The 288,358-nt window shown below is 40.5% G+C and overlaps 6 protein-coding genes across 17 annotated transcripts; 2 read left to right on the top strand and 4 right to left on the bottom strand.

Annotated features, from left to right (window-relative positions):
• Positions 1-58,444: 58,444 nt before the first annotated feature.
• On the bottom strand, positions 58,445-69,633 carry CD164 (CD164 molecule). Its single transcript, XM_082306422.1, has 6 exons — positions 69,447-69,633; positions 66,642-66,722; positions 65,095-65,166; positions 62,892-63,068; positions 61,963-62,043; positions 58,445-61,012 (listed from the first exon to the last, which is right to left on the bottom strand). Exons 1-6 carry the CDS (start codon positions 69,565-69,567, stop codon positions 60,852-60,854), a joined length of 693 nt encoding a protein of 230 aa, XP_082162548.1. The 5' UTR covers positions 69,568-69,633; the 3' UTR covers positions 58,445-60,851.
• Positions 69,634-77,773: 8,140 nt separating this feature from the next.
• On the bottom strand, positions 77,774-88,870 carry PPIL6 (peptidylprolyl isomerase like 6; the record flags this gene model as incomplete). The annotated part of the gene is made up of 9 exons (XM_082305476.1): positions 87,792-88,870; positions 86,355-86,530; positions 85,994-86,089; positions 85,323-85,544; positions 84,404-84,466; positions 84,066-84,234; positions 82,717-82,773; positions 79,373-79,508; positions 77,774-77,885 (listed from the first exon to the last, which is right to left on the bottom strand). Exons 1-9 carry the CDS (start codon positions 87,934-87,936, stop codon positions 77,774-77,776), a joined length of 1,176 nt encoding a protein of 391 aa, XP_082161602.1. The 5' UTR covers positions 87,937-88,870.
• Positions 88,871-89,183: 313 nt separating this feature from the next.
• Positions 89,184-105,999, bottom strand: ZBTB24 (zinc finger and BTB domain containing 24). 12 transcript variants are annotated; one of them, XM_082307689.1, is made up of 10 exons: positions 105,936-105,999; positions 103,036-104,035; positions 102,016-102,183; positions 101,772-101,855; positions 100,985-101,068; positions 98,662-98,743; positions 94,948-97,755; positions 91,251-93,201; positions 89,555-91,023; positions 89,184-89,446 (listed from the first exon to the last, which is right to left on the bottom strand). In XM_082307689.1, exons 2-7 carry the CDS (start codon positions 104,006-104,008, stop codon positions 96,945-96,947), a joined length of 2,202 nt encoding a protein of 733 aa, XP_082163815.1. In that variant the 5' UTR covers positions 104,009-104,035; positions 105,936-105,999; the 3' UTR covers positions 89,184-89,446; positions 89,555-91,023; positions 91,251-93,201; positions 94,948-96,944. The 12 variants fall into 12 exon arrangements, with proteins under 12 accessions (XP_082163815.1, XP_082163819.1, XP_082163814.1 ...); XM_082307693.1 differs by lacking the exon at positions 91,251-93,201 and having other exon boundaries at positions 94,948-95,424; positions 96,997-97,755; XM_082307688.1 differs by having other exon boundaries at positions 89,555-93,201.
• Positions 106,000-106,322: 323 nt separating this feature from the next.
• Positions 106,323-181,247, bottom strand: AK9 (adenylate kinase 9; the record flags this gene model as incomplete). Its single annotated transcript, XM_082306335.1, is given in 37 exon segments — positions 106,323-106,525; positions 109,512-109,626; positions 111,075-111,177; positions 111,258-111,356; positions 112,085-112,254; positions 112,782-112,978; positions 114,199-114,419; positions 116,009-116,155; positions 117,313-117,514; positions 118,466-118,679; positions 121,461-121,679; positions 123,760-123,966; positions 124,760-124,822; positions 127,042-127,261; positions 128,974-129,092; positions 133,270-133,536; positions 134,129-134,341; positions 135,330-135,451; positions 136,418-136,622; positions 151,604-151,673; positions 152,108-152,243; positions 156,267-156,423; positions 157,492-157,625; positions 159,329-159,448; positions 161,538-161,682; positions 162,125-162,305; positions 162,388-162,527; positions 164,463-164,561; positions 166,017-166,091; positions 168,253-168,378; positions 169,075-169,248; positions 172,475-172,587; positions 174,266-174,362; positions 174,447-174,499; positions 177,769-177,832; positions 180,001-180,131; positions 181,234-181,247. Coding segments are annotated over 36 exon segments (5,307 nt in total). The 5' UTR covers positions 180,118-180,131; positions 181,234-181,247.
• A 546-nt stretch (positions 181,248-181,793) lies between these two features.
• On the top strand, positions 181,794-254,750 carry FIG4 (FIG4 phosphoinositide 5-phosphatase). The gene is made up of 23 exons (XM_082305561.1): positions 181,794-181,895; positions 192,858-192,956; positions 194,004-194,127; positions 197,158-197,314; positions 198,643-198,693; positions 200,728-200,876; positions 203,845-203,973; positions 205,534-205,634; positions 206,130-206,292; positions 207,011-207,108; positions 209,236-209,369; positions 211,364-211,480; positions 213,010-213,055; positions 214,625-214,773; positions 218,789-218,955; positions 223,385-223,523; positions 226,208-226,266; positions 226,850-226,997; positions 227,889-227,972; positions 229,825-230,020; positions 233,663-233,745; positions 238,886-238,975; positions 252,965-254,750. The coding sequence occupies exons 1-23, from the start codon at positions 181,827-181,829 to the stop codon at positions 253,140-253,142; spliced, it is 2,730 nt and encodes a 909-aa protein (XP_082161687.1). The 5' UTR covers positions 181,794-181,826; the 3' UTR covers positions 253,143-254,750.
• Positions 254,751-285,623: 30,873 nt separating this feature from the next.
• Positions 285,624-286,631, top strand: GPR6 (G protein-coupled receptor 6; the record flags this gene model as incomplete). Its single annotated transcript, XM_082306162.1, has 1 exon — positions 285,624-286,631. One exon carries the CDS (start codon positions 285,624-285,626, stop codon positions 286,629-286,631), a length of 1,008 nt encoding a protein of 335 aa, XP_082162288.1.
• Positions 286,632-288,358: the final 1,727 nt, after the last annotated feature.

Raw genomic sequence — 288,358 nt, 5'->3', positions numbered from 1 at the left:
GTTTCACCCTTCTCTTGGTCTGGTGTGCTTGATCCCCAAAGCTCTTGAGTATGTCTACCAGGAATTCTACAGCATCTGCAGACCCAAAACATCCAGTAAAGCAAATAATCTAGAAAAACAAGTACTTCAGCTAGTAGTTGATGAGTGGATAACATGGAAAAACCAGAAACTTTTTACAGCTCTCAGGTTCAAAAAGATGTAAGTTCCATTTTTATGTTAGTAATGACTCTTTAAAGCAGAATGGCCAAGAGTGTGATCTTGCTAGTTCATTTACGCTTGCTGGTTAAAGTTCTAGCTATGTGATTCTCAATGCAATTATTTGCTTGTGATTGGTGAAGATCCATTCTATCCACCTTTAAAACAAGATTTTTTTTCTGTAAATCAACACAGAAAGGTAGAACGCTTGTTCTCATGCCAGTATAAAGTAGGAAAAATCAGCTTAATGAGAAGGAAAATGCACACACTTAAAACTGACATGAGATCACGGTAAGTCTCCAGGTTTTGTGTTTGTGTGTGTACAGTCTGAAGGGAAAAAAAAAAGGACTAGACATTAAAGCAAATATTGTTATAGGTGGAGCCGGTTATTACTGTAATGTCTACCATTTCCTGGTGTAGAACTCTGAATTTGGTTGGTTATAATTTTTATAAATGCTAATTACTGTGAATGAAATTATCGATGCTGGATGTCTCTATCGGTTTGATTTTTTTTTTTTTTTTTTAATTAGACAGCTTAGTTGTTGGTGAGAGCAAGAAATGGAAAATAAATTATCTGTTTTCTTTACAAGATTGTGATACAGCTATACTTTGGAGCATACATTTCAGGTTTGAGAACGCTCATTAGGTAGTGATATGCTATGCTTTCATTCCTGCCAAGTTTAGCCAGCATAAATTAAAATAAAATAGGCTATTGCAACATGTTCAGTAGGAAGACATTATCTGAAGTTTCTGTGTGCCCTGGTGTAACTATAACCTGAGGCAAATTGGGACTTTCCACTGTCCCTTCAATAATAGCTCTGGTCTAAGTGATCCATGTTTGATTTGGGTCTGAGCACTGGAAGTGAGTACGAGAAGCTGTTAGCCTGCAGTGCCATTCACGTTGCCTTCACCGGAGGCAACGGAGGAAGCTGGCTGAGCAGATCGCAGAGGAGAAGTGGCAGCTCTGCTAGGGGAGCAGGAGCTGGGCAGGAGCACAGAGAAAATACAGGTGGCTTGGTAAGTGGGATGGCAGCCACTAAATGGGAATGAAGATTGAGGTAGATGAAAAGCTGGGGGACAGAGAGTAGGACTAAGACCCAGTGGGTTTCTCCCTTTTCAAAGGAGAAGATACGGGGGAAAAAAGTGCACTGCAGATGTGCACAAGATGTGCACAAGAAGTGCACAAGAAGGCACCTCAGGTGGGGGTGGAGGGTTGAGAATGGTTTGCTAAAGAGATCGGATCAAGCTGTCCAAAAGCAGTGATAACAAGACTTGCTAATCAAGGGAGTGGGGATGAAAATGAAAACTTTGAGGCACGGGGACAGAACTGGTTAGATGAAGAGACTGTGAAGACAGTGATGGGTAGGAAAGTATAGAGGCAAACTAAAGGCAGAAGGGCACAGCCACTTTCCATATTCCCCTCCCTCCCCTGGAGCAAAACCCAAGAATTACTTATCCAGCATCAATTTGATGCCAATAAAATCCACTGACAGTGCCCACTACTCTCTTGTCCACAGCAGATCACAAATGATCCTCTGCTTTTTTAGTTTTAAATCCTAGAAGTCAGTGGCAGAGTTCTGTGATGGATCTTACAGCTACCACATTGCTGTTGCCAAGGGGGAAAGGGTGGGGGTTTGTTGTGTTTACTTCTTGCCCATTCCTTTTCCTTCAACAGAAGCTGCAGATGAGACAAACATGCAAGCAGGCAATGTTTAGAAAGACACTAAGGTTGTAAAGGTCAAACATTTACATTTTAGGAAATTTACTTGTGCCAGAACATATTTAATTTGGTTTCCTTTTGCATAGCCATGATGATGCAGTCTTTATATGATCACATTGTTTTTCTTTATGACTTGGTATGCTAAAATCAACATTTCTGTCCTTCCTGGACTGCTTCTTTTGTGACCCTGGACCTCATTCTTTCATGTTATTCCTACCCTTCACTAAGGATGGTTTTACAAGATCCATTTCTTATTCCTCATCTGACTTCCTAAACGTCTTTCTACTTCATAATAAACAAATTACCCAGGGGTGAGGTATGGATGCTGCCAGCTAGGGAACAGGTGCTTTTCCTCTGTAGATATATCAGAGTGCCAAATGAAAAGAAGAGTGAATTCTGTAATTAAAAGACTAAATGATCCCTGGGAAGCTGAGAGACCTTTCTTGCTCACCTCAAGCCAGGATCAACTATACTTATGTTATTCCCATGAGATAAATAGCTGTCCTGTTCTTAAATGCATCACGTGATAGACTTCTTCAGGCTGTCTGTTGTAGTGTTTCACCAGCTTCACCTTTAGCAAGTTCTCCTTAAAGTCTAGCACAGATGCACCTTGCTACAGTCTAAGCTTATTACCTCTTCTCTTTTCCTCTTTGGAAATAGGGAAGATGCTGTTCTCCTTGTAGCAGCTCTGTGAAGAAGCACATAAAGATGGGTTGTCCTGTTCTACCCACCCAGAGTCACAGAATTACAAAAGCACATTGGGGAGAAGGACAAAATAAAGTTGCGCAACTTCTGACACAACTTTGGGTGTTGTCTTTTCAAACTTTTTTTTTTTTTCAGTGTAGCTGTGAAGATGTAGCAAATGGCAGGTGTTGAAATCTAGATGTTTGTTACTAATAACTGCATGGCTGGGTTCAGATTTCCTCATGTTCTGTGATTCATTGGTCGTAAGCAGCAAAGCGTGAAAGCCGCTCAGCTGTACCAGTGGCCACATCTATCCTGTCTGACATGAGCAGGGCGGCACAGTTGTACAGGTTGTGACAGCTAGGGACAGGGAGCATCTTCTCCTGCACGCACAGCCGGGAGCTGTTCTTCCACTGCACTTCCACAGCACAACAGCCAACGGACCATTTTCTTCTTTCCAGCTCTCCACATTACTGAGCCGCAGCTTTTGATCATTTTTCTTTTCTGGGCTTTCTGCTCTTTTGGAGGCTTCCACCATCCCAGTAGGAAAGGGGTCCAGCTCTGCTGACTTAGCTGACCATATGAGTTTGCTGTCCCCGTTTTGGGAGCATCATACATACAGCGGCACGTGTGCTGGGGTCTGTACACTCTTTAGAGGAGGAATGGCACCAGCTAGTAATAAGTGAACCAAGTTACAGAGCCCCTGCTTTAGAGAGGTGTATACATCTGAAAGCCTTCTGAATTTTGATTATAATAAAAAAGGCAAATATCTTGTGTTAGATATAAAAAACAAATTAAAATAAACTTTGTTAAGTCCTCCAAGTAAAGCCAGGTTTATACATTCAGTGTTGTTTCACCTTTGAAGCAAGTGGCAAAACACCAATGTATTTTTAGGGGTCAGGGTGGGCACAATTCTGACCTTGCACAGGTTGCAAGTCAGAAGCAACTCCAGTCATGATTTGTTCCAGAAAAAGAAAAAGGAGAGTGGTCCCCTAAAGTTTTTAAAGACTTTGTCATCTGTATGGGAATGATTTCTGTGTTTCCTTTTTTTCCCTTTCCTTGCAGCTATTTGCCGAGGTACTGATAGAAGACCCTGTGCTGGTGCAAGAGATTGCTCTGTCACTCTTAGAGGTGGGAGCAGACAAAGAAAAAAAGACAGGCAGAGAAAAACAGCTCTTTATCCTGGATTCCTTCTCCACGCTCCTGGAGCTTGCCACGCTCCGCCATCGGCTGATAGAGGTGGCGACAGAGACTGCGTGGTTAGCCAGGTTAGTGGGTTAGTAGTGCTGTTTTAGCTATGGTGACCTCAGAGAGGTCTTGTTTGTGGGGAAAAAGTAACTTCTTTTAAGTAGACCACCTATTATAGTTGGGAAAAAACAGAGAGAGAGGGAGAATGCCTGCATTTGTGTTGTGGGAGATATGTTTGCTTGTTATGTGGAGATGGAGTGTACCTGGGGTTTGCAGATATTCATTAGTTTCAAAAGTTGAGACCATGCTGCTCCTCAAAGCTTAACAAAGAGGTCCTTTCCCAGTGAAAACACTGATATTTTTTAGAAAGGAGGAGGAGTAGGAGGAATTCACTGATTGAATCAACACAAAGGTGCCGCCTTCTGCAGAGTTTTACAGAGATGATTATTTTAATTGCCTTCTTATGAAGAGTAGTGTGATATAAGAAAAGACACACAAGAAGTACAAGTTTGTTCACCACCAGAGATAGGAAAGCATAAAAACTGCTCTGGCTATGCTGATCCTTACAATGATAACGAAATAATCTACACAAGGGAAATCAGTGTCGTGCATTTGTGGAGTTATCATCTGGAGGAGATGACAGTTTGTACAGGAAGACAAAGAAGATAAGGACTGAGCTAACAGGGAGACTAGAAAGGGTAGTGTTGAACTACTGGCTTGGAGGCAGGTTATTGGTGAAATTCCTATTGTTCAGCTCCATATTACTTGACATTTTTATTAATGATCTCAGTAGAAAACATAAGAGGGTGTTATTAAATTCAGGACATTGTAGTGCTGGCAGATAAAGCTGATATGGAAAATAAATGGAATATGTTACAGGAAGAACTCCCAGTTCTAAGGACTGAAGTAGTAGAAACGAGGTAAGCATCAATAACACAAAGTTTAAGGTTATGCATAATAATAGGAAATTCTCCTGTGAACTTTGAGCTTATTAGTTGGAAGCAACAGAAGAGGAGAAAGAACTGGGTGTATAGCTGGCCACGGGATGATTGTAAACTGCCAACATATTGCAGCCGTGGCGGGGGAAAGCCATTATATCTTACTGTAATCAGGCAATAAGTTTTGTAACCGGTAGATAGAGGGAGAATCAATTCTGCCGTGTTCATGATTCTGGTGAGACCTCACCTGGATTATTAAGTATAATTCGGAGATTTGTGTTCAGGCAAGATAAATTCAGATTGGAATGGGAGCAAAGATGATCTAATAGCATGCTGAGGGGAAACAGAGACCGCATTTTATAAAAGCAAATGAAATATCTTGGCTTGTTTATCCTAGCAAAATGAAGGCTGAGAGAAGATAAGATTGTTCTCTATAAATACACCAGGAAGATAAGTGCTGGGAATGGAGAGGAGCTATTTAAGTTAAAGGCCAATTTTGGCAGCAGAACAAATGGGTCTAATCACTGTGAATAAATTTAAGCTGGAAATTAAAAGGGGATTTCTAAGAATCAGACAACAAAGTTCTGGAAGGGAAAGAGCAAAGGGTAGGAAACCAACAATTTTAAAATGGGGCTTGATTCATTTATGAAAAGGATTTGTGGGATGTGATTGCTTGCAATAGCAAAGTTGGGTGTGTAGGGTAGATGACATTCTAGTTGTGGTTTTTCTTTGTCTTAACCCTTTCTCTAGCTTTCTTCTTGAAAATTTAGAGTCTGTGTCAAAAAGTCAGCAGTATTTATTTTCAGCAGCTGAAAACCTAGATATCTTTAAGATATGTGAGCCACAACCATTCAAGTTAGCTTGGTGGAACACCTAATTTTCTGTCACAACTCTTTTCCACTAAGATAAGAACTTTGTGAACTATCATTTGGTATCTGGAACTTTCTTGGGCAAACTAAGAAACAGGTTAATTTACTTCAACCCAAGCAATTCCATGAAGCAAGAAGGTCTCCTTTCTTGGCAGTTTGTGTTTCTCGTTTGGATACTCAGCTTTCTAAGAAAATACAGATTCTAGTTAAACTTCTTCCACTGGTTGAGTTATCTCTGTGTTCCTTCACTCATACATACATACACACACATATTTTCCGGTAATTAATAAGGGGTAAGGTTACACTGCAACTTTCCCCTTAGCTGAAAAATCAATAGCTAATCACCTTTTTTTCCTTAAACCTGTAGGAACTTAATATCTTGAAAGCCCTGTCTCTGTATCAGATTTCATTAATATTCACCAACTGCTTTAAAAGTTATCCAGAGGAGACAGAGGAGCAGACCGCATCATCACACGGCTGCATTTCTTTCGGGTACAGGGTAAGAAGATATACTCATCTGAGGTGACATACTTAGAAATCCCTGAAAAAATGGCAGTAAATTGTCTTTTTACAGGATGGGAATTCAGTGGAAAGTTATGACAAAAAGTAAGACCTCATGATGCACATGTAAGGCCATTAAGCATAACATTATCTTAATTTAATAGAAGATGGTTATGTCAGTCTAAATACTAGTATAAACCTCTATAATTTATTTAATATGACATTTTGAGGTGCTATTTTTACATCTTGTTTAGATGTGATGGAGTTCACAAATCATTGTAATATGGACAGTTAGAGACTCAGATTTAGACTGAAACATCAGAAAGGTTAGTAATCTTTTTTTCCTGCTAAACAGAGTAAAATGAAGAGAGTACACCTGCATTTATGGATTCCTTTGCCTCATACCATAGCTTCTATCAGATTTTTGAGGAGGATCTGCCAGAATTACTGCCATTACTTGACTGTCTCTCCATTCCTGGAGTGGAACGTCATTCACATCAAAAAGTACATGTTTATGTTGTATGCACTGTTCCTTACTGGCCTTGCTGCTTCTCGTCGTTCCTCAGTGTTCCTCAGTCCTCAGTTCCTCAATATTCATCTTCTACCATCTGATGAAAAGGGACATCCTTTGGTAGAATAGTAGACCTAGACAGTGCATCTTTAGTCTGAATTTTGCTTCTTTCTGTTTTTGTTTGACACAGTCACCTTTTTCATATCTTTTCTTTTTCTCTATTTTTCCCCTTTACACAGTACTAATAAGCTGATTTGTGTGCTGATGTCTGTTCTGTATAGGCTATTCATCTGTCTATACTGGTCAACTAAGAGAGCAACATTTATAATAATGACAAAGAGCTCTTTGTTTTAAGACCTTAGAGTTGGTTTTGGCTGTGCTCCATATGATTATTGATTGATGCTCATGATGTCTTTTATGTATTATTTTGTCTCCTCCCCTTTTCTTTCCCTTACTTTGCAGGCAGGGAATGCTAGCTGATTTTAAAGAAGTAAGAGCTATGTCTTCTAGGTCCTGTTTGCGTCTTTATCACATTCTCACAACATAGCTTCTCTGTGACCTGATTTCTTGACTGATAAAACACCTGCCTTAGATGTTAGGAGGAAGCAAGGGAATGTTTTATTCCTTTGCAGCCTGTATCAAAAAGTCAGTGTCTTTCATATCTTCTTACACTATATGAGAAGAGCCATCACAGGCCAGATCAGTGTTGCTGTGGTCTTGCATCTGAAGGAGGGCAGTGATGGATCCATAGGGAGGGATTACAAAAAGCAGGACAGTGCCCAACTTCTGACACTTGGTGCTTTAAAGATTTCCTGAGCTAGTGGTTGCATCTAGACCATGTGTTTACTGTCTGCTGATGGACTGCCTCATAATTTATTATATAGGGGAGGTTGTATTGGGGTTGTGTCATACTGGGGGCTTCTAGAATAAATGTTTCTTAAGCTATGAAGTCACTGTTTTAAGAGTAATAATGTGTATGAGCTCTGCCTTCTATTGAAGCTTCCTCTCTGGCAGACAGTCCTCTTCCCAATTTCTAGTCTAAAATAATGTTCTTCATCTCTCTGCCAAATGCAGTCCTTTCTCAATAGGAATATTTAACATATTTCCCTTCATTTTCCCTTATGACATTGTAGACTCACAACTTATTGTCCTTTGTTTGTCTGTGTCAATCGAATGGGCGATACTAAGCAACCATCAGCTATCTGGGTACAATGCTTGTTTGCTTCGTACCCATCATACTATTTCAGATGCCAAGAAATGTTTTAAGTTGAATGCAGATGTCTCATTGAAATGAGCCTGATAGATGTAGGTTTCTAGACATTAATTGCTTACAGCAGGAAGACAGTTCATTTTTCAAATACATCCCTGTGTTTTTGTTTCTAGGTTTTATAAGGCTTTTGCAATAGAAGCAGGTTTTGGGGAGTTCCATTTGTACCTGAGGCCCGTGCACTTCGAATCTGCATCTCACAGGGAGAAAGCAGACCACCTCCCACCAATATTCATTACATCTCTTCTGGAAGATGACAGCTGTTTTGACAGGTAGACTGAGCTTTTTTTTGTGTTTCACTGGGCATAATCTCTTTAGATTGGATGAGATCAAGCCTTTAGTCTGCTTAGGCTCACATATAAGCCACAAAAAATTCAATTGTATAAAATACATAAAATTATTCAGGCAGAAAATGTAAAATGCTGCATGATTTGTCTCCTTTTTGTATAGACTCTGGGATGGAATGATGCTAGTTTAAAACTGTTGAGCAGTGGAAATGAGGAGACTTTGAATTTGTGTGGAACGCTGGCAATTTTGTGACTAAAGCGCATTTTCTATGAAAGTGAGGGATGCCTAATGGGGCTGGCCTGAAAGTGATTGCCCCAAACCCCATAGGAAGCAAAACAGGACCTCAAAAACTGTTGTGAATAAAGTCCTTATTCTGAACATGAAGAAAGCTTGTTCTAGAGTGATACTGCACTTCACGAAGTGGCATCTTTAATCTTTGTTTTTCAACTCAGTGACTACTAGACCCAATCTCTGCACAAGGAAAAGGCTATTTCTTATCTTCCCTTTTCCCCTGGGGGAGGTGACTGGAACAAGTAGATTTTACATTTTTCTTTGATTTACTCTTTAAAGAGTTGGTAAATATGTGTGTGGATACACATACATAAATACACGGGTTTTTGCGTGTGTGTTTGTGTGTCTTTTAGATCAAGGTTTATGAGGAAGAAAGGAAATAACCTGTGAATTCTCTTACTCGATTCAGAGAGGGCAGCCTGTCAGTCGTTCCCCATGGCTAACAGGGGCAGTAGGGCTCCCTTCCGACCTGTACTATACCACCTGCAGTCCCGTGCTGTTGTTTGCATCCTATTCACTTGCCTACACTCTAGCCCACTGTGAAAATTGGGCTGTTCCAAACAAGTTCAGCAATTGCAAGCAACCTGGAAGGAAACTTCAGCTGCTAATTGAATTGGGGCAGTGATGGACATCAAAGCCCAGAAGACAGCACAGCAGCACAAAAAAACACTTTAGGAACTAATACTTGACACAAGGCATGATTAAACTGAACAAGCAGATTTTTCACTGGTTTAGACCAAGCTCATCTAGGAAGAGCTAATGAGTCATTGTAAAGTCAACCACAAAACATCATGAGAATATATTCTTTTTCTTACAAAACTGCTTCTGAAAACTAAAGCAACATCCTAATATCATTAAATTAGGGACTAGAGTGACCAATTCCATTATGTGTTCTAAATTTAAAGGAGGAAAGAAATGAAAAGTATTTCTGAATTTATCACTATTTTCCTTTCATCCTCAGTGTGGCTTCTTTCTGTGTCATACTCCATGTTTATAGATAGTTTTGCTTTCATTGCAGATACATTCCGTCTAGCTTACCATTAAGCATTCAAGAAATTGATAGTCATATTGGAAAGTTTAGTTTCCGTACAAAAGATGGTGTTATGCAGGTGAATGATTTAATTTGCAGAATAAGAAAAATATGTATTACATTATTATTTATTTGCTAGGGTGTGTAAAAGGGCCTCAGTCATGTGTTTACTAGACACTATAAACTTCTCTACTGTTTGTCTTTCTCTGAGTGATAATATGATTTAGTCTACTGTTTTATAATTAACTTCATAAAATTGCCCTGAATATTTGATTGTTAATGTGGCCGAATCCAGGAACCCTTACTGGGATGAAACTCTTTAAGTCAGCAGAGTTTTGTCTGGGCAACTTTGTTAAATAAAGCAGGATGCCTGTGTGTGGCTGTGTGCACACATAGTAACAACGTTTGGTGTAGAGTTCTGTAATGAAAGAAAACGACCTTAGTCTTCAATGCTATTTTGCATACTTAGTCCTTTCCTCTTTGTACGAGTGTATAAAAACAGTATCACAGACTGCCAGGCCATGGAGATTTCTTCTTTAAAGCTCTCCGCAAAGTCTCGTTCTTGCCATCAACTCAGTCATGGCCTGTACTCTGCAGCAGGGTGGCATGCAATTAAAAATTTGCCAAGGAAAACCAAATATGTTTTATTTGGTATCTACTCCTTTCTCAGCCTGTTTGCACTTGGCTGCTCTGTCTGGCACGTCCTGCTCTACAGAGTAGAGCTGAGAATAGAACTCACTGAATGCAAATGAATGAAATGTTTCCTTGATCTCTACATTTAGTCGTGTTTCAATGATAACAACGTATACAAATAGAATAGAATGCTCTCCCTTACCCCTCCTTTCGTTAAATTAAGCTGCTGAAGTACTACAAGACAGAGAGGGATGGCTGTAAAGTAACCTGTCTTTTAAATGGCGGAGGAAATGCCTAACATGTTGTTTTCCCTCTCCTTAGCTCTTGTGTCCGTCTGGAATACGCAACACGCAACTTATCCTGGCCTGTCAGGTCATTCAGAAAAATGTCCTTTTGGTGGCTGTTCAGCAAGCCTCCTTTTGTTACTTGATCCAGCCTCCCCGTACCCTGGACGTGAAGGTTAGCAGCATGTTCTTTCTCACATTGCACTGGTAATGATGGGTTTTGTCAGACTTAGCCCAAAGAGGGTATCTGTTAATTCTGCTTATGATCAATTGGATGGCAGTCCTGCGCAACACTTGGAACAGCATCACTGATGACTGCAGGAACTGCAGTGATTGTGTATTAGCATATGACATAAAAATAAATGGTGTCACATCAGTGATTTATTTAAAGTCTATTAGTTGGGTAAGTGATGAAGCGTAGCTAAAAATATACCTCAAGAGAGGACTGAAAGAGGTTGGAGATGAATTGGATTCAAAAGGCATGGGTCAAATCTTATAGCCTGTGGTACGCAGAAAGGCTAGCAATCACAACCTGACCTTGAAATATGCATTCTTCTGGGATGGCGAAACCATCAGTTCCTGCTGCTTTCATTTGTCCTGTCTTCTGAAAACAGAAGTATGGTCAACACTATTTGCAATGGGAAACATTCATGTCAGCCTGATGCTGTAATGTTGGTTCAAAAGCTACCTGCCAGGGCCACCAAGCCATTACTGTTCCTCATCTTATATTTGGCTTTTTTTTTTTTTTCATCCTGTGTTTAATACATGGTGCTCAGGAGCTGCCCTTGCTTCATACATGCTAAATTGTTGTAGGGCTCTGTGTTGCATTTTCTTACACAGCTGTTGTGCCTCTTCCAGAGACAGCTGCGTTACAGCGATGAGCTAAGTGACCTCATATGCAATTTTGAATTCATAAGCAAATAGAGATTCTTTAGGGCTTGTCTTGCCTTCTCTGTGCTTATATTGACATCTCATTCCATGTTCCTTAGGAGACGCCATCCATCCTGCCTCAGCCCCCTCTTGCATCCCCAATGCTCCCCACGCTGAGTCCCTTGCCACCAGGCAGTATCCTCAGCTCATTCCTGTGTCTGGGAAGCGCCCGTGTTTCGCTTTTTAGCTGGGCAAGAAGCACTGTGTTTTGTGGCAGGTTTGTAGCCGTGCACATGCTGACTGCCTGGCTGTCATGCTGGGAGCCCAGCTGGCTGCTGCCTCCTGGGAGCTGAGCAAGCCAAGCAAAATGGCTAGGGATCAAACTTTCTTTGCCTTTTCTCTGAGCAGGGCGTTCTCCTCACTAGCTGAATGCTGATTTTGCAAATCTGGAAGGAGCTTTATACCCTTGAGATCTCTGTTCTTATGTCAAATGTATTTAAAATTAGTCAGAGGGTTCAAAAGTTGTTAGAGATGGGTTGAACCAGCTAAGGGAATGAGGCTAAAACATTTCCTGTGTGACACCAGTTTTTTTCTGAGTTTAAAAATGAAAAATAGACATTATCATGACTCTCCATTGTCTCATTTTGGGTCACTCAGAGCTGCAGCGTGCGGAGGGGAGGGAAAGACGTCTCATGCAGCTGTGACTTGCAAGCTTCTAAGCATGAATTGCCGTTCCTAGAGCAGTGTCCTGTACACTTTCTTTCCTTACACCAGAGGTGAATATAAGGGAGGTTCTAGGGCCAAGACTCACCCCAGAGACTGTCAACTGCATGAGTACAAATTTGTTTCACCACTGCATGGTTTGCATCCTGTCCCAGCACGACAGTGATTCTGCACCGTACAGGTGAGACCCACCAACCCTAACAAACTGTTATCCTGACGGCCCACCAGAAAAAAGCTTAGCATCGTGTGGTCAGAGCCGCCTGCTTGCTGCTGAGCAGGAACCCCTCACACCACTGATCTCATGCAACTTTTGGCAGCACATGGGCTGTGTCCCAGGGAGCTGCTGCACTCTGCAGCCACTTGGTGGGCACCCAGGCGTTGGCAGCTGGATGGCCAGCTGTGCAGCCTCCCAGGGCTGGCTGTGGTCTACTTCGTCCCAGAGGCTGGTTTCCATTCCTTCTCACAGAGAAGTCTGAGATTGAGCATCTTCATTTCTAATCAGATCCTGCAGCACCGAAATCCTCAGTAGAACTGAGCAACCTTGGTTTCTTTCCCAAATCAATCCTCTGTGCTGCCATACAAAGCGCTGATGTTGTGTGTCTCTGCTGATAACCATGAGTAGTCTTACTCTGGAAATAGCTCTTCATCCCCCAGTTGAAAAGGATTGATCTTCCAGACATTTGGAGACCTTTTACTGTCTAAATACTGAATGGTTTCTTTTCCACAGAATGGCAGCAACTGTATTTTTCGTTTTCAGATGTCTTCTCTCCTCTGTAAATCATTTAATGGCTGCTGCATCCATTCTGGCTCAGGTTTTGCTGATTTACGGTCAGCGGGTATTAGCTAACTAATCAAACTCACATACAGAGGACAATTAATACGACCAACAGAGGCAGTGATAAGGAGGTCATGCATCTGTTATTCGAGATTAACATGTAAAACTGGAAAAAATCTTGTATAACCTCCTTACATAGGAAAGGGAGATGGTTGCAGGATGTCACAGGCTATGTCTGCACCAAGGGACCCACCAGTGCTGTGGGTGGTATGGTTGCCCACCTGACACAGGCCAGGGCCCGTGGCATCTGCCTTCAGCCCATGTGGAGGAGACCTGGTTGCGTGATGCCAAGGGAGCTGTGCGCTCTGCAACACCTGCCACGGTCTGGTTGGTTGACAGCCAAGACCCATGGGCTGTACCATGAAGGGCACAGGCTTAACCAACCCAGTCTCACCGTGCAATAAGCCTTCATGCAGACCAGCCTGTTTGATACTGGACTAGGACCTTCAGAATGGCAAACTCCCATGTATTTGTAACCTCAGTGCCCAACATTTCTATACTGGCTTTGTTTATAGGCTGAAATATTTCTCAGGAACAAAGACACTGCTCATGTTCTGCCCATTTACTTCTAAGGCAGATGCTGACCGCGGTTTTTTTATACCTATTGTATGTTCCCCATGCTCAGCCAAGCAGGAAGAATTGTTCTCTGAGTAATAAGCCCATTTTCTACTATAACAGAGCAAAGGTGTTCTTTAGTAGATCCGTCTGCAAGCTGGCGCTAACCCAAGCCAAGCTTGTACTTAGTTAGGAGAAGGAACTCAACTCTCAGAACATGGCTTTTTTCTCCCATTTTGGTCTTTCCCTTTCCCACTATACGGAAAAGACAATAGCTCTCCTAGATTTGCAAGGGAATTAGTGTGCTATTTTAGCTTCCCTGGACTTCAGAGTGCCTGTGCCACTTCTGAAATACGACTTCAAGAACTTGGAAAAGTACCACTTGTTCCTACTTGAAAATTAGGATTATTTTTATATAAATATGCAGAGATTTCTGAGGTTCCTTCATACCAGGAGCCACTGGGACTTAAGTAGGTGGTGTGGGGGGATGAGTATAGTTTTTTGTGTTTGTGGGGAGGCAAACTGATTTTCCAGCAAGTGGTCTAGATATACAATTATTTGTACATATTTGACAATGTGAATATCTGGGAATATTCATATTTTATTTGCAGTTGATTGATTGTCAAGAATGTTGTCTGGTTTATAAATCGGGTACTGCCTCTGAGTCTGCTGCCGCTACAGTTTCATTATGCCTCTGCTCAATGAGAAATGTTCTTTTTCTGTGACTTTCAATGACCCCAGTGAATTATTATATCATAAAGCTAGGGTAAATGAGAGCATACAGAATTGCAAATCTGCATTGAGTTAGTAGGAAGAGCTGCCAGTCTTTATTGAGAGCAAGCACAGAATTGATATTCATGATATTTTAGGAAGGAAATCTAAGTCTAACAAGTCGGAGCAGTTCAGCAAGTGGAAGAAATTCAGTGTCTGGGAGTGAAACAGAGGATCTGCTGCTGCAAGCAACCACACTGTCCACCTCATTTTCTCCTGGGCGTTCTCCAGGTTTACTCTGTACCATTAAAAGGTATTTGTTACAGACTGGCCAAGCCCCCTCCACTGGGTAGGGGTCAGTCTGGCGCACATGTGAACCCCAAGCACTACCTGCTTTACATTGCGCTGGGCCTCTGCCATGAAAAAACATAGCAATGGGCTCTCGATCGTAAGGGCACATTCCCAGATGCCCTGTTTCTTGGTGTGAATTGGTGGTCTGAGCGGTACGGTTGTCTCGCCATACCCTGTTGATGGGACTCTGGCTTCACGTCAAACCCCATGGAGATAACCTGTTCATTAAAGGAGGAAATCCAGATACCTCATAGGAATTTCTAAGCATCAGTGAGCTAACAGTTGAAAACATTGCAAACTTATGGCAAACAATAAGTGGGCCAGGATAAGGCCATTAAATACAACTTCGCTCCTCCTGTAGAACAGAGCTTGGTCTTGGTGCTTGTGTGCCCGCTTACTAGCTCCTCGGCCTGATTTCCTGGCTTTTACATGGGGCACTGTGTACTAACAGGGTACCAGCAAGACACAGAGCAATTTTTTTATATTATTCAGTGCTGATCAACTGCAAGTCAAGCACTGAAAACTCTGTGTTCATTTAACAACCTGTGGTTTGAAGTTATAAATAAAAAGGCATTCAGCATGTCCAGTGTAGCCCAGGCAGCTTCACAGTTCCTGTCACTGCCTTAATGCCAGTATAAGGAGGTAATTTTTATTTTTAATTTGTCACTATTTCTTTCACTATTTCTTTCACTTGTGCTGAAATGAAAAATATGCAGACTGGGAGACTTTCCCCAGAGCTCATCTCATCTCTGGTAGCTGATCCATAAAATCCAGTGTATTTGTACCTGTTATATATAAGGAATGAGTAAAATGAATGTTGTTGGAGAAGCTGTGTCTAATCTAAAGAAGTTATTTGAGTGGTTCAGAAGGAGGCTATCAGTTTACCTTTGGAGAGGTGACTCTTCTCAGCTCTCACGCTTTTTTTCCCTCATTAGGCCTCCAGGCGCTTTCATTTCCATTCAGCTGAAGAAACCGGGACCCCGAGATAGGATGCTGAACACTTTCACTCAAAGGAGAGAAGCACAGGGCAGCAGGCTGCAAAACCCTGTAAGTACGTCAGGAGGCTCCTCAGCGTTTTTGAGAGGGACTGTTGGATTTTGGCATGTAGGCAAAGTGGTAGCTTTGAGTTAGCGTTGCACTTACTCTGTGGTTCCTTTAGGGAGTAAGGTAAGACGGTGGCAGGTGTGGAAATGCTGGCGGAGGGGAGGAGGCTGGGACGTGGCCGGGGTGTTCAGGTCAGGCGTGGGGCTGCAGACGGTGGCCCGGCTCCACCGGCAGTGGTGGGAGACGCAAGCGAACCTTCTTCCACTCTGCCCTCTCCCCGTGGCCTCCCGTGGGCACGGCTGCAAGGCTCATGACGGAGAGGTGCGTGGAAAACAGCAGCAGTCTATGGACACATGGCTAACTAAAGGTCGTGGACGCTAACAGGCATTGCTCCTAGACTATTTCCAGCCTAGGTAAGGAGGTAAACTCTGGCTGTATTTATGCTGATAGGTACAGAACTATTCTGGGCTTTTACATATGAAGCATCCAACAGTGGTCTTAGGTAGAGATGGACACTGTGTGAGAAAGGTTCCTTAAATATATATTTCTAGCAGTTTGTTGTTGTTGTTTTTTTATTTTTTTTTATTTTAGAAGAAGATATGAGAGTTATAAAAAATAATAATTGTAAAGATACCATGATGGGTATAGCTTTTGCCTTTTGCAAATTCCTCTTTATCCAGTGTCTAAAGGTGAGAACATGGATCCTTTATTAAACTGCTTGTGATTCTGTATCTTGTGCTGAATACATTACAGGTTAGACATGGCTTTTAAGAATTTACCAGATAGTAAAATCGAGCTCCTTCTACACAAACCCTTAATGGCTATTCTCTTTTTGAAATAGTCACCATAAATTATTTAGATTAATGTCCTCATAAGCTTCTTGCCAGCTCAGTAGGCTATATGAGTGTATGAGGAAATAACTGCTCACTGCAGACTCTTTTGGGAAATGTTACAGAATTTGTGAACAAAATTATATGAACCAGACTTGAATAAAACAATTCCGAATCTATTCACAAGACTGCCTTAACTGTCTACTGTGTCTAGCATATTGGTTGAAATCTTTCCTGATGTTTATCCTCCTTAAAGTTTTGGAATTTCATAGTTTAGATATTTGTAATACCGTACATACTCTGAAAGGTTTTTAAAATTATATTGATAGAAAATGTTACAAGTGTTTTGGCTTTGTTAGATTCACAGCATATGTAAGTCCTACATGACAATAAGAAGAAAATATTGTCTCATTATAGGATGAAGTTCTGAAACTCAAGAGAGACATTATTGTTGAATATTGCCATAAGTAAGTATATCTGATATAGATGTTTACTATATGTTTAATATATGTTTAATATAGATCTAGTATAGACATTTCCATACAAAACCATCATGTTTTAAACATAACTCTTGCTCTGAGGGCATCTTTTTCATGTGGATAGTATGAACTTATGGACTTTCTATTCAGAATATTGTGAATATACCTGTAAGCCATTTTGCAAGCTGAGGAAAAGAACATTTTCAGTGGTTTGGTGGGATAGCATTACAGGCAGTACAAGCCATGTTGCTGGATGAGTAGGAAATATGCCACTTGGTTTCTTTATGAGGAGATGGGATTGATGATGGGATGCTGAGTAGAGGCGCACAACACCAACACTTTTTTGGTATTTCAGCAGAAATACCGGATAAACATTATTGACATGAGCAATAAAGTGTAGTGGAAATAATGTGCAGTAGATCAATGAATGAATGAGTGGGATGTACTATCCTGTGAATTCAATCTAGTTTGTGAGACAACTTGGGAGAAACCAGAGGTTCAAACAGAGTTGGACTTGATTTTATTTTTTTTTAATCCTGTGTTCATATGTCAATGTTCAGTATTTTATGACTTTTATTCTCAGATAAGTTTATATTTCTGGGACCTTTTTCTTGCACACAGTATCATGAGATTGAGCACACATGCCAATAAAGAAGGGGAAAAAAAATAAGGAAATGGGCTATTATTTCTTGTCTATTTTCACTGAGAAACAGACCATACTTGATATACTGCACTAGACTAGTTTATGAGTTACCTTTCTACTGGAGTGGGTAGCCTGTTATGAAGCCACCTCACAACTCTATGTTCCAGATCCAATCTGTCAAAAGCCTGGGTGAGAACCTGGCATGTGACCAGCATCCATGTCTGTCTTCTCCTCATATGCCCAGGTATGCAGAGGTGCATCCGAGCAGCCTTGGGAAAGAATATGGCAAGGAGCAAGCTGCAAGTAGGGCAGCTGTTTCACTAAGCCATGTTTTGCAAATGACGTAGATTTGTGTCATGCCGCAGATGCAGACTACCTTTACCCCAGGTACAGCTTATCGAGTGTGCAGGTAAAGCCGGATCGATGGGTCTGGAGGCAGCCTGCAGCCAGGGGCTGGAGTGGAGTTTCAGCGCAGCTCAGCGACGATAAAAGCTGACTCAGGGTCACGCTGTCTGGTTCCCAGTTCCGCAGTTAACTCGTCATCTCATTTAGCTCCTTCCTGCTTCTGCTTCCTTATCGTAATGTAAGTATCAATAGCTACCACAAAGCAGTTGCTGTATTAACTTGCAGACATTTCTAAGGCATTGTAAAGACATCTGTGTGAAGAAAAACCTTAAATCTAAGATTTACCTTGGTTCTTAAATGCCACTCACAATTTTTATCCCACTGGTTGTCACAGTACAGAAGAATCACAGCTTGTAAATTTTGCTGTAGAAGATGCCAAAGATGTCCATACAGAAAGAGGTTAAGCTCAACAAAGGTAGATCTTATCTGGACAGATGACGCCCTGCACAACACTACATATTTTAATTACACTTTTTTAGGCTGAATCAGCGTGTGTCCCAGCATGCCCTGAGAGGTCAGCTCATTGGGTACTACAATAGCCTAAGAAGCCTCTTAGACGATTTTCCTGTCATCAGAGAAAAGTACTTCATAATTGGACTATCTCAAGGAAAAAAAGAGGAGCAAGACTTAAAGAAGAACCTTGCAGCTGATCCCAGGTTTGTATCATGTTTACAAGTGTGTTCTCGGGGGCCAGAGTCCTCAGTCAGTCTGTGTTACTAAGTAAAGGTGAATACATGTTTGTAAGGGGAATGATAGTCTGAAAGTGCCCCGAGCAGTGTGTTCTGTCAGTCTTCAGGTTATTTTGATGGATGGAGAATGTGCAGTCAGAGTCACCTGCAAAAACTGGCATACGAAGAAGGAAAACTTTAGAAACGTGCTTGCTTCTAATCCCAACACTGCATGTAAGGGGGAAAGAAATGGATAATCTCATTTTCAGGATGTAAATCTTCTGCTTTAATGATTAAGCCCAGGTAGTAAGGGTTGTCTTACCCTTTAAATTTTATTTATTTAAGATTTAAACAAAACCTGTTAATAATTTGCAGGCATGTGACTTGTCAGAAGTTAGGAAAGGAGAGGAAGAGCACACGACAGGCTAGGGGATGGCCCTGTATCATCTGCTCCTTTCAGAGGGGACATTTTTCTGGCCATGTCACAAGGATCTCCTTCCTCAAAACTTGTGGCTAGCAAGGCGAGCCTTTCTGCTGACTCTCTGTAAGTCTCTGGGCTCCCCATGTTAGCACCAGCAGACAGATGGTTTTAGATGTGAAAGTACTCACCCAGCACACTGGTTTTGATCTTGATCACCTTGTTCCCCAGCAATAGAGACGCTCAGCAGCACACACGAAAAAAACCCACTTGTTAAGGTCCAGGCAAAAGCTTTAGTTCTGATAACAAACGTTGGGAGTGTGGTTACAAGCCCAACAAATCATAAAAAGTGGTTCAACAAGATACTTGAGATCTAGACGATCGTCACCCCTTCCTTGTTGTTTAACTGCATGCCAGCTGCAGGCTTGTAGTGCTACGCTGGTCTTCGGCCAGCTCTTATCTGGCTAGTAGTTGCTGGGGAGTAACCCCATCACAGGCCCACAGTACAGGCCATTTCCCTTCCTTTATCTACCTGCTTTTACTGGGTGTTTTCTAAGGCACTGTATTTTGTACTGGCGTCTCAGATGCCCTGAGAAGTTTTTAAGCTCTATAGTATTTTGTATATTATCATAAGAAGTTGTACATGGGCCGTTCATAACACATTTACTCTTAGCTTTAGAAAGAGCCTTCTCTGGACACAGTAACAGAAGAGATGATAGTAATCCTAGAGCAAAAGATTTTAGTAGACTTAATTTCAAGCTCAAGGTACTCCCCACCCCAGGTTCTTTCCGTCTGGGGGTTTGTGGGTCACACAGTGTCCATCTTCTGCCCTGAACTCATCTCAGAGTCAGGACAAAGAGCAGTTACTTGTCATCACAACTGTTTTGGTTGTCATCCTAGTTTATTAGCAACAACTAAGTCAAACATGATTTATTTGCACAGAGGAGCTGAGTTCAGCTGCAGAACCTGTACTTCTGCAGTTCATGCTATGCACTACCTGCTACTCTTGGTGTCCCGGGGACATCAAGCAAAGAATAAAGCCGTGGTGCATTTTGGCAGTATCCATCTTGTGACAGAGGTCTTGCAGAGCATTGCCTCTGTTGGGATATTCAACATACAGATCAGTGAGTCCTAGCATTGTGCAGTCTAATCAGATAACAGTTTGTGCCGCTTGGACCTGTAACTTTTCAACAGCAAGAAAATATGTCAACACCCTATAATACTTTATATTATTACACTTCTTTAAAAATGTTAATATAAGCATATCTACTTATAAGCAGTTACACATTGTCCTTTTACACTTTAAAATGAAACATCTGAAGCAATGAAACACTCCAGAAAATAAGCATGTAGACGTATGTATGGCCTTTTATTTTTTAAATAGCCCTGAATTTTCTGAGGTTGCCTTTTCTCGTCCTGTGCTTCGACGCTTGCCTGTGTCTCTCCAGCAGCTTGCGGCTCACCCACACTCACTTTCATATCGCGTGCTATACCGTGCTGCCTCTCTGCGTTGGGTATACAAAGGAAGGCGAGAGCAAATCCTTACCCACCGGAGGGAGGCAGACATGAAGGTGTCTGGAGAGCCGCGAGCGCGGGCACCACTGCAGCACGCCCTTTGCACCTGCCTCGACCCGCCCCTGCGCATGGAAACTGGTGTTCATGCCAGAAAGGGAGCTGCAGGGAGCTGGAGAAAAGGCTTTAATTAAAAATGGCTCCTGCTCTTTCAGCCCCTCTGCCCTTTTTTTTGTCCCGCTTTATCAGTTATTACGAGTTAATGTTTCATTTTCTGTTGTTGGCTAACTGAAGCTAAGAAGCACCTTGTAGACAGCAACTGTCAATTAGTTATGATGAAAGCAGAAATTTAGCTTCCATCTTGCCTGCATTTAGTGGGTTATAGCAGGACATTAATTCAATTGCTTTCTTATCTTCTGAACTAATCTCGTTGCCTGCATTTGTGGCTGCCAGGCACTTGGGGGGTGAGCAGGTCCTGCCTTCCCCATCGCTCCCTCCCTCCCTCCCTCCCTCTGAGAAGGACCTGCAGCTGGGGGGAAGAAACCTGTATCTGGTGGATGGAGGGAAGGTGGCTAGTTACAGCGGAGGAAAAGAGAGGTGGGGAGCGAAGAGGGGGAAAAAGGGAAAAAACAATATGGAATAAAGAAAAAAGGAAGAAAGGAAAGAAGAGACTCTGGGGGAGGATCAGAAGAAATGAGAATGGGAATAGGTATAATGAAAAGCTTTCTACATATATATATATATGTATTTTCATAAGCCTAAAATTCATTAACATCAATGGGAAATGTTTGAGAATAGCCTGCCTAACTCTAGATGCCTGTATCTGACTACGCTCCCCTGATAATCAATAGGCGCTTCAAAGGGATGACTTGTTTCAGACTCCTGCTTTTGGATGAGATGTGTTATGTCCTGGAAGTACCTCCTTCTCTCTGCAGGGACTCAGGGGAGGCACTCATATTGTAAACACCCACATTTGGTCAGGTGAACCCCTTGTCCTTCCTGATTTTGCTACCTTTATGTTAGATAGAGTCCAGCTGCAGCGGGACAAAGGGAAGGCTGTGGACAGGTACCCTGCACCCACCCTTGCTGACTTACCTAAGCCTTAGCAGCATCCCTTAGAAAAAGGCAGAAGCACCCGGGTGCAGCAGAAATGTTACCTCACATAAGACAGTAAAAGATGCCCTCAGCAACCGCTGTCTTAAGAGTAAATGTTAGAAGCAGGAAGAAAGAGGAAAATGTAGGGCTGCGGTTTCTGAGCAGCGGTGCCATCCTGTTCTTCCCTTCCCCCAGCCTTTTTCTTTGTTCTCAGATTTGGCATATGAAACTAGGTCATAGCTCTTTAGCCATACATCTTTGAAAAGTACTAGTCACTCTGTGAGCGTGACATAGCACCTCTGGGAGGTTTTGGGGTTTTCTTTACATAGTGTAGAAAATCTGTTTTATTTGGGATTAGACTGTGTTTTAGCCGTTTCCTGGGAGATGGCACTGCGAACGGCTCGCGTGTTGCTGGGGTAGGCAGCCCCTGGGCTTATCTGGACGCAGTGGACTTATATTTGTGTCCTTATTAATAATAATAAGTGTCCTTATTTTCTTTCTGAAGAAGTTAGGCGCCGCACCGTAGCAGGGTTATGTAGCGTGGGGCTCCTTTGCAACACGGCTTCAGAGAAGCCACCCTTAACATCCTGTGGTGAGGCGGGGAAGTACAGCGTCTGTGAGAGGCTGCCCACAGTCCTTGTCCGCCCAGGTCTGTAAAGATGAAGCACATCTGGACGGCTCGTGTTCTTCTGCCCCTGGTCGCCCTGTTTGCTCTCTCCCTGCTGGTATCGTTTACGGGCTGTGATGTAAAGCGGGAGAAATGGAGAGCGTGGATGCTAATCTCACCCTGAAAAGTGTCACTTGTCTGGTTTCCTTAGGTACAATTTGTGCTTATCATTCTTGTGCAAAAGTTAGCAGGGCACAGCTGGCTAAACAAACCCTGCCCAAATATGATTTCCGTGCTTACGACACAGAGTATTTAACCTTTCATTACCCCATCCCACCCAAACCAAAGGTCTATTTTTTGCATTCAGCCTTGCTTTTTTCTTTCAGACAAAAGGAAGAAAAAAGATTAAAAACCTTGCGAAACTTACTTCAGAAAGAGCTGAACTTAATCTCCAAGCTGAATTTATATCTCTTATTTCAGAATGTACTAGCTGCACATTGTACTTCATCTTCATGTATGTGAAGCCAAGAAATGGCACATTGTATATAAAAACAGGAAAATGCATTATTCATGTAATAATGTTGTATTTTCATATCTTCTGGTAAAAAAGTGGGCTGCCTACTAGTAATTGCACATCATGCTTTAAAATAATGATACAGGTTTTTAATGCCTGTCTGCTGCTTTGCCCTGCCTGTCTCCTGTTCTAGCCAGCAAAAGCATGTTCCCCAGGGGAAGAGACCCTAAATGCCCTCAGCACAGCAGCTCACGTCCCTGCTTTATAAATCAGGTGCTTTAAGAAAGTACCTTTCAAATTCCTCTCAAATTCAGCAGGTGTTTGAGGTCAGACCTTTACCTTGCATCCTACACATCAAAGCTAAATCATGTTATGTCTAAAACACACTTGCTCCAAATCTTAGAGGCAAATGCTATCTTCAAGTAACAGTTTTATCAAACTTTTAAAAAACGTCTTTCTGGGAAGTGACAGGCAGAAAGAAGTCCCAAAACGCACCTTTCCCTTCTTGCAATAACTCAGATCCTTCCATCCTCGACCACGCTCTTTGCTGTCTCCAGATGGATGCACCTTCCTTAACTTGTGGTTCATCCCTCACCCTACCGAAGTGCTGATCATGTTCAAAAATGCTTCCAGAGAAGGTCAGTATTTGCTAATGCTAAAAGAGATTTTGTGCTAGGCACTAAGCCACACATGTCTTTTCACATGCATTACAATTTTGCCATTGGAGATGGGGAAATAAACATGAGTGGTTTTATTCTGGATGCAGCTAACACATGCCACTGATGAAGGGTGTTGATGAAGAGTGCCTGTCAGCAAGGAGAGAGCTTCAGTCCTCTTGGTTTAGAGGTAGAAACAAAAGCAACAGGAAAGGAAGGATCCTTTAGTTTAAAGATCAAAAGTAATTAAACCAAAACCCAGCCACGCTGTGTTGCCTTTTCCTATTTGTGAAAGTATTCCCCATCCCGCCAGTTTATTAAGTATCGTCCCTGTCCCCACGTACACAAAGCAGCAGGCTGGGACCTTTATGTCCTCTGACTTATTTCTGCTGAAATAGGGAGGAGAGGGGACAGGAGGGAGGAGGTACCTGGGCTGGCCCTGGCAGGGCGGGAGCTGGAGATGGTGCAGCGCAGGAGGGGAAGGACCGCAAGGGGAAGGCTGCCTGGCCCTGTCTATCTATTTGGATAGATATAAACAGTGAAAAAAGCGGTTGTATGAGACACTGGGGAAGCAGTTTCTAAACCAGAAGCTGTGGCACCAGAAGGAATGGTGACAGCTGGGAGTGATATCCTGAGCCTGAACAAAATCTGGTGCTTGACCTTGCTCCGGGAGCCCCAGTGCCCTCCCAGGGAGGTCTCGTTTGGTGCCCGGGAGTGGTTGCAGCCCAGAAAGCAAAAAAATTTGGTACTTTGATGTGTTTGCTTAGGGACGATCATCTGAATGGTTTTATTTGTGCATTTGTCTTCTCTGCGGGCTGCTCTCAGAGCTCTCCACCTAAGCCTAGAAATTGTTGGTGCATTTCACGATGTGGTTTCATATCTCCTGGCTTTTGCTCAATTAGGAAATTCTCCAAACTGCTTGTGTGCCTTAAACCCAGAGCCTCTGACCCCAGACTGGGGAGGGACCGACAGGATTGGTAAGTAACAAACACTGCGTGCTTAAGGCAGATGGTTCCAGGTGCAAAAGAGTGTGAAATGCTGATGTTGAGAAAGGGGCAAAGGGAGCATGAAGATGAGGTTGTTGTCAACTGAAGAATAAAGTCAAGACAAAATGACAGTCGTCGTCTCTTTTTCTTTTTCCTGCTCCATTCTACTGATGGAAGACTGTCATGTTTTGGGAGCATGCCCACAGCATCACAGATCTGTCGCAATCTCACAGAAAAGCAACATACCTACCAGGCTCGGGAGGTCTGCTCCGGCAGGGAGCAGACAACATGGTCCAAAAATTGCACTTTCGCCTCTAGCAAGTGTCTGTTAAGCCATCTGGTCATCCCATGATGAGTTTATTTTTACCAGAAGATTAAAAAAGGCAGGCTTGGGTTCCTCTACTAAATCTGTCGCTTGATTCTTTTTCCAAAGGGTAAACCAGCTGAGGCGTGTGTCGTCCTGCATGAACACATCTTCGTGCAGAAATAGTACCTGGTTCCCTAATAGCTTTGACCTGTTGTTCATGTTAAACTGCACGGCAGGAGTGGGATGTGTCTACCTTTCCTTTAGTGGTTCGCAATGAGGTATGTAGCTACTGGTATCTGACCACCAGTTCGGTACCTCTGCTGTCTTTGCCGGACGCCATTACGAAGACACCTCAGAGGAGTTGTTCATCCCAAGCTAAAATGTGTTCAAAGTGAGTGGGATGAAACCCTCTTTGGAAGTGCCTAAGATTGCAGGAACTGAATTAAACTTGATGCCTGATAATTAGGCAACTAAAGTCACATGAGATAATCCTGTCTCAAGTGCTGAAGTGCTCTTGGCATTTGGCTTTTCAGCCACTGGATTATTCCCACAGTACAGGGAGCTGGAGTTTCAAAACATGGCACGTTATGCATACCTCCTCCTCTGTGTTGTGTGTGCTGTGTGGCTGGACTGTTTTCATGCCACCTAGAAATGCCCACATTTATATACCTGTACATTTGGTGCTGCTGAGACGCAACTCAGGACTAAAAACTTTACCTGCACAGCTTCCCTTCTGTCCTGGCATCTTTTAAAAAATGAAAAATTGATTATGATAATCGAGTAAAAAATTAAATTCTTCAAGAATTGGGAAAAATACATAAAAGACTAGCTTTGCCTTTTAATGTCTCCAGATTTTATCCCTTATGTATTTTTCTTATGTGAGTAAGATTTTTATTATCAGTTCTGAATTTATCTTTCATTTCAAATTCAAAATTTAATTTTGGAAGGGAAGAAAGGACTCAGTGAATCATAAATACTTGTTACAGCTTTTATTTTAATACTGTGCTTGTGGCTGTTTGATTTTGAAGTGGGTTTATTTTCTCTAACAAAAAGCACTGCCTGTTCCACGGTGTGCGCTCATTGTACCATCAAGTGCGTATTAGTAACTTCATTTGTATATGGCTGAGAAAGCTCATGTAAATGAGCATCCTTAATGAGCTTTGAAACAATCAAGAAGACTGAGCTCAGTGATCAGTGAGAAACCACATAACCAGATGTACGAGGAATATTATGTGCCATGTATTTCAATTTCAGACATATCTAATGTGTGCCTAGCTACCACACTTTTCAAACAGAAAATACAGACAGTGATGGAGTCCTCAGCACTCTGCCGTCTCTGTAACGCATTTTGAACAGACAATTTAACTCCATTGCTCCTGAACAAGAGATCTTTTTCGTTGCTGCTGCTGCTGGGGTATAATTTCCCTCTCCCCCAAATCAGACCATTTAACTTCCTTAAACGAGGCAGCCCCTGCCGCCTGACAGACAGAACCTTGGGTTTCTCTAACAGGTGCTTCCAGGTTAAATCACTTCTGCGGCGGCTGCGTCTTGGGAGGCAGTCAAGCCCTGCCCACACATTTCCTACAAACACTAAGTAAGAGCAGGTGCTCTTGTAAGGGTAATGACTTGTAGAGACCCATTGCTTTGAGAAGTTTTTTGCTAGGCTTAAAGGGAATAACAAAACTTTAGAGCAGAAAAATATTCATTAGCTTGCAGAATTGAGCCGCAATGGTATTGTATGGAAAGCAGTTGGAGAAGCTGTCCCTATCATTCCCTAACAGGTAATAACTAGTTTAGGTCTTTGGATTAAGTAAAATGCCATCTCAGGACCTGATTCTGCTCCTGTCTGACAAATTCAATCTCAATATTTTCAGTTGGAAGGGACCTACAATGATCATCTAGTCCAACCATATATGATAACAAGAAATATATACCACCGTTCTTGTTGGTATTTTATAATAATTGACTTTTTAATGAGAAAGGCTAATAAAAGAATCGTTCTTTTGAGATGCTTGTAATTTTTCATTCCTACACCTTTTTCTCCCTGACCTTACTACATCCTCATAATTCTCCACCTGCCATAATCTCTTTTCTTAAAGCCTGGTTTTGTAGTATTGAGGGGGATATAAACGCATTCTTTGTCCCAGGGGAAAAAGGAAGAAAGTCATGAAGTACAAAACTCCTAGAGGAAAAAAAGAGTTTACTGAACTGAGATATTTTTACGTGCGTTTCCTGAGACCTTGTCTGATAAACTTACTTTTCTTGGGACTCCAGGGACTGAACTTCAAGAGATACAGAAAATGATTGACAGCCTCCAGAATCCACTGGATCCCAGTGAAGTAGCCCAGCTGCTAGCCGTTCCCAGAGAAATGATCTTTCTACGGTTTGATGCAGCAATTAGGCATCGGCTACGGTAGGAATTACAGCCTGTTAGGGATGGGACTGGCACCTTTTTTATAAAGAGGCTTTTTTTTTGTTCACAAAGAAAGAAAAAAATGTAGGGAAGATTAATTTAAATTTTATCCATGGTTTCTGCTCCAAGATCATGAAATGTGCCCTGTAAGTGTACAAATTTTCCTTTCACTAAAAGTGGTGGGAGTCCTTACATGCTTTGTTGAGGGATCTCAACACACCATGTCTGAGTGCAGCTGTCCTATTATCTGAGCATTTATGCCGTGTTACCAAATCAGGGAGGCTGCTACAGAGGTAGACTAATGAGTTCATGTTCTTGTTTTGCTGCAGGATCTAAATTTTATTTTATGTTTTCCTCTATCAAAGAATGCTTAATAAGCACATACAGGACTGACTTACCTGCTTATACTGAGATCTAGGTTTCCCCTCCTGTAAAATGTTGTTATTTACCCCATCACAGAAACCCAACTAAGATATACTTTTCAGGACTTTCTAAAAGTAATTGTCTTCCTTTTCTCCCTGCTCTCCTCCCATATGTTGTCTGTCAATAATGGTCACGGAGAGGTCTGAATGTACTCAACGGAATAACCTTGGCAGAACCAAAACAAGGGCAGGACATGCAAAAGTAAAGGAAATTTCAACTCTCCTCCCCTCTGTAGATGCCACGTGGTGGCACGATGTAAGGCTAGATTTGTAGGTGTAGCCTGCGTGGGGCAGGCAGGCTAGGGAGTCTACCAGAAGAGAAACAACTCCTGGACTTGGTTTTGAGTAACATGCAGGACCGAGTTCAAAATGCTGCAGTTAAAGACCTGTTCTCTAAGAGCAGCCATGATGTGCTTGCATAAAACATCTTTGAAGGAACAGTGAAAGCCAAATAAATATCACCATAGCTGAGCTCAGCTTCAAAATGGGAAACTGCATAAAAATGAGAATACTTGCTGAAAAAAAACTAAAAGGATTAGCCAGAGGAGTTAAATCCTTGCAGATGGCATGGAGACTCTTTGGGGACATCCTGGAGGCACTAAAGAAATGCATACCACATGTGAAGAAACACTTAAGAAAGGGTAAGACGATGCTGGCATGGCTAAACAGCAGGATTAAACAGATTATTAAAGCAAGAAGGCAAAAAAAGCTTCAAAAAGCTGAACTTTCATTCAAATGAAGAAAAGAGAAAGAGCTATAAACTGTGACAAGATAAATGGAAAAGGATTCAAGACAGCCCAGCAAGGATTTTGAGGAACAGTTTTGCTGAAGGCATCAAGACCAATAATAAATCTTGTTTCAAATATACCAGGAGCAGGAAACCTGCCAGAGAGTCTGTAGGGCCAGTAGGTGATCAGGAGTGTTCAGTGAAGATAAGTCAAGAGCACACATTTTAAAAAGTGATTTGTTTGTTTCTGCATTCCCTGTGGAAGAACCTGAAGAGGTTCCCACACCAAAACCTTGCTTTATGGGAGGTGCATCAGAGGAGATGCTGCACTTGGAAACGTTGCCAGGGAAAGTTACGGGACAAGCGGACTGATATGAAGATGAACAAGTTGCCAAGACCAGACAATGTTCAAGAATTCTGAAAGAACTCAAGGATCTTTTTTTTTTTTTAAAAGAAGCCAAAGTACTAGTTATGGTGTGTAGCTTCTTGCTTAACATTGCCTTGATACCCAAAGACTGGAAGTGGCTGATGGGTTGCCAGTTGTTAAAAAGGATTGCAAGGGTGATCTGGCTAATCACAGGCTGATAAACCCGATACCCATGGTGTTCAAATTAGCAGAAACTGTAATGAAGTGGATGGATGGACAAATATGATGTATATTTGGGAAGAGTCAACACTGCTTTTGTATGGATTCCCTGAAAGCTTTAATAGCCTCAACAGAGGCTCTTAAGGAGTCTGAGCAGCCACTGGATGTTTGAGGGGGTGGTCACATCTGTAAATAATTTGTTGAGGTTGAGGAAGGAGAAGGCTGTAAAGGGGCAACTTTTGCAGTAGATAAGGGAGGTTACCAGTGACTTCACACAGGAGTTTGAGCTTTCTCCTGTGCTGTTCAGGTGCTCATAGATGACATTGAAAAGGGACTGAAGCTGAGGTGATACAGTGTGTACATAATACTGTGATACCCAGGATACCAAGGGCAAGGACCTTACAAAACAGAGTGACTGCAAAATAAAACAGCAGATGGAGTTCAGTGTGTCAGTAAAATGATGCCCCTGGGGAAAAAAAACCAATCCCAATGTATAAAACGACAGCCTCTGACTTGACAGTTACCATGCAGTAATGAAATCTCAGAGTTATGACAGATAATTCTGTCAAAATTTCAGCTCAATAGCGATAAAAAAAAACAAAAAAAGCAAAAAGCAAATTGATTCCCTTTAGGAGAGGCAAACTAAGAACACCACTACACCGCTGAATAAATCTGTGTTGTCAAGCCTACGCCGTTCTGGTCCCCACCTGAGGAAGGACAGAGAACTTGGAAAGGTTCCCAGAGGAGCCACATGTATGACGAAAGGTTGCTGGGTGGAACAAGTAGTACAGCTGGGGGAGAGCTCTGTAAAACCGTCAGTCAAAGGCAGGGGATAAACAAGGAGTGTCTGCTCACGGTCTTTTCCAGAGTAAGGTGCATCCCAGGTGAACATCAGGTAGCCGGCTCTGAACAAAAAAAAGCAGGCAGTTCTTGCACATGGCTTGCAATTAGGCCGTGGGATTTCTTGCTGCAAGATGCAGCGGGTGGTAAAAGTTCATAAGACTCTGAGGGAGACTGCACAGGCTTGTGGAAAACAAATCTACCAAGGGTTATTAAACATTTAGCCATCACCTCTGGCTGAGGAAATGCCTGAGCTACAAATTCTTGGAGGCTGTGAGAATATCTGTGGGAAATAGCAGCATATGCTTGTTCTGGAGATTTTTGTAATCTTCTCATGAATCCACTTTTGACCACTGTGGGAGAGAGGACTCTGAGCTGGATGGACCTTTGCTCTAACCCAGTATGACCGCTCTTGTGCTATCCCATAGAGTTGCGATTGTACGTATTTGTAGACTAAAGATTTTTCTGGAGACAAGAAGATAAAACTACCTTGTGCTTTTATTTCTGTTTTTTCCTGATTAAAATACTGTAAGGGCAATTGGTGAGGGAAAGCTTTTCCTCGGATAAGGAATTGTGTGTTAAGAGGAAGTAAGAAGAAATGCAGTATATCAGTTGCTTCATCTTCTTCCTTATTGCCAGTGCAATTAATTTCCATTGTCTCCACACCAGGGCTTACAGTGAGACACTAAATCACATTTAATCTCTTTTGAACTTCTCTGCCAAGTTCAATCCTGGAAGCTGTTATTTGTCCCTGTAATTCCTTTGTTAGTCCTGCAACTGATACAAACCACGTGTCGTTTTTAAAAGCGCTTGTGTGTGTTTGACAAAACCAGAAGGACAAGATCCTTCTCTTAGAGTTGCCACCCAAAGGAGGATGGTGCAGCTACGGCAAGAGCTGCAGTCTAGATTGTTTCATATATTGCAAGTGCTGGTTGAACCAGGAGCTCTTTGTTTTAAAAGCATGTGAGTGAAGTACAGGAGAACTGAATGTGACAAAGAGGCTGCAATGAAATGACAAAGTTATGGCTAAGTTTGGTTGGGTAATACATTTACATGATGCATAGAGCGTAGTAGAAGGTAGCTTTATGTGTGTGATTGCACAGCACAATGCAATCCAAGCACGAGGAGCCAGCTGGCCCCCAGAAGCGCGATGCACCTGCGGTGGAATAGCACTCTGCTGGTTCAGCTGGGCTCTGCTGTCACCCGCGTTGCTGTGTGAGACCAGGTGCATTTGCTAGGTGAGACCAGGTCTCATGAAAATCTGTGGGGAGTGTGGTTGCGAAACCTAGCTCTAGACTCCAAGTATCCTATAATTTAGGTTCCAAAGCTTCACAAGCACTTTTGAAAACTTTGAAAAACTTTAGTGGATCTCCTGCTTTGTATAGGAAGTTATCCTAATATTAGGAATAGGAGGTAGCAGAGCTCCTGAATTATTATCCAGTTTATTAGCTACCCGAGCATCTCTCCGTTAGCATAGACATATGTTTTGCTGTAAACGTCCCCAGTTAGATGCACTTTCGCACATGCATCTACATCATTAACATTTTTGCCTATTTGTTTTAACCATGATATCTGCTGCTGTGCCTATCACTCACCACCATGTTGGGTTATAATGAGGAGCTGGTAATGTTATTATAAACCATTTCGAGAATTTTGAAGTCATCTCACTTCTTTTTAATACAAGCATTTTGGTTCCTTTTCAGGGAGGCTTTTTTGTCCTCAGGGAACGTTGCAGCCTACCAGAGCGTTACAGACAGGCTATACCATGCGCTGCCTCCATTGAGTAACTCTGTGATTCAGAGTGCTGTTGCTTCACAGCTAAGGCTCCCACAGCTTCTGGATCCTCAAAGCAGCAGGGTGAGTAAAGCGTACCCTCAGAGGCACTCTTCCTCCATTTGCACTGAGCTCCTTGGAGAACAAAGTCCTCTGCGGTTCTTGCTGGGGTGCTTACTCATTCCCTACCATGGTGCAAAGAACCTAACTGCTAATAGATAATTTTAAAAATTCCCATGATTACAGCTTATGAACTTGATTCACCATTAGGAATTCTAGAAAATGTTCTCTACAGAAGTGAATAATTTGAGATGGAATGTAATCACACCAATGTCACCAAAACGGAATTTTTCTGCATGATAGATGTTGGTGATACTACTAGCTTTCAGTTTTGGATAACTACCCTTCTGAGCTCTCTCATCACCTGGCGGCAACTTTGATCACCCAACATGTCTGCCATGGTTGTGTGCAAGATATTTAGGTCTAGTGGTTTCTTAGCTATAGCGTCACACAGTGTTACATAATGCCAAATTAGATACCTATGATGTGCTAAAGAGGCATCTTGGATGACACTGGCAAAAAAAGCTGGTGTCATGTTCAGGAAAGTAAAGATGAGTCTTGCTGGTGATATTACCATGTTCCAAGGGAAGAGGCAGTTTTAAATAATCATTCTAACTTCATGTTTCCTCATTTTCATCCCATCCTGCTAATAATCCAATATCAGATACTGTTGTTTCGCCTTTAATAATGCCTTTCCCAAACAATGAGTTATAGCAATACAGCTTTCCGCCACCCTGCCTTGATTTAGGTGACAATGACACATAGGACCTCCTTAGTATAACCGAGAAACAGAATTTGCACTGGCATGCAAAATCTGTATGTCTTTGATGAATAAATCGTCCCGATGCCTCTGAGATAGGAGCAGCAATAAATGATTGACAGTAGGTAGGTAAGGACCTGGGAGCTATTCTGTGGAGGCAGATGTAGCACAGCATCTTGGTAGGAAATGTATTCTGGAATGAATCGTACTGCTTCTTTCCCAAGGAGTGATAATAGATGCTTCTCCCTTTTCTAGTACATGGCCTACTTTCCAAGTCAGAGCAGAGTGTATCACATATCAAATAGCAGCTTGGCCTCTGAGTTGCCTTTTCCTGATCAAATTAGATGGGACTCTCATAACTAATTGAATGTTGCTCTTATTTATGAACAGTCATCTCTATTCTTTTAGACACTCATGCATTTTCCTTGGAGGACATTCCTAATGGATGGAGGATTGTTTCCAGTCACTATCAACAACACAATTAATATAAATTACAACATGCAGGTACAGTGAGACAGCAGCCTTGTGCTTATGTTCAAAGACATAAAGACAAGATGAATCTATGATGCAGGAGGAAAATAAGCTAATAGTAACTCGTTTCCCATCTTTGTTTTTTAAAGAACAGAAGTGAACAAAAACCATCTCCCCCTTTTCTGTCCAAAAGCCCGTTTTACCATTTACTTCACATTTGATCTTTCTTCAAGCAGAGCAGAGCATTTTTATTGATAATGAATCTATACTTATCATTTTCCTGTGTGCTAGAACTAGAGGATCAAATAATTTTTATGCACGGGCATGTGTGTTTTAGGACCATGGTGCTAAAAGCTTGAAATCCATTTGTGTTTATAACACACAAACCCCTGTGCTGACCCTTATCTGAGATTCGCTATTACTTGTTGAGCTGTGAGCAGCAGACCTGCAGAGACTCTGCCTTCCCCTCCAGCTGTGCCTGTGCAGCCTGAGCGATGCAGACGGAAGAGTTGCTCATGGGGAGCTGCTGGCAATGCAGTTTCTGATGGAGGGTGTGCTGCAGAACAGCTACGGCGGTGCTGTGGAAGATCACGCTGACATCAAGCCTCGTTAGCTAAGAGCAAGCAGGTACCTCTGACAACTCAGTTTGTTTGGGACTGTACAGCTTCTATGTAGGACTCCCATTGGTTTTTGCAACCAAATCTCTGTGAACATAAGCGACCTAGACCTGAGGTACGCTGTAATAACCTCACCTGCTCCTGGCTGTCTGGTAAGAAGCAAAGGGAACAATGTTGTCTCCTATAAATCCTGAGCGCTGTTGAGAGAAGCCCTAGTGACAGGCCCTCAGGATCTGAGCTAAGAGTTTGATTTCTGTAACAGTACTTTTAGTTAGAGACCAAGCAGAGAGTGTTGCTGTTGAAGCGATTCACTTGAGGAAAGCAGCACTAAAACAAAGGCTTTAACTTCTGTGTAATTTTATCCCCATCTCTGCCGTGTGTGAGTACTCACTGCAATCAAAACATAGCCTGGGTTTTCCCTGTACCATGCTCTGAAAGACACTGGTGTAAGGCCCCGTTGCAAGTTCTGATTGTGCAGAAGCCTGTCGCGTGTCTTGTCCCACTGTATATTGCATGAGATGCTATTAAGCAAAGCAAAGCATGTGAAAAGCTTGTCATAGCTTTCTGAAGCAAAACATTTCCTTGTGACTTCCAGCAGAATTTGGCAGAAATGGTTGACTCAAGTGATAACTGGTTGGAGAACAGCAAAATGATGTGTAAACTCTTGGTGAGGCATCATGATCTGGTCATATCATGTAACTTGCTGAGGTCTTTTCTGATACTATGGAAGCAACTAGAAATAGTAAAGGCAGAATGGGGCTGGCTGAAGCTGAGGGTTGAGGATATCAACACAGTTCCTCTCTACAAAATGTTTTGTGAGCAATAGGGGTAAGTTACCTTGAATGCAAGAATATTCCAGAGTGACTGAAAAGATGAAAAATGACAAAAGTCTCTGCCTTCTCCATCCATTTTCCTCTGGTCCCCCTCTTTCACTTGCCTTTTTTTTTTTCTTATTTCTACCTTTCTTTATTTTTGTTTATAATTAACCTAGTACTTTTGCTTTTCTCTAAAGGCTTGAGAGCTACCTTTTGTTTCAGTAGGGTTGTTTTTTCCCCTCTTTCAATATCTATTCAGACCATTTGCTGATGATGTTTTCCAAATGCATTCTTCTCAGTCGTGTGACCCACCTCTGTATTTCAGGCTCCATAAACAATGTTAAATACAGTACTTGAATAAATGGAAATTTTGGAAGCCTGTGAGATGAATTGTAACAGAATTCTTCCTAACCCTCCTACTTGGCTCAACTTTGAGTAGTCAAGAATAGAAAATTGGAAAATTTCCATCAGAGAGGCCCTTCTGAAAGCAGAAAATGGAACATTGCTTTTTAAAAAGCCTTGTTCCCAGAAACCACAAGAAAGGAAGTGAAAGAGCAAGATGACACAGTAAGGGTGAAATCCGTGCATGAGGGCACTGGAAAACGCCATTGTCATGCAACGGAGCACGGAGGAAGCAATGCTCGGTGGGCCTGTCCCCACAAGGCCAAGGCATTTTAGATTGACAAGTCTGAACCTGTCACAGAAAATTTGTGTGTGTGTGTAAAGAGGTGGTATCACATTTGCACCATTCTGGTCTCCATTTATCTGTACCCCAGTGTTACCTCCCACGCATTACCACCGGATCAGAGAGGGCACAGTCCGATGCTGGGGGCCCACGGTCTTTGCCTCTAACTAATTTATAAACTCTGCCGAGGGAGCAGCTCCAGGGCAGAGCTGGACTGCGTTGCAGGTGGGCTGGGAGTCAGGGGAGCAAGTTCTCCGCGCAGAGCAAGCAACAGCTTGTGCTTCCACCATGGGCCTGGGCAGCTGCGGGAGAGCCCCGGCCTCAGCGTCTCCCAGCCCCTCTGCACCCAGGAGGAGATTCTGCAGCAGCACCTGCAACATCTTTTTGGTAGCAGGCAATCTGCCAAATGTACTGTACCCAAAAATCCCACCGTGTTTCCCTCCTCCAACATCCCTATCCATCCCCTTCCACGGATGAGAGCTTCCTACTTCCCTTTCTGAGCTCTGTGCTAACCTTTGTGTCGTGCCATCAAGGGTTTGAAAGGCAGCGTGATTAAAGCAATAAAATGTAATGAGGTTTATATGCCTTGCTAATGGCTCCTCTGCTTCTAAGAGCAAAGTGCATGCCGGCCTTGCCACTTAGCACTCAGAAGCACTTAGCAAACCCATGGTCAGACACCAAGGAGAGCAGGGGGAGGAGGTGGAGGGAGTTTCTTGGGCTATCTGAACCACAGTGATAGACAAGTTCTTACCAGTGACCAGATCTCCCTGCTTCATCTGTTTGACCCCTTGTTCCTTCCCCTTGGTTTTAGTTTCGTATTATAAATTTGGAGAAATTACCGAACTCTGTAATAAGGTAGGACCTGTGAAGAAGAGACTGTCCTGCCCTGCTTGTAGGTCGAGTGGGGCTAATGCAGCGAGCTGAAACTTAATCATATCCTGCACGGGTTAGAAACAGGGGCAGGGGAAGAAAACAAAATGTTGAGGTCCAAGGTCAGTAAATGCAAACACAGTAATTTTGAGAGAGGATGTGTGAAATACCCATGTCTTGGTGATTCTAGCACAGATATCCTATACCCGGCCATGAAAGCCATAGTCAGACAAACGGGCACCGAGGAGGAGCTCGGAGAGCCCGTTACAAGCACTCAGCATGTACTTCCCCCCAGAGGAGCATCAGAAATTGAAATGAAAGTGTACCGGGCAAGGGGAGGGTTATTAGTGGGGCGTTGCGGGAGACCACACAGCATCATGCTTTCCTGCAGTTTCTGGTAAGTGAAGTCCAGTGGTGGCCCATGGAGGCTGTCGAGGGGAGAAGCGTGGAAGATGTGGGTGACCCGGGAGGCTCTGCAATGGCACCTCTGCTGTGTGGAGCCTGGTGGGGGTCCTGGGACAGCCCAAAGCAAGAGGGCCTCTGCCTCCATCCAGAGTATTTGTGGCACAGCACTAGGCATGCAGTCACCCCCAGATGATATTAAACTTTACACTGTATCTGAAAGTACTGTATTTTAGAGAAGAATGGAAAGAGAATTGCTTTGGTTTAGTCTGCTGGTTTTTGCTAGTCGGCACGTTGCTTTATAAGCAGTATAGAGATTTAGTAAGAGCTAAGTATTAAACTTGATTCTAGCTTCAGAAACTTCTGGAAAGCCTAGAAATCCACATGATCCATGATGTGCAGAAGAAAATTAACCAGGAGATGACTCTAGTGACATCTGAAAGAGCCAGACAAGAGAGCAGTCTCCCCACTGGTAAGGAGAATTAAAATACCCTTCCCGGGAAATACAGGACCCCCAGTCTTGAGAGGGAAAAGCAGCCTCGATGCATAAAGGTTGCAAAGAGTTGTCCTGCGTATGAAGAGGAGAGCACATTTACTCTCAGCTCCCCACCTCCCCGTGTGCCCATTTGGAGGCCAGGGACCAGCTGAATCGTGGGGAAGGTATCATCACTGATGGAAAAGGGCTTACCCTCAGGAAACTCTCCTCTGTTTCAGAGAGCCCTTGCAAAAAATTCCAGAAAGACATCTAGCAGGAAGCCACAAAGAATTGTGTACCGAGATACCATCGCCCTTCTGCATGGACCTATTCATTCTGTCTGTTCAACAGATTCACATTCCCTAAATCTGAGAGTTTACTTTCTCTTTATAAAGTGAATGTTTAGCCGTAATCATTGCAAAGACAATTGTGCAAACAAAGCTGAACACTAATTTTTTCCGGAGTTTGCAGGCAGCCTGAAACAGACTGATTGATAGGAAATTGCTTCTCTACTCCTCTGTGTTGGAAAGTTAAGATTTTAGGCCTAGCAGTGCAATTTAAATGCCAGACTTTTCAATATGTTAGATGTTTACTTGGTATAATTACTGCCTGGGTGTGGGCAATTTGGGTATTCATAGGCACAAATAGTAAAATGAAGAAAAAGTGGAAATAAAAGGAAAGAAAAATGTGCCCTACTGGCACTGGTTGTGGTTGCAGGCAGCAATAATTAGTGCACAGAAATGTTCAATTTCACGCAAAAGCCAGATTCTTTACTCAGTATTTACAGAAAACTCCAATACACAATTGTGGGGCAGGTCATTATGGGCAGAACTGGTCTGTAATGAAATTGCATTTTGGCAATACCAGAACAAATTTGATATTGCTGCTCAACACAGGCTTTGCAATCTGTCTGCAATGACATTTACTTTTTGTTGTAAACATTTTAGGAAAGCTGAGAAACCCTAAGCTATATATAAAGCGTACCCAGTGTCAAATCCCAGGGATTACTGAAGGATCAATATTTTGTGACAGTGATACCCACTGATATGTGGTTTTATTCTGGTTTTTTTGTGTTTTGTTTTTTTTTTCCTCCCTCTGTTCCTGCAGAGCTCTGGAAACACAGGGTAATGCAAGAAAATTTCTCAGTTGTACAACCACAGATAGTCAAAGCATTTGTTCAAAGGCTGATGGAAAACTACCAAGAATCAGATACAGAGGTACATATTCTGCATTTCTATCTAAGCAACAGCTAAATCATGTTTACAGCTTTATTTATGAAAGCTCTTGTCAATCAGTGACCTAAAAGAGAAACACGTTTCTTAAGCTTATGAGCTTAGATTCAGATTATGTTGGTTTGTAATAGCAGCGTTGGCAGCAAACTTGTCTGTTGCCCTACTGCCTTCTGACAGGTTTATTTCAGCTCTCAGGACTGTAATAATGTGAAGATGAGTTAGGGCTGGAGGTTTATATGCAACCGCAATGCAGGATTGCAGGACTTTATTCACGGATTCAGTAGTGGGAACTCTTCTTCCTGAGTCATTGCTAAATCAGGGGTCCAACACTATGTTAGGAAGCAGTTTTAGGGTTTTTTTCAGTGAAATTTAAAGAAAATGTTTATGAAAATATGACCGCTTCTGGTTAAAAAACACAGAACATATTTTTTTGAGAGAAGGGATGTTGGGGTCCAACAGCAATCCAGGCAGTTTCTCAGCTGGTGATTTAACTTCTCTACTGAAAATGATCTTTTAGTTTCAGATGGAAAAAACGCCCATTATACAGTTGCAGCTAGAATCAGTCAAAAAACTGACAAATCTGTTTTCCACTAGTTCAGTGAAACTGTAGGTTGGGCAAAAAGATTTACATTGAACAATTTTATTTTTGCTTCATTTTGATATCACAGAAGCATTTTATTTACAATAAGGTGACCGTGCTTCACTTTGATGTATGCTGTATATAGCAACGCTTGTGACTCAGGCCACCTGCGAGGTTTTTTATTTTGTTTTCCTAGGTTACTTTTAAAAAAAGCCATTTACAACAGTGTCTCACCATACTGGGCTGTGGCGTCACGGTCAGAGAGTGCAGCAACTTTGAGACCTACTCCATGTTTTATGAGAATATTCTCCAGCAGCAGCAGCGTTTACTTTACCAAAAAGAACAAGTATGCTCAGAGCATTGATTCTACTCTTTGAGAACAGGGGAAGGCGGTTTCTCTGGGTGGGAGGCAGTTGCTAAGTAAAAAATGAAGTCAAGCTGTCAGGCTGGGAAGCTGTTGAAGTGGAGTTGGGCTACACAGGCGTAGCCACCGTGCATCTTGGCACTTTGCTTCAGGAGCTGTGCGCCGTGGAAGAAGGTGGCAACCAAAGCGATACGGCTCTGACGCCGGTTGGTGATGGTGGTCTATTGATGGGTAGTACTTCGTGGTGTCATTTGGGACAGAGTCCCGCTGTGCAGACACACGGTGACCGTCTTTGAGAAGAAAGGTAGGGGGGCTCTGGGGCCGCTGTTGCTGTGCTCAATGCCAGAAGTCACGCCAGAAGGACTTGTAAAACAAAGATAATCTGAAGACAAAGGTAGTGGCCTGCTGTTCTGTGGCTCATGTTCACAATGGATGATATACTGGTAACCTCCTAACTTAAACTTCTCCTGACGGGTCTCTTCCTTCACAAGGCATTTTCCCAGAGCAATTCAATCTTGTGCATTGACTGAGATAGAAAATAGAAGTCAGGCACATAGGCTGTACTGCAGTGTAGGTACCAGGTATGCTACATCATGACTGCATAACCAACTCCTCTTAAGTTCTAAGTACTTGACTTTGCAGCTTCAGCTGTGTTTTTTAGGACAGCTGGTATGTGTGGGTGGAATTTTTTAAAGAAGTAAACCCAGCCAATAAATCAGAAATGCTATCTTGTGGGATCATGTGATACCCGTGTAATCTATTAGCTGACTTGCAGGCTTGGCTCCATCAACACAAACTAACAACTCCACTGCGAGAGGCATGTCGCCTTCTACAGAAACCTACACTAGGGAGAAGACGGCTTGGGTTTCAGGGATGTTTGCACAGCAGTGTTAGAACATCTGCATTTTGCATTTCATTCCTGGGCTCCTTTTCTCATCTGTCCTCATCACTGACTACAAGATTTCAGTTCTTCTCTGGGCTTCTTATCAGTTTCTTGCCCCACTTTCTCAGGCTTTTTCCAGTTTTTTGCCCCTATATCCTTTTCTGTACAGTGTCTTGTCAGCAGCCTCCCTTCTTCCCTGATTCACTGTCCTGTCCATATGTTTGGGAAAGCTGGAGTGAGAGAGAAAATGAGAAATGCGTGAGGTTTCAGCTGGGTGGAAAGATATAGGAAGAGTCAGTAGGACTTTCCTGGAGCCTGTGTGTAGTGGAGTCTCTCCCCCCCACAATTTGCTGGCCCATCACGACCAAATCCCTGTCTCATCTGTGTTGTACTCGAAGGAAGCGGCCCAGGGTGGCCAGCTGCCTCCTGTCGCTGGGCTCTGCTTCAACCTCAGAAGAGAATTCCTGCTCCCGGTTCCACTTCTCGCTAGCCTAAAGCGATCAACAGAGGCTATTGAAAGTCTGAAGAACAAGCTCAGTTGCTCAGTGGAGGTGTTAGAAACCATGAGAAAGGCTCAGGCATGATCAGCCAAAATGGGATGGCAGCTAGTTTAAAAACGAAAGTCGCTAAGGAACATACATGAACCATGTAGGTTGGGGTTTTTCCCTCCAACAAAGTCTTAGGATTTGACCAACTTTTTGCTTATTTTGCAAAAAAGCCACCCAAAACAGAGGAAAACTAGCGCTGCTTTAAATAAAGATCACCAGAATTTTTCACCAGGGCTAAAATACATGTATTTTCCCCCAACATTCATTTTCAGAAGTCTCTCAGTAATGTTTGCTGTAAGACAAAAGAATTGACAGAAAATTTCAGTGAGAATCCAGTGACGTTATTAGCATTGACTACTTAGGTCTGGCACGCGGAGGTGCCAGGCAACCTTGAAAGCAGACTGTGCTGTTGGCTGTGCCTACAGGCTGCAGTTGTGCCCATTTCTTATCTGAGTAATGTAATATGCTAAGAATGATTTTTAGCTTTCCTCCATTGTGTTCATCTGGTTGCAAATGCTGTTTGGCGGTATGAAAATGACCAAACATTTATACCTAGCAATGACCTACCTATGTGATATTTAAATTCTCCTATGTGAAATTTAAATTCTGTCATTTAAATCTCTTTAAGTTCTATCATGCACCTTCCTATTTGTGCTAACCTGTGTGCCCATTCTGAGGGTATGTTAATAGTCAAATATCAAAAAATGGAACACATAATTGTTTTTATCATATATTAAATGGTCTGTATGTACGAGCTTATCAGCAGAAAGCATATTTGCTCCGATAAACGCATTACCTCACAGCTTACTGAACGAAGCCTGGTCACAGTTCTTCTGACTTTCTCCATGAAGGCAGAGGAGATTATGCTACGGGAGGCCAGGCTCACTGACGTAGCAGAGCCACGCACAGGGTCTTCTCCTAAAATCACATTCCCTTATCCTGCTCCCCAATCTTTCCGCTCCTCTGTCCTCTGCACACATTTCCTTCTGTCAGTTCTCACACCTATTAGCAAGGAGATCTTTCTTTCCTGATGACCAGAAACAGACATTTTAAGGTTATGTATGACGCTTATGCATTTGCCCCCTTCAAATATTGGTCGTGAACTGCCACAATTCTTCCTACTGTTTCCAGGGAAGAAATGTTTCTAAAGCCAACAGAGATGTACAAAATGGGTTATTCCGTATCATCAGTGGATTATTTTCATCAGGCCACTCGGTTAGGAAGATATTCTTGCTCTACTTAATGATTAGGTACCACGCAGCATATTCAGAGCTCGGGATCGTTTACTCCTAAGCTATAGTGTTCGCTCATCCCTAGCTTTGCTCGTTCACTTTCTCTGCTGTGATAGATTGCGGGGCTGTGCCATGGGATGGTTATGGAAATAACTGCTCTCAGAGCCCAGCTTGCTGACTTAGAGGAAGAAAATCTTGGTCTCAAAGAGAAGATCAGAAAAGAAGTACGGGATGAATATGAATCATTAGCGAGGAACCTATTTGTGACTTGTGTCCATCTAAAAGTAGGTACAGAATAAGAGGGGGTACTCAGTCGGTCTTTTTTGTGCTGCTGTATAATTTGCCAACAAGTGTAGCACTCAAAGGAATAAATTGCTGCGGTGTGCCAGGTGGATGAATGAGTGAATCATTTATCTCCTGCTGCTAGAAGCATCTTGTAAAAATGTCTGGTAGAAAAATAGTGTACCTTTTCCAAGAGAGGAGGCGTATTCTTGATGGAACAGGTACCACATTAGAGAGAGTGATGGAAGCACTTTTTAGTTACAGTGGAGGGAACTTTCTGGATATAATACTTCAGTTTGTAATATTCTGCATTATTTTTCTTGGAAACTTTATGTCCACTGTGTAATCGTATTGCTCACTCTAGCAATGCCTTTGTTTTCAAGTAGTCCACTGGTTTCTTTGGGGTGTCACATGTTACTATTTACAAAAATAAGATACCCCAATCTAGCCTGTGAAAACTGACCTGATCATGACCATGTGTATTATAAAGCAACTACCTGTATCAGAGCCCCAGGGTTTTGATTGATGGTCCATGAGCCCATTAATGTCTGTGGCCAGGGCAACAGTGACTTGAGGAATATTGTGATTTCTTTTGCAATCCTGAGGGTGAGTCCAGTTTTCATCAGAAAGCCCATTTTTTCACCATGGTGCTGCTACTTCCATTAAATACATACATTCCAGGATTGCCAATAGGTTGCCTGCTGAAATTCCACTTCTTGTAGTGTCTGGATGCAAGAAGAATATTGCTCTGTCTTCCTGATACATTGATTCTAGGAAAATAATTATGAAGAAAGACCATCTGGTTGTAGTTGAGAGACTTCTGAAATCTTCTGAATGTTGCTTTCCCATATGTGCACGCTTCATCTCTTATGGGTTCTGTTTGTAATGGCAGGGAAAGTTGGATGTCTATCACCTTAGCTTTGAGCAACGAGTGTTTGAAATCATCAGTGAAGTGAGAAGAGAAGGGGTTGACAATATGATTGATCTGAAGAAAAAGTTTGGCTCCGCTAAAAATAATGGTGACTTGAAAGAACATTTGTCTAAAGTAAGGAAATACATATGTGTGTCAGTAAATGAACAGAAGGATAATATCCTGGTTAAGCTGGCTGAAGATGGCTTAAGTTATCGCATTCTATCTGGGACGTCGGTTGGGTGAAGAGCATGGAGGTGGTCCATTACTAGACTCTGTTAATGGCTACTCATTTGTCAGGCTGCCATGAATCAGTCATCTTTGACTGTGTGCTTATGCTCCAAGTGCAGAAACTTCAGGCCAAACCCAGCCCTTAGACCCTGAATAACTGCATCTATTTGAATTGAATTTGGTTCTAAACTCAGGAACTCTGCTTTCAGTCTTTTCTGAGTGAAACTAACACCATGCTTTCTACACAGGTGAACATCAGAGAGGTTGAACTTGGATCTGAAGACGTATAAACGTGAACTCACATTCAGTCCTATGTCAGCATTGTCATGTGTTGTCATTGTCCCTTTTTTTGAGTGGAGGAAAGAGAATGTGACGTTTCAGTGACCCTGATAAATGTGTTGATGGGAGTTTTATCTTCTTGTCGTGCAAGCCGGCCATGTAAAAGAATAGGGACAGAATCCTTTTTTCTACTTGGGGTTACTTAGAATCAAAAATATATTCAGCTTTATGTTTTGAAAAAGTGCCCCCAAAACTGATGTTCTGGGAGTTATAAACTAAAGCCTGGAAATTACCTTCCAAGGCTACAACTTCCAAATCAATCCCTTTTCTAGTCAAACATATTCCTCCTCAGCAAAGTTCAATTTGTACTAAAACTATGGTAGTCAGTCAGTGAATACGAATGAGATCAAATGGATAAAGGCTAAACACTTCTGTCTAAAGCAAATATGCCTGCAGATCTCTCAAGCAGAGAAGCTTGCGAAGCAGGATATTACTGTAATGCCAACAGAGTGAGAAGGGCTTTTGACATCCCCAATGAACCTGGAGGATAGGGACGCCCAGAAGTAAATGAGGAACCAGTGGAAATGGAGGAGGTCCGTGTGCGAGAAGGCGGCAGGGAGACTTCCACATCCCCACTTGGAAATGACGGTGTGCAGAGGCAGTGAACAAGGAGAGTGGGGAGCTCATGTGCAGTCAAAGGGCTGTTTTTGAGCGGAGTCACGGGAACTTGGTGGGCTGGTGCACACCACGGTCATGGGTGGTTACAGGGTGTGCAAGGAAGATCAGCAGGGAAGAAGAGGAGCGAGAATTGCACTCTGTGTACGGGGTTCATTCCCTGCACAGAGCTCGTGTATGGATGTGGAGATGTACTCCTGAAAGCCTATGAGTCAAGGTCAGAGGAGGGAGGAACGTTAGTGATGACTAATGACCGCGGTGGGGAATCTGTTACAGACTGCCTGGTCAAGAGAATAAATCCCCTGCCAAAAGAGGAAAAGTGCCGAGGAAAGCTGGTTGACTTTTAAAGAAAACTTAAAGAGATTTCAAAGCCAACTACCCTATTATGCAAGAAGACCGGGGAGTTTAGCAGAAACTTGGCCTTGCTTGCCTTAGCAAGGAGCTTTTTTAAAGGAGTAAAATACAAAAAGAAAGACTGCAAGTAGTGGAAACATGGACAGGCAACAAAGGTAGAGTATCAGAGTTCAGACCCATAGTGATGAAATTAGGAAGGCCAAAGCCCACCTGCAGATAAAACTAATGCAGGACACAAAGGGTGAGAAGGTGAGCTGACACTGAATGGTAGATCTTCTGTGCAGAGACACCTCTGCCAGGAGGGCCAAGGCCTCCAGCGGTCCTCCGTAACCCTTGTTTCTACGATTTTTGCATAGTGAAACTGTTTTCCTCTGCCTTAAGAACAGTTTTCACGAGGAAGTCTGCTATTTTGAACAAAGAAGAAGAAAACCTGATGACTGTACTTTTCATGAATCCACTAGTTTTGTTCTTATTAAGGACACTGTAATTAGGGTGAACCAGGTTACTAAACGTGGTATGAACCAGAATCCCCATTTGGCATAATAGTGTTTATTACCATTAACAGTGCTTCATTTCGGAGGGGTTTACCTGCTTGCTGCTTTGGCTTAAATTTCTTCCATTTTTTCCCAGTTTCTGGGCAATGTTCACATTTCCTGTCTCCCTGGAGACACAGTAATAGAGATTTATTGCCAAAGGCTGCACTGTTTCAAACTGCAAAGTTTGAGCATTTGAAAATTAAAATGGAATACAAATAGTTGCATGCCTTTACAATTGTATTTACTTCCAAACCACATGTTTCTTCCTGAAAAAAGTAATCTTTGTGGGTCTACTCTTACTGACGTCTTCTTTAGCAGGAACAGCTGCAGCTCTTGCAGGATGAAAATATCAGGCTAAGCAAGCTGGTTTGTAAGCTAAAGGCTCTGAACTGTTGGAAGCAAACCGCTCAGAAGGCACAGCTCTCTGCAAAGCTTAGAGATGCTGAGAAGGTGATATTTCCCTACCGTTTCACCTGTTACTAGTCTCTAATTTTCTGCAAAACTAATGGTCAGATTGGGCAGGTGCACTATTACTTAGTGAGTCTATAGGATCTCATGGGAACTGCGGATTTTAAGTAAAAATTCTAAACTTTTTTCTCCTCTGTATTATGGGTACAGGGGAGGGTCTTGAAATGTGAAGAGCATGAAACAAATCCCTGATGCCTACTTGAAGTCTCGGAAGTATGAGTAGCCTACAGTATTCCTAATTCTGTTGCTGACTCAGAAGACTAATTATGACGTTGTATCAAAATCAACGATTTCACAACTGACCAAAACATATGAAAAAGATGACAGGCAGACATGAAGTGAAAACGAACTAGACTGTTGGTTTGGGAGGTGGCTGAGGTTTTGGTGTTTTTTTTTTTTTAAATTGGTATCTGCTTAAACAAAGCAGAACACAGCATGAGGTTTATAAATCTAATTACAGAAATACAAGATGAAGCACAAAAATGACTAAATTAAACTAAAGTGAAGATGGATGGAAAGAAAAGTGCCTCACTGCTTTAAATGAGCCTGATTAGAATGGAACAAACAGGCTATTGATTGTTACATAGGTTAATTAGCTGCACATGTCAAGGAAAGGAAAGGCAGAATGGATCATATTTGTTAACTTAAAAAGAGTGAAAACAAAATGGGGTTTGTGTGCTTGTTAATTTTAAACCCAAATAAAACTGCATGTGTATACACTTAGTTCAATTATATCAGGGAGATGCTAAATCATTAGAATATTTTATTAAACAGATCAGTCAAAGATGAATTGAATTATTGCAAATTTGTGGATTTAAATAAAAAATAAGAGCTATCTTCACAGGGTTGAAAAGAAAAGTCTGAAACTGAGAAAAATAAATGGGATATTTTGGCTTTTTTAAATTAGAAACTAGCTCATCTTGCTCAGACAGAGCTTTCTTGTGTCTGACTTTGGAATGATCCTGATGATCTAAGAACTTGTATTTCACTGTCCTCCACTCCAAGTGCAGAGGATCACGGCCCTTGCTTTTTCCAGGTTAAATGGCTGGGAAAGGAGAGAGGGCTGCTAAATCTGTGCCTGACATAGTAATGTGTTTATACATGTTTATGTTTGTGTTTAAAACAAACAAAAAGGCCCTGCCCAGAAGGAAAACAAGCTTCATCACACACATTTTTACTTTAGAGATAATGAAGGAATAATCAGATTAGTAGATGGACAGGTCTTTCTAATGCATAAGAAAGATCAAGTGTTGCATTGCTCTGACCTTGTTTGCACACAAGAACTTGAATTGTTGACATGTGAACATAATTAAAGATGTGCAGTTGTACCCATACAAAAGATTATTTTATGTTTTCCTCTTTAGAGGACCCCTCTTGTCCATCCTGTTCCCCATTTTGCCTTAAAAAAGGTCCAGCCTTTATTAGAGAATGGGAACAATTCAATTTCACTTTACTAAAAATCTCTGAGAGGTTTACCTTTCAAGAAACCCACTGCTATATAAAAGAGAGAAAATCACTGCTCTCATCATTGTTTCTGTTATGTACTTTCTGTTTACAGGAAGCTCTTCAAAACAAAAAAGAGTGTCTGAATGCTAAGGTGATGGCAGAACAAGAGGTGACTTTGTTTCGGGGTCAGCTCACGTCTGTAAGGAAAGCTCTTGCAAAATCTCAGGCAGACAATGACAAGCTAAAGAAACAGCTACATAAACAGGTATCTGAATTCAACAGGTCCTGATCCATCAGTGCAACAAGTTGAATTCTCTTCTCCATCTCACTTGCTTTAATGAGAATTTTGCCTACTGTTATTCTAGGAGAGAAATGGATTCAAAACTAACAGCCTAATACAGTTACCGAAGAGGGATGTGTATTTTATGGCATTGAAACAATGTGTCCGACTGAGTGTTTTCACCATTGCAGGTAGAGAGAACCAGGGATAAAACCATAGCATCTTGGATAAAGTTTGACCACATACCAAAATGACAGCTACAGGCACTACATTTATGTATGCCATCGACAGTGCTGGATGTATGTTTTAGGAGAGGAAAAGACACTATTAATATTTTATTCCACAGCTAAAAAAAAAATTAAATTACAGATCTTGAGGCTATTAGTTTTCCACCCAATCATTAAATTTCAAGGCAACATTCAGGGATATTGTCATTAAATCCAGAACAAATTCATTACCTGTTTTTTTTTTCCATCTGAACACCTTCATGGATGTATCACTGCCACAGCAAGCTCCCTTTCACTTCTACAGGTGGCCACACATGCTAAGATGGCCCATTTCTCAAACTCAAACTGAAAAGCACACCCTTCACTTGCAATATACTTAATGCCAAGCAACACGATTGTATGGAAAATAAGTCATGTCAAACCAAGCTCATTTCATTCTGCTGATAAGATTACAAGTTAGATAGATAAACATAATGCTAGAGATGTAATATATATTTGGGAGGGCCTTGTAACGCTTGGGTTAGCAGCACATAACTTGTATTTTAAATTTTAGTATTACACAATATTAATAAAAATGCTAGATGGATTGAGAGCTAGATTTTTTAACATATAAAAATGTGTTATTTTCACTAAATTAAGATGGTTTCTGATGGATTTCTACAGGGGTTGGCAGCAGAACTATCGGTATTCAACATTTTTGTCAGTGGCTTGGAAATAAACATAAAATTATAGATGATGCAATTTACCAATGACTTATTTGAGGAGGAATGCTAGTGAATTTGATGAGGCACATTTAGTGAATAACAATGTGGGCAGAGCAGGAGTACAGCATCATACAGACAGCTTGGTAACTTGGTTATCCCTCCGAGAAGTATTTTAGCGCCTGAGTAGGTGAAGAACGAGAAGAAAGCAGGACTTGTACAGAACGGGGTGACTGCGTCCCTGGGTGGGACAGGGGTCATAACAGACTGGTGCCTGGCCATGTAGTGTGGTACTGGAAAGGATGGATGCCGCCATCTTTTAGTTTATACAAAGGAGAATAGTGCAGATATATATTAAAAATGAGTTTGTAGCTCTAGGTACAACACAGTGAAATACTGCCACTGGTTCCGGAGTGTACTACTTCAAAAAGATGAAGAAAAAATTGGGAGTGTAGAGAAGAGTTAGGAAAATGATTTGAGGGCTGGAGGAAATGCTTTCTCGCAGAGGGCTCTCAAAAGGCTCACTCTGTTTAGCCTGTCTGAAAGCAGAGTGACTTGATTACAGTCTACAGGTATTTTTGTTGGCAGAGAATAGCAGATATTAAAGGGTTTTTAGGGAAAGGTATAACAAGAGGTGGTGCCTAGACGTTGAGGCCAGGCAAACTGAAAATGGGAAATTAGAAACAACGTTTTCAAAATGTGATTAACCATGGAAATGACAATATGTCTAACTGAGTACCTTCAAGTCAAGACCAGATGCCTTTCTGGGAAACATCGTTTAGCCAAACCGACTTGCTCATTCCAGTACAAGGGTAACTAAGGTAAATGTGATATTAAAAAGTAACATCTGATGGCTTGATTGCTCCGTTCTGAGCTTATCGGTCTATGAAACTCCAACCTTAGTCAGGCTTAGAGAGCTCCCCAATGAAAAATGCTAGGTCTGTGACTGCTTTTAGCTCTTTGTGTTCAGATTTTTCACCACAGTGGAGTTGCCTTTGGCTGATAAATTGGTTTTCTTCACTGACAAGCTGTCAATTTACTTCCAAAAGACCCACTACATCTACCATCTTTCTAGCAGCTGCTTTTGTTGTTGTTGTTAGTTTTTCTTTGGTTTCTGACATCAGCTTCTGCTTCTTTCTCTTCTTCCTAATTTCTTTCCTTGGTACAGATTGCGATGACGGTGTTCACAAATAGCAGACTCCATTCCATACCCCTTGGCTGTACAGGAGGGTTTCACCTGATATGGGTGGCTTGTAATACCATTGCATGCAATTGTGGTACAGACTCTAAAACGTAGCCGTACTTACTGGCTGTCTCTACAAACCATATATAAACAGCAACGTTTGAAAAAGCTGTGCTCATTTTCCCCCTCTCTTTCCTTGTTTATACGTTGTTTTAAAAGCGAGTTCCACATGCAGACCAGGGTCTGGTTGTGGAAAGAAAATTACAACAGACTGAGGAAATTGGAAGCAACTGCCTTCTCGTTTATTTGCAATTGAATGAGTTCTACACATGAATGTTGTTTTGAGGCTTCTCTCTCTAACAAGCAATGATGTAAATACAGCATTCTGTTCCCCCTTACCCTTACCCTTGTGCTCCCTGTTCCCACAACCCAGATTTGATTTTGGGTTTAGGTCTGACTGTGGTCCTTTCCTAAGACCATGGGATAATTCAGATTTGTTGACCCACATTTCATTATCTTCAGTACGGAGCCATGTGGGATTGGGTCTCTCCTCATTCAGCTCAGCTGGGCGTGACATCTGAGGACTGCTCATCAGGGTTTTAAAAGGAAATGTAAAAAGGTGTGTATGGGAATTGGGGGAAGGCAATTTAAGTCTGAAGCTTTTGTGATTGCATGTTGTAGAAACAAATGCCTTTGGAAGTAGTACCAAGGAAGACACAAGAAGCCAAGAGACAAGTACTCAGTGCGATGAAAGCTAAAAACACAGAGAAGATGCTTGAAGACATAGAAGAAAAAGAGAGTGAAATGCCTAACCAAGGAAGCTGAAAAATCTTCTAAAACGTGCCATCTTCAGCAAAAAGGGGTCAAAAAGGAAATGCAGCAGGTAAACTCATAATGCAGACTTGAAAAATAAAAATAGTAGTAGCATTTCTGGAGAGGTGTCTCAAGTTTTAACGCTGTCTGACCACATCTGAGTGTATCCTTTCAAGTGTCTGAACGTCACAGAGTTTCACTGTAGCCCTCCAAGTGCTCTGGATGAGGGTCTTCTAGCATGAGCCTTGGCACTGTGCTGGGCACTGCCTGCTGGGGGCTTAGGGTCACGTTCCACCTATTGGTGGCATCTTGTGTTTCTGATGCTTCTCTCGGGGCCCTCCTGTTGAGCCTGGTTCAGTATCTTTGCTCTAGAAAGTGAGTAGCATTCTCCTTATTTCAGAGGTAAACTGCCTGAGAGTTTGTGCGAGGCGCTGGTGCAGCAGGAACGGGTGTGCAGGGCTAGGCAGAACAGGCCTGCACCCCTGGGGGGATCAGGGGGCGCAGGAGCTGGAGCAGCAAGCGGCTGGGCTCAGTGGCTCCGGAGGCTTCGGCTAGCTGCGCGTCCCCTGTTGGGATGTCCCCCCGGGGTGTGCCCCAGGCCTCTGCTGTAACCGCCGTCCTTGTCACCAGACTGAATGTGGAGCTTTGGAGCCTGACTCGGGCTCTGCCTCCCTGCTGGGGCCACGCTCCTGGGTCTGCAGTGCCTGCCGCTTTCCTGGCTCTCCCTGTGACATTTCCCAGGCAGGGCTTTGCTGCCTTGATGCCAGTGCTGCAGAGCTCACAAACTGCTGTCCTTTTGCTGCTTCTACTCTGCATTTGACATAGACCCTCTGCCCTTACCTCTGTTTCACACACTTTACACCACTGTTTCCCAAACTGTGGACTACTAAATGATGTATTGGGAAGGGAACTGGTTTAATCCAGTCTGGCCACAGAAATGGAATTAGTTATCACTAAACCGATGCCATCGTACTGAACTGATGTATTGAGTTTAAATCTGTTACTCCATTGCTAATCGTTGATTTAGTGTAACTGAGTAACCAGATCCACTTTTAAGATTATCTTCCTCTAAAAGAGATTTAACTACTTCAATTTAAAAACTGATTTGGCCAAGTAAATACAATCTCTGTCTTTAGCACAGCTGGTAGAGTGGGCTCTTGGCTGTGAAACGTGCAGTGTTTCTTTTGTAGTGTACCCTGCAGAACCACAGCAACCACTTGATTAGAGTTTAACTAGATGAACCCATCTACTAACTGACAACTTTGCTGCCACTGAAGTCTCCTTGCCCTTGCTTTCTTGGTCTAGAGAGAAAAAAAAAAAAACAAACCTTTGTAAATGTATCTGAATGCCTCTCCTGTAAACCAAGCAAAGTATATTCTGTCTTCAATCTTCTAAAGCATCAAGGTGAAAGCATGGGCTGTTTGTTTTCCAGAGTCAGGATGACAAATGCCATTCTGCTGCAAATAATTTCTCAGGCTGCTGGTGTGTTTTCTAACCAAAATCATATGAGAGACTTTTACACAGCCAAAGCAGTTGGCACAGACGCATAAGACCACTGATTTCATTGGTATCTGTCTTTGATGGGGCTCTGAACTGTTTTGCTGTGTTTACAAAATAACCCTTCAAGAGATCGCAGATGTCAACATCTGGATCAGCCTTTAAGGAGAGCAAGAAGGAAAATGGCAAGTGTGGTGTGGAGGCTTTTATTGCCACACAACAGTCCCAGCTGCAGCTAGCACCTACGTGGTCATTAGCACTAACAAACTCTGTATTTAAACTTAGTTAGCAAATTACAGAGTCTGTGGGAGAGGTGAGGGAAGAGCTGCTGTTTTTTCCACATACTTCTGTCCTGAAAATGGAGGTAGGGTCTTGTCTAATGAGGATTACATGCAGAGAACAGTGAGAAAAGGCCTCTGTGTTGTTTTTATCTTCCTCCAGCAATGCCTGGAATGCAGTTTCCTATTAAACAATAACGAGAATGTCAATTTGCACTATTTGTGCTGCATTTTGCATTCAGAGAGATTATGGATGTGTTTAGCAAAGCTGTAATTATGGATTACTTCAACCAGCAAGAGGCGACAGCCTCTCATTCACAAGAGCACACAGGGCAACAACATCTTGTCCTTTACATCCAGGCCCCTGCTTTGAGGCAGAGCTGTCGGATGATGAATTTTTGTTGCTGCCATTAATCCTTTTACCACCTTCTAGGTAAGAAGCCAGTTAACCCAAGAGTGCAGTTTCAAATGGGAGGCCTTCCAGCAGGCTGACGAACTGCAGTGTCAAGTTTATGACCTGGAAGCTGCAGTTTCCCAGAGGAATGCGACTGCAGGTTAAGACAGGTTGTGTGGTGTGCCCCGCTTTCTCGGGGAAATAAGTCTTATGAGCCATGTGTCCATGCCTCTGAATCTCTCCTAAACCTTTGAAGCAATAGGCAACTTAAGCCAAATATGAAAGAGAAGACCTCCTCTGTAATGAAAGCATTTAGGTAGAGGAGAAAGACCTAAAACGATCTTGAGGAAAGGTCAGACAACGCAAAAGCCATATGGCTTCTTATACCGCAGCTGCTCAAGCAGCACAAGAAACACTGACTCCCAGGTTAATAACTTTAAACCATAACTTGTACTGTCTTTTGCTTTGTAGGGATCTCATGGGAAAGATAAGGGGAGCTGCTATTAGGGGAGGAGGCAATTAGGAAACAAAGGATCCCAAGCAGTAGGAAATCAGGCTTCATTAGTGGCTCTGGTCTGGGAGCAGCTTGCTTACAAATCACGTGGGGCAGCCAAACTTGTACCCTTGTAATTCGATGAGATACATGACTCTGGTTGCAGGTATCTTTAGAGGATCTCAAAACAGCAGTTGAGAGCTTTCTAGCCCTTAATTGAACTAACCTGGAACTTAACTCTGTAACAAAAATCCTTCTTCTCAGCTGTTTGTTAGGTAACTTTTTAACATAATGCTTATGTAATTCATGTAGCTTAAACAGCTTGATTGGGGATTTCTACTCCTACCTGCCTGAAGTTGCTGCTTTTCTCTGTGGTATCAAAATCCTACTGTCAGTCTGACAAACTCATGCAGAAAAATTGATGGGCGATACCTAAATTCCTAGTAAATTAAGTAAACAGGAAAAAAAATCCAATGATCTTTCAAGGTACATTTCTATGCCATGAAGAATATGAACTACTACAAACTTTTAGTTTCCTTCTGCAGGAAAATGTTAGTTATTCATATTATAGCTCATTAGCACACTGCTGAAGACAAGACATGAGCCAAACATGGGGAAATAAATAACAGGGAGGTATCTTTAATTAATGCACAAATATACTTGGTTTCTCTGGCTTTAAACCAATCAAGTTCGGGGAAAAGTTGGTGCAAAACTTGCAAGTCACATTGATGCTACTGAGCACAAGGAAAGCGGCTGCGACAGAAAGGAGATGAATTATTATTTTTTTTTCCTGCAGTGAGTTACCATTGTTAAACATGATGCAGAGCCGGAAAAATTGGCTGAGGAGCTTCGATTTCTCTACATTCAACATAGGAGCTCCACCAAACTATAGACATCTAGTCTGAAATGTGTTAAAACTCCGCAATGTATTGTAGCTACGTTTTTATTTGTAAATTTTTTTTTATTCCTGTGTCTGTAATGGTAGATGGATGTTGTGAGGTTTGGTGGTGGGTTTGTTTTTTTTTTTCTTTCTTTCAAAAAGGTAGAAAGAAGACTGCAGAGCTGTTGTCCCATAGTACAAGCAGTAGAAGAAGTCGTTTTCCAGGTAATAAGTCAATATTAAATAGCTATCATTTTTGATGCATTAACACTAGTACTTTTCATAAGGCAATCCAGACGTGCACCATGTAAAGATCTGTCTTTCCAATTAATCTGAGTTGCACTCTGTCACTCACTTGACTTCAGACCTATAGGATTTAGCCAGACCTATTTGTATAGTGGTGGCAACTGTTATTTGTAACAGCCCTGTTTTGACTGTAAAGGCAAAGGTGTTTTTGAAACAGGTCATGCCAACTCTAGGAATTGCCCAGATAGACTAAGACTTGAACCAGTTTGTAAGAATAATCCATAGATCAGAAGCCTGAGCCATGTCCTCTAGTTTTTTTTTCTTCCATTCCTTCTCCTCCATCTTCTCATCTTCCTCTTCTTCCCTCTTAAATGCACTGAGTCATGGCCTGTCTCAGTAATGTGAAACAGTTGCTGCGCTGCTTTCTGGGTTCGTGTGATGCTTGCGTAGCCAGTCCTCTCAAGCCCCTGCTTCAGGACGCGCAGATGCTGAACGCAGTCCGAGCAGAGTGGGCAGTTGTGCATCCTGGGCAGCTGCCAGCTGCTCTCCTGCTGCTTCAGCAGGTGGCCAGAGTCCCTTGGACACGCACCCTGAAATAATGCCAGAAACATCTAACCGACGTGGTCTGAAACACCTTGGATCGTATCTGAGGAGGAGGAACACTGTCTCAATTAACAAGTGCAGGATTACAGCTACAGAGCAAAACCACCCTCACCTTTTACCTAAAGTTAGTGGGGAAGGTTAACACCGGGTTAAGAAGCGGTATAGCCACAGCACATTGTACATAGATACAAATCGGTCTTAAATTGCATTACTGTTGACAGCAAGCATAGCATTTGAATCAGTGGGGATTTTTTTAGTGGCTGAAGGGTTGGCATTAAGTGGCTGCATCTCTGCTTCTCAGAAATCTACAAAGATGAAGACTGGAATTCACCAGGGAATGTAGTGTCACTGGGAACAGATCATTAACACCCACCCACACCTTTTAATCTTGGCTTTCAACAGGACTGGGAAAGACAGAGCTGTGGGGAAAACAGTCACATATAATGAAGTAGACTTGGGGCAGCAAGAATTTTCTGCTTCACTGAGAGGTCTCCTGCTGGAGGAATGAATGTCAATACACTCATTACTATGAATGAAAAGGGTGTGGGATGAGCTGCAAGAACTGCAGGTTTTTTGCAAATAGTTGCAACTATCTGCAAATAGTTTTTGTTCTACTTTGTGTCAAGATCATCCATGAACCACTTTCTCCAGACTAAGCAATCTATTATTCTACTAGTACTATGCTGAGTGTTCACAACTTGTTTTGATTTTGTGGTTTGGTGGTGGTTTGTTTTTTTCTTTTTTCTTTTCACCCTAACATTCTGCTTAGAGGTCAGCAACAACAGCTTTTGCATTTACTTGAGTTCTGCTTTAACTCTGCGTTGTTGGTAACACTCCAGGTTCTGCAGCTCAGGTCCAGAGTAACAAGCTTTCAACATCCACTCAGCACGGGGATGACCAGCAGCATCCTTTGAATTTTGTCCCAAGAAGCAGCAATGGAACAGGAGGAAACACTCAAAGACCAAAGACAGTAAGTCATGGCATTAGTAATAATCTGATATGGTTGAAAAATGAGCAACTTCTTTGCTAGTTTGCAAGCTGTGATTTGTATATATACCCAGGCAGGTTTCATCTGGACAGTAAGTCAAATCCCTTTGAAGATTTATCTTTAAGAGCAAGGCGACCAGTATGTGTGGTTAGCAAACAGGGGGAAAAAAAAGTTTCAAGTGTTCCAAAAATTGACTAAAGAAAGGGGGCAGGAGGGGAGGTGTTCAGTTAGGAATGGTCCAGGAGATTTTTTTTTTTTTTTTTTTTTTAGTACCATGCCATGGTTGGTGACTCTTTTTATGTGTTACTTATGCTTTCAGGTGCCTAGCAGATGGAAGGAGAGAATGGCAGATAGGCTATTACCACACCTAAATGAAAAGTCTCTTCCTACTGTCTTCATGCAGCTATAGAAACAAAGACTGGTCCAGAAGTAAACATAAACATATTTTTAATCAGTCCAGGGCATTCTAGAAAATGCTGCTGAACTGGCAACCCTGAAGTAAGAAAAGAACAATTTATATACAAATCAAAGAAAAGCAGTAATACTCCAGTGCTGTGCATATGTACTTCAACATACTTGGCCGCAGTGTTCAATACCAGCTCCAGGCAGTTAATCTGCTAACCCATTTTAGGTACTGGGTGATGCAGATCCTCCTCCTGAGCAAGAGCAGCACTGCACATCCTCCCTTCACAGACAAGGCAGCACAGCACAGAAAGGCAAGGGTATCAGTCAAAACTAAAAGGCTTCCTTTTATTGTGGTAACCTTGGAAGGTGGTGGTGCAAAGCATAGCTAAGTGCTTAGAGCAAAAGCACTGGGTCTGGCTTTTGGGGTTTTTTTGTTCTTCTTTGTTTGTTTGGGTTTTTTGGGGGTTTTTCCTATTGCAACCCCTGACCACTACATCCTGCCCGATGCGGTGCTCTCAGCCTGAGGTTGGTGCCTGTACACTGAAGTTTTCATGCCTGTTTAAAGATGACTCACCGAAAGTATTGGTGCCTCCAGCTTCCCTAGCACCTTCTCTCCCCTCCCCCTAGAAAGGGGAAGAAGGGCAGCACCTTGCAGTGCTACACTAACCAGAAGAAAACAGAAAAAAAATGCATGAGTTTATCTGCATTTCTCTTGCATGGAAAAAAGCTTGCTTTTACAGCCTAGCCAATGAAGGACACAGAGTTGTCTTTCATGGATGCGTCAAATTGTATTGTAGCTTTTGATGAGTTAGAATACTAACCTATGTGCCTTTTACCATCATCTACATCCCTGGATGCTTGTGAACATGAATAATGAAATACCACAGTACTCTTTATAAATAACTAAGACCTACAATTAAATTCAGGCAACCCTTAACAGCATTGCATTGGTTAAACACTGAGTAAAGGAACTCTAACTTCTGTTAGAAATGCTGCAGTATTTGGAGATGGAGGATTCCCAAAATAAGGCTGACATCCTTCACCATTACTGAAACAAGCTTGATTTCATTCAAGCTTGCTGCTACATCAAAACAAGTCACAATATACTCAGAGTGCTGTGGAATCAGTTATCAAACAACACAAGTTCTTTTTAAGGTATGCCTTAAATGAATGACAAGGTGACTGATAACTATCCAAGGTCAGCTGTCACTAGAGAAGCCACCAAGTGCGATTCTAGCACATTCCAGGAACCAGAAGCCAATTTGGAAGAACAATATCATCAGTATGAAGCACTTATGTGCCACTGCAGCAGTAAAAAGGAAAGGGCTGTCTCGGCTAATTACAGCTTCTTAATAAAATACTTCTTCAAGTGTTACTCAACTTAATACAGCAAAATTCAAAGATGATTTTTGAATGAATGCTATAACTTACAGCAGACTACCTTCAAAGAACAGCTTTGTAACAAAAACTTAATTCAGTCCTTGACTGCGTGCAGTAAATGAATGATTTGCTGGAAGCCATAACAATTTTAAACATCTCAGGAAGCTTTAGGTTTCCTCCATTTCCATACAGCCTTTCCAGAAACACTACTAAGAAGTATTTGCAATTTCCCATAATACGAGACTGAGTTACATCAATACTACCTAGTGACACGTTCACACTTCACTCACTACCCACAAAAGCATCAAGGTCATGATATGAAACTACTGAGGTTACTTCACTCAGAGCTGGTTATCATTTTAGTCAGTCTGCAACTACAGAATTGCACACCCTCTGTTCTCTTGTTCAAGCATACCAACAGTTATTCCCTAGCAAATATCCTCCCCTTTCCCATGCAATCAGGAAAGAAAGGCAGCTCAGAGCGATACCTTTTTCATGAAGGTCAAAGATCTTAACGTGAAAAGATGCTACAGTGTAGGGGTTATTAACAGCCTCCCTGGAACCACAGACTGCAGTCCCTCTTCCCCCTGACATCCAGTATTATAAGCTTTGCTATTGGAAAGAGGAGCATTAAGCCTTACAGGGTGTTGCAGGTGGAGCACTTAATAAATGCCTTGCTGTTCTTTGGCTTTAAGGGGAGAACAGGGTTAAACTAACATGGAAGACATGACCTAAATGAGAATTCTTTTGGAGGTAATTCTAAAACTGAATCTGTATTGTTGCACATACCAAATGCAAAGTTAATACTGTATGTAAGAGAACTAACTTAACTCTTCAAACCTTTCGTGCTCCCTCTTTCCCCACTGTGTTTCTCACTTTCTATGGAAAACAGCTCTTATCTCCAGAAAGTCAGCAGACAGTCCCCTCCGGGATTGCTCACATTAAAGAAAGTTTACAAATAAAATTCCATTCAACAGATTTTATTTATCAATTTGGTTTTGCGATTACAACTGTTTCAGTTTTCTTCCACTGAAGACAAAATACAAACGTTTACAGCAACACTTGCAGAGAACATTCATAAGATAACAGCTTGATATTTGCACAAGTTGGCTTCAAGAAAAAGCCAGATAACTTGAAGAGTCACTACAGTTCAGTGCCTAAAATTGATTTAGGGGCAAACACAACTACAGATCTACGAGCTACCTTCCACTTCAAAACACAAGGCCAAGAAAAACTGCAAGTTGTTACTTCAGGTTTTTTGCTAGTACACAGCACAGATCAGCTGACACTGCCATTTCACAAAGCAGTAATTACTTTCTATAGTGAGGCAGCCAAGCACATGGTGAAGATGTATAACCCAGCCTCCCCTCCCCCCAAACAACTGAAAGGGACACAACCCAGCCGCAATTCTGTACACTGTGGATTATACCTTGCTGGCAAGGCTCACGAGGAAGCAGTGCGTAGTGCAGGCCTTCCAGAACATGACTAAATTGGTATAGTACAAGCTTGAGTTTTTCAGATTGGCATCTGTACATGTCAGAGATCCTGGGTTTCCTAAAGTCTTGGAAAGTAGCAATTGCTGGCACCAAGAAAAATTTAATAACTAAGGCAAGGTATCCCTCCTACCCTTTTAAACAAAATTTGAGGCAAAAGATTAAGCAACTTTAAGGCACTTTAAAAATTATTTTTAGTTTGCTTTACCAGCATACTTTATCAGCAACCTAAATCAGGATCAGCATAGCTCATGAATAAGCATTTTAGCAACATTTTACAGAGCAACAACTTTTTTGTGGCAATAATGTCTTCCATGCTATGAAGTGTTCTGTAGCACTTTCCTGCAAGTTTCCCGAAAATAGCCCTTTGAGGCCAAAAAAATTATATACTAGGCATACAGTTTGCTTTGCTGAGCTGAAGGAGAACTCTGTCACACTTTTAGAAGAGTGTTTTGCTCACTTCAAAGCACAGAATACAAGCTCATGGATATCTTTTAAACAAATAACTGTAATAAAACAGTTCTGAGATAGGGAAAGGACAGATTAAGTGATTTCACAATAAGGCCAAGGATATACCATCTAACCCACACGCATACTGTTGCTGGAACTGGCTGCTCACTCTGCTGTTTTGATAAACCTGAGCTGATTGTCTTAGGTTTTTTTGTTTTTTTAGAAAACCAAAAGCTAATGAACTCAAAAGATACAGTACTGGTGAGTAACTCCTGTCTTTTGTAGCAAGTCGAGTTTTCTATGCAGCACAATAGAAACAATGCCATTTAAACTAGAAGAACACAAGAAAGCAACACTGTGCACTTTAAGTTTCCAACTGAAGTGCACTTAACTTGCTTCATTCATATTTAAGTTCCACTGCCATAACTATAATCTGCATTAATGCTATCATTTTGTATTAGGTGCCAAATTCCAGACAAGTCAGAGCTACTGAAACAGTACTACAGATTTTCCTGAAATTGATGATCAAGGGATATCATCAAAAGCCAGGTATTATGTACTACATCCACAACTTGATTTTATCTTTACTTCCATTTGTCCTGTGGGTTTATTTTCACAGGTGCTCAAGTCAATCGACACTGGAGATGAAGTACCTTTGATACTCGGATCACATGGCTGATCCAGCCAAGGAAAAAAGAAATATTATTTGGCCAAATAGATTTCCTTAACCAGTTCACTGCAGGGTGACACAAAGCTGGTGCCAGGATGGGGGGGCGGGGGGGGGGGTGCGGAGAAAAAAGGTGCAGCCCTGGCAGTCCCAGAACTACAGCAATCCTGACTAGGGTCACATCAGCAGATCCTCCTGAACTACCCTTAATTGCTCCTTCAGCAAGCAGACATACAGGAGGGTAAAAAAGAAAAAAAGCAAAACCCTGAAATTAACTGCAACAAGTTTAAGAACCATTTGAATAATAAAAACCTCAGGATTTCCCAAACACCAGTATTTCAAGTATAAATGTGAGTTTTTGCCTTTTTATACAGGGAGCGAACTGAATTTTATCACTAGTTTTATGGTGGGTCTTTGTAAGCCAGAACAAAAGGTAAACAACTTAAAGCTTCTGTTTGTAGCTGAACATTACTGTACCACGCTCCCTCAACCCATAAACAAGGTCAATAAGGGACAGTTATTTAGTGTAAAAAGTTTTTAAACTGGAATGCTCAAGTCACATGTATTCCATTCTCCTATATAAAGCTAGTACTTAATAGTTTTATTTATCTTTGAGATAGACGGGATGCTTTTGCAGCCTACTGATTTTTAGTCTTTAAGGCACTAATCTTCATTTTCCCTTTCAAAGGATTATCCCTACACCCCCTCTCCACCCTCAATATTAATTGGAAAGGGCATAGGATTTCGGTTTGGAATGCAGTATTTTATGAGGCAACCTTTATTCTTGTGTAAAATAATTTATGGGTTATGTTACTCTGTTAAGACATGATCTACTTCTACAATTTTGTTCATCTTCCTAGCAGCACGCTATAAGAGCCACAAGCTAGTATAAATGGTATTTCACTCCCTGAAGTCAGTCACCAATAATTCACATCTTGATAAAACTGAAGGGATACTGTATCAAATGCTGATTAAATTAGCCTCCACAATAAGTCATCATGAGATTGTCTACTCAAGACAGTGTTGCCACCGAATAAGAATCTCTGAACGTCTACGTTTGGCATATCAAAAAAAAAAAGTCCCACAGCAGCAGCCATTAAAGGAAAATAAGACGGCCATTAGAACCCATGCAGCATATTGCAAGTAATCCTGTTGAAGAGATTCGTATCACCTCTTGCCAAGTATAATGTTGCAAAAATATTCTTTTAAAGTCTTCTTTTAGAGATTTAAAGGGTACTATGAACTGCTGTCTTCCATGAGCAACAGAAAATATTTTGGTTCAGTGAACTACAGGTGTTGGGCTACTAGTCCATTATAAAGTGGCAGGTCCTAAAGTGTGTGATAGTTTCGGTCTTTCGACTTGCAGAATTTGTACAGAAAGAAAATAACAGCCTGCAGACCCAGAACAAGGACAATTCCACCTATGAAACTCGCAGCATCAAATGTAGATTTGCGTGAAGAAGGTGCAGGAGTCACAGTAGCATTTGTACCTGTTAAACACCACATTAGAGTTTGTGAGTACACAATGCTCACAATAGTTTTACAGATTTTAGTATTGCCTTCCTTGTATTAAGATTACTAAAAACATCCAAACACCAACAAGAAATCAAAAATAATCAAAAGTAAAGACATGTCAGCAGCTGCATTTAGATTAGTGACACTGAAATTCCGATTAAATACTGTTTGTACAAGGCTAGAGCTATAAATAGGTCTGGACCTCAATACTGAGCTGAGTCCCAGCTGGACTTTATTTGTACTTCAAAAAGCCAAAGCTTTCCTCCTTTACATGGAAGTACATTATTGGTATGCTCACATTCAAAACACGTTTTCCAACCTCTGCTGCTTGCTCCAGTTTTTTGCTTAAATTCAAATTAAATTATTATCTTCCATCTACTGTACTTTACCCCAAGAAATCAGCTGCAGCCACAACACACGTTAATCTGGAAGTAACAGCCATCTGCTGATGCCTAGTTTTAAAGAGCTTTACTTCAGGAGAGCTTTTCATGAAATAGCATATTCAGGATGGATGCCGAAATAAAACACTTCAGCTTATTCCCATAACTGTAGCCAAATCTTCTTTTAATAGGCATCCCATTATCATGCTGCAAGTGAAAAACAAAATACCACCTCCCAAAGATAAGTGAGTTAACAAGTGACTTCCAGCCACACTATTAAAGGCAGCTAGCTGATTTCATTTGACCAACATGTTTCTGACACTTAATATCTCACCAACTAGCTCCGTTTCTCAGGGTATTACCTTGCGACATACATACATCATTAACAAAATTAGACATGCCATAAAGTTAGAAGTGACAACAGCAGATATTATACCAATACTACTTCAATGCTGTCACTTGGCAAGTCTTTCAAGATAATGTTTTTAAAGTGACACTAATTTCTAAGTATTTTATGTTTTAATTATGCTAGTAGTAGCAGTTACCTGGAATACTGGTTGTTCTGGCAGCTGAAGTAATGGCAGTTGTAGGTAGAGGAGCATGTGTCGTCACATTGGTCGCGTTAGCTGTTTGAGAGAAGACAGTATGTACATACCATAAGCTTCAAGAGCACAGTTTGCAAGCACTGAAGTTCTCATGTAAATGATTTGTCTTGTCTTGCTTACACAAGGATAAGCTTTGACCTCAGACTGTACCCCACACAATTTAGATGTTCAGGTGCATGGCATTAAGCCACGTTTCTGCAATAAGGATTTGTTTTAAACTTGCATACCATTGTTATCCAAGTATTTCAAGGTTCTCCACAGATCAGACAGTGATTCCTCATTCAGACAAAACCACTTTTCTTTCAAGCACTAATATAAATGCTAGTATTTGAACAAGAATCAAGACAGCTACTTCAAGACAACCGAGAATCTGCATCAAGGCAAAGGACTTTCATTAAACAGCCCTTCGAATCAGTATTTATTGTACTAAAAAAGTACTTAATGTAATATCGCTAGACGGGAGATTAAACACTTACAGGATAGCAAAAACTTCCTCTTTCTCCCCCTGTCCCCAAAACACTAACTGTGAATGACATCATTGGAATAAGCAGTCAGTCACCTGTAGCTAGACTGTCTCCCAAAAGCTATTCCATTATCAAACCAAAACACTGACTTTCTTTAGTGGAAATGACTAATCTAATTCAAACAATTACCACTGAGCTAATTCTTAATTATATTGGAAAGAAGCATTTTCTCTGTTAGTTTTATAAAGTCTACTTCTTCCAAACCTTGGGACCATTTATGTATTCCATACATCAGATGTTTAGCAGTCATGCTACTACCGTGATGTGTGGAAAAAGCCCTTGTCCTTTATTTTATTCACCAGTTCCTAGTTTACTGCCATTCTACCTTCAGTGGTACTGTATTACCTATAGTAGTATATGCTGTGGTACTATTGGAAGACGCCGTGGTAGTATTGGAAGATGCTGTGGTAGTATTGGAAGACGCCGTGGTAGTACTGGAAGATGCTGTGGTAGTACTGGAAGACGCCGTGGTAGTATTGGAAGATGCTGTGGTGGTACTGGCAAGAGGAACAACTGTAGGAGCTATTAAAGAACAGAGAGTTACGTATAAGAGATTAATGACAGTATTTAACTAAAAAAGAAAACCAAAACGGAACAGCAGCAGGCTGAGTTTTAGAGAATTCATATAGCACCAAGTTCTATTGTAGTTTTGGTTTGAAATTACAAAGCCGTTAAATGTTCAATCCACCACACTAACAGAAAAGTTGCACGAGTGAATACTTGAAAAACCTTGTCACAGGCAGCCCAATCAAGCCAGTGTTAAACTGGCAACTCAAGATTCCTCAAAGCAAACAGAAGGCAGAAGAGTCCTATCGTACAAGCATAAACTGTGCATGCTTTACACAACAGGAAACTAGGTATTCAGTACTGCTTCACAACCTCACTGCAACTACAACTGAACCTGACCTATCAAGTTCAACTAGAAATCAGAGCGCTTAGACAGCTGAAGCAATATGGGGGGGGGAAACCAAGACATCCTCAAGAATATGAAAGTTTAGCTAAAGCTTTCTGTTCTGAGAGCTGTTGCTGGTTGTAGGTACTCTCAGCTTCAGCATGTGCTGTAAAAAGAACTGTGAAGCCTTCTGCAACTTACTGTATTAACTGAGTTAATGACACATGGACAGCTTATCTAAACTGTTGCTTAATCATACAGCGGTACATCAGCAAGCTTTCTGCTGAAATACTGTTATCTCCAGAAGCCTTTAATGCTCACGGTCATTTAAATGTGGTTATTTACATCTTGAAACAATTCAGCATACTGGGAAACCAGAGCTGACTGTTTCTAGAGAGATAGGCTGTATCTATCAGAATCTATATTCTCTCAGGTTCCACTTGCATCAAGTCAGTTTAGGTCCACCTTAACGTTTTTCCAGGTCAATCCCCGAATGTAGTGCTGAGCTATGACACTGTAAGAGCTAATAAGGTATATAGGTTCCTCTCACACCAACAAAGATCTTCTACTAAAGGTGACAATTAAGTTTCCTTGAATATGCAGAAGCTAAAACACAACCACCCAAGAACGTCACTACAAGTTTAACAGGAACGGATTGTAGAAATTCCACTCTTAGATACAGAACAAGGTGTTGTAACAGCATGCTTTCTTTGGAAAGCACTGAAAAATGGTACTTTTAACACTCCTGATTAGGAAGTGACTGTCAGCACAGAAGTCCAAGTCAAGCAGAATTATTTCTGACTGGCTGCCACCACCACAGGACAGCCCATAGCAGCATGGAAGCTTCATCTCCCTTGGTGTGAGCCAGCTTCTTTAGCAGCACTGTTGAACTCATCTAGACAAGAGTATTAAGAATTTTTGTTTGCTGTTCTAGATCTTAAAACCAGAAAAACCTATTTTAAAGTCCATTTCTTGTCAGCTTTCAGAAAAACTAAAATTGGGGGGCTTTCATAAAAGTGAAATTCAAGATTTAATCTACATTATTCATATCCTGCAAATCTGCTTTGCATAGCAAGCACAAATCAATGGAAAGACTGAAGTAGATAAGCAACTGAGCACGTTCCTAGCATGAAGGATTTACCTTATGCAGTTCTATAACCCAGACCCTGCACTTCAGGACTGCACAAAGAGCTGTGCCAGTTAACAATTAAAACTAGAATGTTCGTAAGTTTTTCCTATTTACTGCATCTCAGAATAAGCAATGGACTTAGCAGGTGAGTTTTTTTGTTGAATATGAACCTTACTGTCTTGAGGATACTGACAAGTTCCCTAGGATATGCTACATCTAATAGGAAATGTCACCCATTTTAATCTAATCTAAGAAACCAAGGCAGTAGCCAGAGACATGCGTCTAGTAAAATATGTCAGGCTTCTTGAAACAGCAACAGTAAGCAGTTAACTGAATGCACAACAAAAATGTGTATTTTAGTATCGCACATCATTAGGTTTAAACTGGAAGCAAAGGGCGTATTTACATACTTGTACATGCTTATGTAAATTGTAGAAGGCATATTAACAAAGGTCAACAGATAAAGGAGTTTTAAACACAACTGCTTCACATTAAACAATGTGAAAACTGAATATCTAAATACTTACAAGAACACTGTTTTTCAACTGTACAGTTGTGATATTTCAAAGCTGTGTCTGTTTCATTTACACACAGGCTTTCTGTCAGAAAAGAAGAGACAAGAATATTTACAGCAGCAGAACTTTAAAGTGTTTGAGACATTGTTCCTAAATACTAATAAACTGTTCATAGGACAAATTAAACACCATCTTCTAGCCAGGATAACATTAAAGCCACTCCAATATGCAGGACTTCAATATTATATTAATAATTAGAAATTCCAAAGTTGTAATTTCTTTCATTAATAGTTTACCACTTATGGTTACTCAACACTTGAGCAATACTTACACATGGTTATGCAGCATTTTGCAGTAACAGTATAGTTTGGTATTTTTTCTTCATAGCCTATAAAATTAGACAGTGTTTCTAGTATTTGTGGCATTTTTCAAGTTAAGCATTTTGCATCTTTGTGGTAGCATCATTAAAAAAAAAAAATCTTATTGTCTTAAAAAAATTCTACATGCAAGCAAAACTTAGTTCCAGCTTTTCAAGCAGATCCTTGACCTTGAAATCGCTGAAGACATCAGTTTCTTATTCTCTGCCTGCACACCTTTCTTGCTTGACTCAGATTTCAACCTGCCCCTCAAAGAAGTAACACAGATCTCTTAGGTGTTTGCAGTATGTGCCTGTTGGTCAGACAATGCATGCAGAGTTTAGAAAAAGAGCTTCTTGAAGGGCAGTCTTGTCCTGGACAAGTTACATCCAAATTTTTTTTCATTGGTTACAAAGCATCTTAGCTTTCATATATAACCTTTCCTGATCATCTACAATCAAGTGCTACAAAATCACCATTATAGTCAAGCCATTCTCTCCTCTTACTCCGTTTCCAACTTCACATAAGAAGTACAAATAATCCACCTGAGGACTACTTGTGTAGTCTTTGTATGACTTTGTCAACAGCAACTTCATCTCCTCCAGGACTGAGTACCAGAGGTCACCTAAATGTAGTTACGCCCAACTCTCCTACAATGGGAAAAACAATGCTCTGAATGAGACCAGCTAATGCTTTGGCTCTGTCATTTCCCTTCAGTGTGTTGCAATTCTTAGTTTTAGGAACACTACTCTTAACTAATCTTATTTAATGGACTCCTCTCCCTTATTGTACTGCAGTTCAGGAGTAGTGGCTGTGACCAGGTCTGTGACAAAACCTCAAAAGGGACTGAAGCACAGGGATGTGCCTGCATGTCAGAATCCACTCATGACTCCTTAACAGCAAACAAGTGACTAGTTTGTTCGAAAAACATTGTGAACCATCTGGAAAACATTAGCTTATTAACAGCACAGATTTACATCAGAAGCCTTAAAAATCTGGGATTATTTTGAACATGTTCAGCTGTCTCCACATAAGAACTTGATATGTTTAACAACAGACACAACCTATGAGTTAATGCTCCATTAGGTTATCAAACAGAATGGTGTATTTGTGTAATGAACAACAATACAGACAAAGTAGGCCTAGTTGGGTTTAAGGTTCTGTATAGCATAGTAAGAATCTGCACTGTGTAGTCCTCCTTACCTTCACATCTGATCCACTTGCAGCCTGTTACATTTGTGTCGTCAATACACGAACTGCAGTTAGAAAGGTTTTCACAGATGCCTAAAAAAAAGCATTGATTAGGACAAAATTACCACCGTCCAAAGAGCAACTTCGCCCACAGAAACAACTCTCAGATCTGTATCTTCCCATATGTATGTCACCCAGGTTAAGGCACAATCCTTCTCACTGAACTAACTACAACTGAAAGCTACAATTTAGGAATGCATTTGACAAGACAGGAATACATTTCCCTCCAGACAATACTGATACTCTGAAACCAGACCCCACATGTACACCAAGACTATGCCTCATGCAACCTCTAACTATAGTAAACTCTAGTTTAAACTTCTAGTGAAGTTACCAAAGTCCACCAAATTAATTTTGCAGAAGTCCATTGAAACCTCAGATGGTAAGAGCTTTGTTCCTTTTGATTACATTTCTCCTTTAGGTAATACAGCTAGCTATAAACAACCCTACAGCAGAAAGCAACTGAAGTATGGGAAATAAAGACAAGAACCTAGAGGACTTCATATACAAATGCATATAAAGGAGAGCAGAAAGAAAGTCAGTCTATTCATATTCTGATCACAGCAGAAGCCAGCAACCTAAGCAGTCCAGCTGCTTTTTTACGTCAATCTCAGTCAAACATTGTTGCCTCAAAACCACAATGACAACACATCCACTACCTGAATCAAAGATGATCTTCTCCCAGTCTACAATTTTATTGCATTAGTTTTAATTAAGACTTACTCATACAGCCATCATACTCAGAAAACCCACATACAACCCACAGCTCCTTATGCCGCATACTCTCCAGCACATTTCACATCATATCCACCTACTCCGGGCACCTTTGGATGACCTTTCACTTTTCTCTGCTCTACTCCCCAGTGAAGGGAATGCTGCTATTCACGGGCCTTTGGCAATCAGCATGGTAATTCACATCTCAAGATAACAACTACAAATGCATTAACTAACTTCAGCACTCTCCTAATTCGAATCAAGCCTGAATCAACTTGGCCTTTCTCTCAGCTATGGTGGGATCAGGCTAGAAATACTGGCGCCATTTCTTCACTTTCAAGAAACGTAAGATATGAAAAGACCTCTGTCAGTTTGCATCAGTGAGGTAGGCAACAGACTTGCCCTGTTCCCTTCAGAAGCAAGGCACTTAAACCACTTCAAGAGCTATATGACAGTTTCTGGATAACAGATTTCAGGGGAAAAAAGTAATTTATTATTCTGGGTATGCATCTGAAGAACGATCACAGCACGCGCAACACTCGCTTCTGATGAATGAACAACGTTCACTTTTGTAAATTCCTCACTGGTCCACAGAAAATTTAGCACAGAACATCTGTGGAGACAGGAGGACAGCCAGTGCAGCCAGCTAATGCCAGGCGCACTAGGACTTTTAGTTTACTTTCAAAACAGCTTTCCTAGACTAGCATGGAGGAGGAACAGATTTGCAAGAGTAAAGGATCAGGAGATGTTTTTATCACAGCAAAAGGTTTCAAGAATGAGCTGTTAGCTTCAGAATCAGTGGCAGGGTGTCAGATGTTCTCCCAATGCTACTCCTGTGAAAGGCTCTCTTTGAGTCTTTCTACGGGATAACAGAAAGCTCCCTAGCTTTCCCCATCATCAGATGCCTGCTCTTCACTGAAAAAAATGACTCTGGTACCACGAACTCAGCTCTTAAGCGTAGGCAAGCTCACGTCTTCTCCCAAGATAAACCTGTCTGTTGTACTGGCTCTTACACAGGGTAAATTCGGATATTCCCCTTATACTTGAGGAGGAAACCTGGAAACACTAACAGAAGTCTGTCCTGCTGGACCAACACTGCCCTCTCCCGCCGCACCGGAGAGGTGGTTAACCTCTCACTCTTGGCAGTCCTCAAGCAGTTCACGGATCCCATAGGGTGCCCGATATCGGCCTCCATCACGTCGGCGGCGGCAGGGCTGAAGAGGAAATCTAGAAGGGCTGAAGCAGAGGTTACGGCGCAGCTTCACACTTAGCTGCACCCAGCGCCATTATGCAACGCGGCCAGAAAACATTGAAGTGCTTCCAGAACAACGTCTTCCCTTAGCATTTTGGGGCATGCGGCACATTTTGTGGTTCCTGGCCATATAAACGCTTTAACAAATAGCTCACAGAGCCAGAAAGATTAGGCAAACCCACAGGACGACTAACGAGGCTAACATCAGGATTATGAACAAGCGGCAGCAGGGACAGAACAACAGTGCTTGACTAAGTAACTGCCGCAATTTGACCTGTACTAAGTTTGCAAGAAACGAACACGCCGGGTACGTTTTCCTGGACACAAAGCTACCCGCTACCAGTCATCTGCTGCACACGAAGGGGGATACTGGAGGCGGCGTCACGCCGCGCTAACGGATTTCACGCCGCACGCACCCAAACGCTCCACAGCGAGGAGCAAAACGAAAGCGAGAAGAGAGGAACCAGAGAGAAGCGGGCGAAAAGCTCGGCGGGCTGCGGCCAAGGCGCCGAGGGCGGCAGCGCTGCCGCCGCGCGGAAGCGGTGGCGGCCGAGCCGCGAGGGAGCGCAGGGCGACTCCCCCCCCCCCCCCGCCGGCCGGCCCCCCGTGCTCCCCGCCGGGCGCGGAGGGTCGGGCGGTCGGGCTCGGGGCGCGGAGCCCGCCCCGCTCTCCCCCACCCCCCCCCCCAACGCCGGACAACGGGCGGGGCGCGAGCGCGGGAGGGGCTGCCCCGTCAGCAACTGTCGGGGCGGGGGGTGGGGGGGGGGACGACGACGACGCGAGGCACTCACCAACGGTCGCGGGGCCGTCGGCGGCCGCGCGCGCCCAGCGGCTCTGGGCGGCCCCCGCGGCCAGCCCGCAGAGGCAGGCCAGGCAGAGGGCGGCGAGGGGGAGCGCGGGCATCCGGCTCATGGCGGCGGTGCTGGCGGCGACGGCTCCCGCTCCTCAGCGCTTCCCTTCCCTCCGCCCCGCGCCGCTGCCTCCGCGCACCCTCCCAGCGCTGCCGCCCCGCCCCCCCGGCGTCACGAGAGCGGCCCCGCCTCGAGCTGGCCCCGCCCCCTCCCCCGCGCGGGCCGGCCGCAGCGACCGGGACGGCGGCGTGGTTCCGTCCAGCCACCCCCCCCCCCCCCCGGCGGGCAATGGAACGGTCCCCACCGTGGCGCGGCGTTCCTTCCCCACGTGACCGCCCCGCCCCGAGGGAGCGTTTCCCGCGCGTCACGCGCTGCCCGGCCGCCTCCCCACCCCCTTGAGGCCCCGCCCCCCGCGGGGCCGCAGAGCGGCGGGCGCGTCTTGGCTCGCGCGGCGCCCCAACGGCCGGGCGGTGCGGGGGGAGTCGGAGGCAGCGCGGGGCAGAGCGGTCTGCGGTCCCCGGGCTGCCCAGGCCTGGCCGCCCCTGACCTGGGGGATGCCGGGGGCCGGCTGCTCGCCGCTCCGTAGCCCGGCCGTGGGTGACGGGTCTGGAGCTCGTCTGCGCTGCGGCGGCTTCCCCTGAAGTTGCTGAGGCAGAGCTGCTCCCGCCGTGTTACCCTGCGCTCGCGGCGCCTCAGGCCCCCGCCAGCTCCAGGACGGTTTTTTTGTGGTGGATGTCTCTCGCAGAGCCATCCTCACTGGTGTGAGGTTCACCTCTTATTTCCCCACCCGTTTTCTACCCTGAAAAAAATTCAGCGAGTAGTACGTAACAGTAGTTTAAATAAACATTACTCAATGATAATCACACGTGAAGCTTAACGGCGTGCAACAGTTGGGTGGTGGTGTCCAACCGTGCTGTGGTCAGTGCTATTGCCGTCCCAGGTGGGAACACCGCCCTGGGAGTCCATGGTGAAATGCCTGTAGCAGGTAGGGAAGTATGGTAAAAATTATAACCTTCATCTTATCTCTTGTCACCTCCAGCTGCGCTGCAGAGAGGACCTGGAGAAGGATGTTTGGGGATCCCATCGCAGAGGAGAGTCCCCCAGCTGCCTATTTTTTTCCCTGTCTCTTTTTCTGCCCTTGTTTTTCCCTAAGGCAACTTAGACCATCAACAGCGGACTCTGCAAATAATTTGTTTGTGGAAATCTGCTTCAACATTTTGTGCAATGCCAACACAGGCAAATGTTGGGAAACGAAGGCAAACATTCATGCCTGCTTGTAATCAAGGAGAGCCAAGCTAGAGCTATAAAGCAAATTCTAGTATGACCCTGGTCTGAGAAAGGCGCCATCAGATGAAAGGACAGATGAAAGAGAAGAGTTATGATCGGGAAAATTCTCCCCTGCTTCTCCTAAGTGGGAGCTGGACTTGGGCAGTAAAGGGGAAACTGCCAAATAAATCTCTAGCTTAATCTTCCATTTTACTTTCTTTCCTGAAGGTGTTTTATTGCCAAGAGCCAAGAGACCAATACAACATCAGAAACTTTAAGGCAAGCTACCTATCATGGTTACTGTGTGAGCTCCAGAAAGGTCTGTAGGACTCTTGGTAATACATAATTTGGGTATAGAGCTTTCTGGCAACCTTCTGTACCGTCATATATTGTGGTGCTTCTGCTAGCGGGCAGGATGGCTAATGCTTTGCCTTCCTGCAAAGGAGTCTTAGAGTGAAGATATAAAAAAAGGGCTGCAAAGAAAACAGCAGAGAATCAATTTTGCGACATGAACAGGAACCTCATAGCAGCTGCAGTGAAATGACCAAACATGTTTTGTTGGATGTAAATGTCAGTGACATCTGAATTTAGTTCTGAAAAGTGATAAGATGACTAATAAGTCACACACTTTAGTTATCTCTCATTCTGCATGTACTTTTTACTGGAGTGTTAGTGTGAAATAGTTCAGTTATTCCTGCAGTATGATTAAAGTTGCTGGCTTTTTAATGAGAAGCAATAATTTTCACATTCATTATTAAAATACTGTGTTTCTGTTCTAACTTTGAATAAGCGGCATGTAAAATACATTGAGGAGCAGCATAAATAGGTACTGCAATGTAACCAAAACTGCAGTGAGCATTGAATATGGGAGTTTCCTATGGCTTCCACCCATCCCTCCTGGCCATGTCTGCAGAGTTTTTTATCTCCTTCTGGGACAAGGTCTCCCACTGGGATCAGGGCTTGATTCACAGGACCTCCTGTGATTTCACTAGACATGTGGCATTATTTGAACTCAGGTTTTCCTTTTTGCAGTTCTTGTGGGTTACGATACTAAATATATCTTTAGTAGTTATCATAGTGTTTTATGAGGGATGCAGTGGCAGTTCAGTTGATGTGCTGGACACATGAAGTGTCATGGTTGCTGCAATCTGCGTTTCATGAGGAATACCTACTAAAAATCTCTCCTTTTGAGAAGGAAAACAAGTAGGACATACGTTAAATGTGATTGATAAAAGACAAGACTCTAATCAGTGTGTAGACATATGGAAAAACTGGGAGAAAATGAAGTAGATAATAAAACAGAACTAAGATTACCGGCAGGGCAAGAATTACAGCTACAGCTCGTCTCCACAAGCAAGTGAAAACACGTCTATCATGTAATCCTGGGGGCTGGTGGGAATCCAAGAGAATGATAAATGCGGTTTGTCTGTTTTTTCTTAAAGTCAGCATCTCGGGACTTTGTTGTAGCATACAGTCAGCAGGATCATGGCAGTGTGGGTTGTTGTTGTTGGATTTAAAATATCACATTCATCACTGTATTCATTTTTTATTGCGCTGTTATATACTTAGTGGTTAGTAAGGCATTTACCTCTGTTTTGAATCTATAAGGAATTCCAAGCACTGTATTACTGGAAATTTATGTGAAGTCCTTGGCAAAAATGGGTAAAAGCTGAGGGTCTGCAGATGTCCGTTTTAGGGAAGCATGTTTTAAATGTAATAAATGCCCAGGAATCGCAGCAGATCGTGTTGTATCAATTGGTGCTGGGCAAGATGTGATACGGGGCCTTTTGAAGAGGTTCCAGAGGAGCGTACTGCAGCTTGGGATGGTGGCGATGAATGAAAAAAAGATTTAGTAGATAAACTGAAGGGAACATATATTTGGTTCAGTTTGTCAACATTTGTGTTCATTTCCAAATTGTCATTTCACCTGCGTGGAAAGAGAAGTGCGCGTGAATTGGAAATATGCGGTGGGTGTTTTAACAAGGGAAATACACCATCCGAAGAGCTTTCGGGGTATTTCAGACCATTACATAATGATGCGTTATTGGATTCTGGTGCCGTTCACCACCTTCGTAATCGTTCAGAAATAACGCATCGACTCCTGTGCTCAGAGCTTCGTAACCTTAGTTAATCCTCGCATCGTGAGACGGGTGTGGTTAATCCTTGCATCCTGAGATGGGTGTGGGAGTAAATCCCGCTGTAGAGGTGTGTCTGATCGGGGCTGGACACAGCCCCAAGGCACGCAGGGGGTTGCGCATGCCGTGCTGTATGACGTCTAAGTGTGCATTTAAGATGCCCGTGTGTCTGTCCCCAGCAGAAATTCTGGGTGAGGACGTTGGCATTGGCCTGAGGCAAGCAAGGTGGAGCTGCGTCTGGTGTCCCCTCGGGCATGCTGTGGTACAGGCCCTTGCTCAGCCCCACCAGGTGGGGTGGAAAGGCTGCTTTTAACATAAGGAACGGGTGAAAATACATATACGCGGAGTGGTAGTGAGGATGTAATAACGCTAAAAGATTTTTCTTAGCTCTTTTAGAGATAGTGGTACAGGCCGATGCTTTTAGCCTAAGGCAAGCCAAAGAGAGAGGTCAGGAGAAGAAGAATGGAAGACAACGGGGAGAGGCGAGATGGGGCGGAAGGAATAAACCTTTCACCTGCGCAGCTGGGACCAACCACAGAACGAGGTCAGGCTGGTTTAGGTAACCAAAGAAAAATAAGGCTAATGTTTAGACGGAGTCTCCCTGCAACGGGATGATAACTTAAGTACATCCATTTACCGTATTTGTAATACGCCTTTTTCTGTCGGTGATGACGTAATACAGCGGTGGGCTCTGGCCTGTGTCAGGGCAGGAGCGTACCCCCTGCTCCTAGGAGTTCAGCTCTGTGCTCAAGGCTGGCTGGCTGATAAAAGATGCCTTGGCCAGCCTGGGAGCTTTTAAAGAGAAGGAGCCTCAGTGGGGGCTCCCCCACTGTTTCTCGGGAGATGCGTTCAGGCCGAGGCCCTTGCATCTGGGTGTCACAGCCAGGGGTGACACAGCCCTGCCTGTGCCCAGCCTTGGGGACCGCTGACCCGGCCTCCGGCTCTTGCTGTGTCCTGACAGCCCGGACCAGTGCTTCTCCTCTCACAGCATCTGAGGCACGGGCACGACTGAGCTCTGTTGAGCTGGCCACCCATTAGTGCTTAACATCCTAAACCTTATCAGAATTGGATATTCAGTATTGGAAAGGGCGTTAGCAGCTCATATTTACAATTTTAAATTGTATTCAGATGTTTAAAGATCAAAGTCAAAAAAGTTATTCTAGTTCTGCAGGTTGCAGAGGACTGCTAAAAGACCAATTAATTGATTTTTTATTTTCTGTTGGCTTCGTCACCCACGAATATCAAGATTCTTCCTATTAAGTTTGTAAAATCATTCCACTCTTACCCATTTTCTTTATGCAGTAGCTGTATCACATCATTCTGATCCATTTGATGTGCTGCATAGCTGATATTTTCAGTGAAGTTCTTCCAAACCCAGTCCTTTGGAGTACTGGTTTTCTCCCTGGAATTGGCGGCAGGAACTCTTTCATCTCTGACTTACAGCTGGGGGTCAACAGTATTTTAGTAAGTGTATCTGAGGCAGTAAGTATACGAAGGACAGTAGGAGGGTGCTGTAGCCATGACGGTCTAAAAAGGTGAGGTTGGTCTGTAGGAAGATGAAATATGTTGTCTAAGGCCCTCCTGATACAATTAAAATAAACAGATACTTCAGAGATCTGAGGGCTTCCCCATATCAGTGTGGGGTACCTGCATAGCTGAGGGGCCACCCAACAATTTCTGTTGACCTTAGCAGCCCTCCTGGGTCAGATTTGGGAACCCTCTGACCTCGGACTAGGTAAACTACATTGCCGTTAATGAGTTCACGCTCCAACTTTCATCTGATCAGTGCTTGAATTAGTAAGGAGTAATGACTGAAGCCTACTGTCCGTGGTTAGCACACTGTCCTTGCGATTTTAGCAGATACGCCTGCACGAAGAAAATAACTTTGTATGTAGTCTGAGGGCTTCTTTCATCACTTTTAATTTAGAGCAGTTCCTAAGAGAGTGTTTTGCTGGAGTAAGAAGCTCAGCATAAAACTCTAATAAAGCAAAACTTGAAAGACATCAATTTTTCCTACAGCAGTGACACATTACATAAATAAAACACTGTGTAATCCGGTAAGATAATAGTTTTCTCAGGATGCAGGTAGCTGCCATCTGCCCTTTATAGAAGGGAGTTTTTTATATGGTAGCTGAGGACAGGATCTTCTCCAAAACCAGCAGTTGGCAATGGAAGTCTTCACCTCCCCGTCTGCAGACTGCCCTTGAATTTCCCGGCCTTTTGGAGACCCCGTGGCTTGCCTCTGGGCTTGCGAGTCCTCTGGATGCTTGCACACGCCACTTCTCTGGTCTGGCTCGCTCAGAGGAGGCAATGCCTTCCTAGTGACTTGATCAGAGATGTAGGTTACAAAAGAAAATACGGCACAAAACATAATTTTGGGTTGAGGTTAAGATGGTTCCTTTCCTGTTTCATTGTTCATCGCCTTGGGCTCCTTAAGCATATCCAGCTTGCAGGCACTGGGGAACCAGGCTTGAAAGACACACTCTTTCTTTTAGGTGGCCTCCTGAATACTGGATGAAAGATTTTACCACATTTTTTCTGGCAGAGTGTCCTGTCGTGACCAATGCAAATACAGTAATTGTGGCTTGCCTGAAGGATCATTATGCCTGAAATTCAAAATATTTCCTGGTTGTACTCTCCTTTTCTCGTTATAACGTTTTCCACGTGGCATAACTTCAACCAGTTGTCCCCTGCCCGGCCACTCTGCGCGGCTCTCCTAGATCCCGAGCGTACGACACCCTGTCTGTCGTACATCCAGCCGTCATCCTTGTTACCAGGTCCGTGACTTTTGGCAGGGGATCAGCTTTCTGATACTCGATCAGGCACTTGCCTGCCCTGAGGGATCCTGGACGCTGCCCATTGCCAGCGCGTGAGTTTCTGTGCTCTGACTGCTGCTCGGATCAGGTCGTTTGGACTCAAAGCACACGCTGTGCTCTGGCTCGGTCCCTCGTGGGGACACTGGGGACACCGGGGTGCAGCCGTGTTACAGAGCAGACCTGCTGTGGGCAACCAAGCCAGCAGCAAACAAAAAATCAGTTAGCTGGTCTTCTAGCATTGTCCTCTGTAACCTGCAGAACTAAAATGACTTTTCTGACTTTTATCTTTAAACATCTGAATACAATTTAAGACCCTTGCAAGAAATAAGCGCTGCTAACCTCCGTCCCAATACTGAGTTTCGAAGCCATATCCTTTCATAGCAATAGTCTCTATTACTTATGAAAAGTAATTTGTCAGGAAACGTGTTATTTTATGAAGAAAATACAACACCGTATTTTCATCTTTGGCACAGAACTATGAAGTGAAAATAATTATTCTCTAGGCAGTTTAATTGATTTGAAATGTTCCTACAGAAGACTTTTAGTTCCTATATAGTAGTCTCTGTATAGATGGCAGAATGCTTTAGAAAATAAAAGGAGAAAACGTGTTAAACGCTCCTGAGCTAGCTACAGGCATATACAGGTATTTTAGATGAAAGAATCCTTTTGGTTTGTACCATAAGTAAAGAAAAACCTAAGTCCCCTTGCTAAAATTAAGACAATCTCTGTACTCACTCAGAGCATGTGGAGATCGCTCTCGGTCTGTGCCCTCTTCAGGCATTCAGTTAAACATTTGCTGATTTGTTAAACTCATTCCCATTTAGCAAATAAACTTAAGCACGTTACTTCTCATGCAATCCGCGGGCTTAAGCTCGGACAAAATTAGGTCTCTCCTAACACTTCCCTAACTCAGCCTTTCCCATCTCGCGCTGGCGCCGTTTTGCGGGGTTGAGCGGCTCACGCGGCGAGGCCAGGAGCAAAGGGCGCTCAGCGCAGCGCTCTTCGCGGCGCCGGCGAGGGAGGCGAGAGGGCGGTGCACCGACGGTGTCCGTGTAGCCCTGGCACAGCAGGGCTGGTTTAGCCTTCTGTCTGCATCCGAGCCCAACAAATGCTCTTTCCCTTGAACTGCCGGTGCGCTTGGTTATGGCCTCTCTTTCCAGGCTGCGTTTTCATCTTCCACACCTCTTCTTTTAATGCTTACCTGCCAGCCTTTGCTGAAGCCGTCCATGCCCAAGCTCTGCGCCGTACATCAGAGAGACCTTGCGTCTAAGAAATCACTGACACTAGCAATCATTGTGTATTATATATTTGCATCCACACGTAACCGTAAAATTTCCTGTTTGGCAGTAACTTTATAAACAATATTTTTCTCTGTTTTAGTGGCAATAGTCATGTTTTTGTTATTTGAGACCAGCTGCCAAAAATAATTACTTAAAGCTTACGCCTGCTCTAGCATTTCCCGGTTTTAGCCCGACACAGCCCAACCTGATTTCAAGGGCGTTACTTTTAGTTTATAGTAGCCAGTGCAGGATCAAACGTGTGGCATTCAGAGAGGCCGCACTCCTGCAAACCTATTTTTCCCTCCTTTCCTCTGAGGTGTCTGAGTTACCACATGCAGGCTACCTCTGGTATCTGCGCTGTATCGGGCAAACCTGGCAGGGCGATTGTGCTGTGGAGGTTGTGGCAGAGGCAGAATTTAGCCAGGAACAGTTAGCTTTATCCCTATAGGTCTGTATCCATCTGTCCACCCGTGCTTTAGCCATATGTGCCTTTTATCATATCTGCTTGGCACTATATAATTGTAGTAACACCATTTCCCATAAACTGTAGACTGGCACTGAGATATGTTCACAAGTCTTCTATATTGCTGTAAAAGTGCTTTTTAACAGCTTATGAACATTTTTTTTTTAAGCCAAAAGAACATTTCCAAGGCATTAAATGTGCAAGAAGTGCTTTTATTTTTGCCTTAAGTGAAAGCCATGAAGGTCAATAAAAAGCTGAGCGGAAAAAAGTGGTCTACCTTACAGCAGGCAGGAAAACCAGCTGGCAATCACGGCTCGAAGGTCCCACAGTTAATAATCTTGCAGGCTACCGTAGGCCTTTCGTTATACGTAGGTACGGCTTCCAGTCGCTGGAGGACCTCGGTGCCCTCGATCAGTTGCCTGTGGGAGGGAGAAAGCGCACATATAATCCGTCTCCGCCCGGAGCCAGCTCTGCAGCCTCTGGCTTGCGCGGGGCCGTAACAAACTCAGGCACCAGTTTCCTACCGGCAGGCTGCACCTGCTCTGCTCTTTAAAGAGTTGTTCTTCACAATGGAGTTGCAAACGCCATCAGTTCTTGATTAAGTAGCCGCTAGTTGGCATTTTAGGAGAGGTGAAAATACTATGGCCTTATTTAAAGAAATAAGCGTTGTACCATGTGCCCCAGGTACAAATGGCCATTACTTTTGAGGAGAAAGGAGTCAAGAGACACACTGTCCGAAGTGACGGTATTATTATTATTATTATTATTATTATTATTACTCCCTGAGAAATATCTTTCATTTCCTTCCTTCACAGAGCCAATCTGAATCCTGAAAACAGTCCAACATTTTGCGTTCTTTACGATTTCCAGCCTGTCCTGCTGCCACGCTGTGGGAGCACGAGCTGTGCCTCCTGCAGGCGCTGGCATGGCGATGGATGCCAGCAGTGCTCTGGAAAGCTTCATACCGCATCCCATCCCACCCCATCCCATCCAGCGCAGCGGTACCGAGCGCAAAGGACATTGCAGGCAGCCCTTGCCCAAGCAGGGACGTCAGAAGGACTGAGCCAGCGCAGGGCTGGAAAGTGCCCGGCTGTCCTCGTCGTATGCTGTGGCTGCTTTTTGCTCCCTCAGGATTAAATTCCCACTCAGATTTAAGAGGGCCTGGCTGTAAGATCATAGATCCTGCACCTTTCAGATTACAGAGAGTTGGTGGCAAGATAGAAACTTGAGGTGAACGCCACTGGTTACAAATATATCCAGCCAGCAATCAGTTTTGGTTTGTTCTCTGTAGGTTAGACGGTTATGCTTTTCTCTTCCTTTAAAAATGCCATCTTTCTCCATGATGTGGTTACATGGAAACTGCACTGTGAATGTCTCTCTCTATGGCAATACATACATATTTTGCTCTCTTACATCAAGCAAGCTGCTCAGAGCAATAATCTTCCTTATTACATTCCTGAAAATCTAAAAATCTTAACAGGGCCAGCCCTATACATTGACCTACAGAGAACAAACTCTCAGCACACGTTCACTAAGATAATTTATTTCGGCTTGTGAGGGCAGAGAGCACCCGGAGGCTTTGCTCAACACCCCCCTGCCCGTCAGGGCCCACCTTCGGCTGACACCGAGCTATGCAGGCATGGATTTGTAGCCTTCATCCTGGAGAGGCCCCCAGCAGCTGCCTAAGCTTTGCCATAGGGTTTTCCAGCTTGAGCAAGCCAGGCCAGTGCAGAGCAAGGGAGGGATGGGTGTCAAATCTGACTTATCCATCCTCCCCCTGGCAAGAGGCATCTGTGTTGCTGCTGCTGTAGGGATTTCATGGACGCTTCCTCCTGGGCAGCGGTGTCCTGCGGGGCCAGGGCGACCTCCCGCGCGCTGCAGCGGTGGCAAGTTGGTGCGTACCTACCCGAAAGCCACGTATTTTTTGTCCAGGTAGGGAGCTGGCTGGAGGGTGATGTAGAACTGCGAGCCGTTGCTGTGGCGGCCCTTGTTGGCCATCCCGAGGACCCCTCTTCCCTTGTGACGGATGGAGAAGCTTTCATCTAGGGAAAGAGTTTGGGGATGAAAGGCTGCAGCTGTGTTGCTGCCTTTGCTGCTATTCACCGTACAGCTCCCTTTTGCCAGCTCCCGCAAGCTCCCCTTTCCTTCTTCCCTGCTCTCCCTCTCCCTCCAAAGGTCTCATCGAGACTCATGCGAGCAAAGTCTGGTTTGAGTCAATTATGTCCTTCCTAGAAGGAGCTTCCCACTACTGCCTAGTGCTTAAGCCAGTAGCGAACCTAATGAAAAATATTCATGAAAAAGCACTCTAGGTGTTTCTGAATGTCAGAGTCGCAGCAACGATGCCTCCGGCTCCCCGTTGTCGGTCTGTAATGCCTCTTGCCGGAGGAGCTCTGGGCACTTGGTGCAGCATTTCCCCGCGGCTACTTGGGATTATTCCCGCTGTATGGATGAAGAAGGCAGGAGGCAGAGCGGGTGCTCCAAGCATCCCCCGTGAGCAGAGACAGGGCTGTGAGGGCAGGACTGGGGTGGGATGCCTGTCTGCTCCTGCTGCTCAGTGACTCGCACGGGAGGGCTGCTTTAGCCAAATAAAATGACAGAGCTGAATAAATGGAGAGGAGATATTTAGTTAAGGAGGTCAGGGTGCCCCCAGAACAGAAGCAGCTTCATTCGGCAGCAGGAGGAGGCAGGCGATGGGAGATGCAAGGCAAGAGCGAGCGAGAGCTGTGAGGAGGTGAAGAAGATCCTCCGTGCTGGCTGAGGAGGGACTGGCTGGGGAGGGAAGAAACAGCTCTCAAGAGGGATGACTGGGGAAGGAGAGGCATAAGCCATGCTTGGGTTTGGGGGATGATGGCAAGGACTTGACTCCTTCTCCTCCATGGGGGAGAGCCCGGCTACGAGGTGGGGAGCAGGGGGTGCACTGGTCCTAGCCGCCTCCGTCACCTGTCTCCGACCTGATCACACTGAGCAGTCAAGAGCCCCATCGAGCTCTCAATAAGCTTGAAGGAAACTGTAGAAATGTTTAGGTTTTATTGTTCTCTGATTTTTTTTTTTTTAATTCTTTTTACCCTGTTTGAGTGCCGTTCTCAGAAACTGATTCATAAAAATGGTAATTAAATTTTAACTGAACAGTTACTCCCTGACCGCTGCCTTGCGGTTTGCAGTGACTTCAGCAGACTAATTTTGGAGGAGGATGCTTTGTCCTATGACATGATGCTCCAGTCCGAGTGATTCTCTGTAATTACCTCAGTCCTTTCAGCTCGTTACAGTAAAATGCAGTTGTGTCCCATTAATTTCAGCCGACGTTGCAGTGCCCGGACGAGTGCCAAGCGTGGCGTCTCCCAGAACATTACTGGCTGACAGAGGCATCTCTCACTCTTTTCAGATATCAAAGATATTTGTCCTCTGCCCTCAGTGTAAAATAGTTTGGCGGGAAGTACTGGGAAAGCAACCTAAGCCTTAAAATAAAAAGGCATACCCAAGGGAACACCTTTCTCAAGGATGAAAAGCAACTTTTAATTAAAAAGGGGGAGGGGAAGAATTAGCAATCCTCTCCTTTAATGCATCAACACGTGGAGTATGTGTAATATGGGTAATAAAACTCTTCCAGGGACACTTTCAAGGTTGACAAATTCCAAATTAAATCCACCTTAAAATCACTTAAGTGAATTTTGACGTGTTGTCACCTTCCCACATGACATGGCAGCTTCTTTCCTGGCTAGCACAGGGAAAGCACAAGCTTCGCCTGGAGGAGGAGGATGGAGCCGGGAGCAAAACGCCGTGCGCTGGGCTGGGGCTTCGTGCCACAGCCCGGGCAGCGCCTGTGGGGCCGTAGCTCTCCTGTATGCAGAGGTGCGTACGCATGCTTAACTTCATTTTCCTCTGCGGACGATTTCTATCCGAACAGAAAGTGCGAAGGGTGTGAGATGTGCGCTAGCACAAATCTATTGGGCAGCATTGCTGGAAAAGAGGATTCACAAACTTTTAAATCCTCGGTGACATCCGCCTTGCAAACAATTTAACAGCCAGTCCTAATTTTTTCCAATACCAGCTTATATTCTTTCCGAGATGTGCGTGTCCCAAGAGTCTAGGCTTGCTGTTATTTCAGGAGCTCCAGCATCAGAGAAGTGACTTTTGCCCCTTCCTGCCCACTCCAGGCAGCCCATAGCATTTACTGCCTTAAATCCCGCACGCCGGGCTTCCACCTCCAGCAGCTTCCCTGCCCGCCAGCGCCGCGACTCGGCCGGGCAGAGTGGGCTAGCGACCGGCTTCCAGCCGGGTTTTGCTCCGTCCGTCCTGGGGCCTCGAGGTGAGAGCGGCTTCTCCTCACAACTCGGCTCTTCAGCGTCTTGGGAAAGAAAGTTTTCAGCTACGCTTGGCATTTCTGATCTCTCTGTTGGCTGCCGCCCAGCCTGCTCGAATGTCACATCGTTTGCGCCATTGGCAGTGGGAAAGCTTTTATATAAGGGAACATAAATCAGTTTCAAAAGTGCTTTAACTGTCATAAAATGTCTTTATGGGTAGCATTTAATCTAAACAGAAGATCCCAAATGTCTATGTCAATTACACGCGTTGTTTTTCTTAAATATTGCAAGTTATAGTGTTCTCTTTTCTTTACATTTTATTACTTTATGCCAGTATGGGGGAACATTTTTTGTTAAACTTAGCTCGCGGTTGTCATTTCTCGACTTTCACAGTTTTATGTGAGATTGAGAAGTAACTCCCCTTACATCAGCAGAGTCACGTAGCCGCTGGCAGCGATGCCTGCGGTGTCCCCAAGCCTGAAAAGCTGCCAGACGTCCAGGAAATCTAAAGTTAAAGCCGACTTACTTCCATTACTTTAAATGCATTTAAATGCATTTAAACAAGTGGTATCGGGTGCCTGGAGGTCTGTGGCTAATCCACTTCTACATTTCTAAGGTCCTGTCCACAAGGTGAGTATTTGCAGTTTGAAATAGGGGAGTGGGTGACCGTCAGCCCTCGTTTAGGCAGGGAGAAGGGGCTGGTGGAGCTGCGCCTCGGGCAGGGGACATCAGAGGAGGCAGCCAAGGTTACAGATCAAAAAGTGACCTCGCTAAAGCAGTCCGCTCATGCTAACGCAAGCAGATAACAATTCTGACTGAAAAGCAAACCCTTTTGCTTTGGGGGGATGAAAGGAAATTCCCAGGTTATTCCGTGAATAAAATCAGGTAAACAGCTTGATATTTTGCGGAAATTTGCCATTTGTGCAGTAAGATAGCTGAGGAAGCATACCTTCAAAGGTGGGACCATAAATTGACTCTCCTCCGCCTCCCTTTCCAGTTACGATGTCTGCAGGGTAGATAAAAGTAACCATCAGAGACCAGGTTTATCGCAGGCATTATTGGGGGCTGGCAGCGAGCAGCTCAGCCAAGGTCAGAGACGTGGGTTGCGCATCAGCCCGGGGCAACAACTGCATCCATCCATCTTTCTGTTTTACTACTGAAATTCCATCATCAGACCTTTGGGAAGAGCTCTGCTTCCATCCCAAGAGGCAGTCTCTCTATGGAGAACTACTTCACGTGGTGCATTTAATCGCTGCCCCTCTGAGAAGGTCCAGCATCTCCTGCTGGGAGAGGTGCTGCGGCGGCAGCGGCCAGCGGAGGCAGGGGTGCCCTGGAGAAGGACGCCTGTCGGAAGGAGTAGGATTAGAAGAAGGAAGGATGAAAATGCAGCTGTGATATTATGGTGAGTTAAGACGACTAACTTGTCTAAGAAAAGAGATTTGATAAGAGAGAAATTCCTATTGAACCAGATTTCTGATGAAAAATCTAAAGAAACCTGATGCATCTATTTTTTTTTTTAAAGAAGTCTAGTTTTGTTATTTTATTTAGACATTGTCTTATACCAGTCAGGTTCTGGTTAGTCCTCTACAGTAGCAAGCTTGTAATTTTAGGTCGCTTTTACGGACTGCATAGATATCTGCATAGTTATTCATGAAAAGTATCTTCAAAGTATAAGCTTGAAATGGATTTAAGCACTCAGATTTGGAGCAAGGCAAGCACAGGCAGGTAAGATGTACGAGAGAGCGAAAGGGAGTGGCAAAGGAGATGCCTTCTGATGCACCTAACTATTGTGACTTCCCTGGGCGCGTCAGTGGGGCGAGCCGCGCCACCCGTCGTTCGTGGTGCCCTTCTCCTCGGTGCCACGCTCCCAGCGTAGCACTGGTGTTCAGACAACTCACCAGCCCATTCGCAAGGCCTCTGACACTTGGCTAAATGCCTCTGTAAGTTAATCTCTCTATAAAAACAAGTAATACGTTTTCCTATAGATATTCTTCGTGTTTTCATGTTTCCAATTAGTTTCCTAATTACTTACCAAAGAACTTAATGGAAAAGAGTTTTAATGTTTTCAATTAGTTTCTTCAATTCTTTTGAAAAGGTCTTGAATAATCAAAAGAAAAAACTATCCAGACTTTCCCTATGTTTAGAAAGCGAGATGGCTAAAAGAGAAAATGTTTTCTGGTTTTTATATATATATTAATTAAGAGATTAGCTTTGTCATGAAGTTCAGTTATGTCTCCATGGATGAAGACTGTTATTCATGCAGATCATCCTCCACCTTGTGCTGTAACTCGGTTTTACTCAGGACACCTGGGAACGCACCTCCTCCTTGGATCCACCCGTTTTTCACGAGGCGATGAAAAAGGGAGTTTTTGTAGGTGAGCTCTCGGCCGTCGCGGGGAGACGTTGCTCCCCCGGCGCACAGGGCGCGGAAATTCTCACAGGTCCTGGGACACGCGTCCGAAAAGAGCTGCAAAAGCGAGAAGAGGAAAAACACGTGTGAAATTCCTAGCTGACAACGTGTGAAATTCCTCGCTGACGCCCACTGGCCGGATCTCTGTCCCCTCTCCTTCGGCAGGTGAAACCACCGCGCTGGGTGGACTTGTTCCTCGCTTTTGCTTTTCTCCTCTGTAACGTACCTCAAAGAGCAGCCTCCCGACGGGCTGTTCCTCGATGGCTATCTCCAGGTACACAAACACGTGCTGCTTAAAGCAGAAAAACAAAGGCAGTGAGGGAAAGACCGGCTCTCCGTGCTGCACTCGTTTCCTAACGCAGGCCAGGGTCCAGCTGCCCGGCACGAATGGTCTCAGAAAATGTCCGCGGGATTGTCAATGCAAAACAGCATTCCTACTATTTTGTTTAAATAAACAAAAAAGTAAAGGATGTTTCACTTCATTCCGGGCAGAAATAATCCAAACAGTGTGTTAAAGCAAACTATTGGGCAGGGTCTGCTTCCTCCTCTTGCATTTATTTACACGCCTGTTGCAGCCCATGCAATACAGGCAGGAATAAATGAATCCGCAGGAATACCGGCCACGCCGCCAAAATGGACATTTCTCGCTCTTCCCAGCCAGCCTCAAATCTGCATGCCATCGATGCCGTATTGTCTACGTTACTCATTTTAGTATGACATTTTATTTTTCTCTGCTCTCAATACCGTGTCAGCACGGGCCGCGTCACACCCCACGACACCGTGGCACTGCAGGGAGGCTTGGCTGGGAAAGGAGAGGTTTGGCAGTTGGGCTTTTGGTACCCAAGAATAAGGGTACCCAAGAATTTGGGTACCCACGGGCTGGGTGGTTTGGGATTTTGGAACAGCCCAGTTGCAGCACAGTCAGCAATGCGCTTTTGTTGCACTGTTCAGCCCTGAGGCAGTTAATGCATGTCGGGCATCTGGGCTAGTGTTTGCCCCTTCCTGGCTGCTGAGGGACATGGAGGCTCTGCCCTCCTTATCCATCACAGGGCAGAAACCAAGAAGCTGCCACCGCTGTGCTCGCTCTCCTTCCTCCCCGTGGTATCTGCCCTTTCATCTGACAACCTCTCCAGCCACTGACAGACTTTGTACTCTTCTCGTAAAGCAGTGCTACTTGCCTGGCTGCTTTTCAGATATTTGGTGTAGAAATCCTCAGCAATCGCTTGGTAAAGTGCCTCGGGCTTAAAGTCGCGATAGTCCCACTGGTGGTAGGACCACTTGAGCAGCTCCTTCTCGTCCCCCAGCAGCTGGCCTCCAACGAAGCACATCACCGGGGAGGCGTACGCCCACACCTTGCCTCTCAGTTCCTGCATTTCAGAGGGACAACAGAAAGCCTCCAGGGGTTATTTATACCTGTAGCGAAGAAGCCATCAGTAATAATCCACCACGCCTGTGATATTTTTATGTCTTTCCTACTTTTCAAACCACAAATCCCGCCAATGGGAAGGGATTGGGCAGCAGCTTTCGGTGAGGTGCGCTGATGCTGCATGCAGTGACGTGCCCTGAAGGTCTGCATCCCGCTGCTACGGGACATTATCGTGACGACAGTCACCTGGGTGTCGCTTTGGGAGCAGCTCAGACTGAACAGGAAAAGCGCCCGGAGAGCCTCATCCTGCCCCGAGGGTCTCTGAGGACGTTAAATAAAGTGGAGTGGAAAAGCCCGCTTCCGAAATCTGCGGATGGCACCGAGCTGTGAGATGCTGCAGCCCCGGGGAGAGGACTCGTGTCTGAAACAACCTGAGGAAACGAGAGTTACCTTCTTTTTCTCCTGTAAATATTCATGCCATGCAAATTCTGCTAAAGGCTGTATCACAGGATCTGCAAACTTGCTTGGAAATTTCAGCTTCAGAGCCTAGATTTTCAAGGTAAGGGAAAAGAATTGCTCACAAGCAGTTTAGTACCCCCCCACCCCATCCTATCACAGCTTGTATTTCCCTCATGAACTACAACCGAAGCCACGTTCTAATGCAGTTTCTGCACTGCACCCCTCATGCCTCCGGTGTAATTCACAACACTTGCAGAAGTACACGCAAATCGTTCTAAATCCCCATTTGCAGGTGTAGTGGGTGTCTTGTTTCTCTATGAAAGGCTGCTTCACAACTATTATTAAATTATACTGGTACTCCCCCCGCTCCCACATGGGCTGGATGTAAGCACTGAGGTATCCAAAGATGTCTCTGAACATCATCACTGCATTTTTGCATGCGTTTTGCAGGCGTGGGGAGTTGCAGTCCCCTACTGTCCCACGAGATTGCGCCCAGGGCTTTGGGGCAAGCGAGTGGCTCGGTGAAAGCTGCAAGGTGAACGTTTCCAGTCCCTGTTGCTTGTACCATTGCCTCGGGAGCACACCGCGGTTTAGATATGGGACATTCCTGTCCATGGATTTAGCCTCATCTCCGTGTGGGCTGTACACAAGTGCCACAAGCTGGGGCTTAAAGCCAGCCCAGATGGCCTTAAAAAGAATAAAGTGAAGAAGTGACTTTCTATTCAGCTCCCAGTCACTGTTGCTATCGTTGGGACAGTGGCTGGGGAAAAAAAAAAGGAAAAAAGCCAAGAGGCACGCACCCCCTGCAGCTATCGGCTGGGCTTGTCCTTAGGGCTGCTGATAGATGGCAGAGCTTTGCCAGCTGTAAATAATGCTGGGGAACAAGCCTGGCCCTTCGGCTGGGGCTGCACGGCTAGAAGGCGCGTCCCCTGGGTGGTGGATAGGGGATCCCTCTCTGGAGGGCGCACCGGATAAAATTGAAGAAGGTGCCGCGAACCAACGCAGCCTAAGGGAAGGCCACCCTGACAGAAAAACCACTGGCCCTCCAAGGCATGGGGGTTGGGCAGGAGGCCAACTACCTCCTCCCGGAAAAAAAAAAAAAATAAAAAGTTGCAGAAACGACGAGCATCAGAAATGATGGAGAAAATTGGTAACGAAGTGAGGAGGAGGAGATGGAGCTGGATCGGTCGTGTCCTGAGGGGGAAACTGACGGAAGACTGCGCTGTGGCCCTTGACTCCAGAGCACGCAGCCGCGGACCGATCGAAGTGGAAGAACGATGTTCGCGCCTTGTGTGCCTCCTGGCACTGAGAGAATTCAGATTCAGATTAAGCCTGGCAGATAAACCCTTACGGGCAGGGAGGGCATAAAGGTCAGCGTTGTGCCCCCCACGGTGGGCTGTGTGCTGTGCATCTGCTGCACGGCTGAGCTGCTCGTGAAAAGTCTGTGAAACCCCATGAGGTTGGCAGCTCTTTTCTTTCTCATCTACACCGACAGAGCTGCGTTAAGGGACTTGTCACGAGCTGCCGAGCAAGTCAGGCAGAGCTGCGATGTGCGTGACGTCTTATACAGCGCTGCACAGCTGTAAAATTTCTTGGAGGTGTAGGAACAAGGAGGCGAGGAAGCTGCAGCCGAGACCCCCTGCCCCGAGCAGCGCCGAGCCGGGAGCCCATAAAGCCTCGGTGCCTGTGCTTGCACCTGGCAGTGCCGAAGCAAAGCAGAAACCCCCAAACTGGAATATTTTCTTCCTCAGAGCCGCTGCTGGGTGCAGGCATACCTCTGCTTATTTACTTCCCAGCCCACGCCGCTCCCTGCTGCTCCCAGCCCAGCTGCGGGGCTGAAGCCCAGGGGTTACCTCTGCCGCGCACTTGGCCACGTGGAAAGCGGGGTCCCGGAGCAGCCCCACCACTGCCACCGCCACCCGCCGCGGGCCCATGGCAGCCTGGCCACCGCGAGTCCGAGTCCGTCAACAGAGCCTGGCCCCATGGCAACGCCGGACACCAGCACCCCCCCGCCCCCGCATTTCTAAGCACTTCCCAAGCCTAACGTAAGCGGGTTTCAGCCCTGTGGGAGGGTGGGAAATGCTCTCATTTCTGTTTTCCCCTGAAGGAAGGAAAACCAGATTAAAGGGAAGTGTGTGGCAGAGCAGAGGACTGAAGCCAGCTCTTTCCAGAGCTCATGATGGATGCTGTCAGTACAGGATCATTATCTTCTTGCTAACGGTGGCTAATAGCAGATGCCGAGCAAAAAGCAGTAAGAATAAGCAAAGACGACAGCAGTGCTTCCCCGTTACTCTCCCAGACTCTGGTGAGCCTCTGCTCAAGGATTTCCTGGTATCATTGTGTTTAATTCCCCTTGGTGGCTCTTTTTCATGTGAATTTCTTTGCTTTTCAGACAAACGTAAAAATCCGGCACCCACAAAATCCCATGGCAATGAGATTTACAGCTTAATTACACCCTATGTAAAGTGTGCATCTCCTTTTTGGCGCAGAAGCTCCTGCCGGCAGCTGTATTCGCCGGGCGCTGCTGCGGCACCGTTCCCGCCGGCAGCCCGGGCAGAGCGGGACGGGGCACGGCCGGAGCGGTTCCAGAGGGGTCGCGGCTCCCGCAGCAAAGCGTTGTGCCACCGCAGCAGCTTTGCTCCCTTTCGGCTAACGCAGCACGCGCAAAAGCGCTTTTGTGGGACGGCCGTAGGTTCAGCACGGGCTTCTGTCAGCACGGCTGGGTCAGGTCACTTTTCATCTCTGAGCAAGCTGAATTTTAGGAGACACTGGTGCTGGAAGTGACAAAACTGGATTGTCTGTCATGTCAAAAATTTGCCTATTTTTTTGTGACATCATGGAGCAATGCAACAATTATCACATCCCCAGGAAAAATACATCTTTAGCATGTCACCATCCTATTGCAGATGAGACGGTTGTGATTTTCCTGTGAAAAATACGTTCTGCAGAACAAACCTATGTTAAATACAATAAAAATTATATTAATTTATCCTCTTAATAACATTGCACACTCTTCTTTTTTTTTTTTTTTTGCAATTGTATATCCAAATGGCTTTATAAAGTGCTAAATTTGTACACAATGACAGCATTGGAACCAAAAAGCCTATAGCCTCTCAGCTAGGTGTTTCTGAGCTACCCATGCCCGTAAAAAATTCAGACTGAGAAAGAAATCGCAGGTTGCAGAAGGGCTCCCCAACGTAGCCCTGAGGTTTCCCTGGCCCGTGTGGGGCTCAGGGATATTTTCTTACAGCGATTCATTCGGGCAACGCTTCTGTAATTATTTTGTTGGGATTTGCAGCAATGTTGGATTTGAAGAGCTCCATCCTTGCATTAGCAAAGACTGCAAAGACGATCAGATTCTGAAGGCTGAGCTACCACAGCTGCTCCCTTGCTGGAAAGACCCGTACACAAGATGTTATAATTTCATATTATGTTTTTGTCCTGCTGGAAAAAAAAAAAAAAAAGAAAATTGAGGGAGATGGAACAGTTTGGACGATGGGACGTATTAAAATCCTATGGTAGTCAAGGCAGGTTTAATTTGCAGACAGGTACCGGGTGGCAGCAGACAAGCCGAGGTGCGACTGTAGCTCACCGCAGCAAGCAGCGTGTGCAACTGCAGCTACGTTTTGTAGGCTGTGACCGAGCGATGCACAGGAAAGCCCTTTCCTTCCTCCTCCCGAGAGCCGGCACGACGACTGCAGCCTGCGACAAGCAGAACCTAATTTTAGTAGCCAGACCATATGGCTTCTCCTATAGCCAAAAAAGTTTATAGCAGCCTCATATAAATTCAAGAATAGAAGCAGCTTACCCAGAGTCAAATATAAAATCAGTAACACTTCAGAAAATATTCTCTTCACTACCTATTTTTCTCTATATCCATATTTTTAGCTTGATACAGATTAATACAACTGAAGTTTATTTGGCCTTTTAAAATGCTTCTTTCCTCCTTTTTGTACTACAAAACATAAATATTAAAACCAGAGCAATCCACTGCATATTATTTTCAAAAAAAACAGATTGATATGTGCATTTGCTAAGTGTGCTTAAATTTACACACAAATTCTGCTCCTGAAATTTAATTCTGCTGGCTCCTGTTATTCCTTTTTTCTTTAAAAAAAAAAAAAAATTAGCTGGGGTTTTTTTACTGATAATTTCTAGGCATGGAAATTCTTACTGTCATTGTGGGCAAGAGAGTGAATTAACTATAAATATGCTGCTAATAGTCAAGTAATAGTCAAAGTCAAGAAGAAAAGCAACAATTAGCCAAACAAGCATAATATTATTAGCTGTACAGAAAAACAACAATTAAACAAACAAGCTTAGTATTATTAGCCAACAAGTTAGTAATATCACTAGCTGTACAGGACTGTTTTCTGCAAATTTATGGTGGGCTTTCGTAAAAAAAAGAGCAAGCCACAAGCCACCAATTACTGGCTGTCTCTATCCATTCTGGCTTTTATTTCTCCCCTTCTTTTCGCATCACTTTGTAATTCAGCTACATTAAAATCTATTCAACAGGTCACCAGTCAGCAAAATTACATATATCAAAATCTTACACTGGATGATTATTATTCATTTCAGCCTCTTTCTGCTACCTGTTTGTGACAATATGGTGGTGTTCTGCAAGCTTAGTCGTGTTTCTTAGATAAGCATAAATGTTTTGCTGGTGTTAAGAGCTGGACGGGAGTTTGCTGGTACCGCTGTGCTCCGCCAGCTGCGGCAGATGTGCCGTGCTGCATTCGGTTTGGGGAGAGCAGCGATTACCATGAAAAAAATCGATGGAAAGCACGAGAAGTTGTACAGCACATTTAAACAAGGATACTGAAACCCTTGCAAAGGCCGGGCAGCTACTGTTCTTGGAAACGCGAAGCCCTTGGAAACGTGTACACGCGCCCTGACACGAGACCCGAGCGTTTTGCTTCTGCGGGATTGTTGGAGGGTTTCCTCGCGCCAAACCTCTCCACCTGCTGTGGCTGCGGCCACTTCTGTTCCTTTCAGTCCAAGATAGCATCTGAAAGAGACTGAGAAAGAGAACAGAAAGGCAGATTGGTTTAATTAAATAAACCCAACACCTGAGAGAGAGCCCCCATGTGAAGGTACTCTGGCAGGAGAGCTGATAGGGGTCACCCAGCGACATTTTGGTGAAGGGCAAGCGAAATGACTACAGCATTGCCCTGCTGAAAGCTGCGTAAAGAATAATGCCGTGCTTGTTGAAGACACAAAGGCCAAATAACTTCCCAGCAAATACCTGGCGAGGAAACGTGGCACAGCTGCTCTGCTGAAGCTGCTGAACCACAACAGCGTGCCGTGACGACTACGGGGAGGGCCACCACTGCTGTTTCGCTCCAGGTCCTTGGGCTGCCACAAGTCCTTTCTGACAGACACGTTGCAGCCGTTAGATTGCTCAGCAGTCGAAGCAAACAACACAGGAGACTTCAAAAAAGGTCTTCCTACTGCCAGGGAGCGAAGGACAGGTTCAGCTCCAGAAAGAAGGAAGACCTCCATAAACTTAGTCTTCCAGGTGGAAGGCAGAAATTGTCATCGCTTTGCCAAGAAATTTAAAGCAAAGCCGAAGGGATAACCTGAATTTGAAGATGGCAATATACTAATGGGGCCATCCACAACAACCTGGAGTTCTCCAGGTAACAGCCACAGGGCATGCTGCCTTCAAGGGCAAGGAGGATCCAGCGGTTTGAAGGGAAGACCCATGAACACGTCTGAGGATCGGTCCCCTTCAGGAATGCACAGACAGTGAGCTACAATTGCCGTTGTTAGAAAAACTTGCAGGACAGAGAGCGGGGAGTTGCTAACTAAAGCAAAGCTCTGCGTCCTGCTATTCCAGAGATAGACATTCCATTAGGTAGGATTAAAATATTAGCCAGAAACGAGCAGTAAGCATACTACAGCGAGACGCTGGTTCACCTAGAATACGCCTGGATGTTTTTTCCCATTCAGAAGAATTGCTTGGGCCAGAGATGAACATCTCTGGTCTATCTGTCGTAGAAACCCATTCATTGTTCACCATGCTTTATGGAGGACCTGAAAAGGGATGGAGCGTATAGGACTGTCGTAGCTCACGGGACTGCAGGTCTGCAAGAAGCAGACTCTTTAATGCCTCTAAAGAGAACAGATAAAAGAGGTCCTGAAACCACAGCTATGGCAAATACAGCATTGCCAGTTCCTTCTCCACGCTTAAAGAGAACCTGCAATAGCAGTAGGATTGGGAAAAAGCCTGCGCAGACGGACTTCGGACCATGAGAAGACAAGCGTACCCAGGGAGCGCCCTTGACTGCTGCCTGGGCTGCGGGGCACACCTGCTTTGCCAACCGGCCTCCTCACAGGCACTCCCAAGCCGGACTCAGCTTCTCCTGGATGTGGACACTTAGTCAGTCGGACAGTCTGCTGCAGAGATGGAAGACGTGGGGAGACAGAAAATATACCGGGCTGCTATGCTCACATGGCTGGGAATGAATCCCATGCTAGCTTTCGTTTAAGGTGAAGTGGGAAAAGACTAAAAAAAAAAAAATCCCAGGGACATCCTAGGTGGCACACAGCTGGAGTGCTGCAATGGATGGCTAGAAACCCTTCAGAAGGGATAGGCAGGGAAGGAGGCAGTGGGGTAGCCCTGCACGTTAGGGAGTGTTTTGACTGTCTAGAGCTTAACGATGGTGAGGATAGGGTTGAGTGTTTATGGGTAAGAATCAGGGGGAAGGCCAACAAGGCAGGTGGGAGTCTGTTACAGACCACCCAACCAGGATGAAGAGGCAGAGGAAATATTCTATAAGCAGGTGGGAGACGTCTCACAATCGCTAGCCCTTGTTCTCGTGGGTGGTGAATGGAGTGAAATCCAGCTGGCGGCCGGTCACAAGTGTGCTCCCCAGGGCTCAGTGTTGGGGCCGGTTCTGTTTAATATCTTTATCAATGATCTGGATGAGGGGATTGAGTGCACCCTCAGTAAGTTTGCAGATGACACCAAGCTGGGTGGAAGTGTCGATCTGCTGGAGGACAAGAAGGCCCTGCAGAGGGACCTGGACAGGCTGGATCGATGGGCCGGGGCCAACTGTATGAGGTTCAACAAGGCTCAGTGCTGGGTCCTGCACTTGGGTCACAACAACCCCATGCAACGCCACAGGCTGGGGGAGGAGTGGCTGGAGAGCTGCCTGGCGGAAAAGGACCCCAGTAGTGCTTTTTCAGTGCCTCTGAGCAGAAAAGAGAACATAAATCAAATATTAAAAAAAAAAAAAACAAACAAAACAACCTTGCAAAGTAACACATGCTATGATGAAGCTTCTTCTACTGGCAGCATAATTTGCTTTCACAGCTCATATGACATAATCTTATATTCCTCTATCAAAAATGAGATGCTGGACTGGAAGGCCCACCGGTCTAATCCACACTGACAGCGTCTCGGTTTCCACACACAGAACAGCAAACTCTCTTGAACTTCAGAGTGCTGAGGTTAAGAAATGCTATTTACAGCTAAACCATGAATACAATTGGCAAGCAGAATAAGTGTACACATAATCAAGTACACGCTTAACACAGCGTGTTTGCTCTACCCCTCGGGAATTTGTTTCTACTTTCACCTGGAGAACCAGCCAAACTCTTCAGAAAAAGCTAAAATTTCATAAACTTGCATTTGAAAAAAGAATAGTAAAATCCTTTTCAAGTTCAACTACACGGGGTAACTTAAAATTGGAGTAGGAGAAACACACAATGGTTTTACTTGCTTGCAAAAATGGATCTTTCTGTAGTCTACTTATTTTCCTGCGTTTATGTCTAAAATCCTAATCTCATTTTAACACAGTAAGCAGTGAGGTGGATTTGCTAAGATTAGTCTATGTGAGAAAATGAGAAGTTAAGGTGTTTACTGGCTAAGGAGTAAAGATATTTAGAGAGCTGCTTTGAAACATAGGTTTTAAGGCATGCATTTCTTTGCTGCAGAGTTCTTAGTGGCAGCTGGACTGAACAGGAAAGCTGAAGGGCTTTCCTTTCAAATTCAAAGCAGTCCTAGGCTTCAGTTGCAGCCTTAAAAATGCACACACAGAAGAGGAATTTATTTTCATCTTTAATAGAAATGCATTCACTAGAAGCAAATGGCGTCAAAAAAGCAACATTTGTGGTATGAGAAACCACACGAGCATCTCGAGTGCAAGCTACAATGGGTGCCGACAGCTTAAGCAACGCAGGGTGCAAGATGAGTCACTGCTGCGCTATTCACAGGAGCTCGTTTCTTCACTGGTAATTTGGTAGAAAAGCATAAGAAAATTCCAACCCCCAAACTTCATTCTTTTTAGTTATAGGGAGAGCATCAAGCAATCACTATGTGATAGTGTCTGAAGTGTAACTGTAGCACCGTACTTAATCCTGCAAGAACTTCATAATGAACAAACCAAAGTTCAAAGAAAGAGGACAGTACTGAAGTTGTTTTACTGGTAGTCTTAGAATGTAGCTTGTAACCAGCTTTTAAGCGTTTCAGGTTTCATAAGTATATGGCAGAGAAGGAACTTGGTGCAAACTCCTGTAAGCTTATGACCAGACAGGATTATGGCTGCACATTACAATATTTTAGATAAAATCAAAGTTGTTAGGATGAAGCCTCCATAATATTTATTGTAAACTTAAATTTATACAATTAATCAGTAAGATTTTTGTAATGTCGTAACAAGCTTCACTTATATTTTTTTCATCTGTTCTTGCAGCATCAAGACTTCAAGCTTCTGAAGTACAACTGCAAAAAATGCTGGTTCTTTTTGGAGGCAGAAGTATACAAACTGTAATTCTCCATTCCGAGAGGAAAAAACAAGAGATGAAAAGCCTAAGTAGTGTTTTGCTGTGAGACTTTTTTTTTTTTTTTTGCATTGATTTATTCCCACTGTCTACCCTTTTCATGATCCATTTATATAAAAACTGATCTAGTACTTTGACAAAATGGAGATACTCACCCAAACTCCAGCAGCACGTGGTCGGGAGCCAGCTGAGTAGTCTAGACTTGGACAAGGAACGCCATCCAGAATTTGGGCTCCCCAGAAGAAGACAGAATTGACGTATTGGACTGAGGGCAGCAGAAGGCTGCCAAGGTGATTAAAGAGCTGGAGCACATGATGGAAAAGGCTGGGAGAGCTGGGTTTGTCCAGGCCTTAAAGAGGAAAAGCCTTTGGGAGGACCTTACTGCTGTCTTCAGCTACCGAACGGGAGGGTGTAGAGAAGACAGAGCCAGACACTTCTCGGAGGTGCAGCAGTAGGAGAAGAGGCAGTGGACACAAACCGGAACATGGGAAATTCCAATTAAATACAGGAGATGTTTTTTTCACTGCGAATATGGTCAAAGACTGGAACTGGTAGCCTGGAGAGGCTGTGGATCTCCATCTCTGGAAGCGTTCAAAACTCAACCAGACAACAGCGACGTGATCTAGGTGCACCTGGTGATGGAGCAGATGGCTTCTGAAGTCCCTTCCACCTTAAATTCTTCTATCATTCTACACACTGGGTTTTTATGCCAGTGACTCTCTCTGGGCAGTCATAAAAGCCAAGCACCTACGAAGATCTTTTGTTTTGCTTTTAAATTCACCTGCTAATTCCTTAATTTTTACATTTTTCATTTGTTAAAACATAAAATATCAATGTAAATCACAAGTATGGTGTTTTAAAACTGAAGTGATGATTGCTTTAAGTACCAGTGGCATTTTATCTGGATTTTAACACACTAGTACACTATGCGAGATGTTACCAGTGGCCAAACTTGAAAATGCAAAGCATGTATTCTGGCATGGCATTTTATTAAGATGTCAAATCTTTTGTGTTAGCAGTCAGTCAGTCATTGAAAACAATCTGTACACATCTAATCTAGTCAGTGAAAATAGCTGTACAACTTCAACACGGTATGTCCCATTTATATAGCTCATTATGCTCTTAAGTGACTCTATTCATCGTTCAAGTCCCCACAAAAACAATTACCAGCTTTTACATATATTAAAAGTAACATTACATTCTGCTCTCAAAAGTACAAAAAATAACACTTTAAATATACACTGGCTCCTAAGCTTAGACCGAGTCCTGTCAGAAAGAGAATTTTGCGCTTCAGTAGACAGTGCCTTCAACATCAAGAGCTCTTCAAAGTGCTTGGCAGAGCGTGTGAATGCTATCCCCACTTACTAGATGATGAAACTAAGGCACAGAGGTCAACTGCCTTGCCCACACTCACAGAGAGAGCGAGTGTTAGAACTAACAGAGCAGAATTTGGGCTTTTCAGTTGTCCAGTGTAATCACCGCATCTCATTGCCACTATTCAAGTGCAATGGCTAAAGCATTTCTGAGGAGCAAAACTTGTACAGCATACAGTAAACAGAAGGGATGATCCAGGGCCAGTCAAAGGCTGCAACAATTTCAATCCAGAACAAAGAAATTTGGTAGTCAATAAATCAAAATGCACTTAAGGGAATGATCACATAGAAAATTATACATTAGCCTGCAGAGAGAAAGCTCATTAAACGTAAGACGTATGGTATTAGCTTTGCAAAAAGTACTTGTTATCTTAAGCTTGACAGTAGTTCAGGTAATGTTGACTTCCTCAGAGAAGTTGTACTTTCTGATCTTAAACACTGTTCTTCTACCAGCAAGGTACACTTCTCTGGAGAGTCATGCAGAAACGCAAATGAGGGGCCAAATATCTCCTTGGTAGGCATGGATGTGTACAAGGCACAAAAAACCCACATTAATTGCTTGTGAGGTATAGACTAAGCGATAGAGAAATACCAATCTGGAAAAATAAAGAAAGTCTAAAATAAATAAGGTTAAGAAAACTGAAAGCCACCCATCAAAAAATCACCAAGAAATGCATCTTCAGACAGATTATGCTGCAGAAAAGAAAGTGCGATACATGTAATCACTGCCTGGATGAGAAGCGTGCTATAGCCTAGCCCTCTGATGACAGATAAGCATTTCAGAAAGCCTGTCCTTGAATAGAATGCTCATGAGAGGACTCATTTACTGACAGAGACTGCTGATGGGATTCAGAAACATGTACACTTTGATTCTGTTCTTCACTGATTTGATGGGAAGGAACCGTATCTTGGCTAGAGTGAGACTGCTGACTTGATTCCTGAGTCAACTGCACGTGCTGAGCTGGATGTGAAGATCCGGTTAAGTGGATTTCTTCATTTTGTCCTTGATGAGCATGGAGGTGTTCGAGTGCTTCCTTGGAAAGAGTGATGACATGCATTTGTTCAGGCTGGGCAGTCTCTATTTGGTTTGCAATCATATTGATACTTTGGATTTGTTCCGCTTGCTCCTGCTGAGCTGAAAGCAACAAGTTTTGCAACTGCTGCGGTGGCTGAGCAAGCAGCGTGAGGTTAGCAGCCTGCTCTGTTGTCATATTTGGGGCATTTTCTGCAGTAACAATACTAATGCCTTGATTATGACTAGGCATGAAGTTTATATTATGTACTGCATCTGTAACCAGTAGCTGAATTTCCTGCCCTCCAGAGGTGGCAAGTTGATACTGCTGCAGCTGAAGAATGTTTCTCACTTCGGAATTAGTGTTGGTGCTTGGAGCAGCACTGGCTTCCTGAAACTGCTTTTCTTTGCTATGAATTTTCAAATGAGACTTCAGGTTGTCCAGACGAGCAAACTGCAAACTGCATTCTGTGCAGGAGAAAGGCTTTTTGCCTGTGTGTAAGATACAGTGTCTTCTCTTAGCGCTGGAATCAGAGAAGGATTTTCCACATATACCACAAGAATATGGCTTTTCTCCTCTGCAAAAGAATGTATTTGATCTCATTAAAATATTCACTTTGACAGTGCTGCTTTCTGCAACTTATTATAGAACAAAAAACTTATTATTTTGTTTTGCTAAATCATAAGCAGTTAAGAATAGTGATGTTAAAAATGTTCTCTATTTGACTTCCTAGTTATTTCTATTTGGCTTCACAAACTGTACTTTCATTAGTGTATACCCAAGAGCTACAGAGATAACATAACTGCTCTCCTATCACAGTACCAGAGGTAAAAATTCTATGCTGCTAGACCTGGACAAGAATGCACCAACTTACTTTGCACAACTGTAAGCGTTGACCATTTAAAGAATGTTTATTAACAGTGTGGGCTTTAAAACAAAAGTCCAAATCCTAATTTGTTGCCCGACTCAAAGGGATGAAAAAATTTTCCTGGAAACATTCTCTTTTACATAAGGCCCACAACAGTTCTCCAATGATTTAAAATCTTACGTGCCTTTATGCAATACATCACACTGACACAGGTAAAAGATAACTAATGCTATTAAAGAAACATGACAGACTACGGGAAAACAGGACAATGCTCCAATAATCTTGTGACACCATGGCTACTGTTCTGCTGTCAAACAAAAATTCACAGTAAAGTTTTCACATAAATAATATAGCAGTAAGTACATTGTCATTAAACAGACACAATACACAAACGGAGAATCTTACAATGTCTTACGATACACTAGTATTTACAGTGCAGTACTTTCCACTACCAATTCTTTCTTAAAATAGATTAACCAAAAATGTCAATCTTTAACCATCCATTCAAAATGCAAACAAGCCCTGACCATTCTATAATTGAACAAGCACTAGATACAGGTATCATATTAGAAGTTACATTTTTAAAGAACGTAATGAAAATTAGACATACTCTACCTGTGAATTCTAATGTGAGTCTGAAGAGAACTTTTAGCTGTAAATGATTTGCCACAAATTTCACAAGTGAAGGGCTTCTCACCTATCAAAAAGAAATTTGACATCACTTTTTATATAGCACTTCCCATCAATATATTAGAAAACATTTTATATTTTGCCATACACAGTATGAAGTGTGTACTGTCAAATCCTCACACTTCTGGCACGTGACAGAAAGACAGATATCTGAAATTGAATGAGCTCGCTAGTTAAATGAGTGTATAGTATTTTAAACGTACATGTCTGACATTTCTTCCCTTTGAAGATAAAGAATTAGGTGATCCAAGCCCTCAGAGCAACAAAAAACGTACCTATGATACAGATGCAGGTGTTCCACATGGAACAGACAAGTTTGAAAAAGGCTGACCCTGAACTAGCAGGCATTAATGCTAGGCTGACGTGCAGCACCATGCAGATGAGTAAGCCCATATTTCCAAACCTGAAAAATGAATCCATTATCTTAACTAGTCATCTGGCTTCCTATAAGGCTCCCATCCTAGGCATACGATATCCTGGGAACACCAGCCGGAGAAAAGTTAAATTATGGTGGGCTGAATAAATTGTGGGTTTGGTTTTTTTGTTTGCTTGTTTGTTTTAACTGCATTTGGAATTCTTGTGTCTAATTGAGCAGAAGCAGAGGAGCCAAATGAAATAACAAAAAGGTTCACAAGAAACAGATACTACCCAACAAACGCGAATCCTCATTCACACCATAACATATCCTTGTTGCGTTGAGCTGCTTTAAGACACTAGCTATGAGAATCCGGATCACCGCTGTGGTGGTTCACGCCATCCAAGCACACTGAACCGGGGATGGGGCAGCAGCCAGTATCCAAGGAAGCTTCACATTTAGTATAGAACTGCAACTCTTATCAGCTTTTGTATGGCTTCAGAGGGCAGGGGCAAAGTACGAGAGAACAAGAAACGTTTGTCAGAAGGGACCTCTTGCCATCTAGTCCCAGCCTCTGACTGAAAACAGGAGTAGCTTCCTAAGCAGACTGTATTCTTATGACATTCTTCTGCCAAAGCAGAAGAGTTGTATCAATGTTAACATCTGTCCCCAAATTCCTTAGAATTTTACTTCTTGCTTTCGAGATGGGACAGATCAATTGTTATTTCTGCATCGTTAATACTGGTATCTGGCCTGTCATTTCTGGAAGCAAAATACACTGCAAGCCAGCTTCTGCTCGAACTCATCTTAATTGATCTATTTTTGCAACTTACCTTGCTACGATGCTTCCTCTTCTCATCTCCCACTACATTTATAGAGCTGTATCAGCTTCAGATACAAAACTGTTGTGTGTGTCAACAAACACTATGTTCTCTTCAATAGAGAATGCAGTATTTATAAGTATCGCAAGTTAACACTATTCTGGATACACCAAAAACTCCCAAAGGCACAAGTTCTGACCTCATCCTATCGCAGGAAATTTAAAGGTGTGTTATTTTCACTAAGAGAAGGAAACTTGATCTTGTGCATACTTTACTGCAACTGCGAGCAACATACTTAAGAATAATTTGATTTGGGGAAGGAATGATTGCCACTGTTTATAGCTATTTTAAAAGAAAAAATATAGACAAGTCATCTTATGAACTTACCCTTCCATGAAAACTGTTTTAAGAAGCTTATGCCTTGTTATCATGAGATGGTGGATCAACATTTTTATCCCCGTTGTCCAGCCATTCAAGTATCACCTTGCCCTCCAAATCTCTTAAAACACCCTCTGATGCACTTGCACTAAATCATCCCTCCCAGCCCATCTCCTGCCAACATCTGGTTTATTACAGCGTAATAAAAAAGTAAATGGAAATAATTCTTTTTCTGGTCAGCAGCATTTTTCACAAGCACCCATCCCTCACAGACAGGGGTGCCCAGCTCATTTAGGACATACGCTTTCTGTTACTACTTAGCTTACTTCAAGCCCTGCACATGCTGGATGTGGCTCTCCTGATAACTGAATTCCCAGTCCGGGATTCTATCACAGAAGAGCTAACTGGCATTTTCTGCAGCAGGCTTTATAAGAATGGGGGAAAAAAAAGCTCTTCCTATAATAGGCACTGCTTCTGTGCTGTTGTAATACAAGATTTTTTTGCGCTCTTGCATTCTTGATGTCAAATCTCTTCATCAGCGATACAGGCATCATTACGTACAAGTAGAGCAGAAGTTCATCCCACAGAGACAAGTGTCATTTGCCTAACATTGTTTTGTCTGTGTTACTTCAGAAAAAAAAAAAAAAAACCAAAACAAACAAACCAAAACACAAAACATGACGGACAATATTACCTGTATGTGTTCTTAGATGTTTCTTTAACTGAGCTGCATCCATGAATTTGCGACGACACTGGTTACATTCCGGCAGTGAATGGCCTTGTCGCAATAATAAAAAAAGTGTCAGTGCATAAGTGATCCCCTGTATCTCTTCAGTGATCTTTGTTAAAGCACTGTCCTGTAAAATAACCACTTTGATATAATATAGAGATAAAACAAAAGGTGATTCACTGCCTCCTCCCTATCTTAATTGTCACACCCCTATTTCTCTACTTGATATTATCATGGGAAAAGAGGGACTGACACCCGCTCCCCCCCAAACACGCTTTCTCTTGAAGCTTTGTAAGTTTTGACTTTTCCACCACTTCCTGTCTGTGTAGCTTAATTTCCATCCTGCTCCAGAAGTCAGGAGGACACTTAAAGCTTGTTTGCTATTGCTAGTCCAAAGTAGCGGGAAACTACAAGGCAATTTGCACAACAGGCAGTGGAAACAATTGTTTATACAATTTCTAGCTTCTATGTAACACAGCTAGCAGGGCTAAAATAATCAAGTTGTATGTCAAATACAGCATAACTAATTTTTAATCATCGCAAGAGTCCTTCTCAATTGACTATTCCACTAAACATTCAATTTATTATAGACCATTTTGTCTTTTTCACCCTATTCATTGTTTTATAAAGATGTATCAGGGTAGCAGAGACTAAATACATCACTGAAGAAGAATTTTCAGGCTTAGTCAATCTTTATAAGGACAAATCAGCATGGACTGTAAGCCAGCTCTTCCACCCAAACTTGTTATACCTGTGTGTACTCGGTAGTGGCTCTTGAGCTGTCTCTTTTGGCTGAAGTATTTCCCACACTGATCGCATGTAAAAGCCTTCTGCCCTGTAAAGAAAATCACCTGTTCAAATGTAAGCCACATCCAAAGCAAGCGAACGGAAATAAAAAAATAAATAAACCAGCACATGAGAGAGAGCAGAAATGCCTTTTTTCAGAAAGGCAAACTCTTGGGCAAGAGAGGTTACATTTGCCTTGAAATATTTACCTGTATGTAGGCTCATATGCTCCAGAAGAGAATGCTTTGTTGTCAGAGCCTTACTGCAGACGGTGCACGTGTATGGCCGTTCTCCCGTGTGCATCCGCTCATGGACTTGCAGAGAATGCTTCTGGGAAAAGCCTTTGCCACACTCACTGCACTTAAAAGGGCGCTCCCCTAAAAACAAAAGATGACATGTTGAAGTATAGATGCATTATTTCTCACTAGATATTCTAAGCTGATAGTGAGATGCACTGCAATGTAGTAGCTTCTAAAAAATGACTTTTAAGTAGCGATACGGCAAATTAAGAGACAAGCTTCACATAGCAATAAAATAATTCTTTAAGTAGAATCATAGAATCATTTAGGTTGGAAAAGACCCTTAAGATCATTGAGTCCAACCATTAACCTAACACTGCCAAGTCCACCACTAAACCATGTCCTCGAGCACCACATCTACCCTTCTTTTAAGTACCTCCAGGGATGGAGACTCAACCACTTCCCTGGGCAGCCTGTTCCAGTGCCTGACTACCCTTTCGGTAAAGAAGTTTTTCCTAATATCCAACCTAAACCTCCCCTGGCGCAGCTTGAGGCCGTTTCCTCTTGTCCTATCGCTTGTTACTTGGGAGAAGAGACCAACCCCACCTGGCTACAACCTCCTTTCAGGTAGTTGTAGGGAGCAATAAGGTCTCCCCTCAGCCTCCTCTTCTCCAGGCTAAACAACCCCAGCTCCCTCAGCTGCTCCTTGTAAGACTTGTGCCCTAGACCCTAGTATTGCCATATAATTCAACATTTAAACAGAGAAATGATTAACTAAACTGCTATCTTGGTAAGACATAAAGGCTACGAGATCTGCTGACAAGAATAAAACAGTGAACACGGTTTCAGAGGCATACCATAGCAATTTGGATCAGCAAGCTATTTTGGAGAGTTCTTGCTGTAGACAGCAGCCCACACTTCAACGACTAGCTTGCATTTAGCAACAAGTCAGTAAAACCCTAACCCAAACGCAGCAGTCTCAATGCCTACCTGTATGACTCCGCTGATGAATAGCTAAGAAGTGATTATATTTAAATACTTTGCCACAGTCTTTACAGCGAGCTTCAGAACCTACACGTTTTCTTTTTCCATCAGTTCTCTTTGCCAGTCCCTTTTCATCCTCATCACCGAGAAGTTTATAATCTTTTAGTTTAATTGATCTCCTTATTCTACGTTTGCTATAACGGCTCTGAGTACTCTGTATTCCTTCAGATTTGGGATCATAATTCTCATCTTTCTCAGCTGACAGATCGACAGCAGCTTCTGAGCCACAAGCAGGTTCAGTTTCTTCTGCATCTTTCCTCGCTGAAGCCTGTTCGCTGACAACTGTTTCTTCTTCTGCGGTGTCCTTTTTCATAAAATTTTGCTTATTTTGCATGGAGTTGTTCTCTCTCAGCTGCACATCTTCGGCAGAATTTGCGGCTGGTTTTTCTTCTTGGACATTCTTGACTTTCCTCGGTCGCCCTCGTTTTCGCTTTGGGGGATCTTCATTTTTCTTGTCACTAGCAGTAACGGCTACAGAGGCTCCACTGTTAGCCGGAGCTGGCAACGCATTGCTTGGGCTACGGCTGGCCTGATAGTCTGTGCAGGCCCACACCAAGTCATTCACTTTCAGCAGCTGTGCAGTAGCCAGAATTTGTTCCGTGCTTTTTTCACTGGCGCGGAGGCAACCGGTGTAGATAAATTCTAGCAGTGCTCCAAAGGTGTCTGCAACCATTCCCTCCAACATGTAAATTGACTGCCCTATTTCACCCTCATCTACAAACATCATTGAGAAGTATTCACTGCTGGCAGCAAGCAAGGCTTTATGGGCTCTGAATTGCACATTCTCCACTATTAGGGTAATGTCACAAAGAAAATCCTTTTTCCTTTGTTCTTCAAAATTAGCTAGAATGGTATCTTTGTGAGCTTTGGAGTGGATGACAACCAGTTTCTCAGACGCCTCAGGAGCTGTTTCTGCCATTTTTATTATGCATATGAATGCAGGTGCCTACAAGAACAGAATAGCTTTAATTAAGAAATATTGTAGAAGTCTGCATTATAACACACCAAATATTATTTGGTTTACCAGTCAACAGTTTAATAGTTTCTAAAGCAATCCTGAAGCTTCCGGAGTTTAGAAAAAATCAACACTAATGCTGACACACACTTTCTTCAAAAAGAGTTTTTAAATCCTAAGAAAAGGCTACAGATAGTTTCTTCTTAGATCAGAACTACTGCCTATATTTCATTTGTCTATCTCTGATGTGCTGTGAACTGTATAGCATATTAAAAAATGGCTACCCCTTCTGAAAACTCCTTTCACAACCGAAACAATTGAACAAAAAGAACTCTTTGTTCACAGCTCCTAAATGGAAACAAATAATAGGAAAAAAAAAAAAGGTCAACTGCAGCTTCATCCCTGCAGATGCCACATTTCAGATTATACATGGACAAGGCTACGAAATCCTGTAATCAACGATAAAATTTCACTGGCATCAGTGTGGCAGGACTTCATGCCTTCTTTTATCCATTTCTATCCTCCTGAAAACTTATTTTTCAGAACACTTACCTGCTAAGCTTCAGCCTATGGAGGTGGGTAATAAAAACAGAAAAGCAACAGCTTTTTGTAAGAGCTCTGTCTAAAATAGGGTTAACTATGCTAACTATTAACCACTAATCTGTCTTGCTAAGCTTCTTCAATTGCAAATACGCAAAAATTAAAAACAAGCAAAAAAAATATAATCCAACAATGGCAGAAGAATCCACCAAATACTACTATGGAAGAGATGTGCCAAAAATGTCCATTTCAAGAGGATCAGCTGAGCCAAACATGAAACAGATTAGCTACCTGCCATCTTAAAATATAAAGCTGTCATTTTGAAGACAAACACGTATTTAAACATAGCCATCAGTGAGCACAACAGTTCTGATTACTGAAGGGATGCTGTAAGAAACAACGTCGACTACATACAGATGATACTTAAGCGCTACTGAGATGGCCAACAAGCGATTCTTTAGCCCCATTCAGCTACCAAACCGTTCACCGCTGAGCCTAATTGTGTATGTGGGAAACTTAATTTCTGAAGGACATGAGCCTGATGCTGCTGGAGCACGCTAAAGCATGGCTGTAGGTCTGACCCAACCCTGCCCTACGGGGGATCCCAGGAACTCCTGAAGAGCTGCTGCCAACTCTGCCTGCAGTCAGTCCCTGACATCCAGATGGGGCTCAGCTAGGGCAGCAGGTGTTTTGTGGGTTTTGATCACATCAAGGACTTTGCTATTCGATCACGAGGTGACATCGTTACTATTTTGACTGCAAAATCCAAACCGGCATGCTCACGTAAGAAAAAACCGACACCGACACTACTCGAGTGCGGCTGCGCCCCGGGGGAGGGCAGCTCCAGTCCCTCCGCTGACGGGCTGCGGAGGGGCTCAGGAGCAACACGCGCGCTCTGGGGGGCTGACCCCGGGTAAGGGAGCACGGCCCCGGGCTGCTCCTCCACACGAGCAGCGACGGCAGGCCCCGCTCGGCCCGCTGCGGCGGCGGGCGGGGGGCGGCCGGCGGAGCACGCCGCACGGCGCGGCGGGGGGAGAAGCCAGAAAAGCCGCGGCGGGGAGCGGAGCGGGGACCGGCCGGGCGCCCGCCCGCAGCGCCCCACGGAAGCCCCGCACCTCCCTCCCGCAGGTTCCGGCCGCCCCCCGGGCCGGGCCGCTCGCCCCCTCAGCGGCGCCGGGAGAGGGAAGCGGCGGCCGCGGCCCAACTCCGCGGGGCCGGGCCGGGGCGAGCCGCTGGCCCGCCTGAGCCGCCGGCCCGGGCCCCCCCGGCCCGCTGCCGCCCTCCCCCGGGCCCCGGCGGCGGCTGGGGGGGGGGGGGCGGCGGGTGTCTCCCGGCGGCGCCCGGCACTCACCGCTCCGCCGCCAGCCCCCCCCCTCTGCGCAACCGCCGCCGCACTTCCGGCCCGAGCGGCAGCGGCGCGCCTTGCGTCCTGACGTAAGCGCGGCGCACGACGTCGTCGGCGGGGCCCGGGCGGGGCGAGCGGTGCCAGCCCTGCCCTCCGCCCCCCGCCCGCCTTCCGCGCGTGCCCCGTGAGCGCGCGCCGCCCCCCGCGCGGGCCGCCGGAATAATCGCTAAGCGAGGCGCGACTCGAGGCACGAGAGTTTAATGTTGAGATTTCGCGTCTAAGAAAGAAACCGGTGCTAGAAAAGCTGACGTTGCTCAGCGGCCGCGTGCCGGCCGCGCCCCGTGCGTTCCCGGCGGGAAGCGGGGAGGCGGAGCGGGCGGCGCGCAGGCCTCGCTACGCGAAGGCGGGGCCGGCGTCCTTCAGGGAGAGGAAGGCTCGCAGCCTGCGGTCGAAGCCGGGCGGCCTGCGGCGCGGCTCCCGGTAGGGGCCCGCCATGGCCGCCCGCAGGTAGGGGAGGAGCTGGCAGTGCTCCGTGAACCGCGCCAGCCTCCGCCGGTGCCTCTGCCGCGCCGGCTCCGAGCTCCGGGGGTTGTGCGCTGCAAGAAGTGAAGCGGTGCCTTAGCGTCCCCTGTTCACTTCCTGGGGTGACGTTACAGAAATTTTAAAAGGGCTCACGTCTACACCTGATGTTTTTATCCGTGGTAGGGGTAAAACTGCCCTGGGCCGTGCCCGTTGACGCCAAACCAACAGAAAAATCGAGTCTGGTGTTTCAGAAGTTCCTAACCCCAAAAGGGTGACGATACTGAGAAAGATCGAGGCTTTTGCCAACCAGTAACAGACCTGTGCTCGGCTGCCATCAGCTTCCCCTTCCTCGGGCCTGAGGGGCTGGGGATCGGCGAGGCAGTGGCAGATCTGGCTGAGGCAGCGGCAGACCCCGGAATGGCGCTGCGCGGGGATAGCCCGGGCGCGGCGTGGCTGGCACGGGGCCGCTGCGGCCTTCGCGCAACTGCTCCTGACCTAAATGCTTCGCCCATAAAAAAACAAGAGCTGACTGGTACTTCAGAGGAGGAGGGAAACGTCAAGGCCGAGAACTCTACAATGAAGATAGTATTTCTTTTCGTTCTTACCTCTCTCCCCTAAGCTGTATTTTGGCATACGTTAGTACTGAGTGCCAGCCCTCAGAGTATTCTTTGTTATTTTAATTGTTACGCTGAGGCAAAGGGGAAGGAGTGATTTAAGACAGCCAGATCATAACCATTTTTTTCCTGTAAATGGTACTTTATATCTCATTACGAAAACTGGACAGCATGAAGAACTGTGCTCTGAGACACTTCAGCCCACTAGCTTTAACAGCTTCTGAGTGATTTTTCAAGCATACCTGTACATAGAGCTCTTACAGGAGTCAAGCTTGAAGGGCACTAAATCACTCTAGTGATGTATGGTTTCCTACTCTTTTTTTTTCCAGTAAATCTTTCTGTATTTATGATTGATTGCCTGTACCTTCTCTTCTTGGATACTGAAAGGAGTCCAGTATTGTTAGAAAAGCTGCAGGAGCAACTAAACCGCTGTTTCTTGTTCCCTATTTAAATGTGAGATTGGAGAGTGACATAAGTTGAAGATGAGAAAGCCTTACTTCAGATAGAAATAGGATGTAAAAAATTTCCAAGGGACAGCAATGTGAAGCACTTTGATCAAGTTTTTGATCGAGGACGGTGTGACTACTCTGAAGAGAACACAATAGAAAATGACGCTGTATTTGCCAAGGAGATTTTTCAGTGTACTAAAGTGCTGTATCTTAAAGTTGGAAGCAGTTCTACCCAGCATTAGAAGAAGATAACTTGTTTTCCTGTGGTCAAACTGTTCGTCACTGCATGAGGAGGAGAGATTTGTGCACTTGCATAACCTTTCCATTTCATCATCCAGTGCTGATAATGATTTAATGATGCAATATATGAGCAAAGCATTCCTAGCCTGGACACTGTTATGTTAGCAAAGCTGTGCTAGCAATAGAATGAAATCAGTCTTTGTGGGTGAAACAAACTACAGTATAAAGGCAGTTTTGCTGGCTTAAGAACTGTTCATTTATACAGGGGCTTATCGTACACGTACACTGTTCAGTGGTCTTCCTTAACAAAGCTATGCTAGCAAAAATCTGTGGAAGTCTAGGAAAATTCCGGAGGGCTCTGGAAGCTGCATGAGGAAACACAGCACGTGAAGAACTTTAGACAAATAATAAAGATTGCCATTATCTAAAAGAATAAGTAAAAATTCTAAATGACAAAAGGCAAGGTAAAGTTCACCCACTGAACAGGTTGGCTTACAAAAGGCAAAACCTTTTGGGGTTGAAGAAGCGTCAGTCTTGCTCCAGAAATCTCCAGCAGGACTGGAAACCAGACCAAAGAGGTCTGCGGCAGAGCTGCAAACTAGGTTGAAATCCTGAAAGCTGGCACTATTTAGGCTGATTGCAAACTATTAAAGATTATTAGCTGCAACTGCTACCTTGGATGGCAAAAAAAGAATCTAAACAAAAATTCTAAAAAATACCAAATATGAACATAGGAGACAAAGACTGAGCAACTTTCCTCAGTGAAGGAGGAATCCTAACCTCTGGTAGCTCCATGAGATGTTTTACTTCATCATCATTTTTTAGGCTGAGTACAAACTACTTCATTTTAATTTTGGACTGTTTGTTATGGAAAAGTAAGGTGGTTGACTGGACTCTCGATTAAATAAAGAAGTTAAAAATAATCAACGTACTGATACTCCAAACGACATTAATATTCACACCTTCCCAGATAATTTCACAAATAAGCAGGCTGATAAATAACATTTCATTTCTCTGTGCTAAAAACTTAAAAATCTATTTAAATCTGCATGGATATCTATTCTTTCGTACTGTGTAACTTGGTGTGTTGGTACTAAACACATGCAAAAGAAGGGCTTTTTTTGAAAATGACAGGTGTTCTATGTGCACTTAAGCTGTTTTTCAGTACAATTAGACCTCTGATTTACATATTTAGCTGATGTGTTGTTGGAGTTGTGTATGATCAGAAAGCTGTCTTCAGGTTATCTGCAAGGCAAGGTTTGTTAAGTTTCATTTGACCACCTGATACAGTTGAATAAAGGCAAGCATTCAGGCACCTAAACCATTCCTCAGATAGTATTTCATCAGTTTTTCATTACAGTAATTTTAGTCAATTTTTAAGAAAATTCAGGTTGTCTATGACTAGTTTAAAATGTAGTACCACCTAGATTATAACATTTTACTCTCTCTTTAAAAACTCCAGTAATGCATGTTAGAAATGTTTTCAGGGCCATCAGGTTGTTGGTGATAAAATGTCTTTAAAGTCTCATGATTTGTGAGAGATCACTTACCTATCTACCTATCCTATTAACCTTATTTTCCTCCCTGGTCCTTACACATTTCCAAGAAACTTGGCAGTGTGTACTTAAACCAGTATATAGTAGTGTTTTCCCAGGTTGGACATAAGAAAACTATACATTGGTTATCAATGTTGTATCAGGTGATTTACTGCATCTATATAATTCATTATTTTTATAGTGTAGTATTTTATACACTACCTTTTAAATGGCAGGCGACAAACAGCAGAGCAGTTTTTTTTACACTTAGGAATGGAAACTTTGGCTTCAAGCAGCCTACTTCATTCAGAGCTTTTATTAGAGAAGTTGCTACTCCCTAAAGAAAGAAAACAGTTTTAGAAGACCATTACAGAAATCTAGAACAAAAATATATTCAAAGCCTGATCCTGTTGTCATGCAAATCTAACAATATAGGATGATATCTAAGTTGGTGACTTGTAGAGGATAACAAATAGTATAAAATAGGGAGGGAAGTGACCATGAATCATTTTTTATTTCATATTCATGTCTCAAAATGTAACCAACTATCCTTAAATGATTCCAGGCAGACTTGTGTCTATCCTGGTGTTAAAAATCAAAGCAAAATGGAATTGTACAAGATACGATAAACAAGAGTGAGAAAACCCATCAAATAATATCATAGAATCATAGAATCGTTAAGGTTGGAAAAGACCCTTAAGATCATCGAGTCCAGCCGTTAACCTAGCACTGCCAAGTCCACCACTAAACCATGTCCTCAAGCACCACATCCGTCCATTCTTTTAAATACCTCCAGGGATGGGGACTCAACCACTTCCCTGGGCAGCCTGTTCCAATGCCTGACTACCCTTTTGGTGAAGAAGTTTTTCCTAATATCCAACCTAAACTTCCCCTGGCGCAGCTTCAGGCCATTTCCTCTCGTCCTATCACTTGTTACTTGGGAGAAGAGACCGACCCCCACCTGGCTACAACCTCCTTTCAGGTAGTTGTAGAGAGCAATAAGGTCTCCCCTCAGCCTCCTCCAGGCTAAATAACCCCAGTTCCCTCAGCCACTCCTCATCAGACTTGTGCTCCAGACCCTTCACCAGCTTCGTTGCCCTCCTCTGGACACGCTCCAGCACCTCGATGTCCTTCTTGGAGTGAGGGGCCCAAAACTGAACTCAGTACTCGAGGTGCGGCCTCACCAGTGCCGAGCACAGGGGCACCATCACCTCCCTGGTCCTGCTGGCCACACTATTCCTGATCCAAGCCAGGATGCCATTGGCCCTCTTGGCCACCTGAGCACACTGCTGCCTCATGTTCAGGCGGCTGTCAACCAACACCCCCAGGTCCTTTTCCGCCAGGCAGCTCCCCAGCCACTCCTTCCCCAGCCTGTAGCGTTGCATGGGGTTGTTGTGACCCAAGTGCAGGACCCAGCACCGAGCCTTGTTGAACCTCATACAGTTGGCCTTGGCTCATCGATCCAGCCTGTCCAGGTTCCTCTGTAGAGCCTTCCTACCCTCCAGCAGATCGACACTTCCACCCAACTTGGTGTCTTCTGCAAACAAATATTGCAGTTTATTATACCCCTCTGATGGTCTTACCTGTATTTTTTCCACTAAAGCTACAAATACCTATTATTCTAAAGCTTTAAAAAAATTCCTCTCAATTGTAAGTACACAATTTTCAATTTAATATAATCCCATTAATAAACATAAGACTCATTGCATTAAAAATGAAATAAACTGGGTGGGATATACTATACATTGCAAAATCTTATGGTAAAATAGAAAAGCAAGAACTGGCCTGTTCAAGGTATCCAGCCAAAGGAAGTGCAGTGAGTAGTTTTGGCTCCTTCATTGGAGGGAGTTTACATGGAAGCTTCAGGTTCCAGTACTTCTCTGGTAATCTAACCAGGTAAAAGTAAGCACTTTTAAGTTGTATAAACCTTGACATGATTAAAGGTTAAAATGCAGTTAGTATATTCACCTCATAAACTTCAGCAGTTTTTCTTCACTTTCAAAAATATATGTCTTATCGTGATATTTTGCTGCATACTCTATGTTGCCAGGCACCAATGCTTCATATCTGAAGAGACGGAGCAAGACAGACTAGTAATTCACAAGAAATGTGAAACATTTGTGCAGTGTAAATTCATGAGCTACTGTGAGCCTTCTGGTAATTTAGCAAGTATAGGAACTACAAAAAAGTAGCAATTGGATCATCCAAGTTTCCACCGCATGACTGACGGTTACAAGGCTCAAAATGAGAGAGAGTCTCTGCCTCAAAATCTGCTTATTAAGGGGCTTTTATAGTGCTTCTTTAGAGCTCTAGTTAAAATGCCAATTGTAGCTGTTGAGGAGATCATGAAGGGACAGCATAGACTTGACTATTACGGTTCTACCTTGATGAGAAATTCCTGCGTGCTGAGGAAATCAGTGGGACTTTATGGTGGAGCTTTATGGATCTCTTATAAAAATTGGAATAGCTAGTTTTGCATCTCCTGAAGTTTTGTGAGATTTGTTTGAACTTCTGAAGGCTTATGATAGAGAAAACTCAAACTATATCCAAGCAGTCTTCATCACAAAAGACAGTAAGCCAACACAGATCCTTGTAGAACCTGTAGGCATATGAGTTTCAAAAGGTGATTTTACATTGATTTCCAAAGCCACAGGCACAATATATAGAATTGTAGTTGTTTTTCCTATCCAAACCCTGAACACTATTAAAAAGTACTTTGAAAGTATTTCCTCATTAATGTGTTAATATAGGACACATAGTCTGTAATTCAGATTATGAAAACTGCAGTGATGTACCTCTGTTTTCCATCTAGGTAAGTGACTGGACAGTATCCCTGCATTTCAGCGCTTGCAGGGAATAAGGCCTTCACTTCTGCTGCAGTCAGTTTCTTTGGTAGCATATCTGGGGATGGGAGAGTGTGAGGTGCCAGTGGTGGCACATAAACCTCTGGTCTGCTCAAGAATTTCTGTAGAAAAATGAATTAAATGTTTTTGTAATGAAAGAAGCACTGTAAGACCATTAGTCAAACTCCAGAGGACTGGCCCACACAATTTAGATACTTGTTTCTTCTACAGCACCTCTCCTAGTGTGCTGACCCTGCTGCTGCTCTTGGGTAAGTAATTTCTTTTCCAGCCCACTCTCAGTTGAAGTCATCACTATCCGTCCACCATCCATCACTATCCATTGCTATCATTAGCCACTCTATACCCCCAGTCTCCCAAAAACAGATGGAGAAAGGAGGAAATGGTTGTTTTAAAATGAATGTTTTGATCTATGACAATTTGTAAGAGGAGCTTTGGTTTGAATGAACTGTGCTGCATTTTGTCTGCCTAGACGTTTGATAGCAGAAGTATACAGAACAAAAGCTTCAATACTAACAACACTAGTCTAATTCAGGTTACATATTGCTTGTTTCTGTATGGAATCAAAGAATCTAAGCAACAACGTTCCCTCTTCCCGTAATCGCCTTCTGACCTGCTGTCTGACACTTACGTCCAGTTCTTCCTGTGAAGCCATTTTGTAATAGTGTCCTCGAAATTCTGCAGCAAACTGCAATGACGACGTTGCAGAGCAGTCAACCAATTCACCCTTTTCTGCAAGGCTGACGGGACAGTACTGTCCAAACTCCCCCAGGCGATACTGCAGCTCTTCGGGAGTGATGCATAAATCAGCAATGCCGGCTGCTTTTCCTGTTAATAAAAGCAATTAATGATAATGTTTTATTAATGAAAGACATAGAAACATCAAACATTTCTATTCAGAAATGTTACAGTTTAGAAGATGATATAATTCATCATGTGAAAATTATATGAAATAATGAGAATTAAAATAGCAGTTTTTATAGATTGATACTAAAATGAAGTTGTAACCCATTTTCCCAATTAATTTTAATAACATTTTTCTAGCACTTAAGAAATATAATAATTATTAATGATGTGGGATACTCTGCATACTTAGCTTATTAGTCTGTTTTCCCTGGGACAGTTTTATTTATGATTTATTGTTTTAATCCTTTGTGTTGCTAAGGAACATTTCCACCATTATTTTATTTCTTTACATTGGTGAAAAAGAGTACAATGTGTGATGAAAGCCTCCATTTTATTCATCCATGTCTTGCAAATGCTACAGTCTCATCTGGATGAAATGTAGTCAAAATCTTCAATAAAATGTCATATAAAACCCAAACTATTTAAAAATTGTGCTTTTCAAGCTTGATATGGAAAAGTTAAATGTATTTTAAATTTGTTTTGGCTTATGACTGCAATTTTTAAGAATGGTGCAGCCACAGAGCTGTAAAAGTTAAAACCAGAAGGTGGATATAAGATAAGGAAGTCTGTTTGCCCTTCAGAGGAATTCTAGTTAAACTGTACAGGCATGTTTAAAGGGCATATTTAATCCTGACCAGTGCTGACACACAAAAATTCAAGTGGGAACTGTGTCATTTTAGACTAAAGTGGTTTTCCTCCCACAGCACAGAAATTAACTCAGATGGCATATTGAACCTTAATTCTGAACTTATAATTAACATTTTCCCCCTCCTTTCCTCTTCCTCCACTGACACTTAAGTGAAGCTGCAAGTCGTAATTCCCCTTGTATACTTTGGGGTACCCTTTGTGATTTATCACCCAATGTTGAGGAATCTGCCATGGACCATGAGATCTCTGACTTGTTCCAGCTGTATTCTGTTACCCTGTTCTTTGGAAGATCGCCTCAGGCTGTCCTGTAGTTGGTTTTTTCTGTGCTCTCTTCAAGAGATCTCTTCAAGATCTCTGCAGATGAGATCGAAGAATTCGAGGGTATGTATGTGCCCAAGAATTAGCTTCATCCAAAGCAAGTTGAAATGTACCCATGACATTGCAGCTTCTTAAAGAAATGAATATTATTCTGAGAAACTTTGTTGTTCTTTTACCTTCTCTTACTCTTTCCAGGTATATCTGGATTTCTTTAACAACCACTTGAACTTCCTGCAGTACTTTGTTCCAGATCCACCACTTGCTCTGAAAGGCATCAATCACACACCAGTTCTGATGCTCCTTCTTATAGTAAGTCCTAATTGCATCAATGTGCTGTTTATAGCAGGAATTTTTAATAGCTAGAATCTGTGAGCTGTCATGTTCAGGGTAGGGAAGTCTGAAGACAATGAAAAATAAGACCGATTTAAGTCTGAAGATTAGATCATTTCATTGAATTTCAGGTGTAAATTCCAGAGTTCACTTTAACTCCATCTTACAAAATTCTGCTTATTTGACACTGTAGAACATATTTGAGAAATAAAACTTTCTTATTAAGAATATTACCAGTTACATATGAAAAGCAGCATGCTTCTGATCAGGCAGTTATGTTCCAAAACAAGGAACAAAACTTTTGCTATTTATTTCCCGAATACAACTCAATAATTTTGTAAAGGATTTGGAATGTACCAGCACATACTAACTGACACACACTACCAATACACCATTAAATGGTAGCCTAGACAAAATGCTATGAGACTTTTAAAATGGAAGTCAATTGTTTATTGAAAAATAGGCTTAATTTTGAATTATGCTGTTGTTTGAAATCAAGAAGTAGCCATAATCCTTGGATATATTTTGAAAACTGTCATATTTATATATACGTAAATGAAAATAATCCATCTGACCTCTAAAAATATTATGCAAGACCAGAAGGGGTATTTTGACTAGAACATAGAAGCGTTTCCTGTTCTGGTTGTTAATTTAAATGATGCCAAAAAAAGATAAACTGCTGTTTTAATAGGATTAATTTCTCTGTAAGTTGTACTTTTCAGAAATATCTGATATTGTACATTTGATTTGTATTTAAACCTATGAAATGTAATTAGTTTGGTATTTAAAATGAAAAGTAAATACTTTCAAAAAGACAGCATTAATGTAATTTTTTGCAGTGCAAATTGTCTTTAGGCTTTCAGTAAACAATTAAGCATTGTACTGATTACTTGATAAAAAGAAAGAGACAAAATGAAAGAGACATGCAATAATGCTCTAAGCTATCTGGAACTTCTTAGAAACACTTCGTCTAATGAGAACCAGGTCCTTATACAATTTAATTTTAAGATGAATGTTCTGTTCTTTTTAATTCTCTGTCCATTTATAAACTACTTACTGCTCTTCCTCGAAAACAACCATCAGCTCTTTAAACAGAATATTTATCTCCTTAGAAAAACAAAGAAGAAGGGAGCGAGCTGAATTGGAAGGTTTAGATGAGTAACTCATGAATTGTATACGTTATTAAAATACACATTATTTCCATATTTAAAAAGAACTCCAATTAAGACTTAAAAGAGAGCTTATTAGATGAAGTATCAATTTCCCTTATGATGATAATAATTGAACTGATGAATCATAAACTTCAGCAGCAGAGTGAACTAGTAACATTTCTGATGTGCAGTTTCATTAAAACCAATTTAACTCAGCAGTGGGTGCACAGCATTGCACATCTGTGACCTCAGTCATGCAATCAGGGGATCTGGCCAGAGCACGCCACAAATTCCTTACGTCTCCGTTTCTGGTCTGTTGAAATGAAAGCATTTGAATGTAGAGGGACTGGTGCCCGTGTCTTTTCATATGTGGAGTTTGGAGACAGCTGGGTTACGCACCAGCTTAGCTTAGATACAGCCTCTCTGGGTGTAGCACTGAGGCACATAAATAGAGAAATGACAATATCGTGTGGATAAAAATATTGCTGTCAGGGAGCATCATTACCTATTCGTGCTTTCCTTATCCAGCAGTGCTCTTCTGAACACTTCCTTTGCATCCATTTCTAATTCAAAGATTTTCACTGGAATTATCCTAGCTGATTCCAAGAGGTTTACTTGTTTTCTTGTTACAGGATATCCATCAATTACAACTCTGCATGCAAACAGAAACAGAAAGACAGTTTTCCTAAGAAGTCAGTTTCTAATTAACCATTCAGACTGTGTATATTCCTAGTACCTTCTCAATAGAGACAGAAGTCTACACCCATGCTATGAAGTTATCACTGCCCTGACTTGAAGGACACAGTCTTCACTCCTAAGAATTTACAATCAAATTTAAAAAAAAAAGAAGTAGATAGATAGAATAAGAAATAGTAAAGAGTAAAGGAAATACACAAAGGACAAAAGGTCTAGGAATGGAAGTGGATGGCTCTGACTTATAAAAATGGTGGACTTTAAAATTCTGACACATCAGTCATTCAGAAACATAATTTTAACTATGGGAAATCTTCATATGGATGGGGAGGAGTAGTTTTCAAAGTGAAAAGTAAAATGATTTATAGTACTTGAGTTTTTTTAATCGTATTGAAGAAGAAATGCTTTTCACATATTAGGCAATACTGGGGCAAAATATACTGAAAAAATATTCCAGTATTTAACATGAAAGAAAAGGTGAAAGAATTTTGATCTCAAGCTCAAATAATTTTCAGAGATAATTCCAGAATTGCCTTTCCCCGTAACAGTTCTCCTTTTTGGGGAGAGGAGTTGAATGTCATGCAATCATGATCATGAAGCTTTTTAAGTCTGCCCAGTTTGGAAGGTGTTTCAGTGGCGGAGAAAGAGCCTAGGAAATCAGGATCACATATGAATGAGGTGGAAAGAGTCATTGCTTTCAGTTCTTCCGTAATAACTTCAGTTGTTAACAAAACCAGAAAAAGCCCTGAGTACTGAATTAGTCTGCATGACCAAAGAGAATCAGATGTGTCCAAGTTGGTACTAGAGTTGGTATAAGAGAGATAAAATGGTAGTTCTCAAAGGATAATAGAAAATATTGGCTTATTGACTGAAAAAAGGTAACTTTCATAAAGCATATTACTTGGATTTACTGGAATATACTTACTTGAAAATTGCAGAAAATCATGCTTCAGTCTGTTTTCCCAGAGTAATGTGAAGAACCTCATTTTGTACGTATTATTTTCTTAATGCATAAAGCACTGATGTGTTTTAGTGGAATTGTTTTACAGTGATAACATGGGAGTCACTGCCTGGCATGTCTTAAAAAAAACCCTGAAACCCAAACAAGGCTCTTACCCGGTAGTATTACACACGTGATTCATCAGAGCCACATCTAGAGCCTGGATGGCCAGTTCATCAGGTACCGTCAGTCCTTTGTGAAGATGCCACTTCAACGTAAGTGCCAACTCAGTCTCTGGCTGATTGTTTAACACTAGACGTATGGCATCTCCCATACTCAGGCGCAGTAACCCATATACACTTGCAAATTTCTTGGCAACTGCAAAACATTTTGATTTCAACACACAACTTTTATGTAAGCAACTTCACAACCCAGCAGTCTGTTACAGTATGTCCTTAGTCTTCAAAGCTAGCTGCTCAGCTCGTTCCCTGCGTCATTTCCAATGCATAATCTTGGTAAGTGGGTACTGAACCCTGCTTAGGCCCCTAAAGGACCCAAACCTTTGCATATGTGCAGAGCATGCCCAGTGCGCTAACAGTGTTCAATTCAGCACAAACCTCAGCAGCAATAGTCAATATTATTACAAAATATCTTAGCAAATACGCTTCCAATGCTGCCCCTTTTACAGAACAGTCTAGCAGTTAGATCATTTATCCACGAAATGGGAATTATGGTTAAAATTTCCTCCTTAATATGAGATAATTTGAACCCGTCTCTTCTTTTTCTGACACCCTATTCTAATCATTAAGCTATGGTGTAAGCTGAATTTTCTCCTCCTCCAGTTAAAGGCAGAGACCTGCGGATTGAAAGAGTCATGGAGGAACAAGGAGAGGGGAGAAAGACGGAAATCTGTTTTATTTTAATCTAGAACAGACTGGGCAATGTGGAGTTTTGGGTTCTGGTCCTTGATCCTAGGAATATTTCTTTATTTTACATTAGATCATATTGATGGAAAGAAATAAGAAACAATTAGAAAATAATCAGAAATAATACAAGTGGTATAAATAGTGTAAGTAAGTCTGGATTTTCTAAGTGCCAGTCCAGGTCACTAACTTCTTAAGAAGCTGGGATAAAATTCAGATAGACAGTGTATAAGTATCTGACTGTCAAATGAGACACTAGAGAATGTAACCAAAAGGTTCTATGCCCAGCAAGAAAAGCAGGAAGACCAACAATACTACTGGTTTATGATTTTTTAATAACGGTAATGACAGATACAGCTTCAGTCATTAAATAAGGCTTTACTTTATAGCCAATACTGGCTCCTACCTGTAGTCTTTCCAGATTTTGGAGGTCCCACAATTGCAATCTTAACTGGAACAGCTGGTTTAGGTTTTGGCTGACGAATATATTTTATGGGATTTTTCATAAATGTTTCTTTATTTTCTTTACTTGAAAAGAAATAAATATATTGTCGATGGATTACAGGAAAAACTGTGTTTTCATGGCTTTGTTGTGGCTTGATTACATCTCCTTCACTTAGCTGTAGCATATACAAAATGGGAAGCAGTTGATTAGGTTTGACAAAGCCTCCTCTCCCTCCGTCCTACAGAAGTGGCGTTATAGGCAGGTAGAGAAGCACCAACTGTATGAAACAAAGCATCAAGGCATTCTAAAATTCATACATATGGACATAATATTTTTTCCGAGTCTGAGGAACTTCCATATGTATGCAATTCTTGTACAAAAAGATGAAGTAAACCTTGAAGACAAAGAATATTCACTATTTCCAGTAGGTGGTACCGTAACACTTTCTGTCCATCAAGAGAGCGTAGTCAGAGAGGTATAATACTTTTTTAATTTTCAAAGAATAAAGAAAATAATTTTATTCCTCTGTGAATTAAAACCACTTATCTGCCTGACAGTAGAAGATACACTGAGAATACTGTATTTAGCAGAAGTCATGTACAGATGAAGAAAACAGAAAACACTACATTACCGTGAAGTGTAAAACCACAACAAGGCAAACCAAAAAAGCTTTTGGTAAAATACATACACTGCTGATGACATCTTTCCAAACACATCAGGCAGCCCAATAGAAAGTGTGTAGTGTTGATGGGTGATTGAGACGTAAGAGGAGCACTAACGGCAGAAATGGCCATTGGAGAAATGCTAAATGAATTCTTTGCACCACTGTTCACTATGGAAGAACTTATTCATGTCCCTGTTGCAGCCCTTCTTGGAGGAACTGCCTTAAAGTGTCAATAAAAGATACTTTAGAACAAACTGTTGACATCTGTAGAAAAAATTGCCCGGACCAGATGGCATTCACCTTACAGTTCTGAAGGGAGTCAGAAGTGAAATTGTTACTGACTAATGTGTAACCTATTGCTTACGTTGGCCTTCCTTCCACAAAAAAGGAAAGTGGAGAAAGTGATCATTTTTTGAAAAGGCCTTGAGGATGGATCCTGGCAAACATAGTCCAGTAAATCTGACCCTGTATTGAGCAAATTGAAATATATTAAGGAAAAAAACGAGTAGTTACAGGCATACATATGAAATAATGGGGAAGAGCCAACTCAGCTTCTTGTAGAGGGAAATCGTGCCTCACAAATCTATTCGTATTCTTTGAAGGAGTTAGTAAACATACAGATAAGTTGATCTGGTTGTTACAGTAGGAGATGGGACTGTTCTACTGTGTGGCATTACCTTGCCAGACCCTTCTCTGATTCTTAGGTTCCTATTCCTGCATCAAGTCATTTCAGGGTGCTTGCCCTCAATTTGTAAGATGTCAGGAGTCTGTTCTACTGTATATCTGCTCCCATTCCTCCCTCAGCTCATCATTTTTATTCTCTGCTTATCTAATCGGTTGCATAACTACTTCCCTCCCCCCTCAAGTTTAATCTAAAAGTAATTGGCATACAGTCTATCTGCCTTTCTACAAAAAACCTCCGGTCCGTAATCAATGTCATCGTTTCTATTATATCCTAAAATACCCTCAAAATCATCCTATTTCCCTTTCATTATTGTCAGCACGTACATTTCCACTGTCAGCACACCACTCTGATTTTATCTGATAGCTTTCTGTAACTTCTTTCTTCTAACTGAATTGTACTTTTTCATTGGTAAAAAAGCACTATACAGCATAAATGAAAGAACGGAGAAATGGAATGACAAAGATGTAGTGAAATCTAATAGAACAAAGTGCAAGGTCTAGTGTGTAGGGACTAATAAGAATTAAACATACAAGCTGGGGTTCTGTAATTGGAAATGACAGAAGAGAAGAAATATCTACCTCTATTAATATGTCCCTAGATTATTAGATGCCAATTTGATGCAGCCATGGAAAAGGCAATTCTAATTGTAAAACATTTTAAGTATTTTGATTATATAAAGCTGTAATAAGAGCTGATCTGTATACAATTCTGATTGCCAAGGTTAAAGAAAGATAAACGTGATCTGGAACAGGTAAAGACTCAACATGATGACTATGCAAAATGGAATAAAAGTTACTTGATTAAGTAGCAGAGTGAAATGAAGGCCAAAGTATGCTTCCTTCAGGAACTTCCTGTTTTCTATATCTTGTTCACGTTTTTTTTTTTTTAATCAATCCTCCTTTTTATTTCTGATTTACTCACAATCCAACCTGCTTTTATTTTTAGCATTAAAACCAAAAATTTACCCACTAACATTTCACTTGCTACCTATAAAACTGTACCAGCCCACTTTTGGGGACAGACATGAGTACTTTCTGACCTCGACTTTCCAGCTGTCTAGTCAAATACTATGGAATTAGATTTGTTGCTCTTCAAAATTTGTAAATTTTGACAACAAAGAACTATTGCTGATGAATTACATACATTGAACATTTATTGGTTTGCTTTTTTGCTGCTGCTAGGGTTGGTGGCCACCTGTGTGGCTTCTTACAAATTCAAACTCCAAATCCTTTCAGTTTGTTTTCACTGCTTCTGGAAGGCTTTAAGACCTTATCTGTTGTCCTGTGTTTTGTGTATCATTAAGAATTAGGCATTTCTTTCTGATTCTGTGCCACCTTTCATCATGTTGCCAATGCTAATGTACCAGATTTTACTAAATGCCTCTCAGCCTTAATTTAGCTGCAACACTGAAAAGACTAACACCTTTTATTATCAATGCTTGCTGTATTTTGTATATATTCAGTGGTGTAGTTTTGATTCAGTAATGTAGTTTTCATTAAATATTTCTGGTATTAGTTGCTACTGTCTGATAATATTTTTTCATGTGAAATATATTCTAAAAAAGTATTACTTCTTGAAAATATTCTTCAGCTATTTAAGAACATTACCTTGATTGGATCCCACTGACCAAAAGAACTTGGAAATTTGTATGAAAAAACTAGCATCTTATGTGCAAGTGGCAAACTTATTGGGTAACATTTCTCAAAAATGCTTCCACGATTTTCCATTAGAGAATTCAGCTTGCTATATATTTGGTAGCGTACGATGTGAGGCTTCCGTCCTCCATTGATCTTGATTTGTGGTATTAACAATTTTTCAAGTTCTTCCTGATAAATGAAAACATAGTGAAATATTAGAATCATAAACACGATCAGATTTTTAATAATGACTGACAGTAAGATTTTCTGTGAACTATCAAGGATTTCTTGAGCATGTTCTCAGTCACCATAAATCAGCAAAATTTGATTTAAGAATTGGTCTTCCTGCCAATTGAAGTTTAAATCAGCCAGCCTATATTAAGTATCACACCATTAAAAAAAAAACAAAAAGGAGGACAACCTGACAATTAACTTTAAGGAGTCTACTATGGTAAAGCTAAAGCTTGAAAAGTATCTTTTATTAAAAAAATAATCAAATATCATTCTTTCCCTACTCCAGACAATTTAGGATGGCTTATTTAGTTACTCTCTAAAAATATTGCTGCTCTCTGATGACTTATTATTCCCCAGCTTATTCAACTAAAATATAAAATCAGTCCATTTTCTACCAAGTTTTTTCTAGCAATCTAATACTTTTACATGTTTTAATGTCATCATTTAGTTTTCCATGGAAGACAAAGATTCCAGAATGTCAAAGAAGACCAAAAATTAAAGAATCAGAGAACAGTAGAGTCTTGAATAATGAATCAGAAATTGTAAGTTATTTAAAGTTACTTATAAAGGCATAAATGTTCTTGGAATTAAAAAAATAATGGGAAAAATATTGAGTAAGCTATAACTAGGGGATATTAGTAGTATCTAGTCCTGATATGTAATTCTATTATACGATACTACTTCTGTGTAATTCCTCAACTTATATACAATATCTGTATAGATCCACAGTCTTGGATCTTTCCACTTACTGTCATAAACAGAACTCAATATAATAATGAATTCTAAAACACTAGTCACTTCTCTTGTCGCTGAGATTTATGTACTTCTTGAGAGAAACAAAAGTTGCTGACTCTTTTAATTGCCTGTTCCTTTTTTGATCAAATTTTTCATCAGTTTACTAATGCAACAAATTATATGCTCCCAGATGACAGAGAGGAAAATGCTCCAAGAACTATAGTATTCCACTAGCTTTAATTTGAAACATTGTATTGTTCACATAAAGAGCAAAGTCTGTTACTGGGATTTCTTGTTTATTGTCTCTCATGGGCCTTATCCTAAATTGTTTCCAATTCTATTTTGCAAATTCAGTTTATACTCAGAAAAGTGAAATTAACCTCAAGCTTCATTCGGAACCCCTAAAATTAATTTTGTGATTATCATTGGGGTACATGATTATATGCATTGAACAGTTCAATGAAATTACGACATTTTATGGTCACTTTTGAAAGTTGAATATACTTTCAATTCACCTTCTTCCAAAATTAATGGAAAGGCGAATCTCTGAGCACAAAACATTAATCTTTTCCACACAGCTTATGCCTCCTTGTAGTGCAAAGAATGTTAGGAGTTTATTCTTGATTCATCTGACATTTAACCCATTAACTATTAAAATAGTGAACCTTGAATCAGTCACACTTATGATGTTGGTAAAGGTTGGATTAATTTTGCAAATCTTACATCTATTTCTTGGCTATCTACTGCTGTAAACTTTCTCTCTGGTCAGTGGACAGAGTTTCTTCTAAATCATGATTAGTTTCCTCCTGAAGTAAGATACTTAGTATATAGTAAACAAACAGCACCAATCTACTTACTGGCTTAGACGTGGGCATTACCGTTGCCGATATCTAAAGTTAGGTGAGGTTACCTCACCATAGGTAATTGCACTGATTTCAAGAAAATTGCGTTACTAAGAACTGTATAAAAAATTAGAGTTGTCTAATAAGAATTTTGCCTCTAGTTTGGTTGCCTGCATCAACTGACCTATCAAATAGGAAATAAGGACCCCAAGACTGGGTAGGTCTACCCAAAAGTTTCCTTTGTTTTTTTCGCCACAATATTAGTCTTATAAATTATATACTTTTTAAAGTATATACCTTCTTACTACAGCCTTCATCTTGCTCACGTATTTACATCATGAGTACAGCAGCATGATTGTTTACACACTAAAAATTTTAAATTTGACAAATAAACCTGAAAACTTTTCTTGCATCATGCAATCATATAATTTAAAAAAAATAACCAGTGGAATAGGTACCTGTACACCTTGTAAACTGTCTATTTCTGAATCAAACTTTTCTGCAATTTCATTTTGTATGCGGTCAATAGCATCAATCTCCTGTTCTTCTTCAGCCTCTTCCTCTTCTTCTTCTAAAAACTCTTCTTCAAGTATAGCTTCAACATCTTCATTTTCATTCTCGTCTTCCTCCTCAGTGGCTTCATAATGCTCCTTATTTGCTAAAGCCTATAAAGGTAAAATATTTTGTTATTTCATGTCTATGATACAGATGTTTTGAAGGAACATGTGGTATTCTTGTCTCTTTTTTAATTAGAAGAGAGAAGACAATTAATTCAACAAAACCTCATTTTGGGGCATCCTTTATCGTAAGCACAAATCTGGTAAATTCTAGAATCATACTTCAGAAGAAAATACAGAGATATTGCATAGTGCATACAGTGAAGCATTGTACCAGTTCCAAGAGTGCTTAAAAAAGTGAAGTGCTACACTGCGGTTTTGATAAGAGGAGTATTTTTTTCCTACATGGTATTGTAGCTTGGCAGGACTTTGTTATAAACAAGCACGTTAGCTGAAAGTGTATTAATGCACATGAGTACATGAATGCATTTATAAATATACTTTGTAATTGAATTTGGGCAGAAATTGTGGTACAATCCTATTCTGGATTAACCATGGATTTGACAGGGTACTTAAAACACATGCCTAATTGCAATTAATGGGACTACTCTTATGCTTACAAATTAGATACACTAAACACATTTGTAAATATTTTGCTGAATTGGAGCACATATTAAGAATTACTTTAAAATTGTTTTTTTGTGTTCATGAGTCAATAGTTTCTAAAACAATTTAAACATCACGTCAAATTCTTTTTTAAAGTAGAAGTTTCTGACAGTCTATCACATTTTTACTGTTCTACATTGCCCTGAAAACTCTGTGACTAAAAGCTCTAGAAATTTCTGAGATACGAATGCAAACACTTCTATTTAAAATCTTTCTTATTAGCTTGTTTTCTTACCTCCTGTTTCTTTTGTTTTTTTTCTGCTAAAAGTTCTTCCCTTCTTCTAGCAATCCTCTCATCCTGTTAGTGAAAAAAAGATGTAAGACAATGATATTTGCTAATAAAAGCTCTCTGAGAATTGGTAATGTGACCTAGAATTAATGTTGTTCTTTCCACCTTAAAACTCTGTTTCCAGTTGCTTCTAATGTTAAAAAATACTATCTGTGCAGCTTGAAATTTTGCAGACCAGACAGACCTCTCTACTAGGTGAATGTAAGTAAATTTTAGTGAAACTAATGTAGCAACTTCTGAGATTGAGATTAGGGGGGAAAAAAGACACTGATTCTGATCACGCTGAAAATATTATAATATTTTTATTGGTAAACTACAGAGTTGCTAAACTTATAGGTGGTTTCTGCCATTTGGCAAAGGGGTGACTGAGTATAGTATTAAATGTGTGCTGTTCCCTATGCCTGTTTGTCCAATTTTGACCAAGTTATAAGCATTTAAGATACAGTCCCCCATACATACTCAGTAGATACATGCCAAATACCCGATGGCTAATCCTAACTCGGAAGTAATATGCAGAAGCATTCTACTTCAGACCAGTGGGGCTGATGGGGATTCAACCTGTAATTGCTGTTCTTGCACACTGTAATGCTGTCACCTGAACTGAGATCAGAGAAGCCGAGTATGTCGACACGCAGGCAATAGTGCAATTTTAGAAATCCATGTTAACTGCAAGCGAAGTGGCCTGGATACCAGAGCATTCTAAGCAGAGCAGCAAGAAACACTGCACAGGCTAATTTTTTTTTATTCTTGTGACTAAACTCCAGTGTTTCTGAATGACACTGCGCTGCAGGTGTACTCGTTGCTTTCAGTGTCCTATTGCTAGCTTCTTTCAGTGGAGAAGGAAACTCCAGGGTAGCATTCAACTGGTCTGTCTGCTTTTCCCAGACTCTCTGTATGTCCTCCAGCTTTAACAACAAAAGAAGGGTTAACAGTACACTCAGCGATGCCGCATTCTCACAGCACCATTCGACTTACCCACCAACTGGATGCTATGGAAAAATACTCAATGTGTAACTACAAACTATATTGCAATACATATGAGCAAAAATATCAGACTATTGTTACTCAGGAAATCCTGATTCTGATCTTTCCCTACTTCGTAATGCCTTTATCAATTTGTAATGCTGTTTTGTGTATGTGTTTTAAATAGGATCCTGTTATTTTCCTTTGTCATCAGGAGCCATATTGATGCCTACACTGTTGATTAGAAGCTTGGACCATAGGATCTGTCGCACAGGTATTTGCCACTTGAATTATCAGAGTAACTGCTTACAGGGTGAGCTTAGTACAGCACTGTAGGCTGGTCACTAGAATGCACCTTTTCCAGCAAGATTTCCAGCTTGCATCAGGAAAGACTAAATCGAGAAAATATTTTAACTCTCCTAGATTATATGCATTCTCAGAGACAACCTCTGGTACAATCAGTTCAAAAAAACTACCGGTCTTATGAGCCTTGTCCCAAATTCCATTGCACTAACTTCCTGTGTGTCAGCTGCTCTGTACTAACTTAGGCTCGGACCTTTCCTGATAGTACGTGTGCAGTACTTTATTTCACTTTTATAGAAAATTAGGAACCTTGAATATATTGCATGTGCTGATTGTAAATGTCTGCATAGAGGTTTCAGGTTACTTCAAGTAACCTGTAGCCTGTTCAGCAGTAGGCACAGCTTTGTTCAAATGGGAGGCTGTGCACCTACAACAGCACTGAGAACGTGGCTTAGTGCTATTACATTTCTGTGCAGAGTATCATAGTTGGAAACACAGACACGTACACCATACAGTACCTGTGAAATCAGCCTATGGGAGATGCAGATCAACTCAGGAACACATGCTCAGGGAATCCGGGATGCAACAACAGTACGGTGCGAGCTGTGTATTTGATTTGTTATGGCCATATTCACTCTCTCCATCTACTTGCCGTTTGTCCAGGACTTTCCCGATGTCTGGCATTCTGTCAGACTGCCAGTTGTCTGGCAGCACAGCTACTTTTCTTGGGCTGTGAGATATCTAAACTCCTACATGAATTAATTTCACAGAGGAGGAAAGGAGCCCTAAATTCTTTTTGGTTCCTATGGTAAATCTAGGAATGCTGTGAGTGTGTGGGGCTGTGTCTCCTGGCTCCCATATCCATTTCTCTGTGTGCTCTTCACTGCTTTGAGAGTTTTAGAATCTGTGTTCAGACCTGTGCTGCTGAAATTACAAAAAAGGAGACAGGGCTGAAAACTTACCCTTATTTTTGCTTTCAGGTCTTTCAGTTTCTTTTTATTTTCCATTTTTTTATACTGTCTTTCTTTCCATTTTTTCAGACGTGGAGGAAAAAGACGGTCAAGAATGTCACTTTCTTCTACTTGAATAAAAACTGCAACATCAGGACAGAGTCCTCGTTCTGACAAATACTGGGCTTCATCTAAAGTACGAGGGAAACCATCCAGTATAAATCCCGTGGACCTAATTGGAAAATAAGATATTTATCATTACACAATGTAGTTTAAAGTGCAACACAGTGAAAATGCAATTAATTTAAAAAAAAAAAACAAACCACAACCTCCCTTATTAAATGTATGCGTTAAGAGTAAACGTAAAAAAATACTTTCAGGTATTATATTTTGACAATGTAAAACTGATACTTCACTATGTATTTTAATTAGTGTACTAACAAATGTATTTCTTCTGAGGTTTTAATGTGCTTTTAAACTTTAAAAAGCCAAAATAAATTGAGTTCTGAGTATTGCTTGTGTGACTCTAAAGTACTTCTTAGACACTGCTCTCAAAAAAATAGTAGGTGCCCCAAACATTAGTTTGGTAACATCTGCCACAGAAAGCTTGCCGCCTGAAAATTTATTTTTCAGAAATGCCTGACAATTTCTTCTCAAGTATAGGATGAGAATTTTGCCACTCAGCATGACCTACATCTCCCTTGCAGCTACTAAAAATGCGTCAGATATGACTGGAAAGCTCTATGGCTTGTTGGAGCTCTTACAATCTCAAATGAGTAGTTCTGTAAAGCTGAATGTTGTGTTAACAAGAAGTTAATATTTCTGTTTATTACTTTAGAACTTAATAGGATACATTGTAAAACTGCAGAAAACCAAAGCAGCTACGAGGAGTGCGAGTGGATGGAAGAACAGGTGGTCCTGGATGCTGTGGGAAAAAGTTGGGGGGAGGATATTGATCATGATATCTATTGTGATGAAGGTTCTCTTCTGCTATACAGTCCCTGATGAAAGGGAATTTATATAATATAATATCACAACATTATGTGTAATGCTGGGTAATTTTTTGTCTTGGTGCATTTTTTTTTCCTAAAACTGATCTTCCTACTTTTACACCATTAAGAGGTAATTTTTTGTCTTGGTGCATTTTTTTTTCCTAAAACTGATCTTCCTACTTTTACACCATTAAGGACAAAAGTTTATTTGAGGATCTTGTTTATTCTTTTTAAGGCATTTCTCATACTGTTAGGAATTGAAACCTAATGGTCAAGCTGCCAGCAGCTATGATCTGGATGTAAATGGATAGAAGAGATTGGACATGGAAAAAGGGATTTTTTCTGCTGAAATTACACCCTAAAAAGCCAGTCTGCTTTCTACGAGTCAATGATCTTATTTATTTATGCAACAATAATCCACATTTATCACAGTGTTATGAATATACTTTCTGATATGAAAGGAAGTCTGTTGTGCATACATCACTGGAGTACAGATTGTGATGAATGCACAAGACAACCTGATTCTGTGTTACTTTGGAGACCATTGATACTTTGTCCTTGGTTTCCACACCATATTTACAATATATGGAAACCAATAGTTACAGCTGGATTCCAGCTCTTCATGTTTATTAATTACATGAAAACATAAAGGAGTTATTTACATATCTATCCTGTAAACCCCTGAAAACTACCCGGCTATTCAGGAGATTCAATCCAATTGAAGTGCACTAAGTACTTTTGTCCAGTCCTGTGTAAAGCACATGAGACAATATATTACTGTCAGAGTGTCAATCAAAATAGAGCAACAAAACCAAGACTGAGAGGTAGGCCATGATTCAGAAGTAGTACAAGAGGACTGAAATAATCTCTGCAATAGTTATTTGTAATTGTGGATACAATGAATGATATACTTCCTAAGTTTAATTAAGAAAGAGAATCTGATTGCAGTTACCGGAATGGCTCTTTCCTCCACCAGTCAAGAACAATGTTATCAAGGACTTCTGGAGGCAGTGCCTCATTATGCATTAGATTTGCTTTGATTGCTTCTTCTTCATCAGTTAACTCCACTTCCTTTATATAAAGAAAATCCACAAAAAATGAAAAAAAACCAAAACCAACCAGAAAGAAAGAAAAATCTACCAGACACATTTATTTATTTTTGACTAAGTAAGGTACTGTCTTCATTTGATTTAAACCAGCAGAAACAAAGTAAACGCATTTACCACATTTCACTGTACTACATTATACATTTTGGGATATTTTCCACATGCTTGGGGTTGAGTAATTCCCTAGACCTAAAATCAAGCACAATTGTTAAGTATTTAATTATACATATGCTCAATTCAGAGAAATAGAAACTGAAATGATCACAGTTTCTCCTAATTGCCTACAAGTTTTCCACTTATTTATACATGTTGTCATGCTGGAAGACTATCTGCTCTACATCAGAATGGTTTTTTACTTTTTAAAAGCAACTTCTATCTTTTGATGCAATCCAAAGAAAGATGTCAAAGAAAGATATGTAAGGTTACTGGGTATAGGCGCATGACCAGAAATCAGAAAGATAGCATTGTTCTGCAGAGCAGTAGTAGTATTAATGCCTAGTCAAATGCAGAGCATTCAAATACCAAATCTAGCTGTTAAGTTCTTGTGAAAAACTGTTTTTTCAGAATATGTAACACTGTGAGACTGATATGGCTGAGGATGCACTTCTCATAAAATGTCTTCCTGACACAAACCGCAGTAAAAAAGAATGAAAAGAGGGTATAGATTGGAGATTATGGGTTAGTTTACATCAGTCACAATATGAAAAGACATGTTTTTACAAGTATACTGGATAAAAGACAACACTAGAAGTCAGAAAATATCGCTGTTCCTGGCCTGCTGTGTTAATTTTTCATGGTAATATTCACAGAAGAAAGTATTATTTTCTAGTTAGTTGATATTTTTTTTTCCTGAAAACAGAACGGCGAAGTTCATAAGAGAAATGTATCTGGTATCCTTTAAAGAGTTCAGTACATTTTCTACCATACCTTATAAAGGTCTCGTTTGTAAAAAGTCATCTATATTTAAGATGACTAGATATACATTCCCGAAAGAGTGTGTTTTTTAAATGTCAGTTGCTGTCAAACATGCACCTAAGTTGCATCCAAAGTCACTTGGAGAGAAAACTTAATATGCAGCTAGGTATCCTCCTGTCCCTCTCAGCAAATCCATTTAAGTTGTCCCCTGAGATTCTGTTGCGAATTCATTACAAAGTTCTGCTGTCCTTTCCTCATGTAGTAGTCATATTAATCCAAATGGCTCAAGAATTTGTTAGCATAACCTGTCATAAAATAAAGGAATAACCCTTTCGGGTTATTCAAAAGGATCCAAAGTGATTCAGGAACCCTCAAAATGATGGTGGGGAGCTGCTTACTGCAAGGACATGCCTGAATAAGAATTCCTATGCTTGACATCTGTTTTGATAATGTAGCCAAAAGAACTCGAGGATATGCTGGAAGCCACAGGTCTAATGTAGTGTGTGTATGAGTAATATTTTCTCTAGTGCCAGACATAGCGTATATATTAAAAGATGGTAGTATGACATAACGGATACCTAGGAAGGCAAAAGTGGTAGCCTGATCTGTAACACAGAGGCATCTTGAAAGAAATGTGTGAAGCGGGAGAAAACAGTAAAACCCATATAAAAATGTATCACTGACATCACCACTGCAGATGAACTGTTGAAATGGCATTTGTATCTGATAAAAGAAAAGAAACACGAGATGTGTATTCTGGGTACAGAAAAGAGAATATCCCGCATAGCAGTGATTCGAAGGGCAAGGTTGCTTCCCAGACCTGCAATGCTGTGAAGGCTTTGGGTGACACCTACTAAAACAACCAGGATGATAACTTTTTGCTAAACTTCCCAGACTGCATGGCATGTTTTGTTTGCCTTTAGTATTTTTGCTTTGAATATTATATCTGACCTTTACCTTAAGCTTTGACAGATACACTTCTAGTGTCTTGTGCCAAAGTGAAAGACAATGATACAAATGAAATTAAATGGAATTATTTCAGAGAGGTAGGGGGTCGGTGAAAAACAGGATAGTCAAACAGTCTGGTTGTAGTCATACTCAGAGAAATGCTTAGGGAGTCCACAGCCTTGGAAATTTTCCTCTAGAGTTTTGTGCATGGACCAATGAATGGGTTTCTAAACTGAACTGCAATTGCATCAGCTGTGCTTTGGTCATGCCATCAGATAAAGTGCTTTACAAGTGTAAGAAAAAAATACTAATGTAGAAGAAGATTGTTTACCAGCAGATAAAAAGATGATGAGGAAAAAATACGAACAGAAGTGCCTTAGTGTAAGACATGTATTGATGCCAAAAAAATAAAGCTGAGAAAGCCAGCCATAACCATCAGTGCCAGGAACACTTGCCGTATTTTTGGCTGCGATGACCAAGTTGTAAACTGACTTGCCAAAAGAACCTCCTCTTAGATTTAACTGATGAAAACCTGAATTTGTGTTCTGACATCCATGATTTTGATCTGTACTCCATCTGTGTTAAAGCATTTGGTTCCAATATTACCTGCTTTTGTATTATTTCATCAGGAACACTACGTTCCAGTTATCAGGGACTTCGCCCGCTTTTCAAGACAATAGAGAGTGGCCTTGAATGCACCTTTAGCAGTTTCCTCAGTACCTGTGAATGCACCCCATTGACTTGTATACCTCCAGATTACATAAATGATCCCAAATTTGATCCCATTCTGCTGTGAGTAGTACCACTCTTTACCCGTGCTTTCCTATTAGGCACAGAGACCTAGAAGGCCACCGACTAGACTGTACTTGTAAAGACCAAGGTAAAGAAGGCATTGAGCATCTCAGCCTTTTCAAAAGGTCACCTGCCCCACTCAGTGGCAGACTCATATTTTCCAGGTCTTCCTTCTGCTGCTGTTGTTCCTGTAGAAATTCTTCTTGCTACCCTTCAGATCCCTCACTAGTTTCAACTTCCACTGAGTGCTCATCTTCCTAATATTGTGCCTGGATGTTGGTTCTGCATGCCTCCCCTGTAGCCTGCTTTGCCTTCTGCATGCTTCCTTAGATTCTGTAGTAGGAAGTCTTTGAAGGTCTTTAAGGACTAGTAACTTGAAGGAACATAGCAGGTATCAGGAGCACAAAAAAAATGGCTCTTACAATGTGTTGCAGAAACTTATTTCTTCCTGAAGCTTTAAGAGTTGGATAAACCCTTATTTGTTTTGCCTAGGAGGTAGCTTTTCAACGTCTTTGTACTACGCATTTTTTGAAAGATTTATATGCTGTGCACCTGTGTGTCGAGACTTCTCCACACAATAAAGGCTTTTATCATATCCATTGCTGTCTAAAGGAGAATTCATATGTGTTGAAACTTTGTCTGTTTTTTCCAATATATCTAATAGAAGAAACCACTCTCTCCTGATAAACATTTTTGTGATGTTTATTGTTCAGGGAAATTATACCCCGTAAGAGACGGGTTTTTTAGAATGTATATTTATAACAGTTTTCAACCAGTATTCAATCTGGTTAAGAAAAAGAACTAATTTTCTGAAAACTATCATTCATGATTTATTTTACAAGTATCGTGAATATCCAGCTATTTTAAACAGTTTTTTAACTACAAGGCATATTTTATGCTACCTAAGAGGTTTTTCTGGTTTGAAACTCTGCTGCCAATAGGCAAAGACAACATTACAATCCAGATTACAAAACCTACTGTATTAAATAAATACTAGCTTACCCTGTTATGAAGACTGAAATATTTCTGATTTTTTGACAAGGTAGGATCACACTGAAGGGCTGGTAGAGGCATTCTATTCTTTTGCCCCAAGAGAGAGTTCATTGCTGGTGAACACTTCTAAACTCCTGTGCAACTGGAGCGCATGAACCAGACTGAAACTGCATATTATAAATACTTGAAGGAAACCATATCTTCCTGTTATTATTCTGACCTTCATTTTTTTTTCCTCCATTTGTCTTCCTTAGCCCCATTTAGCGTCTATCTCTACTGTTTAGAAAAAACCTATACATAATTCTTGGAAATGTTTTGAAGAATGTTTTTGGCATTCATAAGAAAACACTGTCAAGAACAATTGTTTCCACACATCATCAAGTAAATAATTTAACATAAGTGATTTTTATCAAACTAAAATTTTATAGGAAATTGCTATTCTGGTCTAAAAATAGTTATTTTGTGTATAGACATAAAAAAGATCAGATTATTACCTGTTTGCTTTCTTCAGTCTCAGTTTTAGTCATGGTCTGAGAGAAGTTGTCCAATTCCTGTGATAGAATTGGCATTTTATTGTCATCTTCTTCAGGTTCTTCATCAAAATTGGGCCAAACTTTCTGTTTAGTTTTGGGTAAGATCAATTCCTGTAGATATTCTTCAAACTGAATATGGAAAATGCCTAATTTGTCTGCTATCTGTCGTGCACAAGTAGTTTTACCTGCTCCATGTGTCCCAAGTAAGCACACCCGTAAAGGAGGAGCCTATAGGAAAGAATTGGAATACTTTATAACAATTTGGAGTCTACAGTGCCCCCCCTACTGTTTTTCACTTCCAAAATATCATTATAAAAATTGCATCAAAAATAGTCACATCATTTTGCATTTTAATTTTTCCAGGCATTCTACTGCTGTTCCAAACAGACTACCTGCTCTCTGGAAATACTGAACAAATACACTATGGTAGTTGATGCCAGTAGGTAAAAATGAAACCTCATTAGACAATTCTGGTAAATCTTCCCTTCTTTTACCCTTCTTCCACTTACAAAAAAAGACTTAAAGGTAGTAAAAAAACCCCAATATTTGTGATTTGTTAATCACATCTTATGATTATTGCAAGCCCTTATAATCTTCCTCTCTTTTCTGCTTTATTTGCATTGTTAATTCAATGTGTTAATTTAAATGTACACTAAAAAGTCACTAGGGAAGCAATGTGTTATATTTGTTTCAAGGGCTTGCCTGATATATTTATTGTTACCTAGAAAAAATCAGCAATAATAAACAATTATAAAAGGGAATTGAAAATAGTAATTTTAATCTATTATTATCTGCTTTAAACAATTTTGAAGATTCTCACTTGTATGGGTTCATTGTGAGCCACATACTCCTCAGGGTTCTTCAAAAATTTATCTCTGTACTCAGAAGTTGAAAAGTAATAAATCTTTTCTCGATATTTAGCTGCATGTTCATAGAGTCCTGGGTAAAGGACAAAGTTCTCTTTCAGACTGACTGGACAAAAGTGTTTTGTGTCTCCCATGTGCCTTTTCTTTTCCTTAGTTTTTTCTTCATCCTGAAAATAATACAAAAATTTTCAAAACCTATTTGAATTCGGTAGTTCACTTAGATTAAGTAGATCAAGTAGATCAGATTAAGTAATGTCAAATACATCAACTGATCATTGAATGAGAATGGTATTCTCAAGATAGTTTGTAAGCTGAATATAAGCCTATGAAAATACGCAGTTTTTAGATTCAGAGTCGGAAAACAAACTGTCCAGTCTGGTGAGACAATTATTGAGAAAAGAATGACCATTTTAAATTTGAAATCATAATATCATAGTTAGCTGTTGAAGACCAAAATTAAGCTAGAAGTATCTATGATAAAATCTTTTCCTGTTGAGTTCTTGAAACTCACTTTCTGTTGCTTCTAAATGTGCAGGAGTAGACCTCTTCAGAAAAGGCAATGAGAACTGGTGTTATGAAGTCCGATTACTTATCCAATAAAATTAATTTCTAAAAAATCTATTCAATGCTGCTCCAGTACAGTATATGGATATCTTGTACTGTTAAATTTGGGGATGGGCATCTTCCAATATAAGATGAAAATAAAAGAAAGGTGAAGCTAGACCTTTAATTTCATTAAAGTGGGTGTTTGAAAATTATCAATAGCTGAGATGAAACAGAGGATTGCACATTAGGACTCTGCATCTTCTGATGTTTACATGATGGCTCACAGAATCATTGTTAGTTGACAGAAATCAAAGTTCACCTTTGTTTCTTTAATAAAACCCCTCTTTGCCATCTGGCAAAACTCAGTACATTCATTCTCTCTATTATCATGGGTTATTTATGCTTCTTGCTAGAGTAAAACTACTATCAGCCAGAACATAGGAATATAATGAAAGTGTTCTTGAAGCATATGCTGATATTTATTCTGTAAGAAGGCTGAAACCAGATCATACAAAATCAGGTGCAAAATCTGACTTCTCTGGGGTTATGTTCAAACTGAAAATAAATGAGTTAAAATAAAGCATAAATAGACAAAGCCAGCATGCTTACTTCTTCATCTTCATTTTCCTCTTCTTCAACTTCTTCTTCATCTTCCTCTTCAGCAGCCAGATCTTCTGCTTCCTCATCTAAGTCTTCAGCAGATAATTCCCAACCATGATATTTAAAAGGTTCTGAAAAGGTTAATTTTTTTTTTTTCTGTTTCAATATATTTCATTTGGCTATGCCAGAATATATTCTCTTTGTCCATAAAAGTAAGCACATATGTGAAAGCAAATCATGCCCATCGTATATTGCATTTCTCCTACTCATAGAACAAAATGTTCTCCCCAGATGTAGGAATTAATATATTGCTTCCTCCAAAAATGGAAATTCTACTGGTTGTTTTTTGGTTGAAGTAAATTGGTATTTTCGATGGGAACTTGTAGTACAAAAGTATTATACAAACACAAGCAGATAGTGCCATTAATGTTTGCAACAGTTTTTTTCCTATTGTTCATTGGGGAAAATCATCAGTCAAATTTTATTTGATTGTAAAGCTAGCACAATAGATGTTTTGGTTAATAAAATACTTGCATTGTAGTAATGATAGGAAAAATCTAGTATTAATATTATTTGTCCAGTATTCAGAACTGTTAGAGATTTGAGCACACAAGTGAAGAAAGGTAATTTGCCAAAAAAAATCAATACTATAAAAATCCAGTCTTGAAACACAATCTGTGCAGGTGGGTAGATCAGATTATTACACACCTTGCAAGTCTCATTGACTTCAACAAATATTGTACATTAGTGAACCTTTGTTATCTGTCCATTTCTCAAACCAGTATCCTGACATGAACAGATAGAGCAAGTAACAGGGGAGCTGCGCTGTCAGAATGTTTAGGGAGGTGTTATGTACATATTTGTATAGCCATATCTGTATTTTTCAAATATCTATATTCCCCACTCTTCCTATGTCTTAAAGGCTGCTAGTGTGCTTTTCAGCTCACCCACAGAACACAGCATGTCCTGTTCCCACTTCATGTGAGCAATACAGAACTGACTATAACCTACCCCTTCCCCCAATATATTCATCATACAAGCTCTCCAAAGTCCCTCTTGGTAGGTTAAGTGTAAATCACATAAACAGTATTACTTACTTTCCATAACCAGCACAGTTTGATTAAGCAGACTTTCTGGAGTTTGCTGAGCAATCTCTAAACCAACAACCTGAACCAGAGATGACTGCTTGATTTCTGACTCCACTGTTTGCCAGTCATGCATGAAAAGGTCAATCTTCCTTTTAATTACTTCCATTTCTGGTATATCTGGAAAATCATCCTCTGCAAACTCAGGTAGTATGATTTCTGAAAATCAAATAGTATATAGAAGGTAATGCTCCTCTAAAATGTTTTACATTGAAAAATTATCATTATGCTTTAGAATTATTTTTATTTTCCTCAAATATGGTGGCATGTTTTTTTAATGCTGCCTCCTTCCCCTCCGCCATAATTATGAATTATTATACTACTAGTTTACAAAGACACTTTGAAAATGCCAGATTCATTATGTTGATATAGTACATACTGATGCTTCTCCAGGAAAATAAACAAGGTCAAATTACTTAACTAAATTTGCATATGGTTATTTAAATCAGCACACAAATAAATATAACGACTCTTTCTGCAAAGAAATAAAAGGAATATATATTAATTTAAAAATTACGATTTAATGATGAACAGTTTTTGACAGGCTATCCATATGGTCATGCCTCATATGGAACATGCCAGTATAGGAAGAAATAAAGAGAAGGAAAACTGACATACACTGCGAAGAAGCAATTTCATGTTCTGACCTGGTTTGGGTTCAGTTACTGAAGCTGTTGTGGAGTGTTCAGGTTGCATGTTAGGTATCTGTTCTTTTTCAAGCAGAGTATGTTCTCTTTACATGAATAGAAATATAGTGCATACTACTAGGTGACAAGATCTCAATATACAGATGTTAATGAACTAAACCTTCATTTACTCAAACAAAGGCACACAGACATATAAAGATCAGTGTGGCAAAATTGCAGAGAATATAGAAGGTTTAAGGGAGAAAGGAAAAAGAAGTGACTAAACAGAGAAGTCCACTTCAGTGTAAATATTAAGGATATGAGGGATGGTATTGAAGACTGAAATCCTAAACCGATAAAGGCAAAGCAGCATGCTAAAACACTAAACCATGCAATATGAGAGTTCTTAAACAAATTACAACTGATGCCTCCAAGCATAACTAACAAACGAGGCAAGACAGATGCACAGAGATTATGATCCACCTTTTAAAAGTGATCTGTAATGGGAATGTATCGATTCCTGGATACCTGATGTTTAATCTTTGCAGAGATGCTGAACACACTTTTGCCAGTTATATGAAACAGAAACTGTGGGTGTTAAACAGCTTGAAATTTAGATCTATTTGTTCAGAGAACTGGAATATTTCCATTTCGCAACCAACACTGCAACAGAACTGAAAGAGGGAATTAATTTCTTCTGACCTTCAAGCCTCATTTATGTGATTTAACCACTAAACCAGGCCTCTTTAGAGTTATGAATGCATCTTTCCAATTGTACATTGTTATAAATGTACAGAAATTAATGAAGAAGTTATCTGTTATGTATTCAGAGACAATTTGTTCATACATGTGTAATGAAAAATTAAAGTTTACAGCAGATAATGGCATAAATTTTGCACTATATATGCATTAAAATATACTGAGTATCGTAAAAGAATCGGTGCCAATTTCAAAGAAAAGTTATTTTTCTCCTCATTGATAATAACTTTAAAAACTCCAAACAAAATAATACTTGAAACATGTATTTGTACTTCTTCAATCTTAAAACTTGTTTTCAAATTCCCATTTATAATAAGTTATCTGTTGAGACATTTTGGCTCTTCCCAGTGAAATTGATCAGCATGCTAAAATTACTGTGATAACACATTGTCCTGGAAGAAATGGATATCGCATCTATTTATCCTACTGAGTGCAGGGAGAACACACAGGTGTTGAAGGCTGAAGGTCCTCCCAAAAAACAGAGGAGTTGCCTCATACTTGAAAGTCACTGTGTTATTCACAGGATTCTCAGGAGCAACTTCTCTTATGCTATTGGCAAAGCCCCTGCAAGTAGCAGCAGCCTAGGTTATAGAATCATAGAATCGTTAAGGTTGGAAAAGACCCGTAAGATCATTGAGTCCAACCGTTAACCTAGCACTGCCAAGTCCACCACTAAACCATGTCCTCGAGCACCACATCCGTCCATTCTTTAAATACCTCCAGGGATGGAGACTCAACCACTTCCCCGGGCAGCCTGTTCCAGTGCCTGACACCTTGCTTTTGGTGAAGAAATTTTTCCTAATACCCAATGTAAACCTCCCCTGGCACAACTTGAGGACGTTTCCTCTTGTCCTATCGCTTGTTACTTGGGAGAAGAGACCGACCCCCACCTGGCTACAACCTCCTTTCAGGTAGTTGTAGAGAGCAATAAGGTCTCCCCTCGGCCTCCTCTTCTCCAGACTAAACAACCCCAGCTCTCTCAGCTGCTCCTCATAAGACTTGTGCTCCAGACCCTTCACCAGCTTTGTTGCCCTTCGTTTACCATGTTCTTGGAGCATGACTGTGTGCTGTTCCCTCTGCACTTTCTCAGGTATACACTTATAGGGATCTTAAGAATATGCTTACTTTTGCAGACAAAAGCATGTTATACCTATGAACTATAGAACGCAAATACTGGTGCTATGAAGCAATACAGATGTATGAATGTGTGGAGTAATTCTAAGAAGAACCAACAATGAGATGAAAAGTGTAACTCATTTCTCTGGATGCTAGAAGTCATCCATAATTATAGAAGGAAAAGGACTGTGGCTGTAAATCCCATCTGCCAGTCAATACACTCTAGGACAAGGAGCATATAAGTGATGATAATAATAGTAATGCAAATATGAATGAATAAATAAATGAAAAATTTTTAAAAAATTATATCATGGCTTCCCTCTGTGGACACTTGGACTGAGAAACTCTCACAAAAATTTTGGCTTTAATGAAGCTGTGTCTGCATATAATAACTTGTTTAATCAGTAAGGGAAAGAAAAGACTTTAATCTCTTAAGATACATTGTGCAGAAATTTGTAGTGTCAGTTGTTTAAGATCAGAGAAGTCCAAGCCTGTCTCCTAACACTGTCTCATGAAACTAAACACAAGAGGTTGAAACAATGCATTAATATAAATAAGAAATTCACAGGTACTACTCATGGTAAACATGATGAAACCATACCGAATGTGTTGTCATACTGGGTGAGCAAAATAACAAAGAGATAGCTGCTTCCACTGCTATCCATTTTGCTGAAAAAGCCAGAGGGAATTACAAACTTGATGTTGACAGCAGATATTGAATTAAAAACTTGATATTGACACATTACAGAAAAGGAGAAGGATACTCATTGGTTCCTAGGGCTGCAATTAGAATCATAGAATCGTTTAGGTTGGAAAAGACCTTTAAGATCATCAAGTCCAACCATTAATTAGTATCCATTTAGACATTGTTAGGCCCTGGAAGTCCTGAGACAAAGTTCTGTCTCAGCTAGAAGAAGATACAGAGGTGCCTAGATGACACCATCACCACCTTGTCCTTACTAAATCATGAACAGTCTCCGGCAGCAGCAATGTGGTACTGTTGCTGCTGTTCCCATTCCCTGCACTCATATAATTTTCAACCCTGATTTTCTTCTTTTTCTTATCATTTTTCTTTTGTGTTCTGTTTAATAAGTCTGATATCAGTGCCTTCAGCTAACAGACAGAAAAGCAGTTGAAAGCAATGACTTAAATGGTCTGATATTACTATAAGTTTGCTGGGACTTACAGTGTGTGCTGTGTTTGTCTTTTGCCAGAAATGAAGGCTGCAAGATTTTATACTTTGCTATAATTTTCCCCTCCTCTTTTTGTTTCTGTCTTGTTTTGAGTTTGAAAGAGCAGGAACAGCAACTGATTTTTACAAAAAAGGACCATTACTACTATTTTTCCTTATAGAACTTCCTACACAGAAAAAGGACAGGTATTAGTAAAAATGAAAGCCTTATGTAATGCCTTGTATGTTAAAAGCTCTGACCATTTTCTTAAAAATACAAAAGCCAAAAACATTAAAAACACAGTGTTTTATGGTTACTGCCTGGCATTAAGCAGGCCAATGCTCACTATGTGAAGTTGCAGCACTGTAACATTCATTTTGAGTTTGCCCCAACTGAAAAATCCAAACAATTTTTCTGGCTCATGAAGAGTTAAATTGCCCTGTTACAATTTTTTTCTTTAAGAAAACTAAGACTTCCTCCCAGACTGAATGTCTCTCACTCTTCTCTTGTGGATTGTTGAAGAAATCCACAAATGCCACATTTAATTTTCCAAAAGAGAACCAGATCAAAAAATGCTATTACTAAGCACAATGTAGCTGGATTTCAGTGATTAGGTACCAGTAAGATTTGGCAGGAAACAGGACTAAACGTAATGGTCAGAGTAGAGATGCTCCTACCTTTTTTCTAACATGGTACCAACTAAAGCATCGCCTGGAAGTTTCAATAGCAGCTGGGATATGGGAGCACCTGCAGGACAAGGAACACATCTAACAGATTTTTCTGGCTTGGATGGCTAAGCTACCTATGAAGCTATTATATCAAAGGTCAGTGCCACTGCTGTCTTCTAGAAAAAAGCAAGCCAGTGTCCTGCCTCCAGTAAGTTAATTGCCAAAGAGCTAGAGTTAGGGACTACCATTCTTTTGTCATCAGCTAAATTTAAAAAGATGCAGGGTTTCAAACACATGCCTCCTTTGACATTCCTTCATGGCTTACTAAGGTTGGCCCCTTGCTGCTTTGCTACTTGTGCGTATTTCTACAACCCTTAATTCCATATATGAAACCAGGCACTTAAAAGTTAGTATGGCAGTTTTGGGCACTGCAATGTCTACATCTCCTTGTGGGTCTGGGTCTTAATGTGTAGTCCTCTAGAAATATAGTAAATTTCTAGATACTTAGGTGCTTTTAAGAATTTTATTCTGCCACTTATAAGGCTGAAACTTCCATTCTTTCAATACCCCCATTTACCTCTACTATATATATATATATCATAAATTGAGATTTGAAATAAATCAGGCCCTCTATGGCAATTCATATGCTGGCTCAGGGGCCTGAGGGCACCCCTGGGCCTGGCTGTCCCTGCCCAGGCCCCTGGGGCTCCCTCCACCTGCCCATGGCCCAGGACCCCATGTCAGCCCCCGGGGCTGTCAGCCCCTGCCCCAGCAATGCAGCAGCAGGGCCGGTCCCCACACCCCCACAGCCCTGCACGGCCATGGGCTCTGCTGAGTGGGGCCCACCCACGGTCCGACATGCCAGCCCGGCCTCAGCTCGTCCCTCTCCCCAGGGAGGTGCCCAGGGCCGGAGCTGCCCTGCTCCTGGCTGGGGTGGTGGGACAGGCTCTGCCTGCCAGGCCCTGTCCTGATGGTGCATTACCACACTCTGCTCCCAGCTCCCTGTTCCTTTGGGAGCAGTTGGCCCTCACAGTGTCCTGACATGCTGTCCCCAAGATGAACTGCAAAATTTTATTTTAATTGAGCCATTTTTAAATAATAGGTTAACAAATAAGCATTTTGGCAAGTATTTTTGTGACCTTTTGTAACAAAGAATACTTAATGCATTCCCCCTCTTCTTTTTACAGCTTTGAACAACACAGCTACTGGACTGACACCTCAGTGGCTAACCTTCCCTCTATTTGAATGATTATTAGTCCAAACATAAACCAAAAGTGCAAAAGGGCATATCATTAAGCAGAAACACCTTGCAGATTTCACATAGTCTGCTCTTGAATTAGAAATTAATTTTCTCTTGAAAATGTTTATAAATGTTTGCATTTTACTAAACTACACATTCATTCTATATACATTATTACATTAGTTATCCCCTGCAATGACATTTCTGTCTCTTGCTGTGATTCTAAACAGGAACATGAAAATACCTTCCTTTTTACGTACATTAAAAGGTATTGTGTAAATGTCACAATTAATTATGTTGCATTCTGCAGTGATGTATTCCAAATGAGACAGAGATGTAGCCAGGTAAAACCTGCTTAAATTTGGCCAGCACTAATGCATTATGTAATGATGATTCCATTAGGAACACAGATTTTAAGAAAATAAGCAAAGGGTACATGAATAACTAGGTTACACTAGCTGCTTTTTGCACGTGTTATTCCTGGCACATCCACACTGTAGAAATCACATGTGCTGCCTTGTGAACCACAGCCCTATTCAAAGCAATAACCTATGGAAGATGGTAATGTGGGCTGTCTGGATCTAGCCTTCAACAGACTGTCTTCTATAGTCCTGCCCTTTAAAATCCTCTCAGTTCTGAGTAGGTCATGAAACTTTGGAAATATACAGGCAGAATAATGGATTTAAATGAATATTTGACATCATCTGAGACAGAATATTGAACATGGTAACAAATCCATTCAATAGAGTGCTTCCTGTATGAACCTTAATCTCAGAAACACTTACAATTCATGTTACATCTCTCCTGACAGGCCGTATTTAGCAAATGATGGACCAGCATGTGTTCCAGCTTTGATTCTCTATGCTAGGCACATAATTCCATCAGATTACCTCTATCTGAGAGTTTTCTTGCGTAAGGAAACTTATCTAGCAGCAATTATTGCATACTTACAGAGTTTTTAAATAGATTACACAGGCCTAAGTGAACTGGAGAAACTTTCCCCTGGAAAGAGGGGAGAAGTAACATAAAAAAAAAAAGGTTTACATTCCTAGGGAAAAGGGATAACCCAAAAATTGGACAACCCAAACATTATTTGGTTTTGGTTCAGGTATTTGAACCTTATTATGACAAAAATGTTGCCTCCCTGGCATTTGGGTTGTTTCAAACTGGGTCTCAGGGGTCAAAAATATTGAAAATGCTTTTAAATAAGTAAGGCAGCTGTACCTTTGATAGCTTAGATATGTTATAATAATTCTGCTTGCAGAGGTGATTTACAGTGAGAAGATATTTTTAAAGAAATAAGAAACATAGTAAAGAAAAATACTTGAAAAGACAGTAATGGTTTAAAAATAAATCGATCTAAAAATGCAAACAAGTTTTCTTCAGAGGAGGTGGCAGTCTATTTAACAGTGCTATTCTTAATTTCTTTTCCTTTTCAAAGAGGAGTTAGGAAACAATCCTCCCCAGCCCTAAATCTGGAGCTTTCACAGGGAATGCCTATATGGCAATCTCTTATATTCTTTTGCTCTGTGTCTCTTCGCTTTTACTGAGCATAGTTACCATAGAGACAAACAATCCTTAAAGGCTTTCTGCCCCCATGTTCTCCAAGTGAGTTGCTGGGGAAGGAAAGGCTTTAATATCTTTTTTTCCAGTGTTCTGCTAGTATTAGATATGACTTGTTCTGCCCTCAGTCCATATTCAGCAACAAAAAGATGAAAAAATCCTTCTTTCCTTCCCTCTCAAACCCTGCCAAGGCTGAGACAGAGACACCATAAGCCAGCATGTCTTCTTCATTAGCGTTTAACTATCAGAATAAACAAAAAGGCAAAATGTAGGATAACAGTGATGCTTCCATTTCTTGGAACTGATACATATTTCATTACGAACATATTTTCATTTGTCTTTTTGAAACAGACCACGTAGTTTGCTTATACAGACTTTTCATTACTTACTTATAAATACATGCTGCCAAATAACTTTCAGCATATTACAGTGAAATGTACTTACTAGACAAACTTATATTGTGTGTACTGATTTATGGTGTTTGGAAAAAAAAAGCAGTTTGGTTTACAGATTAAGTTGATTCTTTCTAATGCATAAAAATGTGTATATTTAACAACTTGCTATTTAAAATGTTTTATGTTGGATTTATTTCTCTTTTGGACTTTAACATATTCTAAACATTCTAGTAAATAAAAGCTAAAATGTGTATTTTAAAAACTAAAGCAGACCGTCTCCATTAAAGATGAGTTGCCTTTGAAGTGTTTTGAGAGAAAGCTACTATAGGATTTCGTGTATCTTTTCATTAGCTTATGGTTCTGTGGAGTTCCATGTGCTGCAGAATTTTACCATATACCGAAAAGAAGAAAACATGACTGTGTGAAATCTAGCAAGGTGTTAGCAGGACAACGGATGACTAAGGAAAGTACAGGACATATTTTGATCATTCACATCCAAAGTTAAAATTCACCCATTCCCGTTTTTCCCAAGATCCCTTGCCACAGGGAATGGATTAGTAATTTCTGATTCATCTGGATATATTAATTTAAAAATGGTCTGTAGAACTGGGGTTTGGTAAAATCACGTGCACGTGTTTGTGAATACTGCAATTTGATTATTTCCTGGTGTTTTTTCCCCCCATTTTTTCCTGGTATTTTCTTCTCTCTACTTTTTCTTTTTTTGGGGGTCACAATCCATGAGAGTGAATTTCTAAAGTCTTTTTTCCTCTGATTTCCCTCCTTTATCACTTCATCCTGTAGAGAGTGCTCATGGATTTCTGAATACAAGTGGTTATGTCAACCTGGAATTTCAGCAATGCTCACCTTATTTGTTATTTCCATAGATCCCTGCACACATTTACTGATTTGGTATTTAGGCAGTAGGGGCAATAGTGGGATTTTGTTGTTTTTCAAAGTGCAAATAGCAGGTGCATTATTTTTAACAGAAAATAACAACATGCCTTTAATTGCATTTATAAGTGTTAAATAACTTGAACCTGACTATTCCGTTATACACTTCTTTAAAAGAAAAAAGTTACAGTAAGGAATGATATTTACAGCCAATAGTACAAGCTTGCAGAAAAGGAAGGCATACAATTCTTGATACTACAAGTAAGAAAGATTATACATGCTACAAGGCCAACCTGTAGGTTTAGATTCTTCTTTATAAACTGCAGAGTCACTGGACTGTTTCTGGGGCATTTGTTCAGTTTCAGGTGGAAGCTGCTCATCATTGTCCTCAAATTCTGTTGGCACAAATAAAATCATTAGTAACTTTAACAAACCCATTGAGGGGTGATGGAGGCACTATAGAAATAAAGATATTTCTGGATCACACTGCAAAACTTATATTTGATCACCTGCAAAAAAGGAGTTAGTTACTTTAATGCTCAGGTATTACATACTGACCAAAACATTTTAAGATCAGCTACCTGATCTGTGGGGAAAGGCAGACCACCTATCGGATGCCACATGACTGTGAATAAAGTGGAGAAGCACTTTATTTAATTCAGTGCTTTTATGTAAGAATATTTTTCATTCATTATAATCTATGTGTTCTGTGCTCAAACTATGCTCAAAAACAAGACTTTGCAAAGGAGTGCACTTGGTGTTCTACAGAACAGCTCCTATTGGGTGGAATTGCTTCTGACTTGGAAGAAGGGCTTGTGCACCTGAAGGCTGGTGTAATTTTTCCGACTGTATCAGTTGGTCAATAAAGAATATAATTTTTTCCTGTGAGCCTTGTTTTGCTTATGTCCTTAGACCATTGTTAGAGTAATAAAACACCACTAGTACATCTCAACATGTTACGATTATCCAAAACTCAAATCATATTAAACAAGAATGTATTTTAAAAGCTGAAATTATGGCATTTGTTTTCATGTACATCTCTTTTTTTTGCAAAGAAACCACAAACATAATGAAAACCAGGTTGGAAACATTGAATTTCTTATTTATGCAGAAACAGGAAACTTTATCTCGTAAACAAGCATCTTCTTCTTATATGGTTAGCAGACAAAAACCCACAACCTTTAGCATGTGTCAAATTGAGAAAATTCTTCACTTATTCTAGTTCATTATTTCTGTTTGATATATACAGGAATGCAGTCAAGCAAAATGAGCTTTGATGCTCTGTAGTAAATAAATCAAGAGTCCATAATATACACAAAGAGGAAAACGACATGCAGAAAAATATTTGCAAAATGGAAGACACTTTGTTAAGGCTGTCAACATGCAAATTCTCACATGCATACATAACTTAATCACAGACAGTCCTAGAGACTTCAATGGAAATAGCTATGGCACAGGAGCTAAGCATGTCTAAATTTTTACAGTGTGTCTAAACACTTAAGAGATTTCATTTACAAGACTGGTGCTGGATAGGGTCAAGGAAGACAGATAGACAGATATTAAACAAAGAAAACTAAGAAGATGTCCTTTTTCTTACAGATGTTCAGAAAGTGACAAGAGCTTTCAGAGAGGCTGATAGCTCTAATCATAGGCTTTTGTTCTTTTTTTCTGCAAAGAAATGCATAGCTGTACTAAACCAACATCCCTTAGCCTTTATTTCTCTGAATGAGAGACTAAAAGAATTTAAGAACTGAAAGTATTTGGGATCTAATTGAGAAAATTTTTCATAACCTTTCTGTTTCAAATTTTGAAATTTCTCTGCCTAAAATGCTGTGATTACAGGTATTAGAATGTAATTATCATATCTCGCTTATGAAGGAGGGCAGAAAGTGGCTTTGAAGGTCATGCAACTTTGCTCAAAGACTGAACAAACTGTGCAGTTAATATCACTACAGCTTGTTTTAAAGTTTGTGGTACAAGTTATTTGCTGTCCCTTGTCTGCAGATTAATAAACTGTCCTTGTTCAAACTCTTTCACTGAAAAGCCTCCAGTTAGAGGTAGAAAAAAAAAAAACAAATCAGGATGCAAGCCAGCCAAGAAAAACAAAGGAAATATATTTAGAGGCTGTAGGACTGAGCACACATCAACTGCCTGGTAAATGCTATAATTACAGTTGATTCCAAAATGCATTTCTCTTCAAAGACTAAGGAGGAAATGTGCAAACATGTACAGGTTTAATTATTACTATATTTATTCTTTGTTGTTGTTTAAAATATCCTGCTGAATTTAACACGATGATAAAAATAAAAAAGCAAGAACATAAAATAAAAGCTAAAGAGATGGGTATTGATTACACCCTCCACTATCTGTAATTTGAGAAGGGGGGGGGTTGGCATCAATATTGAAGAGTTTATAACAAATATTAACAGCTGTGAAGGACAAGCATGGAAGGCGACGTCTGGAATTATCAGCTCCAGCTACTCATTTATTTCTTGCAAGAGATTCTGCCCAAATAGCAAGAGCAGCAGAAGAGACATCAGTGAACATGGGGTTGCACTAATGCACCACCCTGAGTGACAGTGACTGAGGCATAGGCATACGTGTGCTCCCATTGAGTTTGCTATAGGAAGGGTATAATCTCTGGCAGAAAAGCAGGGCTGACAAAATGCCGTCCTGGTTTTGGCTGGGATAGGGTTAATTTTCTTCCTAGTAGCTGGGATAGTGCTGTGTTTTGGCTTTAGGATGAGAACAATGTTGATAACACACTGATGTTTTAGTTGTTGCTAAGCACTGCTTACACCAGTCCAGGACTTTTCAGCTTCCCATGCTCTGCCCGGTGCACAAGAAGCTGGGAGGGGGCACAGCCAGGACAGCTGACCCAGACTGGCCAAAGGGCTGTGCCACACCGTATGGTGTCATGCTCAGTATATAACCTAGGGGAGTTGGCTGGGAGCGGGGGGACAGGCTGGGCATTGGTTCATGGGTGGTGAGCAATTGCATTGTGCATCACTTGCTTTAATTATTACTATTATTATTATTATTATTATTATTATTATTACTGCTACTACTACTACTATTTTACTTTATTTTATTTCAGTTATTAAACTGTTCTTATCTCAACCCACGAGTTTTCTCACTTTTACTCTTCGGATTTTCTCCCCCATCCCACCGGGGAGGGGGGAGTGAGCGAGAGGCCGTGTGGTGCTTAGTTGCTGGCTGGGGTTAAACCACGACAAGTGCAGAAAATAAAGTCTTAAACCATGACAACTGTTTGCTTCGGTGGATAAGATCAATAGTATGGGTTATTTTATTGTTGAAACGTGGCAGTAAAGAAATATGCCCAGTTTTACTTCAGGAAGATTGGAATGAACCCACAGATTTACCTGAAGCTGTGTAACTCTTCTACAACACCTGAAATATATTCTCTTGAAGTCATGTAGCTGTGTCCTAGTATACATAAATCCATACTCATGCAAAGCTGCTGCAAAAATGCTTAAATACAGTAAGAAATTCCTGAAAATAATTTAAGCTCAGAATAATTGCGTCAAGGGACATGAAAAAAGATGCGGGGCTATAATTTTCAGCTAGACACTACAAGCAAGAGTTAACACGTAAATTGTTATGTGTACCTTCAACAGACGTTTTCAGCATTGAACTTAGCTTCCTAACTCACTTAAATACATTTGTTAAATTTACCCAAAGTCTCCTTCTCCATTTACTTCCACTCTCATTAAGACACGTGTAAGTACCTTGCTCATTACTGGAACCATTTTTTCCTTTTAAACACAAACAATATTATAAATTTGAATATGTTCAGTCCTGAAGCAATCCCAATTACTTCAATGTCCCGCTGAGGCTACAAAAATTGCAATTATTGAAATGCACATTTATTTATATAGAGTAGAACAGAACAGAACCGAACAGAATAGAACAGAACAGAACAGAACAGAATAGACTATTTCAGTTGGAAGGGACCTACAACGATCATTTAGTCCAACGGCCTGACCAATTCAGGACTGACCAAAAGTTAAAGCATGTTATTAAGGGCATTGTCCAAATGCCTCTTAAACACTGACAGGCTTGGGGCATCGACCACCTCTCTAGGAAGCCTGATCCGGTGTCTGACCACCCTCTTGCTAAAGAAATGCTTCCTAATGGCCAGCTTAAACCTCCCCTGGCACAGCTTTGAACCATTCCCATATGATCTGATATATGAGACATCAAAAGAGCATGACTGGGGTTCTGGAGTATTTTTCTGAGTTTTCATTTTTATACCATAACTGCTATATAAAAAACCCCCGAACTGTGAACATATCATTCATTTATATTTTTGTAAAGACATATCACATGGGAGAAAAGCTGCAGTCAATGTGCTGATGGCAGATGTCAGGCTAAGAGCAGCATGACTGAAGTGTTTTGGTGAGTCAGTATTTGATTATTGAAATAAATGTAGGCGTAGGAAAACATGATTTTCTGTGAACAAGGACTTAACACGTGTTAAGAGCACAAGTGTATATATGACATTATTACTTCTATCATTAATAATTATTGTTTTGATGTAGTCAGATCAGAATGAGTTAGATATTCAAAACTAAGATGAACTTAATAGAGTATCTGTGTAGAACCCTTTATATTTAATACTTTAGAACTCATTCACTTTGGAGAAGAGCTATGTGTTTTATTAGAAACTATAAAAAGTTATAAGGTAGAATTTTTAAGTTTGCATGTGATTTAAAGAACCCTACAAAGCTAAAGTATTTTTTTCAGAGAGTAGGTGAAATGTTACCTAATTAAAAATTAAAAGCATGTTATCATATCAGTCTATATCTTATACTACCTTTACAACTTGGGCCTTGTTATAGATAGGTAAAATAAATGCCAGACTGGATAATGAAAGAAAGTGTACCTGAGGCATATTGACAATACAGAACTTACTTAAGCTTGGCCATAATATTTTTCTACAGAAACCAGTATGTTATGTTTGAAAGGAAGATAGTAATGGCAGTCTAGGCTCTCACTGCTCAGAGAAAAAAAAAAAAAAAGAGGGGGATTTCATGTGCTTCAATTTTTAATTTCAGCTCCAGGCCTTAGGTTATAATTTAGGCTATGATGGAGAAACCTTAAGATCCCATAGCAGAGGAAGAAAATACTCTAAAGTCCCCAACCTAGCTCCTAACGTAGAGACAGATACTTGTGCGTGGTACTTCATCTTGACAGCAGATCCAAATCAGACAGCAACATTCTTCTAAGAAAGTAGGCAGTGATTAAAGAAGGCAAAAGGGAAAGTACAACCCTGCCGCTTTTTTGACTGCTGAGGTTCAAAAACGTTGAAACTAACTGGAATTATTTCTAAACTTTGACCCAGCTGACAGAATTGTCTGAGATGCAAAAATCCAGCCTATTTGTGACAGTTGGCCTGCCCCCAAAATACCACTCCTCGCAGATTATTCACTGCTGCCCAGGACAATTCTATTTTCATTGCTGGAAACAAAGTATAGCACAATTCTGATACAAAAGCAGAATCTTTACAGGAAATAAAGAGTGGCTAAACAAAAATAATATGTGGTTCTGTCAATACAGAAAGAAGCAAAGTAAGAAAGTCTTTACCCAAAATGTTTTATTAATATTGTTATTAGAGGGGAAACCTCATGTAATACACATAATTCCATTATTTTTTATGTTGTCATGTTATTAAAGGCTAATCTCCATAAGCACAAAGGAGGGGAGGAACAATGACAGGTGGGGGAACCCCAATAACCTAATCAGAACAAACATAACCTTGACTTGGTTCCCCTCAGGATCATTAAAAGAGGATGATGAAGGCATTGTCTGGCTGTGAGATCTATTGAGATGAGTCAAGCAGAGAGGCTCTCCCTGGCTGAGGGGAATTACTGCCGACAGGGTATGAGGTTCATTAGGGATGCCAGGAAAAGCAGTTTGGGATTGTGAGAGACTTATAATATTATGAGGCATTTCTGAGAAGGACCAAAGGCAAGCAGAAGGAAGGATCAAAGTGGATTGGGGAGGAACAAGCATGGATAATAGAGTAAGAAGCGGATGAAAGGGGAAATGGGAATACATGCTCAGACTCATTACTGCATGGTCCCGGGGACATGAAGCTGCAGCAGCCTCACCTCTACTGGGCTACTGGATTCAGCAATTCATAAGGTATGTTGCTACCAGATTCAGCAATTCTTAATGCAGGTTAAGAGAGCCACTCCTGAAATAATTTCCATTCCTCTTTAATTGCTTCAGGCTGAGCTTCTTGGAGGAAGAACAGAAAATCAGACAGTTTGCGATTTTCTTATTTGCGATTTTCTTATTAGGTATTGGCTAAGTTCTAGCAACGTTTTCTAACTTGTGAGGGGATACGGATTTTGTGATGAGTAGGAAGTTTCAATACAGTTAATAACCCACTTTTAGAAAAGTTACTAGAGGAGATAGAGAGTCCTGTCCTTTGGATTTATTGAAAACCGTAACTGTGCTGGCTGATGTAATACACATCTCTATTCTCTAACATCCATTGAGAATGACATATAGAAATGAGTGCATGAATCAGTAAAGGAAGCAAAGGTAGTAATGTAAAATTATTTTTCTAGATGCTGAATGTAAAAAGGAAATAAAAACTGTAAAATCTGCATAAAGACCAAATTACTAAATGATTTGAAACACATAATTAGATAAAATAGAAGTCAAATGATACACAGTTTCACCTTTCTCCTCAGCAGCCTCTAGAGATTGATCTTCCTCTGATGTCAGTATTTCTTGCATTTCTCTTCTGTAAGTAAAAGATTATTCATCTTAAGACTTATATAAATACTACTGAAGCAAGCTTCAGATATATTAAATGCAAAGTAAAGTTGTGGAAATATACTGTTGGGAACTGAAATATAATTTGGGTTGTACAAAATAAAAATCAAATATATTTTATCATCTAAAATGTTATTGTCTCATTGTATCAAATGGCTGGACTAATGAAAGGCTAATGAAAATGCATTTAGCAAGAGAATCTTGTGCCACCATATTTACTGATCTAAATGAGATATTTCTCAAAGATAACAAATATTTGATTATTTCCTGTACATCACAACTAGTCTTAGTGTACTGTTTTAGTACATTTGTGTTGATAAATGCACTGATACCTCTAACACAAAGTAAGGTTAGAATTTTCTTGTGCTCATTTTATACATTCAGATAGCTGGAATATTTTACCTTACTTCTTCTTCTTCTTTCTTTTGTAATGCTTCTTCTTCTTTCTTTTGTAATGCTTCATCTGTTAGTCTTTTCAAAATCTTAGAATTAATTTCATCTCTATTTGCTAAGTATGTTCTGCGTAGTATACAGACTCCTGCAGTACAATTACACAATAGTAATGAGTTTTATGCATCTGTATAAAACTAAAGTTGAGTTAGGAAAATTATTTAATAAATTACAGATAAATTTCCTACTTCTTTGTATAGCCAAGAAAAGGCTATACCTTTTGTATACCACTGAAATGTTATTATACTGTGCTTTCTAAGGTTTTAGAGCTCTGTTTTCAGTTTCAAGCACCTAATAAACTGAGTCTGGGATATGGGAAAGTTATGATGAAGGCTGTAAGGGGAGACAGCACTGAAAGGATTTATCTTACATTTCCGTATATCACGCATTACTCTGGCATTTGTTTTGTTTGTATGTGTGTGAAGAAAACTATGAAGAAACAAATGAAGAACATTCGAATAAAAATATGAAGAATGTACATACCTATAGTACTACATCTGGTTGACAGAAATGAAGAATATGCTGTTCCTACTAGGAACTCTACTGACTTATTTACTTTGGCAAATAGATTTGTGATGGATGGCTGTGTGGCTGAAATCCATTTCCATCAGTGGAGTTATGCCAGTTTAGACTAGTTTAGGGAATAGCTCACAAAGTAATGACTCAAAATGCTATGAAAATGTAGCCTCCACTACTACATTATTATTTAAGCAACAGGAATTAGTGGGAATCAAATAAAGAGTTAACACAATTGCCCAAATGGAAAAAAAAAAAAAAAAAAAAGAACAAAATGAAACAAGATAGCTAAATTCAAGGAAACATACCCATAAGCAAAAAGCTACACTTTTAGCCAAAGCCTATAGCGGACATTATGATCTTGTCTCTTTCACCTCACTTTAATCATACTTGTTCCTTCCGTCTCTCACCTGATCACTATCATCAACTAACATAAAATGTATTTTTATCTAAATTTGAACTGTGAGAAACATGTTACTTAACTGTTAGGAACATTGGTGTTTATTTGAAACAGATTACAATTTTGTGTGAACAGTTTATATTTTAAACCAATACTCTCAATTAAATGTATTTGTGAAAAAGGGAGGGTGAGTGAAGGGAATTTTTTTAAAGTGTAGTTTGTAAACTCATCTTTAGATAGTTTCGTCTTGGTATTCTTCTACAAAAAAGTTGTGAGAGTTTTCAGTGGCTTTGCCTGGTGGCCCAGGCATGCACTTTCCCATCTTTGTGTTTTCTCGCAGTATTATGAAAAGCAGCAATGCCAAAGAGCATTAACTTACTTCATTATTCAGAGTCCAAATGACATTGAACTGAAGTGAAGCAGCTTTAATTACAGAATATCATATGCAGAACATCCACAAGAATCACAATTACTATAGTATAACTAATCATTCTTTCTTCCTTGGGTACCAGCACATGTGTTTCTCACTCAAAGGATTCAATATTGTTTCATCTGATGAAGCATTTTAGTATTACTTGATCAAATTGAGCAAGTGACCTATAAGCCTTTAGAATAATGGATAATAAATTAGCAAAGTCCTAAGTGGCTGACCCGAGAATATGTGCTACTGGTATTAACCAGTAATAAGCTAGTTTGCTAATGGAGCAGGTTTGTAGGTAGCTCAGCTGATTCTGGTTGAAAGAACAATGTTCTTGCTATGTCCTGTTCTAATGCAACTGGAAGTCTGTTAAGAAAATCTCTATGTCAGTATTATATTTCACTTCGATCTGTCATGATAGGCTACAAACAGTATGACTTGTATTCAATTTGCGCATGACTTGTTTCAAACTGAGACAGTAAAAATATATGCTTTATCATTTAAAGTATGTTAATTCATTTCCTCCCACCAGTGAATGAAACTTTGAAGAAAAATAAATTGTCATCGATTCATATGAAAGCCCGATACAGCTCCAGGGATAAAATGAGGGTATAGACTCATTATCATCCCAAATACATTAAAAATGGGAATGGTGGATTTCCTTCCAAGCCTGAAATCTACTTATAAATAGGGCCAAATGGGTTGTAATTAAGAAACCTGTCTTTTTTATATGTGATATAAAGACTATAACCGTGTTAGTTCTAACAGAGGTACCATCACGGTTGTGAGCACAAAATTTAAGTTTCATGAAGGACCTCTCTGACTTCTAGGAAAGGCTTATGCTTATGTTTTAAAGAACCTGCCATCTGTCAGTCTAGAGAAACAGAAGATGATTGCATAGAAGAGACGGCTACCAAGAGTATAAAATAGATCGTTCAGATTAGAACAAGTAGTTGAGAGCTAGGTTTTGAGAACTAGTGGGAATGGCAGAAAGGTGTACATTGCAGGAAGGAAGCACATAATTTGAAAGCCCTAGAGAGGTCTTCATCTGAAAACCTCTGCTATGCACTCCCAAGTTCTTCCTTTCCTGAAAGAAAAAAATGGGGCAGTTACTGTTCACCAGTTTTCAACATGGTTCCCATGAAGAATTATCTATTCCCAAAGTATCTGATCTAGAATAAAGCCTTTCAGGGATGTTGAGACAACCTTTTCTTTTACCCAATTAGTTCACTAATTTGTTAAATTCTGAAAAGTGAAGAGAAAGTTAATATAATCCTGAAAGCATCTCTCCTACCTCAGCCCTCTCCCTGCAGAAAAGGCTAGAGCTTGACTCCTGCTGCTTGTTATTTAGTACACTGTATTAACATTACATTACTGCATGCCAGCTACACGAATAAGGTGCTTTTTGTGGTTGTAAGAAAGGACAATGCACTGTGTCCCAGAAACTAGGTTCATGAACATCTCAATGTACTTGAAATGTCTGAGAAGCAAAGATGAGGCATGGAAATGCAACGTGTCCTTAAGTTCTTTCTGGAAGTATCTGAGATGAGGTCTTCTTGAATGATAGGAACAGCAAATACGATTTTCTGACAAACACTGGATCTAGAACTTTCTCATAGAAATGTTCAGTCTGTATTTAGTCTGTATACAAGCTCCAGCCACACTGGTAGACTTTTAGTTAAGATGTTTAAGGTGTTAAAAAATTTCACAAAGCTATGTAACCAAGTAGTTTAGGTGCTGTAGCTGAGTTGTGAGGATGCTGAGCTGATCAGATGACATGCTTCTGAAAAGCTTTTTTCTTTTTTTAAATATGAAATCTGTTCTGAGTAAACTGTGTAATCTTGATTTGCTCAGGTTGATTTTTATACTCAGGGACAAGGGTTTGAAAAGCTCTCTGGACTGATTCTAATGTTGGGCAGTTACTGAGCTTTCTTGAACTAAGTATGAATAGACCTTTCATTCCTGTCTTGAAGGGAAGTTTCTACTATTGAAAGACCTTTTGATAATAGACTGGGTTGAACAGGTAATGGTCAAACATTATCACAGGGCAATGAAACTTGTAGTGTGGTATGAATCAAGCAGGCATAATCCATTAAGACATGATTTGGCAGGCAAAACTTTTAACAGTGTATGAATCTGTTCAGTTTCTCCTGCCTGGTACCAACCTTCCTTCCTGCTTGAAATAATAAAGTAAAAATCCCTTCCTCTGAATTCATGGGTACTAAGCTATTGTATCAATCTGGATAAGTTGCTCAACTTTTTTTGACCCCAGGATGGGGAACAGGATACACCTGCATACAGGTATTTCTCCCCTCCACACCCCCCCCTTCCCCCCCCCAACCAGAGAAAGTTCATACCTATAACCTGATTTTGCAAGTGGGGAAACCAATGCGCAGGCAGGGAAATTTGACTAAGAGCCACATTGAAAGCTGGTTGCCAGCCAGACACAGAATACAGAAGTCTGAAACTGCAAGAGTCCAGCGGTGTTTACTGCTGATTGTAAATAGGAGGAAATTGTAAATAGGATTATAAATAGGAGGAATTTTCTTTACTGCTTTTGTAAAGCATTCCTATTTTCAATTCTGTGTAATTCCCTTAATCCAAATTGTAAGAAATTTGGGGTACTGTTGTTGATTCACTGGATTCTTCCTTCTCTGGACCCCTGAAACTTTATAAATGGAACACAACTACTAGTTTTTCTTGTAAGTGTGCTTTATATACAGGTATCAACACAAAAAAAAGAAAAGATTAAGTTTCATTAGTGTGCATTTACTAACCATCTTTTTCTGTATCCTTCAGACAGACAACAGTGTCAGGTAAAAGTCCTTTTTCTGATAACGCTGACCAATGATCTACTGACAGAGGGTAGTTATCCACTACCCATCCTCCTTTTTCTGGAGCACCAGGAAACCTGTCTTTGTTCTTCTTCATAAGCTGTTATAAAATTTCAGGTTCAGTAACATGAAAAGACTAAGATAGTCTGTGAGCTGTTCAGAAAGACTGCACAATACAAAATGATTTTCTGAATGTTATGATTTTTCCCTATTGTCATTTCATTTCAATAAAAAGTAAGGCATTTATAACTTTATATGTCTGAAAGAAATAAAAACATTTTAAACAAAAAGAGATTCATGTGCCAGTGATTTTTTTAAGGTTGCCTATAAAGAATTTAGATTCCAGTTTCAATAGTTACAAACCAGTGAACAAATCTAAAACAATTCAAGATTCTTGGATAAACCTTCATATACAATTCTTTTCAAACACTTGTATCTGGTGTTGAGCTCTTTAATAGTGACTAAGAGTATAAAAATAGGGCAAGCATACAGTGATACTTCCCTCAAACAATTTTCGCAGCCTTTAACAAAGCCCAGGTACTTTGCAAGGCAGAAATAATTTGTGTGTGTGTATATATATATACCATATATATACACTACTATATATATACACTATATATATACACTATATATATAGGACTACTATATATATATATTATATATATATACTACTATATATATATATACACTATATATTATATATATTATTATATATTATAATATATAATATATATTATATATTATTAATATATATATTATATATATACTACTATATATATAGATATATATACTACTATATATATATAGTAGTATAGTAGTATATACTATAGTAGTATATAGATATATATACTACTATACTACTATATATATATAGTAGTATATATATCTATATAGTAGTATATATAGTAGTAGTATATATATATATACCACTATATATAGTATATAGTAGTATATTTATCTATATATATATATAGTAGTCCTCAATAGATTTGTCTTTCATGATCTTGCTCAGTCTCTCCTCAATCCTATGTAAGCTTTCAGGCTATGTGATATAAACTAAACTGATCTTTCAAGTGGAAAAATTAAGAACATATATCGATAATGTATAAACTGTTACAGGTTGCTCTTAGAAAAAAAGTGCTTTGCTATACAGTACTTGTAGTTTTACCTCTGCAATAGCGCTCTCCAGTACTTCGGCATATATTTCAGGTGACAGTGTAACTTCGGAGACTGATGCACTTTTTATGGCTTCTTCTACCATCGCTTGAACTTCTGGGTGGTCAGCAGTTACCTCTGCCATTCCTAACAATATAGATCTTTTAAAGCACTTCACAAAAATTCTGAAATACTAATCTCCTCTGGTCGGGAATAACTGCTAGGCAATTAAATACAGCCACTTCATAATTACAGTGCAGCAGCCATTTTAAGCAATATTACGCAATCATACTGAGAAAGAATAAAATAACAGTTCTTCTGAATGCAGTTCTAGAGGGTATTTCATAAAGGTAAGTTTTAAGATATTGGTTTGCTCTCTCATTACAAAAAACCCCCTTTTTAACTGTACAGTATTTTCTACGACTAAGTGAAATATTGTTTCAATATGAATGGAATGACATTTGTGTACTAGAACAATCATGCACCTGCAGCACCTGAGAATTTCCTTTGATTGATTTCTCTTTGACTCCTAAATCAAAAGGTTGACCAGATTAATTTAAAAATCAATACAAATCATAGATCAAGGTAGTATATTGTCAACAATCAAGAAGGCTGCATTCCCTAAGATGCACAAAACGTTCATGTTGGATCCATATTTTGTTATTAATTGCTGACACAACGGACTGTAATTGTTTGAAATTTTTTAAGGATCACTCAGAGTTAGTTCACAGTTTACATACTAATTTGATAAAACTTGGTGAAGAACTGTTTTAAGAAACTGCAATATCTACTATGTGAAGAGTATAACTTGGAAAAAATGCCATATTTACTTTCTGTAATTATGACAAGATTTTTCACTGATTGTGTTGATACTTTTTACACACACAAATTTACACATTATCAGGTTATTCTTGCCAAGTTACAAGCTCCCTGGGAAAGGGACAATATCTTCCTAAGTGTTTCCATTCTGCAAAAAAACTCAACTCAACCCAAAACCAAACAGACTTTATAGTTATCATAGCTAAAGATATTATATTCTACTTCTTCAGTTCAAGAAATAGATTTTTCTTTATTTTGCTCTTCAATATATTTTGCTGGTATAGAATGTTATAAATTAAAGGAAGAATATAATTGAAAGAACAAATGTTTTTCTTTAAAAAGACAAAGAAATTTGTAAAAACTACCTCACAATCCACATTTATTTAATTTCCATTTTAGAGCCTTATAAATATATTTCATTAATGTCCATTAATTGGATCTACCTAATAATCTATCTTCCTTGGTTGAGACGAAATGACAGTCTGTTCTGTATGAAAAAAATACTACTATTTGTAAACCAGGTCAGGCTTACAAACATATTTCATTTGTTTAAGTATATTTCAACAGGTTAATTAAAACTTAGCATACTTTTAAGTTTCTCATATTCAAGTGGCAAAAACTCCCACTCCTGAATTCAGATCCTCTCTTCCCTTTTTTTTTGTGTGTGTGAATTAACACCTATTCTCCTTATCTATTAAAAATTTCTGAAACAGTCTTATGCTATAAAAAGATATGTAAGTGAAAATACCAAACTTTTCATCAAAATACATGCTTAGCTCCTACAAAGGTCAGTGGGAGTCTTTTCCCCCTGTACACTAACGTGGTATTAATGCGTTAATATCTTTCAATGACAAAATTAACCACCTCATTTTAGGTTTCTCAAAACAACAGTATCAGCAATAAGGAAAAAATATAAAATAGTCCTCCAACTGCAAATGAGGAAAAAAAATATTATCTTTCACTTTTTAATTTGCATGACACATTGAAGGCATGGAACGACATGCTTAAAATAGCTAAGATTTACTTCTTGCTTTTTTGGATGATGGCAGATTTTATAGCAGTCCCCTCTTCCAAGTTTATTCTCTCTCTGGTTTTAGTGATTTCTTCAGAATTATCTGCTTCTCTGACACTACTATGTTCTTGCAAGTCTCCTATAGTTATGAAATCGTATTAAATTCACAGAAAACTAGATCAGTAGAAACCCCTTTTATACAAATACTTCACCACAAAATCCATCTGACTAAACCAGCTACATGTCAGCATTCTTTATATCTGCAGCCTCCCAATCTGTGGAATCCCCCAACACGCCTCCTAGGAACCGCAAGCACTTCTACAGCCCTCGTGAAGGCCAGACTAGTACCCATCAGCCTGTGAGACACATGGCTCTCTAGAAGTACCAGGTTTTATATGCCTGTTTCTCCTCTTAAAAGAGATCAGAAATATGACAAAAGCCAGAAAAGAGTTAAAAAATACACAAGTCCTGAACACTTCTTCAGTTCAACAGATTTAATACCCTCCCCTGTTTTCCCCCCAAACAGAACAATGTGGTTCTGTTTGAGCCGGATGTCATCTGAGCACATTAACAGACTGGGACACTCTGAGCACGTATATGTTACCTTTTTCGTTTGAATCAGAAGAGCATGTTTTAAGTGAATCTCCTGATCCTCCCCATGCTTTGGTACACATGGCAAAGCAGTCTTGGAACAAGCAAACTAATTGATTCCTTCCAGACGCACTATGCTGAAAACCATTAAGTGTTCAGCCCATGAGATCACAATACAGCTAGTCTGAAAGTCCTCTGTGCATGACATGGATATTGAGTCCTTAGCACCAACTGCTTCAGTCTCCTGACCTACTCTGACAGTAGACAGAAACTCTGTGGCCTTCAGTGGATTTTCACAGCCTTTGTCTATCCCTGAACTGGACTTGGGAGCACTCAGGACAGTCAGGGGGCCGTTTACCTAATTAAACTGATATATATATAGATATATAGATATATATCTATATATTTTGCATAATTTTTAGCAATTCTCTGTAATTCTCTCAAAAGGCAGAATTTATGAGGTAATTAACTAATTTTGTTAGGAACAGGAAATACTTTCTGGGATAGTTACCTCTAGATCTAGATTCAAGCTTCCAAAAATATTTAATTTCCCTTTCTGAAGCTTTCTTACTTTCTATGACAATTTACATCCTTCATCTGTTTGTAGTTCTGTTTTGCAATAAAATTGCTTGAGCTCTCTAAGGTTATTAATTAAGATTAAGTTCTTATTAATCCTAATAGGATTTCACATACCTGTCCTCAAAAGTATTTACATAGCCAGGAATCTGGAACATAACACTGTTTAATGGTTTTAAGTTTGGTGTCATAGTTCATCATTATTCTTACTGCAACGCCAATGGTTTTCGTACCACTGTCAGCCTCTTATGTTTTGCAGCACCAGGTGAATACACTGACTTCTTGTTAGATATGTATCTATCCACGAGTAAGTCAAATACAGCGATTCCTTGCTTAGTTGAATAAGGCTAAATGGCCTGATTGTCCATTTGAACCATAACCAGAGCTAACTGGAAAATGCAGTACCAATTCAATGAAAAATTTTCATTTCAAAAGAAATAATTTTGAACCCCCCCCCCCCAAAAATTTTCTGCAAAAAGAAAATCCAATTTTTTTTTAAAAGATGTTAAAAGAACATGTCATTTTCACCTTTTCAAAATATTTTCTGAATTCATCAAGCTGCAAAAACCTGGGCAGCTTAAGAAGTCTAAATGTGACCAGAGCTGGAGAGTCTTGTGAAGGTGCCATCTGAGACAGTACACTTGGAAGGCTGCTCCAAAGTGGAAAATCTGTAGATTGTGAGTTCACATCAGCCTAGCTGACAATCTGCTTTTGTGAAACAAATTTCAGTTTTGCAGAGATCTAACTTGTCAGAAAGTCATTCAGATGGGAAGTTTCCAACCAGTATCAGTCAGAACCAATTTCTTCTTTCAGAAAGAGCTCAGAAAACTCTTTCTTACATATTTGTGGCCCTCAACTTCAGAGGATTTATATATAAGATCAAAAATACTGAATTCTACTCAGCTATTCCCTTCACTGCATGTTCTTTTAGTTCATATTTAATGCACAACAATAACAACTTCTGTAATATTTTATAAGTTGAATTGCTGACAGCAATTTCTTCAGTTAAATAACCTAAAGCAAATAAGATAGCTTCAAAGACCATGGAACACCTTATTCACCTGGTTCTGTTGACTGTTTTTCTAATCCCAACCTATTTTTCACTGCTGTTATAGCCTTTTCTACTGTATCCCTTTGCACTTGCTCAATGTTTTCTTTTCTTGATTCTTCCACATGGGGTTGAATGAGTTTGTCCATATCAAGAACCTAGTGAAATGATTTGAAAAAATAAAAATATCACAGAAGAGAAATATAGCATCTGATTCAACTTCTATACAATGAAATTAATTTGGAAAAGCTCTGCAAATTTCAGAAAAATTTGCATATCATTCAAGTGCAGGTTTTTTGGTGGAAAAATAATTTCTAATTTGCATTTACATTTCGTTAACTTAGATACAAAAGTTATTCATAATGTTCTTATGCTAAGACAGATAACTGACACAAATATTTGTCTTACATAGAGGGTAAATAAAAATATTTTTGAAATTTAGATACTTTTATGCAAATGAATTTCACTAAATTACTATGATTCCTCTGTAATCCATATGTTTGCAACGTGTATGTTAGTAACAAGAGGAATAAGAATGTGCTTAACTGAGTCCTAAGCCTCAGCTGATAGCCTTGTTACATAAGACTTTTATAAACCTACCTTTCCTTTATATTTGTGTGCAATAAGGTTACAAATAGTTGTTCTTCCAGAGAATGGAGGACCAAATACTAGTACTTTACAAGGAGGAAGTGGCATTGGTGGTAACAGGTATGGCCGTGGATTCAACATAAATGTTTTCAATGCCTCTGGGGATGACAGTACGTACATTTTACCTAGAAAACTTAAAACAGAAGAGAAGCTAACAGATATAGTCAGTTATCTTATAAAATAGAAATAAAAATTAAGTGTCAAATTCCGCTAACCTGACAGCCAAGTCTGGGTTTCCCATTACAAGATCACCTTCCTTTAGAGCCACAGGACATGCTTGTCCCCACCTGCTTCTACACCATCGATATCTGTGTGCTATTAGTTTGTAAGATGACAGAACCCGGAAAAGTTCATCCTGTTTATTAAAACAGCAATAACAGCATATGTAATTTTTGTCTGAAGCTACATACGCCTTGTTCTTAGCCTTTTTTGAAATATTTTGTTGGAAAATAAGCAAACCTAAAAATAAAACCACATTACGCTTTTTAGAATCTTTAAAAAAATTTACATATTTCAGAAGTGTAGAACACTTTTAAGGAGAATCTATTTAGTTTTTCAATTTTATTTAATAAAAATAATTCTTGTAGGCTTCATTTATTATTTTCATAAGTTTAAAACAATAAAGAGGTACAAATCAGCCATTTATTGAAGACAACAGAAAATGGCCAAGACTGCTTCTAAAGGGGATGAAGAAAGGGCCACAATCCATGTGGGGGAATAGCAAGGCCAAAATATCTCTTTTAGGCATGCAGAAATGTCATGTGATAGGAGTAAGTTTAATAGACTTTTTACAGAAGGTAGGTAGTGAGTGAATCCTAAAGTTTATGGTGACTCTAAATTATTCAGAATAGTACAGACAAGTGCTGGCTGTGAAGAACTGCAGCAGGACCTTCAGCATCTAGGAAGCTGGGCATTAAAATAGCAGTTTTACACAGAAAATTATGAGTTGTCATTGACTCTCACTACTCAGGAATATATCTTGGAGTCATAATACATACTTCCATGAAAACATCTGGTCGATGCCCAAGAGCAGTCAGAAAACCAACCTGAACGTTAGGGATGTTTAGCAAAGAGTGAATAGAAGATAAAGGTTTATTTTTTTGTATTGTATAAATCCTGCCCTCATCTTTACTGCTATGTGCATTCTGCTACCCTAATCTCAAAAATTTTGCAGCAGAATTGGAAAAGTTTCAGAAAAATGTAATATGACTGATCAATCACACAAAAAGATTTTCATGTAAGAAAGAATAAGATTAAGTAGACTGGAACTCTTCAGTCCAGGAACAAGACAGCTACATAAGAACACGACAGAAGTCTGAAATCATGAGTTATTAGAGGGCAGATACAGAGAACAGAACTATTTCCTGACTTTTGCATATCAACAACTAGAGGATACTGAGCTAAAAGGTGGCAGGTTCAACACAAAGGGAAATAATTCTGTATATAATGTCCAGTTAAGCTGCAGAAATCCTTGCCCCAGATACTGTCTGTGGATGCTAAAAGCTTACACACAGACTAACACAAACACACAAACTAACTAAATAATCAATACAGATGACCTCTAACACAGAAAGTCCTTCACTTGTGAATTTGTCAGGGACTGAGAAAACAGAAAAGTCAAGAGGGTGGTGTTTCTCTGAAAATGTATAGTGGGGTCTCCCAGTTATAGTACCATTCACATATGCAAAGAAATAGGAAAGATGACTGCAAGTGAATAGAGGTGAAGACATTTATGCAGAGACTTCTGTTTTTCAGTTTTATTTGGAAGGGACACAAATTATAATTGTCATGATTCAGCAAAATTCAGCACTAACTTGTCATGTTTCTAATTAATTACATGGAATACAACATATGTGATTTCAGGTGTGCAGGATGTTGCTGAATTTGTATTAGCATGCTGTTTCTCATTCAGGAAAAGAGTAAAGACTGAGCTAAGAGCTGCTGAGATTGTTATTCTTTGGCTAAAGTTTCTTTATTTTCTTGGAAGGAATTCATTCTTCCTCTAGAACTAAAACAAATATTTTGTTCAAAATTTATTATAATAATCTAACTTTTTTTTTTTTTTAATGGCAGACATCTTTCTTTTCATCCTCTTTTAAGTGGATTTCAGTCACAGAATTATCTTAAATTCACATTTCTGGAAAATCAAGGCTCAAAAAATGCCCTTATTGCATGGTAAAACAAACTGGTTGCTGTGAAACAAAGATGTTATAATATAAGCTTACAGAAGAAAATAAAAAATATTTTTATAATTATTACAGTCAATCACATTTTAGAGAAGCACACTTACATTTCCCAGTCCCTCCAGCATTTCTTCTTGCTGACTTTGAAGTCTAGTTATAGGAGCTCCATTTCGAACACCCAGAGATTGAAGTCGAACTACCACTGACTGAAGAGAAAATAACTCTTGATTTAGTACCAATCAAAACTGCTTTTGTCATCTGAAAGGACCCCCAAAGTAATTTTAAAATTGTAACTTATTATTTATATAATGGCTACATATACATTAAGGCCCGGTTTCTAACGTGGAGTCATGCTAGTTATTGAGCTGAGTTTTAACAAGCTACTTGGTAGATACAGGCAGTGCAAAATGCTGAATCACAGCCTTTGTATCTCCTCATTATGCTGTGAATCCCAAGCCTTCTAAAGAAATAGGCTGTGAAGGATTCTTTCCCACAAAGCAGTGGAAGTATTCAGATGAGCTCCAATCTGAAAAGGAGGGAAGTCTCTTTAGGAGATCAGCTTATGCACACTTGGAAGTAATACAACTTTGGGCAATTTATTTAAAAAGATACTTAAACCAGATGTCTGCCAATGAGAATCAGATGATATTAAATTTAATTGAAGTATTTCCTGAACGTAATCTTGCTTGAATGGAAGTGTTCTTGAAATTAAAAAGCAAATTCTATGTTTGGACTAGTTTCATAATAGGTCTTTGCCTTACTTATAGCTAAAATTGTTGGAATCACTACACAACTTGATTGCCTTTACTATAAATTTTATGTTGTAATGTTCACAAGCAGATCATAAATGAGGAAATTTTATGTTCCAACTCTGCAAAATTAGTGTTTTTTTTTCCCATAGGACTACTCTTGGTAGTAAAGTTACGCATAAATTGAAATAATACTTATAGAATTATAATTGATTCAATTTGTTTCAAACAACAGAGGGGAAACTGCAGGAGCAGCTCACTTCCTACATTGTCAAAGACAATCTCTCACATAATTTTCTACCCCATACTTTAGGTTCTGATTTGCAGCAACTCCTATTTCTGAGCCAGAGGATAAGATTATTTATTTTCAAATTTTATCACTTTAGTTTTTTAACAGGGAGAATGAGTTGCTATGTTATGAGCTAACAATCTAGACACAAGTACTCAGCAGAATTGTTAAAAGAATGAAGTGTCTTCTATTATACTGTAAAACAACATCAAAGTTCATTAAAATTCTGTCATTATGTTAAGACACCAGCACAAAATAAGCCAATTCTGTAAATACATCATAGTAAAAATGTTTTAATTTCTCATGTTGATAATGATATTTTACACTAATACACAAAATAAAGCGCTAAAAACAGATGGATACAATGCAAAAGAGTTCATAGCCTGCCTGAAAATATTCTCATGTCATATATATGTAAGCCTGGGGTGGTGCAGTGAATCTTATAATTGTTTTAATAGAGCAACAAAAGCAAGCATTTCAAAGGTCATGTTTTCTAATAGTAATTAACTGAGTTTTAAACACAACTTAAAATTTTGCCAACACCTTAATAAAGAAAACAATCCACAGAATTGAGAAATTATTTTCTAGTGGAGGTTAACTAAGTTGGTGCATAGCTTACTTACTACAAAGAGATCATCTGGTTGCTGATTTCCATCCAGTTCAATAAGATATTGACAATCCTGTTCAGCCATCAAGTCCTGTTTAAGAACAAAGACATACTCATCAATTGAGTATAGTTAACCACATAATGACATTGAAACTCATTCTGTTCCTATACATATCAAAGGCTGGACTCCTTGTGGACTTCAGCAAAACCAAGATTCATTGTACTGATGACTTATAAAATCTTCTGGAGAGAAATTTTTATTTGGTGATGGATAAATACAGAGAGAATTCCAAAATTGGAGTTACAATGGGTTCAGAAAGCAGATCAGATATCCTAGCTCAAATGCGAGAGCTACAAAGAACCAAGATACAGTAATGTTTTGCATATGAACTCAGCTTCTAATTGTCTAACTATCTTAATTCTCTGTTGCAAAATGGTGACAATATCAATTAACAGATTTCTTAGAAATACCAGCCATGAGACCAATGTTTTCATTTTGGTCCTGTCTCAATTTCTGTAAAATTTGAACAATATATTTGATTTTTCTTATTTTCAATTTTCCCATTAGAAAATAAGATATTAGGCTAAAATAGATATCCCACATCCATTGTTAATGTCTCTGTCTGAGGACTGAGAACACTCACTCCATTCCTGACAGATGTTGGTCTAATCCCAGCCCTGAAAAAGCCTAGTGAAGGTGACTTTACAACTTTGCAGGTAATCTATTCCAGTTCTTCACTACACTTATGGTCAGAGTTCCTTTCCTTGCATCTAGTCTAATTCTTCTATACTATAAATTATTTGTCCTATCTTTGGTAGAAATAGATAATAACTAATTACTTCTTTCTAATACTCTTCTACAGAGAAGATAATAGTCTGTGTTTCTCTTATATACAATGGTCTTATTAGTACATCCATAATATTTGCTTTTGTGCAATAGCAACACATTTATTGACTCAGTTTATGACTAATTAAAACCCCACAGATTGCAGATTGTCTGTAGTGCTGAGGTCTAGCCAATTATTTCACATTGTAGCTGTTCATTAGTTTTCCTCCCTAACTGTAGTATTTCACACTTATTTCTACTCAATTTCATCCTAACAACTTATCAAGAAATCGAAGTCTGTTCTCCAAAGTTCTTTCTGCCTATCCCAGTTCAGTGCAAACTGCACATCTTATAAGTTTTTTTTTTTTCAATTTCATCATCTCAACCTCCACCTGGGCCCATGATAGACTTCTATGCTCTTTTAATGTATTAGTGGACCACTGAGCATGTTCACTAATACATTCATCATTAGTGAAGCCTAAGCAAGACCTACCAACTAGTGCATGTGTTGAAAGTGTTGAAATTTGGTGTACATCCTAAAGTAATTTAATCTAAACAACTTTCCATTAATTTGCTTACAAGAAATCCACATAAGATTGTATAATGATTAAAGATATCACTTTTTGTTTTCCCCTTCACAGTAGTAACAAGTTTCTTACTCTAGGAAAGAACATTATACCAGTTTTACACAATTTGATCTATAGGTTTATCTAATCCATAGGGAAATTGAATGGCATAAATAAACACCAATTGTCAAGTGTGCAGCAAACATGAGGCTTTTGCAGTTGCTTGTATCAGGAGATTAAAAAAAAAAAAAGAAAAAAGAAAAGAATTAATTATTGCTTTGGACCCATTCTGGGTTTTTTTTGGGGAAAAAAAAAGATACATAGTAAATCTAACTTTCCTGAACACAACAAGGAAAGAAAAAAACAATGTCACAGCTGCAGAAATGAAATAGGTGATAAAGCAAACTGATGGACTAATTGTTGTGTATATAAATCTGCAGGCAATTAAGTAGGTGAGGAAGGGAATCTATTGGAGTGGAAGGCAATGGATGCAAAGAGCAGATTTCTTACGGGATTGCATGCTAGAATGGACTCTGGTAATGGTGATGATACACTGGGCTCTTCAAATACTTCACTTCCTAGATTTAGGAAGCATCTGTGTTGGTAGGTATGGTTTCACTTTTAAAACTCAAAGTGGATTACTTGATCTTGACTCCAGAGTAGAAACAACACCTACAGATGACAACTTTGTATCACTGATTTCAGTATGAATTTCAGAACTTGGGGATATGTTGTAGCATGCTTTCTGCCCACCTCCATACAATAAATCTCAAACTAAAAAAAAAAAAAATGAAAACAGTGCAAGATATTTAAAAAAAATCTTTTGTTATGCATAATCATATTATTTTGCTTTTTCTTACTTCTAAAGGGTGAAGCATTATATCCTTATACATTCCAACTCTTTCTTCTGCATTTTCAAGAATATCTTCAGGCCTCTGCACTAATTGATGCAAAAATTCTGACATCATAAGTGGATCTTCTGCAGTCTGCAGAATGAAAAGTTAAATATTTCAAGATACAGAAATAATGTACTAAACTTATTTTTGTCTTTACTCAAAAGGTAGCTTTCCAGAGTATTGCAATGAGTATTAGTCCAGTGATTGCTGACCATGATCCTGTCCTGATGAAGTGTAGTTTCTGCAAGTTGAGAGGCATGTGCCTAGAATTTGCATTGATAAATCTCTGGCCAGCATTATAAACCAGAAAAATTCAAAATTAATTCAAAATTAACACCTTCATGGAAAAAAAAGAAAATCCATTTGTAGTAGTCTAACACCAAAACCAGAAAACAAGATAGTATCCTGCAAATACTAGTAAAACTTGCTACAATAAACAGAAATTAAAAACGCTTTTATTTGCTTAGACCAAGAAACAGACAACATAGAGTCACCATTCTCCTGATACACCCTTTTAACTTATGGCAAGAAACGGTTCAGTGACTTCTGAGTTAGAGACTGAATCCAGGTTAAGCTATACAATAATCACCATTTGCTGTCATTTAAACCTACCATTGAAGTACTATCCCACATCTCTTAAAGCAGAACAGAAACTGAATTAAGATTAAAGTTGAGAAAATTAATTCATAATGTAGTATGGTGATATTTTAGAATATCAGAATTTGTTCTGCTTAGTCTAGGGTACATTGTAATACTTTGCACTGTTTAGAAATTAGCAATATTTACCTCTTCTTCTTCCTGCTCTTCATCTTCTTCTTCATCCTCTTCTTCATACTGATCTTTCTCTTTCTTATGCTTTTCAATAATGTTAGGATCCCACTGGTTCCTCTGATACACCTGCCCTGAATCAGGGTGTTGCCTTTGTCCTGATATTCTTTGGCATAAGTCATAATCTGAACACTAGCAAGGAATAATTAAAAGCAAATAATGTGTTTACTGTACTGCTATAATAATAGTATTTTCCCTGAAACTGCAGAATGGGGGGTAGGAGCCTGTTTGGCAAATAGTTGGATTCATAAACTACTTCTCCAATAATGTTCTGGGTAAACACAGAATTTTTGAAAGCAGCAAATATTAAAGAAAGACTTAAACACCTGCATAGATTTTCCCCATCGGCATTTTACGTTCCGTATCAGGACTGTAGCCACTACTTGAGCACATTTTACCATGCAAGTTATACCTTGTAGTATAACAAGTGTAGGTGTAGTTTATGGATAAAAGTATTTTGCAGACAGGCTTGTTATTGCTCTTGCAATTAATGGCAAAGTGGTTTGGACTTGAGCAAGATTAAGTCAATTTTACTAGGTGCCTCGGACCTCTCAGAGCTCTACTGTTACCCAAAAGCATAGTGCCATTGTGTCAGAGGCTAAAGGAGTTCAGCAGTTTGGAGCTCTGGAAGAGTAAGCAATGGTCTTTCCATAAAAAGTCCTGCAGACACAAATTTAGTTTAACATTAAACCCAGATGAATCTGGATGTGGTCGTGGTGGTAAAACTATTAATATTTAAGATTTGAGAGGTCTGCCTAAGAAGTTTATCCTAACTAAAACGTTCCTAACTAAACATCCTACCCAGAACATTAACCCTAACAAAAACATTTCTTTAAACTGAAAGCTAACAGCCTGTGACTGTTTCCACCTCCCCACTTCTGAGCTAAGGTAATACTGGGTGTGCCACTCCTATAGGCTCCACCCAGAGCCTTCTTTCTACATTGTCACATCATGTACTGTTTGACCCCTTAGAACTGCGGCTGTTAGCAAGCTGCTTAAGGGGTCCATCCATTCCAGGGATGAATACCTGACTTTGTTAAGATTGAAAGGATTGTTTTTCCTTATCTTTTTCTTTCTTTTTTTTTTTTTTTTTCTGAAACAAAAAGCTGGTTGGGTCTCTGCAATCACTTAGCAGAGAACAGGGGAGCAGAGGGGGAGATGCTGTCTGAATGTCTGCTCACCATGATCATGGTTAATATAAAGCTTCTATCTGATCTGTCCTAAATTGCACTTGCATTAATACACACTTGCTGTCCCCAGATCTCCAACAGGTCTTAAGATGGGTATCTTAAAATTCTACTATGGAATTGGGGGTGGGGCACAACAAATAATAAATAATCATTCTTCCTTTCTAAATCACTAACACCTACCCTTCAAACACGTATGAAAAACCTGAGATAACAAGAAAATATTGTAGTTGTTTAGGTCAAATTGTAACAGAAATGGAGAATTGATTTCTACAGAAAATACAGAGCTTTTGAGATCACATTGCTAGCCACAGGCACACTACACTCATTTCCTGAGGTATCCCTTGAAGTATTACAGTACCTCAGGATATTTCTATATTTCTACAGTGAGTCCTACAGCTGACATGACTGCTATATGATGTAGCACATTTTGAAATAGGGAAGGAGAAATTTGATCAGATATGGTTCTTTTTTCAAAGATGCATCTTCTGTCCTTTTTCTTGGAGAGACAAAATTTCTCTAAATTGGTCTGCTAATAACAGTATTTTATTATTCCCAGAGTTATCTAGAATCTCCCTTCTTCCTTTCTTTTCGATATAATGAAAATGGTTACAGTTCTGACATATCTGTGAAAACAGCTTGAACCCACTGAAATCAAAGGCAAAATTATTCATTTGGCTTTGGGGCAAGGATTTTTAATGAGCATTCAGTCTCAGTCTTCTTCCCGGAGGAGAAGATAATGTAACTACCTGAAGTCAAGAATTCTGTTTTATTTCTAGTATAGTTAGTATCACTCTTTTATTTGTACTGTTGCACATGAAACTGTACAACATATATTCTCAAGAACTGGGATTTCTCACTATCTGGTATTAGAACAAAGACTGACTTTCTGTAACTGAAATCAAAACTGCCAGAAAAGCAGCAGAAAAATATGTTTCTCTGATGTTTTAAGATCTTTCCATGAGCATAGAAAAAAAGGTTTGAAGTAGGCATTCACCAATTTTCATTATGCGTAGTCAAACAAATTAAGTCTCAAAAATATGGAATGTAAAGAACCTTGTCATTAAAACAAACATGGACTTAAAGCTGGCAAAGTGATAGACTAGGTCCATGCACTGAAGCTTAGCATCTGACAAACCACATAGATATGACAACTAGAATCAAAATCCCAATGAGAATGGAGCACAGCACCAGATTGTTTGGCTGATTATTCAGAGTTGCCTTGGCAGCTCATTCTGCACATTCAGAGTAAAAGATGGAGACAATCTAGTTGATAATAAATAAAATATTGCAAGAGGAAGGGCCTGAACCCTTGTTCATCATTATACGTACCGTTACTTAGTCTGCATGGAGTCTGGCAAAGTTTGGTGTGGGCCAGCTAGTATTCTCCCTGGAGAACAGCTGGGCACAATCTGGAGAGCAGCACAGGCCTAGGGCCTTTCCCAGCGGGCAGTTTGGACACGGCCACCCCATTCTGACTAACAAGACAGTTTAGCTGTATTCTGCCAAACCAGTTGGTCTGATGTCTGAAGAGTCGCTCTTGCCTTGTTTTATTTACTGCTATGGACGTAGCCAGCAAGTCCACTCTTTTAAGTTACATTGAGAAAGTCCTCTTAATCCTACACTAACAATAATTTATGTTTCCCTGGTTATATCAGAGTCGCTTTTGTATGGTATGTCACATTACTGGTATGTCACATTACTACTCATGAAGAGATGGAGATTCATAAACGAGATGGATTAATAATGACTAAGAAGCAGTTTCACAATTAGTGAGTAAAAAATAAAACAATTTGCTTTCTAACTTCCATATGTGAAAAGTTTCTTCCTGAAATGCCTTAATGGCAGATGTACATGTATCCAAAATCCCATAATAATCATGTTATTCAAAGTTTTCTCGTCTTGAAAACCTGTATCTTCTAATCGGTAGAGGTGCAACGACTGTAACTGCTACTGAAGTTTTAGGAAATGTTCATTATTTTACGTAAGCAATGCTTATAATGGAACAAACTAGTGTAATTCCATTCCAACATAAAAGAGAACAATTTATTATTCCTCAATAAATACTATACTCAAATGCACAGGGGAAAATATTATCTTTTGACTTATGCAGCATATGAGTCTACTAATAATTAGGAAAATGACTAGCAAGTTACTGAAGATTACATTACCTTAATGTTAATCAGGAAATCTGGTTTTAATTTTAGAGTCTTTATTTTCTCTATTTGCTGTGAAACAGTCATGTATTCCTCTGAGAGAGAAGGAAATCCACTGAGAACATAACCTGCCGAATACATTTTATAAAAGATTTCTTTTAGAAGGTTATGTCAAATATAGGACTAGTTATCTCCTTTAAACAATACATCTATTTAGTGGTACAATTTTAAACCATGTACGTGACATAACACTATTAAAAAAAATGTGCACCCATGTCTACTTCAGATGAAATACAGACAAAAAAGCATGTTGTGTTCAACTTGACATAGAACTCTCAAAGTCTGGTAACTCAGTTAAGAAATATAAGAAATATGTAGACATTAAAGGTCATACTCAGACCACCTTCTTCATGTGCCTAGCTCAGACACTGTACTGCCTAAAAAGTAACAAGCTTTTAGTGACCTTTTTTGCCACTAAAAGACTTACTTTGTAAAAGGCACTGCAAAAAGTAGCCACTCTATGATACAAAGCATTTAAACTAGGAATCTAGGCTTCTTATACAACCTTTAAAGGTCTTTGCTTCTATGGACAATAAAGTGAGCCTGAACAACTCTCTGGGATACATGTGCTCCTGGATGTTAAATCCTCTCAAAAGGAGGCACTATGCACACAGTATGCATACTGAGGCACCTAACTTGGTTAGCATCCATTCACTCAGTATTCACAATGCTGAGTCCTATTTGGCAAACAGACACCGACTATATATGACAAGCGTGGTGGTAATAATACCTTTTCCCTAGTATTACAGTGCTCAGCCCAAGAGATGAACTCGTGGCTTCAAGCTCCTAGGAAAGAACTGTAACTACCAATGGCTTCATGCAGTGCAGTAAGAACTACTGTAGAGCAAGGAACTCAATATTCACGAGGCCAGAATGAGAGACTAAACAAGAATCAGGTGGATTTTTTTAGCCTAATAATGAGAATATTCCCTTGCAGAAATGGTGCATGCTCCAAATGCTTAGAATTTTATGTGATAACATTTAAATGCAAGTCTATGCAGCACAAAAACATAGCAGCAGTCTTTGCAAGAGGTATTAGGACTGAAGACTCCTCCTTCTTTGGGGAGCTACTATCCATAGATGCAAAATTTATAGAAGAGTATATTTGTTTTCTCTTCAGGAAAGCAGGTGCAGACTCTAGCAAGATCTGCAGCACTAGTCTTAACAGCCTCAATTAACATAATCTTTCCTCAAAAAGAAGAATTATTACCACTACCAATACTATTCTCATCTAACTTATTCTCAGTGACAAAATGCAAAGGGAATAAAAAATGTTGTAATAAAAAAAAAAAAAAAGGACTGTAATACTTTGCATTTTAAATAATCTGTTTTCCTTCTTTTTAATTATTTTAAATGTTTACAATATTTTTGCTGGTGGGGTTTTTTTATTGTTATTGTTATAGAAGTATTCAAGCAAAAAAAAAAAAATCTATATTTTAAATCCTAAAAATTTTCTAACCAGATAATATTGTCAAAAGACAGTCATAGCAACATTTAAAATTTGGGAAAAATTCATTTTCTCAAAATTAACACAACATAGGATTGGTATGACACTTTCTGATCTTCCAGATTGGTAAATTAATCCCTAAAATACACTCCCAGTTTATGGATATTCCACAACTTGAGGAGCACATGAAAAGATGCTACCATCCAATACAAAAATTATATTTGAGCAGTAATGGATGCAAAGTGTGTCAAAATTATAGCTAGCTCATTCTAAGAAGTTTAGGCTGTAAATATACTTACCAAAATGAGCAACTTCTGGTGACTCAATCTTTTTCAGAATCATTTCTGTAACCAGTTCTTCAGAAATACTTTGACCTTTAAAAAGTAATTCTTGACACTAAGGTAAAATGCAAAACATAGTCTTATATAATACGTATTTGTCAAGAATGTGACACAACTTACTAGAAGATTAGACCTTTACCTTAAGACCATATTCTGTTTCTTCATGAATATTTGTTTGAATTACTTCCAAAGCTGAGAAAGCACATCAGACAGAATAAAATTTAAAAAATTAATAAAAAATATTTTATATGCGGACATGTACATGCAGAGATACATACATTCACACACACACACACACACGTACGAGTATGTTTGTGTGCTCCAAGCAACCAGACTATTTTTGAATGAACAGCCATTATATTTAGGGCCATTATTATATTTTGTCCATCCAGAACTTGGTGCCTTCTGGCAATGTCTGCGTAGATGTTTTTCCCTACAGTTTAGCCCTATATATACTACAGACAAATGCACAACAGCAGCCTTGCAGGATTGTTTTAACTACTGAATTATATCAAATTAGCATTACTACTGTGTAATCCAGAGATGAGTATTTAAGCTCAAACACTTCCCAAATGTTAAAAGCAAGTTTTAGAAAAAGAACTGTTTAGACACACAAAAACAGTTGTGTGTCTAAAGGGCTTTTAAAGAAGGGCTTTAAAAAAGCCCTTAAAAACCTACTCCTTATATAGTCTAATTATCTAAAATTAAATAAATACTAAATTTGACACCCATCAAATTCAAAGGCCTGCACTGTGTCTCTGTGGACAGTCACATCATATCAGAATGATCCTGGAAGTCTTTCACACTTCTATACCATTGAAATAAGCAGACACTCACAAAAGTTTTCAAGAATGACCCTTAAGGCTACATCTATATTATTAATAAACCAGGCCGGGGAAAGGTCCTGAAGCCAGGTGGCTCACGCCTATACAGCTAAAATCTTTCTCCCCAGAACATGGTGGCTGTTTTCAAACTGCTGCTACTAGTAATGATGACTGTCATGCATACTATCCTTCATACTATGACTGGGTGTTTGGGAGAGCATTATTTGCCATGGGTCCAAACTGATACAGGGAGTGTATTAACAAACAAGACAGACAACTGAAAATCAGTGCTGTACGTGTAGCCTGGCCCTGTTTTATTTACGAGTATTGACCCATTCATTGGATAAATGGATAGAAAGTATTTTGTCAAATTAAAAAGACTGTGAACACCTTTCCTATTTAATCATTCTCTAACTTTGATTATTTTTTCAATAAATAACACAGGGCAGGACAGACATTAATACATTGGAGCAAGTCCAGTGGAGGGCACCAAAATGATTGAAAGTCTTGAACATACTAGGAGAAGCCAAAAGAACCGGTCTTGTTCAGCCTGGAGAAAACAGGACAGCTCTTATTGCTGTCTAAAACTACTTAATGGGAAGGCACAAAGACAGAACCACTGTCTTCACAGACGTGCAGATCAGACAGGAAGCAACAGACACCAGTAGGAACATGAGAAATTCCAGTGGGGTAATTAGGAAGCAATTTTTCATCATGAAGGTGGTCAAACATTGGAAAGTGTTGCCTAGAGATGTGGTGGAGTCTCCATCCTTGGAGATACTCCAGACTCAACTGGACATAGCCCTGAGCAACCTTCTCTAGTTGACCCTGCTTTGAGTGGAAGGTTGGACTCAATGACCTCTGGAGGTCCTTTCTGAGCTTATTCATGTTTCTGTAAGTTGAATTTCTTTGTTTCTTTCTTTTTTGCTGTGGAAAATGAAAAAAACCTATTAGCAAAAGTTGAAGGAATGTGTGTGTGTACACATATGGGGGTACACTAGACAAAAGAAGATTAAAAGAAGAGTAGTTCTCTGAATCTACTAGAAATAAGGCATAAAAATGCAATAAGTGAGATTTACATCATTCATTAAGAAAAAACTTTCTAATGGCAAAGCCTCTGTTACAGAGGTAGACTACCTAGAGATTTTTAAAAACAAATTTGATAAGACATTTGTCAGTAATGGTTTAAATACATTCAAACAGTGTGGATTGGCTTAAGTACATTCTTAAGGTTCCTTCCGATTTTGGTCTGATCTATGTTTGGGACCAGGTATTAATTTTTTGTTAGACAAGCCTATGAACTAAAAATTCTATATTTACATAAGTCAAAAAAGCACTTTATTAAAACTGAACTTAACCATATTATAATTCCAAATCTTCAACATAAGATACTTCATTTGATAAATATGCCTGTGTATTCAGAGGAATAGGAAGTGTTACACTGTCCACTAGAGGGCTTTTATTAGAACAATAAAAAATACTAGGGGGCACATGTAGAAGAAAAAATGTAATGAAAATCGATATATAAAGAGTTAGCTCATAATCAGAACAACTGTACACATATATACCATAAAATCAGATTTATAATTTGGTGTCCCCAAAGAGGCACTCAAGAAATTGCTTCATAGCTAAGGTTATTTTGTGCTTTCTTTTCTTCTACTTAAAAAGATTATATTACCCTTCAAACTGGTAGGACAAATCTGGTGGAAAAGTTTTCTTTTTTCATAAAACTTAAGTGAATGAATCAAGATTTGTGAATTATAATGTCATGGATACAAAAATATTACCAGGGCTTTAAAAAAAATTACAGGTTTTTAGATTTTTTTGATCACTGCTGACAAAATTAGCACAAAAGAAAACTGCCAGAGGCTTAATTAATTTTTGTAGTAACCTACGTTCTTGCTGAGATGCCTCGAAATGAAAAAAAATTCTCTAGCAATGTCTTGATAGGGAATAAGATAATGTTGTAGGTAACAGGTTTTACTCTACAGATCTTCAAAAACCTTCGATGAGAGGGACTGTCAGAAATGAAGCTGGATAGCTCAGAAAATGAAATGATATCTTGTATTCCGGTAAGTGCACGGTGGGAGAAATTAACTACATCTTCTGAAATAAGCTATCAGATATTTTTGTTTTAGGAATTTGAAAGTGCCAGCTCCCATTCCTTCCATTATTATACTGATACAAAAGTGACGCTTCTGCTTCCTAGAGTACATCCCCCCTTGTATTAGGCACTGCACAAAGAGAAAGGAAAGCCCCTCCTATTTTTTCATGGTCTGTGTTGGAAAATCTCTGTGCTCTCTAGAGTTGAATGAGTTGCCTCCATCTGAACAAGAAGGGTCACATGAATCACCTTACAGGATTGGGAATAGAATTTGATTATTATGTGTTACGTATATACCCTTCTGCCAAAAAAAAAAAAAAGAAAAAAAAAAAAGTTATTTTCTAAGTCTCTGTATAACTAAAAGGCCATTTTTCAGCAATTGCATTTCTGGCAAAATGGTTACGTGGTTCTTATCAATAGCCTTTACTGCAATCGGAAACATGCCATATTGAATTACAGGGAACAGCAAGGATATTCTAAACAAAAAGATATTATGAAGCCAATGCAATGTTCCAAATATAGTGTATGTTTACCTTCTATGAAAATGCATTTCCATATTTGGGCTAGTTTTCTAGCTAATGTTTTCTTTCCAGAACCCTTAAAATGAAAAATATACGTTTAAAAGAAAAACAGGCAGAAAGAAAAAAACCCCAAACATATTACACAATAAAGAATATATTTTCATACGATAAAAACAGTTAAAAGCTACCATCAGGATTAGGGCCTCCAAGTTATGCGCTGGGCAAACACAAACGCTCTTTTTAATACCATCCTCTAGTTTATATTGCCTAGCATTGCTAATACACTGTTACTGTCCTTTGCAGTTAATTATTTCCAAAGTAATTATACTGACTTTGTTTCTGAGTAACTCTATCTAAAACTCAGCTATGATTTGCCCATAAATTCCTATGAGAAACTCTTTAGGACTGAAATTTATTATCTTCAGTCTCAAAGCAAATTATGATGCAAACCAGTTCAGCTGTTTCCGAGTAAGATACATAGGGATAATATCCTTTGACTAAAACAATGAATATGTAAAACCTGCCCTTGTTAGTCCACAAATCTGGTTTAGATACTGACAAAATGTTTATCTTACCACTTACATTAATCCTGAGGAACCAACATAACCGAGAGCAACGAGGCCTCCAAGAGTACAGCTACCTGGATGGGATTTTGTAGAACACACCATCTTCCACCCTTAGGGTTATTATCTTTTTTTCAAGGGCATACAAGAAGACCTTTTTTGACAGTTGTTTGCCCTAGGTAAATTTTGCCATTAAAAAATAGTACAAAACCACAAATAAATCATATTCCTAGTTAACAGTGTATCAGCAAACACTCCAGCCTACTCATACCTTACATCTTACAGGTGTGATAATATATGCATTTGGTTTTGCTTTAATGGCACCATGTTTATAACTTAAAAGAAATACCTGAAATAAGATAGATGCTCTACACATCAGCCATATAAATAAAAGATATTATCATGAAACTAGAATATTTAATTCCCTGCCCTCTTGGCCAGGCCCATGCAATTTCAACCCTTTGTTAAAATTTGTATTAATGTCAAGCATTTACTGAAGGCAATGATTTCAGATGAGAATATCTATTTCTTGTATGATTTTTGTATTGTCTTTCAATCAGTAGTTTATGCTAGTTTGGTCTATACAAATGTAAAGTTACCTTTTTCATGTAAGGTTAGAAATTTGACGTTTGTTTAAAACCAGGCGAGCCAATCCACTGTAGTTTTCTACATGCACTCTTTTGGGTCTCATGGTGACCATAAGGCACACTTGCTGGCTATCACCTTATACAGTCTCACTGTGGTGTTTGCATCTCATCCACTTGCAGAACACCCCCCTGCCTCCTTTTGCAGTTTGGTCAGGTGTAAAGATTTGCAGCCAAGCATTACCCAGCAACTGGAGCCAAGGAGTAAGAAAGGATGCAGATCTGTGCAAACACTGGGGATTGGCAGCTTTCCAGCCTGGTGAAAGTCTTTGAAGAAAGGAAATGTAGCCATATCTTAGCACTGATTTGGGGCTTGATTTGGTGGGTGAACTGGCATTGAATTTTGGGTTAGTTGCCAGTTCTAGGTGCACAGCATTTATCTCTCTACCTGCTAGGCAGCGCAAAGCAGATTTCCATACAGTCATTTCAGACTCTGTTGTGGTACCTAACGGAATCACACACAAATGCAGAGGGCAAGCTGCTAGAGGACCTTGTGTTCACACTGGAAGTGGGGTGCTCTGAAGGCAGCTTTCATGGGCAACTGCAATGTCCAAGAGGAAAGCGGCTTTCAGGGCACCAGTGCTGTTTCCTGGAGTGTGGAGTGGAGCTTCCACTGGAGTTTCCAGAGGTGTGTTTAAGCACATACCAGATTCAGTATAGACATAAGGCAAACTTCCACCAAAAAAGAACCTCCTTCAGCAGACTGAGGCACTAAAGTTTTAAAAGTTAGAATACCAAAATAACATAGAAACAATCCAGTTGCCAATGTGAAAAGAGAAGAAACTTTTTGAGCAACATGTGACTCTTAATTACAGCAATAACACTTCTAATTGTAATTGACTGGTCACTCAGGCCAAAAATTGGCCTCATTAAATGGGATCAGAATCTTTACCAAACTCTGCAAGATTTGCAAAGTGGAAAAGATAAAAAAGTAGGTCTTTGATCTTTTTGGCAGCATCACTAAACTAATGTTTTGAAAGGAAAAGTAAAATTGTTAGCAGAATATCTGAAGAAAAAACTTCTATCGGACATCTTACTGGCTTTCCAAGGATAATTAAGCAAGTGGGCTTGGACAACAGAAAGGATTTTTCAGCTTCATCTTCATCAAAGATGTCTGCAAAGGGCTGAGCTTGATTTTCCTCTTGTGAAGCCATAAAATTATCTAAGACTGGGAGAAAAAAAAAAAGCTTGTTATAAAATACAGTAGCTTACATATGTGTAAAATGACACATACTTAAAAGTGGAACTGATCAATAATAATGTGATACAAGGCAAATTGCTTTGTAACAAAAGCTGTTATAAGAAGAAAAAGCATTTAGAGAACATACACAATGCACCTATTACTAAGAGAAGAGTCGCTTCTGAAAAATAAAAAAAAAAAAAATTCCCAGCTGCAACTATATAGATGTTGATAATGACTTCTTCCTGACTCTCAAACTGCCTGAAGCTCTTTTTTAAACAGCATGTAGTTATTCCATTGCCTTTTTCTTCCTGTTCCGATTACCACACAGTTGTAACTTCTCTCTGGTCCCTGAAATGGGCCATGGCCCTGGTAAGACCTTTGCTTGTGAGCTTCAGACACAGAAGAGCCCCATCGTGGTCAACGGAACCACTCGCTGTGTCCACAGCAAGGTACACGAATAAGGCTTGTCAGAATTAAATCATGGTTCATGATCCGTTCTGTAATCCTCTCATAAAATCTCAGCTCTTCCAGGACTGCAAGAGATGGCACATCCAGTGCTACGCAACAAAGTGAAACAGAAACAAGTTTCTAATTAAAGTCAGCTGGAGCAAAATTTGGGTGGGCCTTTCAAACAAATGGCGTCCAAAAACGTGAGGAGCTTGGTGAAGCATGGTTTGAAGAAGGCAAAACAAAACCTCGCTTTCTTTACCCCTGCTCCCAACAGTCATTTTTAAATTAAAAAAAATCTACTTCAGGATGAAAATCTGAAAAAGTTTGTTTTGAGACATCAAACTGAAACCTTCTGACACTTACAGAATAAGACCTTCTGAACGATAGGGACAGTGTTTTAAAACTAAAAAAAACCACCACACACAAACCAACCCTCGATTTCTCTCACGGAAAGTCGCTGGCTGCACTTCACCTGGCGTTTCCAGCGGTTCCACTCCGTCCCAAACCTTTCCAATTACGGGGCAATTTCCTAATTACAATAACCACCCCAACCAAACCAGAGAAAGAAGCCAGACCCCCCCCCCCCCCCGCTAGCACTCCCCTGAGGAGACGGGGCGGGAGGGGACGGGGCACTTACGTTCAGCGAGGGACGGCGGGAGGGGGCAGAGCGAGGGCGCAACGGCCGCCGCGCGCACCCCGCCGCCACCGGCTCGTGTACCTCCGTAACCCGGGCAACCGAGGAGCCCCGCCCCTTCCCTTCGCCCCGCCCCCTCGGAGGCGGACGCAGGCCGTGACCCCCCCCCCCCCGCGGCGGGCGGGGACCTCGGAGCTGTTCCTGGTGCTGACCCTGCAGGCGGACCCGCGGCGGGCGCGGCCCGGCGGGAGCAGCGGCTGACGGCTCCGCCGCCGCCGCCGCCGGGCCTGCCCTGGCCACCCGCCCCCGCCGCGCCGGCAGCCGCGCCGCTGAAGGGCCAGGCGCGACGCGGCTCCACCGCCCCCTCCGGCGGCGGCGCAGGCGCTCTCTCTCCCCGGCCCGTGGGCGCGCCTGCGCGGTGGCGCACCGCCGCTTCCGGCTTCCACCCGTCCCGGCAGCGGGCGGTTGGGGCTGGTCCCCGGTTCCCGGTCCTGTCGCGTTCCCCCGCTGCGGCAGGAGCCCGGCAGGAGCCCGGCAGCCCCCCTGCCCCCGCCGCGCCCTGGGGCCGGGCAAGGCCCGAGCCCCGCGCGGCCGCCATGCCGCCGGCGGCCGCCGCCCCCATGATCAGCTCAGTGCAGAAGCTGGTGCTGTACGAGACCAGGGCTGTAAGTAGCGTCCGCCGCCCCGCCGCCGCTCCCCGGGGCCGGGGAGGGGCCCCGCCTGCCGGCCCCCGCGCTGCGGCCCTGGGCTGGGGCTGCCGCGCCGCGCCTGGGGCCGGGCGGCCCCGCTCCCCGCCGTGCGGGCTCGGCCCTGCCCGCGGCTGCTGCCTTCGCTGGCCTGCAGCTTGTCAAAACCTGTCCCTTTTCTTTTGTTGGTTTGGTGTTTTTTTTGGCCACGCATCCAAAACATAGGCATAACTAAAAAAAAAAAGTTTTTAGAATTCCCGTCTTCACCGTGTCCCTGCCTCGTGACGTAAACGGAGAGCCCGTTCCTGACGTCAGTGCTGTCAGCACGCACAAGCCCGCCTTCCGCGCGAGGCGGAGCCCGCATCTGAAGCCCCGGCAGCGTGGGTGCCGCAGGCGGCGGGGCCGGGGGGCTTGGGCGGGCGTCGCTCAGCCAGGCCGGCGGTGCTGCCTCCTGCCGTGGTGAATTAAAACTGGGCCGCTGAAGTTGTCCCGAGTTAAAGAATTAAGGTTTGAATTCAGAGCTGAACCAGGACGGCCGAAGTGGTTACCGCCCGCGCCTGACTGTTCGCTACTTCTGAGAGGTTTGAGTTCCCATCGGCTGAAAGGCTTGCGGGGCAGCTTCCAGGGGTTTCAGTCTGACCTCTGGAAGTAAGATTTTTTTAGCATTCCTGAGTATCCCGTTGCAGAAACTGGAGGGCCGTGCTGTTCGCAGTGCTTTTTGCCCCGGGCGAGGTGGGTGGGAGGTTTGAGTGGTAGCTGCTTCTTTAGCCGTGTGATGAGCACCACGTGTGAGTCAGGATCCGCTTCTTGGTGTAAATAACCTGAGATGATACCCCTGTGTTCATTTATCATCCTTTAGCTCCCAATCAGATATCTTTGTGTAGCTTCTCTTGTTTCCTAGTATGTTTTTTTTTTAACTTGAGGTGGTTTGGGATAGAGTTAGGTACTGTGGCTTTAAGTGCAACAGTTAGCTCTAGTTCTAAGTTCAGGTGTTACCTGTAGTGATAACAGAAAGATAGTTTTTACACTGAAGTCAGTGTAGCCTCTTGAAAATGTACCAAAATGGCAGATTAAAGCATGCAGAATTACCAGTACCAGTACTGGAAAAATTAAGATTATTCTTGCTTTCCAGAATGTCACCTGTTTTCACCTATGCCTAAAAGATTTTTGATGGCTGCCTTAATGGCATCTTTCTCAGCATTGCTGGAAAAGACTGTTGTTTTATTTTCAGCTAAATTATTGCTACAGGGGAGAAGGGCAACGGGGAAGTATGATTCCTGAATCAAGTCCTGAATTCCTGAATGTAGTTGTTCTTGGCTCACAACTCGTGCTACTTTTCAGATAGCTGAGATTTGGCTTTCTGTGACTGGCATGCATGGATATCTGGCTTAATTTTCTCTGAGCTTTAAGGCTCAGTTGCTCAGAGACAATCTGCTATTTACAGAGACGATATGAAGCTTTAGGGTTCTGTCAGCTGGCTACAATTCTCTAGGCCTCTCAAGTTGATCCTGTGAGTTCAGGGACCACAGTCTTTCACATCTGGCTAGTGTAGCTGGCAGTATCTGCCCGAGTGGGCGGGTTTGCCCGTGCTTTGCTGTGTTCAGAATTCAGTAAGGGGCAGATCCAGCAGTCCTGATTGCTCAAGGAGGCAAGACGGTTTTGCTCAGCCATGAGAGGCAGTGGTTTGTGGACCACCTCATGTCACTTGATATGTCTCAGCTGAGTAATGGTGTCTCAGAGCTGTTTATTCAGTCACTTCTTGTGGGGGATGTAAATGGAATATTTTCCCTAAATATGGTTATATATTCTTACTAAAAAAATTTAAAAGTATGCTATACTACTGTGAGTTGCAGTCCTTTGAGTTTTGAAATTAAAATTCTAGTCCTTTTTTTCCAAAGGAAAAATGCTACAGGAATCATTTTGGAGTAATTATTTGAAAAGGGTTGATGCACTTAATAAAATCACAGATTCATGTAGGTTGGAAGGGACTTCTGGAGTTCATCTAGTCCAGCCCCCTGCTCAAAGCAGCTTCAACGAGACCATGATGTCAGGGCTGTGTCCAGCTGAGTTTTGAATAGCTCCAAGTATGGAGATTCTACAGCCTCTGCAGACAACATGTTCTAGTGCTTGACCACCCTTATGTTTTAAAAAAAAAGGAGGGCAGGGAGAAATTCCTTATATTAGGTTGGATTTTTGCATGTTTCAACTTGTTGCATCTTGTCCATCCGCTGTTCAGCCCTCAGAAGAGTTTGGCTCTGTCTTATCGACGACTTCTCATTAGATAGTTTTAGACAACAGTAAGGTCCTGCCAAAGCTTCCTGAAGGCCGAACAAACCCAGTTCTCTCAGTCTCTCCCAGTCTGTCATGTGCTCTGTCCTCCTGATCGTCTGGGTAGCTCGATGTCTGTCTTGTACTGGGGAGCCCAGAACTGGACTTCAGGCTTGATCAGGTCACAGGGAGTTTTAGAGGGAAACTTGCTGTTCCAGCTGATTCACTGTCACGTTGAGCTGCTGACAGAAGTTCCCACATCTTCCCCCCAAGGTACCGCTCATGCAGCCTCCTTTGCATAAAATCTCACAATCATGCAGTTGCCAGCTGTGACAGTTAGTCACTGATATGACGGAAGCATCACCCAGAGATAAAATTGAGTAGCTTTCTCCTGGCTCAGGATTTCCCTAAGGCCATGTGCTAGCTAGGTACAATGTAAGCATGTGGGACCAGGAGTTACATCAGATATAGGGTAACGTGAAACTGTATCCGAAGATTCCTTGTGGAGACCTTGAGTGGGCAAGGAAGGGATGACTTAAGTTGTCAGTAGTGGGGGAAACAGTGGAGTTTCTAGTGATCATACTGCTTATTCCTGTAGAACCCCTCTGTGTTAAAGGAGGAAGAGACGAAATGGATGAGAAAGTCGGAATGGTTATGCAGGTTTTTTTGGTTGATTTTTTTGGAGTTAAGAATACAGTAGCATTATTTAAGTCAAACAGGACAGGCTCTGGTAGCGTTATTGGATCAGCCAAGAAAGACTCCTAGAGGTGAGGAGAACTGAATTCACAGTGTCAATTGAAGCAACAGGGAGTAAAATTCTATATTTTCTATTAACATTTGTATTTAGGGTAGTTGCTGAGACCTACCTTTTAAACTGATGCTTTGGGTCAATAAGTACGACGGAGATGTGAATTGTGTTTCCTGTTTGTTCTGGGAAGTTGAAGGCTTGTTTAGAAGTAGTCAGAAAAATGCACTGAAACAGTTGTATTCAGATCAATGCCAATTATCTTTCTTTTTATGCATATATCTACTGCTGAAATGCACATCAGAGGGCAGTAAAGATATTTCAGCAATATGGCTAACAAGAAAGAAAAGATGTTTTCCTCTCTTCTTCAGGAGAAGATGCAACTTTTGTGTATCCCCCAAATGAAGCCCACCTGAAAGCTGTAGGTTAGTTCATTGGAAATTATCATTCCCCTGAGGCGGTGTGACGTTGAAGTCAATTTGTGCCATCTCTTTAAAGGCATATCACTTGCCTATCTTTGAGGATATTATGAGGCTTAATTAATATTGTTTTATTCTAATCAGGTTCTTCTACACTCTCCATCTCCACAATATCCAAATGACTTGCACAAGCTTATTAAGCAATGTGACTAGCGTAATTACCTGTAGATTTTTCTGCCCTTTTCCCCAGGGAGAACTGTGTGTTTGTTGGTTTTTTTTAATTTCATTTCTTCTAAAAATAATTTGAACGCTTTTATATTAACAAAAACAAGGTTTGCTTATTTAATGCTGAAGTTAGTCTGTGGTCAAATTGGAGAAACTTTAATGCAGAAGATGATTTCACAGAAAAAGCTACAGAATTTTTACTGAATTATGAAGTGCATTGATTTATACACATGGTTATCTGACGCATTTAAAAAATGTTGAAAGTAGTGAACAATCTACTGGGCAACCATTAGCTATCATAATTTTCTAGCTAGAAGTGGCTATGAAATTTGGTCTCTCTGGAATGGTTTCATTAGCAGAAGACAGCCTCTCTTGGCTGACTGTCCTATTCCCTCTGTAATGGTGTTCGAGGAATGGCGATGACGTGATGGAGTTGGGACAAAAGGTGTTTTGTGAAACTCAGGAAAGCACCGTTTCTATCTTAAATGTCTTGATATCGTGCCAGATGAATGGCCAATAAAATAGAGGAACTTAATCAACTGGTGTATGTGGGATCTGAGACCACTTACGAGTACAGCAGATACTTGGTGGAATAGCAGTGATGAGAACACCGCAAGTTTTGACGCATATGTGCTATTCAGGCACAACAAAAACAAAGTTCAAAACTGGTAGCACCACAGTGCATGTGAAAGATGTGCCTTCAAACGTCTGCCTAAGTTGTTTTGGTGACATATGTTTTATTTCTTTTGTCCTGTGCTGTCCTGGGTGTCATCATGTAGTTATTAGATCAACAGGAGAGAGATGCTCTTATAGATTTTGTTTTGTTGTGAATCCACTTTTCTGGATGGAATGGTGATGAGGAATTTGTGGATAAATGATCACAAACTGATGTACTTAAATGTAATGGAAGGATGAAGAAAAATAGGTATTTTCTATCACTATTTTTCAAAATGAAGTTTGTTACGGCCCTAAAATTAAATGAGTATTTTTCCTTGTTTAAAGCGCAAATGTGCTTTGAGTATGAATGTACTGAACGAGTGGTGAAGATAAAATGAGTAACAAGACTGAGGTTATGAAAAAGGGAACAATCAGTGTTGGGGTAGAAATAAAATTTTTACATTCCTATATTTCTATTTCAATATATTCACCATGCTGTAGCTGAAGGGTAATATTATCTCCATCCTGGAAATTTGAAGATGGAGGCATACTAAACAGCAGAATCACTGTAAATGTTTTCAAGTTGTTCAAGTCAAGGGTGGTGCTGTGACTGGAACATGACAAATGGAATATTTAATACATTCTGAAGTCCTGTCTATAATTTTCTGTAGAAAAGTAAATTGAAAATGGAGGTAAATGACATAAAATGCAGTCTAGACTTACAAAGATGCTATCAGATTAAGCTGTCTTTGCACATTTTCATCTAAAAATCAGGTAGCCTTATGTATTTAAATCTTTGGCTTTGCTAATGGAAGAAGGGAGGTTAGTAGAGAAGTTAGTGTGAAGTGAATAAGGAATCGTCTCATAGGGTTGATTTTTTTCAGATAATGGGTTTAGGACTGATATACTTCAGCATTTTCAGTAATGTTATTAGCCTGAAATGTGGGTCAGCTCTGATTAGAGTTTTGAAATATTGCAAATAATTATGATAATCAGAGTGCAAGATAGCAAGAAATGATGACGACCGTCAGGAGTAGATAAAAGTAATACTTTGAAATAGAATGGTATACTATGAAACTTCATGCACCTTGGGATAGATTACACATCAATAAAAGTTTGTTGAGAGTTTATCAATTTAGAAGCAGTAGAGGAGGAGGAGGAGGAGGATCTGGGTGTTTTATCTGAAGAAGGAGTGGGAAGTTGAGCCGGCGATGAAGTACAACTCTGAAAAAGGCAGATGTGGTCTTTTGTGGTATGGTCATTAATGAGAAATGCTAATGTATCTCTGTAATGAGACCTTGTATGGTATATGGTGTACACTTTCTGTCCATATTCATTTCAGAAATAAGAATTCAACCAGGAACAGGTCCAGTGAGGGTCCAGTGGTGTAACATAGATGCTAGAGATGTCTTGGGTGGAGCAAAGGGACAGCAAGATTTCTTTAGTCTGTTGAAATGAGTGCTGAAAAGGGATCTGGTTACTTATGTTTCTGAAAGTGTTCCAGCAGAATAGATACTAAAGAGGGGAGAAGTATTTGGCTAAAGGAAAATGTATAGACTGATGATTAATAGATTTAGCTGAAAATTAGAAGGGAGAATCTTGAGGAACCCCTCAGTGGAGCAGCAAGAGCAAAGTCCTGTTTGGGACAAAAAAGCTTTGGTTGCCCTGGGACAAAAGGGAATTACTGAATGCTGTGGTCATAGGATGCAAAGTGGGTAGCCATTCCTATGTGTCCTGAGAGTGGTGCTTGGCAGGGTGCGTTCTTAAAATTTCTCGACTTGAAAGAGCTTCTTTTGAAGAATTTCAACAGATTACAGGAAGCAGACAGCATGCCAACTGAATTTTTGCTATTTTCAGGTACCTCTTTTCACCTCTTATCATCTCTTCCGTTCTTCATGTCATTCTGCCAGTTTCTATGAGAGGTGAAAGATAAACACTCCCTGAATTGCTGTAGGATCTATAGAAAGAAAGAACATAGTAGAGTTTTTGCTGTACCTTACATCTAGGTGTAATTATTTTTCTCCCCTTCTTTCGTGTAGTAGAGAAAAAAGGCTGAACCTATACCTTTTTTAACCCTATTTAATACCTTGTTTATGCGTTGAAGATTTCTGATCTATAATCAAATTCAGTACATATTAAAACTACCACAAAAATATGAGGAAAAGGCTTTTTCTTGCATAACTTTATGCCTGCTGTGAAGGAGGGTGGAGGTCTGATGGCAGGTGACAGTTACTGTCGCGCTGCCCAGTTAAGTGTAAATTAAAGTAGAGAGATAATAGTGTGCTGATCCAAAGTCGGCATTTGCGTGAAGGTTTCTCATCTGGCAACCCAGTGTGTTTCTTTAGTCCGACAGAAAGCGTGACTAGCACGTAAATACCGTCGTGTATTGGGTGCAGGTGTCCATGTGCTGGGGGCTGCAGGGCGGCCTCCGTGAGGAGAGGCCGGGGCTGCCCCGTGCCAGACATGGCCTGTTCCAGCCGGCTCCAACCTACCCACCGCGGGGCACGGCTGGGCCCCGCGACCAAGATATCGGAGCCTCCGTGATAACATATTTGAGAGAGAGTAAAAAATGCTTTGCGGCAGCTGTGAGAGAAAGGAATGAGGAAAATTGTGAGAGAAAAGGCTCTGCAGACACCAAGGTCCGTGAAGAAGGAGGTGCTGCAGGCGCCAGAGCAGAGACCCCCTGCGGCCCCTGGGGAGGACCGTGTCGGAGCAGGGGGATATTTCCTGAAGGAGCTGCAGCTTGTGGAGAGGATCCATGGTGGAGCAGGGAAATAAATGTGTGAGGTGGAAGGAGCAGCAGAGAGGAACTGTTAGGAACTGACTGCAACCCCCCCCCATTTCCCACCCCCCTGCGCTGCTCAAGGCAGGGGGAAGGTAGAGGACTGCTAACATTTCTTAATGATAATTAGTGTATACAAAGAAGCAAATCACAGGTTTAGACCAGGAGTTCTAAGAAGTAATCTTCTTAAAAAAAAAAAAAAAAAAAAAAAATTATGGGCAGAATGTTTGATTTCAGAACTATTATCCTGCCATTATAAACAACAATTTGCAGTAAGAAGATTTTTAATTTGTTTACACTCCTTTTAGAAGAAGCTATTTTTATTGGTTTGGCTGAATGAAAAGATTGACAAAGGAAGGTGTAAAACCTTTCAATTAGATTGCTTTGGTTAAAACTCAGTCCCAGGTGGAAATGACTAACGATCGTTCCTATCTTGTGGTTGCTTAGTGATAATTGTGCAATAAATTAAGCTTCATTCCAGATCTCATAGGCAAGTACCTGCACGCTGCACTGTCATGGTTGATGAAGCGCACTTGTTAACAAGTTTCAGCGAGGCCAAGGACAGACCAAACCTGGAAACAGCATGTTTCATCTCAGGTGATGGTTAAAGAACTTGGGCGGAGTAGCGTGAGGAAGTCTGCACAGTTTCTCCTTGTGTACTGTTCCATTGAGAAAGTACTTTGTTGGTCAAGGTTTCCATTTATCTAAATGCAGTGGCTTTGCTGTGAAGTGGAATTGTTGGAGAAATTTGGAAGATGCTTCAATTTATTCAGTTCAACTTACTAATAAACCGAATAAGGATATAAACTCCCAGAAAGGTTTCTGTAGCTTACCTGTGGATTCTCATTTCTTTTACTGTAATGATTTTGCTAATCAAAATAGTTGTAAACAGTGCAGCACATTTTAGCTTTGATTAATTTTACAATTCTATTACAACCTCAGAAATTAATTTATTTGATGTTACATGCTCAGTGTTGTGTTGATTTGGTATTTTTCTTTATTCTTTCCTAGTATTCGTGTGATGACAAATTGCAGTACATGTCAGTGATATGGTTTTATTTGTGCTCCATATCATCCAGTAAAACATTTATTTATTCATTAGATGCATAAATTAGGCAGCAGAGGCAGCTAGTGCTGAAATGTCTTTTTTTTTGTTTAATTTTTGCATTGTTAGCTTTCATATCATCTTTGTTTTCATTTCAGATCTTGAAGGTTGAATGTGAGCTGGCATATCGTGCTGTTTTTCAAGTAATTCCAGGGTTGTTGATTGTTAGCCAGTCTGAAAACTTCCAAAGTAGAAGTCTAATTTTGGGTTCCTAGTTTTGAGGACTAGTCCAAATTCAAAAGTTTTTGCAGATGTTTCCTTCTTTATTACTTCCACAAGAATATCCTCTAACATGCAGTGGGTAAGATTCCCATTTGTTAAATGAATATTTCCCGTTGCCTGGCTTTCTAAGAAGGTGGCTTCTTTAAGTCCATTGAGACTGTTCTCAGCTGACCTTCCTTAATACATTACACAGCCTAGCTTTCTAACTTAAAACAAAACCCCTCAATTAGTCCTTAAAGGACTTCAAAGAGAGCTTGTTAAGCACCACTTGTTATGGTGGTTGCTGCCATAGTCTGCAGATACAGTTACTTCTCATCTAGTCTAACTCTGCTGCTGTTCTAAGCAGCAGCACTGACAGCTGGCACTGTAGCTGTGCATAGCTCGCTGTAGCAGCTGCGAAGCTGATGTGAGTGATGCATTCCTTATAGTGCTTCCTTACGTTTTATCAGTCTATTAAAATGGAAGTGGAGAAGCATCCATCTGAACTTCCTTAGTAATAGCATTTGCAACTCTATATCCCCCCCGCCGTGTCATGTGCCATGGTCCAATTTTAAATGTGGTCTGTGGACCAAACTGCTGTTTGAACAAGCATCTTAAAGTTGTACTGTTCTGGTTTTATTCAGGATGATTTCTCCATAACCATAAGTGTCACTTTGGGAAGAAATTAATGCTCATTTAATGAGCTGGACATGGGGGGAGATAGCTGAGCTGTATTGCAGTATTATGGACTACTTAAAATTGTTTAGCTTTAATTAATTAATGATTTTCTACAAATAGAGAAGCAGCACTCTTAAAATGCCACCTAACTTGTCATCTGTGTATTACAAATTAACATGATGTTTCCCTCTGCCCATTCACTTTCTACCGCAGAAGAAAAAGGTGGTATGATGGCATGGTCTAAGCAAGCGTCTGTCTTAGTGGTTTGGTGTTTCTTGCTGGTGGGTGATGCCAGCAGAAGAGCTCCATCCTCCACCTTTGTGCCATTCAGTGCCATGCAGTGGGGGCTCCAACCTGCTCCCTGTCGTTATGATTTCCCTCCTGGGAAGCACAGATCTTGGCCCTATGGGATCTCCTGCGGAGGGTGCTCTGAGGGGGGCAGGCTGGGGAACCTGGGCTGTGCGCAGCAGTACATTACTGCTAAAAAACCAGTAGGGAACAGTTTCTTGTGCTGAAGTGCTGCCTCAAAGGCTTCAGGGAAGGAGTGCTGCCATGGCATATGACTTTGAAGGGCCTTCTTTACTGTCATTTAGGAGTAAACAGTAAAATTTGCCACTCAGTACGCACTGTAATGTCAGCATACAAGGTGGAGCCAGGAATTGGTGGTGTTTCCTTTTGTAGCTCTTAAAGTTAGGTACTTTATTTTCTTTTTTTGGAGGTTATTGACTGTATAGATGCTTTTGTGATTTCAAGGAGGCTGAAGAGGGCTTTAAATTCTTCTTTCACTTTAAATATTTTGACAGTAAAGATATTTCTTAACATCTAATTGGTATAGATAATGAAATTCTGAGGTTTGTATGGATGTTATTATTGCTTTCCTCTCCCACATCTTAAATCCATGTGACTTTTAAAGTTAAGAGCTGGCTGCATAGATCCACATGAATTTGCCATGCTTTCCTACTAGGCTGAGCATTATTAATGAGTTACACCTTGCTGTGTGGTAGCACCACATTGATTAAATGAATTAGTAAAATGAGAGCTGCTTATAGCAAGTAAGTCCTGCAACCTGTGCTTACTGTTAATTGCTCTAAATGCAAAATTTCATTATAGTTTGATTCCCTAAAATGAGAAATGGACACATTATATGTTTATCTGTGGTCTTTCTTTCATATTTTAAATGAGAAATAAAGCTAGTTTGTTTTGGTTGGATTGTTTTTTTTTTTTTTTTTTTTTAAAGTAGTATTTTTAACCAGCATGGCTGGTCAAATTAAACTTGAGTGTTGTGGAAGAACATCAGTGAGAAGTCTATCATAGCAAATATAAATAAAAAATGAAGAAAACTTGCAGTACTGAAGTACTTACAATTTTTCCGTGTTTAGTATGGACTAGGAAAGACTAGTTGGCAGAAATAGCAATGGACTACAATATGGTAACAGTAGTTTTAGATCATGAAAAGTTACAAACGTGTGTATAAGCTTCTGCTAAATTTTACAAAGCAAATGAGAAGACAGTAATGGCTGGGGCAAGGCTTAGTTGGGCAGTGCCTGGTGCAAGTTACTTTTTTTTTTTCTCTCTAAACAGGTTTTCACCTTTCTTCAATTTTTAAATTTTTTCCTCCTTGTACAGTGGAGCGAATGAGGTCTTTTAAGTTGTAAAGGTTGACTCTATGCAAAGGTACCTACCTAAGGTACTGATGTCTAAACCAGTTTATACACAGTCCCTATGGAATGTTATGTATTTGATGTTACTTGAAATGGATCTAGTCTAGAAACTATATAAATGGCAGTGTTGATGTCTTATGTTACAATGGACTTTGGTTGCTTTATTTTGTATAATATTCTGACTTTTTTTTTTAATGTAGCGGTATTTTCTCGTTGGAAGTAATCCTGCAGAAACCAAATACCGTGTTTTGAAAATAGATCGCACTGAACCAAAGGATTTGGTTATAATTGATGATAAGGTGAGTGCCTCTCTTTTTTTGTCAGTTATTCCAAATAATACTGTCTATATTGAGCTGAATTTAAATATTACATGCTTAATCTGTTTCAATAAAGGTATGTTACAGAATCATAGAGTCATATAGCAGTTGAGGTTGGAGGGGATCTCTGGAGACTGTCTAGTCCTACCCTTGTGCTCAGAGCAATGTCAACTAGATCAGGTTGCTCAGGGCCACGCCCAGTCATGTTTTGCATATGTCTGGAGACTCCACAACGTCTCTGGGTAACCTGTTTCAATGTTCAACCATCCTCACAGTAAAAAAGCCTTTTCTTATGTCCAAATGGAATTTCCTGTATTTTAATTTGTGCCCATTGCCTCTTGTCCTTTGACTGGATACCACTGAGAAGAGTCTGCCTCAGACTTCTTTACTGCCTTCTACCAGGTATTTATACACATTGGTAAGATCCCCTCTGAGCTTTCTCTTCTGCAGGCTGGTCATTCCCAGCTCTCAGCCTCTCCTCATGTGTCAGATGTATGCAGTATTACCGTAATAATGGCTAGTTAGAGTATGGGAGTGGCTGCAAGATTGCCTAACAGCACATTCACTTTAATGAAGTTTTCCAAAGTTTTTCAGTTTATTAATATGATCCCAGGGGTTTTCTTATGTTCAGCTATACTGTTCTAAGTGCAAAATATATTTAATTGCTATCTAGCCAAATTTTTAGTGTTTCTGATATATCGTATCTGAAGCAAAATAAAGAGCAGCAGCAAGAGTCTTAATGTACACAACAGAATAAGACTTGATTCCTTTCCAAGAAGTTTATGGTTTAAAATCTTAAGACTTAGAAATGTTTGAATTCACATGTGACCATGAATATTTCTGTTCCAGTGAACGGTGAGTTTTGTGTGTAAAAAACCTTGTCGTACTTGTTGGTAGGACTGAAAGAGAAGACGGAGGATGCAGTGCAGATGTTTGGTTTATTGTATATTAAGTAAATTCTTCTATTCTCTGACATGAAATAACATTTAACTAGCAAAGGAGTAACTTAAGTGACTTTTTATTTTAAAGCATGTGTATACACAACAAGAGGTGAGAGAACTTCTTGGCCGTCTAGACCTGGGAAACAGAACAAAGATTGGGCAGAAGGGCTCTTCTGGATTATCTCGAGCTGTCTCTGCTTTTGGTGTAGTGGGTAAGTGTTCTGTTTGGTTTTATAAAATCTTTTATTTCTTAAGGAGATGAGGCTTACTGTGTCACACTGTTTATCTTTGTCTTCCCTTGATTTTATTTTTTTAAGCTGAAGAGGATTGAGAAATTTCATTCTTGAAGATAAATAAGTTTCTATGTATTTTGTGAAAACAGATGGCCATATGGGGACGAGAGTTGTGCTGTAACTAGTCTCTTCGTCACTAAGGGAGAGATCTAGGAAGTGGCCAAACTCTAGAAGCTTTGTTGAAGATCTCACCAAACTCAACTGATTGCAGGATACGAATCATGGAACATGGCCTCCTGAATTCCAGAGCTCACAGAATGCTTTTTTTAAAAAGAAAGCAAAAGTTGACATCCTTTATTAGGTTGTATTTCATCATCACACACTATTCAGAAAGAGGACTTAATTTTCTTTTTAGTTAACTTTTTGCAGTGACATATTTCAGTATTTCTTTTTCATGTTTGAACAAGTGTAACTGACTAGTATGTCAACTGAGTTTTTAAATGTGGATCAGCTGTCCATAATCCTAGAGAATTGCTTCAAGGATTTACTAGCTTCTAACTTTATCCGAAAGTCACTACTTTCCTCCCTGTTGTCAGATACTGATGTCAATATATTGATGGGTGATATCTCCAAAGTAAATGTTAATGTGTGCTCTGACAGCCCCCAAGAATACTTTTTTGCATCAATATACACCTGAGCATCTAAATCCAAAGCTGCAGAGAAGGTGGAGACTGCAGTTACTTTAAAAAATGCTCCTGAATTTTGCATAACAACCAAAACATAAGAAAATATTATTAGTATTCTAAAGTGGCAGATTAAGAAAACTTTCTTCTATATTCTTCTGGCCCATGAAGCATTTTGGAACTTATCGATGAATCTGCTTTACAGACATTCCTCAGATGGGGTTTACATTCCTTATCAATTTAAGAATATTCATAATATGGCTAAACCTGAAGAAGCTTCTAACAGTCTTGCAGTATTGGGTTTTTTTTGCACAAGCCATCAATGCTCACTATCTAAATATGTGATAATGTTTTTGGTTGGAAAATGGTTGTGTTAAATTAAAATCTTGTATCTCAGTTGTATGTTTGTTTCTATGTCCTCCCCATAACAGGAGAGTTTATATTCTGTAGCTGGACAAATGTATTGGTTATGAGATATGGTGTACTATTTCTAGATCTTTTTGTTTTAGAAGTAACGTGCTCTCTTAGGAATCTTCAGGTTATCTTGCACTTTGAAAGCATATGCTTTAGACATCTTCCATCTTGATCCTGTCTAATCATATCTGTATGTATAAACACCTAATTTGAGGGGATGCAGCTGGTCATTTATTTCTGCCTCCTGGCTCAGGTCAGGAGGGAAGGGCTAGTTTTTGTAGAATTGGAAATATCCTTTCCAACAAGCTTTGCTTTGTTCGCTGGTTATCTCGTTAACCAGAGACGGTGCATTCAGTGTACTCAGAATGGGGGTGCTGATAGGCTAAATTCTGGTTCACTGTATAGTGTTTAAAAGTAGAAATCAGTTTTAAATGGGGAGAACCAGGCCAAGGGGAAAGAGCTGGGTTCCTCATCAGGCTATGGTATAACATTTAGTGAAATTCAAAGAATAGAGACTGTTCACTTAAGTGATTTCAGTACCTGGAGGATACAGGAAGAACTCTGACTGCTATTTAACAACTGAAATTCAATAGTCTAGCTGTTTCAAATGGAAGACTTCGTTTCTTATTGTCAGCAGGGTCTCCTGTCCTTGTGCAGGTGAGAGCATTTTTCCAAGGGGGGCTAATAAGGCAGAAGAAAAGAATTGCAGTTCATTCAATCACATTGCAGCCTCCAGCAGTGACAGGGAGGAAAATGTGTGCTTTGCTCATCCTTCTTAATTTATAATGCAAAGCTGAAAGAACTGAATATAAATACAAGTTAAAAAGTGAATTGTGAGGTTTTTTTTTTCCCCCCACAATTAATATATTTGTTGACAGTGCAGCAGGGACTGAGTTTTAAGCTCTTTACTAGTAGTGAGCCATCAAAGCAGCTGCCTCCAGAGCTAATTAATGTAATTTATTAGTTATTAAAACCTAGTACTGCTGTATCACTGCCTATACTGTATTAGAAACAAATTTGGGTTCAGGGGTGATTACATATTTCTATTTTTAATTTGAATTTATACATTAGTATTGTATTTAAAATTTTGTTATGCTTTTTCCTAATGATATGTAATAGAGGCATCCGAAGAAGCAACTCGGTGAAGAAGCATGACTATGCCCTGTAGCATTAGGGAATGAGCGTGGAGGCTTCAGAAGCCTTCTTTTGATAGGCAATAAAGCCAGACACTGCCTGTTCTACCTCCTTAGCCCTCTGGACTTCAGCTGGGTCAAGTGTTGGTATCTGAGAGAGGAAATAGAAAGAAAGGATTACCCCTGATGCTCTGAATGGCTAATTTGGGGGACATGCTGCTGTAGACAGGGAATTTCATTCCCTGCTGTTAAGGAGAGAGAGAGTACAAAGGTGTTGTAGTACCCTCAACTCCTTTTGCTGTTCTATGCACCTCCCCAATAGAGAATACATAAACCCAAAAGGAAAATTGGAGACTGGGAGTCCTCATTGCCCTGGAAAATGAGCCTTTTGGTGTCTGAAGTAATTAGGACATGCCTCGCTCTGAACAATGAGAGTCCTATAAAAAGCAAATATAAGTGCCCTAAGTAGACAGCAACTTATTCTGAATTTTCAGCATTAACTCTGCTACCTAATATTAAAAATATGTACAGTGGAGGGGGGAAAAAAGTAAAAACTATGGACTTCGTTGATTAACCCTTACTGGGGGTGAATTGTAAGACTGTGTCTATGCATATGTATATTTTTGTATGTGTGTATATATGCACATTATACATATAACGTTAAGAACAAACAAAAATTCTATGAAGTCTTGAAAGAAGTCTGTTACTGTTTTTCTAAATATGTTTGATCAAATCAGCGCAAACATACAACTAATAGCATTTTAATACTGTTTTAACAGGTTTTGTCAGGTTTTTAGAAGGCTACTACATTGTGTTAATAACAAAAAGAAGAAAAATGGCAGATATTGGAGGTCATGCAATATATAAAATAGAAGATACAAATATGATCTACATTCCAAATGACTCTGTAAGAGTCACTCATCCTGATGAAGCCAGGTAAATAATGGTGGTGTACTTTTTGAATATTTTCTAAGTAATGGTGAACTGCAACTAGAAATTTCAGTCATGGATTTCCTTCTGTTAGTATGTCATTCAAGCCATTTTATCTTAGCTGATAAATTAGTGTGGAAGAATGGAGAATGGGCCACAAGTTCTGTGGCATCTAACCTGGAGGGTAAATACAACTGTTATAGTCTTTTAGGGCTTTTTATCCACATCTCCGTGTCAGCTACGTGTCAAAGCTACATCCTAGCAAATGTGCACCAGGAAGCATCCAATATAAACATTCTTCTTGCAAGGGCAAAGTAATGCTAATACTGGTTTATGTTGTTCGTGGTACTGTTCTTTTGTTAGTAGCTCTAGCATCATGTTAATCTCACCTGAAGAGATCTTTCATGCCCTTCAAGAAGTGCTGAGTAGATTATTTAATTTAATGATTCTGTGCTGTCAGAATCTTGTGAATGTTGGTGTTGCAAAGGGTGATAAACTGACCAATTGGTAAGTTTAGCTTCTTTTTTCTTTTCTGTGACTTCTTTCTGAAGAAAGAAATTTGAACCTTTGATGAGCAAGGAACCTTGTATGAAATGTACAAGTACATCCTGGTAGTGTTTTTATCAGGGTGCGGTAACTTTACTTCTATGAAGTACCAGACAAATTATATGAATAAACTGCTTTTCAGTCTGTACCAAGTGTGAATAGTCAAAAAGTGATGGATTATGATAAACTCATGTCAGGTAATAAATCAAGCCAATGGTAACTATTAAAAAAGTTTCCACTTTAAGATATGACTGGTAGTAAACCTCAGTCTCCCCTCTTAGAATGCAGCAGACCATATTATCTAACCTGTATATTTATGGTGTTAGCCATTTTATCTTTCATAGACAGCATTACGGTTTCTTCTGAGAATTTGCAAGTATATGACAGGTTGAAGTAGATATTTCTTTTCTTGTTCATTTATTTGAGAATAACACTGAAAATTTTTAATTCTTGTATAGTACTGTTGGGAGTTCGCTTGTGTAAGTCCTAGAGAATTTGACCCATGTATGTGGAAAATAGAACTACAACTGTATCTACAACTGCATAAAGAAGCAGAGTATGTACACAAGTAGACACTGGATTAAAAAAAGGCTATTTGATTTATTTAATCCAGATGCTGACATTCTAGTGGAATTACCTGACAAAACAATTACAGTAAGATAGCTAGAGAATTTATGGCATGAGTCAATATTTATATGTAGTTTAATTTCTGAGATCCTCTGAATGACTTCTTGGGGTCTGTCTGGTTAAAGTAATAACTTTCTCTTTAACTTGAATTATTTTGCTAGGTATCTGAGAATCTTTCAAAATGTGGACCTTTCTAGCAACTTCTATTTTAGGTAAGTATTAGTTACTAATTCCTTTAAAAAAATTGTATACTTACATTGGCTATAAGATTCTGCTTTTGAATTTTGATACCCAAGATCTTTAGGTTGGTATTCTGGGGAAAAAAGACACATGATCACACTGCTTGCCCATTTTCATCTGTGTCTTTTGAACCTGCTTTCTACTTCAACAAATTGTTTAGGAGTGTAGTCTCCATGAAGTTGAAAAACTATAGAAATATTAGTGACATAGTAGAAGGTAGATACTGAAATTACTGTTTCCACTGACTGTTCACCCTTGCCAGATTATGCAGAATTTCTGTCTTTGGAAAAGGAGTATATTTCACGGGGTTTGCTTGTCCTGTCAGTTTTTCTTTCTTGATCTAATTTTCCAGAAATAAAGCTGTGCCTTGATTAAAAAACAAAGATGTAGAAATAGGTCCTCATCTAAGATATACCTTGTGTAGGGGACATCTTTCATAGGGCTTTCTAGGTATTACTAATTCTCTTGCTTATTGTTTCATAAATGCTGTACCTGAGACAAGTTTCGGTGTCTTAGATCCAGCTACTATTACACATGAGATTTTTGGGACAGCAGAAGAATAGGGGAAATGGGATGATAAACCTGATAGTAATAGTTAGAAGACTTTAAGACTTAGAAAAACAAAACAAAAAACCCTCTTAGAAGTACCAAAAGGTGTATCTAACAGTCTAGAACATAATCCCTCTTGGAAAATAAAGGCTTTTTGTCACAGGTGTATTTGTGAAGACAAAACCTACCAAAGTTTCATGTCTATTTCGTGGTTTTGCATGGGAAGGCTTTTTCACCGTGTAAAAATTGCTTTTCCAACCTTCTTTTTTTTTTTTCTGCTTGGAGATGATGAATGTATGCTGTTTCTGTGGTTGTGTGTAGAGGGGAAAGGAGAAGGTTCTTAAAGACTCTGATAGACACATTATCAGCTTAATTTAAATTGTTCTTGGTTAAAATCATAGCATATTTTTCTGCGTGGTTTTCGTATAAATCCTGAAGGGAATTAGAAGTTGCGTATAAGATAACATTTGGTCTAAGAGGAAAATGGAAGAATGGCCTGAACAAATCTTTTACTGGGATACTGTTTAAAGGTTCTGTTGTATGCAAACTGAGCACGTAACAGACTTTTTTTTTTTTTTCCCCCCTAACTGATAAGCATGTGAGGTCATTATTATGGAAATGTAGTGAATACATGGGTTAGACTTTGTTATCATCAGCAATAAATCTAAATGTCCAATGTTTAAATAAATTTTTTTAGATCATTAATGAATAGCTAGAACTTACTGGAGGGCCAGTAATCACTAATGCTGTCTTAGGCTCAAATGGAAATCTGTATTTCTGATTAGAGTGTTGTGTAAATTTGGTTTATCCTTGGGGAAATGAATCCTAGTGGCTTATAAAATTTAGCAATTAGTGTAGAGTGTTGTCAGTATAAAAGACATGAGATGCAGAATTTGTTATTTTTATGGAACTAATAAAAAAACCCTTCTGCTTATTCAGCAGCCACTGTCTTAGGATGCATCTGTGCTGCAATCACAAATTTGAGGACAGATACAGTTTTTCTGGACCAAATTTTTGGCTGTTTTGAGTTCAAGTAGTAGTTAGAGAGTAAGACTTAAATCTCAGTAAAAATAGGTTGTCTATGTATATGGATATTTCTGGCAGAATAGCTATTTTTGATCTTCAGGACTGCTTCTTGGGACATAGTGAATTAAGTTTGTTGATTATGCTTTGTTCAAAAGGCATGTTCAGTTTTCAGTTATAATAAGAATATAAATACAATTTCAGCTATTGTACTGTAAACAGTTTCTATGTTTGTAAAGCTTATTTTGGAAATAATTTGTATCATTTGCCATTACGGAATCGGAATCTGTGTATCTTGTTTCAAGGTCTTTTTTTTTTTTTTTTTATAATGGATAAAATAGTACTGTGTTAAATGTAAGTAGAGAGGGAGCGTAAGGGCTTTCAGAAAAGTTCTGTTTATCTACAATTATTAATAAATATTAACTGTCTATCAGTTACAGCTATGATCTGTCTCACTCCCTTCAGTATAATCTTACTGTCCTGAGAATGCCACTTGAGACATTAAAAACTGAAACAACTCAGACCCGACAAGAGAGTTTTGATATATTTGAAGATGAAGGACTTTCAACACAAGGTGGAAGTGGTAAGAAAATATGTCTAATTAAACTAATGTTGTTGGTCATGAGTATGTTTAGAATACATTTCACTTAAGTTTGCTTTTGAGAAATATTCGGGTCTTCTGTATTGGTCAGTAGTCTTATAACAGTTGCGAATTAATAAAAGCTTACATAAAGTGCCAGTTACAGACATTTGAATTTGAACAATGCAATTTCTAGAGGTGATTAATCGTTGTTTTGTTAATTTACATTGTAACTCAGGCAGATAATTGAGCATGCTGACATTTTTCACCAATTGGTTATTCAACTGACTTCTAAGATTCCCAATAGGAATGAATTACAAAGAGAGTGGGAAGCAATAACTGATTTAAGTACTAATAAATCTTTTTTGTTTCATGTTGCAAAACATTGACAACAGTGGAATTGTATGAAGTTAGTATCAACTTGATGTAGTAAGCACTATCAGGAAGTCTAAGAAAAATTATTGATTTCAGTTGAAAACTACAGCCTTCACTTTGGATCTGATATATTCATAAGAGTGTAAAGATGACCAGCCAGACAGGAGAACTATTTTCTCTCGCTTTTGCTTTTTGCCGCTGAAATTCTTAATATTGGATTTCATTCTGTTGAAGTTGATGCTTTTCATGTTTTATTGACCTGTGATTTGTACTAATTATCAGAATGCTTGTCAAAACATTACATTTTAGGTTTTTTTTACTTTTTGGTATTGTATATGTGACACCACTTTTCTCCTTGTTTATCATGAAATATCAGAAATAACAGCGCTACCTTTGATTCATAATGCATACATTGCTGTCAAAGTGGTCTGAAACAGCTGTGGAGATGCAACTAGTCTTCTTAGGTAGTAATAGAACACCATGCCTTTTAAATACATTGCTGATAAGCAAAACAATAGGATAGAGAAAGTCTGCTACTATTTTGCTTAGCACTATGAACTTGATATGGAAGCCAGCTTAGATGCAACACAAAATCTGGATCTGTACTTGTATTGAGTATAAAGAGGCTCCACAGCCCCCCTGCATTACCACCCTTATTTGTAGTCACCTGCTGTGTAACCTCTGTTGCACAGAAAATATAATACACAGAGAAATATGATACAAAAATCCCCTTTATCCTAAAGTAACTTTCTCTGAGACAGCATGAATTGCGTGACTCGTCTTCCATCTATTCTAACCCACAATTAATCTTCTAAGGCACTGAAGAAGGAATTTATTGGTCCTGCTTTCTGTGCCTCCAAAGGGGACTCTAAAGGTCTGGCAAGCACATCATTAAAATACAGAAATGCTTAAAACAACCCCTGGCCCAAATTTATGCAAGATAAACTTGGGCCCAAATTTATTCAAGATAAACTTGGACACTGTTTGTCCACCCTTTTGTTTTTGACACCCTTTCATCACAACACCTAGAATAGACCTACGCTGACCACAACTCCAATAATAATGAATGTTAGGTAAGTAACTAATCATCTTTGATACTGGAACTTACTATGTTAAATAGTTGTAAACATCTCTCATACTGTCATTTAAGAGCCTAAAAGTAATGCTGTGTACAGTAGGTCTTAAATCTGATGGAAAAAATTGAAAGATAATCAAATAATGTATTTCCTTTTTACAGAAAAGCATTCCCTAAAAAAAAAATAAATTTGTAAAATGGTCATATGTATCAGGATATCAGGGATTGGTTGTCAAATACTACAATGGCAGAAATGACTGTAAAGAGTGGAGGGAGCAATAATTGCTCCTCTGTAAAGGCTCTTGTCTGCAAGATCCCTCAAGAATCCATACAATGGCATCGTATCTTCTATGTCTTTGTGAAAACATTGGGAGATAAAGATGCCATAGCCTCGACCCCATCAGCAGCATGCCGATAGCGCACACAACTCCATTTCCAGTAGATATCAGTAACATATGGGTTCATATGATAGAATGTGTAAGAAATAGCCGCCTGTCATTCAAGAATAAATTCTCACCAAAGTAATGCTGTTAGAAATGAGAAAGAGGGCAAATTGCTGACCAAACGCTTGTGGCCAGGTTCTGCTGAATGTATACACTCCTTCACCAAAATGGTTACGTCAGTTTTCCCTGGGCTTATGGTAAGTTGGGTGACTAGGTAGCAACAGTTTGTTCAACAGCTGTATTTTCACCTTCAGTCTGTTAGGACTCATCTTTTTCCCCCAGCAGAACATTTGGCTGCTATAATTGACATACATATTGCTACGATGTAACTCATGCTGCTAGAAAGTTCATTTGAAAAACCTACACAAAAAATGTAGCTAATAGAGTTCTTGTCCTGTTCCTTCTCTTTAAGATTCAGACTCATTCAGCTCCCTTCACCACCTTTTAGTGCCAGTTGTCATCTTGGTCCTGATTTTTGAAACAGAAAAAGACTCAGGTTCCAGATATATCAGAATTCAATTCTAATTTGCAGCTCTACAATAGCTGCATTTCTTGGTGTCAGTGCAAATTAGGAAAACCAAGCTAAATTATCTGAGAAGGGGATTGACGTGCTTTTTGTAGAGGGGGCCAGGGCTATGCATGATCTTCCAGAGCCTAACAGGTAACTCCAGAGGTGACCCAGAATTGAAAAGCTTATAACGTCCTCCTATGAGAGTATTTTTGCCTTAACTGGAATTCACAATTTGATTTATTTCCCTTATTATCAAATCCTCCATTGTTACCATGCAGAGATCTCTTTTCAGTACTGGGAGTATCAGAAACTTCTGCATGACGGCACTCAAATACTAGAGTGACTGGCAACCATAGAAAAATTGGAAGTCTTCATAAATGCTGAACTTCAGCATGTGCCTGAAGTTGTCTGTGTTTGGCAAATTTCAAGGATGCAAGTAAATTATATACTGAGTTGCAGTCAAGGGAAAATCAAAGTAAAGGTCCAATGACCTGGATTTTAAAACAGTCCAATGCAGGTAAGCGTTTTTTAAAATTGCTAATGCATTTTCATTGTAACGACTTCTAGGTGTATTTGGAATTTGCAGTAAGCCTTATGAAAAGTATGTGTGGAATGGCAAGCTTCTGGAGGCAGTAAGAAATACTGTTCATCGTGACTGGCTGCTGTATATTATTCATGGATTCTGTGGGCAATCAAGTATCCTTTTAGTATTGTAATGAATGCTGGTTTATCTTTTTTTTTTTTTTTTTTAAAGTTTGAACATGTGAAATACATTGAATTATTTCTTTGTAATGTAAATACTTTTCAATTTTAGAATTATTGATTGGCTTTTATTTTCATTACTTTTCTAGGTTTTATGGCTGAACAGGAAATACGGTTATGTTCTTATAACAGGGCCCTGACACAGGTAGACTGCATTCTCAGTGAGGCACTGTTTGTAAGCATGGGGTTTAGTATTAAAGGACTTGAGAGGATTTTAAGGCTCAGCTGTATTTTTCACTGATATTTGAGGAAGGGAAGAAAAGCTAAACAGAACTGAATTGCTGACATAGAAATGTTCTCTTACTAATCTCCTTTTAAAACATTTTTTTAGTAACTGAGATTTGCAGAAATTCTTGTATTTGCTCTGTTTCTGTTGATGATAGAACTTCATGTCTGCTGTTTGAAGAGAGTTAAGTAAACACTAGAACATCTGAAAATCTTTTTTCCTAACTATATATTATTTAAAATGGGTAAATGGGTCTATGTACATTGTAGTAGGAGGAGAAAAGCCCAAATGCATATCGCACTCCAAAGAAATGCCATCTCAACATCTTAGTTGATAAGAATTTAGTATATTACAGAGATACTATATTTTAATCATCAACAGTATCATGTTAGTTCAAAAGCCTGTCAACAAAATATCTGGGGAAGCAAATACAATTATGAAGTTAGGGTTAGCGGTGTCTTTGCAAAATTTAATTTTGTTTTTTCATAATTGTAAGGCTTCTGGTCATTGGCTTGGTCTCCAGACAGAAAGCTAGATCTGTTTTTATATGCCACTATTTCATTTGTGGTCTTAGTTAATCAAAGTGGTAGCTGTGGATCTGACCACCAGGATTATGCCTGCAGCTGCTTTGTGAGTGACAATAGTCTTTGCTCTAGGCATTTGACAAGCAAATGTTGATTTCACTCTTTCTTGTGCCTCCCTTCTGCTAAGGAAGCAGTGATAGTCATGCCAGACATCTGATTCTATCTTTTTAGTTTTTAATAAAAAATAAAAAGCCTAAAAGAAAGCCACCACTGCATCCATAGTGGTTTGCCTCTGGCTTTCAGTTGTTGTTACTTAAGTAGTTGCAGATCTATCTACTTTTCCAGACAAATAATTAGAGGATGACTAATACACCTGATCTGAAAATAGAAGCTCTCAGGCTTTAATCCCAGTATTCACAAAAGCAGTATTTGCAGCCCAGGGTGAATCTTGTACCTACTTCACCTCCATTGTCACTTCATAAAATAGAAATACTTCTGTATGTTGTGATGTGGTTGATACATTGTAATGTAGATTTCCCTTTTCAAAGTTCTTCAAAATGACTGTTGAAAGGGGCAATGCTCTCACAGCTGCAAAAGAAATCTGGAAGTGGTACTCATCTCTGTTAAGGAGATTTTAGGAAATCAGATGTTTCCTACACCTTTTTTTAGAATTTATTTTTGCTTGCATGAAGTAAGTGAACGAAATATTGCATGTGACATGTAAACCTTAACATCTGTTTCAAGAACTGTTAATATATGGTCGCCCTATATATGTCACTCTGATAGCCAGAAGATCAAGCAAATTTGCTGGAACACGTTTTCTGAAACGAGGAGCAAACTGTGAGGTAAATTAAATGTGATTTTAGGGGTTTCCCTCTGCCCCCCAACAGTATGAAAGCTTGAGCTTGACTGACTGGAGAACTGAAATATTTTAGAGGGTTGTTAGGGTTTTGGCTGTAAATTATGCTATTAGGTAATGTTATCACAGCTATCATTACATTTTTAATTGAGATAATAAAGCTGTTATTAAAATAATAAGTCTTAGCCAGCAGTTTGTTTTTTGTTTGTTTGTTTGGGGTTTTTTTTGGGGGGACGGTGTTTGTTTGTTTGTTTGTTTTACACTTAGAGATAATATTATTTCCCAAATAGAGTAAAAAAATTAAAATCTGATGATATACATCTAGGGACAAATGGGAATTTAACCTTCAGTGGTGTTCTCACGACTATGATTTGGTGTCTTACAGTTTAATTGTACTCTGTTTGTAATGATCAGTTCTTTATAATGCATGCAGCTTTGAAGTGTCACGTCTACATCATATGTGTATTTCGCTTTGTTTTAGGGAGATGTTGCTAATGAAGTGGAAACTGAACAAATACTTTATGATGCTTCAGTTATGTCATTTTCTGCGGGGAGTTATTCTTCCTACGTTCAGGTTCGAGGATCTGTCCCTCTGTACTGGTCTCAAGATATTTCAACTATGATGCCTAAGCCACCCATAACATGTATGTAGAAATTATTCTTTGTGATAGTTTATGGTTAGCGCTGTGTCCTAAAGGAACACCTGAGAGAGTAAGTGAAAACTAAATTTGCAAAAATGAACTAATTGTCTACGCGTTTGTTCTTTGGGAAGCCATTATTTAAGGTAAATCAATGTTCTTTATAATAAATATCACGGCATACAAACATTCAACCATATAAAAAGCTGCATTAGATGAAATTGAATAGAAAAAAGTCTCCATTTTAGACTTCTCATTCAGAAATGGAATAGGAAAAGCTTCTGTTTGAAGATGTGACATTTCTTTGTGCTTATTTTGTATACAACGTTAGCTACATTTGTCTTAGTATTGTGGATAAAATTTTGAACTGGTTGGACTTGATGATCTTAAAGGTCTTTTCCAACCTAAACAATTCTATGAGCTGCTTTCTATTCTATGAACCTGTTGAAAATGGTGGAAAACGTCTGGGCTAAGTTTAATGGGGCCAGAATAATTGCTCTTTATAAGCATCTCATGAAAATTTTGGTTAAGAAGTCGCTTCCAATTTGGAAAAGGGAAGGGGTTTTTTTAACAGCTTTTGCATGAAAAGAGGACAAAGTATGTAATTGTATCGTTACTATCAGAGAATTAGTATATATTTTGTGAAGTGTACTTTTAAGGGAAAATTATATAAGTGACTCTACAGCTTGCTTAATACCATCCTGAATGTATGTATTTGTTGCAGTGGACCAAGCAGATCCTTTTGCACATGTTGCTGCTCTTCACTTTGACCAAATGCTTCAGAGATTTGGCTCTCCCATTATTATTTTGAATCTTGTGAAGGTACGATATTTTGAATATGTTCTATGTGTTTTCTAATTTTTAATATGATGCTTATTTCTGTAGAGTCTCTGTGTAACTTTGGTTGTGCTCTAAACTAATATTACCTTATAAATGTCTTGTTTTCTTCATAAATCTCATCCTACACAGGATAATACATAACTCTCTAACTGCTTCCAGTACAATCCTTCAAAAAAAAGAAGTTTCCCATGTTTATAGACTTCTAGTAACCTTTCACTGTTGTTTTCAGGTTTTTGCTATTACCCCTTAGATGTGAGTAAGTCCAAATAAATTTACCACTAAATTTAATTTAGCACTAAAAAATGCTAAAATAGTATGGTACCATGCAAAGTGAGGTTTGTAGGCTTCTTGACACCGATGCCTGAGTTAATTTGAAATATTATGATACTTATCTTTCGTTGTTTGCTCTGTCTGGTAGAGTCATGGAAGTAGGAGCAGGAGAGAAAACTGAAGCATCTGATGCTAGCTAATGGGCAGTGCCAGTGGCAGCAGGGCTGGACTAATGGGGGAAGCTTCATGATTGCTGCAGTAATTCAGTTAAATGCTGTGTGAGAGGCTGTGTTACAAAGTCTGGGTTCCGGGTGGCACTGTAATTTTGGTTATTACATCTTGTACTTGGGGGTTTTTTTTTTGTTTTCTTTTTTTTTCTGTTGTGATCCAGTCATTTTCTGTTTCCACAATTTGAGTTGAATATATCGATTTGTTTTGCTTGAATCGTATCTTCTTTCTTTTTAGTCTTTAAAAAAAAACATTTGATTTATCATGTAGAACTGTATTCAGTAGAAAAAAGGATCTTTTATGTGCATGTAGGATCCGTTCCTATTATAAAAAAAATAGGGGAAATACAAAAGGAAGGCTTTTAAAACTCTTAAGTAGCAATAAATGGCAACTAAATAACCTATTTTCTATTTCTAGAAGCTTTCCTGTGTAGGAGTGCTTTTAAGACTGTCCGAGAGTCTGTGGAGTCAACTTAGGATAGCATTTGTAGACAAGAAAATTTTTATCTCTTGCAGCCGTAGCTTTCAAAAGCCATTGTTATAGTGTGAGTCTAGGCTCACATGACGTTGACGCATGAATCATTATATGCTTTTATTCACAGGGCTTTTGATACAGTGGCTGAAAATGCATTTCTTTCTTTCTGTCGCTGTAGATGCTCAATATTAAGATGCTAAAATTAATGTTCCTTTATTACTTTATGTACTGCTTAAAAAAAAAAAAAAAAAAAAGCGAGGAGCAGAAGCCCCCAAATCTGAACACCTTTTTTTGGATGTTGCTGTTGCTTTTACACAAATGCTAAGCAGTTCTATCTCCAATACTTTTATTATTTGATTTCTTAAATGTCGATGAAATATAAATCTATGTCCTCCTATATCTGTCTATCCTAGAAACTTGTTAACTAGTAATGAATGTATTAGGCTTCCTCTGGGTTGGTTTGTTTATGACTGCTATTATATATTTAAAGCAGTTTCTATAACATAGGCTCAGTATAGGTTTTAGTTTGGATGAAGTTGAGAGGAAAGCCATACTAGCATATAGAGTGCCAAAACCTGTGGTATATTCAGAGAATGGCAACATAATTCTAATTTTTTAGAATTATTGTAAAGCTGGGAGCTGTTGTTCCCCATCTCCTGTCAGTAATGGAGAAGAATTTGCCTGGGTTCTCTTGTACCCCAGAACTGAATGCGATGCTTTCCTTTCTGCCTTTTCCTTCTTTCTTTTCTTTGTCCATTTCCTCTGTATTACCACTTTTGTTTCCGTGTGCTTTTCTTTGCTCTTATAGGGTTCCATTTTTCAGCCAATGATTACGCACAGTTGAAACAGGTGACTTTTACTACTAATACAGATCAATTGTTAAAAACACAGAATGTTTAGATTTTTCTGTCTCTTCTGTTCTCAATTTAATTGTACTAGTTATGAAGAACTGCCCACTGTTGTTACAGCTTCCATTTTTAATTTCTGTTTTATATATGTGTGTGTGTATATATATATGTGTGTATATATATGTGTATATATATATGTATACATACATATCTATGTATGTATACAGGTCACATACATTTGTTAATGAAAATGGTAATGTTAACTTCCTTTTTTGTTTTTTTGCTAAAGGAACGTGAAAAAAGAAAGCACGAAAGGATTCTTAGTGAAGAACTTGTTGCTGCTGTGACATATCTCAACCAGTTTTTACCCCCAGAGCATGCAATTATATATATACCCTGGGATATGGCCAAATACACAAAAAGGTAGAAAAGATCCTTCTTTATACTAGTGCTCTTAGCCACAGTACAAATAACTGTATGCTACTGAGTGTGTTGCTTTTCAGTTGAATGTAGTTTAGGAATGATGGGAGAGTTTTATTCAGATCTGCGGACAGAATAAAACCTCAGCTTTTTGAAGGTTTTTAAATATTTTCTATGGTTTCTTACTGAAGTGGAGCAAGGCCTGAAAACTTTGAAATTCTCTGCAAAGGAAAATTTTAGAGAAAAGCCACAAAAAAGCCATCAACACTTTTTATTTTGAATTAGTCAAAACACTGCATTTTGTCAGGTGTTCCATTTCAGTCATTGAATTTATTAAGTCACAAAATTTTGGAAAACAAGGGGTTTCATATCAATCAGTCTTTTCCATTTCCTCTTCCAAAAGGAAATGAAGGCATTAATTTCAATGTTATAAAACATTTAGATTGTTAGAAGCATGTATCTTAGGAAGGCAAATATATTCTATAATGTTTTATTCTTTAATTTTGGACAATAGAATGCTGTACAAGGATCATGTGAAAAGGATGAATGTTTTCCTAAATGTAGAAATATTTACAAGGCACAAACATTTTAAATCTACAGGTATAGATTGCTGTTCTTAAGTAACACACAACTCAGTTGTGAAGTTCTCTGATCTGTATATGTCTACTGTATCTTATAACGCCAGAAATTCTAGAAGAATGATAAAGAATTGTTGGATCAACATTCAGGTATCTGTTACTATATCAGTCTGAGCAAAACAATGGAAAAACTGGTATGGTTCGAAGGGCAGGAATATAATTAGTGTTTGTCAATTAAAACTTTATGAAAAAAGCTTTGGAAAACAATCCTTATTTGCTATTTGAGATTATAAGTTGGTTGATAAGGTTGGCCACATAGATGTGAAACTGTTACTTTAAAGTCTGATGTGGTTTCACACTACTTTTTTATTCTAAAATGGCATTGTGTACAGTTAGGTGTATATGCAATTGTTTGTGTTATGATTAAATAGCAAATCTCAAAACGAGGCTAGATTTCCTTTCAGAAGATACGCTAGATGCAAGTTCTTGGGTTTCATATGGAGGGATGCTGATGAAGCTTAGTGGTCTGTCCGCTATGGGAAATGATACTAGGTTATCAAAGATTTCCCTTCTAGCTTTAAGCTTGAGGTATATTTATATATGTATCCACCCTAGTACGGATATAAAAAATGCCTGGGGACTTTGAACAAGATTGATTATTTATGCAAGCAAGAGATATTTAAGAATGGAAGATAATGTGTATGTCTGCCTAAAGATTGACAGTTTGAGGAATACTGAGAACGTGTTTGCTTTAACACGTAGTTTTGAAGTAAGTCTTTTGGAAAGTAGTACTGGTGGAAATGTTCCAAAATATTGCTTCCACCTCAGTATAAGCAATCTTTAAAAAACAAATAATTGGTTTTGTTACTTGAAATGTAAACACTGTAATAAAAACTTTGAAAATAAAATTATGAATAAACAGAAGTTGAAATTTCCAGCAATGAATGGATGGATGACCTGATCTGAGCAGGAGGTGCAGGACATCATGAAGGCCACACACAGAGCCAAATGTTACTGAACAAAATAGCACCCTGCAAACCAAATGAGGGAATATGATTTGGCATAATCATATATCCTTTTCTGCCTCATTCTTATTTTGTGAATCACAGAAAGTCTGGTAGCGGAAAATTGGTGTGATATAAAAGTCAAGGAGTTTTAGATTTTTGAAGTCCTCCACTTCTAGTTTATGTAATATGTTTTATTAAAAAATAAACAAAATTGCTCAGATGCAGTCAGTGTCTGTTTCCTAAGTCTGTAAAATCTAAGAAAGCTATGAACATAATTACTGTTGGGTAAATAAAGCCGTGATGCGAGTCTTCCTTTAAATAATTTTTGTTATTAAAAGACTTCCCAAGCAGTGAAAATTTTTTTAGTATTAATGTATCTTGACTGTGTATTTTTTTTTTTTCCTCTCCTCAGCAAACTTTGCAATGTCCTTGATAGACTGAATGTGATTGCAGAAAGCGTAGTAAAGAAGACTGGATTTTTTGTAAACCGACCTGATTCCTACTGCAGTATCTTGCGGCCAGATGAAAAGTACGTATAATTTAATTGATACATAATGAATAACATCTATTCCTTGGAGACTTGTCTGGAATTTCTATGTCTGTTACATTATTTCTTATTTTAAGGCTTAAATTAATATGAAAAAATAACAGTTTGTTATTAAGTTATAGCTAAAAAGATTGCAGTCAGAGGCACATGTTAAGAAATACTAATGCACTGAAAGAGTACAGTTATGCTGCTGCTGTTCTACTTATAAAGAATTCTTACTTCAAACCATTATTTGTAACTTGTAATCTGTGCCATGTGTGTTTATATAAAGTTTGTTGGTTGTTTTTTTTTTTCACCTTAACCAAAGGAATCCTAAATTTGGGGGTAAATTTAACAAAGCAAACAACATTTGGAATTTAATAAGTGGCTTCTTTTGAGGCATACTAATAAGATAACTATCATCTAAATGTTACTGAGTCTGGTGTTTTCCAATGAATTTTATGGTATTCATACCTACAAAATTTAAAACTTTTTTTAAAATAGAAACTGTATTTGCTTAAACTGCTGCAGAATTAGGGTTTTAATCAGCTGAATTCTCTCAAGTACCTGAAAATCCAGAAGTAAAATAACTTCCACATTAGAAATTTAATAAATTTTTGATTCAAGTTTTCATGTTAGGGATCTAATTCATCGCTACCCAAATGGGCATTCATATTTGACATGAAGAGCATCCTTGCCTTTTTAGCCTATCTTCATTTTGAAACAGTCTGAGCTAAAAATCTCATAGGCTCTCTTGGAGCTTTTCTCTGCCCTGCAGTGCAGCAAACATGTCAACTGTAAACTAGCAGGAACAAGATCAATACATCCATGTAATCCTGTGTTCTGTAGAGATAGTCTGGTGAGTCTCAGCTGTAGTATATAGGCTTGCCGTAGCAGTGCTCTGGTCAGGCTATAGGTAACCCTACAAACTTGAAAATATTCAGTACTTCAGGGGTTACTTGCACCGAGTATAACTGCTCCTCTACCTCAGAATGTCATTAATTTCTGATTCATGTTCTCTGGCTCTGGGGTACAGTTAAGGCCTATACAGAACTGCAAGACCTAGACAATATGTATGTATATATGTATGTATCCAGCATGTATGCCTAGAATCAGTATGAGGGGGAGATTAAAATCAACCAGTTTATGCGACAGTGTGTGTTATGCCTCTACCTTTCAGTCATTGGCATTGTACCTACTTCAATTTTTGTGCACCCAAGACCCGATCTAGCAACACTTGTGTTGCTTGTACTGTTTTATGGGGAGGAAAGGAAATATTTTATATGGCTTTGGAATATTTCTACTTTAAGGCTAGATTTTTTTTTTTTTTTTTTTTTTGCTGCAATGTGGTTTAAATACAACATCTTACTGCTGCATAGACCTTTCACTTCTTTCTGCTATTCAGGGATATCAATTTTGCTTTGTGTCAGGTTTGTAATTGTCACCCTTTTTCACTGAGCAGATCAATACCTGGTATGATCTGTTATTTTTTTAAATGATTTGTAAGTCATTCTGTTTTGTGTCTCTTTCAGGTGGAATGAACTGGGAGGTTATGTTGTTTCCACTGGTCGCTTGCAGGTACTAAAATATACTTTATTAATTCATAGTTATAGTGATGTAGATCAGCACTCCCAAAGCACTAGTGAACCATTTCACTTAAATACCTGATTGGTGATTCACAGAGTGCTCTTAAGTTACTATTTGTAGTAAACAGCATTATTGCTGTCCATACCAGAAATCCAATTGGGAGATAGGGCTTAAAGTTCTTGTGTGGTACCACAAAACCTTATGCTGTTGGAATTGTATTTTTGCTGGAGGTAGCCTGAGAAATGCTTGTATTTTAAACTCGTTTACATTACTATTTAGTCTGTAGTGTTACCAGTGCAGTGAAAGTTAAAACAGCAGCATTTTAGCAGACTCCATAATATAATGTTATACAGAAGAGGTGAGGAATAAGCATACTTAAGCCTGGTGACATATTCATACACATGAAAATGGGTTATTAAAAGCATTTTCACTAGTGCTGAATATTGTGTACATTATTACAATTTCTATCACTAAAAGAAAATAAAACTGGAAACACTGCTTTCTTTAAGGTGAGAAAGTGCTGACTAAACTGTAAACTATAGAGTACAGATTTATACCTGAATGTTATGATTATAGACTCTGAACACAGAGCATATTCTTAAGAAGCATTAGTTCTTTTGACTTGCCATTCATAATTTTGTAGTTCGTGTAAGTTAGAAAGCATGTGACCATTCCTTTACTAGCTGATGACTGGGTTATGTTTGTTGAGGGCAGATAAACAGCAGAGTAGATAGAATTTGATCTATTTTAAAATAATACATATCAACACTAGTTAGATTTTTTTAATGTTAGTCTTACAGGTTTGCCTGTATTAGGAGAATGATTATTTTATCTATCTTTCAACTTGAATTATTTGAGGTGGTCACCATTGGCATACATGTAAGCATTTGGATCACGATTCATCTCGGAAGAGACATCTTGTGAGTCACACCCAAGGCAATAAAAGTTTAATTGACTAGCTTGGATGTAGCCATAGATATCTGAGCAGAAGAATCCCCCATCTTGTTATATTGAAATATGTTTCTTGCAGCCGTTCATATTATAAAATAACTTTGTGTGCATTATGGTATTGAAGAGTGGTGGTGCAATAAAAGAATACGTGCATGACTGTGACCTTCAATAACATGTTCATGTGTGTTGCTCCAGATATAGAAAACTTAAAATATAAACACCATACCAGTAGAACCACAGCAAGTTAGAAGTGTGCTTTATTTTTTGCAGTAATTACAGCATACTTGAAAATAAGACCTTCTTCACCAAAATAACATAGCTTTTCTTTTTAAGGTAAATCTTTAGGGCTGTTTGTGAGTTGAAGGAGAGGTGCAGTTTGTGTGATGATAGAAGCAAGAATATTTTGAAAGTAGGCATTATAGCAGTCTGATGTAGCTTGCTAGAGATGAATTGCTTTTTTAACGTTTTTTAGAAATGTCTTTCCTCAAATTTTTGTGAACTGACATAATTTGAGATTTGACAAGTCTTGGGTAGTAGGAAAAAAGTAATAATCTTGAATGTAGTAATTTGTTAATTAAGAAAAATCTCTTGTTTGGATTGCTTTACCAGACTGGAGTTCTCCGAACCAATTGTGTGGACTGTTTAGATCGTACTAACACAGCCCAATTTATGGTGGGAAAATGTGCTTTGGCATACCAACTCTATTCATTGGGATTGATTGATAAACCAAATTTACAATTCGATACGGATGCTGTTAGGTAAGATATATTAATAAAGTGTGTCATGGTTTTATTTTTTAATTTTGTGTCAAGAGATTTAGGAAAATTATGTCTATGTAGAAGAAAAGTGCAATTCTTTCTATTGGAATGATTTAATAATGTTTATTCATCCAAGTTTAAAAAATCTTCCATACTTGAAATCTTGAGAAAATCCAGTCACGCAAACGCAGTCACGCTGAAAATTTGCTCTTCTGGAAAAGTATGTTAATCAGGCTTCTTACAAGATAACTGCTTGAATTCATTCTCTTTACATGCCTAAACTTAAAGCTAAGGGTTTTCCTTTTAAATAAAGGTAACGAAAAACCCACTCCAGTCTCTTACACTTACTTCCCTTGCTTGAGACAAAATGCTGACAAAAAAAGAAAACCAAAATAAGTACATGCTTTTATGGAGAATGCCAAATTTGTATAGAAGTACATCTTACCTTGCTATTTCCTACTTTTCCTTTGGAAAAATTTTGTGCTTTTTGATTTATTGAGGAAAAGTTTTCAGCAAAGTTGTTCTCTCAGATCAAGTATCAATGATACTCACTCAAGCATCCTCAAACCATTTAAGAAAACCCAACATTTAAATTGAAATGCTCGGGGGGTTGGGGGAACTAAGCTACTTAACTTGTGAATATGCTTCAGAAATTAATGTAAGAGTCCTTGAGGTGATGTGTTTTTGTTCCTTAAAGCTGCTGTTGCGACTGTGACACTTGTGACTTCATTGCCGGTTTTGACTAGTGGTTTGATAGTTTTAGAATGTGGAGATGTATCTCATATTTTGGAAAAAACAAAGTACTTAGTCTCCCCTCCCCTTTACTCGAGACATACCTTCAGCTCTGCTTTCTCCCATTAGCTTCCAGCACTTGCCTGGTGCCAGGAGCTGGTATGTGCCAGAGAAACAACCTCACTTGCAGCATGTTGGCTCACTGTGCAAGCAGTGGCTCCGGGCCTCTGCCTGATGGCCAGGGAGAGCACCCCCTGGCTGGCTTCCTCGGTGTGCTAGCCGTGCCTCTCATCCACCACGTCCCAGCTTCTGGGTGCCTCATGTTTACCTCTGGGTACAAACAACTGCTGCTGCAAGTACCAGTTGCTGTGTGGCCTCTGGGGACTCAGCAACTGGGACTCTTGGGTTCTAACTAGAGGGGATCAGGAGGTAGGCAGGCATATCCACTGTCTGTGGTATCCTCTACAGCTACCACTTACTTCAGCACCTCAGGCTGCATTTTACTCTCTTTTCTTAGGCTTTATTACCTGCCCCCTTCCCACCTCTGTTTTGGGAGCCCAAATTTCCTCTGCTGCTTCCTGCTGCAATAGTCCCCTGTCTTCTGTCTATCTTCTCTCCCTCCTGTTTCCTCTCTCTGCCCCAACCACCCAAATTTCCATCTCTTACCATCATCTCTTAAGATTGTAGTAGTTGCTCCGTCTCTGATTTTCCTGATACCTTATTTCTCATTATCTCTCTGAAATGTAGCTATTAGCCTGGTACAAAAGGTTACTTTTATCTGGCCACATTTGACTTATTTTTTAATTCTCCATTGCAGTAGATGTGTGCCTCTCTGAAACAGATGTTGTCATCTGTTAAGACTTGTTTCTGAATTACTGTGTTCAGAATAATTAAAAAATCCTGTTCCATAATGCAATAAATTCTGAAGACAGGCGTGTGTTATACTGTCTCTCCATTGTTCAGTCTTCCCAGCATTGTCTCACATCAACTATCTGCTTCCTGCGTACTCTGCCTCTTCATTTACACTCTTCTCACTGGCCAAAGAGGGTAATCTGTAGCAGTCTGTCTTCCTTAATTTAGCCAGCGTGTCTGAAAAACTAACTTTTTTCATCAAATTCTTTGACCGTCCTTCTTATAATTCTGATTTTTCTCATGTGGTCTCACTGGCTGGCTACAATCCAGAATTTCTGTTGAACTAGATTTCTTAAGTCAGCATTTTATTTCAGTTGGCCATCCTGAAGGATAAAGAAACCATGTGTCTTGAACAGTCTGATCTTATGTCTAGCAAGATTAATCTTCTTAATGACTTGTTGCGCAGGGCCATTTTTGCCAGTAATATTTCTTAGTGATTCCTTAAGTGTAATTGTCCTATCTAGGAAGTTTCCTAGACAAAGTGTACCTTAGCAGCTTATTTTATCATATGTAGTTAACTTTTTTATTTGTATAGAAGACTAGTCTTTGACTGCAGGCTTAATATTTTGAGACTGTGGAAGGGTAATTTAATTCTACAAGTCCTTTCCAAATCAAGTGGATCAACATCCTTAATGAATTTAAAGTTGTCTGCTTTCTGTGAACCTTTACTGCAAGGTCGTTGGAACTCTGTTCATCAATCCCCCATGGCTGACTGGCAAATTTTTGAGAGGTATCATCCTTTTGCCTGCCATTTTTTGCCTTCAACCAGTTTAGCTTTTAGTTGACCAGCATTGTTGTCTTTGCCCTTGTATAAAAAACAACAACAACAACAAAAAAAAACCAAAACCAAACAAACCAACCCACCAAACCCAAAGAAACAGACAGGAGATTTTCATACATGGTATCATGAGCTCTGAAAAAATTGTGTGGAGGCAAGTGGGTTTTGGTTTGTTTCTTTTGTTGTTTGGTTGTTTTGGGTTTTTTGTTTTTGTTTTTTTACTTAAGCAGATGTTTCTTCCTAATTGATCTTTTTGTACTTGACCTTGAGCAGAAGATTTGCTGGACAGTTATTTTGTTTTTACAGAAATTGATTTGCTGCTCAGATAAATGTGCTTCATCCGGAACCTTTTGAGGAGGACTTCAGTCAGATGGTTGCTGGGTTACTTATGCAGTACTGTCCCTTTCTTGGAAACTTTCTTGAGGGAATACTTTTGTTTTGTTTTTAATTTTGTTGTTGTTTTTGTTTTGTTTGTTTATACCCTCCTTTCTACTTCTTAAGGACTTCTTTCTTCTCAGGTATTACAGTGTATCACATGCAGATGCCTGAATTACTGTGTCTTGCTACACTGACGTGAAATACGTTGCCACAGGTTTGGTGGTTGGGGTTTTTTTGTTTGTTTAGTTCTGTTTTGTTTTTTTGCCTCTTAACTAAACTTTCAGCCTCTTTTAGCAAGATGTCATCCTTGTCATTGTCTTGCTTAAGCAAGGACATAATCTCCATTTCTGAGAAGCACTTTTCAATCTGGTATCTTTTAGATTGGGTGTAATCTCCTTAGGGTTAGCCTTGTTTTCTGAGACTGTTGTCTTGTTTTTGTCATTGATGGGGAGCTTCTTGATAATTTTTGCTATTTGGACTGCTCTCAGTTTGGAGTCTACTGTCAACTTCTTGATGCTAGAGGACTGTGTTGCTTTTAGCCAGCTCTCCTTGTTCATCTTAGCAGCCAACTCTTTCTACCTTCTTCTTACATCATGTTTTTCCAGCTCCAGCAAATGGTATCTGACTGCCATTCATGTTTCTTACATGTCATGTTTATTTGGTTTGTACCTTTGAGCCATCATTATTGTAACTAGGGAGATTTTTGGAAAGTTATGCTAACTTCACTCCCAGTGAACTTGACAGAAAACATAGCCTTGAGATACTGACGTGTTGTGTCCCATTTAGTGTATTTAAACTACCTTAGTTTGTGAACGTATATGGTTTGTTTTCTCCCCATGGACTAGTAGGACATGTTAATCTTCTCCCTGAATCTACATAAGTGCATATTCTGTAGTGTGAACGCATTCTTATATATTATAAATTAGTGAAAATCTTACAGTCTAATCCTTCTTAGTAATTATTATATCTGAATAAAATTTCCACGTATTTATCTTAATAAAGAATAGAGACATAGCTTTAAATTTCAGTGTTTGTAAGTTAATAGCGTGTTTTAATGTAATACTTGTTTTTGTAAACTGGCAGAAGTACTTAGGAGAAGAAAATGTATTGGTTGTTAAGCAGAAAGACTTTACTATTACAGTACTTCATTATTTTTCTCTCTTAAAAAACTCTTTTCAGCAGTTTGATAGTTGACACATTTTGCTTTTCCTTCAGATTATTTGAAGAATTATACGAAGATCACGGAGACACACTTTCTCTGCAGTACGGAGGTTCTCAGCTTGTCCACAGAGTAAAAACCTATAGAAAGATAGCTCCATGGACTCAGCATTCCAAAGATATTATGCAAACACTCTCAAGATATTATAGTAATGCTTTCTCAGGTAAATTTAATTTAAAGTGCTTTCTTTTAAGCCATTATTTTAAAAGCATCTTACTTGTGATGTTTCAATAATCCATACTATGATCTTATGACAGAGATCCTCTATACTGTAATTTTCAAATAATTCAGTAAAATCTGATGGATATCAAATGGGTATTCTGATTTGATGAACTATTTATATCCCATGCAAATGCATGTTGTAGCATTCAGCCTTATTTAATAAAAGTTAGCAAACTGCTGTGAGAAGTATTTAGAAAATGTACACATGTAGCACTGCAACTGCCAGTGACATTTGTAGATCCATAGAGAAGCAGGTAGCCGTTACAGAACTGTTAAAATGATGGACAGAATGGCTTCAACAAATATAAGGAAACTGGTAAATCTAAATCTAAACACAAGTAGAAGGCTTCAAGTGGAGTATTTCTTGTGATGTTTCTGGGGACTTCAAACAAAAAGCAAGCTCTGATGGATGTAATTTTTTTTGTATGAGTAGCAGCTACTAACTGTTGAATCTGTGGTAGAACAGACAAAATTAAATTAAAAAAGCAAGGTCCACCAAGTAAATAACCTATTTTTTGAGTTAAATAAGTTGTAAAATATTAACTTACTCTTTTACTAGCTCATTATCAGTCACTGATACTGTTCTTCTTTATTCTGGACAACCTTGCTAAGAGGAAACCTCTTTGAAAAATGCTGAGCTATACCTTATGAAAAATAACTGAAAAAAATGATTAGTGTTTTAAGAAGTCGTGAGAAAGAACTAAAAAAATGATCAAAGGACAGTCTAAGACATGTCAGGACAACAAACATTGAGTGCTGCTGTGTTCTAAATATTCTATCAGTCCTCTGTTACTCTCTTTCACAAAAGCTGCATAACCAGGGAAGGAAGTTGCATTTTTTTTTTTTTCCTAGTAGACTGCAACTATTTAGAAACTATGTGAACTTTAAAACAGTGAGTTGGACACTGGCTAGAAATACTTCAGTAATCTCTGGTTTCTTTGTCTGAAGTTATAGCTTTTGTTAGTGACAATTCTGTGTACGTAGCAAAATGTGAGAGCACAGCATTTAAAGTACTGTTTCTGAATGTAATTCACGTAATTTGTATATCATATCTGCCCAGATTAAATGAGAAATGGAGAGCTTGTTTATTTCAGTGATATGGTCTCTTATTGTTTGCAGTGGCAATAAAGTATGGCTCCATCAATTTTTATGAGCAAAAGGAAGCGCACTTGCAGTATCACCTGTATTGATAAGTACAAGATGGAACAAATCTCTGAAGCTGTTCACTTTTATGCCAGCCACTTAAATGACTAGGTGGAAGCTTGAGCAAAGTTCTAGATCCACATTTGGGGTTGTGGTCTGCTTGCAAGGATAGTCAAGATATGCATGTGTTTTAGTAATAAAATAATTTGTTCTGAAAAAGATGTTGGAAAAAGAAGAAAGAATACAGAATGAAAAAAGTCCATCTTGTCACCTGGGCGAACTTGTAGCTGGGTACACAAACAGATGTTAGTCTTTACTGCCTCCTAAATAAATCAGTTAGCTACACTTGTTCTGTTTGTCTATCATAATAAATACATGATTCTAAAGCAATTTACACTTTTAAGAAAATGGTTTCATCTGTTGACCTCAAAGCTCTTAGGATAATCACTACTAATTAAGTTGTACAGATGAGAAGAAGTAAGACATGTGTCAGTTAAGTGACGTGCCTGGAAATACTGATCCAGTAGATAAGACTTGGACTTGTAAGAAAGATAACTTTGAACATGGTTTCACCCTAGTTCATGATATGTGGCTTAGCTTTTCTATAGATTTTCTGTACCTATAAATTTGTAATATGATACCTATGTAACAGAAGAGTGAAGAATTAAAATGTTCTTGGGATCAAGTTAGTGACTGAAGCTTAGAAGAAAACCAAGAGTTCCTCCTAAAAATATGGGACAATTAATTTCACAGTAACTTGGAAAAATCTTACATGTTTAGGCAAAAATTCTGACTTTTTTTCATGTATGTTTTCAATTCTAGCATTTGAAAAAAGTAGAGGGTGCAGTGTAGTTTGGGAAGTCAACTGTTTGAAGTACCCTGGTTATAAGAAAATAAGTTGTACCAGAAAAAAGAACGTCATCCAGCTAAGAATTAGGTATTCCTTCAACACCCTCTCTGGCAGGCATTCTGATTAGTCGAATTCTAACATTTTTCTTTCATTTGTGATTGTCAGAGAAATTAGGAAATAGTATTCCAAATAATATTCTTCTGACTTTTATGCCTTTTAGAAAGTAACGTGATGGTGCAGACTTCAGTGCTAGAGTTGCAACATGCCTAATAAGCTTCTGGAATCTGGAATAATCTATTTATCCACCAACAGGAGTGAATACAGTAAACTACCTTTTAGTGTTGCATGAAAGTAAACTTAATTACTATAATCTTTTAGTCATGGGACGTTATAGTCCCCATTGTGTGGAATCTCTCATGATTTAGTAATTTGTCATGTCGTGCAGTTGCAAACTCGGACTGACAGCAGTAGATTATTTTAAGCTAATTCAATTAAATGGCCCCTTCAGTTCCTGTTTTCTCAAATAGTCTTAAAAATGTGCTAGTAAAAAAACCTTTTAAACCACTAACTAACTAACTTATCCGGAAGAAAGAATACATGTTATTGCTTGTGACTTTTCCTTTCTTAGCTTTCTTGCACTGTTCCTGGCCTTCCTCATTCTCTTCTTATGTCTTGGTTAAACTGTGACACTATGTTGCAGAAACAATATGGCCTGCAAACTGTAAGGACCTACATATACTTTGAGTATTACCGTGTAGAAGAGTTAATGTTTATAAGTTGATCCTCTTAAGAAAATTAGGAAGTTGAGAAGCAAGAAAGAAGGTAAAATGAGTATCTTTTTGGAAGAGTGCTCTGAAGGGACAGTAAAAGTATCTGGAGGTAGTATGAGTGCATATAAAAGGAAGAAAAAAGCTGGATTCCAGATGAAAGGCCCTCTAAGTAGGGAAGGGGAGCCAAGCAACATCAACAGGTTTTCCCTTTTCCTGGTGCCTTGCCCTGTTACACCATGTGATGTTTAATACAGAAGATCCCACTTCCAAATATTGACCTCCACATGCGCAGACTTGTGTAAAGTACCCTAGATTTCTATAATCCTGTTGTCACCAAATTTCTACATAGCACTTCATTTGTTAGCTGCTTGTGTGTCTTAATTCCCTATAAAAAAATATTATATGTAGCACAGAGGAAAGAGACGTTCGAATTCTGGGGAGAAGGAGATATTGACTGAAACTTTGGTGGTGGCCAGGTACCAACTTTCTTTGCTGTCATACCACCGCTTTGTGGATTCTGCCTATTTTTTTACCTGCTTTCTGGTATACTGAGACTTCAGTTTGTCTTTTTGAGGCAGTGTGTTTCTAAAGGGACACTCAACTCTCGTAATACTCTTTTTGAAATGTGGAGACAACTGAAGGAGTAACACTATCTGTTGAACTAGTCTGAACTATTCCTTGTCTGCTGATTGCTGAAGTGCAAACGAGTGGAGATGAGAGCTTTCCACATGCTAGTTGCTCAGGGCACAAATAGAGCTCAGTTCTCCACATATTCCCCTATATCTGAAGATCCTTTACATGTAAGCCTTCCTCCGCCCCTACGACTCTGCTCGCAAAGCTGTCTTTATCACAATTCACCATCCCCAAGCCCTTCTCTGACTCCAGGTTTTCCTCATATCTGTTGTAACTCATCCTATCTGCAGCTAGGCAGCAAGAGAGATTTTAAAGATGTAAGCAAACAGCAATGTTTCTTGTCATGGTTCGTCTGTAGTGGTATGTAACTACTGGATTTTAGCACTTGCCTTATTTAGTTTGGTGAAGCTTTGAATATGGCAAGAGAAATTGATGATTTAAACCAACAGGAAAAAAAAGTCCAAATTATTAAAAGGTGTTTGTGAAGTTTAATCATTTTACTGACTATGTTTTGGTTAGAAAAACCCAAAGAATTCATGTGTGTTGTGTGGGAAACTTGTGTATTGTATGGATACTATTTAGTTTCATTAAATCATTCTTCTGTTATTTAGACTGCAGTTCAGATTCCCTGAAACGTGCACAAATACATGCACATGCTTCATGCGTACACATAGATGCAGAGGTGAGAGACAGAGCTGCAGTGTGAGGTCTTCCTTCTGCAAAGCCTCTAAGCAGAGCTTCTGCCTTCGCTCCTGTGAGAGAAACCAAGGAAAGAGGTAGTGCACTGCAGTGTGGCAGGTCAGGTCAGGTCTAAATGAAGTTTCGTTACGGTGGTTGAAGCCCAGAGGTCCCTGTAGAAGTCATAGGACATACACACTCTGTCTGTGAGGAACAAACATAACAAACAAGCAAATGTCTGAATGGACTTGAGCTTTACAATGTTCCTGGCATTAAGTGTACCTCTTGTCTAACAGATGCAGACAGGCAAGATTCTATCAATCTCTTTCTGGGAGTATTCAAGCCTACAGAAGGAAAACCTCATCTCTGGGAACTTCCCACTGATTTTTATTTGCATCACAAGAACACCCTCAGTCTGTCACAGACCAGGCGAAGGTATTTTGCTGTTCTGCTTTTTTGTTTGGTATTGCTCTAATAAATTTTAAAAAGTACGCATTGTTAATGAAATAATTTGGTCAGCCTGTCAAAAACTTGCTTACTGTTTTTTAAGTTTTTATGAAAACTTAAAAAACAATAACCTTCAAGAGATTACCAAAAATGTTGGATGTTGGTGTTTTGAAGGATTTGCTTTAGTATGTTATTTTCCTGTTGTACTGAAAAAAGAAGTTTCATTTCTATTGAAATTCTGTCCTGCAGAGTGAAATGCTTCACCATTTTACTGAAGTACAGTTGCTACTGTCTCATTAAGCAATATACAGGTGTATTTTTGATAGTCAGATTTATTAAGTCGTTCTTGTATTTGAGATTAGGTGATGAGGATAACGTTTGGTTTTTTTGTTTGTTTGTTTTGGGTTTTTTTGTGTGTGTGTAATGCACTTAGTCTGCAGCTGTGCATACCAAGAAGCCCATGATTTTCTGCCTTCCTTTCAGCCATGTCTAGCCTGTTTTGAAGACTATTTTTCTTCATTTGCATTCCATTGTAATTGCACGGTAATACACAGAAGTAATAGAGTTAAAACGTAAAAATTTTAAAGTAATTTTAGAGTGCTTCACAATGTGGAATGATTTTGTTAGGGGTTTTAAATAGTGTGTGCAAAAAAAAAAAAAAAAAGAAGTATTTTGATAATAAGGACAGTAATAGACCTGTTAACTAAATCATCTCTTTTAGGAATTTAGCTCTTTTTATCTTTGTTTGTTCTGTGAGTCTTAAAGCTCTGTATCACAAATGGTAGATCCAAATATCTGCATTTAGATCTTTGTCTGGGGAAAATTGCAAGTGTTTAAACAGTGTGTTCCATCCCTGTCGGCTGCTTATTCCGTTAACCCCTCATGGCAGCTGGCATGTGATATGACTGTTTCTAAATTTCAGTCCTTTTGTATTGTCTCCTGAAGCTTCTCTTGATGCTAGCTCATATCAGCCATACAACCAAGTGCTATTTCAGGCACACATGAAACGTGCAACATTAATTTTATTGCCTACTGGTTCCAAAAATTGTTGTATGTCAAAAATGAATTCAGCTGATATATCGCAAATATACAAATGTCCTAGTCTCCCTTTCATCTGTTACTCTGTTAAACAGCTGTTTCTCATTTGTCACAGATACTGTTCTCAAATGAGGTGGAACAGTTAAAAAAAAATTGTTGGTATTCTTCAGTTACTTGTTAATTAGTTTTACCTTTCATTCTGGCCAGAATTTCTTCTGAGTACTTATTATATAGAACCAAGATGTTTTCTCATGTGAACAAAATGACGTTTCCATGTAATAAGTAGTTAAAAGCTCTTCCAAATAATTGTTTGTTTCTACAAAACTATTGGACAAGTTCTTCATATAACTTCTTCCTGCCTCTCTGTGCAGTGCCTCTTTTGGATTCCTTGGGCACAGCAGCAAAGGAAATAATGAAAACTCATAATGAAATCAAGGACATAGGAAGAAAAGGAAGATGATGTTTCCTGTCATTGAAACTTCTTTTGACTATCTGTGCTTTTCCCATATTGTATTTGCCTCTCCATTAGAAAGAAGAGATTCCATAATGAGTTTCATATATTACTTTTATATAATTTATGATTCACGTGAAAGGATAGCAAATATGGAGGAGACTTTCTGTTGCCACGTTACTTATCATTCATGCAAGCAGCAAAACTGGGTATGTCTGCGTAGTTTCTGAACACACTGGAGAAAATGGCTTGCTAGCATGGCCTGATACAGTACTTCAAGAAGAGACAGGGCTGTCAGGCATAACTCATTCCTTTCTGTCTAGGACACACACAGTTCTTGGAATTGAAGTCTGTTGCCCTGCCTGTTCTGCACCATTTGCTACGCCCCACTAGCAAGTCTGTCTCTGAGCATGGGAATACACCCATTGTTTCTGCTCCAGATGGCTACATTGACATGAGTAGGAGATAACTGCATTAATACTCTGATTACAGCCCTTACGGGATTGTGAATACACACACATTTGAAGTAAAAATCAATGAAGATTAATGTCTTTTCGTCCCAAGTAATGAAATAGAAGAAACTATCAGAATAGTTCAGAGAAGAAATTAAAGTATATTTGGGAAGAGAAAATAAAAATACATAAACATGAATGAAAGATAAAACATGCTTTATTTTGTTAATGTTGCTTGACTTCCTTTGTTGTTTTTCAGAAATCCTGACTAAGCTTCCAGCAGGGCCTGGTTTTTGCTGTTAGCTATGCCAACATACAGTTTTCAGACTTAAGACAGCTGTCACATCAAAATGTATTTCTATGTGTAGAAGTCAACTGCTTTGGCAGAAATGCATAAATACCTTCTATATGTACTAAGACCTTATTTTTTCAGTACTGTGGAGGTAGGCACCTGAAATGTATTTTGTTTAATGGAGCAAAACCACTGCTCCCTCCATACCTGTATTGAGCTTCAGGTGTTTACATTTCATGGCCTGAGAGCAAAGGAGTAGGATAGGGGCCTGTTGAAATCCTCTATCCAAGGATAATTCTTTACTTTCTTCCACACTTGAATTATAAAGAAAAGTTTATTAAAGTGACACCGTATGGTTGGGTAACTTATGTGCAAACATTTAGACTGGGTACAAGATCAAATCTTCTGTATCAATTGTGTTTCTGTTTTTCCTGTACAGCTATACTTACTGGTGGACCACAGGTGTGCTGAAGCATTTACCGCTTCCTTTCGATGAAGGTAGGAACTATATTTGCTCCTTGCCTTACAGAGTATCTTGAAAAAGAAGTTTTAGTCACAAATGGTTTTTAACTGGTTTAGATCCCAAATCTCAAAAACAAGTTTCCATAATGATTGCTAAATACTTTTAGGTTACAATGAGCTATGATTTTTCAACTGCAGGATGCAAGAGATATCTAATTGGCTAAAACTTGACCTTCATATGTTTATGTGCCAGGGCATGCTTAATTTTTTTTTTCTTTTTTCCTTGCTTATTAACGTATATTTATAGTCTGTGCTGGTGGTTACATTCCTGTGGCAGATGACAGGGTATAGCTAGTGTGTCTTACTTCTCTGGGATACCGTGGAGCATGTTTTATTAGGAATTGTCATCATGAAGGGAAATCAAATTATAGTGGTTGATAATGCATATTTATTAAAAATGTGCTGTGCATCTTCTTCATATCATATTTTCTTGTCTTAGAGGGGATATGGCTGTAGAAAAATGCCTGGTAGGGTGGCTAGGTAAGCAGGCTACTGTTTCTTTTGATTTTTGCAGAGTCAGTAAGTGTTAGTAAGAAGATTATTTTTTTCTTTATCCCAGTGACATGTGCTGAAAACAGACGCAAGTTGACAGTGAAGAAATTCCACAAGTACGAAGAGGAAATTGATATCCACAATGAGTTTTTTCGGCCATATGAGTTGAGCAGTTTTGATGAGACCTTCTGCTTGGCAATGACCAATTCTATACGGTATATTGGGATGTTTTGTGACTATAAATCCTTAACTGGAAGTTGATTTAGTGTGAATTAAATGTACATTTGATTTATTTGGTTAAATCTGTGTAACATGATAGGTTTTCTGGGGTGTGTGTTTTTTTTTTTTTTAAGCTTCAAATTTAGCAAACGTCTAGAAACTAAATCACAATACTGAAATGGAAATGCTACACTAAAATAATTCTGTTAAGATAGCACTTAAATTTCCAATTATTTTCCATTATGGGGTGCCAAATGTTTGGGCACTTAAAGGCTGAGAAATGAGCTTTTTCTCTGCGGAGTGAGATCACAGAGGCTACCTTCAAAGCAATTGTTTTCTAATTGTTCTGCTCTCATTTTACAGTTGTTTTCTTCAGTTCATCAGGTTCTCACAGCTGGCCAGATAGTTTTTGGGTTTGTTTTTTGTTTGATTGGTTTCTGTTTTGTTTTGTTTTTTTGTTGGGAGCAATAAGCTTGATCTTCTAAGCATAATCTTAATCACGCCTTAGCTAAAGACTTCCAGGCAGATTATGTTTCATATAGTTTTTTGACCCAATTTGAGTGTTGGCAGCATTTTGAAAACAATGTAGCAGAGTTACAGGGCTTCTTCAGCACAGGAATGGAGCACATTACGACTTGCCAAGGAGGCTAGAGCAATGTTTGCATCTGTTTTATGGGACTAAATAATGCAATTGAAAGCTTTTTAAATACCTAGGGGGTTTATATTTACATGACTTTAACTTGTAATGATGAGGTTAGAACTTGATATTTCTTTTTATAATGATTTTTAATTCAAAGATAGATGTTAGAGGTGGTTCTTCCAGAAAATTTAAAAATTTTATGTGTTGAACTTCGCTCATGAACAGTTTTTCCTTTCTATTTTGCCAGAGATTTTATGCCTAAGAATGTGGGGATTGATCCAAGTCCATTTACTGTTCGTAAACCTGATGAAACTGGAAAATCAGTGTTGGGGTAAGTCTGAAATATGAAATTTTGTTCTGGTTTAATAGTAGTGAAATTGTAATGCAAGTATATAAACTCTATGTATGTGTCTGTGTAGCGTATTCTCTGTTACATGGGAAATAAAAAAAAATCATTGGTGTTATACTGTAGAATTGTACCCTTTGAAAATCATATCTAATTTGAGGTTTTTATTTGACACTGGGAATTCTTTATTCAGACTTGTTTAATCTTTGCTGTTTTCTTGTACTCCTCTAAGTGAAACCCATGAAAAAATTTATCTAAAATAAAGATACAGAAGTTGTTAAAATTTTATCATCTCTTCATACTAGTGTCAACTGTATTGTCTATTGGAGATGACAGGAAAGCATATATTATTGTTATCTTTTAAAAAAATTAATAAATTTTAACTAAATAGAACACATCCTGAAATAGCAATAAATGCCAATTTCAGCATAGTTTTTGATAAAAAAAGCTATTAAAATACTTATAAATAAAATTATATAAAACAATTCAGCAACAGTTATTGGGACAAATGAATGTTGCATTTAGCTGCTTTTGCATCCTGGACTTCCTTTGTTACTTTATTTATTCCATTGTTGTGTTTGATCTGCTGTATCACTCAGGGGCTATGGGGACTATTCCTGAACCAATTCATTCTCTCTTTGATACCTCATATTAAGGAAGCCTTTTGTCAGTAATGACTAAACCTGTGCTGTCACAACATTGTAAGTTCTCCTGAAAACTTGCCATTCTATTAAAAGCTACAAAATTTGACTGTCTCATAAATAACATCAATTGTGCCTTCACTCTAAGGGACTCACTGTCAGTAAATGTTGAGAGGAGACTATGCTTATCACTAGTAGAACTAGATTTCAGATAGGTACTGGTGACCTCCATGCCTTTGCTGATGAGAACACCAGAGCTGCAACTCAAAATAGCATTTGCACCAAACTGTGTGCTGTTGTGAAAGCTTCTTAGCATGCAGCTGTCTTCCTTTAAGGGCCTTGATGCACAATGTCAGTGTATATATGGCCAGTCACCTCAGCAAGGAGGAGATGTTGCTTCCCTGTTTCCAGAACTGATTGGTCTATAAACATATTCATTACCTGTCTTCCAGTCCCTCTTTCTCCAGAGTCCCTGAAAGATTGTGACAGTGTCTGAGAGGAAAGTGCAACCATCATACCCTTCTATGGCCAGTAGGAAAGGATGTAGAGGATGTAAAGGTGGTACAATTTCTGATGTGTAAAGTAATGTATGCCTTTCAGAGGATGTACAGTTAAACCCCGTGTTAGCCTACTAAAACATAGATGCTGTATCTTGAAGAATTCTTACAAATAAGGCACCTCTTTATATTGATTAGAATTTCTAGAGTGAGAAATACATGCCACATAAAGAAATGTTGCTGATTAAAGAACTAAATTGAGGGGAGAGATATGGAAAAGGACGGGGAAAAAAATGACATTATGATTAAGATTTTTGGGCCCAAGATTAAGAAAGCTAGTGGAGCGGATAATGTTGTTAATCAGAGAATGAAACTTTTTCCCAGATCAAGACCAAAGATGTTAAGTCACAATGAATTTTTATTCCTTTTTATTCATTCAGTCTGGGGGAGGGATTTAAATAAAGAATCAGAGAATTGGTGGAGAAAAGCTGACATAATCCTTTGAGCTCTCTTTAAATGCTCTGGAATTAGAAGAGATTGAAGAAAAGTAAACTGATTGGGGGATTCAAAAGATGAGCAACAAGGTGCTCCAGCAGATAGAACTCATTTCCCCCAGTAAGATTGTAAGCAAAATTAGGAATTTCAAATACTTGTTAATATCTCACTGGTTTCATAAATACACACTGCCCTTCGTAATAGGAACAAAAGTAATAGAGAAGAAACCGTGTTGCAGCGCAAAACAGCTGCTAGTGCTCCTCCACCCCCAAGTGAGGAAGCAGTGTCAAGTAGTTCTGAAGATGATTCTGGGACAGACAAAGAAGATGAAGGTGCTGTTTCTCAACGTTCAACTCCAGTAAAGGTGACTGATACAGGAGATAATACAAAAATCACAGAGGTAAGAAATTACTGTGGCAGGTAAGAAGGTTAATCATGGACTTAAAATTCACGTTTCCTCAAAAAAAAAAAACCAACCAGTAAATGTTATAGAACAGTCAGAAGTAAAGCACTGAGAAACTAAGTGAAAAAGGTCTCCAGTGTAATTTCTTTGTGTAGATATTAGCACAACTGCTTATAAAACTTTGCTGTTATTCTTGTTGTGTAATAGTGAAACACAGCGGAAAATGACATTTTTCAAAAAATGAAAATTATTGTTAGAAACCTATGGCATTTGAAAGGTACTCAGGGCAGGTGTAGTCCATTACATAAAGCATAAAATATATCTGTGTTAGTGTGTTAATTCAAAGCAGTAGTGCACTTCTGATCATTGTCCCTTACCATGTTCTGGCTCACATCACAAGGTGGTCTTGGAGCATGCAGATGGGATTCCTTTTTGGATGAAACTAAACTGGGAGATGCTTCTCCAGGAATGTACCTGATCTACCTGCCTAATCAATATTTAGTCCATGGGAGCTAATCTGGAGCAAACACCCTGAAAGGACATGTAGTATGGATCTGAGGTCCTGAGCACCACCTCTTTCAGTTACAAATCTATTCCTTTTGAATGATGCCACTTGCTCAGGTGGATATAAGTGTAAATTAATGTTCAATCTATCTAAATTTCAACCTGATTTAAGTGAAGATTTTTAAATTGCTGTTTCATAATTATATGGTCTGACATTTAAAAAAAAAAAAAAAAAAAAATTTAAACTAACTCCAAAAATGTGCATGATAATGTTGTCACATTGGTCCTATGCTATTACTACTACTAAGGTTGAAGATAATGGCAGGATAATAGTGAAATTGTGTAGGCACAGTCATATGAAAAGAATGTGTATTCTTATTTGTGGGCTATTAATCTTTTTTTGCTAGCATAACTCCAATTCTGTTGGAATCCCTCGAGTGCTAATTTAATGAAAAAATTAATTTTTATGAAGTATTATGGAAATGTCTATTTTATTAAGTCATGTAACATTTCTTCAAATTCTTTCTTGTAGATATCCATTTTGGGTACCACTAATAATTTCTTAGCAAAAGGATATGCTAATGGAGACTATACGAATTTGAAAAATACTTGTCTTGTTTTGGCGGGTTTTGGAGGGGGTGGGTTTTTGGTGTTTTTTTTCTTTTTTTTTTAAATCACAGCTAATTTAAATTTTTGTAGTGTTGTGCTTGTACATATTATCACTTTTGAAGAAACTTCAGTATTTATGACCTTAATATAAAATGAGTCAGTAGTGCCTGATAGGCAACAGAGAATAAAACTGCCTTTTTTTCTGCTACAATTCAAATTTTCATTCCATTCAGTCTTTAGCCTAGGATTGCGTGTTCTCAGATAGTGGATTTTCAGCCTTCTGTACAACACTGTCTTTTTCTTAACCTTAATGAGGCATTTGCAATAAAATAACTACGAATTCATGTGGTATTAATTTTGGACAATTTGGATTAACTGTTATGCCAATACAAGTGCATTTATTTCTGTTTATGCAAGATATTTTATCTGAAAATTTTCCATTATCTCTGAATAATAGAGCACCTGTTTTCCAGCAAGTTGGATTGTTTCTAGATTTTTTTTTTTAACAACAGAAATCCAACCTGAAATTTTATTCTTGATTTGTACCATTGCACAAGTTACCTCATGTCAGTTTTTCCATCTGTGTATTGAACACACTTCAACATTCAGACCTAAGATATCTTTTTTTCGATTTTTAAGATGCTTAAATGAAAGATGCATGTGAACACAAAATATGATTTAAGATAGTATTGAATTTTAATGGCTTACAGTTGGGTGAGCTATTCTGATTCTTTCAGTAATGCACATGAAGAAATATTTTCCATTTTATTAGCACCTTTTAATGCATTAAATTTCAGTCATAATTTGTGTTGTTAATTTGTGTTATTGCTTATTCAAGTTGCAGTGCTGAAAAGGATTACCTATTCAGTTATGCTGAATTGCTACGTTAGTAATTAACTTGGGTTATCATTAATGTCTGCCTGCCATTGTAAATTTGTTTATTCTCTTCAAAAGTACAAAGCTTCTCTTAGATACATTATTTTTGAGGGCACAATGTTTATGGAGATATTCTGTTCAGAAACCAAACATAAAAATTAGTAATCTTAAAGACAGTGTTAGACATTAGATTTTGACGTGTTCACCAGCTGATCTTCATTTAGCTTGTGAAGTGGTGTTTATCCATTACCAGACTAAGCAGAGCGTCAAATATAGACTTTTCAAGAAATATTTTGGAATTATTTTTCTGGCAATGGCAATTATTTGTTGTGTCTACACATGTAGTTAAAAATTTTAAAAAGATCTGTCATGGAGGGTTTCAAAACTTGATGGTTCAACTGAGTAATGGAACAAGAAACAAAACAACTATGACTGGAAAAGCTGATAATCTATCTAGTTGATTTAGTGAGCATCTATTTTCTAGAACTGGTAAACCATAGAAATGTTTCAGATACATTTTTATTTCTCAAGTTAAGCTTAACTTAAGAAAGAAACTTTAATGAAGAATGCACTTAAAAGCCTGAGCTTACAAATATTCCATTTTATGTCTCTGTTAGCTAAATTGACAGCTTACTAGCACTCTAACCAGTGTCAGTCTGCACTTTACTGTTTTCTCAATTCTGAAAATGGATTGTATATAGTATTGTTCAAAAATACTAGAAGTTTGGGTGAAAAACAGTAGTGTGGGTATTTTTGTGTGTAAGAGAGTTGATATTTGTAAGCTTATATTTTTAGGTGCATTCTTGAGTAAATATGGTTAGTCCAGAATGATTGGATGTTTGGTCAGGGATTTGAATTTTGGTATTTTTTACATCAGCAACTGTAGAGAAAAATTGTATTGTTACGGGGTGGGGGGGAGCGACAGGACACAGGACTAAACAGCTAGTTCCTTTCTATTCACATCTCACACAAGTTAATAATAAAATGCTTTTATACTTCCGGTCAGGACGTGTCTTTCTGAAGTTCTTTGACTTTGGATCTTTTTGAACTAAAAGAAAACTATTTTTATATTTGACTGACTTGCAGTCACACGTCTTGTCAGTAAATCCCCTGCATTTAACACTGAATCATTAGACATAGTGAAGTATTGCATGTGCATTGGATCCTTGTTATAGTTGTCTGACATGATTGTGTAATTTATAAAATAAAAATAGTGTTGTTCAACCTGGAGTTTGTAATTATTTCAGAATTGACAGCAGAATACGTGAAAGCAAATGTGGGAGCATGTTCTGAACGAATGTGATTTATTCTATATTCAGTTTCAACACAGAACAGAATTTAATACCTACATCATTATATGTCCTATAAATATAATTTATTCTCCTAATATGTTATTTTATCTGATGTTATCTTTCAAGAATCCTTTCCTTTACTTATTGAACAAATGTCTTGGATAATATTTTTAATGAATTATTTTTATTTAAAAAAATGCACAAGCTAAGATTACTATGTTTATGAGAAACTTGTTTGGTTTTGCCTGCACTTTTGAAATTATTTTCAGGTTTAGAAAGAATTCCTTGCTTGAAAGCAAACTTCTCTTTGGGTGTTGTTACAGTATCCTCAGTCTGAATCTTTCTTCTTATGTTTCAGAATGTAGTGCAATCAACAAAAGATGTGTATGGAGTCAATCTTTCAGATGTTCCTTCAGAAGATGATCTCACAATATACACTAGGTGAGATAAATTTCCAGTGGTAATCAGTAAAAGATAATTGGAGCTAGTTAAATACAGCTTGTCAAAGTGCTGCCTTTGCTTAAACTTATTTAAATTATAAATTTTAGAGATATTTGGATATATATACTATTCTGTTTTTAAAATCAAACTGTTTTCAGATGTCTGATTTCAGTGGAAGTTATGCAGATGTCTCTGAATGCAAAATTTGGAACTTGAATGAAAGATGCTTCAATAGAAATACCTGTCACTTAATAATAGTCCTAGAAATGAATAAGCAAATTCCATATTAGGAGTGGTTCCATGGTTCTAAGCTATGTAGTGTGTGATTTTTGCATTTTTCAAATGTTGAATTACACTAATTCAAATCAGGTATAAGTGAAATAGCCTCTTCTATAAAAACACATACAAAACAACAGAAGTTAAGTCTTTTTTTTTAACATAATGTCTTATTTGTAGAGATATGTATTAACTGTTACGTTTTATTAAAATTTAAATAGTTGTGTGATTTTTGATGTTCGAGGAAAATTACTTTTCTGAATAATATTCAGCTTTTTTCTTGAAACATCCTGGCCTTTTGAGCTTGAAATAAAAAATTCTGGATTTTATAGCAAGACCTTGACCATTACTAAATCTGATATAGACTATGAGGAGAAAAGTTGAGAAAAGTGGTCAGAATAACTCACACTGTAGAAGCATGGATATCTAAGTGACAGATATTTGTACTGTAAGTTTCAGGAGAGGGAGAAGTCAGTTTGTCTCCTGCCATTATTGGAGTTTGATGTAATAACAACATGCAAATATATGTGGGGTGTAGGTTAATGTGCGTGTGTTTATATATGCACAGCACTAAGCATAGTGCGTGTAATAATGTGCTCTTACACACTGCATTTTGAACGACAACATACTGCCACATGTTTTTAATAAATGGTTTTGCGAATTCAAATCAAACGTACAGGAAATGAGTAAGATACAGCATAGTGCAAGACAAAATACAGCTCCTTAGGGGGTCCAGCAAGTTCCCACTCAGTTCCTGCACTTTGAGGTAAGCTGCTGCAATGTGAGGCGGCATGCTGCACAGCACCTGCAGGCTCTCCTCAGGAGCGGGGAGCTGCTGGCTTGCTGTGAGCAGTTGGAAGTAAGAGTTGGTGGACAAGCATCAAAGTATCACCTCCCAGCTCCAACTACACAAAACCTCCTGCTTTTATTCAAGGGTAGCTTGGAGTTTTATCCTCCGCGAGACAGTTGGCACCACTCCTGCAGGAGCCAAGCACTGTCAGCTCCCCAGGAGCAATCAGCAAATTAATGGTGTGCTTCTCCAGCAAAAGGCAGTGACTCCCATTGTATCAGGAATTTTGTTTCTGAATTGCCATAATCCCATATAGGGCGCTAGCTACATGTTGCCATTGTTAAAAAATATGGACTTACGCTATTGTTCTCAAATTCTCTCCTCAATATCACAGACTAACACTGAAGCCAAAAAGAAACTGGTTCAAATCTTCTTTTTCTTCTTAAATCAGGAATTTGAACCTTTTAAAAATTTTTTTAACTCAAACCAAAACTGAACTGGAATAATTTCAGCTATCAATGAACTAGAACTGAAACAAAAAGTTAGTTATTCAGTTCCCTGGTGGAGGAGATTCTTTCTTGAACTTCAATCTTTTTCTCTGAAAACTCGTCAGAATAATGGGCATTCAGTACTGGAGATCAGTTGGAGAAATTTAGATCCAAAATGAAGAACCCCTTAGTTCCTAAAGGCTTATAATGCTGTTGCTAAGAGTGTGATTGCTTATGCAAGACACCAGGAGTGCAAATCAATTACATTTGCTTAATAAACCAGTGTTTCGAACACCTGCTTAGAATGTAGAATCAATGGAGTTTGAGAAAAGGGGTGTAAGAGAACTACATGTCATCTCAGAAGAACACTGTGTGTATATTGAATACTTGAGGCATGCATTGGAATGGGCTTGTGTGCATTTGTTTTTATTTTCTAATGTGTAATAGCAGTGATTACCTTGTTACATTTGAAACCTTTTCAATTTGTGAGGGAAGTTTTAATTCACTATTTCTTCTCCTATGGTGATATGTGATGATTAATCCTGACTTAGTTCATTAATCCTCTCAAAGCATTTTTTTTCTTTTTATTTAAAAGGACAAGAGGAAATGGGCTCAAGTTGTTTCAGGGGAGATTTAGATTAGATATTAGGAAAAATTTCTTCATGGAGAGAGTGGTTGGGCATTGGAACAGACTGCCCAGGGAAATGGTGCAATCACAGTCCCTGGAAGTATTCAAAGAATGTGTGGATGTGGTGCTTAGGGACATGGTTTAGAGGTGGACCTGGCAGTGATAGCTTAATGGCTGGACTCAATGATCTCAGAGGTCCTTTCGAACCTTAATGGTTCTATGATTCTATGATAAAAGTCTTTTTCTGTTAATTTTTCTTTAGGGGTGGCTACTTCTCTTGCACTCTGTAGTTCTTTGAAATTCCCATTTCTACCTCTTTCCTACATGCTGAGTAATTTGAAGATAGTACACTTGAATAGGGTTGAGGAGGATGTTTCTCATTATCTCTGAAATTTTTAAATTCACCTATACCTCTAAGTTTGGTTCTTTATTTTAACCACTAGAAAATGGATGCCAATTTGACAGTTACCTTTTAGTATACCGGATAGTTATTGTTCTGCAAATGGCCCAGTGCGAGCTGGCGTCTACTGCAAGTCACTTTTTGTGGATGAACGGCTCTGTGATAACATCCAGAATTGCAGCTACTTCCCATTTTATCATTTTTCAGGCTGGACTAACATTCAGTCTATTGTTACGGTAGTACTGTAAACTCCGTGGGGGCTTTGAAGCTCCCTATTCGTATCCTTTTCAAGACAAAAAAAAAAGCTTGCATTTATTTCATTTCCCTCAAGCAATGCAGGTTTTAAACATATAACAATTACAAATTCTGTACCTCTTTTAGCTAACAAGACATAGTGCTATTTATGGTCTGATGTGCTGATTTGCTTGGAAAGTATAGATTTTACTGACATCCTTTGTTACAATGTACATCATTTGAGAATAGCAGCAATTTATTTCACAGTATGATTATAGTTCTCACCTCAAGTCTTTTTCTATTATTGTAATAAGGGAAATGGGGATACAAGATGCTGACTCTACTTGACATCGTTGGACATGTTACGTATTTTTTTTCTTTATTAGCATCAGGGACTCGCAGATTTAAAGTACTTCAGGTTAAGTTAGTTTGTCAGCTGATCTATATTAAGTATATATGCAAATGAAAAGTAATTCAAATTTGTTCAGCCCATTTTCACTGATCTGATCTGAATTCTCTCAGTGCCAGGAGGCACACAAGGCGTGAACATCGTTCTTCCACTTCGATCGGTCTGCAGCCGCGTGCTCTGGAGTCCCAAGGGCCACAGCGCAGTCTTCTGTTGTTTTTTTCCTCAAGACATGACCGATCCAGTTCCATCTTCTCCTCCTCACTTCATTACTGATTTTCTCCATCTCCGAGTTGATGCTTGTTGTTTCTACAACTCTTTTTTTTTTTTTTTTTTTTTTTTTTTTTTTTTTTTCCCCGGGAGGAGATAGTTGGCCTCCTGCCCAACCCCCATGCCTTGGAGGGCCAGTGGTTTTTCTGTCAGGGTGGCCTTCCCTTAGGCTGCGTTGGTTCGCGGCACCTTCTTCAATTTTATCCGGTGCACCCTCCAGAGAGGGATCCCCTATCCACCACCCAGGGGACGCGCCTTCTAGCCGTGCAGCCCCAGCCGAAGGATTTTCACTGTTGGCTGAGATCATTTGTGTTAATTCTCATCAAAATAGAAATCACAGAACCAAAGATTGGTTGAGGTTGGAAGGGACAGGAGGTCCCTCAAATAATTTGAGGATGTATACTGCAGGTCAACTGTGCGTGGTGTCTTATTGATGTCTGGTAACTTGCTTGTGTTTATTTAGGCCTTGTTTGTTTCAGAATATTGGATAATTTAAAGCAATGATTAAAAATACTTACATCTTTATTTTGCTTTTATTTGTTTTTTAAGCTTGTTTCAATAGCAAGCTCCTGCACTAGAAGATCTTAACTATCTTTATTTCCACTTATAATTCTCTTATTTAGAAATATAAGTATTTATTCCTTCAACATCCAAAGTGGTGTTGCATGTTTCTGAGGCTTTTGTTTCTACAGTATAGAACCTGAATGGAGCAGAAAGAACAGTCACAATAAATTGTTTAGGAATGTATTGTTCCTTTGTGTTCTGTACACTCTTCCGTGGAATTGCTTTTGCACAGTTAATGGTCCCCTGTTAAAATGTAGTAAATATTTCTGAAATAGAGCAGTAAGACTATTTTTAAGCTAAATGGAAGCTAACTATTAAAAAAACCCACCACGTCAGAAAATTAAAGTGTTAACATCGCAAGTAACGTTTACTTCTGTTTTCAGTAGCACAGATGTGTTAGAGTGAACAAACTGAGTTCAAGTGTGAGATAACTACATATACATGTACTTGAAAGCCTCTGACTTTTCCTCTTAGACTGAGTGAATAAGATTAGTGATTAACTATTTTTTTAAAATTTTGCTCCAATTCATTGCCAAGAAAAAAAAAACATAACAGTATTTTGCATCTTCAGTGTCTTCCAGCAAACACTGGGAGATGGGTAATTCTTCCAAAAGGTTGTGCTTGGAAATAAGTGAGCTGGACTGACAGTGTTTCAGCTGAATAAACTAGATTGAATTTGGCTGAGGACTGACTTAAACCTGAAACTTGAGAGACTTTCTGTCTCTTCTGTTGACTTTTCCAATAGGCTATGCATCTGACTGATTGCTTTGGAAAAGACATAGGAAGTTGACTGCAGTGGGCTGCCTATTTCATAGAAGCAGAGACCTGTTTCTATCCCATGACATACGAGGTGACACCAATTAATAGGCAAATCTTTTTCAAGCTAAAAGAAACTGCTGAGTTCTCACAGGCGCCCCTGCAAAGTTTTAAAAATCTCTTGTTTACCAGAGAGGTAGTTCATGATCAGTTACTTGTACAACATGACTTAAAGACTCATTTTTTGGTGTCATTTTCTTTCATTTGCTGAATTTTGGGGAATAGTGCTTTTGCTTTGATTTATTCTCCTATCTACTGCTTTTCCCAGGTTTGTTCAGCTGGGACAGAGTCAGCATAAACAAGACAAGACCAGCCAGCAATTTTGCTCAAAACACCACTTGGATAGGGTTATAAATTTGTAAGTACTCTTTTTTTCTTTTTCCCTTCAGCCTATTTCTTTTTACTTTTGTCATTAGACCTGAAAAATCATCAGGTAAATTTGATGTCAAATTGTTTGAGAGTCTTAACTTCTGTTGCTTTTACTGCATAAGGGGATTCAATGCATAGCATGAAGAATTAAGTTCCTACTTCTCCCTTGTAACTTAAAAAAATGTGCATTGTGTTTTGTGGGTTGTTTTTTGGTTGTTTTGTTGTTGTTGTTGTTTGTTGCTGTTTTTTAGTTTTTGTAGTGCCAAGATTTTTGTATTCAAAATCCTTAGCAGTCATGAGTTATCACAACACAAAGTGCTGAAGCTACTGAGTTTAAAAGGCAATTTGTTCTTGCTGTGATTGCTTTTGAAAGAGATAGTTTAAAAGGGATTGGTTGACCTGCGTATTCATCATTAAAAAAACATTCCAAGTTGCAACTCAGTCTTTAGTGTGCAGTTATCTGAATTTATTTGTTCTAAGAACACTGAGTGCCCTGTACTTGTTTTAGTGGACATTTGAAGAGTCTTGAGAGGTCAAATGGGATATTTTTATATTTTTATTTTTCTGGTGAGTGGCCAGGTGCTGGAAAGAGTAGGGTAAAGTGGGAATTGATTCCTGCTTTGTTTTGTGCACTCAATGCCCATCTGTGTCGCTGAAGTCAGAGAATCTGTACTAGCTTTAATCAGTATGCAGATTGTTTTAACTGAAGAAAAGAGCATCTTGAATCTTGCATAGATGTAATTTTATCAATTTGTCTGCTACGTTTTCCTCAGAAGTATCTCCTTGGGTTTTTTTGGTTGTGTTCTCTTTGTTAAATACTGGTTCTATGCATTTGTCAGTGATACGTTGAGCTGATGAGGCAATTTTTTTAAACAGTTCATTTGTTACAATAGATACATTTGGCATCTTGTTCCAAACAGGTAAGTAGTTGATGGTAGGTTGTAAGGCAAGATCAAGCTCCGAGTGCCTTTTGTCAATGAAACACTTGAACACTTTAATCCCAAAAGATTAGTATGTGAGCCATATTCAACAAAGCCAATTGTGGTGGGATGGTAAGAGGACTGCTCTCCAGGGATATTTGCCATGTGAAATAACTTCTATGTATTCTGTTGGGAATAGACTAACTTTCCATTATTATGAAAAACAACATTAAAATTACAATAGGTGCCCATGTTTAATTTATACTGAAATAAGGAATTGAACTGTTTGTGATTATGGCTTGATTATTGCTGTACAAGAATAGCCTCTAGTTATAGGCCAGACCATTTGAATCTTTTCTTAGTACTAGTATAAAAAAGGGTCATGATATTATCCAAATATACTATTACTGAAGCAAGTCTTGGAGTTTAGATGGTCAACTCCTAACTTCCCAGTTGACATCTTCCTGTACTGTAGCCAGCTTGAAGTTTCACCAAGGCAGGTTTTTATTTACTTTTGTCTCTGGCGTACGTGATCCCTTACCCAACAGCACAGCCACTCCATAGAACTGCAGACCTTCACTGCAATCCAGTGATTTACAGAAGCCTCACTCAGCTTTGTTTCCTGCACTGGGTCTAGTCCATTCCCTCTATGCTGATGAAGTGAGGGAACCTTGAACGTAACACTTACCGAAGCAGGGACAGAGTTTGGGGGTGTCTCAGTGGGGCCAAGGGAGCACGATAACATGAAACAGATTTAATATTGTGTATGAGATAATGCTGCCTAATATCAGTGCTTAGTCATTTGGTATTATATACATTTAAAGTGATGATGCCACGGTGCATGATTCATCATTAATAAGCTTACACTTTGTAGGTGAATGTGCCTATAGTTTTATAGTTTATAGTAGTTTTATAATAAAATATATCTAATGGGTATTAAAATAGTAAGTTAGGTCGGCAAACTGTAAAACTGTTTTTAAAAATGAAGGAACAACCCTGAATGTTTTGAAGGGAAATGGTTATTAAGAAATTCTTTTATAATAATAGGAATATTTTTGCTATGAATGAAGGCGATTCCTTTTGTGTATTGCAAAATCTCCCAGCATGTTTGACAGCATAGGAGATAATAATTTCTTTCTTGCCCCCTTAAAGTAGAGTAAATTATTCCCTGTGCTATGCTACTGTAAAATGAAGACGTTAAAGAGAGTCTATACACATAATTCTGGTGGGGTTTGGGTAGTCAGATGTTCGTTTTTCTCCTTTCCCAAGTGTAATTTCGGTGTGTTTCTGAATAGCAGAAGTGTAAAAGTCATAGAGCACACAAATCTGTGCCTCCTGTCACTCCTCCTCTTGAAGTCACATAGATCATCTTTCTCTGTTCTACCAAACATGCTCTTCTGTGCAGATCTGAGAGGAAATGGTATCTTATAGTTGGTAATATTTTTTTCCTGAAAGTATATCTTTATACAGCTTAAAAATTTTCTTTAGCTTTTGTTCTGCAACTTTTAAATACTGTTTGGATGGTGACAGATTGTTCTGTCAAGAAAAGTCATAAATGTAGCCATTCTTTAAAGGCATGTTGGTCAATTCTGAAACAAGGAAGCTTTCCCTTACTGAGTTTGAATTGCTGCTCTGAATCAAGAATTTCCTTGGAGACTACTAACTTTTTAGAGATAAACCAGCATGAACATACTGTACTCAAGATTAGGTCGAGAGAGAGGGTTTTCAGTAATAGCAGCTGAGGCACATCTTGCACTTGTTGGACTGTATATTTCCTTGTTTCTCAAGGAGCACTTGAAGAAATTGAAAAATTATAGTAACTTGTATTAATTTGATGTGCATTTAGGTGCATTTTAACTTGAAAAAAATCTGGCAAATCTGATTCTCCAGTAGTTCCTTCTAGATACAAATGCAATTAAACCCCAGTCCTTTTCATAGTAAAATTAAGTACTCAATCTAAAACTTCGGTTTCTCATCAGCAGTGAGATATAATTTAGGCTTAGGGGAGTTGCTGTCATTTCCGCACTTTTCAAGAAAATCTTTTTTTAATATCCTTTTTCGATCTCAAACCGCCCCCCCCCCCCCCCGCCTTAAACCTTGTGGCCATTTTTATCAAATACATAAAGCCAATACAAAAAGAAATATTTCTTGTTTTTACAGTGTCAATTCAGTGATATTTATGAACTTGAATATGCATCGTAGAAATGCTGAAGAGAAGCTTCTGGCTTAAATTTAAAAACTGTAAGTATAGATTAGAAGCAAAAAATGGATACTTGAACAGTGATGCAGAGAAATAATACTGAAGAGGAGCAGAGAATGTGGAAGGAAACTGAAGTTCCTCTTTTTGTTCATAGAAATTCCATGAAGGAAAAAAGGAAAAGGGTAGAATTTTAGTTAGAGCTAAATAGAGCTGAACTACTTTAGCACAATCTATTATCGTGTATGTGAAGAGGGACTTTGAGTACTGCAGTATAATTACTGTTGGCTGACACAGTGCACCTGTTCCTAGTTCCCTAGTACTGCAGTGTGGTATAAATAATACTGTTGAAAAATACACTCTCACTCACTTTCCAAATGTACTTCTTACATCTAGGAGTACGAGAAATTTGATTCCCTCCCGAACAGGGAATTGAGTGTTTCGATTCACTGCAGCACTTCTGGAGAAGAGCACTGTGCCTGTGCCCATTGTGGCCTACGCAATACAGCAACAATGCCTGTGCACCAACTTTAATTCATCCATAGGTATCTACTCTCCGGTTCGGTTTTGTGGGGCGCTGATGATGCTCAAGCAGAAGAACACTTCAGTGAACAGTATCTGCGGCATGGTCCGGGGTTATGTTCTCCTTAAATAACTGAAAAACATACCCTGTCTTCAGAGATATATCATATAGTCCATGTTTTCAAAAGTTTCCTTGACATCCATTGATGTTAAATGTGTAATCTTTTTTTAAATCAAGACTACCTAGATTCTGCTTGTCATCAAAGTATTGATCAAACATGACTCAAATTGAGTAGCAACTATCTACGAGTTAGCAGCTAGCTGTGTACAAGTAGTATATGGGCTTTTTTACTGTTTGTTTCTGTATATATGCACAATATACATTATTTTCTCACCAAGATAAAAGTAATGAAGCAAATTTCAGTAAACAATGGAACACTATTTTCCATTTTTGCTCATTAAATGCTCTACTGGAGTATTTTTAATCTGTAATACCACTTTAAAATATAAAAGTAAAAATAGAGTAGTACATTTTCTAATTTTAATGAAGTTTTCTATGCTTCTTGGATTCTCAAGCGTGTTGATAGTTTCACAGTACAGTGCTTTTTTGCGTGCTCTCTACTTCAAGTGTGCACCCCAATATGTTGCTTCACATCAGAAAGTTAGATTAACTTCAAAGAAAGCGTTTATTCACAAAATAGGGAATTGTTATGAATGGTTATGGAAAATATAGGCGAAGAAATTGTTTATATTCTGTCATCTATTTACACTAAGCTTAAATCACAAAGGTCTCTTATTTAGTTGCTGTTTTCCCCTGAGAAGGTGGCAGTCAAGGTTTCCTTTTTTTTTTTACAAAAAAAAAAAAAAAAAAAAAATTCTGCACTTCGGTAGAGCACCTTCTTGCTAGACAACCCTTGGTCAGAGCAACATCTAGTCTTCAGCAAAGTTTTGTTTTTTTTTTTTTTATCCTTAGTCTCCCCTTTATTTGTCCCTTGCAAAATGGCTTGACTAAGCTGACTGCTACTGAGAGTATCTTCATTTTATATTCTGGGGAAGTGGTTTTAAAGTCATTGTGGGCACTTTCCCTGAAAGTACTTGATACTTTATGTTGGCTGGAAAAGACAAAAGAGTATAGGGAATCAACACCACATAAAACAAATCATTTTGGGCTTGAATACTCTGTTCACTTTTAGTCAGACATCTCAAAAAGAATACTACTGAGAAGGGTCTGGGCAAAAGCAATAGTGTGGTCAGAGTTGTAGGAGTCTCCAGGCAAGAGCTGGCTGGGGACTGAAGGAAATACGTAGGTCCATGTTGTGATGGTTTATAAAATGTTCTACTGAAGTTTGACAGGTGAAATGGTTTGATATTATGGTTTAAGTCATGGCATGACTGGATTTGATGGGGGAAGTTAACAAAATAGCTGAGCCAATTCTAACAGCTCATTGCCACCAAAAGGGGGAGGTCCTGCTCTTTCCCTCCTTCCCTATCACATACTTTTTCAGTTACTTGTGCAAGCCTTGCTACTTGTTACAGTGCTCCATAAATCACTTCAGCTCATCAGTCTGCAGCAAACTAATTCAGCAAAAAAAGCAAATCGTTTCCTGGTAGATTAATGAGATTATTTAGACCAGTGAAGGTCCTAGTTATCATGAGGGCCAGCACAGAAGAGACAGAGCCACAGGGTCAAATGCAGCAGAACTTTCTTATGTGGCTGGTTGGCAATTTGTTAGATTGGCTCAGTCATCTTGCATAGCACCCTTTTGACAGACTGGGGAGCAGAGCATGAGCTTTTTCCAGGGATCTTGGGAAAATGGTTTGAACTCCTTGTGATTCAGATCTCCATGTATGTAGGAAGAGTTATCTTTTTGCCGTTCATCTGTTTTGTCAATATTGAGCTCTGAGCTTTTCAGATGAAAAAGCTCATGTGCCTAGCATTTTTGGTAGAGTTGTCACCTGAGGTGCTCAGTGTTATTTTAACAATAAAACTGTTAGCATTTATTTGCCTTATACTGATTTAGATCATAATTTTCATTTATTGATGTCGGTTTCAAATTTAAAAAAATAAATACATTTTTAATACTTGAATGTTCACACTTGATCTCTGGGTCCTCCATCTTTCCTCCCTATCTACACTGAATCCTGAATAAAAATCTACATGTTGAATCCACTAATGTAAAAAAAAAGCCTGCAACAGTGGCATGCACCTTCAGAACGATACATGAATTGTGATGAAATTTAGCCATTGTTTTTCAAAACCCAAGGGCTTTTTTTTAACCTGGAAAAATACTTTGAGCTATGAAACAGTAGTTCAGTACAATTCTGACTTGACAGGGACCTTGTTGTCACTTGCAATACACAAAAAAAATTTAGTTTATCTGTATTTCCAGTCCACCTGGTTTAGCATTTCTGTATGTCATATATTAAAAGGATAATGCAGTAGCCTCACAAGACTAGAAAAAAACATTTTGAGTTTTATAAGTGGTTTTAGATTATTTTTTTAATGTGTCAAAATACATTCTGTTCTGTTACTAAATTTGCCTTTTTCCAAATTTTAAATAAAGAACTATTGTATCTTTTACTACAATGATCACTGTTAAAATGCTTCAGAAGTTCTGTGGCTTAAAGCTTGTTTTTTTTAGTTTCATTTTGAGGTTAGTGGGCTGGTGTTTCTCACTTTTGCCTATGAAGTCTCATTTTGATCCTAATGTCAGCAGCATTGAAATCATATCCTCTAAAAATATGACCATAACAAATACCTGTGAAGTATGACAGTAAATCTAGTTATTTCTACATGGTATATTATGGATTTGGGATTTTGTAGTATTAACAGTCGCTAGAAAAACCAGAAAGTACTAAGCTATATGCTATATGCCACCTTACTTTTAGACTTTTTAATGAAAATTCTCAGGACACTTCTTCAACGTGTCCCTCTGTCTTCTCTGTGAAGTGATGAATTTCTGTTCATCAACTTAAGAGCACTGCCTTCCTCAAGTAATCCTATTTGAAAAAGTAAGTTTAAGCTTTTCCTTTCCAATAAGAAACACAATATTCGTATTTCTTTTTTTTTTGTTTGTGAGTTCTTTTGATACTTGTTTTGTTTTGTCCTGTACTACCCCTAGGTTCCTTTGTGTGTTCGTTCTTTAAATTTTGAATTAGTTTGTGGTCAGTGTAGATCATCTGTACCTAAATGATTTATCTTTCCTCAGAGATCACCTTTCTGTATCAGATGTTCTGACCTTCTCTCATATTCCTTGTCTGCACTGTAGAGAAGCTACTTCTAATTTGAATTGTAAAGTGCTCATTTAGAGGTATACTTGTGTACAGCGAGTCTCTTCTTTCTCTAAGCTTTGAAACTGTACATGCTGTTGGAGTTTCAGGTGATTGTTGTGGGACCTGGATGCTGTCCCGGTTTTGCGGCTGGTCGGTTCTGTAAGGTACAAGTTGCAGTATTACTGGACAGAGAAGGTTTCCTGATTTTCAGTCCTTCCCACTCGCAACGAATGTGACTGAAACTTTGTTGTATGGAGGCGTTGGTGTCCAAGGAAGGAAAAGTCTGTTGAAGGCTCTTTCAAGAGCACAGCAAGCAATTTAGAGGGATACCATTGGGGGGAACAAACAAAAACTCTGCATTTGCCAGAGATAGGTCAGATAATATTTGCTTAGGATTCAAACAAGGCAACAGAGTACATTTTGTCTCCTTCCTTAGATATACTTTAGAGGCTTGAGGGGAACTAATCAATGTTGAAACAAATGTGGTGGCTTTCTGGTGACTGCCATATTTCTGAGAGCTAAGCACATCACCATGCGCTTTTCCTTCGAAGTATGGAAGATCTTTGTTGTAACGGAATATTTTAGCTGTATCTTCTATTACTGTATAGAGATTGCTACTCTTGGTGAATCCACAACACCATGAAGCCTGTTCACAAGTGGGATGAAAATAACTGTACTTTGCATGTCGAGGGTGCTGCCCTTCATGACATGGTGTTTATGTTCCTATCTATGTAATTTTCATTGGGAGGCCATAGAGCTACAGATCTCTAAGGAGATCGGATAGCCAAGTCATAAATAATGTACTCTCCTTCATGACTTTATTGTAAGATATTAAACTTATTAAGTAGATTAGATTTTTACATGAATAGTGTTAAAGAAATGACTTTAATTAAATGACTGTATAATACAAGCACTCTACAAATAGTTACAGCTTAATACAGGGTTATTAACCAAAATTTGCATGCATGAACATGCGGTTCTTTCAATATATTTTTATCGTGTTGAAGCAAGTAGGTGGAAAATTAAGATTTAGTTACTAAATACTCAAAATGAATTACACTTTGCTGTCTGGTTTCCATTGTACCTAAGGAAGTCACTTCTGACTCATTAGTGCTTCAGAAATGTCATGTCTTTAGAAACAAATAAATAAATAGAGAAGGCATCAAATTAGTGTTGTGGCTTTGTTTTGGGTTTTTTTTAATGAATTGTCCAGTTGCTAGTGGACTAGATAGGCCAGCTGTATTTGAGTAAGTGACATCTTTTAGTGTTAGATAGTGATATTAGTAAGTTAGTACAGTGTGCTAGTGTCAAATACCATTGCCAGAGTCTCAGCTTGAATGCTTCAAACTAGATAAATAAGTATCTGCAGAAGCTGTGGGTCCTTTGAAAAGCAATCTACTTTTAAAGCATCTAGATATAAATTTAGATAGACTAATGTTTGGTACCAGTTCTGAAAACACCCACCTTAACGTTTTATAATCAACCAGAAGAATATAATAGTGACAATGAGAAGAAACTATCACTCTGGGAAAAAAAAATAAAAAGAAAAGGTTAAGTATGATAGAATTTCCATAGTATTATTCATACAGTGTACCAACAAAAACTAAAATAAAACACTGATTTGGTCAGAGCATAACAGCAGAAGTTGGACTCTTCAGAAGAGTTTCAACTCTTTTGAAATAAGTGTTTCATGTTGTTTAAGATAAACATAAAAATGGTAAGCATTTTGGAAACTTTATCTTAATCACACAGGCAGGTAAATTGCTTACATTTGTAGTATTTGCTTACATTCCACTGTAGTGCCACAGAATTCTAAGACTAAGAAGCCTAAACAGGAATCGTAACACAATCTAAAATAAGGAAAATTAAAAATATATTCTCTACTGTAAAGCTTCACTTTTTGCAAACTCTTTAGCTTTACTTTTTTTCTCTAATTCTAGAATTGCTAAATGTTTCTATGACATAACCTTGTAAACTCTGTCTACATCCTGGTAAAATGTAACTTGGTTTTAAGTATGCAACCAAACTCTGTGGGTGAGCAGTGATTTTATTGTCTCAAGTTCAATAGTATACCTGTGTAAGTAATTCTGTCACTGCAGTCAAAGTATAATCAACTGAATTTATTACTATGTAAAATGGAAAAATACAAATTTAAATATGAAATTTAAGAATATGTCTTTAATATAGAAGTATTTTTATTTTATATACCATATTCCAGCTGTAGTGGAAAAGCAGACGTTTAATGTTTTCTTCGCCTCGGTCTTCAACACTGATGATGGCTCTGGGACCCCCAGAGCCCTGGGCTAGAGAGCCACGACTGTGAGAACGATAAACTCCCAACCAAATCCGAACTTCTGCAGGATTTGCTGCTCCAGCTGGATCCCTATAAGTCAATGGGGCCCGATGGGATTCATCTGAGGGTACTTAAAGAGTTGGCTGATGTCATAGGAAGACCTCTCTCAACGATTTTTCAATGCTCTTGGAAATCTGGAGAGGTCCCAGTTGACTGGAAGCTGCCAAACATTGTCCCAATCTTCAAGAAGGGCAACAGGGATGACCCCAGTAGCTACAGGCCTGTCAGTCTCACCTCTGTGCCTGGCAAAATTCTGGAGAAGATTATTCTGGGAATTACTGAAAAACACCTGAAAGACAACGCAGCCATTGGTCTCAACCAGCATGGGTTCACGAGGGGAAAGTCCTGCTTAACAAACTTAATTTCTTTCTATGACAAAGTTACCCACCTAGTTGACCAAGGGAAGCCAGTCAATGTAATCTTTTTGGATTTCAGTAAAGCTTTCAATACTCTCTCTCACAATATCCTCCTGGACAAGATGTCCAGCATACAGCTGGATAAACACATAATGCAATGGGTGAGCAACTAGCTGATGGGTTGGGCTCAAAGGGTTATAGTAAATGGGGTTACATCGGGCTGGTGACCAGTCACTGGTGGGGTTCCGCAGGGATCCATCTTAGGGCCAGTGTACTATCTAAGTTTGCCAATGACATGAAATTGGAAGGAGCTGTTGATGCTCTCGAGGGCAGAGAGGCCCTGCAGAGAGATCTAGACAAATTCGAGAGCTGGGCAATCACCAACTGTATGAAGTTTAACAAGGGCAAGTGCCGGATTTTGCACCTGGGACATGGCAACCCTGGATGTGCATACAGACTGGGGAACGAGAGGCTGCAGAGCAGCCCCATGGAGAGAGATCTGGGGTTCTGGTCGACGGCAAGTTGACCATGAGCCAACAGTGTGCCCTGGCAGCCAGGAGGGCCAACTGTGTCCTGGGGTGCATCAAGCACTGCATTGCTAGCCGGTCGAGGGAGGTGATTGTACCGCTCAACTCTGCACTGGTGTGGCCTCATCTTGAGTACTGTGTGCAGTTTTGGGCACTACAGTATAAAAAGGACATGAAGCTACTAGAGAGTGTCCAGAGGAGAACCACAAAGATGGTAAAGGGTTTAGAGGGGAAGCCGTGTGAGGAGCGGCTGAAGTCACTTGGTCTGTTCAGCCTGGAGGAGACTGAGGGGAGACCTCATCGTGGTCTACAGCTTCCTGACAAGGGGAAGAGGAGGGGCAGGTGCTGATCTCTTCTCCCTGGCGACCAATGATAGAACCTGAGGGCACAGCAGGAAGATATGCCAGGGGAGGTTTAGGCTGGACATTAGGAAAAGGTTCTTCACCCAGAGGGTGGCGGAGCACTGGAACAGGCTCCCCCGGGAGGCAGTCACAGTGCCAAGCCTGACAATATTCAAGAAGCATTTGGACAATGCCCTCAGCCATATGGTGTGATTTTTAGGGTTGTCGTGTGCAGGGACAGGAGTTGGACTTGATGATCCTTGTGGGTCCCTTCCAACTCAGGACATTCTATGATTCTATGATTAGGCATACTATATTACATAACACATTGTAGTCATTTTATAAGACTAACAAACCATCACATGATGAAACATCCAAAATCCGACATATTTTAATAAAATAAAAGGCTACAAAATAAGAGAGCAAGTCTTTTGACACTTTTAATAGAAAACCTGGTTTAGAAACAGTTTGTGCTCATAACGCAACTAGACGATTATTACTGCATTTCATTTATAGAAGGGCTCTGCCATCATTTGAGTGTTCCAGTTCTTTGAAGGCATCATTCCTTGTTTTTTCCCTTTAAAAGAGGAGAGTATACACACAAAAATAACTTCTTGTCTCTTGAAGAGCACCCAGATAGTGAGTCATGACTGTGGCTTCTGTGGAATATGGCAACGATGCTAAGATCTATGGATCTTTATTGCCTTTGGGCTGGTCGATGTTTGCTTTTGGAAATAGCAAGCTTTGACAGTAAGTTCCTGCTGTAATGTCTTACCTGAGATGTTTTGAGCCCAAATATATGTGCATATGCTCATACAATATTCAACAATAGTATTCTGACTGTTTTTCAGCTGCTGGCGCTGGCTACTATTCCAATATGCTATTATGTAAAGTATTTAGAAAATTTATCTTCAGTAGCTAAAATAGTAGATGACAAATTAAAAGCTAGTTAAAAAAAAACTCAGGTATTAAACACCGTTTTGGTCCTCACTGCATTATCAAAGAGGATGGCAAAGACCTTGGAACTCTGCATAAATGGCAAGGTGACAAGGCTAATTGGAAAATAATTAGTGTATGAAGAGAGGTGAAATACACTTGGTTGTATGATAGTGATGTGGAGGAGGCAAACAGAGAACGACTGTTCCCCGCTTCTCCCAATGTAAGAATTACAAGAAACCAAGGCCCATGATAACAAATGAAAGAAATGTGACGTCAGACACAAGTAATGGAACTTATTCCCACAGGATTCTGTAAGTGTCAGACACTAGAAAAAACAGTGAAAGCCTATGGAAATTACTTTTCGTGAAACAGTAGTCTGGTTTCAAATTTTGCCTGAGGTAGGTCCTAAATCCTGGTTGCTCAAATACAGGAGGATGAGCTGGAGAAGGCATTGTTAAGTACCTGTTCTGTTTTAATGATCTGTCCTCAAAAATTGCTGCTAGCTACTCCCATGAAATTTTGGTTCAACCTAGTACAAAAGATATGATTTTGAGAAGTGTTCAGTATATATGGTCATAGGAAAGTGAGTCTCTAGAATTGAAATATTTGTGTCATATGGAATAATTGGGCAGCTTTGTTTATAGAGAGTATTTATAAAGTAGCAGTATTTTAGTAGCTAGCTAGAAAGTAAGTTAGCTTTTCCAGCTGAAATAGGAGCTAAAAACGTATGAAACTGATAATTTAGAGAATTCTTTAAAACATGTATGTCATTTTTTTCATAACTGAGAAATAATTTATTTCTCCTGTTTAGCATTTATAAGTGCATTGCATCCGCTGTTCTAGATAATCACAGTTCTGTCAGATCGTTTTTCCTTGGAGTTCATTTCAAGCTTTGATTTCCTCTAAACCTCAAACAGTATTGACAGAAGGAGAAGTTGATGCATACCTTACCTTCAGATGGCGATGCGTTAGTCACGGAATGTTCTCTTGTGGAATCCAAACTGATCTGCTATCACACAGGTTAAACATCTATACTGTTCAACTCTGGGAGTATTTGATAAATAAATTGCTAAAATATTGCTGGGAAATGTGCATAGTATATTTATGAACACAGCTTTCACAGTAGCTACAGTGCTTTAGAATGAAAGTGATTTACTACACAATACTTTCAGTGTTTATTAATTTATTATGTATTGAGTATAAATGGTATTGTTGCTACCTTGCAGTTGATTGTGGAGAACACATCACTACTGAAGTGTTTGGCTTAGAACCGTAGAATATTATAAATTGGAAAGGACCCTGGAAGTCATCTGATCCAGTCCCCTGCTCAGAGGAGGACTAAGGTTGCTGAGGGCCACACACCCTTACATTTTGACTGTCCTTAAGGAGGGAGGTTCCAGAGCCTCTCTGAGCAACCCATTCCAATGTTCAACCACCCTCACCGTGGAAAAAAGTTCACTTGTATCTAATCAGAATGTCCCATGTTGCAGTTTGTATTCCTTTTTTGAAATGCGTCTTTTAATCATGCACTCCAAGAAGAGTCTGGCTTTACACTACCTATACCCCTCCTATTAGGCAGTTGCTGACAGCAATAAGGTCCCCCTTAGCTTCTCTTCTCTGGGCTGGACAAACCCAGCGCTTGCAGCCTCTCTTCGTATGCCATGTGCTACAGCTCTCTGATCATCTTGGTGACCTTTGCTGGATTCATCCAAGTAATTCATTGTCTGTCTTGTGCTGGAGAGCCCAAGAGTGGGCACGGTTCTCCAAATGTGGTAGCTCAAGCCCTGAATAGAGGGAAACAATCACTTTACTTGACCTGTTGGCTATGTAGTTTTCAAGAGTTGGAGTTGGAGCTAAAAGACCAGCTTCTACCTTATGAGTGAGCCTGATCTACAGCAGTGCTTAGAAAAGGTCTGACATACACAGGTTCTTGTAAACTTTCAAACTACATGTTTTTCTCGTAAGGTGAGTAGGTTTAAGTAGTAGGATTCAAAGATAGCATTTATGGTACAAAGCTATTTAAAAAAATGTTTTCATAAAATATTAGCTGTTCCAGTGTACAGAGTGCTGTTGCTGGTAATCAGTTGTCTGTTTCCTGATAATTAGGTGGAAAATTCTTATCTGATAAATTCTTTCTATATGTTGGTTCAGAGTATAATCACTTGCTTGTTATAATTGCTACTAAATGTATAGCTCAATAAAGTTTTCCTGTTATCTGCTATAATGCATGGCACAGATCTGTTTCAACTTGGGTAGTTACTGACCATAACAGATCTGAGGAAGGATGAAGAAATGAGGACAGAGTGGAGGGAAGTGAGAAAGTATTCTGTAATGTGATTAGTGACAACTTACCTAATTACCCTACTTGGAAAGCTGAGTCTTATCAGGTCTGCAGTAGTGATAAAAATCTAGGTAAATTAATTATCTAGTGGGAAGTTGCCCTTTCATTGATTTTCATATATGTATTTCAAGGAAAAGAAATACTCTTCTCTCTCTGTGGAAAATTTTTACCTAAAGTTCCAAATGTTCTGTGTGTTTGTTTTTTTCCAGAATACCTATCTCCTCCTTTTCTCAAGACAATATTTACGAAGTCCAGCCTCCAAGAGCTGATAGGAAATCAATAGAGATTTTTCATGCCCACATTCAGGCTGGAAGAGGCAATATGCAGCCACTGGGAAAAGATGACTTCCTCATGTACAGAGAGTACATTCGAAACAGATACCTGTAAATACAAGCTGGATTCTCCTGCCAAGTCTACTGTACTGATAGGTCATAAAAATAATTTTAGAAAGGAAACCTAGTTTGGTATTTTGCAGTAATAAACGTATTATCTAACATTTCTATTTATTATGCTTTACTATTATACATTTACACTATTGTGCTTTAGAGGAAACAAGTGATTTAATATCTGCTCTTCAGCTGAAAGTGAAAATGTATGTTAAGAGACTAAGTGTATAATCAGAGCACCTACAGTCACTGAAGAGTATGTAGCAATTTATGGCAATGAAATAGTGCATCTTTAGGTTTTATATTAATTTCTTACATTGTTATGTTTGCTAGCAAAGTTGAAGTGATTTGTACATAAGAATCGGAAAATAATACTTTTCTTCCTCTTTGTTTCATGATAGCAAACAATCTTTTTTTACAACAGAATGTTTTCTGATATTTCTTGAGATTTTTAGCAAACTGAGTGCTAAAATGACTGCTTGTAATTTACTGCTTTCTTACGCAAAAGGGAAAAATGTGTGGCTTATTTCAAAATCAAAATTTGCATCTAGACTAACAAACTTTGTAACCCTAATTTGTGTCAAAACTAATCTCACTGGTGCTAGCAGCTACAGAATCTGTGCCACAGGCAAGGTGAAAATGGGTTGTGACTAATTATCACGGGCTTCTAGTAGGAATCTGAGGTGAACCACTTAGTGACTGCATCTGCAAATGAAGGAATGCTCTCCACTTTACTAGGTTTAGACTCTTAAAGGGTGCAAAACCATCCTGTTATTTTTCTGTATGACAGGCATTATCCTTTTTGCAGCATACTTTTTCCATCCCTGTATTTGTGCTCCTGTGAGATGCTTTCAAGTTCAAGCCTACAGCCTCCCAAGAAATCTGTATCGGTAAGTGAGGTATAGAGACTGGATCAGCTGGGGTGGTCATGCAAGAGGAAGCAGTAGTTGGGTTAGGCAAGACTGAACATCATGCCCAGTGCTAGGTAAGAAGTGAAGAGGCAGCAGGTATCTGAAATAGGTTGTTTAATTTGGGCTTGTGATTAAAACGTTTCTCAAATTAAAAAAAAAAAAAGGGGGGGGGGAACCCTATTATTTGCAACTACAAGCTAAAATTCCCAGCACTGCTTTCTAGCCCTTTGCCTTGAAGAATACTGACAGCGTCAGCAGCGCCCTTGACAAATCATGTTGTTCCGCAAGCTTATACAGACCATATTTCAGGATTTTCTGGAATAACTGCACAACTGTTTTAGGAATGTCAGCCAACTGCATGTACTAGATGTAGAGAACATGTTCGTCTTCATAGTAAATTGCTTGCAGGCAGCTACCCCAGATTCTTCGCTGCATGCTGCAAACGTATTCCAAATATGTTTGCATATTTTATGCAGTAAGTTGACTTTTGTCAGTAATTCAATGAAAGAAAAGATGCAGTGGATAAAGGGAAAAGACAGAAGTTTCTTGTGATAGAAGTCTGTGTGTTTCAGGGAGTGACTTGTATGCAGTCAGTGAGAGAACATGGTACCTCAAGCTACTGAAAAATTCTGGTGTCCATTCTCTTTTGTTAATTGATTAATACTGTTTTGAGAGAAATGAATGTATTTTAGGAGATGTGAGAATGAAATGTCACTTTAGATAATACTTCATTGCAACTGTCAATGATTTTTTTTTTTTTCCCTCTGGAAAAAAAAAATGTACTGAATTCTTTTGTCCAATATGAAAAATAATTTGAAGGAATAAATGCTTGCTTTGGAAAAATGTAGAGCTGGAGTCTTTATCCTAATGAGGCAAATGCATGCTTTTCTTGCTGCACTTGAACTATTTCAAAGAATGTTTTCTAGACTGTCACAATCCTTATACTTTTGTTGTTCAGAGATACTGGTAGTTAAAAGTTGCTCTTGAAAGTGTGCCACTTAACCATAGGTAAGGCAAAAGATGATGCTTTCTTTTTCAATATCTAATGTTGTTGCAAAATACAGGAACTGTAATAATTTTACAGCTCTAAGAGAAAATATGTTCACACTTCAGCAATTCAAACACTCCTCAGGAAAAGAGGATTAAAGGGCTTTGCTTTTATGAGGTTTTGGGAGATGAATGACATCTCAGTCCATTCTCTGTAATATAATGCCAGGCTTTTCAGTGTCTCTGTAGATGTGTGCCATGACAGCCCTGTTGTGGCATCCCCTTGAATCTTTTAGTGTGTATAACTGCTGCTTGTTTCTCCTAGCTGCTTCTAGGGGTTTAAGCCCACGTGTATTACTTCATATGCTTGGGTATTAATATTCAGGTGATAGCTTGTATGGTCCACCATCAATGTACTCTTAGCAGCTGCTGAGAATACTTTAGGGTGCTAAAGTCAACTGTTCACTAGGTTTGTTTAAAAAAATAAAACAATGCAGAAACCAAGACTCCCAGCTTAACATTGCCTGAATGATAAGCTTTCAACAGTCTGAATAGATATGCTCTCTAATGTATGTAAAGGGTTAATTTAAAAAGAAAATACACTCATCACCCATGTAACAAGTTCAGTTGTATGAAGGACTCCAGAGATGCTGCCTCTGCATCTACCTACTTTATTCTGTTCTTGTGATAATAAGGTTCAGTTCTCAACCGTGTGAGAAGTTCTGAATAGATGCATATATTTCCCTTTCAGAAGCTGAGGAAAAAGTGTGTAAAATAAGTATAAACACAAAAAGAATGGGCTGTGTTGGCTCTGAAAATGTGCTGCTCTTTTTGACTCTTAAGTGCTAATGACAATTTTTAACATTCAGGAGGCACAGACGTGGGATTAGGACTCTGTCATTTCTGAGCCAGTGATTCTTTGATGCCAGTCCAACAGCTTAAGCTCTGTTCCGTGACCATCTTCAGACGGATACTTGTGCCCTTAGGAGCAGTTATTCCCCAACGCTGTCATTGGTAGTTTGCCCTCCTTGTGAGTTTTGCTTCCGCTTGCAAAGCCCACTGACTTTTTGTTCTCTCACTCCTTTCCAGAGAGACTCAGATGTGACCCTGAAATAGGATCCTTTTAATGTGCACACAGCTGCAGCTACCAGAGGGGAGAAAGTGAAAGAGCCGTATGTAGTTCTGGGATGATATTTGTGGTAGCTCTTTGTTTTGGTGTTGAGTTTTTGAGATTTTTGCACAGGATCTCAGGAAGGTTCTGCTGGCTCTCAAAGACTCAGGCCAGCCCTCACTTGTATAAACTCCAAAGTATGTGACCTGTCGGATAGTCATGTTTTACAGTGAGAGGAAATACCAGCTTCACTGCAGAGATCATTTCATCCTTCATAGGAGTTTCACCCTATCAGTACTCCCTGAATAATTACACATGCAAGTACAGTTCACTGAGGATAAAACGGTGCAGGTGCCATACTTCAATAGTTGCGCGAGTGTTATGTATAAAGTATTGTTCCGTTTTGCTGGCATAGATTGAATCAGATTGATCACCTGGAGCCTGATACGGAAAAGACATAATGTGCTTGGCTCCCAAATGCCTCCCTCTGTCTCCTATATATTTAGAAAATCTAATTAAAGTTGTCACTTTTGGTCGTGATTTAAAAGTAATATGGAACTAGTGCAATATGTTACAAAATATTAATGAAGAAAAAAATCATACATTGAAATTGCAGCCCTTGCAAATATTGATAATCAGCAGTTCCCTACTGGAGTTCTTAAATCTATATGCTACAAAGAAAACCGTTACAGCTGCTAATCTGTCTACTAGAATCAAGTAAAAGAGTGCTGAGAAAAGGCATGAAAAGCAATGTTTAACATTACTATATATTTCTAGAGGAGCAATACATGCTTCTTGCCATATCTGACCCACAGTTTGAATGTAATATTTAAATTCCATTCTTTTGAATACATTCATCTGTGAAGAATAAAGAGATAATGTAATAAAGGTAGGACAGGCAAGCAGCATGTAATGAACCGTCTTTGATGGCCTATTTGCATTTTCCTATTCTAGGTGTACCTGTGCTGCTGGCACTAAAGCCCGGTGTGGTTTTTAGGCATTACAGTAGCTGCAGAGTGTGCATTTGTGGTCATCTTCCCATTTTTAGCACGCAGCACGTACAAGACGGCGTGCACGCTGCAACCTCCAAATCCCCGTGACAACCCTAGGCCTTGAGAGAGCACTGTTGTTTTGTATTCCCTGACAGCTCAGGTACTTTTTTTTTTTCTTTTTTTTTTTTTTTAAAGGATTATCTTTTGTTATCCTATTTCCTTTCTTTTTCTTCTGATTTTTTGGTAGTTTGCTTGATTTCCCTTCCCCTTTCTTCTTCACCACCTGTGATTCAGAATCCTTTCTCTTACCAGCACTGTGCTACAAGTTGCAGTTTGCCCACTATATCGGTATTCTTTTGGAGCTTTCACTTCTTAAAGGAAAACTCTGTAAATTTTAATCCTTTTACTGAAAAACCTTAATGCTTTCTTCAGTAACCCATATCCCTCCTTTTAAAATGCAGGCTGTGCCATCATCTGCCCTGCCTGATTTCCGACCTCCTGTGGTGGCGACAGACGCGTGTGTTGTCTCTCTGGGGTTCTCTGTGTCTTGGTAACGTGTTCTTGAGAAGTGCTTGCTCTGCTTGGGTACAGGATGTTAGTGCTTGAGCAAATTGTAGACATCACTTAAAGTCTTTTCCGGTAGAGAAAGTCAAGCGCTGCTCTGATGAAGAAAGTACGAGAGCATTTGAAGTGGTCCCCTCTGATTGCCTCTAGTCCTGTTATAGCAGCACGCTGCATCCTACTGCGTGGAGTTGTCCGAGGGGGGAGGGAGGGCATTTTTTTGCTCGTACTCCCAAGGAAGTGGATCCAGCCCCTTTGAATAAGCTAGTGTTGGCACGTGTCAAAGTTCACTGGTGTCTCCGGTGAGAGATGTTGCAGCGATAAGCCTGGCTCGGATCCCTTAGGGGGTTTTATCCTTTCAGTTCTGATGCCTCTGTTCCTTCCCAGTGCCTCTTCCTCGACGTTAACAGTGGGCTTAGACATGCAGAGGGCTGGGACTCGCATCACCGCCTCCTATGGAGGCGTTTTACCCCTGCTAAAACCGGCATTAACCGTGCCGTGGGGTTAAGCTCGAGTGCAGGCTCTGCTCCCGCAGGGCTGTGCCTTCCCCGGTGCCAAGCACAGCTCCCGCCCGGGCCGGGCCCACGGGGGACACGGGGGCAGCCTGCCCCCACGCAGAACACGGGGGGCCTGCTAGCTGTGCCGCTCACATGGGGTGGGTTCCCTGGTTTCTCAAAGAAGGAAAATAATGAATGCCAATTATGTTCTTGCCTAATTATACTCTTAATCCTGGAATGAACTCAGAATGCATTTTGTTGGCTTTGGGAGGACGGGTGGTACACGTTGACTTGTGTGAGTGAAAGCTCAGGTTGAAAAGCAGCTTCACATGTTTAAAATCAGCCTCTGATGGCGCTCATCTCAGTGCTTTCAGAAAATATGTTATCTGCATCTGGTCCTTAAAGCGTGCGTTACTACATGCCAGATAGCTTGACTGAACAGTGTTAAAATGTGACCTTTTGTACGTCCCCAAGATATAAGAAAAAGCAGCTTACAGGCTGTGGTACTTATTCTTCTTAAGACAGGCAACACATTATCACTGCATCAGGAGCCGTTTTTTCTGTGACACGGACCTTCCTGTGCAAAGTGGAATTCAGTCATCACCCCCCAGCACTAACACACAGCAGTAAGGTGACAGGCGGCACGGTTACGAGCCCATGCTGCGGCAGCTTCACAGAGCTGGCACTGTCTTACGTCTACTGCAAATGTTTCCTTCAAAATTCAGGCATCCAGATGTAGTTATCAACATCGTGTGTTGACCTGGTTTTGCAGAAGTACTGGTGCTCAAAATCCCACTGAAATTCAAATATTCTCCAAACATACAACCACTTTATACCCCAAATCCTAAATAATTCAGACCTGGGCTTTTGCTGGAGCATCCTTTAGGCTTGGGAAGGGAAATAAAAACGTAAAATAAATAAAAAAATACAGAAAGACATCTCTTAATTTTGCCACTCTCGTGAATGCTACATTTACCTTGTCCTTCACCTTTCTGTTGTCATTTTTATTGTGTAAGCATTACTGTACTCTCTAAGTGAAAACCTGAACTTACTGCAAACCATGGGAAGAGCCATTACTGCAGGCTTGCGTGGTATTTATCCTGTTTCTTATAATTGCTGACAAACCTATGAGGCAGTTAGCCTAGCAAATATTTACTGTAAACTCTACTGGTCAAAGCAGCATTCCTAAATTATTATGCGCACCTGACGTGCAGGGTTGTGCTGCATTGGATACCTGTGTCCTGGCCCCTGTGTGTCCATGGCCACGTTTGCCATCCTTGTTTCATGCTGCTTGTTGCACTTGGCAAGGGACCGCCGGCAGCACCTCTGCACCTTCTGCAGGAGCAAGCAGCCTTTCGTGAAACTCTGAGAGACGCCTGCCCTAAGCATCATCCTCTCCCCAAACGTGCAAACCAGGGAGGCCAAACCAAGTCCAGCCCGTGGCTGTAGCTACTGTCTGCAAACTGCCTAACTGGGACTCTGCGGGCCTGTGACCAACCACACTGGCACACGCAAGCGGTGCTGCTCTGCTAGCAGTGGAGACTTGTGGGGTGGGTAAGAATGTAGTTTTCCTGTGATTAATGGAAACTGCCGATATGAAGGTAAAATTCTGCTTTTTGCTGAAGCTGCAATCCTGATTTCCCTTTGGGGTCTTGTTTGCCTGTTATAATACATTCAAAATTAGTATATATGAATCACTAGTTGCGTATTTAATTTGGGGATTTTCTGCCTCAATGATAGTTAACTCTGAGAGAACAGAGTTCCTAAATTGCATTGAAATCCTCGATGGCGCCTAGGGAAAGCAGTGTGACTATGCAGAGTTTGAAGGCTACTGTCCCGTTGGCAGGTATACAGCGGTTGGTTGGACTACGTGTCTAGAACGCCAACCCACCCTGGCAGATATTGTGATCATCACCTAATATTGTTGAATCCCAACTATCCTGGCAAGTTACCGTTTACTGACTGAGCAGTTGTTGAAGCATCTAGTGAAGATTTGCCCATCTCTCATTTTTCTCTGCATGATTAAAAAAACAACAACCGAAAAACTCAAGCATCAACAGCCCCGAATGTGGGAAAGCTTAGATGGGCACTGTGAGGACACTGGACATAGAGGTGCAGGTTTCTAACAGCAGACCTGCTTCTTTTTGTCACCAGCCTGCAAACGGAGGCTATCTGAAGTTCCACAAAGCCCCTTTCCACTTTTCCTGGGATTTCTGATTCAAGTAGCCCAACGCCATAATGCAACTGTGGTAAAAACCCAACTCAGTGTTACTCTAACAGTATGACAAAGGTGCTGAGAGAGCAGTATGTGCTCTCTGTTTTGTCTCGTCTGTATTTCTAATACTTTGTCTTGCTTGTTTTATTACTGATGTGTTCAGAGTTGCCATCAATAGGTCAGTTGTTTAATTTTTCGTCATTTGTTTAATTTTCCACACTTCCCTGGAAATACATTGTGGATCACGTAAGGAGGAAAGGAAAGGAAACTAGGGGAAATGGTAGGATTTTGATTCTCAGTCAGACTTAAACCCATCTCATTGCAGGCAAACATTCTCCACAGCCCAGAAATCCTGTAATAATAATGATCTCCCATAATAATGATGTTCTGTGCCACTCTCTTCCCAGGTTTTTCCCTGATCAAACCATTGGATAACAGACTCAGATGCTCACAAGTCCTGGGTATGAAGCCTGATGCTGGGCTTAAGGCTCTGTATAATATCTTGAGAATTTTTGTTTTCCTCCTCCCCAGCTTACAACAGCATTTTGTAGGATCATGAGCTCCCTGCTCAGCAAGACAGGGACAATTCAGTGAAATCTCTCCTAACAGAGGCAGAATTTTAAGGAGGAGTTAGACCTGTCATCTGGTAGAGAATCCTTTTTCCCCAAAACTTTCATAACCTTTCCACAGCATGGCCTAAGTGAGCTTTTTAGGTATTTTTCCTTTTGCTCTCCCCTCTCTCCCCATAAATCACAGTCCCTTACAGTGGACTTAACACCAGGGGTGAGTAAGAGCTAGCACGCATCTCCGTGAGGCAAGGGGAAAAGGAAAAAGGCAAATAAGGGAAGAGCTAAAGTTGCCTGGGTGAAAACAGAGGGTTGGACCTCAGTGGGGTGTATTTGAACAACCACGCTGATGTACAGGGAAGAGTCGATTGGTGGGAAGCCCATAATTTAGTTGCTAGGAACTGCAGAAAGAGCTGTGCATGAGCCTGGGCACACACGCACCGTTTGCTTTCACGTTGTCAGGCAGGCGGGTAGATTGACATTACAGAGCCGGAGCACACCGTGTCGCAGAGCCCCAGCTGAGCGTGTGAGCATGGGTCCAACACGCACGGAGACACGTGGAGCGAAGGGCTTGCGCTGCCGTGGCGGGGAGGAGGCTGGGTCACAGCACGTGTAAAACAAGCAGCAAGCCTGCAGTTGAGACATACCCCATAGCCACATGAACTCTGACGGGAGTCACAGCAGTCATTTGGAAGATACATGTGACAAGCCTAATTTGAATTTCCAAAGGTCACATTTGTCATTCTCGGTGTACCGGCGTTCTCATTAACAAGCGTCTCCAGCTGGTCCTGTGCAATGGCCTCAGGACATGCTGTTGTAACCAAGCAGTGTGGCACAGGGCTACCACCGAGGCCCTGGGCTCGTCTGCTGTGCTCTCCACTTAAGGGGTGTCGTAGGAGAGGGGCCTGTGTACCAGACACACTAAGCAGGTGATCAGATTTTTGACCTAGCAGGCATGTCTTGCTGGGTGTTGCATGAAACCCATAGAGCGGCTCTCTGGAGGTGTAGGTTGGTCTGTAGGACCACCTGATTGAAGTCCATCTTACCTGATGGCAGTGGCATCAAAGCCAGGTAGGCTGTAAACAGAGAGGAGAGCTTCCAGAGGCAAGTCAGCTCACCTGTCTCAGGGTAGGATGAGTTACCCCTCTGCGGGTGCTTATTGCTCCCCATTGTGCCACCTCGGAGGAAGCCACACAACTGGCTTAGCCAAGACACCTGCATTTAAAAATCTAAAATTAGGTGAGTCCCTTGGTAGCCTTTATAAAACCTGGCAGAGCTGCGAGATAAGTGACCAGAGCTATAACATTATAGTCAACAATGGGTCCCTTACAAAACGATTTTATGGCTTTAACCGCTGTCTCAACCACTCCAGACACAGGTAGGTAACACCTCTGGTAAAATCCTTCTCTAAAATAAGGGCATATGCCACTTCAGGGCTACCCCGCATTGCCAGGAGTCCATGGGACTTCTGATCTATCACCAGCCAGTGCAGGGAACAGGCTGCTTGGAGTCAGCAGAGCTTCTCAGTCATCAGTGGCTTTGGCCAAAACATCAGTGTCTCCATCACTGACGGGTTGTGGCCAGTTCTCTGCCCACATCAGGAGCCTCGTCCAGGGACCAGCTCTCCCTGACTCCCCTGAGACTCGCAAGGCTTAGCTCTGCTTCTCCTCTGCCTGCTGCCAGCATATTCTCCATCTGCTGCCTTGGCTTGGATCTCGGATGAACGTTATGTTATGGAATAGCTTTTCCAGTAACATTTATACCATTAGAGAGTCCACAGACCCATCCACTTCCCACTCATTAAATGCTTTTCCTTCAAAGGCTGAGTTTAGACAGAGCTAGTTTGCACTGCAGCCTGCTGAGCAAAAGCCACAGGCTCACCTGGGGGAGCATCACTCTGCCCTAAGCATAGGGAAGGGTCCACAGCCCGAAGACAAGGCTACGTGCTTTTTTGGTCAGAACTGGTCATAATTGGGAATCTTCACTTATGTGCCATATAAACGCTACCTGACACCGCACCTACCTAACGTATCCTGCTTTCGGATGTTCGATACTATATGAGTCCAACAGATCACTGAATCTGCTCGTCTGTTTTAATCATCACCGTGCATCTCCTCCATGCTCCCATTTATTAATGTTGGCTGCAGAGCATGCTGTGGTAGCACAAATACTGCATTGGTTTAGCTGTTTCCCAGATGGGCCCCGTACATTTTTTTCTTACAACTCCTAACTTACAGACATCTTTTTTGCCTGCTTTCATTCTACATATCTTTGCCACTGCTGATTTTATAAATCATTCTGCACATCTCAAGTATCATGGGTCTGAGTACAGGGCCATGATTCCTGCTCTGAGCAATCACAAACCTGCCCTTTGCCTTTTCAGCTATGTAGTTGCAGATGTGAAGCTGGGAAGTTTAGTCAAGGATGTGTTTCTTGCTAATTCTTCCTCTAGGCATTAGTTTGCTTCTCATTGCTGTTTCTGGACTGCAGATTTGGGCTGACTTGGAACTAGATGTCTCTGTTTATATCTCCTAATATTTTCCTTCTGTTTAATTTTTTCTTTTCCTCAGCAAAGGCTCAGTGATTTGGCCATTAGTTGTGCCTGTAGAAATAGAGGCTGCAGTTCATAAAGGCAGTTAGCACCCTTTCTGTGCTCTCAAGAGGTTGTCACTGACTCAAACTGCAGCGTGGTCTGAGTGCTGAGGGCCCGGTCCCGAAATACCCTTCTAGGGTATTCATCACATCCTTCATCTCATTCTCGTAAGAGAAAAGGCTATTCAGAAAAATCCTGAAGAGCCATAAACGCAAAACGTCTCTTTTCCCACTTGAACTTCATCAAAGACTTGTCTCTTGCAATCGCCTCAGCTCTCTCCTACTGGCACCTGAAATCTCCGACGGCTCTTCACCCCCCCTGCACACCCAGGTGGGCCCGCTGGTCTGCTCCTGCAGAAGATGGAAAACGTTCCCAGATCCCACCCGTCTTCTCAACTGCATGAATGTGTTTCAGACTGAGCATTGCTGGGTGTCTGCAGGGGTCTACGTCAATGCGCGGGCATGGGCAACAGAGATGGGCCAGCTTGGGCTGGCTTGTGTTTCGAGGGAGGCATTTTGAAAGAGCGTTGCTTTTTCCACAGAATCCCCTGATGCTGAACGGTTTTGGGTTTTGTTAGAGGATAAGTTTTCCAGTATAAAATGAAAACATCATTAAAACACCATCAGTACTACAAAGCGTTTGGTACTGTATGAATTTTCTCAAAGGAACCGTTTAGAACAAATGTTCCTTAGCTGCCTCCCAAGACGAGAACCAGAAGGCCAACCACCTCAAGGGTGTGTATGGCTATGGTGGATCCTCTTGCACACCTCCTGGGAAACATTCATGCTCGATTACCTCTCTGAAATGCCTGTACACCAATGCACGCAGCATGGGGAATAAACAGGAAGAATTAGAGATCTGTGTGCGGTCGCAGGGCCATGATCTCATTGCAATTACGGCGACATGGTGGGGTGGCTCGCATGACTGGAATGCTGTCGTGGATGGCTATGTACTTTTTAGGAAACATAGGCCAGCAAGGCAAGGTGGTGGAGTTGCTCTTTATGTGAGAGAACAACTGGAATGTATCGAGCTCTGCCTAGTGGTGGATGAAGAATGAGTTGAGAGCTTGTGTGTAAGAATTAAGGGGCAGGCTAATATGGGTGACGCTGTTGTGGGTGTTTACTGCAGGCCACCTGATCAGGAAGAAGAAGTCGATGAGGCCTTTTAAAGGCTGCTGAAAGTGTCCTCACGATCACAGGCCCTGGTTCTCATGGGGAACCTCAACCACCTTGATATCTGCTGGAAAGACACCACAGCTAGGCACACGCAGTCCAGGAGGTTCCTGCAGATTACTGATGATAACTTTTTGACACAGATGATGGAGGAGCCAAGGAGAGGTGTGCTGCTGGACCTTGTACTAACAAACAAAGAAGGAGTGGTTGGAGATGTGAAGGTTGGGGACAGTCTTGGCTACAGTGACCATGAGATGGTCAGAGCCTAGCTGGAGGCCTGTAGCTAGCGGCGTTCCCCAGGGGTCAGTACTGGGTCCAGTCTTGTTCAACTTGTTCATAAGTGTCCTGGATGAAGGGACAGAGTGTACCCTCAGCAAGTTTGCTGATGGTACAAAACTGTGAGGAGTGGCTGATACACCAGAAGGCTGTGCTGCCGTTCAGCGAGACCTGGACAGGCTAGAGAGTTGGGCAGAGAGGAACCTAATGAAGTTCAACAAAGGCAAGTGTAGGGTCCTGCACCTAGAGAGGAATAACCCCATGCACCAGTACAGGTTAGGGGTTGACCTGCTGGAAAGCAGCTCTGAGGAGAAGGACCTTGGAGTCTGGGTGGACAGCAAGTTAACCATGACACAGCAACGTGTCCTTGTGGCCAAGAAGGCCAATGCTATCCTGGGCTGCATTAGGAAAAGTGTGGCCAGCAGGTCGAGGGAGGTTATCCTTCCCCTCTCCTCTGCACTGGTGAGGCCACATCTGGAGTACTGTGTCCAGTTCTGGGCTCCCCAGTTCAAGAAAGAGAAGGAACTACTGGAGAGAGTCCAGCGGAGGGCTACAAAGATGATTAGGGGACAGGAGCTTCTCTCTTATGAGGAAAGGCTGAGAGAGCTGGGTGTGTTTAGCCTGGAGAGGAGGAAACTGCAAGGGGCTCTCATCAACACTTACAAATATCTTAAGGGTGGGCGTCAGGAGGATGGGGCCAGACTCTTTTCAGTGGTGCCCAGCAACAGGATAAGGGGCAACAGGCACAAACTGAAACGAGGCTGCAAGTGATGTAGAAAAATAAATAAGGAATGTCTCCTGGTATCAAACATAGATCCTGCTCTGTGGACACACACAAAGCAGCTGTCTGGAAGCTGCCTTTCATGCTGATGGTTGGGATGTAGCAGAGCATCAAACCTGCAGCAATGCTGGTGGAGATAAGCAGCATTTTACTGTGAAATAAGCAGCATTTTACTGTGAAATAAACAGCATTTTACAGTGCTCCTGGCCATCCGGAAACCCCAGCTCACTGCTCACTGTATGAAAGACTCTGTGTGTGGTAGGGGACTAATTCATGTATGAATAAGGAGGCTGATGTCTTCTGCATGCCTTGGGTTACCGCTTAGGGACCTGCAAGTGCCAGGACGTATGTGGTGTACACAGAGATATACATGGGCCAAAGTCCCACCTTCTGCTTCTCCTGCAAACACTTCAGCTCTTGTTCTGTGCTTTTGCTCACATTCTTCCTCAATCAACAATTTTGTTGACACTCAAACAATGCAATTTTGACATCCTGTTCAGATCCATGGCCAGCATTGAGTCAGTGGATCCATGGCCCTGGCCTTTGCTACTTCAGACCACGCAGCAACCAACAGCACTGCAAGTTGTCACCTTCTGCGCCAACTAACCACAAGAAGAGCATGAAATAGATGTTTCCCTGATATCCTCTGGCACAGGGGCACCAAGTCTCGGGAATCCTGCATTTATTTCAGGTTCTGGTGGGAATGTGGTGCAATTGTTCTCCCCATCCTCTATTCATCACGGCTTCCTCTCATCTGCCTGGCATTAATAACCCACGTGCTTTCACTCACATATTTACACTCTTTTGCCCTAACATCTCCCTGCTGCTCTTTACATCTCTGTCAAGTGATGCCGGCCCCTCGTGTCCCCCACCCGGGGTGTGCTGGCAGGGTAGGCAGACGTTGGGGCACACTGATGTATCTGGGCTGTAACAGGGCACAGGGAAAGGAGGAGACCAGTCGCATGATCTCTGGCTCATAGTTAGGTGGTTTAGGTTTAGGCGGCCATCGCCAATGGCTTGTGTATTTAGATGGATGGAGACTCCAAGATGGATTTGCAAGAGAAAACTCTGATTTCTTCCCACCCAACCATTAACTATAACACTACAGGAACACTATTTTTTGAGTCAAATGAGTCGAGGCTCAGTCTTACCAGGCATGAAATAAATAACTTTCTGCTTAAGCAATAAGGAACATAACTTGCTCTCAAAGCAGAGAGTTCAATAAATCATACATCGATCTGAGAAGAAAACTATTAACTTCAGGAAAAGAGTTTTTTTTTTCTGAACTGGAGTTAGTTCCATTACCACTGAAGGCCTGTCTACTTAGATAAATTGACTTCTAGTGACTTAAAAATCACAGAGAAGATAGGGTCTGGTCAATAGCTTAACAAATAGTTTCAAGGAATACAGGCATTGTTGACCTAGCCACAACCAGACAAAGGCCATTGTGGAAAATGTCAGTAAAACCCAAGATGAAATAGTCCAGGTTAAGGATGAATCATCAAGAGTTAACGACAGAAATGACATTTATTTTTAAGATTACTCAACAGGAAAGCACTGACTTGCATTTGGTTTGAATTTTGAGTGGTTTGGCTTACCTTTCACTTATTTTGAGCTGAAAATGTCCCTAATTTAGAGTGTTTATCCTGCAGGATCTGTGACATATTAGCCATCATACATGGCGCACACAGGCATAATAATTACCACAGTATGCAACCCATCACAGCCCCTATGCATTTTCTTCTGAAATGTATCCCAGGAATCGTGCGCATTTAGAAGACACATAGAGGCACGTGCATCTCAGATTGTGGTTGTGTTTCCAGCTTTGCATCTCAGTGGCAGCATAGGTGGTGGTGACATCCACTACACTTCCCTGACCATTTCCAAAACCTTGGTGTTGGTTGCTACGCTTTTGCTGAACTTCACTGTTCCAGCTGAAATTTTTCATGGCAGGGCAACCAGAAACTTAGAGCTGTTGTTGTTCTCATGCCCTCCCTTCAATGTATGTTATTGTCTGCTATAAAGAAGACACGGCCCACCCTTTAGATAGATAGATAGATAGATAGATAGATATAGATATATAAAAAATATAACAAAACGTAACGTAACATAACATAATGTAATGTAATATAATATATATTATATATTTATATAATTACAACCCAAACTAGATAAGCCCTATTGTTTGCCCTAGCACACCTAGGAGAGGAGCCAGATGGTCAGCCTTTCAACAGGACAGTTTTGTTTGTTCATTTGGGCAGTTCTTGTATCATTGCTGGGAAGAAAAATTTGCATTTTCAGATCTCACACGTGTCGTTTAGCCTTGATGAGGATCCTGGGGGCTCTGTACTATGGGCTTTCTGTCAATGGCACTGCTTAAATACTTACAAACAAGCGTGTGCTTAAGTGCTTTGCTGATGGAGGGCCAGAGCACTTGGCAGCTTGCTAGGCTAAGCCCTCTCCCTCTCCTCTCTGCCAGGCATAGCACTGGGAGGGAAGGAGTTCAGCTATGTCCTTCAGTCAGAGCTATCTAAAAAAATGCAAGGGAGGGGAGAGAATGAAACCAAACCAACTGACAGGCAATGGGAACACCTTGAAGGGTGACTTCTATCACCTTTATCCTCCTCCGATCATCTTTATGTCCTAGCAATTATATTGATTTCAATGGAGCAGGCTGCTCTGTGGCATATATTTAGCAAACTGTGGCCATGACTAAAAGCAGTGTATACACTCATAGATTATTCACAAGGTAGGTAAAGAGCTATGGTACAAACTGACTGAAAGTAACTTGAAGATGACTACACAAAAGTCCAAAATCCATCTGAACCCTGAAGATCCAGACTACAGGCCCGACGACCAGGCCAGCGGGCATACCTTTTTCTTCATACCCTGTCTTGAATCTTGTTTAGATGGAAGAAGGGAATTTGACTATTTGGCCATCAGATGAAATGTCCAGGCCACTCAGCAGCTGCATTTGGCACAGGTTGGATTCCCTGCACACCACGCACGTATTTCTGAAGGTGATTTGCCAGATAAAGAGACAAGAGAGCTACCCTGTGCAGACCTCAAAGGCACTTAATGCAATGTACAGTGTACAGCAATAGCTTGAAATGACAGGAGCGTCAAAAAACCCTCTGCAGCTGCTTTTGGCTGCAGTGAACACACAAAAGGACAATATCAGGACTTCTTCCTTTTTTTAATTTTTAAGCAGCAGATCAAAATTTCACCTGCATTAAAATGAGGGACTAGACCACAAAAGGCTGATTTCTCCGAGCTGACTATGTGAATGGGTTTTGAAACCGGGCACTTAAAATGCCGTACCCGTGCTGTAAGCAGAGAATGGGGTGCACGGGCATCCCTGGAAACACGGCGTGGTTGCCCCTGAAGGGCCATCGAGGAAGGTGCTGTCAGCACCGTAGGAGCAGGGAGTGATTCCTGGGCTTTCGGCAATCTAATAGAGGGGAACAGATGACCAGAATCAGCATTTAATAAGTTTATTCAGCATCTTTTGAACACAGCTGCCCTATTGCTGCATTTTTTTTCACAGACCTGGAAATAATAACCTTTATTTAAGTGCTTATATTCAGCCATATCAGCACTGCATTTTCCAGCATTAAGGCTTTGAGAGGGATATTTGATACGAGACGATTATTTGCTAAGCCATCAGGTTCAAAAGTAGATTTTTGGAAATAGGCATGACCAGAGCTGTTTTTTAAAGGTGGCCTGCAAACAGCTTTTTAAAACGCAGCAGTTTTGCCTTTTTACTCTACGCTGCCTCATATTCATCAGGAATCGAGTTCATTTCTGGGCACTGACGTCCTCAATTCTTGATGTTCAGCAAATGAATTGTTTGGATTTTTCCTTGTGACCTTGCAAGACCCAACTGAATTTGGGAAATGATAATATCATAAACTATATCATGATGGTTACAGTTGGGTCTCCCTTTTGAATCTTGCATATGCTAACAGTCAAGTACTCCAAAATAAAGGAAAGTATATTTTGTCGCATTTTGGTGCTAAAAATAAATGACTGTGTAATGAAAGGCATTGTAGGTAGCATTAAATTAATGCTAAACATAATTAAAATGCATTCTTGAATTCTTCAGCTTGGATTTTTGGTGACTCATCCAGTGCCTTTCTCTCTGTATCTGGATATTTTTGGAGCATGGATGAATTCTAAGTATGAAATGTCAGTTTAGACAGGACAAAAGGGATAACAGCAGGTTGGGAAAGCGACCAAAATAAAGGCAAATTTACATCAGCTACTTTGATGAAGATGGTTCCTTCTTTTCTGTCGCAGCATCTCGATCCCTCGCTCTCACGAGACAAGGGTGTAGCAGCCACGGCTGGGACAGGCTGATTTTTCTCAAGTGCCGTTGAGTGAGGATTTGCGGCTCTCTCCTTCCAGTGCAGCCTGTACTACCCTACTCAGCGACCATGTCATGCAGCAAGACTAAAGCCCACTGAAAAGCTGCACTGGGATAGCTACATCCCCAAATCCCTGGTCCCTGTGCCTTTGTGTAGTTGCTTGGATAGCTGGCATCCATGGTGCAGACCTGCAAGACTGATGACCCATGTCTGCTTCTATGTTTAAAAATATATGGTCATTATTTCCACTCACCAGGGACAAATGGTTTATTAATGCTTCTTGGTCTGCAGTCCTTAAGGCAATGGTACCTGTGTGGGGTCCCCTCGGTAGGGCAGAGAGTTATTCTATGAAGTCCCTTGAGTGTTCAAATTCATCCCACATCTCTCCTTCCTTCCCCACAACCCCCAAATGATCAGAAATAATCTGGGTTTCTTGAGCTGCAAAGCTTTCAAAGCTTGCTTTTCTGCAGAGCTTCGCAAACAGCCGAGGTGTGATCCAGGGGAGTGCGGTGACACTCGGGAGCCGCGCGAGGTCCGGGTGCAGGCTGCCTTTGCCACCTGGTTCCTCTGGTGCCACAGGAGCCCGGGGGCAGCTCGTTGCTGCAGCAAAGTGTGGTTTTAAAGAGATTGTAGGGCACCCGAGATCCATAGAGCCCTCCTTTACAATCCTCCCCGTGAGGTAAGTGCAGAGAGGTCGCTTTCACACATTTTCTTCTCAGCCTTTTACTTTCCGTGGGCAGGAGCGAGCTGTTCCACGTTGTTATAATTCATCTCACGGCCACGAGAGATGCAGCCTGCTTGCTCCACAGGCGGGAGGCCCGCAGCGGCCGGCACGGTGCCCAGCCCTGTCTGTCTCCGCTCAGCCCAGCGCTGAGGGATTTTTGGCTTGTTAGTGCCATTTGCCAGGGTCTATAGCCTCCTAGGCCACGTCTTGTCCACTGAAATGCCCAGTCCCTCAGTTAAATGCCCTTTATAGAAGATCTCTCTTGGTATCAGTCACCACTGTCACTGGGCACTGAGGCTCCCTGCAAGCCACAGGCATGCCAGCTCTGTTGCTAGTGCACTGATATGGGGCTGCTCTCCAGAGAAAGGCCCTACCTAGACATGTTTCAGTGTCAAATCAACTTCCACCTGGGAAAAACCCGTGTTCCCTTTTGTCCGTGAGACTTCATCCTGCTAATAAAATCCCAAATCTATTTGTGCCAGATCTCAGCCACCGGGCCAGAGGCTTGCAAAGGGCGTGCGCCCTCCTACACCTCCCTCATCTTCTCTTGCTGTCCCACTCACTGCATTTCTTTCTATAGCTGTCATTTTTGTCATCTATGTGCCTCTGCCCTGCCGAGAGCTGCTAGCCATGGGGGTTTGCTGTCTCTCGGCTCGCTGCCGCCCAGATGGAGACCTAGTCATCCCTATACAGGAATTTCAAGCAATTCCTTGAAAACGCAGGGACAGCACAGAACAGGCTCCCCCGCCATGGTGGGGGCGGTGAGGGAGGAAACCCCAGAGCCAGTGGACTCTGTTGCTTTTTCCTCTCCTCTGGTACGTACAAAAGCAATGTGGTATGAGCAAAGGATGAAATCCCTGCATACAGCTGCACTTCTGGCACTGGTTGTCCTTCCGCAACCAGCTGCTGAGCAGCAGCTCCTGCATTTGGAGAGGTCCAAGGGGGGAAAAGCCCACGTTCCCGAGGAAGCTGAAGGTTTTTCTGTGCCAATCACCTTTGCATCACGTTCCTTCCCTTGCTCAGCAACTGTGTTTTCCTCTCCAGTCGCTTGGCTGTTCACTTCCAGGATTTTTAAAGGTCCCTGGTGCTGCACGAGAAAGGAATAAAAGCCAATTTGGGTGGTTAGATGTGGAGGCATCTAATGCAACCCATGAGAGCATCGCTGGACCAGCAACTCTGATAATCTTCAGATACATAATAGAGGTGGATATCTCAACTACTAGAGATTAGATCAATTAGATCACTTATTGGGTAGAGTTAAAGAAATCGTGTTTTAACTCTGAGTGTTGTTGGAGAGAACTGTGAGATAACCAATAAAGAAAACACTGTTAGAAGTCTATCAGTGCCACACCAAAAAAAAAAAAAAAATGCTTGTGCTTCATTTTGGCGCTGCACATGAACTCAAAGCCAGTAACAAGGAGGACATTACAAACGCACTAAAGGATGCTCCCCTGAAAATGAACTTCACACCTTTTTCAAGCCAGACCTGAAATCTTCCCCGCTCCCGTAGCAGGGCAGCAGCTCGGCACGGCGTGGGGATGGACGGTTGGACTTAATGATCTTAAAGGGCTTTTCCAGCCTAAACGATTCTATGATTCTATGATGTGTGGGAATGCAGGAGTGGCTCATCTCTAAAATTGTACTGGGATACTTTCAGATAAATTAACAAAGATTCTTTTTTTCACCTTGAGAGTGCAAACTAATTTAGAAAATTGTCTGATCTTGATGATCTAGGCAAAATGTCTTTAACTAGAGATGAACACTGACCTTTGGGACATTTTAAAATAAGCATTTGTATGCCCTTAGATAATAAACACAAGCAAAGCCATGTTAGCATTTTAAATGTCAAAAAGAGAGGTGCGCATCATTTTTGGAAAGCTATTGTAAAGTAGCCGTTTTTTTATTCGGCTAACATGTAACACAGACTGTGAATAGCAGAAAGGCAATAAACAAGAAGTGCTTCCGGGCTTACGGAAATCTCTGACTCATGTTTGATGATACAAAGGTTGTCCAAAAGCCACTGGCACTGGGATGAAGTAGACAAAACACTATGAAGCTGAGCGCTCAGCATCCTCCCACAGAGCAAAGGAAACTTGGACGGGACCGAAATGCCACTGCTAATCCACTCCTCTGCCGGCAGCACGTGCAGAGCGGGGCTTTGCCTCCTGCCTGGCACCACCTGCGCAGCGAGAGGTGGCACCACGGGGTGGGCAATGAGAGGGGGGTCCTCCAGGCTCCGACTGTTGGGGTTCCCGCTCCCAGCTACAGCGCTGCCGCAGGGTTGGACCCTGTTGCCATAGGGCTGTGCTGCTGAATTTGGTTTGGCTGATCGGTCAGCTTTTGGGTTTGCGCTTGCCTAGTGAAAATCAGGATCTTGTGGTCATCGTGAACCTCATATACCTCATATGAACCTCATATGAACCTCATGAACATATGAACATGAACCTATATGAACATATGAACCTCATATATATGTATACGAACCTCATATACAGGTATATACATATATAGGGATCTTCTTGAAGCGCAGGACTTGCTCATTTTCCTCTGGGTGTGTGTGTGTGCACAGTGCACAGATGTGCGAGTATGTGTGCATGCATATAAATAGAGCCTAATAATATCATTAAAATAATTCCTCTTGTTGCTATGGGAACACACACTTACTATTGCATCAGGCCTGTGCAGCAGAGGTAGGTGATAAGGCCGACATTGGAGCAGATCTTTGGGCTTATCTTCTAACACGTTTCCTTTTTCAAAGCAGACTGGGGCAAAATCGGACCGGACTGCCTGAAGAACGGAGATGCAAATCAGGAACTGGCAATCTTTTTCCAACTTGCAAATGAACCAGTCTTCACACCTAATATTAGCAAGCCCCACCTGGCATGCCAGCCTGCACCTGGGGCTGGTTTCTAAGGAATTGAGCGGCGGGCTGGCAGGGCGGCAGGAGGAAGCAGCACAAAGCATCTGCCCCTTCAACACCTCTTGGTGATTCATCAGGGTGGAGTAGAAAAACCCCCATCCCCAAAACTCACCCAAGGAGCAGAGGCTTGCAGAGCGGCTAAGGATCCCAAAGGCACGCTCCTCCATGCCAGGCGGGGTTTGCTCCTGGACTATCGGTGCTCTCAAATCGGTGTCCTCACGCTGGATGGCAAATGCGCACACAACCATCCCCCGCCGATGGGCACCGTTTTGGAGGCATCATGGTCCAAAAGGTCTGGTGGTAAGGAACCCTCTGCCCTGACCACCACCACCACTCCCCTCCATGCTGAGGGGCTGGGAGGTCTCACAGCAGCAACCTCAGCTTCCCCCTGCCCCGTTTGTGGCACGGAGAGCGGTATTTACCCGTAACTTCACTGGCAGGGCCATACAGCTGTCTCCCTGTGATGCACAGGTTACAGCCCTCTTGCTAAGAAGGTCAGGTCACCTCGGGGACATTTTCTTCCTTTCCATGGTCACAGCAGGACTACGAGTCCTCTGATGGGAAGGACTTTTTTCCTTTCTTTTGATTTCTAGTCCAAATCTGAGCATGGATCAGCTCATGTCCAGCAAGCAGCCCTCTGCCCCAGACAGGCAGCCTGAGCTGGAGCCGGGGACACCGACCGCCACTCCACCTGCTGTGGGGTATTGGCGGGGACAGCTTTGTTTTGAAGGGTTTTCTGTGCTCCATCTGTCCCCACTGCAGCACGTTGAGAAGGTGCTAGCCAGTGTGCTCAGAAGCAGCTCAGGGGTTTTAGGGAAGCAAATAAAAAATGTTGAAAGGGTCAAGTGTCCCTTTAGAAGTGCAAGCTGCATTTGAACAATTCATTATTAATAAACATGTATTCATAGCATCAAATCAAGTCAACAGCTAAAAAAGAAAAGTGTAATTAACTTATTGGACCCATTGCAAAACATTCTTTATCACTTGCTTTTCAAAATAGTGTTTCATCACATTGGGTTTGCCACTCTCTACAACCTTATCAACTGTACTGGCACAGAGCCTTGCCTTGCAAGCCCCCCAGGAGCATGCTTCAAGGGATAACCAACAGCTTTAATGCAGAAGTAACGTGAATGAAACAACAGCGTGGACAGAAGAGCAGCTCTGCCCGGTTTCTGTTTGACTTATGCTGGGGTGGAGTTACAGGTAGGGTGTGAGCTGGCCCAGACTATATCATAGCGTTCAAAATGATGAGGGCATGCGGGAGATGGAGCTGGAGGATTTGGGGCATCTTATTAGTTCCAGACAATCAGATAATCAGCAAACAACCAGTTACCTGTTCATAAACCTCACAAAATGTGTTTAACCCCTGGGTCAGTCTCAAGCCAACAAGGTGTGACACGTTTCGGCTCTAACTCCTGTCTTGCTTCATTTTGCTTTGCTTTTTCTCATTTCCATAGCACTTTGGATGAGGAGGGACCAGCAGTCTGAGCTCCCCTGTGTGCTGCACCCTGTGGTCAGCCTGAGGAGCTCAGTCCTCAGCAGAGTTAAGTGGTGGTGGCCTCCACGACCTCCACGCATGCCTCAGTCCCTTGTAGCAGCAGGGGATTGACGAAGGAAGATGAACCCAGTATGTGAACCATATCCCTCCTTACAAGCAGATATGAGGCTGTGCCAGCCCAGAGCTGCTGGTCAGGACCACCTTTTGGGGGTGAAAAGGAAGAAAAGGAAAACCTTTGAGGTCACCTCAGAGGATACAGCTGACCAATATCTTAGATACTTGAGAGGAAGGTGAAAAAGTACCTTGATAATGGTTATAATAATAAAAAAAATTAAGTCAGCTGTGCAGTAGGGAAAACAATTCCTTAAGATGCTGTTTTGGAGGAAAAAAACCTGCTGTATCCTTCACACGCAGGCAGCTGAAGCCTGGAAGCATGAGGTCTGAAGAGCATTGCCCTCATGCAGAAACGTAGAGCCCCGCAGGAAAGGTGTGAAGCAACTCAAGAGCTGGAAGGACCCTCCACCCCAATGCAGACACCCACACTCATCCAGTTTGATCCTACCCATCCCTCCACAATCCCCAGAGCCTGGCTTATCACGTACCTTTATAATTACTACTAATTTCCATTTTAAGAAAGAAATTTCTGATCCAAAACTTAGACGCAAGAGTGGTTATCCACGTCAACTACCAGCTCTTCCTTTGAGTCACAGCTTTTGTAGACAGGGCTCCGCTCTCCAGGGAGACTTTCTGGGAGTTGTTCCCAAAAGGCTCACCTGGCCTTTAATCACAACTGAAGTGCATCTGCTCAGGTTGCAATCCTTCAACCAGAGGATCCTGCTCTTCCCAGAGCAGTAGCTTGTCTTCTTGATCCTTACGCCACCACTAATCTTTGTGATGTCTCTGAACTTCACCAATGGTGTTTGTTTGGGTTTTTTTATCATTTTCTGGTTTGTTGATACTGGATGATTTAGGAAAAAATAATAATTACTAGGAGACGTCAGTGAAGGCAAGAGCCTTTGGTTCCTTCCTCCCCCCACTTTGCACTACTTGCTGCGATCTGACAGCGAGTCGTGTTTTAACCCCGATGCTGCCGTATGCCTTGTTAATACCACATCATGTAAATATTTAACACCACAATGTCACGCAGTACCAAGTCAAACACTTTGGAGAAATCCAAGTGTATTTTTCTGCATAGAGGTGTTTATCGCGTCAAAGGGAGGTCTAATCCCATCACAGAGGGAAAGAAAAGGTTGTGTAATGTCAGCTGCCTTCTGAGAAGCTGTGCTAACCACATTAGTTAGGTGTGTAGCATATAATACTTAGCTGATAGAGCTACCTATGCATCTTCTTTTAACCAGGATGGCTTGTCCTCAAGAAAACATATTGGGGGGGGTTGTGTGTGTGTGTGTGAGCTTTTTACAGCATTTCTGAAACTGTATCTGCAAGACCACCCACAGAATGATTGGTATGATGTCCAGGTGGCATCAACATTTCCACCATTAAACTCATGTTCCCAGCCATTGCACTACACTTTGGAAAATGGGCCATTTTAAAGTCCTAAGTATACATCTGAGTGGCTGGCATTGCATTCTGTTTGCACAACTTAAATGTCAACAGAGCCTGACCAGGGGTACCTAGGCAACAGCTAATTTTGAGGTCAGTGATTAACTCTTCTTTGTCAGAATGTAATTTACCATCAAATTAGCTCTAGCTGAATATAATACTTTCTGGATTAAAAAAGGCCTTCTTGCTATTTTTAGACACTGAAAGCCATTATTATTGGTGGCAAGTGATGTTTGCTGCATTTTCTCCTGGTTGAAATACTGATGTTCACGAGGGGAGCAGTCTCTTAGGGAAGCTGCCCCCCTACTCCTGGATTCCCAAGAAGAGAAACCGAAGGCTCAGCTCAGTCACGGCACACCGTGCCGCTGTGTTTGTGGCCATAGCAGGGAGCAATCAATTTTTATTTTTTATGGCACATATACGCACTTCCTTGATTAGATAAAAAGTGGATGCTACCAATTAGCACATATATCAACAGCTTAGTAAAGTATCGATGCTCGACTTGCATTTTTCTCCTTGCTTCCCTCCCTCCCTCCCCAGAGCACTTTGCTACTCTCAACTCTTCATAGAATCATAGAATCGTTAAGGTTGGAAAAGACCCTTAAGATCATCGAGTCCAACCATTGCCCTATCACTGCCAAGTCCACCACTAAACCATGTCCTTGAGCACCACGTCTACCCGTCTTTTAAATACCTCCAGGGATGGAGACTCAACCACTTCCCTGGGCAGCCTGTTCCAGTGCCTGACTACCCTTTCAGTGAAGAAGTTTTTTCTAATATCCAACCTAAACTTCCCCTGGTGCAAACTCGCTCATTTTATCATGAACTTCTAGCTAGTGACTCAAACCATAATTTTTGGTTTAAAGGTTTCTATATTCTAGCACTGTGTTTCAAAGCCATTCTGCTACGCATAGGGCTTTTGGGAAAGAATAGTGAAAACTGATGCCTGATATTAAAAGGTCATTCCAGCGGTCACCTCAGGAAACAGGCCCTTCTGCGGGGATACAGAGATGAAGCAATAATCCTTCTGCCTGGAAAACTACTAATTTGTGATCTACATCAGTATGAGCATTTGTCTGGGGCGTTCCAGACCTGTGGATATTACACCACTGGGCCCTGGCCCTGCACTTGCCGCTGCCGAGCGGAGCGCGTGCTCCCCTGCGGGGACAGGAGGAGGGGAGCAGGCTGGGCACCCATGGGAGGCCAATGGGCTTCGCTTGCTGCCAGCACCTGAGCATTGCTCTGCCCGTGGATTTTTCCCAGCCTTTCCTGCTGCCCTGGGAGATGTAACCATCCTGGCCCCTACGCTCTGCCCTGTAAGCACCCTGTGACGCTAATAACTTCAACCTTGCCACCTTTACCTTCGGTTTACTTTTATATTAAAACTGACACCACCAGAAAAAAAAGGAAAAAAAGTTTTCTGAGAGTTTACAATTCTCTTTTACTGACACAGCTAAATAATGATCAATTCATTTCTTGCTGGCAGGCACCCAGGCTGTTGAGAAATAACAGGCTTGTTTTGAAGTTTCTTTAATTTGTTCTCTTAGAAGAAATGTCTTTGCTAAGTGTTGCCAAGCTGACATGTAAAGAAACATGAAACTGTATTCGTATCTGGAAGACTCAAATAAAATATGTAAAGCACTAACCATTATAATAATCAGGATATATATATGTGTATATGTATATACACCCAGCATATATGTATATATATACCCAGCATTCCCACTGGTGGGCAGGGAGCTTGCTTTCTGTCTGTGCTGCGCCCCCCTACTGAAGGTGCGGCCTTCCTCTCTGCAGTAGCTCTTCATCCACTTTCTCACCACTAACAAACAAGATCCTGTCTTTTCTTCTGTGTCTTTTTAGTATGCAGTCTTCTCTGATGTCTAGGATGTCCCTCACTACAAGAAGGACATTGAGGTGCTGGAGCGTGTCCAAAGAAGGACAACGAAGCTGATGAAGGGTCTGGAGCACAAGTCTTATGAGGAGCAGCTGAGAGAGCTGGGGTTGTTTAGTCTGGAGAAGAGGAGGCTGAGGGGAGACCTTATCACTCTCTACAACTACCTGAAAGGAGGTTGTAGCAAGGCGGGGGTCGGTCTCTTCTCCCAAGTAACAAGCGATAGGACGAGAGGAAACGTCCTCAAGTTGTGCCAGGGGAGGTTTACATTGGGTATTAGGAAAAATTTCTTCACCAAAAGCAAGGTGTCAGGCACTGGAACAGGCTTCCCAGGGAAGTGGTGGAGTCCCCATCCCTGGAGATATTTAAAAGACGGGTAGATGTGGTGCTTGAGGACATGGTTTAGTGGTGGACTTGGCAGTGCTAGGTTAATGGTTGGGTTCAATGATCTTAAGGGTCTTTTCCAACCTAAATGATTTTATGATTCTATGATTCTATGATTTCTTATAGTTTAGTGAGCCAAGACCATGCAGTGTTTCTTGGCTACCACCTTGTAATTACAGAGGTTAGTTGAGCCCTAGAAGAGATTGCCTATGGAGATGAGACAAACTCCATCATTGGAGTTTTAAGGGCAATTTTAAGCAATTTTTAAGAGCAAATTGGAAACCCGTCTATCATCAGGGACAGCTTAAGTATAGTTGATTTTGTACTGAGGCTGTGGGGAGATGGACCAGAGCAAGCAGAGGGAAGAAAGCCTGACTACATCTTTGTAGGGTGAGTGAAGATGGGGATTTTGGTCCTGTCTCAAAGGGGATGTTTCTATACTACATACACTGACAGCTTAATGCCATATAGTTTTTGGCCCAAATTTTTCATAGGGCATGTAGTTAACTCATTCCCATGGAAGATGTGGGGTACAGAATCAGACCTCCCCTTCCATTTCCATAGGGACTTGTTCAGTCACCAGGTGAGTACCTAGAGGGCTGTGTCTGGACAAATGTTCTCCCCTAGATTTTTAAAAAATGGATGAATAAGCCCTGCTCAGATCTCTAAAAGCAAGGACATGGCTACCAATTTTGGGGAGAGAGTTCTAGTGCAGATCCTTCTCAGTCAGAGGTGCAGCTCTGCTCCCTCAGTGCGTCCCTCTGGCCAGCTCCACAGAAGTCAAGGCTGAGCTTGTTCCCTTTTCCATTTGGATCCTATTCTGAGCTCTGCCTGCTCAAGGAATCCTCAGCATTGGGATTCCTGGCTTAGAAATATTCTTTTTTTTTCCTGTTTTGTGGGAGGCACGTACCTTATTGCAGCTCCCCAAGCCCTTTATAGGGACTGGCCCGCAGAGCCAGTTCTGTGCTGCAGGCAGGGAAATTGCTGTTGGTGATGATGGGGCTGTCTTCTTGCAATTTCTGACAGAGCAATTTCAGAGAGGAAGATGGGCACAGTGCTTTTTCCACAATGAAATTTATTTTTAGCTTGCATTCTAGTATCTGGAAAAATTGTTCTCAAACTCACTATTGACTGTAATGAAAAAAATACGTCTACACCCTCCTGTGTAGTAACTAATCGGCAACTTACAGGATCACGTGAAACAACACTTAACATTTTAGTGAAATACATTTGCAGCTTCTTTTTACAAAGCTGCAAAAAGACATTGGTTAGGTAAACTCAGGACTTCTTTACTTAGATGTGCAGAAAAGCCCTTGAACAATTTAAAGGCTAGTTTGAAGCCTTTTAAAAACTTGAGCAAAAAGGTTTTGGAAAAGTTTAAAAGCATGAAAACAATAAAAGACCTTGTTCCATTGCACTTGATGATACATCTAACAATGAACGACTTTTGCTGCTGCTGCTGAACAAGCAGAGCAAGGAAGGAAAAGTTGCAAAATACATGTATTTAGCTTCAGTATATTCATCACTAATCTCTAGAAATAAACAGAGTGGACCAGAGGCCATCTTTTTTAATCAAGGTAAGGTTCCTAACAAACTCTGTACAAACCCACATGCAGCTCTTTCACCATCCAAGTGTTGCTGGCAAACATTATTCCTTTGGAAGCTTAGCCAGGTCCCCTGCCTTAGCTTGGCTGGCTGGTGGAAGTGGTCTGACAGATGTGGAGATTGCTGAGCAGATGTGTAGATCACTCTGGTAGTCCCTACCAAAAGACGATATGAAAGCTCAAGCACGTGAAAAAAAAATGAACATCTCTGGATGGTGAGCACTCAGAAGAGGCATCTCCCAGGGGAGAGTTCCTGCCTGACTAAGCTTAAGAGGTCAAAGCTGCATCAAAACCTCATCCCATCTGAAGTGGGAGTGGTAGGAGGAGAGGGGCTCACAGCCTGGGACCGTGCCACTGTCAGCCGCGGGCAGAACCGGCAGCCGCCAAAACTGTGGGATGGGGCAGGGAGAGGGGAGGCTGGGGGGAATCCTACCCCACAAAGGAGAAGGGGCGGAGGAAGACTCTCGCTTTAAATTGTTGCAAAGTCCTTTGAGAGACGTAAGTGAAAGCTCAAAATAGTGTTCGCTATGCTCCTGTCTATTTTTCTGTACATACCCGCATTTACCTTTTCTTCTCACTGAAAAAGAAATGCATGATGGTTCAAACTCTGCGGATTTCTACCTAAGGTTCAGTCTGAATTCATCCCTGACGATAAGTGTTTTTACAGTATTTAAAGCAGATTTTCACCCGCTTATGCGAAGTTTGTCCCTGTACTTTCTGCTAGTAATTCAGAGACCAAGTAAGACATAGTACAGCTTTCCAAAGCACCCATAAAATCCATTGGAGAAATGCAACTTTGTGCATTCAACAGAGTAACTCAGGATTTTCATCCCAAGCACGTGCTAGAAAAAGTGGGACAGCTGTGTTCATGTGTTTATGCACTCTCACATAGCACCACTGTGCAAGTAAAATAGATTTTACAGGCATGCAGGCTGTTTTCTGGACTGTGTCTGCATGAGGGACAGAGCAGCCAGGCAGCTGACCACTCATCCCAAGGGGACTGATGGCACCGTGAGTGCTCCATCAAGAAGCACGGTCAAGGACCGCGTGGGAAACGCGATGTGTGGCGGAGAAACGGGACCGTGTAGGATGCGTATGAGATTCTAAACGGCGCCTGAACCCCTCTGAGGTTTATGTCGTCGGTAGGTTTTGCAATACAGCCTGTTTGCGGGTGGTCAGCCGGGGGTATCGTTAATGAGGACCTACTCATCGGTGACACCAGGTGATGACGCTGACTTCACCAAGTCAGGAAAATGATAAACTTGAAGAGGTGCCTAAATGGATCGCTAAGTGTTTAAAACATCTTTTCACGCCAGCTGCATAGAAATCTCTGAAATGTCAGCGCTGGTTAGCTCACCATCTGTGTTATCCCCCTCCCTCTTCCCCTCCTCCCCCCTTTATTTTAAGGCTTCTTTATGTTGCCAGAAGAAAAATGACTCTTCAATATTTTTGGCGTGTTATTGGAAAGATATAGATTATGAAGGGCTTTGGTTTTGGTTCCAACTCATGCTATGTAAAGCACATTTAATAATACTTAACATTTATTCAGCCTACTTATTAATCATTAAAGAATACCAGCTATCAAAATAATCCATAGTTAACTGAAATTAAGTAATCACATACTAAAATTACACCACAATATTGCTCAGCTTTCAGAACAGATGGAGAAGTCAAGCAGAGAGTTCTTAGATTGTTTATTTCAGCAACTTTTTAATTTTGTTGCTGCTTAATTTTCAGAAATTCACTAAGATGATAATTACCGAGCTATATCATACGCTGTGCTTAGGTATGCACTGCTGAAACATAGCTTTTTATTTTTATATTCTTCTGTGAGATCTGAGGATCCAGTCTCAGCCAGGAAGCCGAGATGAAAACACCTTGATGGCAGCACAGGAGGTCTGGCCAGACTTCTCTCTCCACTGCTCCTTGTGGAGCCGTGGTAAATGAGTGTGGCTGTCAGATGCCAGCTTTATTTACTCTTTGAATCCTCTTTTTCCCACAACCAGTTAAAATTAAGAGCAATCCAGATGGCTCACCTTTTGTTGGAATGACTGATGCAAGGTGAACTAAGAAGAGAACAGGCCTTTAACGATAGCTCTGGAAATACAAACAGTTCCCAAGGAGGCGTAACCATTTCAATAAGCGTGCAGTTGGCCACTAACCCTGCCAGTTGATACTCGACAATGTGAGGGAGAGGAGGGAGATGTGGAGCGCTGCTCGCTGAGCACAGTAAGAACCTGGCATGGACCGTAAGAGCATCCTCCTCCTGAAAGTGTAAAAGTCTGGAGAAATGCAGGGACTAAAGAGCTGGAAGAAGTCAGAAAACACTTGACAACAAGGAGCAAAGTCAAGCTGGACACATGCATCTCTTTTTCAGAGACACACTACAATGCTGGAGCAATTCTTTCACAGAGTTCAATATGTGAGAGCAGGTAAGGGGTGTGAGACTGGACTGGCCCATAGGTTAAAAATTCTTCCTACATCTTACTCTGAGACCCTAATGCTCTCACGAGGTTTCACCACACATGGTATGACTTCTGCCTGGAGAGCATGGGCTCTCAACGTTTGCAGTTAAGGAAAAAGTATTGAAGAACACAGAGGTTTAAAATGATGTATATCCAGAATACAAAAAGCATACACTGCCTTATGATATACATGCTATTATAGAAAAGACCTGCCACATACTTGTTTCCCAGAGGTAATAGGTTGGTCAAAGATGAGACAAATCACCCACAATCAAGACCTTCCACACCACCTTTGATTACTGAAAAGCAGATAAATTACATGCTTCTCTCTATGCTTTATAAATGCCACAAAAATACTGCAGATCTTACAGCTTCATTGTGGAGTCCAGCTGGTTCATGTTTGTTGGCACCATTTGTAATCCATTTTGAAAAATGCTTGGAATAACTTATTCTGTCACAGCCATTTTAATTAATGTTGAAATAAGCCACCTCTGTTTGGAGGCTAGATTGGAGGATTTCCTCTGGGCAAGTCCAAAATTTAACTTTACCTTGGATTTTACCCTACCTTCTTTTGCCTTGCTCTGTAGCATCTGTTTCTGCACTGGGATTCTCGTGGTCTCAGTCTTAATCTTAATCCAAGCTAACATTGACCGTACCCAACCTGTTCTCTACTTGGAAAAGGGAATAAGATAACACTGCATTTTCTGAACTATAGTGGGGGTACATGACCAAGTGCTTCAGCCATGTAGACTTCCAAACCCTTCTTAAACCTTCTTGCAACCAGTTTCGCTGCAGTTACAAATGCTGTTGTAACACCCGGATAGGCATGGGAGAATACACGGGCGGTGGGACACCACGCAGGACAAGGGGCTGCAGGCACAAGTTGCGGTGAAGGGAAGTCCAACTAGATACAAGGGAAAAATCTTTACAGTTGAGGGCAACGTACAGGTGCAGGTTGCCCAGGGAGGCTGTATAATCTCCTTCCTTGGAGATATTCAGACTTGACTGAACGAGACCCTGAGGAAAACCTTTGCATGGTTGACGCTGCCCCTGCTCTGAGCAGGGGGTGGGACCCGAGAGGTGCCCCAGAGCTGACCTCCACAGGCCGCTTCCAAATCAAGCTATTCTGAGATTTGTGCTTCAGAAATCCCGGGAAGCCATGGCTTCGGTTGTTTACAGAGGTACAAAGTGTCGGCAGCTTGTCTCGATAATAGTGTTTAGCCTGCAGGAGGAGATGGATGGGGATGGACGTAATGAACGCTGTAGCTCTAATTCCCTTTGACTGTGCCCACCTTGTGCTGCGGCGTGGCCTGCGTGCCTTCTTCATTTGGACTGCCCAAGACAGTAAACACATTTTCTTCTGATTAATTTTTCAAAATTGCGTCTAAATGGTTTGCATGCTGTTCCCATAACCGAGAGGTCGTCTCATTTCCACGTTCTCCTGGTCGGCAGTTCCAGCACAAACACGCTCTCCCGGACGGGGCCTGTCCCGTCGGTGCTCGGGAAGCCACATCGCCGCAGGCGGGAACGACCCGCTGCTCACGTTTGTTTGACACTGGCTTTGGTAGCCATTGGCATGAGACCGTTATCCTTTCCGTCATCGATTCGTGTGCTTTAGAGAGGACATACATCGGCTGCTGGTTCATCGCGAGACAGGAAGGCGAGAGAAGGAGAGAGCGGGTATTTTTTGTGCCCGTGCAGTTGGGTCTTCTATGGTTTGACCTTAAAATTTTGGGGGGACCTCAGGAAATAGTGGGGATGCTTTCGCCGGTAGACAGATTGCTAACCCTAGAGTGCACGTCGTTCGGAGCGGGTAAGCGCGGAGCGGGCTTTTCCGCAGCCGTGGGCAGCGCCGTTTGGAGCCGCTTACGTCCGGGGGCTCGGCGCCGGTACCGCAGGCGCCGCAGGAGGGCAAGCCGTGCCGTGACCGCCGCCAGGGCGCTGCGGCGGGCACCCACGGCGGGAAAACCCCCGCAAGAGCGGGGGAAAAGCAGCGGCGGGAGAGGAGGGCGGGCGGAGGAGCGCCCCTCCCGCCCAGCGGCAGCTGCCGGGGCCTTCGCTCCCTCCTCCTCCTCCTCCTCCTCCGCTCCTGCCGCCCGGCGCCCCCTCCGCCTCGGCCCCGGCCTCGCCCCGGAGCCCAGCGGGAGGCGGGCGGGCAGCGCTGGCCGCCGGTCCCCCCCCGCCGCCGCCGCCCCGCCGGAGGCCGCCCCGGGCGCGGGGGGGGTGGGCGGGGCGGGGCGGGGCCCGGAGGCCGGGCCGGGCCGGCGGGAAACTTCCGCGGGTTCAGCACCAGAGACAGGGCGGGCGCGGCGCCGCCGCCCGGGATGCGCGCCCCGCCGCCCCGCCGCCCCGCCGCCCCGCCGCCCCCGCTCACCGCCTCTGCCCCCGCACAGCCGCGGCGATGGAGGCAGCGGCGGCGCTGAACGAGAGCGGAGCGGCCGCCCCGCGGCTGCCGGCCGGCGGCGGCGGCGGCGGCGGTGGCAATGGCAGCGCCTCGCTGGAGCTGTCGTCGCGGCCCCCCGCGCCCGCCGCCCTCAACCCCTGGGACGTGATGCTCTGCGTCTCCGGCACCGCCATCGCCTGCGAGAACGCCCTGGTGGTGGCCATCATCTGCTACTCGCCCGCCCTGCGCACCCCCATGTTCGTGCTGGTGGGCAGCCTGGCCACGGCCGACCTCCTGGCCGGCCTCGGCCTCATCCTCAACTTCGTTTTCCAGTACGTGATCCGCTCCGAGACGGTCAGCCTGCTGACGGTGGGCTTCCTCGTCGCCTCCTTCGCCGCCTCCGTGAGTAGCTTGCTGGCCATCACGGTCGATCGCTACCTCTCCCTCTACAACGCCCTCACCTACTACTCGGAGAGGACGGTGCTCTGCATCCACACCATGCTGGCGGGGGCCTGGGGGGTCTCCCTCTGCCTGGGGCTGCTGCCCGTCCTGGGCTGGAACTGCCTCCACGACCGCGCCGCCTGCAGCGTCGTCAGACCCTTGACCAAGAGCAACGTGACGCTGCTGTCCGCCTCTTTCTTTCTCATTTTCCTCATCATGCTCCATCTCTACATCGAGATCTGCAAGATCGTTTGCAGGCATGCCCACCAGATAGCTCTCCAGCAGCACTTTCTGACTGCTTCACACTATGTCGCCACCAAAAAAGGAGTCTCTACCCTCGCTATAATCCTCGGGACTTTCGGGGCCAGCTGGCTGCCTTTTGCCATCTACTGTGTCGTGGGGGATCCCGAGTACCCCTCCGTGTACACGTACGCCACGCTGCTACCCGCTACCTACAACTCCATGATCAACCCCATCATCTACGCCTACAGAAACCAGGAGATCCAGCGGTCCATGTGGGTGCTCTTCTGCGGCTGCTTTCAGGCTAAAGTGTCCTTTCGCTCCCGGTCCCCCAGCGATGTCTGAGTGACTTTTCTCTCTGTCGTACCACACCCAGTGACAATCTGCCCAGTGAACTATGACGGTGCCTGTTCGAAACTTCAAACTACGTCGTGAAGTCGTTGGAAACACGCTTAAGTATTAGCACTTTACACATCTTTGTATCTCTGAGAGCGGTTCGGGGTATGGAGTTTTGGGTTCTGTGAAAAAAACAACCCAAACAAAAACCGTGGTTGTATATAAATTTGCACATCACATTTGTAAAGTGAAGACATTCCGATACTGCTTAATGATAGCACCTTACTTCTAGCTGCTGACCTGCCAAAACAGTGTTGCCTTTCTGAAGGGCAGAGAGAAAGTTGTGTTTGTGTTACATTTGTACATGTGTGTGTGTGTGTGTGTCGGGGAGGGGGTGTGTGTACGTATGTGTGTACCTATACTTTGCTGCACAATATTGATAAATTATAACATTTTGTATACAAATAAAAAAATGTAAAAGATGTAAAATAACTTTGTGTGTTTAGATGCTTTTAGAAACGAGAGAGCTGGCAAATTTGCCAGTTGAGTGAAGTCCCTTTACTTCTGAAAGCTCCCTGTGTAATTCTGCCTAAAGAGATCATCATTCACTATGGAGATGAAATACTGCACCAAGAAAGACACCTTCCTGCTTGCTTGCTTGTTTGTTCTCTTCTTTAGTCTGGCAAAGAGAGAGTAACGAAGAGCACAAACTCCTTTTTATTCCCCAGCAACCAAAGAAACAAAAAGCCCAATCAAATAGGCTGCTAATTACAGTTATTCGCCAGGTTTCCAGTAGCTTTCATCTTCAAGTTATAAGTTAGCCTTTTACAATGATGCTCCATTCAAAAGTTGTCAAACTGTGGGGAAAAATTGGCCTCTAAGCTGGGCTCTTTTTTTCCTTTTTTAGTCTAACGCTGGAGGGGAAAAAAGGAAAAAAAAATCACAGTCATCTTTCCTGAAAGCCTGTAAAATGCCACAATAAATTGACCTTCCTTATCATCTGCGGTTCTGAGGGGAACCCGCATGGTTTCTCCCCCTCCTTTTTTTGGACTGCGTGCTGTAGAAAAATCATTTAAGTGCATCTTTGCTGTCTGCCTGTCTCAGAGCAGTATACAGTTTTCTGATAATCCCACGGTTTAGTGGCTTCAAAGAGCCCATCAGAGGTCAATGATGTTGTTCAGAGTTCGGAAACACTCCTTCACTCAGGTCCAAATTCACCGGCGACTGATTTATTTAGAGCAATGACAGGTGCGGCAGATTTCAGAAGCAGCATTGCTGCTTATTTATTTATAGTTATGCTACATTTACATCCTGATTATGTTATAATTTATCACTATCATTTCAATTTGTATTTAAGGGCTGAAACAGATTAACTTGTGTGCATAATACCATGTAAAAAGTTTGGACTGATGTGTTTCCCAGCTTATGACTGGGCAATGCAACAAGCATTTGCCTGCTGGGGCCACAAGGATCCAACAAGCCTCAGCAAGGCTGTGTATCAGTAATGCTGTATTTATGTGAGTGCAAGTATTATGAAAACCAGTACCCTTTGACTGATAATACAAAGATATTTCATTTAAAAAAAAAAAAAAAAAAAAAAAGCCTGTATTCCAGACTCTGCTAGCCCCATTATTTTTATCAATTCTAATAATCACAAATGTGACACTCTGATTGATGAATACCTTCAGGCACACAGTTCACCAGGGCACTGTTGCAGTGATGTTACAAATATGATT

Source organism: Platalea leucorodia (assembly GCF_965183815.1).
Source record: "Platalea leucorodia genome assembly, chromosome: 3".
In the NCBI taxonomy this organism is placed as follows: Eukaryota; Metazoa; Chordata; class Aves; order Pelecaniformes; family Threskiornithidae; genus Platalea; species Platalea leucorodia.
This window is presented reverse-complemented; position numbering and strand designations above follow the sequence as displayed.

What these genes read in the sequence shown, in the direction of transcription:
- FIG4 (XM_082305561.1), top strand. Translation starts at nt 181,827, where the DNA reads ATGCCGCCGGCGGCCGCCGCCCCCATGATCAGCTCAGTGCAGAAGCTG. An exon ending in GATCTCACAATATACACTAG is followed by an intron (nt 233,746 to 238,885) that starts GTGAGATAAATT and finishes TGCTTTTCCCAG; the next exon opens with GTTTGTTCAGCTGGGACAGA. An exon ending in TTGGATAGGGTTATAAATTT is followed by an intron (nt 238,976 to 252,964) that starts GTAAGTACTCTT and finishes GTTTTTTTCCAG; the next exon opens with AATACCTATCTCCTCCTTTT.
- ZBTB24 (XM_082307688.1), bottom strand. Translation starts at nt 104,008, where the DNA reads ATGGCAGAAACAGCTCCTGAGGCGTCTGAGAAACTGGTTGTCATCCAC. An exon ending in ACATCTAAGAACACATACAG is followed by an intron (nt 98,744 to 100,984) that starts GTAATATTGTCC and finishes TCTTTTTGATAG; the next exon opens with GTGAGAAGCCCTTCACTTGT. An exon ending in ACTCACATTAGAATTCACAG is followed by an intron (nt 97,756 to 98,661) that starts GTAGAGTATGTC and finishes ATTCTTTTGCAG; the next exon opens with AGGAGAAAAGCCATATTCTT.
- CD164 (XM_082306422.1), bottom strand. Translation starts at nt 69,567, where the DNA reads ATGAGCCGGATGCCCGCGCTCCCCCTCGCCGCCCTCTGCCTGGCCTGC. An exon ending in CGACGGCCCCGCGACCGTTG is followed by an intron (nt 66,723 to 69,446) that starts GTGAGTGCCTCG and finishes GCTTTTTTTTAG; the next exon opens with GCATCTGTGAAAACCTTTCT. An exon ending in CAGAACAACCAGTATTCCAG is followed by an intron (nt 61,013 to 61,962) that starts GTAACTGCTACT and finishes GGTGTTTAACAG; the next exon opens with GTACAAATGCTACTGTGACT.